The 288358-nt window shown below is 39.3% G+C and overlaps 15 protein-coding genes and 1 pseudogene across 36 annotated transcripts in view; 8 read left to right on the plus strand and 8 right to left on the minus strand.

Annotated features, from left to right (window-relative positions):
• Positions 1 to 8365, plus strand: part of rhbdf1a (rhomboid 5 homolog 1a (Drosophila)) — a 12874-nt gene extending 4509 nt beyond the window's left edge. Inside the window, exons 4-18 of the mRNA XM_038703295.1 lie at positions 980 to 1193; positions 1449 to 1655; positions 1824 to 1946; positions 2095 to 2258; positions 2708 to 2959; positions 3083 to 3194; positions 3311 to 3385; positions 3510 to 3671; positions 3781 to 3881; positions 3974 to 4037; positions 4711 to 4805; positions 4919 to 4994; positions 5285 to 5385; positions 6355 to 6508; positions 7326 to 8365. Coding sequence (XP_038559223.1) covers positions 980 to 1193; positions 1449 to 1655; positions 1824 to 1946; positions 2095 to 2258; positions 2708 to 2959; positions 3083 to 3194; positions 3311 to 3385; positions 3510 to 3671; positions 3781 to 3881; positions 3974 to 4037; positions 4711 to 4805; positions 4919 to 4994; positions 5285 to 5385; positions 6355 to 6508; positions 7326 to 7745 — 2320 coding nt within the window. The 3' untranslated portion in view covers positions 7746 to 8365. The remainder of the gene's footprint in view (positions 1 to 979; positions 1194 to 1448; positions 1656 to 1823; positions 1947 to 2094; positions 2259 to 2707; positions 2960 to 3082; positions 3195 to 3310; positions 3386 to 3509; positions 3672 to 3780; positions 3882 to 3973; positions 4038 to 4710; positions 4806 to 4918; positions 4995 to 5284; positions 5386 to 6354; positions 6509 to 7325) is intronic.
• Positions 8366 to 8412: 47 nt separating this feature from the next.
• aanat2 (arylalkylamine N-acetyltransferase 2) lies at positions 8413 to 10079 on the minus strand. The gene is made up of 3 exons (XM_038703309.1): positions 9713 to 10079; positions 9365 to 9519; positions 8413 to 9249 (listed from the first exon to the last, which is right to left on the minus strand). The coding sequence occupies exons 1-3, from the start codon at positions 9876 to 9878 to the stop codon at positions 8944 to 8946; spliced, it is 627 nt and encodes a 208-aa protein (XP_038559237.1). The 5' UTR covers positions 9879 to 10079; the 3' UTR covers positions 8413 to 8943.
• Positions 10080 to 13480: 3401 nt separating this feature from the next.
• On the minus strand, positions 13481 to 23108 carry mgrn1b (mahogunin, ring finger 1b). 4 transcript variants are annotated; one of them, XM_038703347.1, is made up of 17 exons: positions 22745 to 23108; positions 21868 to 21986; positions 21609 to 21697; positions 21369 to 21515; positions 20714 to 20831; positions 20465 to 20531; positions 20207 to 20250; positions 20064 to 20111; positions 19459 to 19527; positions 19195 to 19354; positions 18964 to 19073; positions 17346 to 17560; positions 16979 to 17090; positions 16850 to 16895; positions 16654 to 16758; positions 15541 to 15586; positions 13481 to 15308 (listed from the first exon to the last, which is right to left on the minus strand). In XM_038703347.1, the coding sequence occupies exons 1-16, from the start codon at positions 22830 to 22832 to the stop codon at positions 15546 to 15548; spliced, it is 1578 nt and encodes a 525-aa protein (XP_038559275.1). In that variant the 5' UTR covers positions 22833 to 23108; the 3' UTR covers positions 13481 to 15308; positions 15541 to 15545. The 4 variants fall into 4 exon arrangements, with proteins under 4 accessions (XP_038559275.1, XP_038559268.1, XP_038559258.1 ...); XM_038703340.1 differs by having other exon boundaries at positions 20441 to 20531; XM_038703330.1 differs by lacking the exon at positions 15541 to 15586 and having other exon boundaries at positions 22745 to 23107.
• Positions 23109 to 26668: 3560 nt separating this feature from the next.
• cdip1 (cell death-inducing p53 target 1) lies at positions 26669 to 34583 on the plus strand. Its single transcript, XM_038703556.1, has 5 exons — positions 26669 to 26778; positions 28419 to 28558; positions 29302 to 29439; positions 30000 to 30276; positions 32707 to 34583. Exons 2-5 carry the CDS (start codon positions 28483 to 28485, stop codon positions 32816 to 32818), a joined length of 603 nt encoding a protein of 200 aa, XP_038559484.1. The 5' UTR covers positions 26669 to 26778; positions 28419 to 28482; the 3' UTR covers positions 32819 to 34583.
• On the minus strand, positions 34584 to 35948 carry polr3k (polymerase (RNA) III (DNA directed) polypeptide K). Its single transcript, XM_038703577.1, has 3 exons — positions 35698 to 35948; positions 35437 to 35524; positions 34584 to 34890 (listed from the first exon to the last, which is right to left on the minus strand). The coding sequence occupies exons 1-3, from the start codon at positions 35806 to 35808 to the stop codon at positions 34763 to 34765; spliced, it is 327 nt and encodes a 108-aa protein (XP_038559505.1). The 5' UTR covers positions 35809 to 35948; the 3' UTR covers positions 34584 to 34762.
• A 206-nt stretch (positions 35949 to 36154) lies between these two features.
• snrnp25 (small nuclear ribonucleoprotein 25) lies at positions 36155 to 38658 on the plus strand. Its single transcript, XM_038703565.1, has 5 exons — positions 36155 to 36558; positions 37656 to 37746; positions 37882 to 37987; positions 38088 to 38162; positions 38258 to 38658. The coding sequence occupies exons 1-5, from the start codon at positions 36373 to 36375 to the stop codon at positions 38313 to 38315; spliced, it is 516 nt and encodes a 171-aa protein (XP_038559493.1). The 5' UTR covers positions 36155 to 36372; the 3' UTR covers positions 38316 to 38658.
• A 67-nt stretch (positions 38659 to 38725) lies between these two features.
• Positions 38726 to 41870, plus strand: LOC119891714. The gene is made up of 6 exons (XM_038703546.1): positions 38726 to 38856; positions 40265 to 40414; positions 40576 to 40707; positions 40790 to 40885; positions 41465 to 41612; positions 41755 to 41870. The coding sequence occupies exons 2-6, from the start codon at positions 40273 to 40275 to the stop codon at positions 41861 to 41863; spliced, it is 627 nt and encodes a 208-aa protein (XP_038559474.1). The 5' UTR covers positions 38726 to 38856; positions 40265 to 40272; the 3' UTR covers positions 41864 to 41870.
• A 631-nt stretch (positions 41871 to 42501) lies between these two features.
• On the minus strand, positions 42502 to 119690 carry mrtfbb (myocardin related transcription factor Bb). Of its 15 annotated transcripts, none has more exons than XM_038703394.1 (17): positions 88423 to 89272; positions 61554 to 61669; positions 57964 to 58170; positions 54731 to 54796; positions 52758 to 52781; positions 52592 to 52667; positions 52177 to 52335; positions 51227 to 51408; positions 50755 to 50901; positions 49616 to 49863; positions 49132 to 49267; positions 48122 to 49024; positions 47197 to 47307; positions 46924 to 47055; positions 46772 to 46832; positions 46193 to 46679; positions 42502 to 43070 (listed from the first exon to the last, which is right to left on the minus strand). In XM_038703394.1, exons 2-16 carry the CDS (start codon positions 61593 to 61595, stop codon positions 46204 to 46206), a joined length of 2970 nt encoding a protein of 989 aa, XP_038559322.1. In that variant the 5' UTR covers positions 61596 to 61669; positions 88423 to 89272; the 3' UTR covers positions 42502 to 43070; positions 46193 to 46203. The 15 variants fall into 15 exon arrangements, with proteins under 15 accessions (XP_038559322.1, XP_038559307.1, XP_038559316.1 ...); XM_038703379.1 differs by lacking the exons at positions 42502 to 43070; positions 88423 to 89272 and adding exons at positions 112767 to 112810; positions 119553 to 119690 and having other exon boundaries at positions 45373 to 46679; XM_038703388.1 differs by lacking the exons at positions 42502 to 43070; positions 88423 to 89272 and adding exons at positions 112767 to 112810; positions 119035 to 119158 and having other exon boundaries at positions 45373 to 46679.
• Positions 84113 to 100047, plus strand: shisa9b (shisa family member 9b). Of its 2 annotated transcripts, none has more exons than XM_038703533.1 (4): positions 84113 to 84955; positions 87856 to 87962; positions 94642 to 94782; positions 97937 to 100047. In XM_038703533.1, the coding sequence occupies exons 1-4, from the start codon at positions 84447 to 84449 to the stop codon at positions 98314 to 98316; spliced, it is 1137 nt and encodes a 378-aa protein (XP_038559461.1). In that variant the 5' UTR covers positions 84113 to 84446; the 3' UTR covers positions 98317 to 100047. The 2 variants fall into 2 exon arrangements, with proteins under 2 accessions (XP_038559461.1, XP_038559453.1); XM_038703525.1 differs by having other exon boundaries at positions 84447 to 84955; positions 97934 to 100047.
• Positions 115745 to 118622, plus strand: igfals (insulin-like growth factor binding protein, acid labile subunit). The gene is given in 3 exon segments (XM_038703514.1): positions 115745 to 115902; positions 116065 to 116314; positions 116316 to 118622. Coding segments are annotated over 2 exon segments (1731 nt in total). The 5' UTR covers positions 115745 to 115902; positions 116065 to 116069; the 3' UTR covers positions 117802 to 118622.
• LOC119891588 lies at positions 119187 to 128038 on the plus strand. The gene is made up of 30 exons (XM_038703359.1): positions 119187 to 119408; positions 119527 to 119634; positions 119724 to 119855; positions 119980 to 120096; positions 120185 to 120287; positions 120421 to 120532; positions 120598 to 120831; positions 120921 to 121208; positions 121288 to 121411; positions 121486 to 121677; positions 121776 to 121916; positions 122008 to 122196; positions 122296 to 122403; positions 122545 to 122689; positions 122837 to 123119; positions 123473 to 123555; positions 123725 to 123879; positions 124258 to 124384; positions 124555 to 124686; positions 124773 to 124937; positions 125134 to 125436; positions 125605 to 125658; positions 125937 to 126100; positions 126187 to 126358; positions 126457 to 126551; positions 126638 to 126758; positions 127101 to 127315; positions 127416 to 127507; positions 127603 to 127672; positions 127822 to 128038. Exons 1-30 carry the CDS (start codon positions 119322 to 119324, stop codon positions 127888 to 127890), a joined length of 4380 nt encoding a protein of 1459 aa, XP_038559287.1. The 5' UTR covers positions 119187 to 119321; the 3' UTR covers positions 127891 to 128038.
• A 572-nt stretch (positions 128039 to 128610) lies between these two features.
• Positions 128611 to 142499, minus strand: unkl (unk like zinc finger). 4 transcript variants are annotated; one of them, XM_038703475.1, is made up of 16 exons: positions 142354 to 142499; positions 141497 to 141706; positions 139610 to 139786; positions 138901 to 139034; positions 138654 to 138789; positions 138446 to 138563; positions 137923 to 138007; positions 137517 to 137683; positions 136951 to 137139; positions 136184 to 136231; positions 135858 to 136035; positions 135668 to 135757; positions 135342 to 135578; positions 134843 to 135030; positions 134480 to 134737; positions 128611 to 134299 (listed from the first exon to the last, which is right to left on the minus strand). In XM_038703475.1, exons 1-16 carry the CDS (start codon positions 142416 to 142418, stop codon positions 134144 to 134146), a joined length of 2436 nt encoding a protein of 811 aa, XP_038559403.1. In that variant the 5' UTR covers positions 142419 to 142499; the 3' UTR covers positions 128611 to 134143. The 4 variants fall into 4 exon arrangements, with proteins under 4 accessions (XP_038559403.1, XP_038559420.1, XP_038559413.1 ...); XM_038703492.1 differs by lacking the exon at positions 136951 to 137139 and having other exon boundaries at positions 137526 to 137683; XM_038703485.1 differs by lacking the exon at positions 136951 to 137139.
• A 3582-nt stretch (positions 142500 to 146081) lies between these two features.
• gper1 (G protein-coupled estrogen receptor 1) lies at positions 146082 to 149761 on the minus strand. The gene is made up of 2 exons (XM_038703590.1): positions 149387 to 149761; positions 146082 to 148214 (listed from the first exon to the last, which is right to left on the minus strand). Exon 2 carries the CDS (start codon positions 147803 to 147805, stop codon positions 146720 to 146722), a length of 1086 nt encoding a protein of 361 aa, XP_038559518.1. The 5' UTR covers positions 147806 to 148214; positions 149387 to 149761; the 3' UTR covers positions 146082 to 146719.
• A 7459-nt stretch (positions 149762 to 157220) lies between these two features.
• On the minus strand, positions 157221 to 168052 carry gpr146 (G protein-coupled receptor 146). The gene is made up of 2 exons (XM_038703603.1): positions 167798 to 168052; positions 157221 to 161389 (listed from the first exon to the last, which is right to left on the minus strand). Exon 2 carries the CDS (start codon positions 161347 to 161349, stop codon positions 160348 to 160350), a length of 1002 nt encoding a protein of 333 aa, XP_038559531.1. The 5' UTR covers positions 161350 to 161389; positions 167798 to 168052; the 3' UTR covers positions 157221 to 160347.
• A 38209-nt stretch (positions 168053 to 206261) lies between these two features.
• Positions 206262 to 254869, minus strand: baiap3 (BAI1 associated protein 3). The gene is made up of 34 exons (XM_038703618.1): positions 254677 to 254869; positions 246649 to 246794; positions 238919 to 239006; positions 237537 to 237620; positions 237267 to 237374; positions 236631 to 236690; positions 234754 to 234820; positions 233491 to 233704; positions 233181 to 233225; positions 232765 to 232842; positions 231918 to 232023; positions 231647 to 231754; positions 231460 to 231552; positions 230633 to 230736; positions 230425 to 230542; positions 230129 to 230253; positions 224277 to 224367; positions 214003 to 214059; positions 213786 to 213883; positions 213598 to 213649; positions 213338 to 213489; positions 213064 to 213187; positions 212464 to 212604; positions 212263 to 212358; positions 211787 to 212002; positions 211159 to 211227; positions 210978 to 211057; positions 210163 to 210271; positions 209267 to 209338; positions 209084 to 209167; positions 208610 to 208730; positions 207242 to 207365; positions 206647 to 206852; positions 206262 to 206468 (listed from the first exon to the last, which is right to left on the minus strand). The coding sequence occupies exons 2-34, from the start codon at positions 246783 to 246785 to the stop codon at positions 206365 to 206367; spliced, it is 3531 nt and encodes a 1176-aa protein (XP_038559546.1). The 5' UTR covers positions 246786 to 246794; positions 254677 to 254869; the 3' UTR covers positions 206262 to 206364.
• Positions 254870 to 261887: 7018 nt separating this feature from the next.
• Positions 261888 to 278366, plus strand: LOC119891770 (annotated as a pseudogene).
• The last annotated feature ends 9992 nt before the right edge of the window (positions 278367 to 288358 follow it).

The following is a 288358-nucleotide window of genomic DNA, read 5'->3' on the forward strand; positions in this document are numbered from 1 at the left end:
ACCAAAGGCATGTGTTTTATCCACTGCTCCATCACCACCCAGCACATTGTGGTGCTTGTACAGAGTTTTTTTTGTGAAAATGAAATACAAAAATTGCCTATCGCAATATCTGTGATAATAATCAGTCATTCAGCCCTAATACTCATAGAAACCAACGTTAGTGAGGGCATGTCCACTGCTGCAAAGAAAGGCACACATATACTTGAATATTATCTGGACAATCATTTCACTGACACATATTTTTAGAGCAGAGATCAAGGCAACCAGAAAAACGTATTCACTGAAGGAAAGAGCGAGCTTAGACAAAGATTTTAAGTGAACTTCACTGAACATTTAGTCTGCAGCTGGTAATTAGTGTAGAAACAGCTAGTTTTCCTGAGCTTTCCTTTGAAGAATGTTTCCACTTCCACTTCCTGCCCTCGGGCTGCAGTAACATTGTTTGCTCTGGTACTTATTAGGCTTCAACTTCAACAACATGATTGCATGTATTTCCTTCAAGGTTTGGTAGAGTGGGCCCAATTAAAAACCTCAGAAAAATCCCCATTCTCTGTTAATTGGATTAGCTCTCTGCGTTGTGTCAATTAAGATTAGGAAAATCTGAATAAGTTGGATTTATTTGCAGCATCAGAACTCAGTAATCCCTCTCTTGCTCTCTCTTTTTTTGAACATTTAGACTTTGGGAGAGTTTGTGACTTTCCACCATGCGTTCAGTGTGTGTGAGTGTGTGTGTGTGTGTGTACCTGGCTGACTGTATTTCCTGGTGTCTGGACATAAACATGCCCAGGCTTGTTCCCTCTTCTGGCCCTATTACTTTCACAATTGATGGCAGTTTTTCACATCCACTACTCTTAAGAGGGTGCCTGTAAATCTCTTTTGCAAGTTTCATCATGCCAGATTGCGGTTCATCTTTTTGTGAGAAAAGAAGCATGTGTGTGAGTTTTGTGAACCAAAGCTGAAAGGTCAGTGTTTGTGGTGTTAGGGGAACAGCGGACTGGTTTGGGGTCAGTAAGGACGGCGATGCCACCCAGAAATGGCAGAGGAAAAGCCTGCGCCACTGCAGCCTGCGCTACGGAAAGCTGAAACCACAGGTGATCCGAGAGATGGATCTGCCCAGCCAGGACAACATCTCCTTAACTAGCACTGAGACCCCACCTCCTCTTTATGTCCCCACCTCACAGCATGGCATGCAAAAGGTAAACAAATATATGGGTTTCTTTGCTAAAGCTTCTCATTTCTATCCACTATGTTATGCAGATGGTAGTCAGTCCTGTACTTAAACCTGAAAAAATAAACAAATTGGAGGCTTTTTAAAAACATTCTTTAACAACGTTCTTGAATTAATCACCTTAGACATTAGATACATTATGACCAAAAAGTCTCTGTTCATGTTAAATTAATCTTATTTACAGGATGTGTTTGAGCTAAAATATGACTGTCTCTTGATTCAGATTGTGGATCCATTGGCGCGAGGACGAGCCTTCCGTATGGTGGAGGAGGTTGATGGCTACAGCGTGCCTCAGACCCCCATCACCCCTGGAGCCACCTCGCTTTGTTCCTTCACCAGCTCCCGTTCAGGTCTCAACCGACCGCCTCGCCGACGTAAGAGGGAATCTGTGGCAAAGATGAGTTTCAGAGCCGCAGCAGCACTGGTCAAGGTGAGTGAAAATATTAATTGATACAAGTTTATTAAATAGGATAAACCCCTTGAGATTAACCAACTCGTATTTGAGAGCAACCTAAGTGTGTGTGTGTGTGTGTGTGTGTGTGTGTGTGTGTGTGTGTGTGTGTGTGTGTGTGTGTGTGTGTGTGTGTGTGTTTCTCAGGGACGCTCATTACGAGAGGGCACTCTAAAACGGGCCCAAAGACGCAGCTTCACCCCCGCCAGCTTCATGGAAGACGACATGGTCGACTTTCCAGATGAACTGGACACATCTTTTTTTGCCAGAGTAAGACAGGAAAAACAACAACATTTTTATGCTGTTGTTACTTTATAACCAGGTTTATTTATAATTCAATAATTATTCTCATTTTAAAAAATTAATAAAGATATTCTGCACACTCTACTCACTTTTGTTTCTACTTTGTTCTTTCTAGGATATAATGATGCAGGAGGAGATGTCCACGTATGCAGATGAAGTGTTTGAGTCACCGTCTGAGGCAGCCATGAAAGATGAAGAGCCCAGCAGCAAGAAGGATGAGACGGAGCTGACAGGCAGTGCCCTCGATAAGACAGAGCTGGAGAAAAGTCACCTCATGCTGTTAGTTACTGTACTGTGGCCACAGTGTTAATCATTCAGGCTGTGCTGATACAAACATTTTTAAATAATAGTTTACACCAATCCATGTTACTGGAAACCAGTAACCACTGTGAAATTTGAACATGTGGACCCCTCTTTCCAACCACAACCTGAGGAAGACCCAGTTTGGGTCAAAACTGGGCACCATTTTCATTTTTTACTTTAATACGTCTTCTTAAACAAATATATATATGTGTGTGTATATATATATAGTTTTCTCAGCCCTATCGGTAACTGATCTGAGAAAAACAAGAATATTATTGATCTGGTTGGTGATAGAGCCAGATGACATCCCTGAACCCTTAAAAGTAGTCAAGTGTTCAAATCGTATTAAAAAAATTCCAGATAATGGATGACATGATGAAGAAACGTAAAGCTGACACACTCTGACTCTCCTCACACTCTTCCAGACCTCTGGAGCGAGGGTGGCGCAAAGCCAAAGAAGGAACTCCAGGGCCACCAAAGGTGCCCTTGCGGCAGGAGGTGGTGAGTGTTACCGGACAGCGGCGTGGGCAGCGCATCGTTGTACCTGTCAAGAAGCTTTTTGCCCGAGAGAAGAGGCCTTATGGATTGGGCATGGTAGGGAAGCTGACAAACCGCACCTACCGCAAGCGCATTGACAGCTACGTTAAGAGGCAGATAGAGGACATGGATGACCATAGGTACTGCACTTCCCCACATATCTAACTAAGCACTTTATCTCTGCTTCCCTTGGTGGATGACACCAAATGATGAGTGCTGCTGTTATTTATTGTAAAAAAAAGCATACTCTCTGTCTCCCCTAGGCCTTTTTTTACATACTGGATCACCGTTGTCCATTTACTCATCACTATACTGGCTGTATGCATCTATGGTATTGCACCAGTGGGCTTTTCCCAGCATGAGACGGTTGATTCTGTGAGTGCTCAGTTGTGATAAGCATCTTTGTTAACACACCTCAACAGTATTTGAGTCTCATTTTGACTCCTTTCATATTGATTGTACTCTTTTTGTTTGGATTGTTTCTGATTTAGGTTTTAAGAAACAAAGGTGTGTATGAAAATGTCAAGTTTGTACAACAGGAGAACTTTTGGATCGGGCCAGGTTCGGTAAGCACTCTTCTCTTGATAGTGTTTCAAAAATATAAAAAAAAAATAGAGGCAATAATCTCTGGTTAAATGTCATAAATAAAACTTAATTTTCGATTTTCTTCCTGTATCTATCCATTGTTAGGAATCTCTGATCCACTTGGGGGCCAAATACTCTCCATGCATGCGGCAGGACAAACAGGTGCATGATCTTATCAGGGAAAAGAGAGCTATCGAACGCAACTCTGCCTGCTGTGTGCGCAACGATCGCTCTGGCTGTCTCCAAACCTCAGAAGAGGAATGCTCGGTCTGTAACCAAAACCAATTCATATATGTATTCTTTGACCTTTATAATTCAACTATAGATAGAAGCTGTGGGTAATTTTAACCCCGTCTGTTTGTGGTTTTATTTCTAGAGTACTCTAGCTGTGTGGGTAAAGTGGCCAAGGCATTCCAGCACTCCCCAGTTAAATGGTAAAGAAAGACAGTATGGCTCTGTGTGCCATCAGGATCCAAGGTAAGATTCACTAGAAGTACATAGTATAACTTAACTGATACTGGTTGTGTGTGATGTGTGCATGTATGCACATGCATGTTTGTCTCTTACAGGATATGTCTAGAGCCTGCCTCAGTATCACCTCATGAATGGCCTGATGACATCACCAAGTGGCCAGTGAGTACAGTAAAACCCTGTGTCTGTTATTTAGACATTAAGAGAGGATTCGAAGATCAGGTAGTCTGAAAAGTTATATCACTGGTGATCACTCATGTATTATCTGACCTTGATGAAATTAAATATCTTTGTTCCAGTATTTAAAAAATAGCTTTGGTTTGTTTAAGTAAATGCAGTAAAGGTTAGAAAAACTTACATAACCATTGGTGCTGGCAGGGTCTGTCTGTCCTGGAAAAAATGCAAATGTGTTGCACGCACAATAATGGGAAGTGTTATCAGCAGCACATTTCAGTCTTCTTTCTCAGTTTAATCCAGTGGTAGGACTGTTTAACAACAAAGAAAGGCTGGTCTTTTCACTCAATTATATGCTATTGCTTTTTTATCATATCTCAATAAAACACACGTACAGTCTAAACATGCCAGTTTTGGGGGGAGTTGTATAAATAAGTTCTCTCCCCAGAGTCAATACTGCACAATTTTGTTCTGAATGGAACTCTGGAATAGATATGAAACAGCACAAATTCAACACAAATCTCCTCACTCAAAATTATTTTCACTTTAACGAATCAGGGAAGGATTTCACATTTTGGCTCTGTGTTCTGATGAAGATATAAAGCTTTACATCGCTGCTACAAAAACTAAAAAATCTAAAAGAAACTGCTTTGGCTATTAGATTTGTACCAGGTACAACACAGGGAACCACACCAACCTGCCTCATATAGACTGTACCATCACAGGCCGACCCTGTTGCATTGGAACCAAAGGGAGGTGAGAAGAGCTAATGAACCTATGACAAACATTTATCCTGGACTAGTTAAACACATGATGGATGACTAGTTTACTAATTTAGTAATTTGTTGTTGTAACTTGTTTTCTTTAAGGTGTGAGATCACATCCCGGGAATATTGTGACTTCATGAAGGGCTACTTTCATGAGGAGGCTACTCTCTGCTCTCAAGTAAGCAACTTCCTCCCTGTTATATGCAAATGAGATATTTTATTATCTCGTGGGAAAAAAGCAGGGAAGCTGTTTAATGCAAAACTAAATTTGCCTTTTCTGTATCTGTTTGTAATCTGGTGTACTATTTTGTGTACATCCTGAATACCAAAACAGATAAAGTGAAAGCTCACCTAACATTTCCGTGTAGGAAATGTGTAGAATCTGTTTTCATTTGCATGTCACTGTGATCTTTAATTGTCACATTAATAGTATGTGTCATAGTTTTCTTTTCCTGTGTCCTTCTCCAGGTACACTGCATGGATGATGTATGTGGACTGTTGCCTTTCCTCAACCCTGAGATCCCAGATCAGTTTTACAGACTCTGGCTCTCACTTTTCCTGCATGCCGGGTGAGTCAGTAGCTGTCAGTTCCATGGAAATACGTTTTGCATGTTGTAATATTTGCCTGGCAAAATAAACAGACAAAGGAGAAGGGGTGTGTTCGATTGTACTATTGAGAGATATATGATAGAGTTTTTTGGAATGATTTTGTTTTGTGTTGATATTTTATAAAGGCAGCTTCAAACATTAGCCGGATGAAAAAGAAAATAATTAAAAGTATTTACCTCCAGTACAAATAAAAGCATATCTTGCTAACCAGGAGCACAATTTAGCATCCGTGTTTTCAAGGACTGTGTTTGCACCCAGCGGTGAGGAACAGTATGATTAAAAGATCAGAATCAGAGTCAGGTTTTTTGGCCAAATATGTTTTCACATACAAGAATATTGACTGTGGTTATCAGTAGCTCTTGGTGTACTCATAGTCATATTGCAACAAAACAAATGCACAGAAAGATAAAGAGACATTCAGCTAATGTGTAAAAGACAGATATAAAACAGAAGACCAACATAAACAGCCACCGAACAAAAGAACATACAGTGGCTAAAGCTCAGGGGATTAGTTGCTAACTGTATGTGTAAGAAATGAGAGTGCATCAGGATGATAAAAATAATAGAAAAGTTTATAGGTAGTCAAAAAAATTGTACACAGGGTGGCTTAACGTACATCACTTGCTATCAGTTAGTACTTCTATATATCTTCCTTTGATGTAAGAAATCAGTCAGCACAAAGAGCTGACCTTACTGTTACGAGGAGCAGTGTTATCAGACTCCTCGGTAATTAAACAAAGTGCCCTGGCTAGACAAACTCATTAAGCTTCTATGAGATAGAGACTGATTTTGTTGATGGGCAAAGTCATCTGGCTGCTGAGGGATTTGCCTCTTCTCCACAAAGGAATTATCTTCCCTACACGTGCTGCTTTTTACCCACACACGCGTTCATCACATTACGCACGCTTTGTCTATTTCTGTCCTCCCAGGATCCTTCACTGCCTGGTGTCGGTGGCTTTCCAGATGACCATCCTGAGGGACCTGGAGAAGCTGGCGGGCTGGCTGCGCATCTCAATCATTTACATCCTCAGTGGCATCACTGGCAACTTAGCTTCAGCCATCTTCCTGCCTTACAGAGCAGAGGTGATCACCTGTCCAACACTCACAAGTATCAGTGCATGGCGAAATATCAAAATAATATTCAAAATACTGATATGAGAAAAGTGATTTGTCATTTAAAAATATTAAAACACATTCTATACAAATGGATATTATCACATTTAAGAGCTTAAGTAGCCTCACTATGGGCCTGACCTTCATACATTTTAAGTGGCCAATCAGGACATCTTGGAGTTAGGAGTACACGTTCTAGAGGACACGTGTTTGCAGATTTCTATTTGTATTTTGGTGTCATTCAGTAAGCTTGGCTTAGCATGTCTGTGAAGATTCTCAGTTTTCCAGGTCATAGTTATCCATGGAGGGCTGAATCAAGGGCAACTACATGCATTTGATTACATACCTTTATCTAAAGAGACATGTGCACCAAAACCCGAAGCAGCTTCTTTCCTCAAGCTACTGGCCACGAGGAACACAAATGAAATATGGTAGTTTACAATGAGCGCATTGCAGGACTTGACAGGACAGACCACATGATTCACTTGCATTTAGCTAAAGACTGTGATCAGGCTAATTGTTGTACAGTTTTTCCCCCTAAACCTTAAACCTGGGGTTAAAATGTGTCGTATTAGAGAATAAAATGACATATAAAATAATGTATTTCAAATACTTCTTACTAGTAGTACGTAGTAGTTACAAACTACCCCTTATTTTTTTCTGCTCAGCAAAATATAAACTACAAAATACTCAGAAGTGATTAAATTTGTACTTTAAATACATGTAATTGGAACACTGCTGATCTTTGTTTGCAGTCTTATATTCCTCTCTCTGCTGTCTGTCTCAGGTGGGGCCTGCCGGCTCTCAGTTTGGGATCCTGGCCTGCCTGTTCGTGGAGTTGTTTCAGAGCTGGCAGATCCTTGCCCAGCCCTGGAGGGCTTTCACCAAGCTTCTGTGTGTAGTGCTCTTCCTCTTTGCCTTTGGGCTGTTGCCCTGGATCGACAATTTTGCCCACATATGTGGCTTCATCTCTGGCTTCTTCCTGTCCTTCGCCTTCTTACCCTACATCAGCTTTGGCCGGATGGACCTGTACCGCAAACGCTGTCAGATTATTGTATTCCTGCTGGTGTTTGTTGGGCTCTTCTCAGGCCTCGTGGTGCTCTTCTACGTCTACCCAATCAAGTGTGAATGGTGCGAGTTGCTCACCTGTATCCCCTTCACGGACAAGTTCTGCGAGAAGTACGACCTCAATGCTCACCTACACTGAAGTGTGGACACAATGAGCGCAACAGGAGGGCATCAGGTCAAAAGCCAGTCTGTGTCTCCACTCTGCTCCTGTATGACTGTTCCCTCCCCTGTGAACAGTGACAATGTACTTGTTTTTTTTTTACTCTGTATGAATACCTATGCCACGCATCTTAAGGACTTCCTTTAATCACCTCCCTGTTCACCTGTTTACCCACAGTCATTGTCACTTCGTCACTGTCCAGTGAAACAAAGGTATGGCACTTCTGAACCTCATTAAAGCTCCCAGTTGCCCTTTACATGTGAGGCAGAAATTAGAGAAGCTGGCACTGGTACAGAGAGAAGGGATTTTTTTTTTTTTTACATTCACACTCCAGAAATAAACAGGTTTTATAATTATTCAGGCAATCTCATACAGAAGCAGGGACAAAAATGAAATCGTGATACCTTTGGTGCCTTGTTGACAAATGTACCAACTACTGCCATATTTTTGTTACATTATGCTGAGCACTCAAATGTTTTCTTTTATTTGTTTATTGCTTCTCAAGAAGTGATGATTGTTTTGAACACGGTAGTGTTTTAGCTACCTGTCTACTCACATGTAACTGAAAACAGTAAAAAAAAAAAAAAGAAATATACAAATTACAATGGTCCGTGACTTTCTTTCAATTACCAGGAAATGCCTTTTGAAGATTGTTTTATAGTTTATTAAAATTATGCAAAAACAAAGATTTCTGCTGCAAATTTACAATCCAAGCATTTATAGTGATCCCAGCATGATCATCAAGTAACTCACTTTTACAGTCATGACCCTATGAGTTCAACACACCTCTTGATTCATATGGTTTAGCAAAATAGAACGGTATATACATCACAAAATTTTCAATGAATTGCCATGGTTACATTACAAACAGTGAATTGTGAAGTATTTGACAAATAACAATAATTAAATGGGAAAACAAAATTAATCTCAAAAAGCCAAGATGGAAAAAGGATCAACTGCTCTTGCATGAATCCACTCTTAGTCCCCTCTGTCCTCTCATAGTCCTGTCTCCTTGTTCAGTGGGATACTGTGTGGTGCTGACATTACAAGGTCCGGTAAGATCTTGCTACCAATACTGAACCCAGTCCACTGGTGCATAATGGCTCTGCGCCTCTATCTGTCCATCTGCTGGCTGTGTTTTGTTAATCTTAAGGAGGGTGGGATAGAGGCTGATGGACTAGCAGCCGCTGTTCCGCCGTGTGTACGCCTGCCCACCAAGCATGTACTCCATCTCTAGGAATTGCATGTTGGATACAGAGATGGCTGATGGCCCTTTCTCCTTGAAGCCGGCCTTGAGGTAGAAAGGCACGAGGAAGTCCTCGCAAATCAGCAGAGCTCGACGGAGGCCCGGCACACAGCGCAGGTACTGCAAGTAGCGCCACAAGAGGATGGAGCCCTTGCCTTGCTGGCGACAGTGACGGTGCACTGACAACACATGAATGTGCACAGTGGGGGTGTCTGGGACATGCTGAGTCATTGCCTCCTGGAGATAAAGAGATAAATAGCATAAAAGCATTAATGATGTCAAAGTATCCATGAGCTAAATTTCACACGGAAAAGCAAGTTTGCTGATATTGTATTCTTTATACAGTTTATACCTGTGAAAGCCTCTCCTTGTCCCAGCCGGAGCCAATGATGAAAGCTACCAGCTGTCCCTCCTCAAACCAACCCAGCGACAGCTCCGGGCACTGGCCAAGGAAGTTAAGCACTTCATTCAGGGTAAGTGGACACTCTCCAGACACAGAGACAAATGCTGGGGGGTGAAAAGAACCAGTTGTGTTATGGGAGTAATGATGATGGAGATCAGAAAAAGACTTCAAATGAAAGAAATGTCTCCAGTGACACAATGAAAAACACATAGGCCTACATGAATTCCCTTTATACACGTTTATAAAAAAAAAAAAGTTGAAGATTTTTGACAAATATTCAGCAGAAACTTGACTTACCTTCTCTCTCAATCTCAAACACACTGATGGCGTCCTGTGCCGTTAGGTTCCTGAACTCGCTGGCGGGGAGTGTGTGTCGTCTCTGTTGCAGGGGGCTCACCACTCTCACAGGCATCTTCAGGAAGAAGGGCTTGAGGAACGGCGAGCCACTGACTTGCTGTGTCATGATGCCTCAATAATACAAGACGGAGGTTTAGATTCTTTGTCCGGAGTCTTTTGTTAACCTGTTTTCTTTCTTCTTCTTCTAGCCTTTTGCAATACCAGTGTAAGACTGATAAATGATGCAGTCAAAGCCAACAAAACTTTCCCCTGTTCTCTGATTGTCCTGCAGCTCTTGAATGTAATGTAACTCACTTCACTAGGCAAGACGCTGAGCTCCGTGTGTCTCCTGCTGTCTCCTCCTCTACCTCTTCTTTATCTCTGATTTCATACTGTGAAGTGGTCATCTCAAAGTAAGATAGCTGTCCCTGCACGTGTCTCCAAAGTCTCTAAATCCCCTGCTTTCAAACACAGACAACTCTGTAGTCTAGTTATAATTAGCCTACACTCTGGTTTGGATTAACCTCAGTTTAGGGTGCTGACAACAATCATTTGTATATTTCCCATGCCTTAATTAAGAAATTCTTTGGCATTTTTAAATATTCACTGTGTGATCTGTTTTTGTTGATGGGATTTTATGCCAGATCAGATGAGAATAGTTCAGGCAGATAAACTATATAACTTTTCACCTTTAACAGCAAAAAGCTTTTGTTAGGATTAGTTTTTAGCACATATTGGCACGTGCACTGTACATTTCTGTGTGTATGTGTTAGGGTGCGGATGAGCCAGACATGGTGTCAAATGAAGTGGTGACATGTGTGTTTTCAGAGATCAAGGGCATGTGGGCTAATTGAGCTGTACTGAGTGAGAGAGAAGATTTGGGTGGATGATTTCATGCCACAAAGAGGTTTAGCACAGACTAATTAAATGAGAGACAACTTGCTTTGACTGCCCCGAGGCAAACCTGCTTACACAGACAAGTCCTTTAAATTCACCATCATTATTCTTTAATCTTAAAGCTCTATATCATAAATTTTCATCTAAAGGATAATAAGGCCCTGACTTTTAATGATAGTTTATTATGGTGTTGCAAGAGTTTGACAGTTTAAAACTGTATTCTTGGTTGATTTAACGTTACCACAATGTTTCTTTCTCAAGAATCTGTAAAATTATCAAAGTAAACAGAAGGGGTGTGGAGTGAAGTGGTCTTAGCTTTTAATTTCTCTTCAGAAAACACCACAATCGCCTGGCTTGAGGCTTAGCCCTGATAATGTTTTGTGCCCTCAAGAGATCAAACCAAAATAAACTTGTTTTAAGGATTAATGTCCCCCCCCCCACTGCTTCCTGTTGGCCTCCACTACAGTGATGAATGGGGCATCTCCCACGTCATCTGGATAGCTGGCCAATCCCAATACGACCACATCTCTGCCCGTGAGATCATCAGATGTTCGAGGCGAACACATACACGGTTGTCCAGAGATTAAATGCCCTTTCCTGACCTACAGCGGTGTCTGTCCATGTGGCCTGTGAGGGGAGGGGCAGTTCTCGTATGACATGGTTGAATTTTGAGAATCTCTGAAACATGTTTCAGCTTTTCAGACAAGGTAATAATATTTAAAAAGGTTGTGAATGCAACATATGAGAGCTGATAAAAGATTAAAGTCTGACTGTATATGTATACATTATAACCTCACCCACTGACCTCCAGCTGAAACTGTCACAGACCCTAATCTCATTTACAGCATTTACAAACGTGCGCACACGTTTTCTCAGTGTATTATGTTTTTACAGGCATGCTTGAGGCCAAAGTGTAAATGAATCCTAGTTAAACTTTACACTGGTGTACACCTGTTGGTCCAGCTGAGCAGAGAGCAACACTCACTGCAGAAGAATGTGAATTTGTTTGAAATATGAAACACCTTATAGAGCTCAGTAGTTCCAGAAATGAACTGTCACACAACAGCAGGCTAACAGCACTAAATAAAACATGTATGAACTTGTTTGTTGAGAAGATGAGAAAAAAATGCTACACATAAGATCACATACGCTGAAAAATACATTATCCTACATTATTTTAGCTTCATGTGTGTTTCACTGCAGATCATAAGCGAATAAATTATTTTGCAATGTTTTCAAAAATTTCTGATGTTAGACAAACCTTTAATAGCATAATAAAATGTGAATATAAAACCTAGATTGAATTATTGCCTAGTGTTGTAGTGTAAAATATCTGCATTTGGTAATAGCGGTAAGATGATCATGGAAAAACAATATTCCAGTAAATCACAAAGCAGCAATCCCAAAACAACTGTGATAAACAGTACCTCTAAGTAAATAAGCTAGATAAAAGATGTCATATTTTCTTAGACACCAGTCTGAGAAAAGGATCGATTTAGCAACATCAGTTAAGCACTAACTGCTATGGAGCTGTCTCAGGTGAGGTTGTAAAAATAATGTTCAACTGAAACCAGAGTACAGACTGTATGACACTTATTATCCTAGTACAGCTGCTAGGATTTAACAGGAACCCTGTTAACTTTTGTTATGAGAGAGAGAATGTAAGTGAGCTTTGTGTGTGTGTGTGTGTGTGTGTGTGTATGTGTGAGATGGTGTGGACATGTAATACTCATGTTGTGGGGAAATAAATCTGTTTACACAATCACATTGTGGAGACTTGCCTTCCTTTTGGGAATAAAACGCCATAATCCCCATAACATAAATCTGTACATTTTAAGTTGAAGGCTTGGTTTAAGGTTAGGTTTAGGTTAAGGTCAGCCTTCCAGGACAGGACCAAACAGAAATCCTAACCATATGTCAATCAGAAACTCACAGGTCCACAAAGCCTTTCAGGTTGAAAATTAACCGAGTCTGACTTCATGGTTTTACAGCAGTCCATAGTCCACATGTTATATGCAAAACTGCAGGGATCCAAAATCCACAGGACAGTTTTGTTGCCTGCTTTGCCAGCAGAGGGCCCCCCAGCAGGTTTGGTTTACATATGTCTGGCTCATCCGCACCCTAACACATACACACAGAAATGTACAGTGCACGTGCCAATATGTGCTAAAAACTAATCCTAAAAGCTTTTTGCTGTTAAAGGTGAACAGTAGTTTATCTGCCTGAACTATTCTCACCTGATCTGGCGTAACATCCCATCATGACAGGCCCAAGACATGTGTCTATTACTATAATAGCTTTGAATTTGAAATGAGTTTTAAATGTAAAATAATTAATATATATATGTAAAGAGTGAAAGTCGAGTCTGTTTTCACAGAACATTAACAGACATGCAAACATTACTTGATAACGGAACAGTGATTTAGTCCCTAGATTTAGATGTTTCTCTTTCAATTACTTTTTTATTATTATCCAGCATTCCTTGTGTGTAGTGTTCTCCCTCACAATATTTTTTCATTTCCTTGTGTTGCTTTCCTTCCTTTGAATTTGCATCCAGATTTAACAACAATTAGCTCACGTTACACCTCCCCATAAAGTGTTTCTCTGGTGATGGGTGAGTAATTTTATCTAGATAACAGTACTAATTTTAGAAAGTCGTAATCTTAGCAATGTCAGAGGAATGAGCAGTCATTTTACTTTAGGACCCAAAGCTCAAATTCTGACCAAATTAAATATTTTCATCAAATATAATGACATTGCAGTAGGTGGGCAACAGATTTGCAGACAAATAAACAGAAACTAAGTATTGTAATAAATCAGAAAAACTGGTTGTTGAAGTACTGAATCTTTGCTCTTTATTGTTATACACATGCTGCTATACACACGAGGAAAGACAGGTATTGATTCTACAGAGAGCCACAAACCACCTACTGTGGAGTTATCCTGGATACCAGGTCAATAGTGGTCAGGACAGGAAGGCACAGTGTCAAGATGAAATGGCACAGACAGGGAAGGGGTAAAGACAAATTAACCATGTTACTTAAAAGCAGTGAGAGGTTTACACCTCTACAAATTCACATGCAAATGCTAGCCTGATTATTAAAATGCAAAAGTTTTCATTTATTGCATTGGATGGGTTCCTTCTAATCAAACATACAGTAAGAGAATCCACTTGAACCTAAATACTAAGATTAAATGCATAATTGACACATGGTCATAACATAGTAAATGAACAGTTCAACTGAATATTGCAATAACAAGATACATTTTTCCAGTAGCATGAAGTTTGCGATAAAAAAAAGAAAAAAGAAAGGCTCTGTACAAAATCCTGTCTACGGGCTGAAACGTGTATATTGTAGCATTTATAAGAACACTAATGTCCAATGCAACAAGCAGGCAGCCATACCAGTTCAAGGCACATAGATCTATATGCATGGCGCTACACATAGAGGACCACGGTAAGTAACTGCGTAACAGCCACACAAACGCCCGCCCCCTTTTTTTTTGCATCTACATCACATAAGCAGACGCTGGCATTGCCACAAAAAGACTGTACAGAGATCTGCCACATCTACAACAAGCACGCTTACTGTGCCATGCTGAGTCAGCATACATTTAGCTGGAGCATCGATACTTGTTGAAGGCTTTAGCTATCTTTGAGCTTAGCTGTTAGGGTGTGAATCTGTAGCTCTAATCGATTATCCAAGTCTTAAATAATGTGCATGTTAATTTAATCTACTTCCACTGCTTTAATATCAGGGGTTTTTTCTCTCTATGTAATATATGCAACTATACAATTTTGAAAGTAACAACACATGATTCTAGTACAGTTATGGTACAGTTAAGTACATATGATATCACTTCATTTGAAATAATGGCATGTCGATGTTTAAGACCGCATACAACTTAATAGTAATCTCATCATAAAGTTAATATAAGGAATGGATTATAAATGATTTTGTCGGAGTGCAAAATCACTTCAAGTAGACACACAGATACAATATGTTTTTAAATTTCTGCTCATAACCCAAATTCAACTGACTGGAAAAACAAGTCATTCATGTATTTCACTGATGAATACAATATACTAAACACAAACAGTATTTATAAATTCCTGTGAATTTAGTGTCAAGCAATCAATAGAGTTAATTTAAAGTACGTGTGCTTAAAAGCACCACCTATGACAGGCAGTGAAATATCTCTGTGAAATCCACATTACTAGACCACAACTCTGGGCCAAGACACACAACTGAACACCATCTGACAGTTAATGAAATGTTTTCAGATCTGAGGAAACAATATCTTTTTTTTTTTTAAACCATCAGTCATAAGGTAAGGTTTCAAGAGCATCTTTGCAGGAGTCACATTTCTTTTTTTTAATGTCAGAAACCTTGATGGTATAAACAGAGTACTCCTTCATCCAAGTAAACTTCCTTTCAGGGCTGATCACAGAATCTGAAGACTGAGGGTAGAAGGAATAGAGGGACTGGATGATCTTTGTAAAGCATGAATCTGTTCTGATGCATGGGAGGGAAACAGCTGGATCAGAGTCAGGGGTGTTCATCCTCCAAATGAAGGCTGCTTGTGGGACACAGGAGAGGCTGACTGGAGCAATTTGTGCTCTGACTTTTCAGGCTTTCTGTTGACTCTGTTGATGACCCTGACGAGGAAGAAGCAACAGATTATCAGCATGGCTCAAAGGGAAGTTTCCAGTCAGACGTGACATAAGGACAGTGTATAAGAAGCAGCTGTCACTATTCATCTTGTCTACGTTAAAAAGCTATCTGCTGGGTCTTTTTTTGTCCTTCTAGCTGTGATAAACAACAATGGAACAGGATTCAGTAGTACAACTCATATACAGAGAAGCAGAGCAGACAGGAAAGCCTACATACCACGGTTACTCCTCCAAACCAATAGAGCAGGAATCAGGACCTAGAGCTGCCCAAAGTGAGGCGGTACGAAGTGACAGGACAGGAGGGAACAGAAGAGTGTTAGGAATCAGAGAAGCAGAAGAGCAGACATGTTAGATGCAAAGCACAAGGAAACACGGATTGAGTCTTGGATTTAAGAAGGGAAATATTAGAGAACCAGGACAGATTTATCAGCTAGAAAGATGTCAAAAATAAGCAAATAAGAACCAGACCATTTGTATTTGACAATGCTGTTATTTGTGTGTGTAGTCAATTCATTACATTTATTAATTTAGCTGACGCTTTTATCCAAAGAGACTTACAAGACAGACTTACTTGCTATATATGTCAGAGGTCGTACGCCTCTGGAGCAACTAATGGTAGGGCTGGGCGATATGGCCAAAAAGTCATATCCCGGTACTATTTGGCAGAATTCCGTATAAAATATATATCTGTATTTTCTGCTAAGAGGCATGTTGAGGAGGTGTGTTGACGACGTAGCCTATCAAAACAAAGCCAACGTGGTAGCTAACGAATAACACCTGACTGGTGTGTTCACTGTCACTTTACCTGGTCCGCTCTTGTAAAATATCCACAGTGTCATGACTTGTAACATAATCACCGTGTTTCTCTGATAAATGCTCCAATGTGTCGCCTAACCTGGGCGGCCCGCCGAAGTAAAGTGTATGTGTGGGAAACACTGAATGAACCGTGTTTTTCTTTTTACAAGCCCGGTCTTTAACAGTGTCGACCAGCAATGTTGAGAGTCTGCCCCTCCCCTCGCAGATGGAGAGGAGGGGCTGCGCGGTGAGGGAGAGAGGAGCAAATGCTGGCAGGACTTTACGCAAACATTAATTAACTCAACATCAAACTATATTGATATAAACGGTATTAACTAATTTCATATCTCTTTTGAAATTATATCGGTATACCTCGTATACCACCCAGCCCTAACTAAGGGTTAAGTGTCATGCTCAGGGACAGAATTGTGGATGGGTCACAGTGAGAATTGAACCCAGGTCTCTCACACCAAAAGCATGTGTCTCATCCACTGAGCCATCGCCACCCATCAATTATTCGTCAAGGATTTCTTACCTGGCAGAGACAAGTCGCCCGGTGGGTCGCTCTCTGTTTTGGTCAAGCTGCTGTGTTCACTGCTGCAGTCCTGTAGGATGTCTCCCCCAGAATGCATCCTGTCTTCTGGATCACCCGGGAGGAGTAAATGTCAATGAATCTAACTCTCAAAGCCAACAAATCTTTACCAGTGTCACATAATTATGAGAAAACTCACCATCGTCTGGAGACAGGGATTCTGCCACGTCCTCGGTTGCCGTGGCCTGGAGGAAGAAGGAAAAACATCTTGTTAAAGTGGTGGTTTGCGGTCAAAGTTTAAATTTCCGGTAGTGAGGTGGCAGCTTACGTCTGTGGGGGCGGGGCTGGTGGACAGCATTGTGTGTGGCTGAGCATCAGACATCTCAGACAGCTTCTCCTCATCTTCCTCCTGGATGGGAGAGGATGGAGACCTAAGGGTGCTGGGGTGGGTGACAAGGCAACAAACAAATATTCATCAATGAATAAAGACACAAGTAGAACAGGTAACAATCGATCACAGCTACCTACACAGACCTTCACTACAATCACACCACACCCGCCAGGTGTTGTAGTCTTAAGAATAAACTTGGACACGAACGTCTTACACAGAACCGCATTTCCTGTCCTAACAGTCTTTCTTACGGTTATGTTTGTGTGTTTGCATGCACACGTAAACATACTCATTGTGAGGTTACCTGTCGGGTGACTTGCTGACTTTGCCTTTCTGCAGACTCCCATCGCTTAAATGCTCCGGGGAGCTCAGCTGTCTGCTGTCGCTTCCCAGACCTCCGGAGAAGTTGATTTCATCATATAGGGGAGCAGATGGGATGGCAGGAGACACCGACCTCAGACCATTCAGAGCCTCCAACAACGAGATGGGTTCAAAGCCGGGAGGAACCGAGTCCGTGCCCTGCAAAAAGACAAATCAAAATAAAGAAATCTAAACGTCTGACAGTCTGTTCTGGAGAAACAGGTTAGGTTTTGGTGGCTAATGCAACATTTCATATACATCCATTTTCTGCCACTGCTTAACAAAAACATCCAGCAGCTCTCGCCTTGCTTTTATTTGGGATCCTGGAAGCCCCTAGGAATCAACTCTGAAGCAGCTGCAGGCAGATTATTAGGATGGAGCATTATTATTATTATGGAGGTGTTGACTTGGTCAGGGTTTTTCGAATGTGTTTTAATAGCCATTTATCCAACAACTGTTGAGCAAGCAGAACACAAACTTAAATACGTCTTGACTTTCAGCAGTCACCTCTCCTCTCATCCACAGCCGCTGTAGCACACACATGCAGCAGGCGGTGAATTAATAAACGAGCTGCTGGTTGGTTTGACTGCACCTGAATGCTCCACTACAAATCTTACGCTAATGACTTCCTGTTATTTCTCACACCATAAAAGCCGTTTGTGCTTAAAGTGTGCCGGTACTGTCACTTTTATATTTTAGTCTTTGGCGTACCGGCACAGGGACTCTCTTTCGCCCTCTCCAGATCTGGAGAGGACTACGTGACGCTCACCTGTTCCCGTTCTCTCCTGCCTGCTAATCTCCGCAGGGAAATCGGGAGCCTTTCATGCAGCCGTGTGCATTAGTTGCTCGTTAAAGTCACTTTTCATGAACCAACCAGTCACAACCAGGAGGAGGCGGGAAATTACAGCACTACAGCAAACTTTAGAAATGTTGAACTTGTTGTTCTGTATGCACAGTTTTTATTACTGACAAGTTAGCAATTTGCATAAACAAATCATAGATTATCCACCATGTAGACTATTTTTTTTGCACAATAATTTAATAACCCACACAAATGAAACTGCTGTTTTGTCCAACTTGAATTAATATTATAGGCTACTAAAGGTAAACTATAGTAGATTATAGCCTACTATTATCTGAAATTATGATGAATATCCAAACATTAGCACTAATCAAACCTGAACCACAGTGGTGTAGGCTAATATCAGAAAATGGTTTTATTTGTGAAACAGCTGAACGATCATGCTTATTGTCGTGCGAAGTCACCCCCCCCCCCAAAGGCCCATTCTGAGCCAGGAAAAACCGTTAGTCACAACATACCAATTTGCTGCTCAATAAAAGTTGGTATAAATCTAGATCACATTCTTCCCTGTTGACTTTTTTTATTGTGCTATCAGTGTGAAACACTTTAACATAGGGATGGAGTTAATTTAACACTTTTGATTTTCATCTGTTCCAATACAGCATCCCGCAGACCTGATTCATGCCCAGTTTCCCCTTGATGTTGCAACAGTTCTTTAAGCTACATTTTAACTGATCGTACACATGTGCATGAGACTTACTGAGTGCTCGTCATGGTCCATAGTCTGAGCCAGAACGGGGCTGAAGGACACGGGGGAAAGAGCACCAGGCTTTTTCCTCACGGCTCTGATCTGCAGCAAGGCTCTGAAGGCTGGAACACGGGGTCAAATTAAACACAGTAATAATGGAAATTTGTTAGACAAACTTCTCTTGAAATAGCATTAATAAAACGCCTTAAAGAGCAGAACTAAAAACAACGAAAGACGTCTTACGCAGCCTGCAGATTGGACAGTTGTTGGCCTGGTAACGCAGAGTGTCTGCGCAGGAGTTGCAGAGACACAGATGTCTGCAGGGCAGGATGAGCGTGTCTCGCAGGTCAGACAGACAAACAACACACTCATTGCTGTTGTCACTGTTCTCGTCATCTGATGGCTGGAAACAAAAGGAAAAAGGAAACATGTCAAATTAAAAGTGAAACAAATAAAGCATGAATGAACTTTTAAAGCACTGTGATAAGGCAATCTTTTCACTGAAACCTTGGTTTCTTGGTTGTTTTTGTTCTCAATCCCATAGATCTCCTGTAAGAGGTAGCTCACACGGTCCACCTAAAGAAACAGTAACAGAAATTTGACATTCACGTTTTCAGTAACCCACGCCCATGAAGACAATAAGGTCCAAGGGAGTTGGAAAGCAAAGTGTATAACTTATTCTCTCCACTGTCGTGTTTAGTCCTCAAAATTAAATCCATCTGCCTTAACATGTACTGTAGACAGATTAAAAACACAAAAAATCTGAGAGTCAATGTGAAATTATTTTGAGCTGCCTGTAAGATAAGTTTACATTCATTGTCTGTGTTATTGCCAGACTTCCATGGTTATCAGCACAGATAATTTTTTTGTGGCGCTTAGTTTTTTCAAAAGCTGCAAATGAGTATGAAGGTCAATGACACTCAAACCTCCAGCATTGCATTAACAACATGCTGTAGCACACACACACAGTGCTTCCCAATTTACTTAAGTAGGATTTGGGGTGTGATTAAAAAACAACTAACAGATTAAAGCAAGATAAAAATTATTTTTCCACAATACATTCCACTTTTAACTTTAAGGCAATACTGAAATGAGAACATCCATAAACCTACAATTTGCTTCTGCTTCAGAGGCTTGACGGAGAAACTGCCATCAACGTGCTGGAGGTAGAAAAAAAACCAAACATGTTTTACTTATATAAAAACCTGTTTTATACAGATTACAAGTGATTACTTATATTTAGATGTATACATACTCTTTCAAAGGCTGCCAAAAGTACGTGAGCATGTCCAAGGCAATCTTGAAAAGAACACAGAGTATCCTGGTTAACACATTTGTTGACCCAGACGTGTATTTAAGCTTACAATTCAACTGCTAACATTGAAAGTATTAGTACAAATCCTTATATAATTAATATTTTGTCCTATTTCATAAATATGCATTTCACATTTGTACAGCCAGTTTCAAGAGAAAAGATAATTGTCCTCACTGTAATGCAGCTCTAGTGACCTACCGTCCCCTTCATCAACCACAGCTTGGATAACCATCGGAAACACTCCTCGGTCGAGGTCAAAGTTCAGCTTTAAGGGAAAAGATATCATTATATTATTCAATGATGCCATTATAAACAGAGGACATGTACCTGTGTGTAATAAGTCAGAGTGCTGTGTAAGTGGAAGCAGGGGACATGAACAAACACTCATGGAGACTATTTGTTTTTGTGCTCCTGTAACAAACTCCACTAACTGCCTCAGATACTTACATCCTCCTCTTTCCACTCACTGAAATCCATCTTGAATGACGGCATGGAGAACTGTTGGCTCACCCCTCGCTTGTAATGCACAGTTTCAGAGACCATTAATGGATTCTTCGGGCTGTAACTGTAAGTTACAGAGAAAGAACGGTCGGTGTGCAGAAAGATGAAGGAGTCCTTGGCAAAAGCTGACATTTAGACATTTATCAGCAGCTGTCATCTTTAAGTACCCGGTCCATTCATTAGTGTCCCTCGACAAAATGAACAGTAGCAACATGTGATCTTTCTGATGAATCATAACACATCAACTTCAGTATGAACTTTTACTTTCATCTTCTTCTATGTCTTATCTGCAGTATCCATGGTGACTGGTGGTTGCTAAGGACCCCGCGTATCTATTTTAGTCGTTGTGCTCTAAGGCTACAATCTCGCTACCCATAAAACAGAGTTTCAATGTCTCTGGCACGATGTTTTCCACTGAAATGAAGCTGCTGTGTCAGTTAGATGAAGCTGTTTTTTAATGAATCCTGAATTCAGACAGGATTCATAAATGGATTTAGATGTGACACTTACATTTTAATGAATGAAAGACTTGATAAGGTTCGGATTCTGTTATTTCTCATCCTTTGTGCTACTAGAGCTTCATCTGAGATCAAATTCTTACACTGCCATCCCATTGGAGAACTCCTCAAATGCTTGGCAGTAGAGAGTGATGGCCACCCGGGCATCAGCATCAAAGGTGAACTCCACACCATACTGAACCTTTGGTTTTCCACCGTCCTCCACCAGAGTGTCTGAGTCATCTTTATACCTACAATCAAGAGATTTGGCAAACATTAAGTCAGCACAATCAAAAGTCTTCTCCTTAAAACAGTTCATCTTAATATTGTCTCGCTATCTTTACCTGACCAAGCGCAAAGAGTCCTTTCTAATGTTGACCAGGCTCCTCAGGGTTTTCACAGGCTCGTGGGGTGCAGGCGTCACATATGGAAACTAGTGAAATAATAACAGCAATACGAATAACGATATCTGACTTTAAATTATCGACATGGTTTGACGAATCGAGTTACTGACCAGTTTTTTTTTTAAAGCTGTGGAAAATATACAGCTCTGAATTCTCAAGACGATTAAAACAACTCGGATGAAGAAACAGCCGTTCTCACCTGCACTGGCCTATTTCCAAGAAAATTCAGATCCATGTTTTCACCAAAAAGGTATCCCTCTGGATGTGGTGTGTCAAATTTCTCTCCCCCCATGAAGAAGTGGCTAGCAAAATAATTCCCTGAGGATGAGAGAAAAAAAAAAAAGAGTGATTAACAAAAGCACTGCAAGCAATATAATATAGTGATACTGATCATTTTCTTTCTTTCTGTGTCAATGTAAACAATAACTCAATTTATAGGCAATTATTTCAAATGACCTCCATGTAAAGATAAAACAGTTTAACAGTGTAACAGTTTAAGTTTAAGTGTAACATGACTCTTTGGAGAACCATTGTTTTGTCATTTCAGTACAGCCACATCACCAAAACTCAAATCCCAAAACTATTTCAGACAGGCATGGGTTAATATTATACTTTCAGGTTCTCTTCTCAGCTACTTTTTATATTTACTATGTTTTAATTGTTTGAAAACATCTTAAAACTACAAAGTGAAAGTGCAATAAAACACTACGACAGACTTAATTTAAATACACTTGTAGCATCTATTAAATGTGGATCAAACTTAGTCGAAGTGTGTGTTGTTGGACACCCAATGATTAAATGCGTTGTGATCACGATGCTAGTAACTTAATAATAAAACCAATTTGGATTCATCTGACGGTCCTCTGCAGAATGTCTGGTACATAATGTAAATATCACAGGATCTTCTAAGTGATCCATCTGCAGCAATCAGGCGCATTTATGTTTCCAATCGTTGTCTAGTTAGCGGTTTTATAGCTAATGATAATCAACAGAGAGGAACTAGCTAACCAAGTGTGTTACCTCACAAGATCCACGTTTATGGGAAACCTGAATTCACCCAAGATACAATCACATACCGGATTTCGGTGGAAATCGATAGGCCGAGTTAGCCTGGATATCGATGTCCTCGACACCAGCGATTCTGCGACTCAGGATGGACCCCATCGTTTTCAGCTGGACAGCCGACGATAGCTACAGTTAGCAAGGAGCTAACAGCGCGTCCGCTGCTCCGATTAGCTCTGCCTTCCGCGTCCTCTAACGCCAAAAAACACAGATAACATCGACCAGAAACACACGCTCGCGTTAATTTAACATTTTACACGTTCCGTTTTTCAGTGGCCGCGTTGGGACTGCCAATGTTAACAGGAAACAAATAGAGAGACGGGCTGTTGTTTTGCCAGAGCTAACGACTAACGTAGCAGGGAGTCAAGCTGATTGGCTGTCTCCAAACGTTTCCAGAGATACAGGGCGTTCGCTCGACGTGGTGGGACCGCCCGGTGGGGAGGGGTCAGGAGGGGAAGGGGTCAGCGGGTCAGCGTAAGGGCGTCGGTTGAATTTATAAATGTTTAGGGACAAATTAGATGAAGCCATACCATACCATAACAACAACAACAACAACAACAACAACAACAACAACAAAAAGGTAGAGTCAAAACAGAATCAGAATCGGGTTTTTTGCCAGATACATTTTTCATATAGGAGGAATTTGCCTTGGTATATATTGGTTATGTAACAGAAGCTACACATGAACATAAATACAGAACTATTATAGAAAAAGTAAAGAGATTAAAAATGTACAGGTATACAAAATAATAGTACAATATTAATACAAACAATGCAAAACAAATACAGGATAATTAACAAGGAATGCGCTAAAATTCACAATTTGAGCTATAAAGAATTTAGAGGAGAGTAGGGTGAGTTGAGACAGTTTTTACTTGATGTGTCTTTAAAGTGAGGACATAACAGTAATGTCTCCAACTAAAATATGTACATATATTTTAGGATGTGGTGCATCCCTGGGAATAATCAATTTAGATCTAAAATAAACTGTTTTCAAAATATGGCTTTCCAAAAAAATGTGGACTCACCCACATGGGGGCCAGTGACATCAATGGCATTTTATCATGCAAACTGAATTGCCAGTTCCCAAACTTTAATTGCATTTAGTAGTGAAACATTTCAACTATGTCTCCTAGTTGTTTCATATCAATGTATTGCTTTAAAGTCATCCTGTTGATTGCCAAGTCCCGTGCCACCTGATGAATGGACTTCCCATTTTGTACCTCTCCCACAAGAGGAGATAAAGCCTGTCTGTCTAACATTCATAGAAGCCTGACATGATGGTTTTTGGTCACATCATTACAGTAAAATATCTGGCTCAACTTTCCCCAGGTATTTTGGCTCAAATTACCCCTTCCCTGCCATTTTAACAAAATGTTTAAGAGTAATGTCATGCTAAAGGTATAGCCTCATATTGTAACTTCCTAAAGCACTAACACATGCATAAGATTTTTTTCAAACCTGTCTGTAATTGCTCAGACACAAGAATCAGGACTCCTTGAACATAAAATATCACTTATCACTTATTCCATGGGCCTCTCTCCACCACAGGATGAGTAAAATGATTAACTCTTCAAAAATAGGTATTCATATAACCAATTTTGTCCATGGTTGCCGGGAAACAAGGGGTGGCTCAACTTCCCCACAGGCTCAAATCACCCTGTTCTCCCCTAATAGTTCAAAGTTGAGTGTTGTTGTAATGTGTGGTGTCAGGTGTGGTGGTGTGGGGCAGTGGGGGGACCCGGGCCTTGTTGAGGAGGTCTGCTGCAGATGAAAAGAAAGTGTTCTTGTGGCGAGAGGTTTTGTTTCTGCTGGAGGAGAGTGTCTGAAAAGCTTTGTGTGCAGGGTGGGAGGGGTCGGCCAATTGTTATAGCTGTTTCCTTTATTTTCTCATTAAGGCACATAACACACACGGACTGTAAAATAAGTAAAAGTTGAATATGCAGAAACATAAAAATAACAATATAAAACTTTTATCTGAAGTGTTGGTGTTATGGTTGAGTGTATTTAGAAAGATGAATGTTCACTGCCCTCCAGTGGTCGCAGCGAAGAACTGCAGCATTGCGTATGTGGCAGACACATCTACACCCCAAAAAAGAAGATAACATTATAAAGATAAAATAAAAATAATAAACTAGCTTGCTTCTTCTAGTCACCACTATTCATTTACTAATTCGAACTGTTCAGATATTGTCCAACTTGGCAGATGTGTAAGCTGTGTGTATGACGGACCCATGTGGTTGAGCAGAGTGTTCTCAGAACTACCCTCTAGTGGTCATAGTTAAGAACTACACTTTATTGAATTAATAAAATAGCGTCAATCCAGATATTATACTTCCGGTTAGGCCTTTCAAAACAAAGTAACCAAACAGAAACTGAATGAACCAACTACAATAATATTTAATCGTAATCATAATTTCAATACGACATGATATTAAAACCATTCGCTGAACATTACATTCGTGGCTTACACGCAGGGTTGATACCTGCATAATTGTTAATAATAGTAATATATAATAACATAATGATAATAAATGACAGGTGTTAGTGACAATGTTAGTTTTAGTGATAATTGTTTTAATTTTCGTCGTGTAGTTTCTCACTGTGGCCATTGGAGGGCAGTGAATATAACATGATTATATTGTTGTTGTTTTTTACATATATTTATCGGCATATATTTATTTCTACAGTTGGACTGTGCTGACACTTTTTAAAAAAGTTTATTTTCACTGTGAAACAACATTAAAGCTGTTTTAAATGTTTCCTCCTTCTATCTCTTTTTTTATTGAGGTGTAAAATTTACATCAATATCTGGCATAGTCAACATTAGTGCTTACATGAAACGGAGCAAGAATAACATCTTTAAAGAAAAAAATAAATTAAAGTAAAATAATAATTGAAAAAATAGAATAAATGAAGATAAAGAAAAGTAACAAATGAAAACTTTTGCTGTTTTTTTCTTCATAAACAACAGGGATTTGTAGTGCAATGCAAATTCTTTCTTGAAGACATAAATAGAGGCTGTGTTTTAAAGAATGACTGAAGATATGAGAAGCAGAGTTTCAGCTGTATTGCATTGGATATAAAGAGAGAGTAAAGAGATCACAGAACACTTTGTTTTGCAAAGTCTTACTAGATAATTGGTGACCAGCAATCATCAATGAAGGAAGATGAGGGGATTGAACATTTGAGGTAGTGTATTTTTTGCCATTAGAAAGAAAGCAGGATGGGACGCTTTGGACAACCTTATCATAATGTTTACAGTTGCAGTGAAAACTAAATTTTGTACCAATGTCTTCAAAAGATAAAACATTTCCATAGTTTTCTAAGGGGTGGTGATGGTTCAGTGGATAAGACACATGCATTTGGTTTGAGTTTGAATCCACTGTGAGACACCAATGTGTTCCTGAGCAATTGTAAGTCGCTCTGGATAAAAGTGTCAGCTAAATAAATAAATGTTCATGTAATGTAAATGGGTGACAGACCAAATATTGTTTTCCAGCCATTCATTGAAATACAGGGACTTATTTCTAAAGAGAATGAATCTACCACCCCAGATGTGTACATCATGGAGAGTAAAATTGTGGTTGTTCAGTACTTTCCTATCAGTACTTGTAAATGGAATGCAGACAGTTTTATAGAAAGTTTTGGAACATCAAAGTCACAGCGTGAAGGTAAATCAACACCTCCAATTTTTTTTAAAACAATTCCCTGAAGACACAATACCAGAAATTTCCACTGTTTGCTGGAAGCGTCAAAGCACACACGACATCATACTAACACTTCCGGTTAAGACTTTTAAAATAAATATATTTATTTAATTTTAATTTTTGGGGGGCTGTTTACTTTTTAAGTTAATAATATGTAATTATATACATTTGCCAGGTGCCCCCGTTTTGATACATACCGTCACCGTGTAAAACATAATGAATGACGTCGGGTGTAAATCCGTCTCAGCGGATGTGGACTCTCATCAGGAGGGACGGAGCTGCTAACGTCAAACAACTTCAGTAACACTGCGGACAGGCTGCCTTTCTCACTGAAGCAGGTAATTTGTTTTTGAGCATACAGACAGCTGCATTATTACAACCGCGACCAGAAACAATGTTTCACAGACCTTTAGTACATTAATTTGTAAATGAAGTTTCGCGCATAATGTTCTGTTTCTGTGCCTAGTATGGCGACGCTAGCTAGCTAACGACAGCTAGCAAACATTTTTTGCATTGCTTTCGCTGCACAAACACATAATTGTTTTCGTAGTTACTGAACCAGCTGAGTACAAACAAAAAACTTGTTGTCAGTCGTTCCTCAACTTATACAATACAACAATATATAAGAGCTAGGTAAGGTTTTCTGCGACCTGCTAAGCAGCCAACCCCTAGCATCGTTGACACCTTTTTCGCGTAATCTCTGTTAGCCACAGTGTCAATTAACGGTAATAATCATGCGAGAGACTTCTTTTAGATACACGTCCCGATTTAAGTTAACATTCTCGTTGGCTTCCGCTTGCCCCCATTACGTAACCAAGTTATTCATGGTTAGTTGTGCAAGTAGCTTTGAGCTGGATTATCTGGGAAAGGATTTAAAAAAAACCCAAACATCTAAGTTAGCTAGCAAATGGTTAGCTGAGAAGCGTTAGCGTTAATTTGGCGAGGATTGGTTCATTTCTAACGGACGTGATATTTCAACGATCTTTCTCTTCAGTTTTAAGTTATTTTTGGTGTCGCACACTTGGTGTTTAATTTATGAGCCCAGTTATGGCAGTTCTGTTGAGAGCGAGACTGAGAAAGAGTACATTTTGAGCACTGAAGGTGACATTATTGTTGTTGTTTTGGGAAATTACAGAATGAACTCCACTAACGTTAGACTGTCAGTCTCTACTAGTTACTAGATGTTGCCCGTCCTTGCATATGTAACTTATTAAAATAATAGTTATTAAAATAAGTTACATCAGTTACCTTTGCTCGTTTACCAGGTCTTTGTGAATGTGCTGACAGTTACACATATAAGTAAGATCTGCACGGGGTCTTTTCACAATCCTGTATTATGTTTTGTTGTTGGACTTTTTACCGACACACTATAAATAGCTTCAATAATAACCACAGAGAGGCAGCAACATCTCACTGACACTCGCTGAAGTTACACACAGAGTTTCACAACTGTTATTTATTTTAGGGCTGTTGTATTAAATTGTGCTCAGGCTTTCTGTTATTGAACCCCTGTAACACACTTGTACATCACTTCAATCATCGAACTTGCACCAAAACAGGCCGTGCAAGGGTGCCTTAAACTTAAAAAGAGTAAGCGTCTCTTTACAGTGTTACTAATAACTGTTTATTTTTGGATTTTGGTACAGCTCACTTAACCCTTTTAATCCACCACAGTGTCTGTTTTATGTTAGGGTTAGGTTTTGAAAGGTAATAATATCAGGCAACTCTCCTACGAACGCAACAAAAGAATAAACACTATCAATCAGTCGCTGTTTTCCATCACGGAGTTGCTCAAGACTGCACTGCATTTTTTTTTTTTAAATGTGCGGTACATGTGCAGATCGACATCAGCAGTTACACAAAGTACTTCATTAGCCTCTGACTTTTGTTGGAACATTTTGTGACTTGATAGAAGTCTGTGTCAGAGAGTAACGAGCAATGGGACTGAAACTGTACATGTTTTTTTTTTTCTGTGTAGAAGTCCCCTGGAGAGTTGTGAGGTGAGCTCCGAACACCTTTCTCTATACAGACGTCCGGCCAGTATGTCCAGTGACCCTCCTCCTCCATACCCCGGAGGACCCAGTGCCCCACTCATTGAGGAGAAGAATGGACAACCTGGTAATAAAACTAAACTTGCAGGATTGCGGTGAATGTTAATAAGCACTAACAGATACAGTATTTGTAGGGTCCTTCTGTGTCAAATCAGATAAAGGTTTTTGTTTTTTCAAAAAAAAAAACAGTGTACAACAGATACAAATGAATGAAAGGCACAAACAGATGACATATTTTTCATTAGAGGCCCTTGAAAATGGTGGTTTCTGGGGCCCCAGGCAGTTCTTCTAACTATATACATATGGACGTTTTCATACTTCGGGCTAAAAATACAGTATTTGATGTTAAAACACATTTCTGGGGCTGTAACATAAACCATGCTTGCAATTTGTTGCCTTTTTGTGATGCCATAATGGCGATATGGACTAATTCTTGAACATAACATCAAGGAATTAATGCCAACTGCGTCATCTCTGACTTTTTTGAGTCAATAGGAGGAAATCCATGACTGCATACTACCTGGAGGAAACCGGAGAGGTTGCCCAGCACAAAGTTTTTAGCTGCAACATTTTTACTGTACATTCTGATGTACTTTCTTGCAATTTGCCAATTTTGCTTCATGACTATCAAACTGTGCACAGTCAAACCCCACAGGATGCATCTGCACACCACATTTTAATCATTGCGGTTTGAGTAAACTGTCACGATAAAGACTTGCAGTATGAATTTTTTTGCATTTGTTGACTCTGACTCATACCTGTATACACCTGTCTTCAATGTAATCCTTGTTCCTTTTTCTGTGAAAACAGTAAGAGCTGCTCCTATACAGGGACAGCCCTTGCCTCCAGACTACGGTCCTCCACCATATGAGGCCACACAACCAGGCTTCCTTCCCCCACATGTCCCAGGAGAAGGACCCATGCCCATGCCAATGCCTCCACCACCAGGTGCTGCAGACAGCCTGCACACACAAATAAATCCGTAAAGCATCACAACAAGATCAGACACATTACCACAGCATATGATTGATATATAAAGTAGTCGAGACTAATTTGTTAGCAAGCAATTCACTGCCTTCAGACAGAGCAACATTAACTTTTATTCACTGTCATGTTTTTGACCACCTAATGTGATGTAATTCAAATATTTATTCACCTGTTATCTCATCTAGTTGTGGTTGGTAAGCTGTAAAACCAAAACAGACAGTTTAAAATGGTTAAAAGCTACATAAAGCTACAATGTTGGGTGTTAATTCTCAGTGGGTTTGGTAGTACTAGTGACACTTGAACATCAGTCATTGGACTCATTGTTCATATAATTTATAGGAGTTTTAACGTCATGCAAGACATTTATTTGTTACTTCAGTTGGGTGTAGCTCCATCACTATAGGCCCCCCAGCTTAACAAATCAAATACCTAAACATCATGATAAAGCCCACCATACAAGTTAACCTGTGCCTAAAATGATATAAAATACAGAATATTAAGTGTAATTTCCTTCTACGCAGGTGGCCACTACCCGCCTCCGCCCGGCCACTTTCCACACCCAATGCAAGGACAGATGGGTCCCGGTCCCAGTCACTTTGTCCACATGGGAGGTCACACTGCGACCGTCCTGGCTCCTCCAGGAGCAGCCACCACTGTGACTGTACTGCAAGGGGAAATGTTCCAGACCTCACCAGTGCAGACTGTGTGTCCGCACTGTCAGCAGGCAATCGTCACCCGTATTTCCCACGATGTCGGACTCATGAACACACTCTTCTGCCTCTTCTGCTTCTTCGTAGGGTAAGTAGATCACAGGTCAGAAGTCAAGCAGAAAAGAGGTCTGGTAGCAGATTGGTTAAGGTGACTTAACAGTTGTTTGTGGTGGGATTTGTAGCATCATGGAAAGTTTTTGTTGGCCTCACACCCTCAGCTTTATAAATATGTATCACACACGAGACTAAAGAAAGTAACATATTAAAGTCACAGCATTTCTAAAATACACAGGACTCCTTTAACTGGGTGGAAGAAGGTTCGGCTTGCACATCCTTTTATGGTCTCATATTGTGTATCTTCCATAGATAATATATTTTTTCTGTCTCTCATGGGTAACAGTTAATTGATTTATGTCTTTGAGGCTTACCCTCCATCAAAAATGTAAGCTGGCAGGTACAGAAGTGTTATAGTATTTTTATAATTATACTATGTCAGACAATAGAATTCAAACTCACGATCAAGTCATTAGCTTCACATTCCCAGCCTGTTCTCAGCAACCCGTTTATATGCAAAAAAGAAGACAAAATATGCTCTGAATATGCAGACATCTGGAGTTACAAGTTTCACCAGCATGTTCTTCATTCAGTCAGCGTCTTTGTATTGTGCAATAATTTTGTATGCATATTTTGCATACAGAGCTGTCTGTGACCTCTGTTCTAGTAGGATGCCAGTAGTTACTTGTTTTCATTGAAATCAGTGTTAAGGAGCAGATGTTGCCTGTAGGGATGCAACGATTATAGATTTTGTTAGTACGATTATTGTCAGAGAAATAATCACGGTTTCACGATAATTACGATTATTATGCATTAATAAATTTCACAACATTAGTAATGACTTAAGTTGATTTTTAATAATAATAATAATAATTAACAATTATATTTCTATAATATGTAAGTATTATTAATATAAGAGGAATATTAACTTTTATCCCCCAGGGGAAATTGTTATTAAGGAGGGGAATAAACTGAACTGTTACTGTCATCAACTCTCCGTATAAGTATTAGTGAAAATGATAGAAAGAAATTGAGTGCAGTGTTAACTGAAATGCGGTTAAGTGGTAGCCTATAGTCCTGAAAGTCTAGCTCCTGATGTATGTCAGTGTTTCACACCTGGCAACATTTTCTCAACACAGACAGAAGGAGGCAACAGGATGTAACGTTAAATGTTCAGTGACTGAAGGTCTTGAGAGGACTACGTTCTGTCTTCCATAAAGGCCCTTTCAGAAAAGAAGTGATTTGTACTGCGTGGAAGCTGCGCGGCGCTAAAGTTCAACTACTTTGACCGCGGCATGCGCGCAAGCTCGCCGTGCAGTGCGCGTTGCTCGACGCAGCAACAAACCAAGCTATTGAAAATAATGGGCCTCAAATCGCAGCGGTGGGTCTGAAAGTTTACACCTGCTTGGTTTGTTTACGTTGGACTGAAAGCTCAAGTCTTACCGCTACGGCATCGATTGTAAGTGACACGTTTATATTTAATTCCCTACCAACTTGCCATGTTATTTAATATAATGTATTAGGCCTACCTTTACTTGGGCGTTCAAAGCTATGGTGATCCCACAGGTGCTGCATCAAGTTTAATGTAGTTATTCACTCCTTTAGCAGGAACCTTTTAACGGCAAGTATTTGAACAGGTGATCCGTCATCTTCAGTGACGACCTGGTCAGTCTTAGTGTAGCCGAAATGTTTGGCCCCTCTGCCATAGTTTAGCCAGTGTAAGTTACAGTAGCCTCTGATAAGCACAACACTTAAGCTGGTGCATTGCTCCTGTAACTTTGTTTTTGTTTTATGCAAGTTGCCACAGTTTCGTTCCGTGCAACAGAAACACTCGCGGAGCCTTTACGATTAATTAACCGTGACGTTTTAAAGCGCAGTTAATAGTGAAATCCGGTAATCGCTGCATCCCTAGTTGCCTGGCTGCCAGGCAGGGAATGCACCGGCTGTAACAATGTAATTTAACTCTCTTGTCAAAATTATATGCAGACAAAGGTGCATGGTTCTACGCATGCTTAGAGCCCACGCAAAGTTTTTCAGACACAGTGATGCCAGATGGTTAAATCACGAAATAAAGCTCAGTACTTTGGTGAAAAACAGGCAATCGCTATATCACTATACCGTAACCATCATAGTTTGATCATTTGTGTGGACAATATTTAACATCAAAATTTTATTAAATTTGAGGGAAATCAATATAGGTGGGAGTCCTTTTCACCTCAACCATGTTAACTAAGCCAGCTGATGAAATGATCATCATCGGTTGTAGAAATCCAAGATTACATCAAGTAGCATTAAAGACACTTGTTGTTGCCGGGATTCACCGTAAGGCCCCATGTGCGTGCATGTTCAGACATAAGTATTTTTTTCTTCCACCTGAACACCCACTTCTTATTTTCTGGCCACTAGTTTGTATAACCGCAGGTGTTTGAATTTGCAACATGATATTTTTGCTCCTCATTTTCAGGTGTGATCTCGGCTGTTGCTTGATTCCCTGTCTGATTGATGACCTCAAGGACGTGACACACACCTGCCCTTACTGTAAGGGCTACATTTACACATACAAGCGTATATGCTAACCACCGACAGCTGTAAGCTACAGAGACATGTACATGCACACACATAAAGTCACAGCTACTCCTGCTGGTAGTTACAACCCTCCCCCTCCCTTTTTTTGCAAAGTGTTGTGTAGCCCTCTTAAATTGAAAGTGCAGTTTTCTCATTAGTTCAAAGAATATTTACTATATGTGTCTTTCAGCACAATTCGTTCTTTCATGTATAAACCTGCATATGAATTGTACACATTACACCGAACTACAGAAGGTGTAGAGCACAAAAACATCACAGAGATGGACAGGAAGCAGTCACACCGGTCCGTCTGATGCTGTATAAAGAGTCTGATGATGTTACACATGTTAATGGGAAAAACATCTGGAAAGAGACAGCCTGAATTAGAGAAAGCTGTGAAAATGGTCACTTTATTTATTTAAAATCATATGTGAATCTTGCTGAGCGGCAAGTAAATTGAAGTCAAGAATGCTAGCTAAGCTTTGTTTTTTTTTCCCTATTTATTTCAAATATTTTATCCATTATTGTGATATTGAGAACTGTGAACATTTTTGTCCATGTCCATAATTTTGCTCTTAACAAACCTAGGTTTTCTTTTTATGTTTATCCCTCTTTGAATGTGAGAAAACTAACAAACCACTTTAAGTAAACTGACGTATTTGTTGTCTGGGAATGGTCAAAACGTACGTTACTTTATGTATATTAATCTTCTGAGCTTTAGTCATAAGTCACAAAATGTTTGATGATTTACAGTTGAGCTGTGTCCATTAGATACTTAATTTTCATAATGAAGCCAAGATTTGCACTTTAAGTTAGAATTTCCCCCTCTGATGCATTCACAAAAACCTCAACCGTACCGTTTGACTTTGAAGGAAAATAAATAAGGTTTACAGTGGTGACTTTGTGTCATCTCATGAGTAAAAGCAGTGTATAATTTTGGCTTTTACTTAGGTTTGTTGTTAGCTGAGTTAATCTCACCATACATGCACTTATTCAGAGTATAGTAGACTAGAGTTTTACTGTTACTGGGGGAGACGCACTGCATGACAGCTCCGTAATATTGTGTCCTCCCTCTGGCCCATGTGTCCGTCTGATGCACTGCTCCACATTACAGTATCTTCTCACTGGTACTTTAGGCTGATTGATTGTTGGCGCCACAGGTAGCTAGTTTTAAAATAAAAAAGTATGTTGGCAAACAAATTACAGTGGCGGCACCATCATCACATAATACAGTTTAGCCTGTAGCCCTCCTAATATGGCATCAGCCCTTAGAGAGTACCTGCATTGCTCAGATGCATGTTAGATAATACAGATGTTTTTTGACTAATACTAAATAGTGACTTCTCTGCTAGGAATAAGCTTGAGATAAATGATTGTATCAGACATCTTGCAAAATGACATTGTGATTCCATTGATTACTACGAACAATGAAAACAACCATTGTTCCACCACAGCATGCCCAAACTGCCATTCACCTTCACTCACCAAGTGCAGAGTTTGTCTGCATGAACTACACATAAAAATGAAGAAGTCTCACTGGCTAGTTCCTTGACTATGTGCATTGGATTTTTTTTCTCCTTTCTCTAAGCTGTGCAAGATAGTTTTGAGTTGAAGGATTGCATTGAACTTTTAATACGCAGTACTGTATGCCATTGTTCTGGATAATACTGGTCTGCATTGCTCTCTTAATGTCTGTGATATGTATAACTGTAAGTCAAAATTTGTTTGACTGTTGTATACAGGTACTATTTTATCAATAAAAAAATCTGAACATGGTTTTCCTTGAAACTAATTTTTAATATCTGGGAAGTGAATACTATATGTAAATATCACCTGCAGAGACAAAAAGAAGATTTATTCAGCTGGACCTCCACACAGAATAGTAACTGGAAATAACCAGCAGGATCTCCATCAGAGCCCATTAAATTCATCAAAATGTTCAAAGTGCAAAGGTTTCAGTCTCTCCATCTGTGTCCACACTGGGCATTGCAGCATTTGTAGAAAGTAGTCATCGGTTCATCAGCTGATCTGGTCTGAATCTGCATGAAGTATGCCCGAGGATGGCCACACTTGGGACAAGTTTCTGTAAACAGATACAAATCGTAACTGTACTGTGAAAGAGGGGACGTGTATGAGACAATACAGCTGTACACCGAGATTCAAAATAATAGAGGTCATCTCCAACTAATTCAAAATGTGTGTGTGCCGCCTTTATTTTTGGTAAAGATTTGCTTGAAAGAACAGAAAAGCGTTGGCAAGTTAAACTGGAATTTTACTAGTTCAGCAGTGCAATACTCATACAGTGCAAAGGCATAATTAGTGCTGTAAAACCTTTTGAACTTGATGTGTTAAAGTATCTTGAATGATCAAAAGATGTGTTCTAAGTCACGTTTTTACAAAATTACACCCCTGAATTCAGCTATTAAATAAAAAGCTAAATTAAAAAATGGCTGAGAATCACAAAATGTTGATATTAAAATAACATTTTCCCTTGATATTATATAACAAGCATTATATACCCGAGACAATAGAGGGGTTTAGAAGATTTCTTGTCAGACGGCAGTCTCTGGCCTCTGATACAGTGGTAAACTCAAGCCAATAAACCATCAATTATTTTATTGTCACTTACCAGCAGTCGAGTCCACGTTTTCCCAAGCTGCAGCGCCTCCAAGAACATCATCCACCTCCTTCAGCTTTGGATACTTCCTGTTATTTACCTGCAGAAAAGAAACGTTCACAGAAACAAAAGGCATCCGTGAAACTAGGAGCAGCATCTTCTAAGCCTAAAATACTAAGTATAGACTGTAATTCTGATTGAAAAAATGTTAAAGACTCTGAAGTGACATAGTGTATGCTGTGATATTTCATCTCTTGACACAAAATAACTCACCTTTCGTGTGATGTTGTGTACATACGGACAGGTGTTGCAGGCGAATCTCATGCACTTCTGTCCTTCCTCGACAATTAAAACATTTCCGCAGGTTGGACAAAAAAGGAGCATGTTAGCCGCGAAATATTTGTAGCTAACAGCTACCGACTAAAATATTAAAGCCAATTTAGGTACACTGTTTTACACAGCTTACAAATTGTTGACGTTTCAGACAGCTTTCTGCATGTGGAGCAGCGGAAGAGAAAGCCGGTGCTACCCTTTTATTGCTCGGTAGGAAACAAAATATAGAAGGTGTATTTTTTAATTAATTCAACGACCACACAACAAAATATAATAATCAATCAACAATATTAAACAACAGCAATACTTGCCTGGTTAATAAATACACAAACGGTGTCTGAATTTACGTTCACTATGGGGAACCGTTTATATAGAGCTACGGTTGCCTCTCGGTATTGAATTTTAACTGTACACATTGTTTGTTTACTTCGTGGCTTCTTGCTGCGAAACAGTTTCCAGTTAAAATGTTTGTAAGCTGTATTTGTTGAGTCTCTCACTAAAATGTTTTAGCATTTTTCCTGTCCCATCGGTAAAGAACAGTTGTAGTTTTAACATTACCCGCCTGACAAGAAAAACACAGGGCTGCTGTGTGTTGACTGACTTTGGTGGCTGGTGATGGAGGAGCAGAGTCAGGGCGCAGTGGGAGGAGGGCTGTCTGTAAAAGAGGAAGAGGTGGAAAACGACAACCTGACAGAGGAGGAAGATGAGGAGGCTCTTCCTCACTCAGAGATCCTGGATATTTTCGAGGAGGGACTTGCTCGACTCGTTCAGGACCCTTTACTCTGTGATCTACCAATTCAGGTTGGTTTGGTCTCTCTAATACACTTTACACGCAGTGTCCTGTGATGAAAAACCAAAGAACACATCATAACGGTATTTTGTAAGGTGTTAAAATATATAAATATTTAGATCCATCCTGCTTTCTTTAATCTTTCTTGGGATATCTTTAAAGTCGATGTGACTTAAGTCCACCAGTTGCAATTTCATTTATGTGGTTTAGAAATGCTTACACTTGGTTAAATTTAGTTTCAACTCTTTACAGTAACAAACAAACCACAAAGTCTAATGTTAATTCTGCTTGGACCTCTGAGAAAATTGTGTGTACAGATCTAGTGAAGGGCATCTAAACTCCTGAAGAATTAAGTTGCCACTCTGAGATTATTATTATTGAGAGTGTCAGAGTTTTTTTGGAAATACTATTGAACAGATGAATTATAAAAGTACTAATTATTATAATTGGTTGCATTTAGGGCTACAACTAACAATTGTTTATTATTTATTATTTTTATGCTAATAGATGCATCATTTAGTCCAGTGGTTGTCAAAATGGGGTCCCCAGCAAAATTATTTATATTTTTATTTTTAATACAATTACGTCCATAAGTAATATAATGACAGAATGAATAACTACTTGGGTCATGTAATAAAACATCTAAAAGCAAAAAGATGGGGGACCCTGGGACACAATTTTATTAAATGGGGGTTTGTGGTCTAAGTTGTGTCAATTTAAGGGTCCTTGATGTGAAAGATTTGAGAACCACTGACTTAATCTATGAGAATAGTTTAAAAAAGTTCACAGAGCCCAACGTGACTACTTAATCATTTTCTGTGGATCGACTAATCAATTGGATAATTATTTCAGCACTATTAGCAAAAGGTAATATACTACACATCAAAGTCCTTTTTACAGGTTAGCCTTTTAATTAATAAACACCAAGGCTCAGTGTTACATTATGTTGCTCCTTCCAGGTAGATTGTGTTTGAGCTGAGCACCTTAGCTGTGCTGCACTTACTGGACATGTGTTTTGGGCAAAAAAGAGTTTGTCAGAATCTGTACTGATGGATAGAAAGTCCTGTAAACTTTCCTGAAACCTGATCAAACGTGGATTTATCTTTAGGTGACTCTGGAGGAGGTAAATTCTCAGATTGCTTTGGAGTATGGCCAGGCAATGACTGTGAGGGTTTTGAAGGCAGATGGCGAAATAATGCGTAAGTGTCTGATCGCATAATACTGTGTATTTTCTTAAATTTTTGAACATCATTACACAACTTATAGCTGTATTATTATTATTAGTAATGTATTTTACACTTTATAACATTTTCTTTTGTTTCATTAACACTAAGCCATAGTGGTGGTGCAAAATGCCACTGTCCTTGACCTGAAGAAGGCCATTTGCAGATTCATGGAGCTGAAACAACAACGTGAAGGCGGAGTGAAACATGTCAGCTGGTAAACACACTCAAACTCAAGAGCATAAAAGGGATTTAAAAAAATTTTTTAATGGCCAAACGTATCATTTGTTACATTTCATTTGTTGTTTTTTTGACAGGAGATATGTTTGGAGAACTTATAATTTAGTATTTCAAGGGGAAAAGCTTGAAGATGACAAGATGAGACTGAAAGAGTAAGTGGATGAATCACCTTCTTCACTTGTGATGCTGTTATCATCAGCACTGGTTAAATTTTTTTTTCTCTCTCCGTATTTCTTTATATCTTTAGCTACGGGATCAGGAACAGAGATGAAGTGACATTCATGAAGAGACTCAGAAAAAAGTGAAATGTCGCAGCCAACGTTTGTCACATCAGGAAAAAGCACCAGTTCCTGCAGCAGTGTGTATTGGGGTGCTACCAGACTTCTCGGACTTGAAATGACCTTCACAAGCATTCATGATTGTACAACTTGTTTTATTTGAAGGGTTCTGGGGGAGTCACAACATGATATATCTGTGTGCACATTATACACCCCAAATATTTATCCAGAAAGTCTTTACGAACTGAGGTGTTTCTCAAAGAGGCTACAAATAAATAATATATCTGGAGTACTAGATGTTAAGCCCCCCCAGTGTGTAGTGATTTTGTTTAGTTGTCTGCAAATATTAAAATATATTACACTGTTGTAATTTATTTGTCTGTGTTTGTGTTTTACTTTAGCTTGTATTTCATCCAGGGCATTATGTACACTTTCCAGAGAAGGCTGTTATAAATGTAATCTGGTGATTTGAATATTTCCTGGTATAAGTGGGCACTATATGCAGTTATTTACCAGTTTGGATGTTACCTGCACAGGACACACTGGGAGCAGCAGCTGAGGAAATAAGGTAATGCACACCCTTTCTCTTTAATACAATTTAAATGGGACTTCAGGAAGTTAGTAGTTAAAATGTCTGAGGAATGGTTTTAACTTCTTACAGTGTGATTGTGAGTTCAGTTATAAGCAGTGGGCTTGAGATTTGTGTTGTGTAAGTGTTGCTTCGAAAAGTAATCCCAGCATGTTATCCAAACTAATATCTCATCGCACTTTTCAAAGAGCAGGTTTAGACTGTACTCTTTGTAATATTATTTACAGAGACCCAATTTCTACCATGAACAAGCACTTGACGCATGGAAGCATGGAAAAACTCAAGTCTAAATTATTGTTATGGTACTTTTGCCTGCTCAATCCTGAGTCAGTTTTATAGATTTTTTTTATTTTTACAAATGTCTTTCTATTGTTTATATTTTTTTGGAGGGGAAGCAGTGTTTGACTATTGAATATTTAGTTCACAATTTATAGCTTGTTTTATTACCAACTTCAAATGTTATTCAGGAGTTTTAAAAGTATGAATTTAATCTGTTGTAAAAGTACAGTGTACAGTGAGTGAGCACTTTCGTTTCAGTCAACCTTTGATGGCATTTACCAGTTTGCCTATTGTAAATTATTCTTTATTGCTGACCATTTGGAGATGCACAACAACATTACTGACTGCCCACTCGATGTTTTATCAAGATTCATCCATGGCACGACATCACGACAATGAGTCTTTCAATGAAAAATGTTTGGCATGCCATCTTTTTTGATTCCTGAAACTGGGTTTTGGTTCAAATTTCAGATGGTAGAGAAATATGCAAATGTTACCTGTAAATAGATGTGCCTGTTAAGGATTCACAAATTTTGGATGTTCTACAGTTGGACTTATTTGCAAAGAATAAGTCTGAGTAGAAACAAATCAAGATTCTTTTCATTCATTTCTTTTTTTTGTGACCGGGACAAATGCATGAGACATTGCTTTATAAAGTATACAAATTAGATTCTATGCGTACAGGTTTCTAGCCATGACTAATTTGCACTCCCTGTCCCTGGGTTGAGGAGGAAAGATAGTTGCATACGCTACATCGTGATCCTGTCCAGATTTTTGTGCAAAGAAAAGGCCACATAATGTCTGCGAATGTTAGTCTAAAAAGTACGGGAAATAGTTTTTAGGAAAAGTTTCACATTCTATTTATTGTATCAATATTATTAATCTTTTGTAGATTTAATACTTTCAGAATTGGTCTGTCACTTATGAATATAACTTTGGTATTAACATTTAGCATTGTCATTGCAAAAACCTAAATCCAGTTTTCTTCTACTCCACTTTCACTGCTGCCATTCTGTGTACACACACAAACACGCACCACTTTGCATACACAAAGTAAACAAAATATCAGTAAGCTTGAAGAATCCAACAATCCCCCCTCTCTTTTCAGCATCCACCATGACTTCTTCAGACAGCGAGCTGAAGAAGATGGCTACAGAGTTAAAACATCTTTCTCTCAAGAGAGAACAACTTCTGGAAAGGAAAAACATTCTGTGCATATTTCAGGAATTGAGGAAACGTGCTGACTTTGGACAAACAGGTGGTGTATGAAAGAGAGCTTTAACAATAATGAGATAGATATGTGCAGCATTCAAATTAGCTATCCCAAGTCTTTTGCATATGGCATCAAATAAAACAAGTAATTCCCTAGTCCTACCTCTGCTGTGTCACATGCATGAGTACGATATTTTTTTCTTACAGAGGAGGCGATCTCAAGTCAGAATGAGATTGACAGTATTGATGACGAACTAAAAAAGTTGAGAGAAAGGGAGGTTGAACTCCAAAAAATCCATGATAACATCCTCAGTGCCCAAGATAGGAAAAGCAAGAAAGGTGAGGTCAAATTTACTACTGCAAATACTTTGTTTTCACTCATACTTTGGTTTTGCAACCATCTTTTCTTCTTCTTTGTTAGAAATTAGTGTATCCACCTCCAGTAGGAGTATTGAGCCTAGTATTGCTGTTCCTGGCTCGAATATTTTCTATGTTGAGGCTCCACCTACTATCCCTGGTGAGTCAGTGACACACACAGGCATTCATGTTCACATAGCACAACCTGCACCACAGAATGTGAATAATAGGTTTCACACAAAGTCACACTTGTTACTGTCACATTTAATGAAAATAGGCTTTTTTTTTTTACCCTACTTCTTTATTAATGTAACATTTGAGCTATATCAGTGCAAATTTTCTTTTTGCACTGATCAAGTTTCTCGTTCATTTACTAGTTGTACAGGTCGTTTACCTTTGTGCCTACACAGCCAACAAAACGACAAAAACAAGGTGCAGTGAGTTCCAATAGTTAAAGAATTATGTAGTTTTAGGGAAAAATTTGTGAACTGCTACCTAATAAACATGAAAGCTTGTTTTTATATTTTATCATTCTTCCCACAACTGCAACCTTGTGGCACTTGTGTTGGTAAATGTAACTGAAAACCATCTGACCAAAATGACGTCAGCTCATTCTTTTAAAACCTACAAAAGGTTCTGTACACAATTTATGTAACTGACACTAACTGAACATTTTAATAGCTACTGAAGTATACTCATGTGGGGAAAATTAACAATGAATTCTTACTTTTCTTAAAAGCACCTACAGTGATTCTGGACCTGGAAAAACTTCCACCACATCCATGCAGAACCCAGTGTCCAGAATGTCGGCAGTTCATCATGACAGAGACTTTTACCTCTGTCAGCAGTGTGACCTGGCTGGTGTGTTTTATGACAGCCATGGTTGGGTATGAAAACATTCCCTTTATCTGGCTGAAATATTAGCATGAGATTATTATCAGACTTTGTATGCATGCAGCTGTTACAGTCACTGGCTTATGCTTCCAGGTTTGCTGACATTTTACGTTGTTAATGTTCCTTTTTTTGCAGCTGCGTCGCTGGTTGTTGCCTTATTCCCTTCTGCTTGAAAAGGTGCAAAACTACCACACATCGATGTCCCAAGTGTAGAACGCCAATCCAATCTATTAAAAAGCTCTGAGAGAAAAGTAGCTGGTGATAACTGGAAGCTCAGACTGAAAGAGCATCAGACATTGACCTAATGGTGAAGTAGTATTTCAGCAGCATGGCTCCCTTTCAGAGTTTATCTGTTAGCATTCAGGATCCACTAAATATTGGTTAATGAGGGAAAATGTTTGTTAACTCAAACATTTGGAGACTAACACTGTAGTTTTAAGGGAGCACATGTCAGAAGGAATATGTGGTGTTGACTAATATAGTCAGCCTCTATGTAAATCTATATAAATTAGATTTAAGGAAATATCCGTATGTTCAAATTGATCTTTTCCGGAATAAAAAAAGATCAGAATGATTGTAAATATAATGTAGTATTTCAAATTGTTGCGATGAAGGCTAAGGTGACCAGTTCAATGGTCTAAGTCAGCTATAACACACAGATTGTTCCTTAGGCTACAGCCTGTACAGTATTTGTGAACAGCTATATCCTGATTCATTGTCAATTTTTACAATGAATGAAGTGTCCACAGTGAAGATCAACAGTCATTTTTCAGTTTACACTCAAAGACCTTTAGATGTAAAGACAACTACCTTAGCAATAATGAAAAAATAGAATGACTCTCACAATCATCTGATTTAGCTGTGACAAACCTTTTATTTAGGTACAACAAATCCAGAATACAGCACAGTGCCACTGGGCTGATAGTGTGCAAATGAATAAAATGATTTACAGTTAATCTTGCATTTCAACCAAGGGACCCGTCTCAAGTGATAGGCTACAGCAATGTAATAATGTCACATATACTGTATATGAAGGTGGATCAAACATAGCTATTCTTTTAATATGTAATGTGGTACAGAGGAACATAGTATTTATTTTCATTCTTTACACACTAATAAAAGAAGCAGAGAGTTGTAAAAAATCTTGAATGTTCTCCACTTGTTATCCTGTAGTTACACAGTAATAATAGGGGTGTGGGCTGTATTAAAAGTATCCACTGTTCTCCCATGCTTTATAATCACATAGTAACGATGGGGTATGTGCAGGTCTCCCTTTGTTCCTCTGTATTTACACATAAACAAAAAGGCATGTAAGAGGGAATAACAAAAGGTGTATTCTATTGATTTTGGTTTATTTTCTGTGTTGCTTTCCTACTTTTCCTTCTTCTTCTCCTCTGACAAAGAGGCCAATGATGGTCACTTCATGCAACCTCCTCTTTCTTCTGTGGTTTCTGGCAATAAAAGAAAAAAAAAAACACAAACACATAAAATCATTGTTACTGGTTAGGTGCAGTAAAGTTATCTTTAAATTGACTCCACTACCACACATAAAACAAGGCTTAATAACAATCACATTTAATATAAGCATAAAATTCGGTTTAAGATTTTAGGGGTTTTTTTTACATTTATTATCTTAGCCTATGGCATTTTACACAACATAAATTAGTCTAGTGGATGGAGACATTTCCTCTCCTCATATCTTAACAATTTACATGTACTATTTATACTATATTTATTACTCACCACTGGTAAAGTCCCTGCATCTCCCGATGCAACACCATGGTTGAATTTTCAGTCTGAATGTACTTTTAGTTAAAACAGCAGCTGATGAAAGCAACAAGCTGGAGGACTGCGGAATCGTTTTCAGGGGGCAGAAGCGTAGCTCTGCTGCTGGGCGCATGACGTAAACACGCAAGTGCAGCCCTCCCGGAAGCCATAGAGATTACATTGCAGCGCCCGCAGCTCGAAAAAAACTACCTTAACATGAAAGTCTATGAGAGCGATCTGGGCGATTTTCAACCGGACAGAAATCGCCCCAACAACAACAACGATATTCAGAGGCAAACTGTCTGTCAAAAACAATCACCACTGACTAACAGTGTGGTAGAAAGTGTGCGAAAAATCCTGTATATGCAATACATGATTTTGTATGACTCAAAGTTCTGTATACTTCTTTATGTCCCATGTACACTTTATTTCCTTTTTTTGCAATAAAGATTTAAGGAGGAAAAAAAGACTATTTTATTCTGACATCACATGAATTCACCATCAGTCACAACTCACTTCTTGTGTTCTTGTGAATGGATGCTAGCTGTGAGCGCAGGAAGTCCTGCCCTACTGTGCTGTGACTGGCTGGTACTTTTTGACACTACTGAAAAAAGATTATGTAATAATAGCATACTAACACAAATATAAATGTTTTAAATCTTTATATCTACAGAGGGAGAGCAAAAAGAAAGACAGACAAGTTTAATTTCCATAAATGTAAATTTACAGATAAGAACCCTTGCTTTTTTTGCAATTAGAACTTTAGCAGCTATTATTGCAGGCCTATTTAAAAAATGTTTTGGACTCTTATTCCCCCCCAGCCATTGTACTTGTAAACTTGTACTGTAATACTTGCTTTGTATGTCTGTACTTGTACTGGAACTATATACACAACTAACTATATAAGCTATAAACAACAATGGGTTGAGGGGCGCAGTGGTGAAGAGTCCATTATTCTGGGTTGCTGCGACACCTCTATAGCCTGAGACACGCTAAGAGTCCCAGACTATCCCCAAGCTTCATCTCTCGGCGGGCGAGGTGGGCTGCACGTAGAGCTGGACCGTCTGAGTTTGAATGGGCCTGATGCAGCTGATAACATTAATACCTTGCAAGTAGCCTACTGTTATTCAGATTGTACAGGGCTATGCTGAAGTTTGTCAGTAGAGTAGATGCTGGATCATCAGCCAGTACAAGCGGCTACGCATGGCCCAGGGCATTCGGTTAGCGGTCCGCTGTAGAGCTAACATCCAACCACAAGGGCCGAGTGCCTAACAGCTACCATCCAATCACAAAGACGTATGTAAGTATGATGAGTACTAGCCAATCACAGCACAGCAGGGCGGGGCTTGTCGAAACTGACAGGAAAAAGGTCTTCATACATCACTGAAAACATAGTTATGGATATTATATCGCATTTCTGTCAATAGATCCTCCTAAATAATACACATTGAAATGGCCAGAGATCTTTTTTTTAGCTAGAAGGGGGTCAAGGAGGCATGTAGTTGGTTTAGAAGCCAACATCAGTTTAGACAATGTTTCAAGTCTACAAACTATGCTTTGCAGTGTTTCTTGGTGAATTATACTTGTATAAATATAAAATGTTTGTCATTACAGCACATAATCCCTTTTAAAAGGTGACATTGAAGGAATGAAAATTACTTATGGGATTGGTCATTTTTCTTCAGACTGAAATTCAGTTGAGTTTGAGTGCTTCTTATATTTGGATGTGACCAGCAGATGTCACTACAACACAAATCAACAGTAATGCATTAAGGTTATTATTGTTGTTTACTAAGTTTTTGTATGAGCTGTCTGTATATTTGTTATTTCATTGTAATGCTGCACACAAAGATTGAGGTCTAGTATGATCTGCCATGCTTTCGCTTCTTGAATAAACCTAAACAAAAAACAAGCTAATCTTAATTCAATAATTTCCCACCCTCAATCATTTCTCAAGAGTCAATCTACCAGTCTGAAAGAAGTGGATGATGTTCCAAGAACAATTTATTATTATTAATTTGGATACAGTCTAGACGGAGCACTGCAGATAACTCTTGTGACTAGCTGGTCATAACTGTAAGTGAGGATTCTCCTTTTTAAGCTTTCAAAAATATGTGCAGCATGTTCTACACAGTGTACAGATACACTGTACACACTGGAGAGTGACAATTTGGCTGATCTGCACACTGCTAGAAATCTTGTCAGAACTGGTTGAGAGATACAACAATGCTGAGAGTACTCTAGTGTTAACATGTTCACACTCCCAATTCAGTCAAACATCTGATTTATGCTTCACGATTTACACACAAAGAACAGTTTGCAGTTGTGTTTTACAATCTGTTTAGATAGTGATAATACACAGTGTTTGTCCATTAGTTCTTTAACCAGGATCAGGACATTGTCCTGTTCTTTTCCTTTATTTACACGATCAATACAACACTGTACATTCATTAAGACCAGAGGGCAAATAGAAATCAATAACATGAGAACAGATTGATTACAAATAAGTGGCATAACTTAAGATTGAAATTTAAAAGCTACTTCCACTGTCAGCTCAATCTGCCAGTAGGAGTCCTACTTTATGTCACTCTCCCCATACAATCAGAGGGTTTAAAGACCTCAAGGAAGCAATGCAGCAGCTGAACTGACGCTGCATAATTAGATTATTATTGAGAAGTCAGAAAGCGAAACAGAGCTGCCCTTAACCTCCAAAAGCTTTTCATTTTCCACAAAGGAAACAAAAGCCATCCTCCCTTGCATAAAAAAGTAATTTATCTGAAACGGCCTGATAGGTGTAAGAATTCACCTTGATAGCACTCAGTCCCAGTTCAAGTGCAGATCATGCGAGTCCAGGAAGTCAGTAGAGAAGACGCCCACTGGTGTTGATATGTCCAAAGGGTTGACACCCTCTACTGGCACAGACAGGGTAAGGTCCAGCCAATCCATATTGTCAATGTTCGTACTGTGCAGGTTCAAAGCAGAGGGTGGTGTGTTTTCATTTAAGTCCACCTCCATGGTAGCCATAGGTGGGTGTAGCTCCTCTATCAGCTTCAGGGTTTGTTGCTCAGTGTGAGCACCCAGTGTGCCATCCAGGAGGGTTTCCATCTGGGTGTCAGAAGTCAGAGCTGCTAACCTGGTGGAGGGGTTGAGTGGCGCAGCAGGTGACTGGGCCACTTGAACCACGGGTGGAGGGCGGGATAAAACCGTGTTGATGGGAAGGGTGGTTACACTGGCTGTCACAGGGAGACGCTTGTCTTGACTGGAAGGGTCCTGTCTGATGAAGGGGGAGATCTCTGGAAAAGTGTGAGAATGCAGTAATCATTGGTACTTTGACTCATTTTACCAGTGTCCCCCCACCCAAAAGAAAAGTTGTAGTACTTCTCACCCCCACTCTCAATTAAGACATCAAACAGGTCATCCATCTGCTGGCTGGCTGCAGTTGAACCCTGCAGAGAAATAATAAGATGAGTAAATGTTGAGTGGCTATAGTAAAAATGTAAATGATATATTGTAATAAAAAGTGTATTTATTTGTCACCTGAACAGCTGTTAGCATGCTGCGTGTCTGTTTAACGGCATCCTCATAACGAGGTGGGTCTTTACACTTTGACACGTGGTTTCTGAATTTTGTCTGCTGCAAGATCAAAGTTGGCTGGCTGGTACAGGGAGACTGTTAAACAGGCAAAGACAACAGGCCCTTACACCAAATAAAAAACAGGATACATCTGATACAGACCATCATTCAAGTGCAGTTGACAGTACAAAAAAGTAAGTAAACCAAAGTAGAAGAGACTAAAGAATCGTCCTCTACCTTTTTTGTGGGTCCTTTAGGACGCGCTTGGCTAGTGGAGGCTCCCACAGGACATCCATTTGCTGGGAATGTGTTGTGTAAGTGTTGTGCTGTACTATCCATCCTCCAAATCTGCAAAGAAATATAGACAGAGGCATGCAATAATGAATGCATTAATCCCACTGATGTTGTAAAATGCTCTATACCACATGCATGGAAAAGTAGTGCAACACCCACTTGTGGGAGCAAAGAATTTTGTTATAGTAACCAAGTTCCTTTGAGAGACATTGTGGGCAACCTAAATGAAGATTGCTCTGCACTCCCTGATTTTTAGCAATGTTACTTTAGTTGGATTTCACTGGGTCCTCTTCAGTTGAAGCATCAACACCTTTTACCCCACCAATGACAGCACTGTTTGCAGCGCTATGTAGCGTAGAGTGTTCTCCTCAGTTAGCAGTGAGTTTCTGTTGCTAATTCTGGCTGGTTGTTTGGCTCAGAGCAGAGGGACGACAGAGGGCAGTCAGGGCACTATTGTCAGCCTTCACTCTGCACCTGCTCCAGTAGCCCAAGTTTACACAAGCTTTCTTTTCATGTGACTAGGGAAGGATTTCACCACCCGGCTGAGGCCTGTTATTACTGTTACAAGAAAGATGGATTACCCATGATAGAGCGTCAACGATGTAAAGAACATCTGGTGCGTGATTAGACACTGCCATTAACAACACTGTACCAGATGAATGATGTGCTACCTAACCTGAATTTACTGCACAGAAAACAGAATTAATTTTTTTCATTTTAGGTACACACACATTACACACATGGATGATCACATAGGACTCAAGTTTTCACATTTCAAATAAATCTAAAACTAGCAGAAAATCCCAGCTGAAAGTGATGGCTAATAAAGAGATGGACAGCCTGTGCAAGCATCAGTATGTTTTTTTACCTTTGTCAGTGGCTGAGTCTGAGTGCTGCATTGCTGTTGTAATGCTGCTGAGACTTCTATTTTCAGTGGCACCTGTCCAGAGGTCTGGATGAGGCCTGGGGCTGATCTGGCAACCGTAGTGTGTAATTTGATGCTGTGTGGAGGGAGCTGGATAGCGACTGCAGAGGCAGGAAGGGACGTAGGCAGGAGGATCTGAGCTCCAGTCTGGATAGGATGAAGGCTTTCAGGCTGCTTATTAGTCTGGTGGCTGATGAACTGATTTTCAGGAGCTAAGTCGCTCTGATCTGCCACCACCTCTTGTTTGACCAACACTGGCAGACCAGGAGAACTACAGGACGCCGAGCAGCTTGACGGGGTCCTGTTTTCCTCTTTGACCTGGATGGGAGTAAGAGGGCTGAGCTGAGGTGGAGAATCTCCTTGCTGACTCCTCTTCTCCACCTCGAGCTGCATCTTCAGCTCCTCCACAAGCCTCTGCTCCCGCTCCAGCTTCCGCATGAGCTCCTCAATCTGACGCTCCTTCTCATGGAGACGTTTGTCCTTCTCAGAGTCTTTCTCATAGGACCTCATCTCTGTCGGACACTCCTCATGTGGAGCTCTCTGTGGGGAGTTCATACAGGGAGCAGTGACAGTTGGAGACAGAGCAGCTGAAAGCTTGACGGGGCTGTCTGCCATATTACTATCTTCTATGCCCAGACAGCTCACCTTGGAGGCTATAGGAGACACAGGCGGGGTTAACTTTATGTTTTCAGACTGTGAAACTGCTGTGACAGCTGTTGTCTCAATGGCAGCAGCAGTCTGGATGTTAGAGTTCTCTTGATACATCTTTAGCCTCTCTATCAGATCCGTCTTAGTCCCAGAAACAGGTAATGACCTGAGTTTTAGTTCCATTTTCAGCTCAGCAACCTGTAAAGATAGCAGATCATATACAAAATACCTTTCAGCATTTTGTTTGTTCTCCTCTGCAGCATAGGTGCATATAATCAGATAGTGTGCAGGCAGCAACATGTCACCTTCATCTCATCCAGATTAGCTGGTAAATGATCCGGCTTGCGGTTTGTCTGAGTGTACCGGGGCTGCATAGGGGTGGACGCTTGGTTTCCACTCAGAATAACACTGGAACAACTGGTTTGTGCCTCAGTTGTTTGTCTGTTGTAATAAGACAGGAAGAAAAGGGGAGTAGACATTAGAAAGGGAATCTAAACTATCCATTTTTCACAATCAACAGCATCTGTGTGCAGGACGCCATGATCAGGAAATATATATGTAATAAGTGTTTAAGACAAACAGCAGCTGTGTTTAAAAAGTTGTTGCTTTCTAACCAGAAACCAGATGTGAACTTTTGATTGAATTTGTGGCAGTGTTTGAGTTGTTTTAGTAGTAATGAACTCAACACAAGATTATCAGCCTACACACATAAAGGTACACTTTATGGGTGAGCTAATCCTATCTCTGGCATTGTAAAAGGATTGTTTGTGTTGTTACATGGAGCCATACTTGAGTGTGGCAGTCGTCCCGGCCTGGTAGTTGAACTGCTGCTGTTGCTGGCTTAAGATCTGGAGCTGCAGAAACTCCTGTTGCTGCTGCAGGAGGCGTGCATAAGCAGAGTCCATCTGCATTTCATTGAGCTCCTGCTTCTGGTCTGGGGGGATGTACTGATGGTACTTTAACTTTTTCACCCGTGGTTTGGGCTCTTTGCTCTTTTTGCTGCGGCTTTTATCGGCAGGCAGCTTGGGTAGGCTTTGCTGCAGAACACAACACAGAGAAGGGCATGTAAAACACAAGAGGTCCATATGGAGGATATTTGATCTCTGTGACTGATCTCAGTCCAGTTTATCAGGGAACACAGATAGTATTGCCAGTACCAATACTTCAAGACTTGGAACTGGTAAAGGATTTTTATAGCTTGAACCGTTAATGTGGATCAGTGTTCTGACACTCGATGAGATCTGCAGGATGAGGAAAAGGGTAGTGAAAATGTGACCTTAGTGTGTTGCCACCTGCAGTTACAGGATTCACATGAAAACCGCTTGGCACAAGAGCAGCGGGTTCTTGCTATGAAACCAGAAACTCAAGCTGGCTTAAGGCAAGCTCACTCTCCAATTTGTCAAACTCATTCCCCTATCATATTCCAAGGGAGAGAGAGTTCATGTTATGCTCAGACGATAACTGGATTATGATAAATGCACAACTTATTGCTTTACTCCCGTGCTTTGATTTTACACAGCCCAAAAGAGGAAGGCCAGCCTGTCATCTTCTAATTGAAGACAAACTGTGGCTGGCACAGATTTCAGCCCAAGGATTTGTGAAATAACTTTAAACCCTGTTGTTCTTTAAACCCTGTTGTGTTTGACTTGGCTGAATACTGACTTTCAGTTCACCCCAGAAATGATGCGACTTTCAGTATGACAAAACACAGACTCTGTCTTCTGACATCGCATCACATTTCCAAAGGAAACAAAAACAGAGGTCAGCTTCATGTCAGCTGGTTATAAACAACAAACACTGGAAGACTGTCGGTGAACAAACTTAGATGAACTCATCCTTTTGAAAAAAAAAAATACTACTCCGTACAGTGAGTTCAACCTCAAAATGACTTTGGTCAAACTTGGAGCTATTAAAAATCTGAAGCTCACCTTCACAAGAACTGGACCTGGTGTGATACTGGGGGCAACAGTGGTGATTGGTTGAGGTGTAGATGCTGGTTGGTTGCTTTGTTGCTCATTAGTGGAGACAAGGTTGACAAAATCTGATGTGGACTGTGAGTTAGGCGGTGGGGAGTGCTAAGAAAAGCAGAGACAGAGAGAAACTCCATCATTCGTTCAATAAGAACAGCGATACCGCAGTTAATCATCATCATCATCATCCCATTTACAGCTGGAATAATATAACCAAAAACAGGTTGATAAAAACTACGTAAGTACAAATGTTGTTGTGTTACAATGTTTCTACAAATTATAAATACATTATCCATGTTCTACATTATACACAAGAGAAAAATCCTACCAGTGTCATCCTTTCTTCACTTTTTGTGGAATTTTAACGTAGATGTCTGCTCACTCACAGGTAATGTTTTGTGAATTGTAATGGTTCAAGCTATTGGTGTACCTGTATGGGAGAGTTTAAGTTAGAGGAAGTAGAAGTGGTCACAGTCCCTCCAGACTCCCTTGGAGAGGCAGAGGTGGAGCTGGGAGATTGTTGGCTGGCAGGCTGTTGTGTTGATAAAACATCACTGCTGTCCTCATCAAAGTTGTAAATATCTGGTGGCTTAGAGGAGTTTGCCTTACCACCTGTGGGGCCAGCATCAAACATAAGCAAGTACAGCTTATTATTTACTGACAATGAACATGCTAACATGCTCATTCTAAGCAGGTATAATGTTTAACAAGTTCACCATCTTAGTTAAGCATGTTAGCATGTACAGTTGAGACTGATGGGAATGTCATTGGTTTTGCAGGTATTTGGCTACTATAGCTGTTGAAATATTTCACTAAAAAGCAAAAATGTCAACTTCATGGTGGTGCTAGAGGAAAAAGTCAGTAGGGTTCATGCTCTGGGCTCTATGAATGTCTGTACAAAAGTTTATGTAATCCCTCAAACAGCTGTTGACAAATATATTTTAGTGTGGACTTAAGTGGTGGACCAACTGACAGACTGACATTACCATCCGCAGAGACATGTTGCTAGTGTGGCTACAAACAATCAACACAAATACATTTGAAATTGAACAGTCAATATAGAATAATACAGGTAAAAATATGAAATTTTTCTGATAAAGGGTATCAGTGCCAGATTGGTATCATTTACCTCATAAAACATGAGATAGTGTAGTTGGCCATCACTGAGTAACTATATCAAACTGACAGACCTTTCTCGCTGCAAGCTTTTGACTTTTCAAACAAAGGTGTAATAACATTAATAATGGCTGAGTTAACTTTCTAGCTGTCACTGTAAGTGGTGAACCTTTGGTGGTGAACGTGGCACCAGAGTGGGCTAAAATTATTTTTTTTAATGGCTCAGGTGATAGTGAGGATATAATAGTGTTGGTGAGTATCTACCATTGAGGACCTCTTCAGCAGAGTCAACAGGCAGGATGTTCTTCTCCACCAGCTCCATGGGTCCAGGCCGCTGGGCGATCTTCTCATTGAGATCATCAGCCAGTCTGGCCCTCTTCAGCTTCATCTGTGTGGCCTGCAGGGAGGGCTCAGCCTGGGTCTCTGATAAATATGAAGAGAATCATTACCTGTGATCTGGCCAGCATCACTCAGTCTCTTAATTACTTTGTCAGGGTGACTCACTGCATGCTCAGCCAGACCTCACAAGCATATGTCAACCTCAGAAGACACTTATCTGGTTCTAACTTTGTAAAACAAATTTAAACTGGCAATACGTGTGATTAGATGAATAAGCACCTTATTCATGTCTGTTATCTAAAAGCCATTACTCAGTAAGAACACACAAGAGGATGATTACCTTGCAGGATGTGCATACGAACCAACTCAGAGCGCTCTGGTCTCCGGCAGAGTTTGTGCTTTAAGAAGTTCCCAGCCTGTTGAAAAAATATATAATTCTTTCAAATATTTTGGGACATAATCTAGATTTTGATGAATAAAATCATGATATGCATAGTTTGTCTTACCCTGGCTCTCTCCAGGCTGCGAATCTGCTCATGAAAAGTAGCAGGTGTTTTCAGAGCTTTGGAAGGGTGAAACAACAAAATTCATAACTTGTACATGCTGTTTTTAAGCAAACTGTTTATTCCATTTTGAAATAAATTATATTGATTTAAGGTGTCTTCTCCTTCTTACTACTTCCAAAGGCCATTTCCTTTTGGTTGTTTTTGCTGTTATGACAGACTACCTTTAATTAGCTTATTGATAAGAGTGTGCCAAAGCAAACAAAAGGATGATGTAACAACATAAGAGGAATAATGTGAACCTCCCAATTTTCTATTGTGTAGACTCTTTCTAATGCCCTTGAGGAGCAGTTTAAGTTATCAAAATTGCTTCCTAAAAATTGCAAGAAGGCTACATGTAGTAAAGGAACACTACGACATGCGTATATTTACTGTAATACATTAAATCATTATGTCCTTTTGACATTTAAAGTTTAAAATCATGAACATCCAGCAGCAAATGCTTACACAACATAAAAGTTTGACTTATAACACACTTAGTGAACCATGGAACAGTATAATTTGACCTGAAGTACAAAATAAATTAGAGTGTCAAATGTCTTTTTCATATAATTTCTGATGAGTGATGAGCATTACTAACATGTTTTAAGTAGTTCTCCTGGACCACCACTTTCCACACCAATCTGAGTACAGTGTAATCTATTTTTCATCATTTTCATGTATTTGTCTTTCTTGTTCTGCATAAGCGTGACATTAATAAGCAGGAGCTTATGGGAGTCAAACAGGAAGTTACAGCTTTACTGACTCAAGCAGTGAGATTGAGAAAAGTTACTCTTTGATCTCACAGAACTGCTTCAGGCGAGGTCTGGCTCATTGACTAGTCACCTCTGCTTTGACAAGCACTATTTGGTTTGAGGACACACTGGCTTGGGGAGTGTGTCAGAGGAGCAAAGCAAAACATTCCTGCTCGTCGCGTAAACCTCACTGCATACCGATCATAAGACTATAAGTGTGGGAGCAGCAGAGTGCTTTAGTGGAGATTGGCCTGGGAGGTTTGTGTGCAGGCCACGCTTGGCCAGGAGATGACTGACCTCCACTGAAGGCTCAGTCGCTGACTCATGTAGCTGTTTGGAGCCAGAGAGGAGGTGAAAGCCTGACTGCAGGAGCCTTCTCAGGAGACAACAAGACAAAGAGGAAGAGCTCTGTCGTTTTCTCTTTCTACCTGTCCAGCTATCAGCATGATTCTGTCACAGATTCAGCTCATCTTTTATGAGGCGCAGCACAGGGACTGAGTCTGCTTCACTTTTGTCACATCAAAGGATGGATGGTATAAAGTACAAGCTTGTTCTTTCTGTTATGGCACTGGTGTGTGCTTCTTGATGGCTTAAGTGTTAAATCTTTCTCACCGTTGGCTACGTTTCCATGAGTTCAATTACGCAACTATTAGTAACAGTCTGAGTAGGACAATAAACTTCACACTTTCTACAACACAACAATTAATTTATGTGCAGACACACACAATGTTAAGTAATTTACACAACTCTATTAAATAAAACGTACCTTAATAAAGCTGTTCAATGTGCAAAAGATTGCAGATTCGGTGTAATCTTTAACCTTTAATACCAATGCGAGCTTTACTGGAGTAGTGTACTTACAACAAGTAAGTGCATAATCGCAAATGACATAATGTTTCCATGGGTCTTTACTTTGTCATATTGTTTTAATAGCACTAAATATGTTCTCTAAAAGCCATGAAGAGGTTTGGTTGATAAAGATGCTTTGATTTGGCTAGATGTTAGCAAAAGCTGAATTTAAACTCCAAAACTATTCTTTCAAGAGCAACGAAATAACGTAAATAAAAAAAATAAAAATAGGCTACTTACTTGGCTGTCCTAATTTCCATAGGTGTCAATACATTAACTGTGATTTATTTTTCAAAGTATGAGGGGAGAGTTGTGTGTGATGTGAATACTCACGCGGCATGATGCCTTGCTCCACAAGCTGCTCCCGAGTTCTCCTCTGCTGCAGACAGAGCTGGAGGACTGTGAGAGTGCAGAGACACAGAGGTCAGAGTTGAACTTTTAACATTCAGAGCCAAGTCTGCTGAGTCAACTAACAACCATCTCTGGCTTTAACTGTGAAACATGCCAGACTTCAAATAAAACAAAGTACTTATTATTTCTCAATCAATACACCACCCTAAAGGCCCAACAGTAAACCCTGTTCGCCACCACAGACATCCTATTCAGTTCCTGTATGGTTTTAACTTGGGTTGTTAAGAGTACCACAAGTTTTACAACAGTTAGAGACTAACAGTGCAATGTGACTGGCTGAGAGTCAGTATCTCTGTGTGGGATGCAAATACACAGAATACTCAAACAAAGTAACTACTGTACCGAATACGGTGTGTTAGTTAATTAAGTTAATTAATGTTAGGGCTGTAGTCACAATAATGAGAAACACTGGAGATGGCCATGACACTAGCAAAGGCTAAGTAAGTCATGTCTATTTGATAAACTGTTTTTAAAATGTAAATATTGCTTTAGGTGAACAAGCAGTGATCAGTTATGTTACAGTGGCACTTCAAAGACATGACTTCCAGCAGAAATTGTTGAGTCTTGCATGCAGGCCTCACATACAATACTCAGTGTTATTTTCTCATCAATATAAACTGTAGTAAGATCCCAGTTTAAACATTTATAAACAAGTGAGCGTGGACATATTTCAGTAGAATAACACCACTTCTTGCAGGAAAAAACTGTAGGAAGGTATTGGGTGATGGTGATGAATAAGGCGACGGTGTGAGGTACGAGGTCCTTATTGTCACCACTGTAGTGAAGTGAAGCTGGCTTAGCAAAAGCTACTGAGTGGCTCAGGAAACAGCTACTCCCACTCCAACACACACACACACACACACACACACACACACACACACAGACCTGCTCAACTCTCCTGGGAAAGGCACTGCGTCTGAACAGGCCTCTGTGACTCACTCTAGCAAAAATAAACTGGGCAGCTGTGAGAACAAGGCCTGGGAACCATGAAATTTGGGGGTAGTTAAAGGGGTGGGATCTCCAGTTGTATGCAGAGCTGAGGGGATGTACACGGGCTTCGACTGGTGGGCAAGGGAACGCAGAGTGACAAGTGCTGAGGCAAAGGGTGGGAGGCCGAGTCTCCTTTCACAGCAGCCCATCAACTCTAGAGCAGAGAACACAGTGTGCCGGCCCCGCCTGCTGTGTTTCCTATTACAAACCCAGGCCAGGGGGTTATGGTCAGCCTGAGACAGATCATACCAGGAGATTGTAAAAAATTGCCATTGCTTTTTCACAATCTTCATATCCACTGTGACTTGGCCTCAAGCAAGAGAATTTATGAGTGCATATAACTACTATCAATAACACCAAAAGCTGCCTTCCAGCACCACATGAGAACGAGGAGTTTAATCTGAGCATCAGTTTGGGGGTACACCTCATGCCCGGGGTCCTCCTCACTTTGTGTCATCTTGTGTTCAACCTGAACCCTGGCTAACCTCTCCGTGATGCAAACTGGCTCCGCTCTCCTGCTCACCAGCAGAGTGTAAACAGAGGTTGTGGAGAAAGACAGAGAGAAAGCTCTGCTGAAATCCCTGTCTACTGATGTAATCTCTAATCTCAGAACCATGTTGCTCTCAAATCATCCCTGGAGGTCTCCAGGACCGTTTATTTGGACTTTTCTTTAGAAATAGTACAAATTTTAAAAAAAACGGTTTGGTATGGCTACAGATACTCCTTGCCCAGACAAAGATGATGAATTTAGTTTAGAAACGAACATCGGGTTATGTTGACTTTGCTGTTATAAATAACAAAAACTCTGAACAGAATTCCATTTTAGCAAAGATCAAGGCATCTATAACTTGAGCAACTGGGTAATTTACATGCTTGGTAGTGGTTGGTCAAACGCAGGCAGGCAAACTTCAAGTATCAAAGTTTATCACATGTTGTTATATTAAACTACACAATTACTCATTTTATCCTAAATCAGTTCAACAAAGCAGAAAGACTTAAGCAGTATGAATTAGATGATTGTTACATAATGACTGAGCATGCATACAAGATCAAATAGAGCTGTTGAACACTGGATTTTAACAAAAGTATATCTAACTTAAAAATAAATACCTGCATACAATAATGAGGAGTCATGAGCTCATTTGTAACTACACCTGAATCTTCCCAAGGCAAAAGGGCCTAATATGAAGTCAGATACAAATATAAGAAAACACAATTTCCCCATGAGTGGGCGTGTCCTCCAACTCTATGTTGACTGGTCTGGGACTAGTTATAAAGTTATATTTAGTCAGGTCATAAATAATCATTTATTGACATTTAAATAAAATCTTGCATGATTGACCAAACGGAATGAATTCACATTTTGGCTTACTTGTTGCATGCTATACATATTCACTATTTTGCACGTTTGTAAGAAGATGCACTCACTTGAAAACAGTAAAAATTGTACATTATCACTTTTGTAGGATGCAAAAATACTAAATCTCAACATGTACTTTAGCTACCTCATGAACTTTGGTGGTTGCAAAATATTTTCATTAATCGTGACTTCACAGATATTGGAAAAAGTTATGCTTTATTTAGTATAGAACCTAAACACCAGTAACATTGGTTTTATCACAAAAAAAAGTAATATTACTCAAGGCCTGGTCTAATCAAATGCATTTACTGCTGAAGCTACAAAACAGCAAAGATATTTGAATGCATCTGATCATAATAATGATCATAATCTTGATCAGCAGCATATCTGTGTATTGTATTTAATTTGAATGACGTGCATTGTGTGGACTTACATTACAGGTGTGAATTCATGCTTATATTATGTGCCAACAAAAACATAGGCAGCATAAACTGATGAGGTTCTCTACAAAAACTCTTCCAGGCAGTCGCTGCCAGCTTTTGTAGAGCAAGTTTGATTTATTATCCGTTAGAAGACAATAGTCTCCTGTAAGAATGATGCTTGCCATGACTCATCGTGATAAGCTTTACTGTTGCCCTGTCATTTCCTGTTAGCTCTTCATCTACGTCAATACAACTCCCCTGCCAAAACTACCGGCATCAGTAAAGTTTAACAAGAGTAAAAAAAACTTGAGTTTACTTTACACAGATACTCAAATTAAAAACAATGAAATACATGTAAGTTAGACAAGAAAACTAAAAGGCACCTGATTTAAAGTTACCCCTGCAGATGGAGGGGGTCTCCACATCAAGGCAGGCCATAGTGGACACTGGTGGATTGCTTGGCGGCCAGGTCTGGAGTCCCATGGAGTGATGAGGCCAGTGGAGAACGGGGGAGTCGGGGAGAGAAAGATCCAGCTCTGAGCGAACAACAGCTGGCTCTCAGAGTTCCAAACAGTCCCTCCTCTCTGGCTCTGTACTGGCCTCACAGGAGAAAGTGTGTGTGTGTGCGCGCGCTCAGTCAATGTCAGGAGGAGGGAACACAGTGCTGCTCATGTTAACCCTCGCTAGGACATTTTGCTCTACTCACAGGAGACTCATCGTACTATAAGACAAAACTCCAGGGAGAACTTATTTTGTGAAGAGCAGGGAACCAAGTCATTCACTTGTAACTAATACATGGTTGATCAAATCAAGCTGTTGGGACTTTTGAGAGGGCACATCTCCATCTTTTTCTCAAGAAATATTTGTAGCAATAAATAACATTGACAAAAACAAATTCACTGGGTCCCTGCAGACATGAAAGCTTATCTTTAAGCATTTTTTAATGATAAGTTGGGAGTGTTTTATGTAGTGAATTTCATTGCAAAACCATTGATTTATACCAGCAAATGTCCAGCCTCTCCAACTTGTATGTGACTATTTAAAAACTGATGAGAAAACAACAAACTAAATAGTAAAGGTTGCAAAAATTCAAATAGGTAACAAATGCAATGGCTCATTCAAAAACAAATAGTTTAAGTCATGGCTTACAATGGTGATTAGATGCCAACCATGACTACAAATGCACCAACAGGAAATGAGATAAATGGGAATTATGCTAATTGTCGCAAGTTCCGCGTGTCTCAGTGGATACAGGAAGGCTGGTTAGAAAATATGTCAAAGCTAAAGGGCAGGCATCCGATCCCACAGAGGATCAAGGTGAAGCTGCAGACACAGGATGCTCTCAGTGCGAGTGTGATGTGACTGAGCAGGACAATGCATGGTGAGGAGGGCCGGGCTGCTGCGTTCTAGACTAATAATGGTCACTTGTGGGATGAAGAAATATGCATGTCAAACAGCATGGGACAGGGGAAACATGGAGTTGATAAAGTAAATGGGACTGGTACAGTCAGGAAAAATATGTTATGACAGCTCACCGCTGGGAATGAATAATGGTGACCATAAAAAATAGCTGGAGCATTTGGAATGTGGAAAAATATCTTTCAGCATGTCACACTGTCTGTAAATACACAGAATTCTTTCAAGTTCACATTTCGCAAGCGAGTTGGCCACAGAAAAGAAACAACAGATTTCATAAATGTCTTATACACCTGTTTTGTCCCACAATCAAAACTTCTCCCCCTGCATCCACGTCTGCTGTGGGCTTTCAAATTCCCATCCCAGTCCCAAAACAATGGTGTTTTTCATTTTCAGTAACAATTTAAAAGTCTAATCTCTCATCTTAAACCTCAAGGTAGCATATGTTAATTGAAAACCTTTTCCATTCACACAAAAATATATCTGACTGTAGACTGTATTCAGATCATCTCATTGATATACAGTTTGGAATTTAATATCTTTTTAGCACTAGAACAATGTCATTCCATTGACTTGGCTGTTACTTATAGCCATATTTAGCTTGATGATTATCACACTCCTCACAGTATTACATCCATCTGCTTCCCACTGGCAAGCTGTTTTTCATTCTCTTACCCCTTCATTATTACTTATTTAGAATAGAGTGAAAACATAGTTTTACAGTTGCAGTCACTTGACTTTTAGTTCTGGTCCAAGAGAGCTATCCAAGAAAGGTTAAAATCAAGGGCAACTAAGTCAGTTGCCCTTGATTTTAACATTCATTGGATAACTATGAACCTGGATGACCGAGAACCTTCACCAACAAAAAAAAAAAAAAAAAAAAAAAAAAAAGAGTGCCACAGTCATGTGGACCAAAAGGCAACTCATTCATTGGACAGTTTTGGCGACTGTCATGCATCATCAGTGCTACTCCTTATGAGTTGCTGCATCTTCTCTGGTGGTTACAAAGTGCTCACAAAGAAGTGACAGATTATGATCATGATTGGTTGAGACTCAAACACATTTTATAAATAATGATGAACGGGTAGAAACAGGAAGCAAAAAATGCTACATTTAACTTATTTTTTAATGAGCAACTGTCAAAATACACAGACTAGGTCACATTCACCAGATGGATTAAATAATAAATTTAAAATTTCAATTTTCTTCTAGACGTTGGGTGTATCTCAAGATTTACCCACTGAGCACACAACTATCTTTTTGGACAGGAATAAATAGTAGTTTAGTGGGTTGAAATAATGCTAAAACACACAAAATTCTGTGGTTGTGCCATTTTGCTTTCACACCCTAAATGAACAGCACAACAAACCCCCCACCCCCCCATTTTTTTTTTAGGCGGTCTTGGTTGTTTACTTTGCACCAGAGTTTGATTGCAGGACTTTGGTTTGGTTTTATTCTGCCATAAAACAATCTACACATGACACACACCACTTTCACACCAGCCTGAACAAACCAAACTAAAACCGACAAACAAACTGGAGAGCCTTAAAACCGAACCAACGACAAACAGGGTAAAGCTTATATCACAGCCCAATTACAGTGTAGTTTTTGTACATTCGGGGTAAAGTACCTATATAAAATAGAATAAAAGGAGTGCAGAGAAAAAAAAAATGCATTTAGGAGAGAGGCAGTGGTATTGGTCTCATTAACAATGTAGCCACTTACTAATCATACTGGGGCACAAATATGTATTATTGAAGTAGGGAGATTGGAAAAGAAGCTAGGCAGAAAGCTTTTGTGTTTTATCACCACTGAAGTACTGAAAAGTCTCAAATAATGGTATAGGTCCCTAATAATTAGTTATGCATATTTGGTTTTATCCAGGGGCTCCCAACTACATCCAAGCATCGTCTATCTTCAAGTTATTGCAGCACATATACTTTACACTGTATCACAATTTTAAAGAAATTATTCCACTATAATCACTTAGTAAACAACACTAATTTTCAGGCTGTAATATAAAAGCGTTACCAAAAAGGGAACTGTGAATTTAAAAGATGAACACGACCAAACTAAAGCCGATTGCTACATGCCCACTATATTTACCTACCAGAAATACCTAAGCTAAATTATCAGTATTTAATCCTTATTCATTATACCTCATTTTTAAGAGTGATGGGTTCTGGCTGACTCAGTGAGAACCAGAATATTCACTACCAAATTTGTCTGCCTTATGGAGGTATCAAGTCAAAAAACATTTACTTAAATATATTTGTATCGTTGCATCAAAGGCAAAATATTTTAGTGACGCATGCAAGATATCTTTGCTGTAAATATGTCCCAAACCCATGTTTCCAAGGAAAGCCTTTAATTTCAATAACTACTTGAGCTGATTATGTGTTGGCTTCCAAAGGCAATTCTGATCTAATTCTTAACTTCATTCCACAAACAAATAACTTAAATGAGTTTGTTTTCTCACAGTGGCTTTGCTCTTAAATGGTCCACATACAATATGTGTGTCACTGAATCGGGCCCCCGTTTAGGTCCGCTCACTGACCTTGCGATCCTTGAGGCAGCCAGGGCTGTAGGGACAGTTCATCTAGCTGTGCAGGAGGAGCAAGACCCTCTTGGACATCAGTGAAACACGACTCTTGATTATCCACAACTGTGGTTCTGCAAGGAGAGCAAAAATCAATCTAATTCATTTATATTGTATTGTTTGTATATGTGTGTGGTGGGGAATGTACTGAAGATAAAACACATGGGTATGAATCACCCATTTAAATTAATGTATGAACAAACAGAGTCATCACATTCTTAAGTTAATATATATATATTTAAGTGTTAATGTGAGAGATTTGTTTTTTTTGGCAATGTCTTCCAAATTATTTATTTGTCTGCAGCATGCCTATTCCACCCTATTATCTACTGTATAATATTATTTAGACTAGCTTGTTTTGGTTCATGTGAACAACTTAGGCGTAGTGACAGTGGGATGAGTAATTTCTGTGACAATGAGCCAAACATTGCACAATTTAATTCTGGGCCTCCCCCTCTAGATGAGAATCTCTGTAATTAGGAGCTGCAGATTCCCCAAGGGTGGACAACGCCAGTCTCATCTCTCCCATTACCACAGCGTAACGATTTTTCAATGACGAACAACAACAGTCAATGACATCCTTCAAATGATGAGAAGTTAAATGTTGCATATATATCTACCAAGTTCAGGCCTGACATTAGGAAGAAAAAACTACAAATTAGGAAATGGAGCTGTAATGTAGTGTTGTTGTTACTGAAGGGCAATTTGTAACATGAGCCTTGAATAATGTCAGTCTTCAGTGTGCTGTCCATGTAAAATGCATAGTTTCATTCCCAGTGCTTCACATCATCAAGGCTGTTATCCAGGGCTAGAAAAGGATATTGACTACTATATGATCTGCCTGGATAGTGACCATTTATTTCACTGAGGTTAAAGCTTAACTGCAGCAAATTTTATTCACTGCTCTACATTATATGTTATCATTCGACTTTCATGGTTGTGTAAGCAAAGAACACAGGGAATAGGAGTCAAATCTCAGGGAGAACCAGGGAGACACAACACAGTGCAACATAAAAACTGGCAACAAACAAAGGAGGTAAAACGGGTGGTGATGGCGCCTGCCTTTGGTGTGAGAGACCCGGGTTCAATCCCCCACCATTGTGTCCCTGAGCAAGACACTTAACCCCTCGTTGCTCCAGAGGCGTGCGACCTCTGACATGTATAGCAATTGTAAGTCGCTTTGGATAAAAGCGTCAGCTAAATATGTAAATGGGGAGTGGCTTCTATAAAATGTAAGCAAAGAAACAATCCTTTTGCATTACTGATGCCGCTGCAGCACTCTAAATCACATCAGGACGATGCGACACAACAGCTCCTACATATATCCAAGATGAATAAAGTTTTTTTTTATTATTTCTGTTCCAGATTGTCCAAGATGAGTTATTGCCATCTCCGCTGGACAGACTAAAGAAACTATGTGGAGTTCAATTATCAGGAATTGAATGTTACTGACTTGGGCACGGTTGAGTCCCTCGGGGGGGGATACAAGTCCTTGACATTCTTTTGAACTGAACGGCTTTTATTAGCTGTGTCTGTGCCATATTGTGTTGTTAACCTCTGTCAATTACTGGACTCGATATTTAACACCTGTGGTATACTGACTATACCCTTAAGAAACTAAGGGTCGCTGTGTTCCTTTTAGTTTGATATGGTTTCCAAGTTCATCTGCTATAATGTTTTTTGACACACTATTTTAGAGCAATTCCCAACAATGCAATAATACTGTTCCATAACTTCACATCCTGTGTTTTATCATCTACCTACATTTGCTACTTATGTCATGATAGTTCACTGAGATAATTCTTGCACTATGTATCTATTGTGTGGTCAAGGATAAAAAGAATAGTATATGATACAAACAAAAGCCCATTATTATTTATCAGTCCACAAGGTTTCCTGGAGTTATATTTTACCAGTGATGTCAGATGGTTTGTGCTGCTACGCTGTCATAATGTTGCTGTGGTGAGAAAGTGCACTCCCGCCCCATCACCGTGATCCCGACAATCTCATTAGACTCTTGACCCTTGGTGCCAAAGTATTCTTCAGAGCCAAAATCCACACTTCTTTTTCCCAGATAAAGTTTCTTTGAACATCAAAGGACTCATTAACATCAAGTCTCATGTGGGGGCTTCTAACTAACACACATACTCAGATTTACCAACTCCTGCTCAGCATATTTTTGCTCACAATACATTGTTCATGTTTTTTGACTCTTTGGTGACAAACACAGTGAGTTTAACTTCCATCACATGAAGAACAACACTAAAAGGTCAAAAACACTCTTGAAAGACCATAGGCTGATTTCAAACCACCACTTAAAGGCTTTGGGAGTAACTGCTGCTAAAAATGCTGATGGGCACACTGTAATCAAGTTCAGGTGCACAGTGATGAGGGAGTCATCATTACAGCCCTTTTCAGCTCACAAAGGTATTTCTTATAAAACCCAGACTGCATCATATTCCTTGTGGAATAACACTTCGCAGGTAAGATCTGGATAAGATGCACACATTGATCTAATCTAGGTGCAGATATGCAAAGCAGACAGCTCGTCCCACAAGACCGATCTCATTTCTGGCCCACTCTGAGCCAAGATGTCAGACTGAATAAGACCGATTCAAGTTTACCAAGCACATTGTTGAGCATGTGCTGCTATACCAAAGACTGGTGTTCAGTTTAACCAAACTATGAACCTGTTAATCAAACAATTTTTCAAAGTATCAGGTGTTGGGTTGTGGATGACCGATTGCAGGGTTATAAAACACTGACATTTCAAGCCTTAGAGCAGAGTTATTTCTCATGGTAGTGAAAAGTTTGGGTGACAGCCATGGCTTATCTTCAGTAAAGGCATTAGGTGTATCATATTACACCTGGATCTAAGTTTGGTCAAAGACAATAAACCAAGGATTGTCCTTTGATGATGGGATGCAAGTCAAAATGTTCTCTATGCTTGCTGCCGCCTGAACTTCAGCCTATTAAAGGATATAAAAAGTATTTACACTACCATTCAAAAGTTTGGGGTCACTTAGAATATTCCTTGTTCTCAAAGGAAAAGTATTGTTTTGTCCCTTAAAATAACATCAAATTGATCAGAAATGCAGTGTGAAGTTGTAAATGACTGTTGCGGCAAACGGCTGATTTGTAATGGAATATCTACAGAGGTATACAGAGGCCCATTATAAGCAACTATCAGCCCTGTGTTCCAATGGCATGTTGTGTTTGTTAATCCAAGTTCATAATTTTAAAAGGCTAACTGATCAATAGAAAACCATTTTGCAATCATGGTAGCACAGCTTGAAAACCGTTGTGCTGATTAAAGACACAATAAGCAATAAAACTGGTCTTCTATAGGCTAGTTGAGTATCTGGAGCATCAGCAGTTGTGGGTTCTATTACAGGCTCAAAATGGCCAAAAACAAAGAACTTTCTTCAGAAACTCGTCATTCTATTCTTGCTCTGAGAAATAAAAGCTATTCCATGTGAAAGAAACTGAAGATCTCGTAAAATGCTGTGTCCAATTCCCTTCACAGAACAACTGAGCAAGACGACAAAAGCATTAGAGTGTCTAGTTTGAGAAACAGACGTCTCACAGATCCTCAACTGGCAGCATCATTAAATAGTATCCGGAAAACACCGGTCTCAAGGTCAGCATCCTGGAGTCGTCTCTTCACTGTTGATGTAACAGTGAAGAGGCGACTCCAGGATGCTGAGTCCTGAGGTCAGCATCCTGGAGTCGTCTCTTCACTGTTGATGTAACAGTGAAGAGGCGACTCCAGGATGCTGACCTTCTAGGCAGAGTTGCAAAGAAAAAGCCATAAAAAGAAAATATTAGGCCCTAATCTTTTCTTTTTATTGGCCAGTCTGAGATATGGCTTTTTCTTTATCTTTGCCTTTGTCATTTACATTAAGAATGTACACTTTGTATTTCTGATCGATTTGATGTTATTTTAATGGACAAAACTGTGCTTTTCTTTTGACAACAAGGAATTTCCTAAGTGACTCCAAACTTCTGAACGGCATTGTGTATTGTATAAACTCATAAATATGCGCATATTTAATGATATCGAGAGAGTTTGCATGTGTTGAAAGAGGTTGCAAGAAAAAAATGGATATTCATTTTCACAGGGGAGTCTCCACAACACCCACTACCATCACATCCCATGAAGGCCTCTGCAGATGGTGGGAAAGCCAGAGGGAAATCCCTGTAGGCTTCTAGTTTTCTTTGAAGCAGCACTACATGCAGCTGCCATGAGAGGCTAAAAAAGGCAGGCCTGTGGCAGCTTTGGCCACATTAACATCATCACCAAAAACAACCAATTGCACACACTTACCAAAAAGTAAACATATTCACAGCTACCCAACAGCAAACTGTAATTACACTGAGGCATGTGCATCAACGCACATACAAATATGTATCATTTGCATTTGATCGTTTGGATTAACTACACGGCCGTGGGCAATCACAGACATTCCTTCCCACGTTTTAACATTGGCAAATAATGATACTTCAACAAGATTAACAATCAGTCAATATTTACAACGATTAACAGACAGCCTAAGGCTTTAAACAATAAAGTTTTTCCCATGACATCCAAATACCATGGAAATTGACTGGACTGATTTTCCATAACTAAGACTAAACCAGCTAAAACACAATGGTGCAATACATCCAGACAATAACTGTCATGTTATAACATCAGATGGAATAAATTAATTTCATTATCTGTGGCATTGTATTCCATAAAACATCCATGTGGTTGATTTCTCACATGTATGTTTATTCTTTTACACTTGCATAGACTAAAGTGATAAAAACTTGTGGATTATATCTCATAACTCATAACTAAAGTCACCATATCCTTGACAGAGTACAACAAAGCTGGATTAATACCAATATATTACAATTAAGAACCAACATTACTGTGGCATTCAAATGTTTGGGAAATGTATACAATTATTTGAGGCGATGTACATTTCCCCTTAATACTACATCTTCTGCTACATAATAAAGGTATCAACAAACATTCATAATAACAACATATATTTTATCTTTTTACCTGATAGGACACCTTCAACACATTATGAAAAACAATCTTTATGAAGCAGTAAGACCTTTTTCAAACTTCTTAAATCAATAAATATGGAGGAAAAATATTCAGACAAATGAGTGACGACAGGGGACAAAGTCAATCAGCAAATATTATACGAGTTTATGTGAAGAGTAGATGTCCACTTAAGTATATTGTGGACATGCTGTATAGGTATGCATAGGTAGCCAAACTCAGACATCAGAAGTTCATGTGGTTTCAGGTTGGAACATAAAGATAATAGCACAAGAAGTTGTTTTAAAATGGGTTGATGAAGGGCTACTAAATTGAAAGGCATAAAAAAACATTTTAAAAAGTGTTGAGAGAGTGATGTGTAAAGAATATAATCGGGAAGAAGGTAGAAAAACCTCAGCATGAAAAAAAACATCCAACCAGCGATTGTACTGTAAAGCAGGCGCAGACTATGCTGCTAAAAATAGCTGATCGTATAGCCAGAACAAGCAGTTGGATGGGGGGGGGGTATATATTTTCCTTTTCTGTGTGGGTCTGAGGTAAAACGGTTTCCCCACAATCTGTAAAAACAAAACAAAAAGTACAACTACAGCGAGGGGCGGACCACTCTTTCACACTTCCCCTCTAACATTCCCTGATTTCAACAACCGTAACTTTCCCATGCGTCTACTTAACCCTCCAGTGGCTGTTACTCAGAGCTGTTGCACAGAACACGAGTCCCCCCCCACCCCCACCCCCTCCTGGTGCTTGGCAGGGGGTCGGTAAGGGGTCGACCAAAGACAGAAATAACCTCTTGTTTGCCCACTGGCATGCTGCAACTAATACTGTTGTTCTGAAAGAGACTGTGTTTTTGTCTAGTATTGTAGTGGATCCTGAAACCCAGTGACAGTGATGCTGTATGATTGGTGGGTGGCAGCTTTAAGAAAACAGAAAAAAATTACTTTAAAAAGTGTATCTAATTCTGTCATGGACTCACATTCTCTCTGAATTAACAGGTTTTCCGCTGCACACACTAAGTTGTCTTAGTCTGTGTGAGAGAGAGTGCAAAACTGTAAATCCATTCTTAAACGTAATTATTTTTTCTACTTTTTTATGACCTAAAAAGCAATTCTAAAAAGCAATTTTAAATAGCTTAAGTATATTTTGCATTAAAGTGGCAGGGCTGCTTAGTGGACTGCTACGCTATGCCTGCAGCTCTGCTGACTCAAGGGGAAACTTGTTACTCAGTCCTCACATTGCATTAGATGTTTGTGCATAATGAAAATTACATTAGCAGCTAATTTATGCTAATTACTGTTAATGCACTGGACTTATTACAGAGACGAGGTGCCAAATGAGTTTTCCATGCCTGAGTGGAAAGTGAAAACCTCTTCCCTTATTCAGTTTGGAATCTTAGGACATAGTTTTGCTATGCAAATAAAACACTCTGGAGATATGGATAAATCTTAATTTTAAGGAACTATATAATACAATGTGTAAATGCTTTCTACTATTTGCTAAATCTTAATTTTGAACATTTTCTTCCTGAACTCTCCAACAATATACTATCTATCAACACTGCCAAGTGGTATACATACCATTTTTGTGTCCCCAGAAAAAAGATCAGGAATAGCATTTGCTCATTGGAATAACAGGTAACAATAACAGTGTAACCATGGCCGCAGCCTCAGGAGAGACAGTCAGTCAGAACAGCAGGCTGAGAGAACACAGTCCAGACCACAAGGGAAACATTAACTGCTTTGTAAATGCCAGGAATATAAAGTGTGCAGTGTTGTTTTCAAATGGACGTTAATGCAGCCTATACACTAAGCACAGACAGCACAAGATAAAATAAAAGTCACATTGATCATCACACAAATGTACTTCATCACAGCAAAAATGTGGCACATAAATGTGAAATAATGTATAACTGATAAGGCATATAAGAATCAAATATGATGCATTACATTGAGCTGCATTTTGATGCAAAACTGGAAACTAAAAGCTTACCTAAAACGTCTCCCTTTTTCTGTCTGTCAGATATGCCCCCTCTATTCATCTACTGTCATCTCCCTGCAACTGATTTACTTCCTGACTCAGCTATGGGAAACAGTGAAGTTATCCTGATTACAGACATTTCCTTCCTCCACCATTCACAGCAATGCCTGGAATGGCTGCAGTATTTACTCAGGCCTGAAGCGGTAAACTGCAGATCCCACACCCACATGGCATATGGATCATGGGCTACAAAGGCCAAGGGTTCCTGGGAGAGTAGTTCTACTTAACCCAGACAAGAAAATACAGATATTCTCTAGCAAGAGACATGATGTAATTGGATAATCTGTTGAAGTTTCAAAAACCTGAATCTATAGAACCCAAGACTGGATTTACTGTACTGTACAGGAGCACATTGCCTCTCTGAGCTTCCCCCTCTGGCTTTGGGCCCCCTGAAACTTCCCCACATTTACCCCTAACTAATGACAACGCTGCTTGGATCCTAAATGGTTTTCAGGCCCAGTTCTTGTGGTTTGCAACTTGAAAAACAAGGTGTTTTTAAAAGTGTACATGAGTCCTGCAAGCTTTGACACCATTCCACTGCTCTTGATGTTGAACTAACCCTTGCCCTGGATTATAACATCATCAACAGAAAATTACTGTCAGTTAGTATACCAAATTACCTGCTGCAGGAACATTGAACAACTTGTATTGCTGGACATAATTAGATTAAAAATGAATAAAACAGGACTTACACACACTATAGCTGAGAGAGTGTCCAGCACTACAAGCTGTTCCACAGTCCTTGTGAGTCTCACCAGAGGGGGGCACTAAGAGCTCATATTTGATATTTGGGAGGCACCCTAACATGATCAGGTTTATATTGTATAGAGGTATAACAGGAAGGCCTACTTGTAATTTACTAATGATTTTGGAAACCCTCTCATGGGGAGTGGTTCCTATAAGTTGGGCAGGACTTATCTTTACAACCATTACCTGACAACATATTTATTATTCTAAATTCATACTTAGGATGAATTTACTCTAAATATATTTCACAGTAGAGTGACATCTCTGAGGATAAGGGTCATTGTATTCATTCATATCACATTCATAAAAAAATTTCTCCCTCTACTGCTACATTAATGAAAAAAATACATAAAAAACTTGTTTGTAAAACATCAAATGTAGCTGCCAAAGATTTTTTGTTGTATGGTGATGAAAGTTACAATAGAATCATCATATTACATAATTATTTGCAGCCTTGTAAATAAAGTTAAAGATTTCCCTTGAATCTTATTGTACTGAATTTACGTGAAGTGAACAAAACAATCTCTGATGCCACAATAACAACTCTAGAGATCTAGGCAGCTTTGACTATTGCTGCCAAGTGAGAACTCCACAGATATTCTACAGTTGTCAGGCAAAGTTAACTCACTTAGTATTTGGAATACACTGCGCAGCACAGTAGTGAAGTGGTTAACACAGTTGCCTCACAACAAGAGGGTTCAAACCTACCGCCCAAGCTAGGGCCTCTCAGTGTGGAGTTTGCATAGTTGTGTGCCAGTCCTGTGATAAGCAGCTGGATAAGTGGGTGTAGCTAATGGATGGATGATGAATTACACTGCCATCTAGTGTAATATAAGGGGACTATTATAGGATCCATTTCCCATATAATGTAAACCCATAGGTATATTTCCATTCCAAAAAGTGGCAAAGGACGTAAGAGGTAGCCATAATCTCTGCCCTATTTGAACTTAAGATACATTAGTGTCAATCTCAGAGACAGATAATGACAGAGGCTACATCAAACGGTGACACTGTTTATGCACAATTTTGTGAGTGCTGAAACCAAATGCAGCTGCTGCTTAGTAGCCCCTCTACCCATCAGAAAATATATAACCACGAGAGCCAGCAAGTGGCACATTTTTCATTTAAAATTTTCATTTATATTAGCTTGATAAGCAATCATGTATTATTAACTGCTGTGCAGAGGAAAATTTCTGATAAACTCTGAGATGGAGGTATCAATTACTAGGTGGGGTGTTTCTGTCTACCAAGCATTTTGGCCAAAATGCAGTCCAACCTTCTGCACAAGTATTACTCAATGTTTAATATGGCATATCTCCCCAAGATGTGTTTTCAAACAGTCAAATACCTTGATCTAGTAGCAGTGGACTTTTCTCGATTTCTTCACATCTAGGAAACAACCAATTAAGATTCAGGCAATGGACTAAGGTAAAATATTTCACAACACCAAATAATTATGTTTTTATTTTCTTTATGTACAGGAGTGGCACCATAAACAAACACCTCGCAGTTTCACAGAAAATTTGAAGAATATTCAAAGGTAAAATCAGCAAACTGGGAGGCTGAGTATATACAATGAGGATTGATAGTGTCACAATGAAACGGCTGTCTGTGGTGTTATCATTTAGTTTGGCTTTTTGTTTGCGTAGATAAATAAATAAATATAAAAATTAAATTAATGATGAAACATTTGCACTTTGTTTCCAAATAGGGCCCGGATACTAGCCTGGATTTATATAGACACAGGGGGGCAGTGATGTCTTTATGCGATGTAGCTTTTCAGAGAGCACATTTGAATCTGGGAGGTTAAAATTATATCTGAAGTGTTGCTTCAGCACCACACTGTGATAACTCTAAAATCTTTTCAGTCCATATGCCCTCCATCAGCTTTGTCCAAATGTAGCGATAAGTATGAAGCTATGAGAGTGTGATATATTAGTCAGTGATGCTCTCCCTTGGAGGCGAATCGTTGGAGTGAATCCATCCTGATTCTGCAGGATGTTATCTGTTCTGAAATGTCCGAATATATATTAAAATACCCATGATCAGGATAACTGCATTTCCATTTCCATTTATTTCACTCTTTTAAATATATTATCTTTATGAAGTGTGAAGGGGAATGATAAAAAGTTTTACTGAGTACTGTACTTACTGTATTTAAGTCAGTTTAACTCCTATTTTTTAGAGGGGTGTTTATAAACTGAGGGATGGACGTTCGTTCCTCTCAGCACACGACATCATGAATCAGTACTACATAAAACGTTTTTTTTTCAATGTACTATTGAGTATCTAGCCAAAGCTTTTAAAGCTTTCCTTTGACAAATTAAGTGGCTGCTTGGTGCACCATGACCTGAAGGCCCAACAGAGAGAATTGTTACACTGACTTCACAAGTCAAGTTTATTGTGAAGGCCTGACTTCACAATAAAGTGCAATACAATACAACAAAGTGAGATACAATACTTAAAACAAATAAATACACAAGAAAAACATAAATCAGACAGCCATAAAACCCTTGTCTATCTAAAAGCTTGTTTGAATAGCAGAGTGAGTTAATATGTGTCTTGGTCGTTAAAATTTTGTGGCACAATTTTGTTGGCGCTTTGGTGTCAACCACTGCACACATTCCATTTTTCAGTGGAATTGCCCTTTAATAGAGATTTCAAAGGATGGTACTCTCTATTGCTGGAATGAACCGGGCAGGCCATGCAGGTTGTGCTCCATGATGGGAAGCAGGCACTCAATGCACCTAGAACCATGATATAAATGATTACTTTATTTACTTTACAATGCACTTTTAGGAACCATCCCGCCAGAGTAGTGGAATTTAGAGAAAGGCCCATGGGCAAGGGTAGGTCAGGGTTAAGGAGCAATCAAAGTTGCAGGTGGATGCTTTCTGTTGCTTTTCTGTATCTTGTAGTATCTTTGTCATATTGTTATGGCTTTATGCTATGTTAGTGACAATGATCACTAGTTGACATATATATTTTTTCTCCAAAATAAACAAATTAGTCACAAAATTGTTCACTCTTCTATATATTGAATGGAATTTTTTAAATTGGGGAAAAATATTTTGCAGCAATTTCAAATATCTGGAAACGGGCATGGTATTTTATAATTGGACACATGGTGCCACAATTGGATATAGATCGACATAAACGGACTTAGCTTGGTCAGTTGCCTAAACTTGAATGAAATTTCATTGAAATCCATCAAGTTGTTTTTGAGACGTCAAGTGAAAGAAGAAGCAAATAAACAGAATTAAAAGCGGTTGGTGGGGGGAATCTGGACTTCTTAGGAGAAACACATACGATGCTTATTTGAAAGCAAGTCTTTACTTGCAGCAAACAGCAAGCAAGAACAAACCTTATCATCAAACGGTATTTGTAAACCTAATTGCAGCCTCATTTCTCCTGTTTTGTCCAAAGACTTGCCCTCGCCATTATCTTTTAACAGACCAATTATCTTATAAGCCCATGTGCCCTGTTTCCTTTGCCTTGTTCATCAGTCTCCACATGCCTTTTATTCTTTTTAGACACATTTTAGAAAGACATGTAACCGCATTCTAAAGAAATGTAGAAAAACACAAGTGTGTGTAATATTTTCAGCCCTTTTCAAGCAGTACAGTAAATAAACTTTTTATGACAAAAAGAATGCAGTGTGACTGATATTGCACTATCCTTTTCTATTGCTAAACCTCTTTACTATTATGTCTCAGTTCGGATAGGAGGAATAATGTGTATTTAATTTTTTAAAAGTCATCAACCAACAGGCAGCCATTGGTCATGTGGTTTTCAAAAAGCAATTCCGAGTAACTTGATTAATCATGGGTCATTTCATTTTCAAACAACATGCTGCTCTCTCAGTGTGGCTGCAGTCAAATCCTCAGAGTCTGCAGCAGTGATCAAGGCCTATACAAATAAACCAGCCTTGACTTCACTCTCACTGAATGTAAATGTCAGAACAATTTGAGAGGTGGGACACAAACTTCACTGGAACCACAGAGGTTTCTGAGTGCTGTCATCTAGAGAAGCATGAAACACCCCCTGGATACAGTAGCTGAAAAGCTTTTAAGTCTTTTGCTTTTTTCCATCTTAAGCATTTAGTTTATAGTTGTTCCTTAAGAGTTTCCACAATAACCAAACTTTGACACAAAATAACACACTTGCATTGTAAACAACCAGCTGTTTGCAAGAGGATTTTCTTTGTCATTTTCTTTGGCACATTGGTTGTTACTTTAATTCAAATGACTAACCAATATAATCAATGCTTTCCAAGGAGCCCTAGGTACAAACGTATATTAAAACCAACACAAAAAGCTGTAATTAAAAGTAACCATTTTTTCTGCTATTGATTAATTTGCCAAATATTTTCTCGATTATTAATTTTGTATATAAAATATCAGAAAATTACAATGTGATGTCACTGAATGTCTTGTTTCCCCAAAGATATTCAACCTCACATTTTTGTAGTGTAGTTTATGTATTGTCTGTATATGGTCAAACAACCTTATGTCACCTTATGTCACATACAGAATAGAATGAAAAAGTCTTTGATTTGTAATCTATGTGTTCAGTGGTTATAAATGCCAATAATACAACAACATACAAAGACTTACACTTTATAATTAGTAATCTTTTTTAAATTTTCTGTTGTTTAAAAAATGTCCGCTTGTGTGTGAGGCAAATAAAACATGTGAAACTGTAGGAAAAAAAGTTCCATAAAGAAAACAAAATTTATAGTTGTGATGCCTACAGTTGTCAGTCCACCTAACAACTTAAGCAATAAAGCTGTGAAAAGATTGGGCAGAACAAAGAGCATGGAGAGATTTACGGTTTGGGGAAGGTAAATTTGCAGAGAAAGAGAGAAAACAGCTGCAGTAAATGTCCATCCTAGCTGCGGTGAAATTGGGTGAAATACAGCTTTGACAGGAGCGCAGGCGAATAAACAGGACAATTTGTGGTAAATAGAAAAGTCTTCTGACCCTGACACAAATTGGGCAGCTTGTTCGTGTTGTCAAAATAGTGTCACAAACTGTGCTTTGACACGTAGTGGCAGCATCACCAGCTCATTAAAACAAGTTAACGTAACGCAGCATGACATAGTACATTCATGATTTATGAAGAGCAAATCTATAAAATTAAGGAAACTGACGCACAGGTCACAACACCACTGATTAGCCAGAGTATTAGAATCAATTGTAAATTCAGTTAAAACACATATCCACTCATTGTGTGTCTATGTGACTGTATGTTTTCACATACTATTTGCAGATGAGAATGTGCTGGTGGGCAGACCTGAAACTTTCCCTCAAAGGTCAAATCTAGACCCAATTTGATTTGAGTAACCCAGCGAAGTGTCTGCTCTGTGTGTGTGTGTGTGTGTGTGTGTGTGTGTGTGTGTGTGTGTGTGTGTGTGTGTGTGTGCACGCGCGCACTCCTGCCAAATTCTCAGAGAGTGCATGTTAGGGAGATCAGCTTTGCTCCAGTAAAATGTGTGGGCTGAAAATAGGCCTGATCGAAGAATAGTGTGTCATATTACATTGCACAGGAGACCCATGGAGCTAAAGCTCTTACTGATGTCCCTTCACTTTTCTAGACTGAGGTCTCCACTTCTCCTGAATAGCACACAGTAGATTGTTACAGGACATCAGTCAAGGTCACATTATCAGACACAGTAAACTAGCAGAAGCAAAGGAGAGTGAAATATTAAACGTTCTTTCAAAAGGGAACCTTAAGTTACTGTTATTGTTTTTCCCCTGGCCTTAAACAGTACTTACATTTAATACTTTAAAGTTATTTTTGAATTATAACCGATTTTCTTTGTTCTTTGCTGATAAGATTTAGTTCTTAAAGCCTTCAATTTTCGGACTATAAACGTTCATATGAAAGTTATATCCGAGTTTATTATCAGCCAACAATTGTGAGTCATAAACACAGTGGTCCCTTGAGCAACACAGTGCCTTTTTTGTGTGGCAACATTGTTTCCTATTCGTATTAAAATGTTTCAAGTGTGACTTTGCTGCATGTGCTTTGAAAGCAGCTAAAAATAATCAAAGAAGCCACAAGACTGTAAACATAGTAATGGGCATTTTGTGGGCTGGCTCACCTGGGAGTGGACTGGATGGACGTTCAAACATTATTGCTACAGTTGAGTCACAACTCTCTGGGATATGTGCCAAGCCTGGCAGCCCAATTCTGGATATCTCTGCTGTGGCAGGTCCACAGTTTTTCCCCCTCCAAGCAGTTAATGTCCCCAGCACCAAAAGCATTACGCCCCCCCCACAGACCCACATATCTGGGTCTTTCACACATAATGCAACGCCTGCAGCAAGAATGTCTTTGAAAGGCAAGGTGAATAGTCAATGACATCTGAAAATAACCACCTGCAGCTGTGATTCTTCAAATGGAAGAAAAATTCTCAAACTTCTATGTTATGGGTTTGACGCCAGACACCCTCTGCCTCCCTGTAACGCACTGTCTAATACAACAGCATTCTAAAACATTGTCTTCACAATAGGTAGCATTCCTGGAATTTAAATATCAAAAAAAGATGCACATCCTTTGACTGTATTTTTCAAAGCATTATAGTTTCACTCCTGCGACAGACCGAAGCAGCCAGACAAGCATTTACTCCCAGTGGTCAGGATGCTCATTATCCCCTGTGAAGCTCACATAGTTAGAGAAGTGAACTCTCATCCTGCTATAATGAGCTTGGCATTCCACTGGAGACTTTGGCATGAAGCTGTCCAACTTGGAGTGAGGCAGCCCCGCTGTTGCTGTGCAGCTGACTGAGGGAAATGAACAGAACCTCTGATGGCATCCTGGATGGGCTGTTAGTTATCTACTGCCAGGCATCACTGCTTCCACTGTCCCCTGTGGAGCATGATGACCTGACTTTTAATAGACATGCACTTTTCTTTTAAGGATTTCTCTGACTTAGTCAAATGCTGGGTAGCTGTTCAATCTTGAGAAATGAATAGAATTACATGGCTACTAAGTTGTTATTTTTGTTGTTTTTTTAGTTTAGTGCATGTCTATTAAAAGTCAGGTCATCCTGCTCAATAGGGGACAGTGGAAGCAGTGACGCCTGGCAGTGGATAACTTATTGTGAAGACTATTTTTTAATCTTGCTCCCAAGACATTTGTAATTCCTTAGATACCTTTTTTTTGGTGCTGTATCAGCCCTTTAAAAGAATTTTCAGACCAAAACAGGGGAGATTTCTCACAATCATGGCATCAGCCTTATTTGTTTTTTATGTACAGTATTATATTAATATTGTCATTTCTCTCTTTTCTGGTGGGAAGAAAGCATCCTCATTCTTTGTTGTTTTTGTTACAGTATGTCCAGTATTTTCAGTTTGGACCAGAGTCGTTCCTTAAACTATGGGTCCAACAGTTTACTACATGTTTGATCCGATGCTTCTCTGTCCAGTGAGTCTGATTGGAGCTCCTCGTATATATATATATATATTTTTTGTAAATTAAACATTTACTTTCTGCACTTAAATATAACAGTACATTCAAATAAGGCTAAGCTTTGAGGTTAGAGTCATTTGTGGTTCTAGCTCTGTTTTCTTCTTTTAATTATTCACTATTTTTATTTTCAAATGAAATAAGACATTCACAAATGTTTTGAATTTGGACATGATGATTGATACCTGATCAACAAGTATTTTTGATAACAACTAACAACAATAACAACTGTTTTTATAGTGTGATTCAGCTTTTTCTTAGAGGTCTGGTTAAGAAAGGTTATGTGTTTTCTAAGAGACCTGACCACAACAATAGAAATAAACCGACTTACAGAAAACAACAAACACGTACATTTCATTACAGAAAGTCTGATGAGAGGAGAAGAGACAGGTTCTAAAATAGCCATTTTCAAAAATAACAAAAATGTCCAAAAGTTTCTCTTCACATTCTTTTTAAGAACAGCTTTAAACTCAGAAAGAGTTTGAAGTCTTTCCGGCGGCTATTTCCAGCTACAGACAAGTCAGACATTATGAAGTCTTTCTTATTCATCGTTGTCAGAATAATAAGCAGACATACCCGCAGACATGTCAGTGACCGAACACTTCTGTTTCTGGATTGAATATTTTTTTCTTGTTAGACAGAGCAGCCTCTGTGTGGGACTGTGAGTGCCGAGGGTGACCGAGAGGTTTTGTGTGACAATGAAATTTCAAAAGTGATGAAGAGAAAAATATGCAACCCAATTACAGCATCTAAAACATCATGAGAGGTTGAACAGTAATCTGCTTCTGACATGCGCCAAATGCTTCAACAAAAGTTCTGTGCTTCTCCTACGCTATGAATATGTTTTCAAAAGTTCCTCTTTCTTGTGATCATCTGAACACAAAGGTCACTTCATCTCAGACCCTCTCAGCTGGGTGCTTAACTAATCAGATTTTGTAAATTTCAAAAGAAAATTTCAACGCTCAATTTCAAAAGTTTGTCTCAACCAAAGGAAGCTATCAGCGATAAATCTGAAAAAAAATGCTTTGGACCATTGTGAGCTGCCAGTCCATCTAGTGATTGGTTTGGACTACACAATAACCAAATTATGCATTTTTCTCCGCCACATGGTTTGAGCTCAATTTCTAGAAGACACATTGGAAGCACAAGAAGAAATAAGCCATTTGGGAAATAGGCCGCTTTGCGAGCAAGACAAACCAAGCTCAGAAATGTGCTGCTTTGCCAAAGGCACATTTAACAGCTTGAGCAAAATTGAAATTTATTAACAATACATCTTAGGGCAATCATAATCTTCAAAAACCAAATTTTCCAATTGAGTAGTGACCTTGAATCTCACACTACTGTCTCACATCAGCATCTTCTTCATCTGTAGGAAATTTCCTATTACTCCTAAGAGTAATATCCTGTAGCAGTAGTATCAGGCCATGACTTACTTTGCAGAGTACAGTGTGCTAGCAGGTCTGTCTCACTCATGGTCATCCTGGCTATTTTTTTCTGTTACCATGACAACATTTCTCTGCACTCCTCTGCCTCTTGATTGTGTGGAAAATTAACAAGAAGACAAAGGGGAAAATGTCAGAGGCTGTGTAACAGTGACTGAACATAGATGAACAGTCGCCACTGACTGGCCTACTTTAACTTCAAATTACTTAAAGGCTCAGTTTGATATGTTTGAGATGTTGCGTATCTCACCAATTTTAGTCTCGGTGTTCTCAGCTATCTATAGTCATGGGAAATTGTGTCGCTCCATCTTGCCAACTCTTCGCATCCTATATTAATAAATCCAGTCACAGGGTGTAAAGCTCAGGTCTGGTTTTAAAGAGTGATTTGGAGGTACCACAAACCCTCATACAGCCTTAAATAATCTCATACAGTGGCATACTGTCAGGGGCGCTTTATGGTGCTGCCATCAAGAAAGAAAAGTTGGGTGTAATCCCCCCCCCCCCTATTCTCCCTTACCACCTGCTGTAACTAGGACAAAAGTAAAATAAACACAATCACACAACACAGGCCATTCACCAAAGCTCGCTGTGACTCCAGAAGCCTGAAGCTAGGGCTTATAGCTTTTTGACCCAGTATCACTTGATCAACAGCCAAAACCTGCTGGGTTGCAGAGGAAGGAGAAAAAGTTGAGTATGAAGGTGTGGGCCTGTGTTTATCAAGTGTCTCAGAGTCTTTCCACAAATTACACTGAAAGTGAAACTAGGACTAAAAACGCTATGATTGCCTCACAAGGATAAATACTGATACTATTCCCGACAATAAATCGAAGAAGCCTTTCAGATTTACAGCTAAATGTTAAAAAGTTTTGTCCAATGATTATCCTTCAGATGTCACGGACCCTTGAGTTTTAGTGACTTTGGTGCACCAAAGGGGATAAATAAGTTGTTGTTTTTTATAGCAGTAAATTAACTCTGAAGCCTGTATCTGTTTTAATCAAATGACACTGCTAATATTTAAATATTTAGACATTTCTCTTGCCGAGAGTTAGATGAGAAGATTGATGCCATTCTCAACTCTGTACAATCAGCCAGCAGTCGGTTAACTTAGCTTAGCATCAAGAGTGGAAACGGGTACAGCTAGTCTGGCTCAAACTAATTAACACTATATCTTGTTTGTTTAATCAGGCGCAGTCTCTGCTTGCAAAATCACTTTGATGACAAGACTTCAGTGATTCACTATGCCTAGCTAAGATAAAGTTCACTACATAGCCCCCTGTAAAACTGTAAATGTTTGTACACTTTGGTTTTTGGATGGATTAAAGAAACAGCATATAACATGTTAATTAGTAAACTTTAGGGGTGATTGTGGTTGGATTTTGTTACTTTTAGACAGAGTCAGGTTAGCGGTTTACTTTAAAGCAAATGTGATCAACTTGATGAAGTCTTCCCCACTAGTTTCAGTCAGTCCAATGCTATAACATTGTACCCTTTTATCTGGCTTGAACCTCTTTATTCATAATATTATCTATCTCCCACTAAGACTCCACATGATGTCATATTAGAACAATGAGCAGTTCATCCACTATCAAGAGAATATGGAGATGAAAAGAAACCACAGAGTTGAGAAAGTCAAATCAGAAGGTCATGTACATTTGTTTGTGTGTCTCACTTTGAAGCAGAGAGCTTCAAGCTACGCCGGCATGAATAACTCATACAGCTGCGAGCAGAGGCCATAACACTGGGGTCACATGACAAAAGACCATCTGCATGACACTTCTGCTGTATACTGATTTCACAACCTTTTTCAAATCTGTTGAAATGTAGCTGCAAACCTTTTACTGTTGTGACGTAAATCTCGCAAAAACAATATGGGTCACTTTCACCAGAAAGTGACTGAAATGTTGAATTTGTCACAGATATTTCATCTGATGATCAAAATGATGCCAAATGAAGGCAAAGTAGCTTATATAACGCAACAGCATTTTGTCATTAAGTAGCCTCCTTTAAACCTATCCAAACACTGAGATAATAGAGTATGATGCAGTAATGAACACTGATATTTCAGAATGGGAAATGTCAGCATGTTAACAACAAAAACTCCCGAGACATCTGAGAAACATTAGCTGCCATTAGATAAAACCCTTACATTGTTGTTGATTTTCATGTTTTTACTTGAAATAAAAGGATTACCTCTAGGGGGTTATCTATGAACTTATAAAAGGTTTTACTAGTTTGCTACTACTTTGTTCTTTGTTGAAAACCTCATGGTGCTGTAAACAGAAAGAAAGTAGTGTTTTTAAAGGCTGTAACTGCAACTGGTGAACAAAAAAAGCTTGGTGGATGCTTCTTTTCTAGGGAGGGATCCCTATAAATAACTTTATTTCTTGGATAGCGGAATTGTTTATTAATAATGAAGGAGCAAATGTGGATTTACTTCTCCACTGAAAATGTATTAATCTAATTCTGGAAAGCACACCTTTGAAATGTGACTCCCTTCAACCTGTTCAAAACACTGATGTTAAAATGACGGATGTAAAAGCAATTGCTTATGAAGAACAGATAAATACAGAGCCCTAATGAGCAGGATTTGACTAGACTGGACTAGACTAGCATGCACAGAACAGATGTAAAAGTAGCAATTCAAGTATGTCAAACATTTGTTATAGAAATTTTAAAGTATGAATATGCAGTTCTTCCTACTTTTAACATAACTGAAGCAACATCAAAAGCCCTTTACCATATAGTCACACTGCTGTTCACACAGGGTGTAAATGTGACTTACCACACATTTATTTTACAGTTTTGACTGTACCATATTCTAATTGACCTGATCCTTCACTCCATATAAAACTGAAAGTATAATCAAGGAGCTTGGGCTGCCTGCTTAAAGAACACAATAAACAGAAAATGTCTTAGAAGGTGTATATGTCTAGTAGAACCAGGCCGTTATGAGTTAATTGCAGATAAATAAGTATCTTTGACCACCAGAAAGCACTCTGCTGTTGGCAACACACTGCCACAAATCCACCACAAAACACAATATGAAGCTGACATAATCGACTGTAACTATTCACAACACTAACAAAAGTTTTTAAACTGCATTATGTCATGTTATCTTGTTAACGTCTCATAACTACACGTAACAAATGTAAGGGATAAGAAAAAGAAACTAATATAGTCCGATATATCAAAATCAGTATTAGTCTTAAAATCCCATATCAGTCGGGCTTGAATGTCTAGCCTTTCAGAAAATTGTAAATGTACATACATCTATGTACAAAGATATTTTGGAGTTCTTTTTTAAATCCTTTTGACTAACAAGACCATAAAATATTTATGTTTCCATTTTTTTGTCAAGGTTAAAAGAAAAGTTCTCCTAAAGACATTGATATCACAGTATAAATACAGGTGTTTTATAGATTCCTTTTGGGGAAGACACCCCTACAACACACTGGAACAGCACACTATCATTTATGTTTTGTCTCAGGCCTGAGCCGATCCATGTGAAAGTTGCATTACTCAAATTTAACAGAGAGGGATAACATTAAAATTCCCCACTGTGTGAGCATTTAATCAGCCTCTCTCCCTGTCTGAGCAGAATTACAACACTCATCTACCCACCTGCTCCCACCAAAAGCATGGCACAGAACGACTCGAGACACTACATTTTTGGCAAGGATGCACCTGCAACAGTCCTTCAGTTGTCATGCAACAGTTTTGTCGAGTGTACATATACTTAATTACATATCTGATTACTGTAGTCTCAGAGTAGTCCTGCAGAAATATGTCACCCTTTTCTGTTTCAAAAACATCCAACACATACAGCCATTCCATTATCAGTGCTGGTAAGTTATTTTGGTGAACAATGTCATTTTGTACTTATCTTATTCCTTATTTATTTAAATATAACGTGACATTTGAAATGTCAAACTTGGTGCCTCATACACAAAAACAGTAAGAATATAACATTGTAAACACAATATAAAAGTACAGAACAATCTAATCAACACCAAAATGTGGGCAACTACTGAAAACATTCAAAATAAAACCAATGAAGACACTGTACAAGCATTGCTAATATTAGATTTTATTCATGTACTCAATTTTAAGATTTACTGTATTGGTGGAGATTATAATTGGGACTAAAAAACTACTAGATTTTTTTGTTAATGTCACTGTATGATGTATAACATAAAAATAGTGACTCATCAACAATGTCTCAGAGGGTGGCAATAACACTAAGAGAATACCAACTGGTTGAAGGTATAAACAGCAACTAAACTACAATGTGTTTGTTTAATTTGACAATCAATCACTATTTTACACTTTGCAATAGAACATTTAAATGAAATGTCACCGTCTGCAGTTCATCTGGTACTACTAAAGCTATAGTATTTTCACTTTAAAGGAACTCTAAAGTTTCATCCTTGGGGACTGTGCAAACTATTTATAGGGAACTTTAAAGATGCACAAAGACGAGACAAGCAAAAGCTCCCCTGACAGGCAATTGTAAATAAAAGTAGCCTCCCATGGCTAAGACGATTCAACATCAAAGTAAAAAAGATTTCTCAAGTGGCAGGTGGAGAGTCTTTCACCAATCATAATTTTAAATAAAAATAAATAAATAATAATAACAAAAATAAACTAGCTTTTGTGCAGATCCGTGCTTGTCAAGGCCCCTTCGTCGTCTATTACGGTTTGTAAAAGATCAGTAATTAATAGCTGACAGTGTATGGTTGACATATGGTCTGTTGCATGAAATGAACAGTGCAATAAAGTGCTGTGCATATGATTAAAGTCCCTTTGAGAAGATTATTGTAATTAACTAACTCAGATCTTAATTGTATACATAAAAAATCTTACCAGCAGTAGTAATAGTATTCAGGCTGTATTTCAAAAACATATTCCTTGGACAAGATTGAACGCCTGTGAGTTGCACCAGTTGGTGTAGTATATCTCATTTATATAAATCAGGCTGATAACCAATCTGAGTGCATTTAAATTAAGCTTGACCAAAACAGGTTTTGAACACCCTGCAGTGGCTACATATTGCCATACTGTGTGTCCACATACATTATATATAACCCTGTATTGTGAGCTTGTGTTCTTGATATCTGTTTTGAAGAATTGCAAAGATGGATTCTCTACAGAACTTGTTGGAGTGGATAAAATGACATTTTTCTTAGATATCACTTGTATTATAGCTGTGTGGGAGAGGTGATAATAACAGAGGCCAGAAGAGTTACAGCTCTAACTAAAACTGTTATGCTTTAACATATTTTTATTGTGTTGATTTCTACAAACTTGTTTATCTGTTGCTCATTATTGCTAGAAACAGAAAATGCTTCATATGATGCTGTTACAATATATTTAAATCATTATCCTAACTAATTTCTGACACATTGGTTTTTGAGATTCCTTTGTAACTGAGTGTGAGTGATTGTCAATGAGACATGAGACATGAGTATCATTAATAGCTTGGATCTATAGTGGCTTCTGTTGTTAGTACATTTAAGTACTGTCAATCAATTATTGAATGCCTGCTGGTTCCAGTTGTGTGTTTTGAATTTTGGTGTTGGGGTGATTTGGATCACGGATTGTACCTTTACAGATAATGTTCAGACTCAACACAATAATACATGGATGGAAGGGTTGTAATTAGAGCTGTTGCACACAGCTCTCTTATGCTCTCTCATTGGCTCTCTCTCTCTTCTCCTGATTCACTCATTTATCGGGCTCTAGTACTTTGCATTGCCTCTCTCTCGCTCTCTTTGTATCTGAGACACGCTCTGTGGAGAGAAGAAGCCTCAGAGGTGTGTGACAACCTCCAGCACAACCAGGTGCATCACTTAAGTGATGCCACCCCTTTACAGCTATTTTGTACTACTACAGAAAAGACCCTGAACTACTATTGCACAATATAATTTTTTTTTTTCAAGGAAAGAAAAGTATAGGGGCGCACTTTGCTTTTACGCATGGAAGTTGGAATCAACCTAATTTAATTTACGCATGGCTGTGTCTCGTCTCTTCGGGAGATGCGTCCGGGCTTATGAGTGCTTGTCATGACGTGAAGAACGGGACAAAAAGTGAGCAACGATGCGGGGCACTGAGCTGCTGCTCGGTTACTTTCTGGTGAAAGTTATGGTGTGTGACGCGGAGGGCGAGCCGGGTGAGACCGTCGACGACTTCATGCTAGTGACCGGGTTTAACGACTCAAAGGAAGGGGAGAGCACCGTCACGGAGAGCCCGCACATGGAGGACAAGTGCCTTGGCTACTACGACGTGATGGGCCAGTGGGATCCGCCGTTCGTGTGCAGGACCGGCAGCTACCTGTACTGCTGTGGCACCTGTGGCTTCAGGTTCTGCTGCGCGTTTAAAAGCTCCCGGCTGGACCAGACCACCTGTAAGAACTATGACACCCCGCCGTGGATGATGACAGGAAGACCCCCGCCGAAAGTGGATGTGGCGCAGGACACAGCGAAGGATAAAACCAACCTCATTGTGTATGTCATATGCGGGGTCGTGGCCATAATGGCACTGATAGGAATTTTCACCAAGCTAGGTTTGGAAAAGACGCACCGTCCGCACCGAGAAAATATGTCAAGGTAGGTCATACTTTTACCAATGTTCATTGTGAGTTATCTGTCCTATCATCACGCTGATGATCTGACCTGTCAGAACATCTATCTGTTGTGTTACTGAGCTGTTTAAAAAAACAATAAAAATGTTTAGGCTACGAGTTTAGTTGCGCTCAGAAAAGTTCAGTTTAACATCAATTTCCTCTAGAAACTAGGCATAGCCTCCTGTCTGCACAACAGTAATTTGCACATCAGCGTTACAAACGTGATATGTTTGATGTTCATTACATTGTAAAGCCCTTTCATTTGGAAGGGACTTTACTTGTCAAGACTATTGCCAGTGATGTTACACATTTCTGCCTGCAAGGTAAAACAGATTGTTTTTGTCCCAATATAATATAATAAGAGAAGATGGTTAACAGAAAAAATGGTTACATTTTAATTTGGGCTAGGCAAGAAATTTGCCTATCTATTTTCATCATGTTACAACTGGAAAGCACAGAGTCAGCTTTAATGTTGCACTATTTTGGTAAAAACATATTTTCACTATACACATATCAAATTCTGTAATGAAAGATGTACAACTACAATCTGTTTAATTTATGTCTTCTTAAAATATATGTCCATAACTTTAAACCTAACCCTGTGCCCAAGAATTCCTATTGCGACATGCTTGTATGACCATCAAACACTTGCAGATAGTTAGTGCGCACACACTCAATCAAATTCATCTATGTACACAAAGAGGCTTATTACTCTCTTGCTGCCAGAGGAGACTGATTTTGGGCTGAACAATCTCTGCACTGAGGAGACATCTTGTTGTCATTCTGTGAAAGAGTTTTAGCCTGTAGCAGTCCAGGCTAGTTTGCATCCTTATAAATCCTTACAGATAAGCTAGGAAGACACAAAATTATGAGATGTCACTCAAATTTGACCTGACACCTGTGACAAAAGTTAATTACATGATACCTGGTCGGTGTTGAACTTATTCCTCAAAGCTACAGAATATATTACTCAATGTAGTCTAAAAATGAAGAAAAAAAAGACTGGACAGTTCAATCACTGTGGATACACAACAGTGGATATTTTCTACCTGCAGAGTTTTCCATATATTTTGGAAGGTAACATAAGATAATTTAAACAATTTATCTCACTCTGTTGCCATGCTGTATACAAATAAATGTCAGCACTTCAGAAAAACACAAGTTGCTGCTTCTCTGTGACTTTAAAGAAAAACTTAACATTTGCTCACTTCCAGTGGTTCAAGTTCTGACCTTTCTGCAGTGCACTAGAAGTGATAGACACTCTGTATCATGACTTTTGGGTGAGTGTAGCTAACGTACAGTAGCTACACCCAATAGCGATACCGTCAGTTATCAATACACAGAAAAATGTACCAATTGTATGTGTATTGCTATACCTTTCTCTAGCTGTGACCTAACGTCCAGTACCTCTAAGCTTAAAATCCTAAAATCACCCAAGTAAAGAGCAGATCAGCAGCATGACCTGGCCTTACTGTATCTGCTCAGGCTAAGCTGCAGCCCAACTGACTTGATAAGCAGTTTTATCTGAATGCCATGGCCTACTCAGTCATCCAACCGCCATCGCTGTATATCGGGTTACAGTCTTACCAATAACCACTAATTAGCAACCCCTCTGGAATGAGAAAGGGATATGTCCCTTGACCCATCTTACCAAAGAAAAGAACATTCTTTCAGTGTACAGGGTCATCTTTAAAAAGGGGCGTTCACGAGGAGTACCACTTTGTCTTTGACTTTGGAGGGAGCTTTGTCAAGTCTGAGAAATGAACCCTGTTGACGTCATGGTGAGGTCATAAGGGTTATGTTGAATTGGGGTTGAGACTGTTGAGATTGAAAGCCTGTGTTACGATCTTGAGATGTGGCGTGCGAAAAATTTGGGCATTTAGGAAGCAGAGACGGTCTAAAGAAAAATGCTATTGTGTTGCATTATGGGAAATGTAGGCTCAAGTGTTGTTTGAGTTTGACCCATCTGGAATGCTCTGCCCACAAACTTACAGTTTGCTGATTCTGTGGACGTTTTCAAAAGTCAGCTTAAGACACACCTGTTTAGACAGGCATTTGGGTAATGGGGATGCACCAGGTCTCCATCTTATGTATTTATTTTGTTTATTCTACTACGTACTGTGTAATTATAATGTATTTTTTAAAGTATTTTATATTTTTATTACAGGCATTGTATGTTTTTTCTATTACATTTATTCATTTAGCGACTTACATTTGCTTTACATGTCAGAGGTTTCACGCCACTGGAGCAACTAGGGGTTAAGTATGCTCAGGGTAGATGGGTCACAGTGGGGAATTGAACCCGGGTCTCTAACACCAAAGGCGTGTGTCTTATCCATTGCGCCATCACCAACCTCATATTGTATTTTTAGCTCACCTCTTCACAAACCTGCCATTATAGCTTCTGTTTTTCCATTCTTGTATGTTTTTGTGACACACTTTGTGACTTGTGTCTGTGAAAAGCGCTATACAAATAAAGTTTACTTACTTATTTACATCCTAAGGACAAAAAGTCAGGATATCTCCTAGCCTGTGCTGCTTCAATTTTGACCAACAATATTAAACCGCTGGAATATCTTTTAAACCATGGGATGCTGCCTCCTGTCTCCTACCAAACACCAAAGTTGTTTTCAGTTTACCCTGTTGGTTTTCTTTCCCCAACCTTAACAAAGTAGATAACTTTTGTAAACCTCGAGGCGGCAGATAAAAAATGCTCCTATAATTTGTTTTGGAACGGTTATTTCAAAAGGCACACACAAACGCTTTACTTTGTCATTTCGGAGGACTTATTAGGGAAAGGAGTGCACTGCTGGCCTGCACAGAATCTGTACTTGTTATTTACTGCAAGATTTCCTCTCTGAGATTGTTTTCCCATCTTTCCAGAGCTCTTGCGCATGTTATCCGCCATCCTGCCTCAGAACTTACGGACAGCATTGGACTTGGCCAGCACTATGAGAACATACAAACCAGAGTCACAGTTAACAGTCTCCGTAAGTACTGTGAAATCACCTAGCTACACACCTACATACACATTCACATGAAGAGTTTGTTTATGTGCTGGGTTCCATGTTTCTATTTACTAATACTGCCGCCGTCTGGTTTTCACTTTCAGAATTGAATTTTATGACCACAACCAATTTTAATAGATACTCATAAAGACCGATATTAAAAGAAACATATGTTTATATATATAAATCTAAATTTGTGAGCCCTGCACATTTGCTGTGCAACTGGAAGAGGCAGTCATGTCCTCAGCACTCACTTAACTTATATACGTACACACTAATTACCACAGACAACCTAGAACTGTTTCTTAACCAATACCTATTGTATGCAATGGCCTCGCACATTATATCGCACTTGTCATTCTCTTATTCATCAACACCAACGCCAACACCCCCCCCCCACACCCACACACACAGATGGAAAAGAGTTCTTATTACTGCTAACCTGCTTACTTGGTGCTGCCTTGTCAGCTCCAGTCAACAAAAGGTCTCTCAGCCTCCCTCCCTTACTCTCTCCGCAAGTGGGGTAATTACGGCAAATGGCTTCTCATACAAAAAAAAAGACACAGTCAAGCAGCATTGTTGTATTCTAACTGTCTGAATAACTGTCTTTTAAAATTAAGCTAAATTCTTTGGATCAACAGAAGATAAACTTTCCTGATGAGCATGTAATAAAAGATCCTCATTTCCTATACAGAAGAGCCAGGTTGTGACTTAATGCTTAAATTACAATATAAAATTACAGTCAATAAATTTAATAAATGACAATCCTTAATCTAGATGCTTCCCAAGATGTTTTATGAGAGGCAAATGCAAATAAATATCAGTGATTATCATGTACTGTGGAAGGCCGGAAGTTTGCATGTTCTCATCGCAACTGAAGAGGACATCAGGTGATTTCACTGATTAGTTTGGAAGGTTTGCTAATTAGTGAAAACACCTGGTGTAATCTGTGGTTGGAAGAAAAACCTGCCTGTTCTTGGCAAACATGGCAGATGATCTCAAATTACTTCATCACATATAACCAGGATTTGGCTGCACAAATATTTTCAACTCAAATGCACAAGTTTAGTACAAATCAAGAAAATTACAGATTAATAACACATTTTTCATTAACCCAAACTGCTGTGCCAAACATGTCCTTAAACAATAATCATCATAATTATAAAAATAAATCTTGATGAGTAGTCTCTTAAATAGTAGCAATCCAGGCAATGTACAGATTACTTGGTTGCGGAAGTGTTATGTAACAAACCACTTGGTTAATGACAGTACACACACACACACACACACACACACACACACACACACACACACACACACACACACACACACACACACACACACACACACACACACACACACACACACACACACACACACACACACACACACACACACACTGATGTTTCTACATGTGCTGTAACTTAAACCTAAATGTCTTTTAACAAGTCCAGAGTGTTTTATGTCACCTTGCAACTTTGTATTCATAATTTCATATTTCTATCCCATTATATTTACTACAAATATTTCTGAAGTGAGAAATGCAAGTTAAACCTAAAAAATGGAAACGGGTCCTATTTTAAGAGGTAGATGTCTTTTTTTGGTGTAGCGGAGATTTTTTTTCAAAAAATCAGCTGAGGTGTCAGCACTGACATGATGATAATTAATCATTCTGAAATCATACCACTTTCTGCCCTACCTTGCCTCCTCACAGAATAATTATCAGTCTATTTAAAATCAGCCAACAACTTGAGAGGAATGACCTTCAGAAAAAAAAAATACTGTATCCTTTCTTTTGTGAACAATATACAAACCTTTAGTATAACATATAGTGTAGCATAATTCAATATAACAATGCTCTGATGAATGTACTTTCTAAGTGCACATTAGAATTTGTTTTTAATGATATTCTGCCTGTGTACCAGTTTGTACACAAAAGCAGTATCTGTTGAAGTGAACAGACATTACACAAATTGTAGCTGAATGCACTAAGGATTTAAATCCCATTTTCCTGCCAGTTCCTGGATGATGAAATTAAATTAAATGATCAATGTGAAATAACATGACATCATTGTACTGTCAAACAAGTGCAGTCATCACACCTATTTAAATGTACTTTTGTAAAAAAGTAAAAATTGAACTGCTTTGAAAAATGTGCAGTTATCTTCTGTCATCAGAACAAAACTCTACACTAATATATATATATATATAAAATAATCTGGAAAAAATGACAACAGAATGTTTCTTGGCCATAGAAGTGTAAAGGCAATCGTTGCATTGCAATAATACTGTTTACACACCATACTTTACTTACTTGCAAAGAGATTTCTAATGTAGAAGTTTGAGTAAATTTGCAAACATTAAACTTGCATTCAACATAGCCACATAGTGTAGATTCTAGGGAAACCACAAGCCAGATAACTTTTGTATGATGGATCTCTCTCTAGGGGCTGTGGAACTCATAGACAAGCACTTTCGCAGTATAAATGTTAAAAAGATTTATGTTTTATTCAAGCTGAATATTTGCTGTTTAATTCAAAAATGACTACACTGAAGGAAATAATGTTCTAGCTTTCTTTTTGCTTGGTGACCTTGGAGAAGGAGACTTCTGGCATGTAAGGGAGGGATTCTGTTTAACAGAGTTGGCAACAGCACAAGAAAGATTATTGTTTTCTTGATAGCAATCCATGCAAGGTTACCAACGGTAAGGTGATTTTTTTTTGTCACATGGATCTGTCCTGCACTTGTCCTCTCCAGCTGTGCTTTCTAGTGGCAGGTGTGACCATACTCCAGCTATAACAGTGCCTGTATATTACGGATAGTGGTGCAAATCAGTGCTTGAAATGCTCGAGAGGGTGCTCCCTTTTCCTCATCTGTTGCCTGTCAAAGATAAAAAAAATCTGTTAGGCTGGGCTATGAGCTCTCATTCTCCTCAAGACACCAGTAATACAGATTTTGTGAGCTGGGTTTCTTTGGATAGCAGTACTATCATGTTCATGTCCTGCTGGCCATGGGCGTACATGGGGCAATTGTGAAGTGTGGCCTCTTTTTACTCCAGGCAGTCAGCCAGAGAGAACAAAGTCTCCACTCACTGCCAACACTCCACTGGTGCATGACAGTCCATTTCCTCACTGCCAGATAGAAATGTATTTCAGCAGCATTACCTCTGACAGCAGCGGAGACATTGTTACCAAATGTAGAGTCTACCCAGGGTCCTATTTTCCACCTGCCATATACTGTACTCTGAACTGTATATTGAAGCCTCAAATCTTTAAAAGGAGATAATTACAAACTGACAATAGAGAAAACCTTTTGGGTGTAGACGAGGTTTTTGTTTTTATCTTAACATTTTATGGAATGCGGTATCCTATATTAATTAATTATAAAAAAATATGAGGTGATATTTCTTTACATTTTGAGCGGTGATCTCCAAACATCATGTTTAAATTCAAATGATGCCTGGGAAGTCTATAGTAAAAAAAAAAACCAAAAAAACAAAAAGCTTTTTACACCATCCTGACAGTAAATTTCACAAACATTCTGCACCTACTATAGTTATTATGACTGAACATTGTTTTGATTTTTTTTTTGTAGGAACTCAATAATGGAAGTCCGAAGTTATAGGCCAAGGCCAAGTGATGGCTATGACACAGTACTGAGAAATTGTGATGTATTGTATTATTTTAACATACATTTACCAGATAGGGGTTACACAGACGTTTCAAAAATGGTTCTGAATACTGTGGATTTTGTAGCTTTGATTCACAATAACATAGAGGTGCTGCAGTGGTGTGATGAATGTAGAGGTGCACAACATAAAATGTTCTTATTAGTCTATATGTTTCAGATTGAATCAGGTTACTGGGATCAATACAGCTCAAATACTTCACTTTGTTGAGCTAGAGTGTAAATCTTTTTGTCCATCTTAGACTATGAGTGTGTTCTGCCACAGAGCTACAGTATGTTAAGGGTAGATACAGGACAGGGTAAACTCACACACACACACTATTTTAATGTACATAATTTAAAACAGCAGAAATTACTCTTTTAAACTAATGATCAACATAATAAAGAACTCTGTACTTTTATATTGCTTTATAATGATGACATCAACCCAAAATAAAGTTTTTAAGTGTTTTGTAATTCTGTTTTATACATCTTGGTTTTTTAAGACATAGTTAAACACAAAAGCTTGTCCACAATAGATTACCCATACCTTATTAATAACTGGGTTAATTTTAATGAAAAGATGTTTTATCAAACAATTTACACATGGCTCAACTACTAATATTTATAATGTTTGATGTTAAAAGTTTCAGGAGTCTAACAGAAATGGCAAGATATTGACTAAGATAATAGAATATTTTCATCACTAACTTCAAAGTAGGGTGCCTGTAAATAAGAGCGCCCTTCTCCTTGCACCATTTATTTCAGGGCATACAGCTCCCGAAATACTCCCTTAAATTTTTTATGAGTTGCAGGGAGGCGTCTGTGTCTGGAGTGTTAACTTGCTTATTTCCCGCAACAACCATGGAGTCTTTAACCTTACAAGTCTCCAGAAGTGGCCTACTTTCTTCCAGCGGCTGACATAGAAGCTTTGACTCTGACAACAGTACAAGCACAAATGACACTCCGTCAACACAAAGTCAGATAAACATTAAAGAGGGAGATAAACAAGTACATACATCAGCACCTCAGTTTAAATTGACTTTGGCATCCTGAAAATAGCACCAGTTTGAAAGTTGCACAAGGCGTTAACAAAAGCCCTGTCCTCATTTATTAACTGCAGTAAAATCTACTCCCATTTTGGACTAGATATAGCAGAAAAAGAGACATCCAGACAGGCTCAAAAATAAATGTTTTTGACAATATTGGGCTTCAAAATAGTTTGGCCAAAGCATTCAGTGTATAACAACAATGACTCTACCTTTAAGGGATACCCTTGTGGAGTAAAGTGAAGTAAAATCAATGTATACTATGGAAGCAGATACTCTAATTTGACTTTTAGCTTAAAGAAGATCAAATTGAATGAGAGCATGTGTGGATGGCCCACTTACAAAGAATTGTATGAAACTGAAACAGGTCAACAAGCCCAGAAAGGAACCTGACAAGGTAACACGGATAGATTTGATGCAGAGATTTCTTGTTACATATTTTCAGAATGTGTTTTTTTCTAAGTAAAGCAGCCACGGGCAGTCAGCTACGACATGGCATTTAATAAATACTAATATTAGATGGTCAGCTGCTATTACATTACACATAACTGTGTTCCAAAATCCAGAAACTACTATATTTTAAACACATTTGAGGGTTTATAAAGATAAATCCATCACACAGTTTAATTATAAGTTATCCATGAAAGTGCTGTGCTGTCTTTCTTAATGACTGCAGTTTTTAATAAGGCTGTCAATAAATCTGGATTATACCGGAGCTTGTTAAAAAGAAATCCTTATCATAAGGAGAACCCAGTGGTAGTGGCATCAATCATTTGCTACCTTAAGTGACCTCGATATCGGATCTTACTTATTACACTACCTCCTTGTTGAGGTGTGGTGAAGTGAAAGAATTATCAAAGCTGTCCTCTGCATCATTTCATGAGACAGCATTGATAATTTGAGACTTTCCAAATTAATTAGCACAGTAATAAAGTTTCTTGCTGACCAGCGGGGAATAAGAGCCTAATTAACCTATTTTCTGTATTAATGATCTGTTTTTATCAGACACATTCTAGACCAAGGACTAGTGAACCCCTCACATTTTAAAGTTTGTAAACTTTAACCATTAACAATGGCCAAGATGAGTTCATGAACAATTATTTTTATCTTCCCATCCAAGTTATTTGTGCTGGACTCACAGTGGATTAATACAGGCAACTCCTCTGAGCCAGGTTACCTTTAAAGGAAACCATTTGCATCATAAGAAATAAATGAATGACTGCTGATTCAGAATAACGGTCAATTTGTTTTTGGTCAAGCTTAAAAAGGAGTAAGTAATTAAAGAATTCCCAAACTATCCGCATTAAGTATTGGTCCATAAATATATTGATATCTCTACTCGTATATGTAGAACACACGGCACATATTTTTCAAACTGCTGCCTGGGAGTTGGTATGTGCCATTAATCTCCTCCAATCCAAATGAAGAGAAGACACTCTGAACATCTGTTTGTTCTGTCATGCCAGTAGGCAGGGGGCCAGTCTTTTTGCTGTGCACCCTTTAATTTACCAGATGTCTACTGTAGGATTAGTATTGTTTTACAAAGAGCAATCATGACGCTCCAGCTGGGTCCCCAGAAAAGCCTTCTTAAGGGAAAGTGACACAAGTTAGAGAAAAAATTATTGTATACACACATCCATCCATCACGCTGATTTATATTCTGGGAATTCAACATCATGCAACAGTCACGTAAAAGGAAAACAAGCCAGTTTAAATGAAATAAATAAACAATAAATATATAATTAAACTGTAAAACAATATTTTAAATATAAGATTAGAGACCATTTGTCAATTATGTATTTATTTTATCGGATCTTTTATTAGCTAATGCAAATGTTATATTCACATTGTAACATACTGCCTCAGTGACTTAAGGGAATTTGTCGCTGCAAACCGAAACAGTGTCTTAATATCTGCATTAATGCCTTGTGTTTTCTCTCTTTTAGATAGCAACCAGATGAACAACATGATTCAAGCAACGACTTTGATAACACAGCCTTACCCGACTGTAGGACAGATCACCAGCCCCTATGAGCAGCAGAAGCCTGTCAAGGATCTCAACAAGTATGCCACGCTCAAGGCTGTGGGTAAGGAGTTGTTTACAATGAGCCATAATGATGAAAAAGCAGTTGCCATTCATCATTTGATCTGATTTGCACATTACATCCTCAATAAATAAAACTAGTATTATGAATGAGGATTTCCCTGCATCATATAAAGAGGAGTGTCGAGGTTTAATTGATTGAACCGGAAACAACAGAATCTGTAATCTAAGTAATCAGGAGGACAGGTTTATAAGGTTATGAGGCAGAAAATGTTTTATGGGATCTCTGTTAAATTAAATGTGGTTAATATTGTATTTCGTCTCAACAGATGATAAACACGTTATTAAAATGTTCTGCTAACTGCAGTTATTAGTGAGCTTCATCGCAATATCTCTCCCTTTAGTTTGGCAGTAAAATTATGTAAGACAACGTGGCTTTGAAGTTTTTCATTCTTTTATTTCTTATCTACTTCAGATACATCAAGAACCCTGTTTACACAACATGTGTTGTTAGATATGTACTTCAAAACTGTCCTTTTCTTTAAATAGGAAGCTCGCTGCTTTGAATCTTCATCAAATCTCTGGCTTTGTCAGTTAATCCATAGCGCATCAATGCCAACAGAGAGGGGCACTAAAAGTTTATTTATAGAGGCAAGTTTGTTGTTCTTCTCATGTGCTAATTTTGGATAGTCTCAAGCCAGTGCCTGGACAAACAGCATCTGAAACAGGAAATAATAGCAGATACCAAAATAGTACTACTCAGCAAGATGGTGCAGAATGATTTTGATAGTCTTAAAAAAAACTAACGTGTTTGTATTGTCTAAATATGTAAATAAAAATACCTTCCTGCAAATCAAAAAATAAAACAAGAAGGATACTGTGGTGCAAAATAATAAACTTACCCTTAGGGAAATAATGTGTTTTGAAATTATATTAAAATAATGATAATGATGATAACATGTATGTTACAGTAGAGTTGAGCACATATAGTCAGACACATATAATCATCACTGTTAATGAATGAGTCATCTGTTCATACATACCCAATCATTTTACCACATTATGTGCTATAACTTAAAACCTAAACTCCCTTTGTAATATTAAATCCTAAAGAATGTATTTTCAGTGGACATTTTTACATGACTAATAAAGTGTAAAACTTTGAAATTGCACCACCTTTCATATTGATTTCTGTTGCAAAAATAATAATTACAGAAGAATTTCAAAAGAACAAATAGTCATAAATTTACCTGACCTCTATTTTGGCCGTAATCTTTGCCTGCACTCTTAACTCTAAAGTTGCAGAGAAAAAAGAAATCAGAGAAATAAGCAGAATCAAAATGTGGAGCACAGTCAAACAGGTCTTTTTATAGATCCTACCTGAAGCCATTAGCTGTGTTTAACAGACCTGGCCATGGAAGGGATGTCAGCTATCAGCATACGTGTAGTAGGCCCAATCACATAACACAGCTCACTCTCTGTGATTCACAGGAGCAGTTGATGCTTCTCCACTGCTAATCCAGTGGAGTGCCGTCAAACAACCTGATCATTAGGGAAAATAAAAATAGAGCAAATCTTAACTAATGACACTCAAGACAGGAAACAGTCAGGAGCAGTCAAAACCCAAACTATACTATGCACGGTGACTCATGTGAGCCTCTGTATATATTGTATCTGTAATATACTGTAATATACTGTATCTCACAAAAATGAGTACACCCCTCACATTTTTGCAAATATTTGATTATATCTTTAACACTGAAGAAATAACACTTTGCTACAATGTAAAGTAGTGAGTGTACAGCTTGTATAACAGTGTAAATATGCTGTCCCCTGAAAATAACACAACACACAGCCTGTATGTGTTCATCTACCATCACTGATGTGGATTTTACTGAACTACAGTAGCTGCTGCTCATCACTACATCTATTTCCTGTATCATGAAAAGTGATCCAGAGCACAGACACAGCCTGCTGTTGATGAAGAGACCACATTAAAGACTAGAGACATTTCATTAAAAAAGTATTAAATGTTCGCAGAAAATCACAAATGCTAACACCTCGTCCTAAAATACAGCGAGCAAGCTCTATGTCCACATATACTACAAGCGATGTTGGCCATGTTGACTGCTGACTGGAGGGGAAACGAAAACATCAAGGAATTTAGTGTTGATTTTGAATTCACTGAGTCTTTTAATTTGTACAAATTTAATTTTACATAGTGGCTGACAAGAAAGGATAATGTGAAAATATATATTTAAGCATGTTCTTAGTTCCTGTAATAGGTTGTGTGAAGCCACCACCATTTAGTAAACACTATTAGCATTCTACACTACGCTACTGTGCACCAAGGGCATAATTTCCACTGGGGATGGGGAGAACATGTCATGTCATCACATGTTAATTAGTGGTGCAACCAGTGCTTGGCATGCCTGCCCTGGTTTTCACCTCTCAGGCTACACACATGCTGCCCTAACTTGTTGGTGGAGGTTGATAGGGCTGAATCCAACCTTAAATTAATACCTGCAGACATTACCCAGGGTTGATGAAGTACTTCCACGACCTCTGCATGTTTTTCTGATAAAAAAAATAATGTAATCAATATTGTTATTTACAGTTTATATTCTCCTAAAAAGATGCATGCGTAAAACATCAATCAAAGACAAGTCAGGAAAGGGAGTTCCTTGTTTAAAGCAAATAAAACATTATGTATTATTTCTGTCAAGGAATCTAAACATGATTTTAAGTAGAATTACTGCATTACAGCAGAGGTTAACATAGAATTTCTATTTTGCTTAATGCCACTGATGATGGCAAAATATTTTAAAATAATAGCAGACTTCTAATTTCCTTTATTGTTTTAAAGTAATCAAGGGAATTTACACATTTATCTGGATGGTAAAGCCAACAATGTCTTAAACTGCAAATCGCAAATATTTTTTGTGTGACTTTATGGACATTTACGAAATTTGTGTTGGCTGATCAATGTAAGTTCTGCATACATTAAGCTCCTATTTTTACTGTCTGATGCCGGATGTTCTGAAGTTGGACTAGACTTTTTTATGCTTTAGCAACAAAATTTTACTTTAGGTCTATTTTTAGGAGCCTGTCTAGTTCTCCACTCAGGATGCGATTCAACGGCTAATAAGGGGAAATGACAAAGAACTATCATAATGTTTATCTGTATTTGTTAGCAGAGAAAGCTAATCACAGCTTCTACAACAACCGGCGGCAAGTGATCGAGATGACCACCAAGGGCAGCCTTCCCATGGAAGCTGTGGATATGGAGCCTGAGCCGAGTAATCCTTATAGCCCACCCAGACAGCTGTCTGCAAAGCAGAATGAACACAAGTACAAAAGCCCCAAGAGCCACAGCTCCCAGACGCTGTCCTACAGCTCCAACACTGCTGCCAGCCCAGGGGTGCTAAGATCCTGGGAAAGCAAGGACACGCTGGGACACAGACAGAGCTATGGCCCAAAGAAACTCTGCATCATAGAGAAGGAGCTGCACACCACTCGCTACATGCCTCCACAACCATACTTTGTCACCAACAGCAAGACAGAAGTGACCGTATGAGGGGCTGTCTAAATATCAGTCTTAAAAGGAGTCTGCATTAGTAAAGACAGTAGCTGCTGACCGTGGGTGGCTGTAAAATGTGCAGTTGTGCATTTAATGGGCAGCATTTAAGAGGCCCCCTAAAGGTGAAATGTACTGTAACAGGACTCAGCCTCAGGAGGGCACAGTGATGAATATACTGTCATCAATATTTATATAATCCAACTGCTAAAACAAATAGTTACATTACTCATAACGGTGATGAAACATACACGACACAGTACTGTTATATTTATTTAGATATCAATGGACCTTAAAATTTAAGTATATTAATACTATTTCTATTACATCAATATTGTCTAAATGAAAAAAAATAACATCCTTGTTTATCTAATCAAGGTTGAGTAGCCTGTGGTTAATTGAGTATTGATTAACTTAACTCGACAATTTATAGACACGGTCTGGAAATGTTTGGCACTGCTACACCGCTGGGTGTAGGATCTAGTGCAGTGTCCAGGGATGATAAATTTGAAACACTTACCTGAATCATTTAACCAGTCCAAATTCTAGATATTTTGTTTATTAATTAATGTATTTGAAATGAAAGATCTAGTAGTTCTCAGTACACAAGTTAATCAGTAAGAACACAGTTACAATTTGAGGATAAGTGACGTTTTGAGAGCTCACTGCACATTTTTAGACTTAAAACTAAAAATGAATTAGACCCTCTCAACTCTCATCTAAAATCCAAAACATCACTTACATTTTGATTGTCATTCAAAATGTCTAAAAAACAACTTAAAACATTAGTGATATGGGTGGGTCACACACACAATTTCAATAGACTTTGGAGACATAAATGTTGTCCAAAATTATGTTTTCAGGTTTGTTTCGAAAAAAGCTTTACATCCATTTTGGACAGATTCATTAGCTAAGTTCACCATTCACCATTTCTAAAATAAAGAGGAATCAGTCGGCCAAAGTGTTACTGTTCACCTCAATGACTTAAAATACATTAAAAGGTTTGTTTTCGTTTTGTTAATGTAGTGTCTCATTTTGAAGGAAACCATCCAAATGCATTCATACAAAGTCACTGCCAACAGACAACCTACTGATACATATATTTCTATGAGTACTAGGGGAAGTAGCTGCATTGTTGAACCAGTGTTGTATTGGTGTAATAGTGCCTCTCATCAGCACCAGCATGTGTGTGATTATCCTAGAATTTAATGTAGATGAAGCCCCAGTATTAGAATGGTGATTGGTTTTATTGTTAGTAATCCATTATGCCACCAACAAAAGTTTCAGTGTGAAATTTTGTCAGTGTGAAGATGGTGGCTCAGAGTTTGTATCATAAGTTAAAACTCTCATCTTTCAAATGTATATGATTTAATTCCAAATCTCACATTTATTGAATGTATCTGGTTTGGACAGTCTGAAACCAGTGGTACGGTAGCAGTTGACATTTCCAGAATTGGAGGTTAATAGTCAATAAAGTTTTGTCGGGATGAATGAAAAAATGTTGCGTAAAGTTTGTTTTTTTTGTCTGTTACCACTCAAATAAATTGGTCAACTAAAGACATATAAAAGCTTTTGTTTGACTGACCCTAACAACTTACTACATGACAATATTTACCTGCTGCTGTGGTTGTACCATACCAAGAACTCTTAATAAAAGAACTACGGATGACGCTGGATTCATGCCACACTTGGCAAAATGTTTTAATAAACAAGGTTTTCTGGTGCAATTGATCATTTGTTACACTTATTTTCTAGCCAAGCAATATAAAAAGATGCTCACGCCTGCCTGCAAGTCTTACTCATGCAGTTGACTATTTCAAGCAGCTGAGGACAAGGCTGTATTCATAGCTGATACACAAGTGGGAAGTGGGAAATGCTAGTATAAAAAAGGTGTATTTATGTTTTCTCAAGTCCCAATTGTAGCTGTTAATATTCTTCCAAACTTCCAACCCAACTGTATGCACAATTTTCCTAAAAATCTATATCTAGTGCACCAAATTATTCTTTCACATAATTAATCAACTGTTTCAGCGTTTCAACGTTATATCTGCTAACGAAATCTGCTATTCACACTGTTCAAACTCAACTAATAATTCAGTTGGGATTTTTATTTACAAACAATACTGTATAGTTATTCCCAGTGAATGGTCTTGTTATGTGACTGCAAAGTTTGTTTTTAGCCCTCAAAGATACTGAAAGTGTTGTTACTAAGCTGCAGTACAGCGTATTTACACATGAAGATCTACTGTTATACTGTCAATTTAAAAAAACATAATGTGTACAACATCTGTTTGCTTTGTGGCATCTAGTAGTGAAGAACAGCCCCTATGATAACAAGTCTAATGCAGTTCACTATGAAGGCTATAAATTCTTTGTATCACTATTGGCTCATTATTAGAATATGCATCCGATTCGCTAATTGCTCTAATGAATGCTGTTATGCATCTTTATGTACAATAACAAGATGCACTGTTAAATATGTTCACAACATCTGTATTTGACAGTTCACATCCTCCAGTTACCCTGGGAATCTACTGAGCATTTAAATGTTTTCTATACATTGTTTGTGCAGTAAAATATAATCCCCATGTTGCCCATTTCTTGTATTGAATTATATGAAATTTCAGTTAAACTAGTGATTCAGATTCATTGTGGTATTTTGAAATAGTTTCAGTGCAGTCTGGCTGAAAAGGCCAAAGTTCATGAAACATTTGTGGAAAACCTCTATGGCTGCCTTTTACATCATACAAGGTTTCTGCAAGATTGTGCACACCAACGATGTCAACTTATTTTCATGTATTAGATATACCATCTAAGTATACCCTACCTTGTACAAAAGAAATAGTCATTGGCAATAAGCAACTGTAGCACAATGTTAGTGGACTGTGTTTACCTCTCAGTAGGAACATTAAATAATGTCAGTAAAGCTACTACATCTTTTAGCATTGTATAATTGATTTGTTAAACTGACTTACCTCTTTCTTTTTAACTAAAAAAGAAAAACATTTAGCTGATGGTAAGGTCTAGTGTACCAGCAGCAATTTAAAGAAGATGCATATAATCAAAAAACACAAAGAAACACATTTCTACAGAGGTAAGTTGTCTGTAGCATTGTTGGTGCTTTATGAAACCTTTTTGTTGTTTTTCCCTTTTTAAATTCAGATTCTAGCTGGTTCCATTAGCTGCCCACCCCAACACCACACAAGATGGTATCTCGGCTCAGTATCATCAACAATATGGAAGAGCACATGAGTGCAGCCAGGGACCTCTTCTGTACAATATACTACAGTTTATGGGTATTTCTGTTTAAGTGTGGGCCAGCTGTAAAATCTTAACTGTCATTATACTGTCTACATTAAAATTATTTTTAATAACTCTATTCTCCAGACTTAAAAAAAAAAAAAAGGTACAACGTGCAAGAATGGAGAGTACTCTTCACCGGTCAAATTCATACTCCATAAAAACAGGGGTCAGCACATCACATATCAGGTCATACTTACTGCTAACTGCTAGTTAGCTCAGTTAGCGGTGCAGCTAATTTAGAGGTCCTATAGCCGAGCTTGGAATGGGCGCCAGGATTGGAGCTGGCGAGCAGGCAGGGTTTATTACGACCAAATCTGAGTTGGTCATTGTTGGAAACACTAACCACAACATTTGAATTGGAATGAAGTGTGTTTTACAATGTGTTAACAAGCCAATTAGTTCAGTGAAAGAGAGAAATTGAAATTCAGAAGGTGTACAGTTTTATTTGTCTTTTGATAATAAAAATGTGTAAGAATATTTCCTTTCTTGACATTTTGTGAGTGTATTTTGTTTGTTGGTTTTATTTATTAGACTAAAAAGAAGCTAGTGTAACCTAGAAAACTTGCCACATGCACATCTCCCAGCTGAAATGGGGAGGGCTGAGCTGTACTATTGGACTATTGCCTCTTGAGGTAATGTAATGGAAATTAGTTACAAAGGTATTACGACACAGGATGATCCAGGGCTAGCTCATTAGCATGCCAACTTCAGTAGATATCTCTGCAACACAATACATAGACATGTTTGACATAACATCAGAACTGTTACTTCTGCACATTATGTCGATAATGTTAGTTCATTTTGTGAATGTTCGAAACCAGTATTCTGGCCGTATCTTCACACCCATTGTTCTTTTAACACATTGTCTTTGTTTGTCCTTGATAGTTATGATTAGGTAATTTGACCTGGTAGATTTGCTGCTTTAAATTCCTCTGAAACCATCGCTCACTGGCAATTTATCAACATGAAACCAGGCTGAACATTTAGTTGTTATTCGTGTTTGCGTTAAGCTGCACAATAAGGTAAGTAATCTTGGCCATGATGTTCAGTGGTGCTAACTTCTACTTATGGTGCTTTCAAAACCTTTTTCAGGCTGTACATGCATGATTTAAAAGGATGATTATTCTGTCATTATAAAAATTATATTGTCTATTTGACTTTCACATAGTGTATCTACCTACCTACCTACTTCATAGTGTTTAACTAATAAGTGTATTACTTAGTCCAAAGCTCTGGATCAGTAAACTAGAACTTTTCATAAAAAAGCTCTTGTTAAACTGCTTGTTCAACTGCATTAACACAATACCAGCAGCAGGCTACAAACTCACTTTCACACTCATTCAATCCAAACACTGGGAGCTATACACATTGAGTCTCTCATTGTAGCCTTACTACAGACCGCTGAGTGACATTTCTTTTAATAATAATAACAATAATAATAATCATCTTTATTTATAGAGCACTGTTCAAAAACAAGTTACAAAGTGCTTTCACAAGTGCAAACACTTAAGAGACTAAAATACAAGTTAAAAGTAAATATAAAATAGAATAAAAAAAATAAAATAAAAGCTCTCAGTGTAATGAAGCTAAAAAAGGGGTGATATGGTCATATTTCTTTGTTCTGGTTAAAAGCCTGGCAGCTGAGTTCTGGACAGTCTGGAGTCAATCAAGATTTTTGGGTCAAGCTAGTAAAAAGGCTGTTGCAGTAGTCCAGGCGTGTTGAGATGAAGGCACGTAAAAATGGTCTCCATGTCCTTAATTAAAAGTTAACATCGATCGTATTTTTGATATATTTCTGAGCTGGTAAAAACATGATTGCAAAAGCTTTGTGGTGTGCTGATTGTTGTTGCTACTACTCTCGTGTGAAACATTTAATGCACGCTTATCTATCAAGGCATAGATTAATAAACAAGCTGAATTGATTCAGCCAAGTGCTTATACCTCTTCGAATTAAACTAGTCAGAGGTTTCAAATTTGTCTCTTGTTGATAAGGTGTATGATTAAATAAGCACAAGAACAGTAGAATAGCACATGAATGAACGAGAACAAAGCAGTGTCTATGTGTTTGGTAGTATAGACTTACATTTAATTTTAAATGCAATACATATAATTCCTCAAATACTTCAACCACAGGAAATAATATTTTCCATTGGAAATGTAGCACCTTTTCTTGCGTTTTAAAATTAGCACACTTACAAACAAACACACAAAATTTACCAATTCAATTCTTCTTTCGTTGCTAATAACCATAAACCCCACACAGAAATGTTCCACCTGCTAAACAAAAGCACCAGAACTATGGTGGGCAGGCAGCTCACTTGTTAAGGACAACACAGCAATTGACTGAGGGCACATATGGATCACTTTGCTTTTCACTCTACTTTTACACTTGTTGGAGAATTCATTCCTGTTATTGCAGATTACTCCTGTTTACAGCCGTGCCGTCTTATCAGAACTTCAGTTTTAACAAGCCTCTGGGAGCACTGTCATTTTCTTGAAAACGCCAGGAGACATTCTTGTTAATTAGCAAATGATGTTTCCTACCACCAGGGTGGTTCCCTCTGGAAATTAAATCAGCACAATAACCTAATTCCGTCAGACTGAGGGGCATGGCCATGTCCTGGTGTGTGAAAAATCTTGATCCTACAGCAATGACATTTAAAAAAAAAAAAAAAGCTGCATGATTTTTTTGAACATGAAATAATTGTAGGATTGTACTCACAAATTAACAAACAGCCAAACCTACAGGGGAAAAGCAAATGCACTGGGGTAAAAGAAAAGTGTGCCACAGGTTTTAGTTCAGAGAGTCCTCTGGGACTGGACAACTTCATTGCCCTTGTTCATTGCAACTACATGCATTTATTGTTTTCCTTACATTTCCTTGCTTCTACAATGTGTTGGGACAGATTTTCGTTTTTCAAAAAGCAATTATTTACACTGACAAGAGGTGCAACAGTGTAACTTTTTGTCAATATTATTTGACAATAGCTCCAGGATCTTCGGGAAATGTGTTTTGCTCCACAATATACCGAATATCAGAGAGAGGACAAATACAGACAATAACACACCTGCAGACAGACAGGCAAAGAAATAAGTGTGAAAAGGTCGGCTTTGTGTGGATCCCCAGTGGATTTTGCTCCCTTGGCCCAACATGGTTTTCTTCATCAGGGTGTACAGATGAAAGACAGAGGTTCAGCCTTACTTATTGAAGATTCATTATGTATTTATTAGCCTTTGGCTTTACAAAGATGAGAAGCAATCTACATATATCCTCAACGTGTGTTTCAAAAGATGCACCCAATGTAGGCCTAATTCAAAAAAGGAATTATTAAAGGTGACAGAGCTTATGTAAATAAAAATGATTTATGTTTATTGTTATCAAGTTATCAACTCCTGCGTGCCATGAAACCATTTTCAGACACACTGGGCAGTGCATTCTGGCATCCTCTTTTCTCAGCAATGATCACACCACTGCTCATCTACACCACACGCCCCCACTATCTAGACTCAGACTGCAACCTTCATCTGCCACATCGTATCCAGTAATTTACAGTCTTATCATCAATCTCACTAACAACAGGCTAACGGAACAGCTGACTCTGCTGGTTTGAAACAGACGCGCTCAGGGGCTCAGGGTGGATTTATCAGTGAACATAAGACTTAATTGTATGAACGCAATTAAACCATGCAATATGGCAAAGTTGTCCACAGCTACAAACAAGGATGCAATTTTAGGGGTGTAACAGATGTGTAATATTGTGCCCGATGTTTTCCATAACTTTATTAAATTACTTCACTTGATTTAAGTCCTGACTCCAGAATTCCCAATTCTAACATTTCTTTACACTCAACGAAGAAGGAGCCCAGTGAGAATCTTCGAATGACAAGCTGTCTACATCTCTCAGTACCCTACATGAAAAACTAGACTGTGACAGGCTGCGCGTCCTGCTGCAGAGGCATTCCTCTAGCTGCTTATTAAAAAACAAGTAATTACAAAATGTGAGTTACCATGCAAGATAATGGGGGACATTTCAGCATCTTACTGGAAAATTGCTGTTGTGTAGGTTACAAGGTATAGACTGAAAGAATGAGTAGGACTAATGTCTGTGTTGGAACAATTATTGCTTTTCATGCACTCTACCACTTGTAACTAGCAATATAATGAACAAATACTCTAATCTGCAAGCACTGTGTTATGTTGGTGTGTCCTTTTTAATAAAAAAATAGAAAATCTACAGGGAACTTTGTTCATTTTGAAAGGAGAGAAGACATGAATGGTCACAATTTCCACTGTACTGCAGTCAAGCTAGATTGTTAATAAGGGAGCAATTCCCTTCATATAAATGCATATCAGCAGGGACAGAATAGGCTGTCAATGCTCCAAATTAATCCATTCTACAAGCCAGTGCAGAGTAACATAGCCAGGATCATTGTGCCGCTATAAAAGCAAGCGAAGCAGCTTGGAGCAAAATCTGAGAGTTTCTGAAAGGAGGCACACAGAGATTAGGAATGTGGAACTCCTCTGAGATATGCCTCCACAGCCGACAAAGACATTAGAAAGTCTTTTCTCTTGCCCGAGGCAGGAAGAAAGGTCATGTTATTTTGGGATAGGGACTGTTTTCCCGGGTTAAAAATCTGTTATACTCTGATTATCGCCATGTATCATTGCTTTCCAAACTCTCACCTTTATAGAGTTTGTAACAACTAGGGCTGAAATATTGAGATCCATATTGATATGATTTACATTACTCAATTCCCCCACCAACCAAGTTTTGGTTTAACCTATATTTCACTGTCTCCTGCTCCGTTTGTGAGGTGATCACACTGATGCCCCTCTAACAGAGATCACAAACAGAAAGAAATATGAGAGGTCCACAAGGAATTCTCGGCTCCAAGTTCAAGGATAATTTGAATAAAGTGCTCCCAGTGCTGCCTGGGATGACGGACACCTTAGCCAAAAGTGTGTTTGTTTGTATCTGTGCATGTTTTTGTTAAAGAAAGAGGGGACTGGCTTCAGTGTCAAGGTGCAAATTTCCATTTTTAGTCTAAAGAAATTGTGTACCATCACTTCAAAGAGATTTATGCGAATACCTCGAGCTTTGGTCTTTCCTTTGCTTTATTAAATAAATGATTACAATTAATTTCTTTAATTGAAGAAATTTATATAGTTAAGTCTTTCATTTGGGGCGGCGCGGTCGTGCAGTGGTTAGCACTGTCGCCTCACAGGAAGAAGGATGTGGGTTCAAACAACTGGTTGCCCCGGCCTTTCTGTGTGGAGTTTGCATGTTCTCCCCGTGTCTGCGTGGGTTCTCTCCAGGTGCTCCGGCTTCCTCCCACCGTCCAAAGACATGCAGGCTAGATTATTTGGTGTCTCTAAAATTGTCCTTAGGTGTGAACGTGAGTGTGAGTGGATGTTTGTCTATGTGTGGCCTTGCGATGGACTGGCGACCTGTCCAGGGTGTACCCCGCCTTTCGCCCAATGTCAGCTGGGATTGGCTCCAGCCCCCCGCGACCCTGTATGCAGGTGGATGGATGGATGGAAGTCTTTCATTTGTTCCCTAGCCTGGCATCACCTGGGCCTCTAAGTTATTTTTCAATTACCAAGATGTGTTATCAACGGGCGCCAACCAAAATGCCTCTGGACGCAATTGGATAGACCTACAACCAGTTAGAGCAATGAAATGTAATATAGCATATTAGGTAAATTAAACCAAATCCTGTCGGTACAGCAAATACATATTTCTTACTAACAAAACCTTGAAGTGCAGTTGTTTGTTCTTCTTTAAGAGAATATATTCTGTCCAGTTCATTTAATACTGACAGGATTCAACAGAAACAGTTCCACATCACCAGAAACCATTTGGGTTGTTTACGAACAATGGCGGTCCTCATGTCAAACCCACCCCATATTAGATAAATGGTTGTGATTGGCTCTACCAGATCCAGGATGGGTGAAAATCTGTCTGAATGGGTGGGTGGGGGGGCAGACAAATCTGCCAGAGCAAACGAAACATGAGCTTGCAGATTAGTCTGGTTTCCAGGCCATCTGCCCTTCTGCATTAGCTCTCTTTATACTGTAAGAGAAGAATGCTTTTTGTATTCTGTCCTGTATAGCTCTGTGCTGCAATTCAATCTAGACTGCTTGGGGAAAAAACACTTATACAAAAATGTAAAATGCAGTGTAGAGAGGTGAAAAGAGGCCGCTGCCTTTCTCGTGGTGCCGTTACTCATTTATAGCACGTGAACTACTGCCCCAAATTTATGTTAACAAGTTTCTTTATGTTAAAAGGTCACATGTAGCACCATACACCTGAATTACTTGCAAGTAAAATTATTTTTCCAATAGAAAAGAATGCTGGAGTTTGGATTAAAGAGTAGCAGACCATGAGACGATCCACCCAGCCCGATCAACTGGACCATGTACCATGGCGGGTTATATGATCACTCCAGAGAAGAGGAGAGAGAGCCTGGATAGGAGCTAATGCTTCCCCCAATGGACTTATAGCTGCTTCTGGCTAATGTCCGGTCTGGACATAATGGAACTGTTCCACATCTTTACAGAGACCTGCTACAGCAACATCCCAGATCAAGCACTCGACGCGTGGACTGTGTTCCGAGCTGTCAGAGCTCCGGCAAAATGAGAGGAGGCGGACTCTGTTTACGTCGATGATGCTTGGTGCTCAAATGCAGTCAAAGTGGATGAACAACATTTCCCAAATGTCAGACAGACAATGAAAAAAAAAACATCATCACTGACTTGTTGCTTCTGTTTATATTCCCCCAGATGCAATTTCAAAACATGCACTGCAGACTTTTTTTCCTGGGTGTATACATGCATGTATAAATGTCTATGTCTAATTAACTATATGTATTGTTTTATTTTATTTATTGTATAGGCCTATGTTACCGTATTCTCGCCTACATTTAATTATCTGGTAAGTTCTATGTGTGTAGCATGAATGGAGCACAAACTTTCATTTCATTGACAACCTTGTGTTGTATAATGATAAATTAACTACCTCGATAACTTGGATTTAGAAACTGAAAAATTACTGAGATGAGTCATATATTGGTGACAGACAGTGAAGAGCAGAGCTCATAGTTTGACCACAGTTAATCAAGAAATGTCATGGAAAGGGTGAGAGATGGCAAGCTGATGAAATGTAAAAATCAGGTTTGGTGTAATAAAGCACAGTGATTTTCAAATACATGTTATGGAACCTTTTGGGTCACGATAAAATTAAAGTGGATCCCACATTATTCTGGAAATCTTAGTGACTTAGGAGGGAAGAAGGACTACAGTGGCCTGTTTTATTGTATTTGGTAATCGTCATATAATGTACTAATTTTATTTTTCTCATCCTTCATTCTCTTGCCTGTTTCTTCTTTCTACTCACTGAATGACAACAGCCATTCAAGTCACAGACATGGCTAATAATTGTTCGGCCTCATTGTAATTTCAGACTGGCTGCACCTCTTTATCCCATTCTTTCTTGCACATCCATTCCATAAGTTTGCAAGCCTCCCAGAAGCGCTCTGGACACCAGGTTTAGTAACAAAGTCACATGAGACATTGACCAGCATAAAGACTTTTAAAGACCTAGTCCTTTTTTAAAGAAGACGACTTCAAAAAGAGATTCATGAAACCTGCCATTAATACAAAATTCAAATATATATGGATTTACACTCAGGGCATAAATCAGTAAATCTTTGTGTTTATGGCTGGTGATGTTATTTTAATACTACAATTATATTTAGCCCTCTAACCAAATTAAAATGCAGTGATGGGTGTCACCATATGGACACACTGAGTGCGCTTACAGAGCTCAAGCGGAAATGTGTCTGTTTAATTCGCCAAGAGTCAATCGTTATGGTAACATAGGAAGACATTTTGAAGCTAAACACAAGTCCTTCAAGTCCAACATGGGCAAAGAGTGAAAAGAGAAAGGGAGACAGCTTGACTGGCCACTTAGACATTTTTTTCAGGTCAACCACACTTAGGATAATACTACAAGGGCTAGCGACGAGGTGGCTCAATTTATAGCCGAGCATGGAAAACTCTTTGCAGAGGGTAACTATAAAAGGACTGTCTCACTAAAATAGTTGCTGTGATTTTCCCAGAAAAGCAGCAAGAGTAGCTGAAGGATCAAAGCATGTGCATTGGACTTATTTTCTTTTCAATTGTACATGATGAAAGAAATTCACTCACCAATACTGTTGAATGAAAGTCAATGGTGATAAATTCATCTATTTGCTACAGATGACTACAGATTCTAGGTTTCAGCACAAAGTTATTAAAACTCACTCATTACGATAGTCTCTTAAATGAACAGGCTCATGGCTCCATGTTGCTGCTGGAATGAAAAGTTTGGACACCACTAATTTACAAATTTAGAAACACATATGATACACCAAGGTTACATGTATTAAAATACAATTGAATCATTTCCATGCTAGTAAGACCGCTCAAAAAATACATGCACAAAAGGTCAGCATCATTAGCTTAATATTATGTAAAATACTAGCTGAAAGGGGAACTGCGATTTCTTTTTACTGTTAATGTACAATTTCTTGTCCTCATCACTACCTTCAAAAATGTTAAATCTCTTTATACCTAAGTGGTAAAACATGAGAAAATAGTGTTACTGCATGTGACTGAAATATGTACAAGAGAAAACAATGTCCCCATTCTGTTCATTAACACACAGACAGAAGACAATTGCAGTAAACCATTCTCAGTCAGGAGGGCAACAATAGTGTGAAGCCCAAATAAAATCAGATGGAATGAAGCAGCCTTATATCTCTCCAGAGGACTAACATCACAGTTGCCTGTATTCAAACAGCAGAAACAGGACCAATGCTGCCAGCCAAAATGAGCTCTCCTGCAGCGAAACTACTGTTTCTACTGTTGGACTATTTAATAATTCATTTATTCATTGTCTATTGTGAATTATAATTGGAGAGCATTGTGTGTTGTTAATAAACGTATGAGGCCCTTACAACAATGTGAACATCCTCCTTCAGCTTTAAGACGCCTTTAAAACTTTTGTTCACTAGAATCCTAAAACTCTCTTTGTTTGAGGAGCTGTGGTAGATATTTTGTCATATAGATCCATGGGGACAAATCTTTTGCTTTGTTCAGCTGCTGAGGCTCAGTTATGAAAGATTCAAATATTGATGAAGGGAGGGCAATTTGTGTGTACAATGGCCTGTGGTGTGGTTTGTAAAGTCTCTTCATGAGCCATAATAAAAAAAAAAAAAATCACCACCAAACAAGGGATCTAGCACTTTCCAATAAAACCTTGCTAAAGTGCTATCTGTGTGCTACAATCCCTGTCTAAGAAAAGGAACATTCAAAATATTCCTCTCATCCCACAGGCACAGCGTTATTTCTTATTATTGACCTACACTTGTATCCACATTTATTCACTCTACTACCCTAAATGTGGAGCAGGAGCTCTGGGGCTACATACTGATAACATGCAACCATTTTCATCACCTTGCAATGACACACATTTTACCCTGCATATCTATGATGAACTTAAAACTAATTGGTCATTTCAGAATAAAAAGGTTTTGAGGAACTGGGTAACATGAACTGCATCAAACACAGCATATGCACAGCTAGAAGACAAGCAATGACTCCCGGGTTTAGTGTTTATTACAGACTAACTGATATGCAGAATGAACTGAGTGTATAACTGAAATAAGAAAACTAGACAAGATCACATCAGTAGTGCAACTCAAGCTGCACCTGCTGTCAACTAAGCTGCAAAACCAGGATTTGCTCTACTTACAAACCAGCCATTCAAAACTTCCGCATGTCATCAGACTTTGACAGCAGCTTTACTGACTTCGCCTCAGCTGAGCGTGTTGCTATGTATATGTGTTTATTGTTTGGCCCAGATATATGAAGATGTGGATAACACTGCCTGAAATTGGATCACTCTTTCACCTGGACACAGCTGTACAGAAAAAATGAAATACTCGTCCTTCAAAATTACATTCAGATGAAGTGCAAAGCATCTGAAAGGAAGGGGGAGTTATACACACGGTACTTTTAAAAACGTACTGCCTCTCATAAGAATGTAGCCTTGTACTTCTCAGCTTTTTTGGGGGGTCATTCTACCTATTTGAGTCTGCATAGATAAAAAAACTGAATCTAAAACTATAGGATAAGTGCATAATAAATAAACCACTAATTGTGTCCTTCAATTGAAATATTTTCTCGTCATGCTCAGGCCATGTAACATGATATAAATGAGTGAATAAATGGATGAGAGACCTAAAAGAGGTCTATGCATTTTCTTTTCTGAGTTTCTCCTGGGACAGCTGCTTTTATTTCTTCCTCTGAATGGGATCCAGGTCTCCTCTATGATTCAAAGCCTGGCAGCTAATTTGGACAGACTTTGGTGTGGGTTTGAGCGCGTGAAGTGTCTTTCATCGGTCTTCTTTCAAACCTTAGAAGCTGACATTATTTGGGTGTGTTCAAGGTTATTCAGCAAAGTCAGTGCTCATCCATGTTAATGAATCTGCTGGCCACACCTTCCTACCTTACCTAATTGTTAACTGACCTACGGAGTCTGTTCTTTATTCAGCCAACATGTATCGACACAGGGCCTTCACTAGGGTGTTGTACAGAATGGGTAACAATAAAAAGCCTGTGCTACAAATAAATCCATCTTGTGGCACACATCCAATAGGCAAAATCAAATGGCTTAATTGGGTCCTCAGCTGCAGTGATTTGCTCTGGTCACAATGATCACGATCAATTGGGAAACAGTGGCTGAGTCAAGATAAATGCGACGGATTCTCTCTCCTCTAAGAAAGCAGTGAGTTGACTGTGAGCTCTCGGTGTTATTAATAGCAACTGCAGGGGTGTCGGGGTCTTTGGTTGTCAAAGGGTTCAGAGCAGCACTGAACCACCATCCCCTCAATGGGTGAAAGGCCACCGAACAGCCCTGATTTAAAGTTGCCTTTCTCAAACAAGACATGTTTCTCTTTGGTTTTGTTTTAAATTACTGTGAAGGGATAAGAGTCCAACGATCAGCCAGTGGATGGCAGTGTTGACTGAGCCGGTTGTCATTCAAAATAAATTTGGTGTTTGTGTCACAAGAAATTACTCAAATTTAACCTGTTCAGCTTACCTTATTTCACTTGTTGGGGAAGCTGGATTGTTCTCACTTTAAGTCTGTATAGGGACAAAAAAAAAAACAATTTAGTTTAATTAAAGCTCTCCGCTTAGTTTATAGCAATAGAGAATAAGAAATTGAGCTCCATCTTTTAACCTTCTTAACCTTAATGTGTGGGCGCTATTAAAGCAAAAGGGCAGGGAAAACCAAAGCCAAAGGAAAAAAAAGTAATTCCTTTGGTTGTCTACCCGTCGCTGTACGCACCCCTATGTCCCACGTATTAAAATGCAGTGCTGTAATGTGCAACTGATGAGACAAACAGTAGGGTCCAACATTATGCATATCTAGTGGCTCACTGCACCAGCACAGGAGGAGTCATATGTTGCCTTATGGTTCTGTCAATTTTAGAGCTAGTTCTTCTAGGATTGTACTGTGGTGTTGGCTGTTTTGCTTTACAAAAATAAAAACTAGATCTTTTAAGTGTCGGTTAATCTCAGTGTTTTATGTCTGATAATGTAACTGGGAAAGTCAAATGGTTTCAAGGTAAACCCAGAATCAGCTCTGACGGTACATTGTGTACAAATACTTGGCTGCCAGCCTAAACAAAAACTCAACACAAACAAAACAAAAGATAAGAATATGAGAGTCTTAATCCTATTTTTAATAGGTCAACTGATGAATTTTAACATTTATCTCAAACACTTGTTGCATATTTCAATGAAACTTGGTTAAAAGTTAAGACAAGGGCTTAAAGAACCCCTTTACTTTATCTTTGACTACGTGATATATTTACAACAAAAATATTTATAAAATATTGAGTAGATTTAATAAACCACACATACAAAACCAGAAGAATACTAATTTGCTTTCTACGTGCGAGGTTGACATACAATAATTAAAACATGTCTGTCAATACAAAAGAGATGTGACTTAAACAGACCTGACAGGGCAGCAACTGAATTAATCTGTGTACAGTTTTAACAGATCATACAAAATTGTAGTGTGTGTCCTTGGCATTACATGTCAAGAGTTCTGATATTTATTTGCATAGCAGTAGAGTGAAGGAGAAGGTTATGATGGGTTTCAACAATGATCCGCGTGCACCCATCCAATTTAGATTAGCTTTCAGGCATGTTCCTACTGCTGAGGAAGCACAAAATGTATCCAGAATAATATGAGGAAGTTATTCTTCACGAAGAACAAGCACAGCCCAGGCAAGAATTTACAGCTACAGCAGCAGGCTCTGCCACAATGAAAACTCTTCTCCTCCACTCAGGACGCCACTGACAAACCTGGAAATCTTTGTCTGAGTGCCAGGGAATGAGTCAGTTAGAGGTGTTTGTCAGGGGAGCAACAATAATGAAACAACTAACTATAGTTGCCACTCTGTATGGCAAGTTTTTGATAGAAAGCAGTGAAAGCTGCAGTGTTGTATTTCAGTTTTTTAAAATTACTTGATAAGGTTAACAGACAAACTCCCTTTCGAGTGTTGATATAGTGAAGCCAATATGCCTTGCTCAAAGACTTTAGGAAATATGAGAGCACCAGCTCTATATTGTTACCTGACAGACTCATCATAATGATCTATGTTTAAAATGATCCGCTTACAACTTCTGGTCATACTATATTTAGCATTAAACATTTTCATTTAGAAGGTTAAGCAAGCCCTTAACATATAGAGGACATACCAAGCTTTTGAGCCTAGATGTGACAACAGATCAGCAGTGCTCTCTGCTGGCAAGATAAATAAATATTTTAATGTATTAGACTCCTCAATTTCAGGGAAATGAGACATTGGTTGGCAGGAAGTACAAAAAGATTTCAGTGAGGACACAGTGGTCTTTTCACATGACACATTTCTAATGCCATGAAAAATAAAAATATCACAAAAAATAATCAAATTAATAGAAAGATACTTGAGTCACTCTGTGTACTGTCCAAAGTGTTCCAAATGTATTATTCAATATAAATCTGTTCAATGATTTACACATTTAAAAATATTAATTTTAGATTTAAAATTAAACAGCAATAGATTTTGGGCATTCATATCAATTAATCTGCAGGGGACTATTATCACTCCAATATAAAATCAAAATAATTAGAAAGGTAATGCATTTGCCAGTACATCTACTGAGTGCAACCTTAGCAGCTGAAGAAGGTATGGTTGTGCTGTGCATCACGTACACTGCCTAACTGCTAACATTTGGCTTACTTATTTGCTGCAGAAGAGAACCAGATTTGAGTGATAAACATTTGAAATGTAAAGGATATATTCAAGTTTTTCTTTATAGTGTTCGAGGTGGCAAGTCATTCAATAAAATTCATGTGCAAGCATACATTGTATCAAGATTTGGTTGTCCTTTAGGGCATGACCAGTTCATGGTTGTCTAAAAGAACCCAAATACCATGAAAAAAAAAAAAAAAAAAAAGAGTAAACAGAAAGTTAGTCATTACAGTTACAGATGTGATTAGGAAATGGACCATTGGAACTGACCACATCCTGCACAGTCAAACAAGTGAATTAAACAGAAACGGCACTGGCATTTAAAAATATGAGATAAGAAATTAAATACAATTTTGCCTCATATTACTACCCCTCGTCAAATGCTCCTTTCTTGAAAAGGTAAAGTATAAGCAAAAAAGAAAAAAAATCATAAATTGGTCTAGTGCACTGGGTACCCCTTATCTCTTTACCACTATATATCAGTTAAAATCTACAGCAAATGCACTCAGTGACAGGAACCTGACTTTAGTAAACAACAAAGGCCATTTCCACTGAATCCCCTTTTAGGTTAACAATAAAGTATGTGTGAGATGTGTTAAGAGTAATTGAGGTATGTACAAATAATTCTTAGAATTTTACAAAAGTAGAGGTAACACCTTACTAAGGCAATGGAACATATAAAGTCAATGTTGGTGGAAAAACAAATTGGAAATAGAAAAAAAGTCAGGTCAGTACAAAATGACTAGTATCATTCAGTAGTCTAATGGTCATGAATGGGTTAACTGTATATTCATTGCACTTGACTCACGAAAGAAGGTTTTGGGGGCTTGGCAGTCTTTCCATTCAGCATACAAACAATTGCACAAGGTTCAGTCATTCAGTGTTTCGTAGCCTGTTCAGCTTAAATCAAGACCTCTCAGATTTAAGGTAAGCAACATCATTTAGGCTGAAAACCAAATTAAATTCAAATTTCTAAAAAAGAACTGCAATTACAAAAATAGGAAGGCATCACATTTTAACAGCAGTCTGCAGGGATTTTATATGTATTTGAAGAGTATTTATATTTATTTATTAATATTCTCTCCACAGCTGGTATGCAAACCATTGTGCTGTTGGTGTTGTGGGTACTGGGAACATCACTGGTGTTGCCAGACCCTGACACAGCTGGAGAGAAAGTGGCCGAAGAGCCTATTCCATGTTCTAAGGGATGCACCTGTCTGCATGATGACTACAGCTTGGAGCTCAACATGTACTGCAGTGCTCGTAACTTCACACAAGTCCCATCAGACATGCCCCAATCCACTCATTCTCTCTGGCTGGATAGCAACTTGTTCACCTCTCCCGGCAGCATCTTTTAAGGATCTTACCAACCTGGACTTTTTGAATTTGCAGAGTGGCCTGCTGGTGACACTTGACCCTCAAGCTTTCAAGGGACTTAGGTCGCTAGCACACATTCACCTTGAGCGAAATCGCCTCCGGGTGTTACCAGGTACAATCTTCCAGAATACACCTAACATTGCTTCACTTAGTCTGCATAACAACCAGCTCACTCGTATTGAGGAAAGACTGTTTGCAGGACTCTCACACATGTGGCTTCTCAACCTAGGGTGGAACTCAATTGCAGTTTTACCTGAGGCGGCTTTCAATGACCTGCAAGGTCTACGAGAGCTTGTCCTTGCAGGAAACAGACTCGCTTACTTGCAGCCACAGCTTTTCCAAAATCTTGCTGAGCTTAAAGAGTTGGATCTGACAGGAAATTACATCAAGGTCATCAAAGCTAATGTGTTCGTTAAACTCACTAAACTACAAAAGCTTTACCTGGCCCAGAATCAGATTGTGACAGTGGTACCTAGAGCCTTTGTAGGCATGAAGTCGCTAAGATGGCTAGATCTCACTAACAACAGACTAGCTTCTCTCCATGACGACACTTTCTTGGGCCTGCACAGCCTTCATGTACTACGTCTTTCCAACAACTCTATCACTGGAATAAGGCCCAGGACCTTCCGTGATCTGCAGTACTTAGAAGAGCTACGATTGAGCTATAACAAGATCCGAGCCCTGGGGGAAAGGATCTTTGAAGGGCTAGGTCATTTGGAGGTCCTAGAGCTAGAGCACAACCAAGTGCAGGAGGCACAAGTGGGTAGTTTCACAGGGCTCTCTCATGTGGCTGTCATCAACCTGTCTGGTAGCTGCTTCCACAGTCTGCCAGACCAAGTGTTCAAAGGTCTGTCAAAGCTTCACAGCCTTCATCTGGACAGAGGCTGCCTAACAAGGATCACAACTCAAGCTTTCACTGGACTCTCTGGTCTACGGAGGCTTTTCTTGCAGCACAACAACATCTCTGTGGTCGAACGCCAGAGCTTTGTGGACCTGGTGGGCCTATTGGGACTGGACTTGAGTTTCAATAAGCTGGAGGTTCTCACAACCCATACATTCTCTGGCCTCAAGAATATGGAGTACTTGCTGTTGTCCAACAATGAATGTCGACAATTTTTGCAGAATGGCACAAAGCAACTACTCCCAAGGCTGCGCTATCTGGACCTGAGAGCGAATGCCATAACAAGCATGGTACCTGATTTCCCAGAGAATATGGAAAAGCTTTTGCTGTCTGGGAACCGATGGAAATGTGACTGCAGCGCCCTCCCCCTCAGAAACTACAGCTTGAGGAATCCGTTGGTGATACCTCGGCAAGTGGAGACCCACGCAGAGGGTGAAGAGCCTGATACAACTATCACCATATACAACAACATTACATGCACCAGCCCACCACGTCTAGCTGGCCAGGACCTGCGGGATATTGACAGTGAACTCTTTGAAAGCTGCTAGACAACCATGCACAGATGTGTTTAGGGAACTGGGAAAGTGTTACCTTTAATATTTTCAGCAATGTCAATTCATTCAGTTTCTTATTTCAAGATTTTAACTGTAATACTAATATATCATTTATCTGCAGAAAAGGGAGAATTTGACAGTTTGTTTTCAATCCACTACAAATGCTTTGAGATAGTTGAGTTTATATTGACATTGGAGAGTAAGAACTGTATAGCCCTGAGTTTTAACACTTTGGGGACTGGGTTACTAGGCGGGGTTGCTTTATATGGAAACATGTTTGCAGGAGATATAAAAATGGATAGCTTTAAATGTGATGCATTTAGATGTGTTTTTAAAATAATAATAATTTAACATAAATATACTTTGAAGTTCTGTATAAACCACGTGGAGCTTCATTCATACTCTTGAACACAGAATGTATCACATTTACATAAAAATGTGATAGCAATTTCATTGCTGTGGTCGTTAGCATTTTGGGACAATAAAAGGGGATAGTGGAGCAGAAACCATAAAGGCCTGTTGTTTGAAATGGAAACAGATGGATTTCTGGGATCCCGATAAACCTTATGCAAAACAAAGAGCAACAAAACTGAAATGGCATTGAACTTTCTTTCTTTTCTTTTTTTTTTTCTTTTTTTTTTAATTTAAGCCATTAAACTATTAGAGTTTAGTTGACCGTGGCTTTGGGCTTTCTGAACAAACGTTAAGTATGTTGTAAATGTGTGCATTATTTGGTGTGCCAAAAACATGTTTGTGACTGAAAAATACATTGTTGGGAAATTGCCTTAAAAGCGCAATAAATGTTTTAAAATATATGTGCTTTTACTTCTTAAAAATGTTCCACATCCAAGAGACAGCTAAAAGCCGCAGTACAGCAACACATATAGGCTTACGTTACACCACAACACTGACTTTAAACGTTAACGTTATGAATTCAACACTCATGTATTAGCAAAATGTCAAAGGTTTCACAGGAAAAAAATACAATACAATAACGTTACCATGAAATTATGTACCGCGATAGGAACATGTGCAATATTCAGTCAAACAGATGGCTCGTTATGGTCGACACAGCACGTTAGGCTTAAGTTAATTTTACTACATTAGAAAGCCAGCTAGCTTGCCAAGTGCACTACTCCATTTTGTACATGCATTTCACAAGCCAGAATTCTCGCAGTTTCATTCAGTGATACTGATATTTGTGCAGATCAGCTGAGCTTCACCTACCTCGAACATGTCTCTTTCTCTCTCTCCTTCATGGACAGTCACTACAGAGAGTATTTATGCTAATCGCCTGTTCATTTTTAAAACACTTCTTGGTGTGTTTTTATGCGGCTTAAGTCAGATGTTATATTTCTGACAGCACCTGAAGGCAACATTGTTGAAGCACGCGTGCTGCAGGTGCTGCACAGAGAAGTTTTCCGTTGCCAAGGGTAACCAGATCCTCAAATAATCAACTGCGCCACATAAAAGCTAACTTCCTTCATCTTGTAGGCCGGTTCCTACCGATAGTAATGGACCTGAATCACTCTTCGTGTTGGGATTCAATTCTGGAGAAAGTGAAACCACACATACCGACCATCGACTTCGATTCTTCATCAGTATGTTTTACCCTTCTTAAAACGTGCTAACGGCTACTAACTGACAACATATATAGCTACAAAACATCTTCATGACGTGATTTACAAACGCAAATAATGGTTCCACTTAACATTACAGTCCGAGAATGAAGAGGTTCTTCTCACCATATATCAAAGACCAGCTGGTCTTTCCCTGAAGGTCCCAGAAGACTTTGACAGTTTCTCACTGGATGATGATGAACTAGAGGTTAGTTAATTAGTCTCACGAGTGTTAGTGGAAGTAATGTCATTAAACATTGATATGTGTATGGGATATTTGTGTGCTTTCTCAATCAGGAGCTGTTGAAACCTGTAGCACACACTTGTTGGTCAGAAGAGTCTTGCAGCCAGAGTGCAAAGTTTGATGATGATGAAATTGTAGAAGGCACGTCCGCAACTCAGTGGGGAACCCATCACTCTGATGCTGAGGTAAGTTATATTCATCTACAGCCACTAATGTGCGGAGAGGAAAGCACACCAGTGCGTCATAGCACGTCATATGCATCCTTTTCTTTCCCTTCCTTGCCTTTCTTTTCATTTCCCATAATTAAAGACAGATGCTTGTGAGAGAGGTATTGTGGAGTTGAACAGAGCCAAGCTAGACGCCTCTGTAAAACCAAATGTGGACAACACAAAATCTGATGAAGTTTTTCCTGTTCTCTCATTTGCGGTGAGTTTGGGAAAGTAAAAAAGGGGAGAGGGTAAATATTCTCTAGCTGCTATATATTAAAAAGTGCTGTTACACACTTAACATTCAGAGGCTTGACCAGTGGGATTTGGATGATGTCCTCCAAAATCTGAGAGAGGATGGGCTGTCTCTGCAGCAACATGTGTCAGTTGAACCTGCGAAAATACAAGCAGGTAAGTAATTATAACACACCCCAGTAGCTATAGCAAATGACTAAGGGTTGGTAAATAATCGGGGTGTGTTTAATAATTTACAGTATTAATTTTACTATCTTGTGTTATAGTTTCAACCCATTTTTGTTCATAGATGGTGACAAATGCACGTCCCAGGGGAATATAATGGAAAGACTAGTTGCTTTCTGTAACAGCCAGGCATCTAAGTCTGCGCCAGAGCCTGTGAAAAGTCCAAACCACATCAGGTAAGTCATATCGCTGCTAATGTCCTGTGACCTAGATGATAATAATAATCACTTTTTCAATGCAGACAGAAAAATGAGTGGAACAAGTCATTGGAAAGGATGGCAGCAGAGTTGCAGCTGAGCCACCAGGATTTTCCCACTGTTTATATTGACCTGCGTTGCCCTGATCCTTCAGTGAAACCGCCAAGAACATACCCAAGTCTTTCATCAGAGTCCAAGTCACCGGCTAAACACAACACTCACTGGGAAACAAAGAAACCCAATCTTAAAGTGCACGTTGGATCACGGATGGTGGACAGGTAAATATATTATGCATTAGAAACATTTGTCATGCTTAAAAGTCTAACACCTTTTGTTTCAGTTCATATAGTCATTTCTCTCTTTCCAGGGAAGTGACTGGCAAGAGTATGTTGCTTCAGAAAATAAGGGAAATTAATAGAAATGGGACTAAATGTCCCGATAAATATACAGATCCTCCTAACTCAGTGCTAGGGAATGAAGAAGAAGAACTGAAAGAGAAGCTACCCCAGCCTGTAGTGTCTACATGTAGCCATGAGTCACACCATCTGTGGGAGGATAAACAGACTTCACATGTACAGTTTGAGGACAGAAACCCTAAAATGGAAAGCCCACCAACAGCTCAGCAATGTACACTCAAAACACCAAAGCAGCAGAGGTATGTATTTTGTTCTTTATTCATTCAGCACTTCATTGACAAGAAAACAATATTTTAACCATGACAATGCTTTTGTTAGTGACAAACATAGGCAACATAAACAACACCATCAGATTCTTAAGCAGCTGGGAATACATCGTCCAACCAAATCTGTCAATCGGAAGCAGCCAGCTGCTGAAGGAACTGATGTTCTTTATGATTTTGTAAGTTGCCACAAAACTTTCCGAATATACACTACCTAAAAAATGGCCTACACTTATTATGACTTGTCTTTCAGGAAGCATCTCATCAACAGTCAATCACTACATTACCAGCAGATATTGAAAGTAAGGGGTGTATGCTACTGATCGTGGACCTCTCCGGTCCTGGCATGGTTGGAGACAGAGTTCATGGGAGGGGAAAACATCTGCATCCAGCTGGAGCTAAATCCCATATCTACAACACTTTAGTGGCTTGGTTTCTGTCTTTGGTTAGTGAGCAGTTAGGGGTTTCTCTCTCCTGATGTGTGACAGCGTTTGCTGTTTGTGAAGCTTCACCATGTAAAGGCCACTTTTTTATGTGTATTAGGCTGGCCCAGACCCACGTCATGATGAAGATGAGATCAGTGCAATGGTCCCATTCTGGGTTGCAGGGCTTCAGCAGCAGTGGACAGAGGAAGGACTGGCTTTGCATGTTTTAGCTGTGGCTCGTCACTGTTACACACCAAGGGTGAGTAGCTGGGGAAAAAACATCTCTGCATGCTTTACAGTGTCTGATGATCAGAGCACTGATTCTGTTCTTCCTTTTGTCTGTTTTGTAGAAAAGGGACATAGACATCCATACTCCTTTCTATAACCATGTCCGCAGGTTCCTCTCTGAGACCTCACTCACTCTAATTGCCCACTGGCTACCTCATCTGAATAACTTGCTGGACCAACAAGCCTATGCCTCACCCATACTGCCCTCTTCCTGTTTAAATTCTTTCATCTCTGCTACCTCCAACAAAAAGGTGGGTTGCTTCAGATGGTGTGATTTAATATACTTTCAAGCGCTCAGATTATTTTGAATGCTGTTGACTGTGTTCTGTTCCCTCGGCTTTGTGTTTCAGGTTATAGATAGGACATTTAGTCTCAGTCCAGGATTTTTCTGGCAGACTGTGGAAACTCAGGAGCGTGTTTGTAAGGGGAGAGAGACCACACAAGAGCTACACACAGAGGTGACCATGTTGCCCTTCAAAAGTGTACTTTAGTATTTAATTTTAACAGCTTTCCTTTGATCATAGGAAGCACTGAATCAGAGGTATAACACAAAAGGTGGAGTAACTGAATATATGTCTTTTCTCTCATTTTTGTTGTAGGTAGCGGTTGCTCTGTGGCGCAAAGCTTTCTTTGTACATCCTTTCAAAACACACTACACCCTCCAGCTTGTTCTTGACTCGGGACTCGATATATGTGGTCTGCGGCTCCTTTATCCACCACAGGGGTTCCTGAGTGACATTGCTGGTAGGAAATGATTAAAGCCAACTGGTCATAAAATACTCAGTAACTTTCCTTCAGGTCTACTATGTGTCCTAGAGCCAACAATTAGGGCTTTGTCAGTGTCTTCATTGAATAGAAATAGTCTTTATAAACTCTCCCTCTGATTCATAGGTGTTGTATCAGTTATCCAGAGAACCGATGAGACCTGCCAGCCCGTTCTTGCCCTAGCTGTTCGAGGCCCTCATGCCCACTCAGTGTTGAAAGATATAACTAGTTCCTTAAGTCCTCTGCTGCCCAGAAAGAAAGCTCTCAGCCCTCTCCACTGCAGAAATCAAGAACCTCGACTTATCTACTCCCCTCGACTGTCCAGTCAAGTCCACAGGGAGCTGTGCTTGTGGTTTTCAGGAAGACTTAAAGGAGGATGTGCACAGATTCACAACCGGCCTCTGAATAGGTGTGTTGTCATAATTTGAAAATGCAAAACATAATTCAACATGTGATATTTTTTACACTGTGTATACGTTTTTCAAAAAATTATTTCTCAATTGGATGGAGGAATGACCCCGTATTAACTGTGGATACATTGAAATAGCTTTTATTTTTGTTTGTTTATTTTTCAAAAGATGGTAACTGTAAATCTAAATCTTTATGTTCAAAGAAAAGTTTAAAACTTGAAAACACCTTTCAAGAAGCTAAATTTCACTAATATACCTACAAGTATGGTAGTATTGTAGGTATATTTGCGCCTTTATTCCACTGTACCCTGCTGACAGTGTTATAATCAGTCACCCTCACTTTTGTTTGTAGAGTTATGCCTCTGGATGACAGTGTGGGAGGCAGCCTATTCAGTTTAGGCGGATCACCTTCCTTTCTGTGCGCTACAACAAAAGGTACTATAACTCAACAAGGAGCCAAAACTGTCACCAGGGGGGGAAACTGGCTTCTGTCCACATTTCATTTTCAACTTTAATCTATACTGTCCTGAGGGAAATTTTGTTTGTAGCAAGGATCAAAAATTCACTTGAGTGGAACTGCTAATCCTTCTCTCCTCCTGCGTAGCTGACATACTCCTTGTGGTGTCGCCTGGCGTGCCTCCATGTTGCTACGGCCAAGTGCTGTCTGTCTGTGAACGCAGAGGCTTCAGTCTGAGGGGGCTGCAGAGGCTGCAGCTTCAGAGCAACGGAGCTGCAGTCCTTGGACTCACCAACCAGCAGGTAGAACTACAAGATAGTCAGTCAGAGAGTTCAAACTTACAGAAGAACAGCATGTTGAAGGATACAATTGTAATGAACCTCATGACAAAAGTTAATAATTGAGTGTTTAATGATAATATATTTTGAATTTCACCATTTACTGGAGACAAGTATAGAGGTGGTAATGAGTATGGATTTTGGTTCTTAGACCTTGGAGCTGGTGTTTAAATAATAATAATGGAACATTTAGCTGTAATTGTGATCTTGATACTTTTTTTGCATCAAATACATTTCTAACTGTGGGCCAATATTCCAGCTGCTTGGGTCTAAAGAAACACAGATTTCTCCTTCTGTTTTTCATCACAGTCTTGAAGCCTACGTATCTTGTTTTCTCTATAGGCACTTGTGTTCTGCAGTCCACATACTGTGACACTGGATCAGAAGGAGCTGGAGTTACCCTCTCACTGTCTGGTGTTGTTACTGAGGAAAGAAAATGCGATGCGCCACAGTTTTAGCCTTCCAGCAGGTGTAAATCTCATCTCAAGTTATATAAAAATAATAATAATAATCTACAGCATAAATCCTCTCCATAAATTATATGGAAAGTAAAAATGTGCAGGTAATAATCTCAACAGTCTACATTCACAAGTTATTCCGTGTCAATAAAATAACCTTGCAGTTACCATAATGTTTCAGCCCTAATGAGAGAATTTAAGGCAGAAAAGCTTCTGGGTTGCATCCACACCAGACTTGATGGTGTTCACACAGCAGAGCCAAGCTTCTGTTTCCACACTGTGCCTTACAGCAGTTACCTGTCCCATATGTTTGGTAAGCACTGTGTGTTCAGTGTCTGATTCTAGTAGAAGCCCCTCTTCTGCTTCCCTTTATGTTTCTTATGTATATTTTCTTTTTAGTTAGGTGTATGTGGGCAGTGCCAGATCCTTCCAGTGCGATCCTGTTGCATCAGAAGCATTCACCCAGCTCTGACATGGAGCAGGTGGTGATTTTGACCTTGTGTGGGAAGGACATGAGCCAAGGCCTGAGCCTCCTACACAGAGTGCTGACAGAAGGGCCAGGAGGTGGGTGAAGGTCAGCTGTATTTCTGAGAACACAGCCGGTCCTGGGCTTTGGAACGGGAAGTGGCAGTAAACAAACAAATTACACTGTGCAGCCTGCACAGTTTAATGAATAAATTAGTGTGAATGTGAGTGAATTATTTCATCCTCTCCCCCTTATGTTTCAATAATTGCATTGTTTTTTAAATTTATATTCAAGGTAATGAACAACACGGAGGATTCGAGCTGCTTGGCCTGAAGTATCTGCCTGCGTTGACTCAATTTCAGGCTCAGGAACTGAGCCCATATGAGGTGGGAGAGCAGCTGTGTCACGACAGCCTGGATCAACTGATGTCCTCTCCAGCCTTAGTGTGTTCTCTTAGACGCTTGAATGCTCTTGCTTCACTGAGGAAGCTCCTACCACACGATTACCCCGCTAACTTCGGTGTCCTGATGTCACCCACACCTGAAGTGGCTTTCAGACAAGCCTCCCTCTTCTTCTTTGAGCACGAGATGATTTGTGGTAAGTTTGTTGAGTGCTGTATAAAACATGCAATTGGATGCCATGTCTAAAATCACATCTCTTGTTTGAAGTATTTGAGGCCGTCACAACATTTAAGGAGAAAAGGGCAGACAGTCTTGTGTGTATAAGCTGGGAACAGTCTCATCACTCCACTTCTTTCCCCAACAGACTACAGCATACACCCACCTCTGAAGTGTCTTCCCGACAACAGCAGTGCAAAAGGTTTGCCCATCCTTTCCAGGCTCATAGGCTCAATACAGCACACACAGTTTGTAATATATTTCATGCAGCTCAGTTTTTTTGTGTATCATAGTTGCAAACTGTATAATCATATTGATGTTTCACTGTGATCTAAGTTGGAGTTTCTGTGCTTTTTACATAATCAAAAGCTAAATCTTTTAATGAAAGAATTTTGTTTTATAACGTTTAAATGCTGCAAGTAATGAATATAATATTGAACATTCAAAATATTACTTAAATACTGGGAACTTTCTGTTCAGATCCACAGATGCTGCTCACCGTGTGCCTGTTCAAGCCAAGAACCTGGAATCACTCTCTGGCTAAAATAGTCCGCAAACTCCTGCTGAGTGACCTCACGTTGGTGGGCCTCCGTGTAGTGACCCTGGACAAAAGCATCGCTACCTCACTACTGCCTGCCGAAGGTGTAAGTGAGAAGGATTATCTGAAAAACAAGCTTTCCTTTCATGCAACCATAAGCCTTGATAATTCAATGTTCAATGATGTTTGCAGGACCCCTCAGACTTGGAGGCCCATGTGGAATACTTGTGCTCTGGCTCATCACTGGCTCTCTGCCTGGAGGGGGAGAATGCTGTGAGGATGCTGCTGGATGTCCTGGGCCAAGAGGACTCATCCCTCAGGACGACCTGTTATGGCATGGCTCATTCATACAATGGCATCTATGGTCAGTACCCTGTACTGCACACTAGCACACGTTCAAGAACAGGATTTCTGTGTATGCTTAAATGCGTGTTTAACATTTTGGTAACTATATTGTGTTAGGATCTGGATCATATCAGAAAGCAATTCAGGATGTGAAGAGGCTTTTTCCAGAGGGGCTCTGCTGTACTGAAACCAGCACAAAGAGACAGGAACAGGTATGCATGTCACAGAAAAGGCTTAGTACCTGGGTTGTACTTCTGACTGATAAAAGACATTCTGTGTTTGTACTTGGTTTCTTCAGGTTCAGATACTCAGCATGTGCTCAGACCCCTTAGCCTCTGTGGAGCGTGAACAGAGGTGTACACTGGCCCCTGTGGATCAGGATAGTCTGTCACCCTCGATGGCATCAGGCCCAAATGGAGGTTTGGACTACTTGACTGGTTTTATTTTCATAAACAGGCGATTATATGTAATGATAACTTTTGTGCAATGATGTAAACTCTGCAGAACTAGGCTATGCTGTATATTCTGGTTGCATTTGTGGTGCACTCATAATCACAGGAACATTTCACTCTATCACTCTGAACTCAAAGCACTGAACATTGCATGGTTCAATCATTTATTAAAGTAAAACGTGTCCCCATAAATTATTTAATCATTTATTGTGACTTTGGCAGGGACCCCTATGGAATGGATGTTGAAATATGACCTTTGTAAGCCATGCAGAAAACAAATGTCCTGCTTTGCTTGTTTATTTGTGCCAGGGTCCCTGATACACAGTGCTCTCTGGCAGACAACCTGTCTGCTGATACCCTTAAATGCTCCACAAATGCTCAGCCAGGTGCCATCCCAGCTGGACATGCTGGAGCCGCTGCTGAGGTCAGGCTGCCACCTAGTGGCAGGGAGGATGAGCATACTGGATAATGAGCAGAGGAACCATATCGCTGACACGCTGAAAATATCACAGAGAAATGAGAGAGTGAGAAATTTGGCTTTGAAATAAGTTTCTTTAGAGCCTCTTGTCTTACAGCGAGCAATCAGCAGTTGATTTTCTCTTGATTCTTTTGTGTCCTTAAAAGATGGCTCATCTTTACATGGCACCCTGTGTCTGTCTCATCATGGCTCTGCAAGGAGAGGCAATTGTGGCCAGTTTTAACTTGATCCTTGAAAGGTATGGAAAAAGACTCAAACACATGTTGTGGGAACATGTAGAATATTTACATATAAACGTTTTCCTTTTCCCTGTGCCTTTCACTATTACACTAGCATTTACAAGGAGAACTCAGCCCTAGAAAAAGTGGGGAAAAGGATTATCCACCCCGACAGTGAGGAAGAGGTAAATCATTATTTTGATTTAGCTTTTTCTTCAAGGTTCATTCATATAATCCTGCGTGAAGATTTAAGATTTTGTGACACAAAATGTCATTTTGTTGTTAGTCAACAAGTCGCATTTGAATTTTTTTTATGTTGCATTCTGTCCTCCAGGCAAAGCAGCTGATATGCTACCTTTTTGATGCCTTGTCTCCCGAGAGCTGTCACACTATTGTGCCATAAAGTTCCAATATGTGCACATGTACAAGCTTCAGTTGGAATTTTCGTGTCTGCTCTGAAAAATGTCTTCTAATTCCCATTGTTCAGGAAATATCTGTTCTAGATAGCAATATTCTGAAAGTCACTGCAATGTAATAAATATTCACTTTTCCTTTCCTGTCTCCATTTGACTTGAGGCACAAACAGTATTTTAAAAACTTTATTCTGCAAGTTGTGTTTCAGACAAAAAGTATTCACACATTTCAGATGAAAAATTATTTTAATTTTCAAGATGATAAAAATAATTTTGTGAACTCTGTAAACCATTGCATAACTGTAGTGTAACAATTGAACAAGTGTTAACAAACTAGTAGTACACTACAGAATATATGCGGTACACAATCCTCAATGTAGAAAAGAAAAATCTAGTATTCTAAGACTTGCACCTATTTTTGTGTTCAAAACACAAAAAATATCAATATACCAACAGAATAATTTCTACGATTATCAGTAGAGAATTTCCTACATATTCACACAGCTTGTCACAAAATAAGGGACGTATGTTTTAAATCTATAAATTATTTCTAAACCCACTAACATTTAAGTTAATAAATCCATGAAATGCAGTTTCCTCAGATTTAACTCATTCTCTATTAAATCACTGTATTACCCTGAGAAAAGCACATTTCTCTCTTTATATTTCTGCATTATGCTGACAAATAGAAACTTGAAAACTTGCATTTGTTTTAGTTCTAATAAATTTTTATTGAATAGCAGTTCACAACTAGATGCTACATCATAATGAATTAACTGCGCTCCATAATATCCAGTGACCTATTCATTGAATATCTAATTTAGAACAATACATTCAATATTTCAGGGCTTCAATGTTAAAATAACATTTCTACAGAACTTTCCTAAAGTTTATGGAACAACTGGTTCCACATTCAGATTATTTACTTTTGACAACACTTGTACTAGTATTTCACTTAATTTGAACATCTCCATACATCATACTCATATACATGTACAAGATTGCATAAATCTTCAGGCTCCATTTTCATAATATTAAAAACAAAAAGACAACACAGCAACTAACAATAATGCAAAATAGATTAAACTATTCCATTGCAGAGCATAATGATACATCTATTACAGTTCATTTACAAGAGTCTTCCTATTTGGTGCTTTTCCTTACAAACAATTGAGTTTTTGGTGCCAAATGACTAATTGAGATCAAAATTGTGTATTCAATGGTTAAGTATTGCTGTGTTTTTTGAATTTTATGGCAAATACAGGCTGAGATGAACGATTATCAGTCAATTATAACTGCCTGTGGAACTGGTGAAGAAAATCTCAGAGATTCCAGTGGCCTGAATGCAAAAGGATCATTTAGAAATCACACTGTGGTCCACAAAAATATTGTAAGGCACTGGAATTTTGATTCTAATTAAACATGTTACATTTTTTCATCAGACTGACAGAAAAAAAAAACTGTCTCAGAGATGTATTCTCATGACACCAATTAACACTATTAAAGGCACAAATGTACTTGAAAGTGTTATTGGTCTGTTAAGAGATAAATTTAACACATGTAAAGAAATGTAAGCTGTGCTTACCAAGTGAAGTTTGTTTCATTTATTTTTTAGAAAACTTGAATTGGGGCAAGTAGACCACTAGGAGAGATTAAAGGGCCAATAACAAATTACCATAACAATAACTCAGTTTTAATTATGTCTGTATCTGCCATTAATGCTTGTGACAATCATCATCTGTCTCCTGTAATTTTACAACAACAAAAAAGAAAAAAACTAATTTGGACCACGGCTTTAAGAAATAGAAAACAAATAGTCAGATATAAAGAAAGCACCTTACAGTCCCTGTAGGCCTATCATAACAGCATATAATGCATAACCATCAATTTGTGATTGAGATAATGTAGTTGAGCAAAATAAAAAATAAAAACTTCAAAACAGTAGTTGTGAAGTTTATATGGCCACTTCAGAAGCACAAATGTCATTCACCTTCACATTCCTTCACTGTAGATAACAATTAAACTGACACCAAATTCTTGCTTAAGGTCAGCATGTGCTAGTCAGTATTGCACAAACCTGCCATAAACGTCGATGTATACTTAACACAAAATCAAATATACATATACACATTTTGTAAGGATCTGACCCATGCATTTTTTTTTTTTTTATAATTTGTGTATCAACTCACTATAGCTAACTTTAGATTTAGAAAAAGATGCCATTAATTACTATTAATGAACATTATCTATTTAAGGTACTAGGTGATTACTTTTTAAAATCAATTTAGGTTTCTTATTGAAATAAAACAAAATGATGAAATGTAGTACAAAAGAAATAACAACAGTACAGGTCTTTGGTAAAACTGCAAAAATTGGGCTCAAGTCCATTAATGTAAGCAAAATCCATTACCATAGTCGTGTTGTTTATTCACTATGAGGATATATGGCCTACTGAATGAAATATCTATGCAAAAATCCATCCAAACCCAGAATTCTTGCCACAAGATGCTGGACGTTTTCTCTCTTTCGTCTGGATGGCCTTGGTACTCTGACCTGCCATTTATAACTTTTGGGCAAGAGCCGGCTCTGTTCACAACTACAGGCTCGTCTGTCCGATACCTCAGCATTTATTTGAATTGTGTTCGAGGGTAAATCTTCCCTTTAGAATACAAATTTGCCAGCTTTTTGACAGCTACTAGAACACGACTTTGGTTCATTTTTAGATTATCACACTGACTAGACATCATTAATTTTAGTTGGCTTCACAGGCAACACAAAATAGAATAGAGAATCCTGTGAAATTAGCTGCACTGTACACTGCTATCCAGTGTTAGGGGAAAATACATTTACCTTCAATCATTTAAAAATAAAAAAGGGGACAATCTACAGCAGTACAGGTCTGTGACATCATTCTATGTGACATAAAAGTACTGAAACTGACTCAAATGCATTTACAAATGAATAATTCAATCAAATTAAGATTTAGTCGAGCAGAAGACAGATTATTTCAGTTTCTGAAATCTGAGCTGTGGATGCATAACAACATTCAAACATCTAAATGTATAACAAGAAACTACATTAATACCTTTTCCAGTAGCAGCGAAGCTTGCGGAAATTATTAAGCCTTTACTACACTAAAAATAAGTCAATACAAATATTCTGGCAGTGTGACACAGTGCGGACTTTTTTTTTTCTTTTTTTTGTAGCTGGTTAATATATCGCATAACATGCAATACCAGAAGTGTTTAGGTTGCCTTTTATGCAGTAATATAATCATGAAAATGCTAAAATACCACAACCTCTCTTGATATTTTTCCTCTGAGTTGCTTAATTGTCATTTATGAGAATGTAAACAATGCATTTTCCCATATAAGTAGCAAAAGGTGTACCTGTAGATACATGATTTCTATTGAATTTAAAGCAAAAATACAAAGATTTCTTAACACAGTAGAAGGTCATTTCAATTAGAGGAACCTAAGCACAAATCCTAAGCAGAATCCAACTTACAAGTTAACTACGGAATTCTTCATTCACTGCTGAATTATAACAATAAAAACAAATGAAAGTTACTCAACTGTTTAAACAGCATTATATGTTGCTATACAAATTCACTCTCTTTGAACACTCCCAAATGTTAAATTGAAAAACCTAATTTCAAAGACTGAAGCTGCACTAAAAGAGCACCACGGCCAAGGAATGAGTGGGAGGGGAGAAGAGAGGTTAATTTCTAAAGGTTGAAGTCAGGACCACAGGTACTGACAATTGTTTGTTTTTAATCTTCTGCCAAAATACTTGAATGGGATTGGGCCAAATACACTGGCATATATTTATATATACACATATAGTCATACACATGTCGATGCTTCTGCAAAGTTAAACAAGACATGTTATGCAGAAACCTGTGGACAAGCTTCAACTACTTGTGTTTGCTCTGACAATTCTACACATAACCTTTCAACTAAGGCAAGGCACTTTAGAGTTAGAGGCCGATATGTTCTAGACAAGGTCAAGAGGCTAGATTTCTACAAAAATCACCATCTCAGGCTTTTAGCAAATACAATACATGCTTCTCTAATGGCTAAGCTATATAAGTCTCTACAAAACAAAACTAACTGATTGAATAACAGCCTTAACATGTAGCATGTGCCTTACTGATATTACAGCTGCTGGTTATGCCTAAAATGCATTTTAAATTTGCACTTATTTGATTGAAATTTTATAAATCTAACTATGAAAGTAGAAACTATTAAGTACTTTTCTATGAAACCTTAATATGTAGATCCATGCCATGAGTTAATAGGAAATATGAAATATTCAAATGATGTTTCACAGTACACACAAAAGCTTCAGACATTAGCTTATATAGAAAAAAAAAATTATAAATCTAAAAAAAGACACAAAAGAACATCTACAAAGCAGCTTGAAGCAAATTTCTATATACCCTTTAATAATAAAGTCCCAGGTCAACAAAGTGCTTTAGTAAGAAATCAATCTTCTTCAGAAAGTTGGTCAAAATAATGATGCTTGACTGGCTGCATTAAAAAATGTTAATGAAAATTTGTTTTTTTATTTAGAAAATGTGCCTTTACTTAAAGAGGAACATTGTACAATCTCAGCATTTATGTGTTTTGTTGCTTCCTTGGTTAGTCTGATTTATAGATACAGGTGTGGATCAGCGCCAATACTTCACTGGATGTGAATCTGCATATTTAGTTTCTATTGATGAACAATACTTCAGAAGATTACTATATTCTCATCATTCATGAGTATTTATTCCTCAGAGCACAGAGCTTCTAAACTTTCAAGCATTTTCTGGTACAATGAAGTTGATCAGCAACCCATTTCACACACAGCTCTGTAAAAGGTACACAAAGGTTTTTTTCTTCTTTCTGGAATTCTGTGAGGCTAAAACAAAAATATGATTTCTGAATTTAGTATCAGTCACATTCAGGTTCTGGGATGTCTGGTTTCTTGAATTGTTCCCCAAACCTCCCAACTGAATTTTTTTGATTTAGATTTAGTATTCCTCTTTAATTAAAGAAAAATCTGCTTTGAGTTTTGCCCATTTTATGTTTAACGTCACCGGACTAGTTAAGTGTAAGTGAACTCTACACAGTGATTTCCTTGCATCTGAGATCCCAACCTGGAATGCCTATGGCACTAGCTATAGTGGTAAAATATCAACAATGGCTTTGTCTATATTTTTGTAAAATTGTGTGGGACTGTTTGATCCACAATGGGAAAATGTTCATTTTCAAATTCCCCTACGGAAGTCAGTGGGCTCAAGGTCCACTCCCTTTGATATTATTACAAAGGATACTACATCAAACTTGTTCCACCCTCAGAATGAAAGAAGAATTACCTAAAGACCTGCAGTATGACAAGTCTTTTATGTGCATTTTTAAAACTACAACTATCTGTTTTCAGTTAAGATATAATATTATAGTTACCGTGAGTATGTTTTCTTTCTTCAATCACAAGAATCTGTGATGTACTACAACCTTTTATTGCCTTTACACAAATTTTCGCAGTAATTTCTGAAAAGCTGCGGTGGAAATGTCTTGTTAAAAATTTGCTGTGGTTGGACTTTTAAGTGCATTAAGTACAGAAGGAGCAACCTCAGGTTATCAGAGATGTATCCACACAAGTACAGTGAAGTAAGAATCCATAAACAGCAGAACATGAGGGCAGAAATACGAACTCACACGCATCAATGCCTTTGTGTATACGGCTTTTAACCAAGTTTAACGCTCCTGTTTTTACATTTTCTTTCTTAAAAATCTGTAAAATTTGTATTTACGGTAAGAGCAATATGTCAGGTTGGCAGTGCATATTTGCATTTTGTTTGGGCAAAGCAGCCACATTCTGCGTTTAGCCTAAATTAATTCATGACAAAGTATAAACAAAATGTCTCCACACCACATTTATGTCCTTTAGACTGCCCCGAGTCCTGATTGCGATGCCTTTTCTCAAATCTTCAAAGTAATTTAATATTCTAATTTGCATAAAGAAAGCTATCTGGTTGCCATGGTAATGTGCACATAAAATGAGCAAATACTATAATGACTGAAACCCCTGTACACAATTTGATTCATAATACTATGTTTTGTCAGTCAAACATCATTTTATTCTAAATTAATTCAACCACTGTATGAAACAGACATTGTTATTTAGAAAATGTAATATCTATTAGTAGTTTTTCAAAGGGCTAATTCTTTACATAGTACCTCGAGTAATTGTACATCACCACTTCAATATTTTTGTTCTACAGTAGGGACATTCTGTTTTACTAGGTGCACAGTTGTCACATAGTACATAATGTTGGCAAGGCTGCAGAACAATGCAACGATCATGCTTTTGGCAAACTATACATTTCTTTGACTGAAGCTGATATATTACCTGTTGAGGAAGAGAAGAATGAGTATCAGCTGCAACTTAGGAAAATACAGTTCATGCAGACTTTTCAAATAAGCATGCTTGATGACAAAACGTGGATCTGAATGATAGCTGGATAAACCGTTTTAAAAACTATTGTAGATGCTACAAGTGAAATGCGGTGAGTGATCTAGTCTTCCTTACCCCATCTATAAGGTCTAGGTCATTACGCAGCTGATTCTGGATGGAGTGAAGCTTTGACAAGGGGAGCTGGTCCAGCTCTCCATAGCTACGTAGAAGAGGTGTTCCAGGGGTGCGACAAAGCACGTCAAAGTCCCCTTGGAGCTCTTTCAGCTTGCGCTCCGTTTCCTCCCATTTCTGTTCTGCCAGCTGCCGCTCTGCCTCGGCTTTTTTTGCATGTTCCTTTGCTTCATGAGCGTCTTTCTGGCAAGCTTCACAGGCCTGGAACAAAGTTGAGTCTTGTGATTAAAAAACAAACAAAACTATGCTATCTATGAAAAGGCTCTAAGAAATACACTATAATAAGAGTTCATTTAAAAGACTGACTTGCTTGACCTGATGCCAGGCCTCCTCCCATTGTTTGATCTTCCTCTTGGCCTCGTCCAGCTCTCTAAAAAGGCGAGCAAGATCAGCAGTGCTGGTTGTGGAGGTTAGGCTGCTGAAAACTGGAGATGGACTTGGTGAAAAGCTGCCACTTACAAAGTCCCAAATGCTGCTCGCACCTCCATTCAAGCCTAGGTGAGTGATGAGTTATAATCACAAGGAAGACCAAGCACAAAGTGAACAGTTGGTAGAGGCTGTGTGTGAAACTGTGTCACACAGCTGTCTGGTATTTCAAACTCTTTTAATCAATCCTAAATTGATTATTCTTTGTAGGGATTACTTTGTTAAACTAAAATGTTGTTTCCTGCACAATCAAAGTTTAATTGCCAAATTTCTCATCTTAATTTATGCATACTGGATTACACATGTAAGTAAAGTGGAAGGAGTGCTCAATACTGAAGCGCTCACTTTGTGAGCAGAATGTATGATGCTATCAGCTTACCCAAAGAGTTCTGGGAAGAGGAGGTGGGTGTTCCCAGAAGCCCATGCTCTTGCTTGGCTAACATGTTTGAAGGTTGATTTTGCTGCGATACCGTCCCAGACAGCAGTGACTGCGACAGAGACTGGGAGAGGGAGCTTAGTGGGGAGGTGGAGAGTGACGACGAGGAATTAAAAGACGACGATCGTGCCAGGGAGCCAGGAATGTTAACCGGAGCAGATCCACCTAGCACCCTTTGACCTGTGGGGATAAAGTAAATAAAAATGGTGAGGCCATTTGTGATCAACTGGTCAAAAAACTGAAAGTAGTAACAAACTAGGTGTCCTTACTTGCCAGTCCTACACTGTTGTCTTGTTCCTCAAACTCCTTATCAAGAGATGCAACATTAATGTCACTGAAGTTGAGATCCAGAGCGGATCCTGAAGGAAAACAAAATACATCTGGCTGACATTTGACAATAAAATAAAGGGAGGCAGTAGTCAGCTCAACTGGTTTAAAGTTGACTTTACATATGCATACCAATGACAGACTCCACTGTGTTGCTCCCTGGATAGAAAGGAGTGGCTTTTGCATTCATTGTTGATAAGGTGGTGGGTGAAGAGCTATCGGAGCCAATACTAGAAGCCAAGCTGGATGTTATACTGGAGGTAAAGCTTGATGCCAAAGGGTTCACCGCAGAGAATACAGTATTTTGTGTCTAAAAGGAAAACACAGAAGGACGCTGTTTAATTCCCAATGTCGTTAATTACTGTTAAGGCTTTCAAATTAAATAAATATATTACATGCTATGTAACATAAATCAAGATTACACTATTTCCCCAAAGAAACCTTTTCAAAACACAAACCTGTTTTTCTTGGTCCAACAATTTCTGATCCTGCCCCTTGTTCTTAATCTAAAAATAATCGAATGACACAGAAACGGCACATTTTAGTGACTAAACTCTAACTTACACCCAGACCGCCAATATCAATTAGCAACCTGACATAAATAAAATATTCTAATTAAACACAGACTTTTCGACCTTAATTCACTTTGCCCCGATGGAGCTACCTGGTATCTGGTAACGTGATTTTCAGTAGTTTTTGTCATGATTTGTGTGGTAACTGTCTACTGAATTACATCCGATCACAAGGTGTGTAAACTGATCATGTAACCTGACTCTGCCTGCCACTTGTAGCTCTAAGTAAAGTCTGTAATTACAACAGCAGATTACAACAGCAGAAAACAGTGAAACCTAAAGAGAATTCTTAATGTAGGATTACAAATACCCCTGGCCTTTTATGCCTTGTGAACTTATTTTTTAGGCAGTCTGATTGTAGTCAAATCACCCCAGGTAAAAACTTGATACTTTATAGCTTCTTCATATTTCAAGAACTCTCATCAAGTGATAAGATACTATTGAGTTTTTGTTAAGAAACGAAAAACACATGAAAAAATTTCAAAGCTGAGACCTAAAAAAGGCGTGATCAAATGAAACTGACATGGCAAATAATGAGTGAGAAATAAATGAAACAATGATTCAAAATGAATGGCAGAAATACATTAAGTGTAAAGCCCTAAGCTGTTTATGTGTTATATTCTTCCTTAAGCTGAAGAGAGCAGACTGTGTACCTGATCCTCACGTTCAAAGCCCGGAGCTTTAGGATAGTTAGACGTCAGAGAGGAGACACTGGATGTGGTGGACTCTGAACATAAACTACTATTAGTTAAGGATTTGGGCCTGCTGATGGATCCCACTGGGGATAACAAACTGTCGCTTCCTGAGCTTGGCGTTACAGTTGAGCTATTAGAACATGAAACCTGAGAAAGAGAAGTGCACATGATCTTAATAAAAATGATCAAAACTTAATAAATAAAACCATTATTCTGAATGGATTATGGAAGCGATGACTTATATCTTAAATATCGCTTTCAATGACAAATGTAGAAATGTAAAACAGTAAAAGAAAATAGTAATAATGACAAATTAAAGTGTAAAAAACATGCCAACAAAAAATGAGAGCAGAGTAAACAACATATCGAAGTAAATGGCTGATTTGTATCAGCTGTATTGTGATTTATGTAGCTACAAAAGCAGGCGTCTATAACTTTTTAAGAAATGAGTCTACTCTTGAAATCCAGTGCCCTGGTTAAGTTAATTGTGACACATTTCCAATTGAAGTACTGGGAAAACATACACTTCCTACTTGTCCGTTGCTACTGGTTGAGCTGGTGGTGGAGTTGCCTCCACTGTTCCACTCGCTGACCGGACATTCTGAATACTGCTGAGAGCCCATCTGGGACTGTGAACTTGACTGTATCGCTGTTAGCAATGAGCTCATGGTTTCTTCTGTAGATGGAATTCCTGAAAGTATTAAAATGAATATTAAAATCATCATATACAATCTCTAATAACATTAATCATTGCGGCTGTGTTTAAATCTTAAATCACCCAGAATGCAGATTTTAAAATTTGGAAAAACCAAGAAATGTCTAAATGTATAAATGTATAAAATTACCTTACCTCAAAAAAGAACTACAAATGTCATAGACTAGTAATTCTCAACTTGAGTACTGAGACAGTATTTACAAACTTTCACTTACTTTCTACATGTGCAAACGCACAAAACGGCCCTCTGGGACAGTATCCAGTTTGTCGCATATCATTGCATTTGGTAGATTTGTAGATCTTAAAGAAAAGGAAAAACAAATCACATCCCAAGGAGATCGAAAGTTAGGGTGTCTGCCTTTGGAAAAACTAATAAGCCACAGTGTTCAGAATCAGAAGAGCAACAATGCCATTAACAAAACAATAAAACCTCATAAATACATTATCTTGGACTTGTGGCAAGATTACAAAGTCAACAACAACAGTTTCAGACTATGTATTATATTTATTATGGTTGTTTTGGTAGCGAGTCAGTTTTAAGGCTTGGGTAAAAGAGCCCACGCTGTCGATACATTTTTACGTCTGCTGTGATCTAATGTATGTCACGTTGCACGTATACAGCAGTCCAACCCACAATAAAACAGCTCATTTAACAAATAAAAATAAACAAGACATAAAAGAGATATAGATAGACAGGCAGAAAAATACATCATTTTCAGAAAAACAAAAATCACTCACCTCTGGGTGAAACTGCTGTTCAGTGCGAGAGTGACAATACTGGCAACTGTCTCCACTGTCACACTTTGAGGGCTCGCCCCATTCATCCCCATGTTTCACATTAGGGCAAGGAGTTGACCTGCATTCATAGAGTCAGAACCTTTAATCCGTTGCAATTACACAACTTAAAACCATTTTTTATTTTGCCTTCAACTGAGCCACATCTTACCTATATTTGAACTTTCTAGGATTTCGTCTTCGGTCTCTACTGTTGTGGTAGTGGGGGCAAGCGTAGCCCTGTCTGCATAGTCTTGGTGGCTTAGTACACTGATCTGTTTTATAATTGGCTAAAACAAAGTTGGTATCTGCAAAAGAAAAGACAAAGTATTACTGTACTTTTTATTTTTATTTTGCAGGACATTAAAAAGTGATTTAGCACTACATGAGCCCACTCTCATCAGAGTGGGGTTACTTACCTTGCCACCGGGGGTCTTCTGTCAGAGTTTTCTCAATCATAGCTTGGCTGGCTAATACGCCAGGCTGCAGATCAGGAATACCTTCACCAGATCCCAGCTGCCCATTTTGAAGAGCTTCTTGTGCTTGGATCTCTCTGTATACATGAAATGAACGTTAATTGTATCCCCAAATTAAAAAAACAAACAACAAAAACTGTGGTTGAACATCCTTAAACTTATTGTGCTGTTAAAAAGAAACTTGCTTGCTGTCTTTAATTGTTAAAAATACTAGAACGCTAAATTCCAGTTGTTTCAAATGATATCTGCTAAACCCAAATCTCAAAATACTTTGACAAACAAAAAGCCAAGTGACACCTTATACTAGAGCATGGAGCATCTGACATATGTTGTCATAATATTAGTCATAGGCAGGTGTGACAACACGGTAATATTAATTGAAATATTATCTCTCACACACACACACACACCTCTCAATAAAACATGTTTATCTAGCATCTGATGTTTGTATTGTTATTTGTCATTTACTGAGCCAAGCCCTAAAAACAAAGTTACAAATCAAACCATGAGTCTGCGGAGCCATTACACCCCCCACAAAAAAGGAATTCTGTTTACATTATGCCTAAATTAGCTGATTTGTCCGTTCCACTGTGAGGCTTATGAGTGAAAAGTTTGGCAGGGAAAAGAGAGGCCACTATTTGCTTTGTGTCACCTGATATCATAGACTGGAGGTCGGAGATCATGTGGCCCATGAGCAAAAGCACAGTGGAGGCCATTCTTCACACAATGCCCTCGAGCATCTGTCTCATGGATACAAGTGCCAGTCTTGTAATAGCGTAGATGGTACTTGCGCTCTGTGTCACCAGTGGTCCGGTGTAAATAAGGACAGCTAAGGAAAGAAGGAAACAAGATTAAAATGTATTACATCAGTTGATAAAACATCTGAATAACAACTGATTTGGCATGACATTAAAATAATGAACAAAAAATGCCAAAACCTTATCAAACATGAAGCACAATTATGTTTTAAATTGAATGCTCCTCTTTATGATATAAGTACAACTTTAAAATGTCTGTGCAGGCAGCGTGTTTTGTTTAAAACACTGTCCAAACAATTCATTAGAAAACCATGAGGATAATCAATTCTAATAAAAGGAAGAAATTCTTATAGTTGTACACATGTTTAGTGAGCAATAAGATTCTACTGTGAATGCAGCGCTGACACACCAGCAATGCCTCAAGACATGTATGGCCAATAAGCCTTGAATAAACCAGTTTTCCTTTCTTGAGCAGCAACAGTTGCTATAGCAACACATAAGGTCATACAAAAATAGCTGCCATTGGCAGAGGAGGAATTATAAGGATTGCATTGCAGTCATTAATTTTACATTAGTTCAATTATCTTTTTTATTTCTATGTGGGACTCAATTAAATGCTGTGCCATATTTAATTCCCAGTCACATAGAGGCTGCTGTCATTTTCTACATGCTGAAAATTAAAAGGGGGAAACCATTGCCACACCTTTTGAGAATTCACATATCTAGTTTCTGTGTGACTAGACAGTTTACTCAATAGTTATGAAAATGCTTGACTCCTCTAAAGCCAAAAGCATGTGTTTAGAAACCGTTTTTCTTCCCGTGATGACAGAGGACAAACGATGTTATGTGCAAAACACAAACTAAATTGGTATCTTCCTGTAGGAACACTGTGGGGAACAGACATTTTTCTTAAATTATGAAGCATGGGAGTAAAATATTTATGCATCAAGTCACACCTTGTCATTAGCTGAAATTAACAGTAATGCTATATAACGCTGGAGGGCGTCCAGAGACTGTCAAATAGCCTTATCTCAGACAAAGAGGTGGGTAAACGGTGAATTCAATCAGAATGGTGGCTGATCACTTAGTTGGTACTCTACATTAGAGAATGCATGCAACAAGAAAAAGGGCAAAGAAGTGGCCCTTGCAATATTGCTATCCATCGTACCTTTAGAGTACTCTTTTCACTGCTGCAAATGTTTGATTACAAAAGCACAGTCCTTTCTTGGTGGTCATTTTAAAATAAACAGTCCCTGCATCAAATTGGCTTTTTACAACCAGACTGGCATTTTATAACCCCAGTTCAGGCCCAGCAAGGCTAATGTGCACATTTGCCATTAATCAGAGAGCTTGTTTATCCTACACACTTGTGCTGCTGTAGCCACAGCCCACTGGTGAAATTAAGATAACGTTTTAATCTATAAGAATGACCCTCAAACATAACATAAAAACACAGGCTTTCAGTCCTCTACAAAATCCTTGATACAGAACAGTTAGCTGCATAGTAGTTAGACTAAAATACAGAACACAATTAAAAGTTCAGTCACAATAAAACTCATAATATGAAGCAATTAAGTACTACTTTAACAAAGAAACCAGAGGTATATCCACATACTTCCTCTTAATGAAGACACATCCCACCCCAACGCCATTTAAAACAGAAACACTACCACTGAGGAAATGTCCTGATTGCTCGAGGATGATCATCCCAAATATGTCAGCAAAACATCAGCCATCTGTCAGCAGCTGTATCGTGACACACTGACACAACAGGGACTTACTCATCTCCATCTGGGCAAATGCCTGTGGTCTCGTCGTACTTCGTGCAGTACACGTCGGGGCTGTAGTTAAAAGTTCCGTCTCTTCTCCTTATGGGTCGTCTTCGCCGCTGGTTGAGAAAATGCCAATTAAAGCACGTAAAGGGTCTGTGCTGCGTACACTTATGCTGGAGGAACAACGGGCACTGCTCTGTCCTGAACTCCTTCAAGTATCTGAAACAAGAGAAAACCAATAAAATGCATCAGGAACCGGGTTTTACAATAATTATTAACTAAGAAATAAGAAAAAGGCAAGGAATTAGTTCAGAGACAGATGCCGTTTTATGCTGCTAGTAGTTTAGCCTACTATATATTTTGGGTCACTGGCGTTAGCTCGCTATTCAAAGAGCAAACTACGTACGTATTTCGACGTAACACTGGTTGAAAGTCCCTGAGCGTACGTCTATAAATGTGCGTAGCAAGAAGGAACTCAAAATAAGGCCGAGCTATTTACAAGCAGACTGGGTAGCGAGTTCCTGGCTAATAATTTAGCAGACCGAGTTGACGGTTTAACATTCAACGGATTATTCAAAACACTTCCTCAAGTCTGTAAAACAACTGTTCACGATTCCGTTAAGGACTGGCTTGTCTATTAAGTGATTGAAGACGCCCGTGTTTCCTACATTAGGGTTGATGTCGTTAGCGTGCAGTCGCTGTTTGCTATGCAACGTTAGGTAGTCACAAAGCCAGGAAAAGCACCATGTTTGTAACACACACAATAGTTGAGGAATGCAAGAAATGAAACCGCGTATAGGTGCACGTGCAAATAACGCTTTCGGCAAAAAGCGATTTAGTTGTTTCTCTGCAGTAGCTTTACTCACGTATAGTGGGTAGGTTTCTCGGTTTGAGGGGACGCATTGGCCGCCGTTTTCGAAACCGACGGCATTTTCAGTCAAAACAATGAATTGCGCATGCGCTCGGATCTGTTGCTCGCGTGCATGCACGTCCGCCTGCACGCCAGCGCACTGCAAACATCAATGCAGGGGGCGCTGCACAGATGAGACTGTGTGACATACTTCACTTCTGAGACTGTTATGTCTACTGGTTTGACATATCTGATTCTCTTACCTCTTACCTGTTTCTTTTTGTTGTTGAATAAAGGCTACATTTGAAATCAAATTAAGGAATATTTCCCCTACATTCACAACAGTGAAGGAAATTCTACCCTTTCTGTCAAAAGATCCTGGAAGCTATAGTCTGTATCTTTTATAGACTAAACTCTGGTCTTCAGGGCTCATTTTGAAAAAGTCTGTTAATTCCATCTTCCTTATTGTCTATTATCTGCAGTATCATTGGCAAAAATCTCTTAATTTAATTTAATGTCCTAAAATAGTCTATTTTAGATTATTGATCAGACACCAGTGAAATGTCAAAGTCAGTTTTAAATGAATAAATGGCCTTGCCCCAAATAAGTGGTAACTGTAAGCAACGTCTTCTTCATTACCTTTTTTGGTAAAAGTGAATGAAATGCCTTAATAACCAATTAGAAGTGTTCAATATGCAAAGCAAACATGTGACTACTGAATGAAGAAGGATATGAAAGACTTTTGTTAACTTAAGACTTCCTCATGTGAAAAGGCATATCGTCTCACAGGCAGCTCAACATATTGTGATATACCGTAGGTTACTCCTCTTCCTTTATTTGATTTGAAATATAGACAAGGGTTAATTGCTTACATTTTTACAATTTACTACTGTTTGCATCACCAGCTTATCGGTTTTTATCTCAGTGGTCTACATCCTTTAGGCCAATACATTTTGCATTTGGCATACAGTCTAAATATAACTTTAAATTAATTTTCTTTTTAATTTTTACATTTTACCATAGTTCTATATTAATTTCACAGTATTTTGTAATGCATGCGTTAATGCATGTGTTCTTTGTCGAGTAACAAATAAAGTAAGTCTGATCTTATTTAGGAAATTATAAAGCAACTAATCTGGCAGAGCAGAGCTTGTTTAATATAACATGCATTGCAGAGTCCTTAAGCTTTTTCTTTTATGGTTCACTAGTAGACACTACAAGAAGTTTACTTTTGTATTTATTCCGATCACTCTATGATCTGCCTTCAACATCAATTTGCAATTTTGTGATTTAAGTTTTGGCGCTAAAAATCTAATTTTGTTTTCAAGTGCCTTAATATACAATATATTGGCATCAAGCAATTTGAATGTGTCCGCCTCATCGTACAGCATGTCAAACTCCAGTCCTTTTTCTTTCCGTCTGTATTGGGAAGCTAATCTGTTCTATTCAGCTCCTCTTTCCTGTAAGGGATTTTAATTTACAAATGCAATTATATGTCTAATCCATTATTTAGCTGCTGAGGTCCACCGAGTACACTACCTTGTAATTATGCATCAACCCTGAACTATCCAGTTGTAATTACTTTGATATGCCCCACCCCCACTCAGCTTAGACAATGTCCAGTACCTTTCTTACATTAGAACATTTTTAAGGGTGCTTGCCTTTATTTAGAATCATATGTTGCCTGCTTTATTTTGTGCAAATTTTAAGCAGCCAAAGCAGAGTGCCAGATTGTCATAAATTTATAGTTTTCTTGTTGGCTGTAACCTACTTTATTTCCACCTGCTGCGCTGCTTTCTATTTTCAGTTCATGGCACAATTGTTGTTGTATGTTTAGTGGTGGTCCTGTGTTGAACTCTTAACTGTGTTGTGTATTTTTTTTATATGTGTGATAATTTTGGAGTCATGATTGTATTTTTGTTTTAGAGAAGTCAAATTTGCCAGACAAATTTCCACTAAGGTGGACAATAAAGTTAAAGTTAAAAGTTAACATGTTAATTTGCCCAATATTATGCAAGAATAACCAACAGATATAGTATTATGTTTTATTTAACCAAATTAATTTTTTGCTCACAGACTCATTGTTTAATTATACCATCATCCAAAGGAAGTATTGAATGTAAGCAAAGGGAAAGTCACACCCTTTCTCCATTCTGTGACGTCAGTCACCACAAACCTTTAACCTTACTTAGTAGCCTCAGCTGTACACACAGTCTACTGTCAACGTCTTCTCACAGTATCCCGAATGTGTGTGTTTGCATGTGTGATGTGAAGATGATCCATTGCCTCTCCCACAGTGGTGAACTTGGAGGGTCTTGGCTCTGGTGTCTAGGTGTTGCTTGTTCATATAAATGAAGTAGGCAGCTTTCATTGCCTGTTTTCCTGTCTTTGTGTCCTCTGTGGCTCTGAAAGGCATGCTGTTTACAGACAATTCTAGCCTTCGTGTGTAAATACAAATACAAATATATAAGCTATAGTTAAACCTGCCTTTGTCATGAATGAATGCTTACTTGCACGGAAGGACATAACATTGTGTGATAAAAAACTCATGCAAAACTTCACTTACCACAACGAGTTTAGCATTTTTTGCAAAACTCTTATAAACAATCACTCAAGTGATCCTCAGTGCTGCGTTCCCAGGCTGCTGGGACTGTTACAGCTGGAATAACAGTTTGTGGTTTGGACTCCTGTTTTCCCATTCAGGCCATTATCTCTGGCTGCCTCATGCACAAACACAGCTCAGGCCCACCGCAGGCTGGCAATGCACAGATTTTATACAGTCCTATAGATGTACACTCATCAACATAGGTGTGATAGAGTTTCCTGTACTGTACCTTTTGTTGGTGCTACATAATACATCCACCTCTTTCTTCCTAATGCACAGAACCTGTTGGACATGCAGTGTTTGTTTTTCCAAAAATGTAAATAAAAAAGGGGGATATTCTATACACCCTGTTATATTTCATGTAATGCAGTTAACTGTGAGCACTGTTGAATTTAATTGAATATTACAGAAAAATAATTTATGTTTCCTCTGACAGATCAACAAATAATTTGAGGCTGTAAAATGTTATAGCAGGTTTCATAAAAACCTCTGCTATTGAGGCTCTGATCGGAATTTAAAATCTTAAACCTGCACCTGTGTGTCCTGGTAATCTGCATTACATTAACCTGTAATCAATGTGTTAATGAGCAGCTTTGTACTGTCAAAAGAATTTTATGAAATTGCAAATGATGAGAGAATCCACACATCCAGTGATGACTAGTGATGGGATCACTATGAGTATCAAAATATGTCTGATGTCGTGTGTTTGATTTTAGTATTTGTATTAACTGAAAAAAAAAATAGCTGAATCAGTTCAGACAGAAAAACAAGCCACAAATGTGCAGATGAATTATGTTTTACATAGAAAACAGTTTGTCATGGGCCCATTACTTACATCTACAGTTGGCCATTGCTGTTTATCAGTGCAATATATGTAAAAGACGGGTAAGAACAAAAGATTGAAGCAGCTTCATGGTGTCAATTGAATGTCACTGAAAGATGTGTTTACGCAGTCTTGTTCCCTCCTGGCAAAACAACACCTGCCTCTTTGCTCTACCATCATGTTAAAAGGAACTGACAAGTGGGATAATAACTCATCTGTCTTTGAATTGAGCATTACTACATTAACCACAGTAGGTATGAACTCAGACATCAGATTTTGGAGATGAATCCCACATAAAAAAGTTCAATATAACAAATAAGAAATAAAGGTTGTAGCTACATAACCCTTTATTTATTCCATGTAAGACTTGAAACCATGTACAAAACTAGCTAGGCCTTGTTTTTCTTTTTACATTATACAAATGACAGTACATATGGATTTTTAACTGAAATGAAGGTCTGTATTATAGATCATACCATGTAAAAGATTTCATTGCTGTCTGTCTTATACAAAAACTGGTCTCTTCTGACACTTCTCTATCCATTAGTTATCTTTGCCCACTGGCTGTACTTCAAGGTTAGATGCTGACATTTTGCTACTCACTAGCAATTTACTGTTGCCCACCACCTGAAGTCCACACCAAATACATGTCCAAATCCAATGTGCAGATAAACAGATAAGTAGCCTACTGTAGGCACATTGCTATCAACTCAAAGAGATGCATACATCAAATAATTTTCATCCCTCTATGAGTGTACATTCTTGGTGCTTTTGTTCAGAAAGTGAGCAGGTTAACTGAGACACTGGTACAACTATGAGGCAAAGCTAAAAAAAACAGATGAAGAAAGCTGAGGTAATATTTCACACTGGGTGATATATCACTTTGATATGATGAAGAATTGTTAACATATTTTGTGCACTCAGTTTCATAACAATTGTCCCTCTTCTTAACAGTCACACCTCCGACACTTCGCTCCTGACAGGGAGGTGTAAATCGAGGCCGTGGTGGCAGAAGCGGTTCACTACTGACCAGCTGGCCTTCTGCTTAATGAAGAGACGCAGTTTGTCCCTGAAGGTTTCTCCAAGAAAGCTGTAGATAATAGGGTTGAGGCAGCTATTGGAGAAAGCTGCCAGATTAACAATGTGGCCTGTGAGTGGGTAGTCATGCCACAGGGTGGTAGCAGTCCTCTGCGACGGGTCAGCTGTCCCCTGCAGCAGCTGGATGCTGATGAAAACGTTCTCTGGCAGCCAGCAGATGAAGAACACCAGAACCACCACCACGATCATGCGCAGGGCTTTCTGCCGCCGTGGCCATAATCCACGGTGCTTCTGGGCCCTCATGAGGATCCGCCCAATCAGAGAATAGCATAGACCAATGACAGAGAAGGGCACCAAAAAGCCAATGGTTACCTCCAGCCACTGAATCTCAAAGACGTTGGCAAAGCAGAAGTGCACCTCACCCCTGTGCTGGGTCTGCACAATGGTGAAAGGGAGAAGGGTGGCCAGGATGGAGGCCATCCAGATGAGGCCACAGCTCAGCTTGGCGTGCTGCATAGTCCTCAGCGGGCTGCTGCTCATGGAGTTAGCTAAGGCAACGTATCGGTCAAAGCTCATCCATGTGAGAAAGAAGATGCTGCTGTACATGTTGACCTGCAGGAAAAGGGACATGAAGGTGCAGAGGACAGCGTAGTCATAATACTTCTCATTCAGATTAAAGACCTCGATAAGGGAATCTGCCACAAGGATGAGGTCAGCTACAGCCAGGTTAACAAAGTAAAGGTCGGGAATGGTCATCTTCTCTCTGTGGTTCAGGTTCACCACTAGGATTAAGATGTTACCAATAAATCCAATAGGGAAGAGAAGAATGGTGTACAGGCAGGACAAGAAGAGACCAATAACGTAAGATTGGTATTTGTCAGTCAAATATGTTGCATTATGCTCATATGAAGTGTTCAGTTGTTCTGTACTGTTAACATATATCCAGACCAGAGAGGTTGTCTGCACTTCCATACTGACTGTGGTTGGACTCTCTGGAATCATGGGCTACATGTAAGACACCTGTAGCTGCTACATCATTAGACCTTGTTAGTTCCCAGTTGTGTCTCTTCAAAGGGCAAATCATCTATGCTGTGTTTGCATGCTGACAGAAGTCAGGTGACTGGAACAAAACGGTTACGGTTTGCTTGACCCCATGCTGACATCAAAGTTCATCTACCAATAGATTCCAGACACAAAACAGAAGCACCTCCATGTCTTAAAATTGTCTTTGGCCTTTGTAACCTGATGACTCACATCATCCAGCCTGTCCAAACTGTGGTCCTGAGATTAGGGTCGACTTATTTCTCCTCTTTTGTGTCATCTGATTTGAGTGCTGCTTTATCTCTTCAAGTCCATGTGCATCTTTATTCAATGAGCCTTGGCCAGAGACGCTATTGCTGTGACACCTGAGCTGTGGAGAGAAGACAAAAAAAAAATCAGACCATGAAAGATAATTATGTGCACAGCAGCAATCTCGTATGCAGTTAAGTGAGAATAACTCAAAGTTGTAGCACTTGTTTTACTACAAAAAATGTAAACATTTGAAGATCAAGTACGCAAATGACACAAACCCACTTTGGTGAAAATGGACGGCTGACAACTTAGAAAGCACATTAACATTCAAGCTTCAGACTTAAACAGATGCATTGAAATCCTCCTTAGAAATCCTCAGCCAATCCGAGCTCACTTAAAACAGTTTGTCCTGACTTGATAACTATTAATTGGCGAGATGAAAGCATATTTGTCATTAACATTTAACAAACCTCTGTGTGAACCCTTTACACAATTTTTAATTCATGTAACACAAAATCTATGTTTTAAATTAACTGTGAGCTTTTACATGACAAACTAACCTCTTTCTTTGCGGACGATTTTTAGGCCCAAAATCTCAGACCTTCCCTGGTGATAGAAAGACTGTATTCTGTTTGGCAAGGACTCTTTAGCAAACATGCCTAGCCCTTAGAGTTTTATATGCACCAGAGGAAACATTCTGCAGTATTAATGCATTGTTATTAACAGTAATATTCATAGCAGTAATTCAACACGGCATCTATGCATGTGAAAGCAAAATATAATAGGATAAATTCAGGCTAGAACTCTTACACCAAACTATCTGTTATAGTTTTTAAATCACTGCTCTGAAGGATACGCACAAAGGAATAATAATTATCACAGCATGAGTAGCATACAGCCTTTCCTTTAGAGAGAAGGTAGGAGACGACATGCTTACTTTTAGTTTTAAAAACTACAAACGACCTGAACTTGTTTCATGACCCATAGAAGCTCTACAATCAGCCACTCAAAACATACTGTATATAATGGAAGAAGATAAAGAGCTAGTTGATGACATATAATACAACTCATTTTGCAAGACATTAGGACATGCCTCCTCCACACTGAAATTGAACAGACACCAAAATAACTGTCAACTGACAGATACATACAGTCTAGTCAGTGTACCACCTATAATCCTATTGCAGACTGTCCTTGTTGTCCATACTTGAAATTGGAATAAAACAAATATAACATTATTCCATAACCATAAATAGTAGCTGAAATGTGGGAATCAAAAGCAACACTTACTTTTTAAAATGTGGGATTTGATGCTCCTCCATGCTTGCCCGGTGCAGAAAGCCAGTGATTTGTAAATCCCATGTCCGGGCTTCTCTCCTGCACCACCTGCTGTTTGGCCCAACCCTGTCTGGAGAGGAGAGGAGGGTGGGAGAGACAGAAAAGCAAGAGATGATCTGTCTCTCATGGTTTGTCACCATGTTTCATCAGGACCCCTTTTCTCTACCTCTTTTCTTTTTTTGCCCGGTTTGTAACTCCCAGGGTCTGCTGAGCATCTAAAAAGATCCAGGAACTGGACCGACTGAGAGCTGATTTCTTTCCACAAAACAAACTTTGGACAGCTAATAAGTACAGTGAGGAGTTTGCTTCAAACAAGGTTGTGTTGTCATGGAAACCACTTATATTTTGTGCAGTATTTGTTCACCTGGGTTGTCTAGCTTTTAGTCTTAAGGGCCATGTAAACACACTGCACATGCTCTTCTTAGCTTTTCCAACAATATGTTTATAAAAACTTTACCTGCTGACCTGTATCGACTACACAACACACAACAAAAGACATTGAACCTTGCTTGTTTTGTGTCCATTTCTCAATACACTCAACAAAAATTATATTCAAATAAGGCTTTAAAAAGCCTTGTGTGCCTTCACTCTCAATAAGGGGGAAAAAGAACAGACAAGGAGCTCCTGGGCAAGGGGAGAAACATTAACATAATTTGAACTAATCTGTGTCCAAGACGTGACTATGGAGACCTATTTGATGTGGAGTTGGCTAGTGTCGTGTCTCTTTGATAGCCTGGATGCATTAATTGCAGAAGCCTGCAATAATGCAGACATACACCATCTGCCACACCAGAGCTATATACTGTATATTGATACTGAACAGATTGCATCATATTCTATTGATATCGTAGGCCTGCTATGATTAAGGCCAAGAAGATTTATTCCTAAATGATCAGTATGCAGCTGCAAAAAACAGCAGTGGGTAGGGGAAATCACTTTGGAATCCTTGTGCAAAATTGGATGAAATCACTTAGAATAGAGGCATCTAATGAGGCGTAAAGGGAGGCAGAGGAGGAAACGGTCTGTGTTCCATGACAACAACAATTTTCAGTTTGCCTCCAAAAGACAGAATGTGACTCTGAGGTCTTCACAAGGCGGGAAGGTCATTTTGTTCATAATCAGCCAGAGGGGAGAGAGAAGTCAAGGCCAAGGCTTGCTCGTTGCCTGGAGGTATGGGGTTGTAGCTCCTTTGGCAGCGCTGTGTACCAGCTCCATGGTTTTGAATGTGATACAAACAACAATAACACAGAGCCAGTGGAGAGGGTGCATGTCAGGAATTTGAAGAGAGGGCAATCACAGCACTCTCAGCGTTCGCACCTCAAGCTCGGACATGGTCTACAGTGTTCTTGGTATGGTTTGGTACAATATAAGATTTACTGAAGCTGCTTTTGAAAAGTTGCAAAGTCAAATCCCGTAATAATGTGTAAAAATACCCATGATCAAGATGCTGCTGTTCAAGGGCTAACATAAGAAGATGAGCCATACTGAGCTGGTGTGTGCATCACTTTAAAAAACCTGGAGTGATGCAAATTTTACTTGTTTTAACTGATACTTTTATCCAAAGAGATTTAACATTTGCTATGTACATCAGGTCGCATGCTCTTGGAGCAACTACTATGTTACTTGCATCTGTATATATCCAATGCACCCTTGCAATAAGGCAGTCTATTTAAACCCTGCCCACGTGTTTGCTCTGCAGCTGATCAAGTAGCATTTACAAATCTTTGTTTTATGTTAGCCTTTTCAGTGCTTGTGCTAACCTACTTATCTTGAGTTGATGTCTTGGCTCTGTCCAGTCCTGTTTTGCTGCTCACAGTATCTCACAACTAGTCAGGTAGAGAGGCAAAAACAAGAATATATCAATCCAGCATATAGCTTTCCAGACATGCAAGGACAAGGAACATCCTGAAGATAGAAAGAAAAGCAAAGACAACTGAGGGAGGTGTGAGGAAACAGTTCTGTGTGGAGTGATTCATAAAGGATCACAGTATCTGCCTTGAAACCAGAAAAGTTGGGGGCTCATAGTAGTTGGCAAATGTTTATGTAGTGCATTTCATACCCAAAGGCCACCCAAAGTGCATTACAGAGTGCACAGGCAAAAGCACAAAAAACTATGGATTAAAACAATAAAAACAAGAAAGCAGAAGCACATAGAATAGAAAATTATAAAAGCAAACAGACAATAGACAAAAACACAGAGTAACAACAATAAAGTAAACAATATAAAGTGCAGAATAGTTAGTGAGTTTGTGTAACAAGTAAAAAAAAATGAAGGCAGCATCTGACAGAAAGGTCAAGCAATGATTTGATCTTGGAGAAGTGAAGTACCTCTGATTAGAGTGCAGATGGCACACAGCCTGCTGTCTTGGAAAAGCAGATTTTGGTAGGAAATGGCGCTGCAGAGCAGCAGTGATGGTCTGAAGGAGCAGAAAGGGTCAATACGGCAGCTGGTAGCCCTGCTGGCACAAACAAGTTTGGGTTTTCGACAAAGAGAGGAGACAGCAGAGAACAGATTCTGTGGGTTAGTGGAAGATGATTTTAGTTATGGTAGTAAGTCGATTCAGCAGCTGAGATGAAGAAAGATGTATGAAAAATGTCTCCTCATGTCATGAAGTGAAGACAACCAGTGGAAACTCAGACTGAGAAATAAGTGTACAAATTTTCAGATGATAATTATTTTGATTGTTTGATATTTTAGTAATTGTTTTCACATTTGATACTGATTTATTTTTATTTATTTATTATTATTATTTTTTTTATCAATTAACAAGTTTAAAAAAAAATTGTCTATTAATATACACACACACACGTTTATGGTATTATCTATTTATTTTATTTTAATGTTTAATGTATTATTATAATAACACACGTTTCTGTTTCATTTATTTTAATTTCTAATATATTTTAATTAATTAATTAATTAATTTTTAATATGTTTTTTTAACACACACACACACACACACACACACACACACACACACACACACACACACACACTTACTGTTTTATTTATTTTATTTTAATAATTTAATATTTTTTTATTTTTTTTAACACACACACAAACACACATATGCTTTAATTACTTGTATAATGAAATGTATGGGGTTGATTGTTCTTATGTAGTTTGTATGATGCTTTGGCAATAGCTAATTTGAATTGAATTGAATTGAAAGAAGAGAGCAGACAGTCTGAGAGGTCATTCAGTAAGCCAGATCTGAGTGATCTTCTCTGAGCTACCTGAAATCTCAGTTATTCAGTCCGCATGACTTCACACAGATAAGGGGAGAGTGGGGATGTAGAGGTCAGTCTAGTGGAAAGGTGCTGCAGACTCTCAAAGAGAGGAAGAAAGGAAGGAGAGTGTGCATATAATCCCTGAATAGTGAAGATGTGAAATGAGACCGTGTTAATAAAGTAGGTATTACTCAAACACAGAACTCAAGCAGAGCATGTCAAATTGGTTCTATTTGTTCTAACACTGGTGAAAACAGATGAAAGACTTACATATTACAGTCAAACAAATTGTATGTGATACCACTGTTTGAAGCCCAGAAGAGAGCTGACTGTGCATATGTCACAACCCTACATAAATACACAAATGAGGGCTAAAAAGAGGAGTTGTGACATTGACTGATTCTGGGACTTCTCTAGATAATGAAGCACATTCAAGGGACCGAATGAGTAAGGTAATGTAAGGTTAAGTAAACTGTGAGCCTCATCTGGAAAATGTAATTCCAAGACCATCTTCCAGAAAAAGGATCTTGCATGTGCTAGCAATGGCTGAATTGATGTGAGATGGGTAAGGGCGACCCTAACTACTTGAAGTAATAGTGAGGTGTGTTTCAGTGAATGTATTTATAGTAACAGGTTGTTCTGGGTTTTTTTTCAGCTACATGGCTGTCATCTCTTACCTTCTAGACTGGCCTTTTCTTCCGCCTCTTTGTGATCTCTATGGGTCTGAATTTACATCTTGTGCTTCAGTTGCTTCCTTTGCGAGGCCTCTCTGTCTGGATTCATTTGCTAAAGGTTGTGAGTGAGGATGCACTCCCGGTTTATGTCCACTGGGTGGCCCAATGGCATAAACAGTGAATAATCGTTTGGTAATGTGAAGAAAATATGAACATCACTGTATAAGCTGAGTAAGTGAAGTTAATGAAGTGGTAATGAGGATGGTATATGAAAGTGATTTTTTGCACAAAAATACATTAACAAGTGGAAAAATCTTGCTGAATTTTGTATTCTGAAACTTTCAGAGCCTGAAGTCTTAATAATTGGATTATACAGTGAATGTCACAAATATATTTTTTTAATGTAAAAACAAGTTATAATAACTTTTGTTCTGTCTTGTACATGTATGAATATGAGGCACTCCATAAAATAAAGAAAAACAATACCATCCAGCAACATCTAATGAACAACACAACATTACCAGTGCTGTTAATGGGGAGTTGTGGGGTTTAACTGCTTGTGGTTGGGGAAGTGAGTGTGGGAGGTCTAGAAGAGGCAGGGTACGACACCCTCATCTGCCTCTACTTACCAGTCTGATGTGCTTCTGGCTTTATCCAACATCTCCCACAACCACAGCCTCTGAATGGAACATCCTGCACAGTCCAGCTCCTCTGCAATGCTTCCAGGGCCATGTTTGATATTTAGCTGATGCCGGGATTTCATTGTCAGTTTTTTTTTAAATTCTCTGCTCGTATTTCTGAAGAGGAAAAGCAAATACCGGGATTGGCAGGGGAGGAGGGGTGGATTGTTTTTAAAGCATCTGCCCTGGCCGGCTTGTCTCCCCAGAGCAGAAGTTATGTGTTAGGTCAGAGATGATAACTCCTTCCTGAAGTGCTCTGTGCTCTAGCATTCATATGTTGGGGGCTTTCAAATATTTCAAGGGAACTGGAAAAGTACTATGGCTGTGTTATTCTGTTCATCAATCACAGGTGCATGTTCTAGATACAGCACAATAATCAGTTCAAATGTTTTGAACCAGTTTTATTTCTCCATCTTGGGATCAAACCCAGCTTGGCTTTACAGTATGTGGTCTTTTCTACTTGATCTCATTATGTCTTCTTTGGATTGAATTATTTCCCCTGTTCTCTTTCCCAGTGTGCACTCTCAAACTCCCCCAACCTATTCTGTTGGATTTCTTTTACATCAGTTTTGTTACATGAATATTATTCAGTCTCTAGGGGTGTGACACTCTTATTCTCTTCCTGTTGGTTCATGGTTTTATTCACTTTCTGCCCTCTTCCTGACACACAAGATCACACTGTGAGATAGATTTCAAAAATACTAACTGTAACCTGTCTCGTCTTGTTCTCTTTACATTCTGCGGCCCAATTTGACCCGCATTAGGAAAAACAACTGTAGTCTAGGGGTGTGTGTGTGTGAAATCTGGTCGACAGCCAGATAAAACATTTAAAGCCACAAGCCAAATGTTCTAGCTACATAGGTGGTCTGAAGTGCGATGCTGTATGTTCGACTGAAGTTGACCCTAATACTTTTGGTCTGGCTGAACCTCTAAAGGAGAAAAAAAACATTAAGACTAATGTAGCACATTAAAAACTGTGCTTGGTCAGCGTTACCCATTCCCAGACAGATGATTGTACAGTTAAGAGCTTTTCCTGGTGTACTTTCACTCAGTGCAACCTCAGGAAAACAACGCAAAACCTGTAGTTTTACACACAGTGCATTTAGACAGCACAGAACTTCATTTCTGTTCATTTTAAATCATATGTCCTCTTGTATAATTTTAAGTTAAAAATAGTTGGACATTACGGAAAAAACTTTTCAATTATGATTAGATGATAAGATCGATATCACTCACGTCTGTTTGTCAAATATGACAAAAGCTTAGCACAAAAACTATAAATGGGAAAGAGCCACCCTTAAAAAAACAGAATTGTCTTTCTTACTACTGTATTTGGTACGGATTAAAATTATGAGATATGAAGTGTTACTTACTGAGCTTTACAGGTGCTGGTAGGAAAATTCTGATACTGTTGGCCAGAGCCAAGCAAGCTATTTCCCCATTACTACCATTTGTGCTAAGATTAGCTAACAATCTAACATTACTGGCTGTAACCAGCTACATATTAAAGTTATGCTACCAGCTGGGCGATATGGCCAAAACTGTTCAATCGAAATCAATAATTATTGCAATAAATGTAAGATTAATGTCAGATCATCATTACTTTTATATAATTTACACTTAATTACATGTTAAGTTCTATGTGTAGCATGAAGGGACTACAAACTTCATTATGCAACCTTGTGCTGTATAACAACAAATAGACAACCTGTTGCTTTAAGCACACAGCAACAAAGTAAATCCAAGAAAGTAGCTCTTTTTTTGTAATATATTTTAAGTTTGTATTCTATTGGTCATTACAGTTTGCTAACAGGAACACCAAGTTACCTCCTGCAAGAGTACCTACTCACCAAACATGCTCTCTCTCACTCACCCTCCTATTAAAAAAAAATTATGAAAGAAATTGCACTAGCTAATGTCTTACTTCTCTCACCTGCAACCTTGAGGTATTTGTGTGAAGTGGAACGACATGGAACTGAGTGTTGGAGCACACAGTCTTTAGGGGCTCTTACTGATTCTGAGTGACATGGGTTGCACATTATTTGCACGCTTTGGACAATAGTGTCAACCAAATTAATAAATGTTAATGTAGTGACAGAATAAAAGCAATTCAAAGAGTTTAGCTTTGTGTACATTTTTGCTATTACCTTTTGTGACCAGTACATTTACAGACAGACTAATAATTTCATACTTTTTCAATTACATCTTAGAAAAATCAACCCCCTGTGGCATCACTTCTCTCTTCCCTCTTCTTTAAAAATGAAAAAGTAGCGTGTAAATACAGATGGTAACTACACTGACTGAATGATTTATGTTGGTTGTGGTGTTTGCTTGAGCTAACAGACTCAAGTGAAAGCCCCGTGAAAATCCAGTCCTCAGAGGGGGGAAATGGCAACCATGACAACCATGTTCAATTCACTCCATTATCATATCATTTCCAGATGTAGTACATATAATTCAAGACCTCCTCCCTCCCCCCTGTTGGACCTCTCATATTTGCTCTGTGTTTCAGCTAGAAAGATGTTGGAAATCCATACACTATTGTGCAACCCAATGTTGCTGGGTCTGACTGTAAGAAATTAACAGTGTAGTAGTGACAACAGCATTGTGATAACTCCTCCCAGCAAAATAGCTGTCAAAGTTTAATTGTAACCCATCTAATTCACAATGATATATTACTTAATCTTTGCAATCCTTCTAGCTTCCTGTTGCAGCACTTTTCCCCCCAGCTCCTGCTGGAAGGTAGTCCCGCAGCGTTATCAGATGTAACCTACACCAACAATGTTTTCATTGAAAATGGCAGCAGTGCTGGTACTGTCAGACCCACAACAGAAGACAAAACAATTCCCAGAATGGCTGGAATGTTGCATTTTCCCCAGTCTGGGTGGTGTGGTTGAAGGGTCTTGCCACAAATAATCTGCTGTTAGCAGCGTGGTGAGCAGGGGGAGAGCTGTGGCCTCCTTCCTCACTCCCACCGTCACAGCAGCTCTGAGGGAGGGAACAACCTGTCCATCACCCTGACCTGATCACAGGGCTAGAGGGTTAAATAGCTAGCATTTTGTTTTCATGTACACTTGAGTTGTAGATAACAGGAAATCCTTTCACATTACACCAAACAGCCTTTTAACAACAGACTGCATGCACGTTTCAACATATTTTCACATCATCATAAGTACTGTCAAACTTCAGTGAGATAAGGAGTGGTAATATCCATGTTAGTTTATTGTTTAATCAGTCTTTGACTCAGTTGACAATAGAGGAGATTACTTACAGAATCTAAATTTATCTCTCAGAAAATAATACTTAAGTTTTGAAAGAGCATGGTATCTTCTTGTAAATCTCTCACATACAATATATACACATTATTTTGTATTATACATATACACTTGCATACAAAGTCACAAAAGCATCACATCTGAAAGTGGATTAATCTGGACTTTTGAGGTTTTGCTGTTCAAATAGCTAAAATGCATCCGCATACATTCGACACGCAAGAGCTTTGAGGGTGTTTTTACACTTAGTCCATCTCGACAATTTAACTGCACACAGTGGTTATTACTCAAATGTCTTTGCACTGATGTGAGATTATGGCCTCTCTGAAATAATAAACCAAACTCGGGCCTGAGCAGCAATTTGAGTTGGGTGTGGTTTTGATCAAGCTTTATCGTGTAGTCAGCCCATTTGTGGTGATTGCCTATTATTACCTCTGCCAAGGAGTTTGTTTCAGGTCCCATCTCATACTTAGCAAGATATTTAAAAAACAAGTTCATGGATTTCACTGAAATTTGGTGAAAGGTAGGGCATGAGGCGCATATCAACTCCAAGCAATCTAGCAAAACTTTGCCTACAGGTGGCGCTGCAGCAACATGCTAAAGTAAAATGATCATAATTCTTACTTAGCTATTCTCCCCCAAAAATCTGCACAATTGTCATTCACTATGTATAGTCTGATGCAGATTCAGAACAGATTGATCTAATTTTTTATAATGTTTGGTTGAGTGCCTTCTAGTTGGATGTCTCCTCACAAAATTCTATCCAGATTAAAAGCATAAAAATGTCCCATAATAATCAGAAATCTGGGATACATTCAATTCTATTCACTATAATATGAGCGTCATCATACGACTGATTAATTGAATACCAGTTGGAATAAAATCTCTAACAGTATATAGTGCACCAACTGGTAGCTGAACCTTAAGAAATGTTGCTTAAATAAAATTTTTTGATTCAAACCACTTTTCATTAGACCATGTGCTACTGTTTGCCTTCCAATCCCAAATGAACAGTAAGCATTAGGGCTTTGAGCTGAGTTAGGACTTTGAGCCGAGTTCAAATAATGATTAACTCTGTCACAATACATGCAGGCTTTTTGTATGGGGCAGTACATGCTGTAGCACATAATGTTAACACACAGCCTCGGTTGAAAATGAACAGTACTTCTCACAGACTGATTCTAGGTACACATAATGAGGATGGGGCTATGCAGCAAAAATCTTAATGTTGGACACTGTTTCATACCTCAACTGTAGACAAACAATATGTCTAGTCACAGGATGTTTAAAAAAATACAGTATGTGTATGTGATATAAAGTTATAGTCTTAATAGCTTCATATATGCTTGAAAAGCATCAAATCTGTGTCAAAAAATCTGGTAATCCTTTAAATTTTACAGTGAAGCCAAAGCAAACTTATTTGAAGGTGTAACTTAAAACTGTCTACAAAGATAAGTGACTATTTATTGTTGCCTGGGAGTGGAATATAACTAGTGTGCCCACTTCTAATTTCTCTTCAAGTGTATGCCCCACCTCACTGGTGTATCTGTTCACAGAATGATTAATAAACTGTCCCTCTCATTCAGAAAGCAAATTTTAAAAAAAATACACTAATGCAGTGAAGCAACAGACCTCATGCAAAAGCAAGTATCTCTTTTTTATTGTATAACATCACCATTTATCTGTTCAGTTTTGTGGCAGGCAAGAAAGCAAAGCAGCTTTATAATATGGAGATTACCTTAATGCATCTGAGCGGTATTCCAGTTCAAACTGCATCAAACACACTGTTTGCAGGTGATTGGCAGGCGAGACTTTGATATTTGGTGAAGGTTTTTAGTGCCTCTAGAGTGACCCAGTCGGGCTTCATATTTCCACTGGACATCCTCCCAACCACTCATGAGTGCTCATAAAATGTAGGGAATATACATGCCACCTCCTCAGGACCCTCTCTGTGACCCTGCGGGGACTGCTAACAGTGCGTGAGGCTCTCCACGCACGGTTCCTACAGAAGCGAAACATAGCTCAACAAATCACACACTGGGCTGAGATCTCTGATTAAGAGTTGATGTTTAATGAGTTGATTTGAACTGCTTATGGCTAAAGTGATTTCAGCAGCGATCACAAGAGGTATACCGGTTATGTCTGAACCCTGAATACAAGCTTAATATAAACATTTTCATGTAGTTCTGTATAACTTCAATGTTGTGTTCATGTAAATTAATAGTTGTGGAGCTTCATGTACTGTATGCAAGATTTAATCTCTTTATGCCTGCAAGTGGATCAAAACTTCAGAACTCAATCTATAAAAGACAACACCTCTATATACCAGTGCCAATGTCAAAGCTACAGGGTAGTACTGGTATCAAGAAAGAAAATAGCTTTTGAAATGAAGCTACAATTTCTGTAAGAGACAACTAATTGTGTCCGCCTTTAAAACGTGAAGATTATTTACTGTGATAATAACAAAATCACTCTAAGCACATTTAAGTAAAATGGAAAAAAAGGAAAATTCAGCTCTGAAGAGGTGGAACTGTCTTCTCATTCAAGTGATCAAGGCCCACTAGTTTGAGGGCAGTAAACACTTATGTTCATACAATGCAAGTTCCTTAGAAATGGTGGGATGCTGATATTCAGCAGAATACACACCCATATCAGGGAGGGAACATACACAGCAATGTGTAGTGCTTGCTAACAGGATATTTTTCGTTTGCGACTCAGATAAAACACTGCACAATGGGTAGTTATCAGTTGCTTGTGCAAATTTACTGTCCTCAAATTAGAAACCCACTTGCCTCAGAGGAGAGCTTCACTTTGACAACAAAAATAATAGCACTTAGTGGTTTTTGCTTGGTTTGTCCTCCCAATGCAGAACTGTATAGATCAGATGTGGAAGGTGACAGGAAATTCCACAGTTAGCTATGTCACTCTTAACACAGTCCAGAACAGCGAGGGAACCCAGTCAGATACTGGCTCTGTGGGGGGGGGGGGTAAGTGCCGGCTAGGCCAAGAGGTGGAAAAAGGGGGGGGGTGTCTGTAATCTCCCAGGGTCGGTAATCTCACGTCACCACTTGTTGCACTGTTGAGCGTTCGTGAGGGCAAGACTGCTCTCCGCAGTGCAGCCTCCTGAGCAGCCGCTGAAGCTTGTTGGAGAAGTTTTTGTTCATCTGCCTATACATGAGTGGCATCACAAAGCTGCTAGAGAAAGCCAGCAGTTTTGACACACATCTTAAAAAATAATAGGTAGGTAAGTAATGTACGTTACTAATGTACCCTGGTGCGCCGGCTACAGTGTGTACCAACAGGGTCATATAGTATGGGGTCCACAGTACAAACTGTACACAGACTGAGGCTAGCAGCAGTCTGTGGATAGAAGGGTCTAAGCGAGCAGAGTCCTGATCCAGAGGTGTTGACTCCTTCCTAATGCGCAAAATAAGCACAAAGGCATAAAGTACAGCCAAAGCTGGAACCACGTAGCCGATGAACATCATGATGGCGTCGGCGGCCTCCTTATTCTGCATTTTGGAGCACTCGACCATCTTAGTGGAGATGTGGTTGCACACATAGAAGAGCAGTGAAGAGAAGCTAGTGAGCACCGCACCTCCCCAGATGAAACCACACACATGTTTGGTGTTATACACACTGGACATGTACGTACGAGGCAACGCCCGCTCTATATAGTAGTCCAGACTGAGCAGCGTGGTGGAATACATGATGACCAGAGAGGAGATGTTGAAGAGGATGAGCAGGGTGATGTAGATCTCGTTGTTGTACTCCCACACATGCCAGCGGGTGAAGGTGGAGCTCAGCAGCTCCATGGGAGCCACCAGGTTGAGCACAAGGCCCGCGATGGCCATATTGACGAAATAAACATCTGGCATGGTCATGGAGACTTTGTTTGAGAGGTTGACCACGACCAGCAGCATATTGTAGCACAGCCCCAGTGGGAAGCACACAAGGAGGTAGATGAGGGAGAAGACCGACAGGATGAGGCCATAGTCCTGGCAGAGCCGGAAGTCCACGCTGGCGTCCGTCTCATTATAAACCATGCAGATCCACATCGCTGGGCTCTGACACGGGTCGAGTCTCTCAACAGCTCAACTGCAGGCAGAGAGTTAGGGAGAAAGAAGTTAGTTACAGCGGTTTTTATCAATTACCAGTATTAATTACAGCTGGATAATGCAGACAAAAATCAAATATTGCAATCGTTTTTACTCTGTGCTTCAATATCAATAAAGTCACAGTAATTTGTATAGGACTACTGGTACTTCCGTATGGTTTTTAAGTTGACAAAAAAAATGTGGATGTGCTCACCAAGCAGCTTCATTGCTCATTTCAGTGTGTAAGAACAACGAAATACATTCAGTGAGCGTATTAAGATGAAAGTTGAAAATCACAGACAATATCAGTCCCTTATTACCATCTTGACTAATATTACTGAAGTAGAGATCATGCATCACACTAGCGCTAACAAATTACTGGCATTAAGTGTAAGTATTACATTTTGAGGAAGCCCTCCATGAGCCGAATTCAACCCTCTCTGTTATAGGTTTTCTGTGCTAGCTAGAGGGGCAAGGGAGGCCTTGACACAAAAACATGTCAGCCACGGCACAGCTATTATGCCCTGGGTAACACTGTTAATTTCACTTCACTGCATCAGACTGGCTGAATATGAATGCCTCACAATATGTTTCATTTGCAAGCTGAGCCTCACAACCCACTATTTCTCCTCTTTGAATGCCACACTGGCCTGTGCGAGTGTTTGACGCCTCTGCGAGCCTTTTCTGTCTTGCTCTGCCCCTCTTTCTCTCTCTGTTCGGAGTCACATGCAGGGTCATTGCTGCCTGCGCAGTGCTGCCCCTGTGCTTTTTTCACAAAGCGCGGTCGGGCAGCCAGATAAAGACAGACACTTTCCTAACCTGAAACTTTACAGACAGCTTTGGTGTTACTGCGAGGAGCAAAGCACATGTGCCTTCTGTTCAAGTTACTGACAGGTTGACTGGGTGTCGGGCATGTGCTGATAGGTAGATTTATAAAGAGTGAAATGTGAATCAGGCTCTGGCGTAGGGCCAGTGAGGGCCGAGTCCAGAGGTTGGAGTTCAGGTCAAGGTCAATGAAAATGACCACGAACATGTTGGGAGCATTTGTGATCAAGACTCATGGGGCTGCAAGTTCTCAAAAAGCTTAGGTAATGCTGCCTTGCATAATTAACTCAGTTCATTTGAAATAAATTATTTAAATAGCTTTGGTCAAGGAAAACAGGATTGCAGTCATAAGTCACCCAAGTTCACTGTATTTTACTTCCTCTGTAATAATTTGGCTGTTATGTTTCCACAAGTTTGGCTTCACTCCCAAGACTGCTTTAAAATGAATGACTCTCCAAAGAGAAAATACATTTTACAATAAATGGTGTGTGCTAATCTGCGCAGAATTTCCTGGAAAACTCCCCCATGAAAATTTTGTGGAACAAAGTGCAGGAAGGCAGCTTTGTTTTCAAGAAGACGAGTAACGATGCCAGTAAAGGGGAAACATTCTTCCGTTCACTTACGCAACACCACTACAGAGGCTGCTTTGGCCTTAAGCCTCAGACACATACATACACGCGCACACACAAGGGCTCAGACCCTCCTCTATACTAATCCAATTGGCTGCAATGAGACTATAGTGGAGGCTGGAGCTCAGAGCTGGACTGGAGCAGGATCAGGAGGAAGAAACTGTTACTGTTTACAAAAAAAAACTGTCTTCACAGAGAAAGGAGCACTGGTCAGGCCTCTTGTAAACATGGCTCTCTAATATGAGCAGCTAGGTGACAAAACTACATAATTAGCTGTGGTCCTCTCCCATAGATTATGCACTCTTTTCTGTATGTGTTGTAAATTCAAAGAAGTTTGTTCAACCTTCGCTCCTTCAGCAACCTCTGATCACTTCAGGAGAAAATGGGGAAGTTGGTGATAATTAAAGAGGGCACACCCTTTCATTACCACGCTCATTCTGCAGCTTCCGATAGCTGTAGGGTACCAAACATTTTGCACAAAAAAAAAAAAGAGCCATGGGTTTGTGGTGTGCTGGTGTTTAATTACTTAAACTGTTGACTTTGTTTCCAAGAACTTTCCTGTTCCATACACCTCTGCAGACAGTGGTAGCCGAGTACTTAACAAAATGCCTTGACAATGACAAAGCAATGATGAAGTAGAGATTAAAACTAACACCACAGTAAACAGTGGAAAGTGAAACCTTGTGAAACATCTACCAACTTTAAGTAACAACAAAATATAGAGTACACAGACTTTGTTTCATGCTGAACCACAAGGCCCGACCAGGATTTCAGTCTTTTAAAAATAGACTAAACAAACAGCATTGTTGGCACAAAATATAGTCCTGACTAGGGCTGCTCAATTAATGTAATCGCAATCTCGTAATGTGCGATTACATAACCGCAAAAAGTGCGTGATTTAATAAAACAGGCAAGGTGTGTGTGACGCTCTTTTCTCCGTGTGCGTTACAGTTTGCTCATTATCTCCGCCCACACTGGGCTCTCGCATGTGCCCCTAGAAACAGATAAGCCTACGTATTTATTATTATTTATGAGCAGTGTGCCAGTAACTTTTAAGACAACAACCTACTGTAACCCCCCTCTGGGCGGCTGTGTAGAGCGGGTTGGCCATTAATCGGAAGGTCGGCGGTTCAATCCCTGGTTGCGTGTCGAAGTGTCCTTGGGCAAGATACTGAACCCCGATTTGCCCCAGTGTATGAATGTTAGTTTCCGTTTGAGCACTTAGGCTCAGTGTATGAATGTGTATGACTGGTGAATGCAGATGTACTGTACTGCTTTGAGTGGAAAAAGACTAGAAAGGCGCTATACAAGTACGGAGCATTTACATGTCGCTACTGATTCAAAACATAGTCGGAAGTGCCACCGGAGCAGAGAGAAATGCTGGTGCTCTGGTTGCTCTGTGACAGAGAGACGTCGGCAGCAGCTGAATAGGTCAGACAGAAGAAAACACAGAGAAGGTTTGGGTTTGGCTCGCTGGCCATTTAAAATTAGCTGTATCAGTGCCTTTTGCTGTTCAACATGTTCAACTTTTCACAGAGCCGATGTGCTTCTCAGTCACTTTTTGTTAACCAACCAATCACAGCCTGGATGGGGTGGAACATTAAAAAAGGTTTGACGTGCTACAGCAAATAATTAAATGTTAAGCTAAACTAAAGCAGTATATTATTGTTATACTAACAGTATACTAACAGTATACTGTTAACTAAATGTTATACTCTTTATTTAATACACTTGTGTACAGTTCCTCCTCCAGGTTATGGATAGAGTCTCTGCATTAGACAGATGTACTTTCAGCCGGTGGCAGTGTGCCAATATGTGCTGCTTCAAGCCGCCTCCTCTGTAGAGCAACACGCTCCCCTTGTTCTGTTTTACATCTGTTTTACTAGTTATTGTTATAAATATTGTTTAACTTTGTTCATGTTGAGAAATACACATTTCAAAATGTCAGTATTTCTTGCATTCCTTGATAATTAAACAAGTAGACTCATAGTACCATTTGTTCCATTATAATTGAATTGCAATCTCAAATTGCAATATTGTCCACAATAATCACAATATGACTTTTTCTCCAAAACGTGCAGCTCTAGTCCTGACGCATGAATAGAGAAGAAGACGGCAGTTACAATACAATATTAAGGAGCAATTTGTCTGACTCTGCAGATCTTCCGAGTTACAACAAAGAAGGAAAACACATTTATTTGCTATAACAATATTTTAAATCAGGGTTTTCACGTCATTGCACTTTTGCTCTGCACATTTTGCCAGCAGCTCATGATAGTGAAATCTCTAGTTTTCTACTCAACTGAAGGTGAAACAGGAGAGGCGGAAGTATTTATACCTGACTTGGACGCACTGCAACCTCGTACTGTATGAGCTATGTCTTTTTCAATTCAGAGTAAAGAGGAAGTCCACTTTCATTTCAAGTCTACTTCAGATTCCGCTTGCTGGGGTTGCGTGAAGGTCAGAGATATACTGTTCACATAAGTAAAACAACAGGCACTATACTCAGTTGCATACATTACCTGGCATTTGAAGTGGTGATGTATGTCCCTCTTTTTAAGTCTATATCAATGCATTGATCAAAGCATGCTAATTAGTTATCGAAATATGCACAAGAGGACAAGAGGAGGACAAAGCTCAGTTGAATTCTTCTCGCACGACTTTGACTTGGTTAATAAGCCCCTTCTGAACTTTTTGCCTTGCCTTTAAGTTGTAGTAATATTCCCTGAGGGGGAGGCCGGTCTTGAGCATGCCCCACCAAACATGATCTCATAAGAGTGACGCCGACGTGCTTGACGTCTCAGTGTTTTGAACCCAGATCCCGCATGCTGATGGGAGTAGTGTGACATACTGAGCCCACACCCCTTGTATATGCCCATTGGAATTTACAAGCTTCTTCTCAAAAAGTACTGAGTGATGTCATATGATTTGCTACTCGTGTCTGCAGCAACGTGCGGTGGAGCGGCAACAGAAATACTGCAGAAAGAAAATAACATCACTTAACTCCAGTTTACACACGCTGCCTGTGACGCGTAACACAATGACATTTTATGCACAACATTTTCTAGCAATTAATAGTGTAGAATTTAAAGTAACTGCCCCCAGAACTACCAAACTACTTTTGCCATGAGAGGCGATTAAGATGTAAATGGTTCATTTAAGAAAGTCCCTAAATCTTTCTAGGTACTTGTTCGTTTCTCAGCTGCCAATTATTCTTGGAAAGCAGCCCAATAACTGAGAGTATTAATGAGGGCTCTGACTTCAGGTGCATGCTAATGCTGCATAGCATTTCGCAAATTGAAATTACTAAGCACTCGGAGGTGATTAAAATACTTGCCACCAACTCCATTTCTGTGGAGGGGTTTTATATAATTCAGAACATTTTCCCAAAATCATTATCAGTCCCCACAGAATTGAGTGCTGGATTATTTTGGGCGGGGCAAGATAGCCTGTTTTTGATTGGATTCCTTACAAAATTCAGATTTTATAGCGAACTGTAGATACAGATCAGTTATCTACCTGCCTACTATCCTTGTTCTTCATCATCAGAACTTGACTGGTGATCCACAGAAAACCTAAAAGCTACAAAATGTTGATATTTCAATTGACTCACTGCTGAACAGTGTCAGATTTTCTCTGGAAAAACAGTACTTCCTCAAATCAAGTTGTAGTGTAAGAGACTCTGGTCAAGCACAGGTCACGGTCAGTCTCGACAGCTTCCTCAGCTTCTTTTTGGAAACAGGTTGAACTGTCACAGGAATCACCAAGGTCATAGATCAATGGGCAGCACAAAGCAGGCTTACGGTCATTAAGCCATGACCCACATGCCCACGTCCCCTTTGGTCACATGGATTAAGTTGAGGACAGCGATTGCAAAGCCTAAATCTCAAGAAGCATTTCATTTGCTGAAAGGTGATCCTTTTCTGAGCAGAACTACTTTGTCAGAAAATAGCATTCAAAGTTGATGTCAAATATGGTCAGGTGGATGTGCTGGCCATAATTAGTGGTACATAATTAGTAACTAAGGGAAACATCTGTTAAGATCTGTTATTAAATAGTGGCTTTAAAAGCCGTCAAAGGTTTTGATATAATTGATCAAAACAAAGATGTCAAGCCCTGTTGAAACTACTGGATAAAAAGAAAACTACATACTAGGAGAATATATCCATGTGCCTGTGTGGAGTATAACAATCTAACATTGGCATCATGCTTGAAGCAGTTTATTATATTGTATTTTATGAATGACTGTACATCACAAAACTAAACTTTATATTAAAAAAAAATAGTACTTACTCATCTATGGCCTGGCCTTTCCTGACATGTATTAATAGATTGACTGGTCCAGTAAGCAAGGGTGCCATCATCGTGCAGTCTACCATTTATAAACCTAAATCATTGCTTATTGTTAAATTAATACTATGCCATGACATTAGCTCCAATGGCAGATGTCCCATCAACAAGAAAATATTCACGCAAAGAGCAGTCTGCCACAACTTCACAACTACACTTTTTACTGCCAATGAAGAAGATTTTTAACATCAGAGCTCTTTGATTAAAGTGATACAACCTTTCCCCAAGCGCTTGAGAAAGCTGATCTCGTGAGAAACGTCTTCAGGTGTTGTTTTCCAAATATAAACGGGTCGTTAAAACCGTGGAGCCAACCACAGCTGAACAACGGTGAGAAAACAAACCAGCCCACCGTGGTCTGTGTGTGTATAATTGCGGACATTGTGTCTCTCCATCACACTTGACTGCACACATCAAAGCGTGGATAGCTGTCACGGCTTCACCATTATTCTGCCATTTCTGCGGGTATTGTTGACACAACTAAAGCTACTCACTCTCGCATTTAGCCATCTTCAACGGGGAGAATTCACCTTTCCACGACTGCAAGGTGAAGCTTCAAGCAAATCGCATTAGTAGGTCAAAATAATAGAAAAGGGAGGAAAACTTACCAAAAACGTATATATTCGGGTCAGTGACAAACCTACGGAGGCATAGAGTTTGGATGTAGCATTTCCACTGACATTTCTCAGGCGTTTCATTTCACAAACAGACGTCCTAAAATATGAGCTTCGGCTTTCCGCGCGCTCTTATAGCCCCAAAACAGCAGCAACAACAAAAAAGAACCGTTTTACTGCATGTTGATAGACTTCACCTATCAACTTTTCGGTCGATGCTTGTTCTGAAAAGGGGCTGTCCGTAACGAGACTTTACTACTGCTGAAGTGCTGCTGAGCCCTACAGTGTGTACACACGTGACCCTCCCCCACCGTTATTGCTGCTGCACGATCGCGAGGCCCGAGTCTACTCTGATTGGACGAAGGACAGGGAGGTGGGGCGCGAGAGAGGCCGAGGGAAACGCACACACACACACACACACACACACACACACACACACACACACACACACACACACACACACACAATACTGCAGTAATATATGAGAACAAGTAAACATAGTATGAGTGTCATAGTGTAAGTGGCGACTTTTGACTTCTAGTGTGACTCATCCACTAAAGTCATGATTACACTTAAGTAGCTTTTTTGCAGGAAAAGTCATATTGTGTATGTATTTCTGTTTTCCCATTCTCATGCGTTACCCAATTACTTAACTTGAACGCAATCCTAACCCTACATATGCTTAAATAATAATAATAATAATAATAATAATAATAATAATAAATAATAATAATAATAATAATGTAATAATACACTTTATTTATGTAGCACTTTTACAAATTTATTTAGTAACAAAGTGCTTTACATTGTGGAACTCTCATTAAAAACTTTCAATCATTTCAAGATAGAGGCAAATTAAATCAAGCAATTTGAAATGACATAAAGTTAAAAAGAAACAAGATTCCACACCAGTGATACAGTTAAAATAGACGTGTTAGACAGAAATGGAAGGATGCACTAAAATGAATAAAAGGCTGTTTGGTAGGGTATATCTAAAAGATGTCACCAATCCTGCAATGACAGGTTCACAATTTTTCAAGTCTGCCTTAATGAAAGATAGTCAAGCTACCACACAAACATCGCAACAGGTGTAGCGACCCAGTCATTTCTCCTTTTCATACTGGCCCTGAAGTCAGTTCATTGTAAGTAATGGAGGACACAATCCATAGTCTTAAGTCTGTGTAAAAATACATTCCAATGTTTACCTGAAGGTGAGGTTTCTGCAGTCTATATTAGACAAATTGAGTCTTTTTAATACAAAATAGACTAATCACTTACACTGAGAGTGCATCAGGAAGGGATATCACATATGAACATTGTAAATCCTGTTGTAACGTTCATATGCACACCTGACTTTTGTGAACCTATCCTTTAGCCCTAACCTAAACAGTTATCTCTGTAAAGCCTAACCATTTAAACAGTTCCGGTTTGAAAACTGCCTTGCAATAAAACAACACAAGGTATTGTGTTGGTGGGGTTGTGGTGTTTCAGGTTCCGGTGAGATATGAAATTTGATACAGAAAGGCCAGTTTGAGTAAAACGTTCAAAGTTCTTGTCGCTCAAAATGAACATTCAACATTCCCCGAGTCGAAATAATGGTCGCTTTCTATTATGGAAATATGAGGAATACGAGGAAAAGCATTGATTATCACTTTGGGAAGGACTGTATGTTACAATGGTGATATGCTTTTGTTTTGTTCTATTGAGTGGAGACTTTAATTAAGCAACAGAAGTTTGCTAAGAAGATTAAAGATTATGATGTAAATTCTTCGCAGTTTATAGCACATATGATAATCTTGACACGGAGAACAAGGTTGTACAGCAGATGTAACAGATTGAACAGTAGCTAATTTCACCATGCACTCTGATAGTCCATATTGATAATGGGCCTAGGCTTAGTTAGTAACTCAACTGCTTTTTTGTTTGCTTTTTTACAATGCCTAAAGGTTGCAGTGGTTTATGACCAAATACTCATATATTCATTTTATGGTTTATTGCTTGGCTGATTGCACATTCTTCAAGTTGCATTTTGCAAAGCCTGACATTATTGTATTTTAATAGCCCACTTAAATCGCAATGATTGCAAGGTCTCATAGTGATATATATTCCTTTCAGAACAGTACTACCACAACTTTTAGGTGCTGATGAGTCACACAGATATAGCTATAAAAACCCTGTTTGATCATTGTTAGACTCTATCCATGGGCCTGAGATAACATGGCACATGCAGAATGTTAGCATCAGTGCTTCACTGTCTACAGATCCATCTCTTAATTTCCTGCTCAGCACTTGACGGGAAGGAGGGATACAGCAACAAAGTCCCGAAGTAAAACCCTGAATGTCCACAGTGTTAAAAGAACCTGGAAATATTTCATTAAACTCTTAAAAAACATCTCTGTGCCCCCTCAGCTCTGCTTGCAAGTAATGGATTGGTTCTAGGCTAGCAATAAAAATGAAAAACATTACTGAAAGATTTTTGGAATGCACAGTTCAAAACAAAGTAGCTTGCGATGGCTCAGTGAGCGCACTCAAGCTTTATAAAGTGCATAGAAGTGCTGAACATACACTTTACACACTGTACTATGCTGCTTTGAAAGAACTGAAGTAGAAATCTTGAAATGGAATAATTCAAGAGCAGCATATTTCACTGATCTTATATTTAAGAGTTTGTGTAACCAGAGTCCTGTTCAGTCTAATAGATTCAGGTGTTAGGCTCTTTCTCATTCAGATATGTGTACCACAGAACTGATTTTGAGAGTATAGTGCCTAATTTGGTGGCTGAGACTTCAGGAAACTGTAACTCAAAATATCATAACCAGTTCCCTTGTTGTAGATTTCATTGAACATAATCAGCAATCAAGTAAGAACAGGGGACTCTGTGCTATATGTGGGGAATTGGAAAAATACATTCACTATGTCTACTTATCTTTAAAAAGTATTAAAGCAAAAATATGGAATATCTGAGTAAAATGTGTCAATTTTCACAACATGGCAGTAATTTGTATAGTGCCTTTCTAGTCTTTTTGACCACTCAAAGTGCTTTTACACTACATCTGCATTCACCATTCACACACATTCATTCACTCAGTCTAAGTGCTCGAACAGAAACTAACATTCACACACATTCATACACTGGCGGAACAGCCACCAGGGACAATTCGGGGTTCAGTATCTTGCCCAAGGACACTTTGACATGCAGCCTGGAGGAGCCGCCGACCTTCCAATTAACGGGCAACCCGCTCTACCTCCTGAGCCACAGTCGCCCATATATTATATTGTTATTATATAGTGGAAACACAAAATCCTTCTTTTTGCATGTGCTATAGTGATCGCTTTTGCAATGAGTTCTGCATCTCAGGAGTGAGTCTTAAATGTCAAGCGCGATGATGGAGCCAAATCAGAAGCAAGCAAGGTTAGAGAATATTATTTTCAGCAGATGACTGGGGATATTTTCACCAATTTAATATGTTGATGGTGGTGAGGCTCTGATCTCCCTTATAATCTACATTACATGGATAATATGACAACTGTGATTGCAATAATCGGCTCCTAAACCTGTCATCAGTATGACAGTATGATGAATATGAGTCTGGCCAGCACACAGTAACTTTGAGAGTGAGTCTCCGTCAGTGCTACTTTGTAAGTTTAAACTGTAGCACTTTAGCTTTTGCTGGATTTGACTGTGCTGAAAGATAGATAGAATGGCAGCTGCAAGACAAAAGCCAGAACAGCAGCAATAGCGCTGAAGTTTGAAGACCAGATGGAAAATCTGCAAATTAGATATAATTTTAAGTCCCCCCAAAAGGAAAAGGATCCTTGTGTTCCTGGCCAGCCAATCTGGATTTCTGTCGTATCTCTGCTTTTCAACTAATTGAGGCGCAGCAGTGGGGCAGCACTCACAGGTTTCTAATTTCTGCAAAAGCATCACCCTAGAGACAGGGATCAGAGTGACAAAATTACACAGTTCACTGTGTATACTTATCAGATGAGACACTTCCATCACCATTGAGAATTTGACATACTGACTGTTCAATACAAAGTGGTCATTCATGCAAGCATCACTTCTGCAAGCTTTTATTAAGTGATAAAACTAATGAAGGATTACACAGTACACAGACACATGATTTTGCCATTGAATTACATAAAAGGGTTGATTTCACTGATAAAGAGTTTTCATTTGGAAATGTTGCTTTGTTTAATTTCAGAAAGTAATTAAGATGACCTGAAATAAATAGCAAACTCTTCATCACTTACAGTCTCGCTTTTGTGCGAAGGTTGGGTGTTAATGCAATAATCCCTCACATATAATCTTCCGAGTTCCACAACATTAGTCAGATTATTCTACTATATACTATATGTTTACCATATGAACAGCTTATAGTTTTCTTAAGCCTTTATGGCTGAAGCTGGTCAGGTGGTTCTCTCAAAGAACTATAATAAAATTCCCATTTTTTTCCCCCAATGATCCTGTCCATGCAAATAGCTCTTAGTAGCACATTATATGTATTAAACAAGAAGATAATATTGCCATGAATCAGGATATGAATTCAGGTAGCCCTTATAACATGACAATCAAGAGAAAGAAGTCTACTGCTAAAGTAATGCTTTTAGGGCGTTGGTGTATTTTCTGATTTCTTTGTTTATAGTATATTTTATTTTCAATTTATTAGATAGTTTTTTAATTTATTAGATAGTTGTGTGTCATCAATGTTCTTAATTGCATGTTTAAATAGGGAACAAATGTTGATTAATGGTGGTTTGTGTGGCAGCGCCTATGGTGTGGTAATTTACTGCAGCAGGGGAGAAAGTGAGTGTTAGTGTTAGGGGCAGAGTGTATCGTGGCTCTGAGGACTAAATCACAGTTTATCTCCAATCAAGCTCTGAAATCTGTTCCTATTCTTGGAAGCCTCAGCCCCACTGTAAGGCTCTGGTCTGCATTTACTCTGCAGGACTTTAGGCTGCATGACGACATATGGCTTGTTTACAAATGAAAGTCTATGGTCAGCCTCAGTCAGACCCGGATGCATGTCAGCTGTTTGCACAATCACTTTGGCACCAGATGGCCACAGATACGTAATGTGAGTCTAATGATAATGACTAAACCACAGTGTCTCTCGGCACACTGAAATTCTGAAATTTTTCATCAGATTATGACTTTAAGTCTTGTGTTTTCTCACAAAGAACTGCTTTAATACCAGAGCTGCTACTGTACTGAAATAGGATGTTGCCAGAAAGTTCCAATCACAGCAGCAGACACACCTCCGTACTTGTCTGGCTGACATTTTTTCATGTGGAGAATTACATCGCACAAATACAGGCAAACAGTGCAACACAGCAGAACAGTGCATGCTGTGCACATGCCTTTAAGTCCAGAAGCCTGGGAGTGCACATTAAGCTCATTAAGTCTGTGGTGGAGATTATGGTGTGTTGCAGACCAGGCACCAGCGTCCAGTGGCTGGGACGTCTCCTCATTTTCAGATCGGAGGGAGGAAGTGGCTAGATGAGAGTGGGTGAGCTCCTCCTAGTCACTATCAATTCAACATTTCCAATTCACACAGATGGCTGACTCAGGATCATGCATGCTTCATTAATATATAAAATTAGACAGAATGGCCTTTAAATAAAAAATATCTCTTCTAATTTAGATCTATTTAAAACACACGTTTTAATGATGGAAATGCCATCTAAAATTAAATGCATAATGTGATTACACACACCCACACTACTAAAAATAAACAAAGTGCAATGCTACATAAAGTGTTGATAATGTACTACAGGAGAGCATAGCTTAGCTACAGTGAGCTCCCATGAAAATACAAAACAAGTTCATAAACATCAGTATGAACCCTGTAGCTTGTTTTTGTTGTGCCATCAAGACAGATTAGGCACCACACTGAGGTCTGTCGTCCTGTCAGACAGCTTCCTGGAAAAAGGCTGCCCATGTGGCATAATATGTTTGTATCACCAGGCTTGCTTATGGAGGAGGGTGTATGTGTGTGGAGGTTATTTGTGTGTTTCATCCAGCGTTCTGCTAATGTAAATGTGAATATAGCTAAAAGTATTAAAATGTCTGAATGATGGACTAGGGTAAATATATACAAACGATGGTGTTACTGCAGAGAAAGAATGGAATAGCAGCGGAGCCTGGATTAATATAACACTATGTAAGCCTGTCTCCTAAGCTGGTGTCTGTGTGTTTCCCTGCTGGGACAAATGGTGCTTTGGAAAGATTTTTGATGATGAATTTTGATATTCCCCTCCCCTTTGTTTGTCTCCTACCATTTTCCCCAAAGATTCATTAACCTTTGGGCTTATCAAGCCAAATAATGTCATGAGCATCTGCTAAACAGGAGCTGCTTCTGCTAGTCTAAAAAACAGCTAGTGCAATTAAGGATCATTTTGGGAAACTTCCAAACCTCAACCACTATAATTCATACAGAAGCTGATAAGTGGCTAGACATACTATCTTTTTTTCAATCGTTTTCCATTGAGTGACACCATGCATATCAGTTTGGTGTCCATGTAAATCAATAATAGATAGCCAACTGCAGAAGGAACGTCACATACAGCTGCTCTTCCCCGTGGTGTGCCTCTGGGTTCCACTTTGGACCTCTTTCAGTTTACCTGGTTCATACTTCTACTAGGGCAGGGGGTGGTTACAAATGGTAGCTCCGCTTTAATCTTGAGAAGCTGCAGAGCTGCAGTCTCTATTCATTCAACTTACATTGTAAATTTCCAACACTCTCTCACCTGCCATTCACCGGTCTTGTGCAAAGTTTTGGTGCATGCAATGCCGCCAACAGCTGCATGCACGTTGCGGTTCCTTGCGGGTCTATTTCAAGTAGCAGTAGTACTATTTAAAAATGATAAAATATTATTTGTGTGGTCATCAACCTTGATAAATTATCAGAAAGTCCAGCGAGGTGCGGACAACTCGGCACAACACTGGTGAAGTTGGGGCTCCGTCTCTACAGCAAGCGTTCCTCTTCTGCCACGTACCACAGACACGCTACGCCCACACATGTGCACTGACGACCCAGGGTTAGGTTTACAATTTTGGATTTATTTACGCTCTTTAAAAACATTTATTGAAAGTTTTATTCTTTTTACATGTTTATTTACAGCATTGAACATTGAAATGTATATTGTAATAGGCTGTATATTAACTTATTGGGAGAAAACTGGTAGTTCTATGTAAAATCAGACGTTGAGCACCCCCATATCACCAAAATGGCATGATCCTTGTTTTGCTGCGAGGCTTCGACTGTGAGATTGACAGTCGAATCAGGCTCCGCCCTTTGAAGAATCAAATCTTCGACTATTCGGGGTCAGCCCTAGTTTTTATTATCTTAGAATGAGACATTTCTATCTATATACACCGCGGGTCCTCTTACAAGGGCGTTACCATGTTTGGCAGTCATGTTTTGCCGCCATGTTTCTTCAGTAGCCACAATTGGACAAACTGACTACAGAGCGCTTTTTGTGGCTATGTTGAATGTGAACAAGAAGAATTAGTGGCAGCAATAGTAAGGGTAAAAGTAGTAAAGTAGTAGTAGTTGTAGAAGTAGTCGTCTGATTTGTTAGAAATAAGATGGGAAATGAAATTTGGACAAATAGAGGCCCACATGTATTATTTAGCACGAGCTGACAGAGCGTGTTGGCCACCATAGCTTCTCCTACGCAATTTGCAACCCTTACCACTAGATGCCACCAAAACTTACACACTGAACCGTTACATCAAGGGTTAAGATCAGTTTCTTGCAGCTTATGCAGGAAAACGTGAGGTTCTTTTTTGTGCCACAGAGGTTTCTTAAATTGGAACGTTTTGGGTACCTTTCTGGTTTTCGTATCTGTAATTTTATTTTATATTATTATGAAACTGTTTTACTTTGTTATTTAGTAACTCAATGTGTTTTCCTTGGTAGAGCTATGCCACAAACACAATGTGACCCATGTCTTACAGCATGTAGATAAAATGACCTCCTACAGTACATGCATAGTTTTGTAACATTCCTGGAGTAAGTGAAGAGGACAGTTAATGTTTTGGTATTGGGTGTGTTTAAAAAGGGGATACAGGGTAAAAGCAGAGACAAAAAAACATGCAGACAGCTGTTTCAACCCACTGCTCTGCTGCAAGCTTGTCCCCAGCGAAAGAATGAGCACTGACCCCAGGTCAACCTTGTAATGTATCCTTTTCAAAAACATCCACCTCAGCAGAATGCTTAAATGTTAGTTTTATGGCACGTTCCTGGGATTTTCCTTGTCTCTCAAGGGAAATTAATTGTTGCCTTTTGTTACAGAATATGAGTCCAAATCACGTCAGCTCGAATGAAGCTTTTAGTGTAAATACAATACAAAAGATTGGGGTGAACTCAATTAGGAAACTGAGTGATTAAATAGCCTCCTGATCATGTGCTCTGTCTCTTGCTGGCAAATTGATCCTCACTGTGATTTTTACCACTGGTGGATGATCTAGATGCACTCAAAATTATCATCGTTGTCATCATCATCATCACAGCCATGGTTTTGGTTGCTTATAAGTTACTGGTTGTGGTAACAAAACATCTCTCTGTTGTACTTGTTGGTATCACTGCAAGGCTCATTTATGGAATTGTATTGCTGAAACTTATTTATTTAACTAGCTGGAAGGTCATACTGAGAAAACAAAGCAAAACCAAACAATAGTGGATAAACATACAATTAAAGCTGTGTTCTACAGACATTGCTATTCCTACTCATATATTCTTAATGCACAGACGATGAACACTGTTGCACGAAAAACTTCCAAAAAATCCTGTGGGATAAGAATCCAAGGTAGGTTAAAATCAAAGGAAACTGGACTTGGTTGAAAATACTCAAAGATGTTTCGCTTCTTGGGCGGCGCGGTGGTGCACTGTCGCCTGACAACAAGAAGGTCGTGGGTTCAAACCCCGGTTGCCCCGGCCTTTCTGTGTGGAGTTTCTGCGTGGGTTCTCTCCGGGTGCTCCGGCTTCCTCCCACCATCCAAAGACATGCAGGCTAGGTTAGTTGGTGTCTCTAAAATTGTCCTTAGGTGTGGATGTGTGAGTGTGAGTGGATGTTTGTCTAAGTGTGGCCCTGCGATGGACTGGCAACCTGTCCAGGGTGTACCCCGCCTTTCGCCCAGTGTCAGCTGGGATTGGCTCCAGCCCCCCTGTACGCTGGATGAGCGGTTGACGATGGATGGATGTTTCGCCTCTCATCCAAGAGGCTGCTTCAGCTCCAGTTGGATAACTATGAGCTGGATGACTCTTGAAGAATCTTCACAGATATGGGTTAAGAACATTTTCAAAACCTACTACTGACAGGTTTATGAAAACCTGTCAAAGTTATGCACATAATAAATGAAATCTTCCTTATAATAAGGAATAAGACAATAATTGCATTATATTGTGCAGGTAAACACAATCACACTGCCCAATACACGCGGGTTAAGTCACATTAAACTCTGCAGTCCTGTTCAACTATTTGCTTTTATTAAAGTTAATGAGTCCGGGGACGCAAATCCTCTTGCTCCTAATCTAGTTAAGAATGCATTGGTTTTTCCACACTTTAATTGTTAAGGAGTCTAGTGTTTTCTTTGTTGCCCCTTTCCATTTTTTTTTATAATGGAATAATAAATATAACTTGAACACACAATTATATTAAGTTCAACAAAGGCATCAATTGACCTCGGTTGATATTGAAAAAAACAACATAACAACATGTGCTTGAGGTTAATATGTCCTCATGACATGTTTTCCATTCTTTTCCTTTTCATGGTTTCTTTTTCTCAGTGGGACAGAGAGGAGTGTCAGGGCAGCAGGGGTTCTAGAGAGGGCCCCTAGGACTCCTGCCTCATGGGCCCCTACTCCATTCTCCTTCAGCCGTAAACCAAGATTATTACGCTGTTTGGTTCCACCAGATGCGGCAGAGCCACTGGATAGGCACTGTCTGGTCCTGATGAGCAGATCTAAGGGGGATTAGTGGGTTGTTGTGGTGGATCTGCAAGAACAGTGGGAGGCTGTCTACACACAGCTGTGTGTTTGTGTGTTTCATAATGCTTTGGCCTCTGGCCTGTCTCTGGCTTTGGGTCCAACCCTGAACCACCTTTCCCTCCCACTAACCTCACAGTTCAGGGAGCTCTCGGGCTGCAGACGGCAGGAACTCCAAAATTTTGGAACAGCATGAAAGCTTTCAAAGAAACACGATTCTCCCTCAAGGGCTGTGGGAGAGAAGTGCTCAGACAGACACACTGTATCATCTGAAAGTGTATTATTTCAATGGCTGCAGTTGTTTGGGATTTATACAGCTTGACAAACATGTCCAGATCAACAAATTGTTTCAGAATGCACTTTATTGTGAAAATATGTAAGCACTGTTGTATTAATACTATTTTAAGGCATGTTTGCTGAACAATGAGTCAGTGTTAGTCTTGGCTACGATTAAATAACCCTCTCATACAGAAGGAAATCCTTGTTTGGGCCAGAGAAACTGCTCATATATAGGTACCCCTGCTGGCATTAACAATTGCTTCTGTGCAGGTGAAGTTGCCAAGTTTTGTTTATGTCCTTTCAGTGACTGTGGTCATATTTCAAGTACCTATAGCAGCCTATGTTAACTGGTGACAATTTCTATTTACAGAAATTCCCCATGGACAAAGAGTTGGTGGAAAATGTCAGATGATAAATGTCTCATGGGAAAAAATGTACCAGCATTTAAGAAAAAAACATTCACAGAGAAATATATAACAAGGCTATGTTTATTATAGGCTTTGGAGTGTGTTGGTGTATTGGAAACCAGCATAATTCAAATAAGTCATGTCATCACAGAAAGATATTACTTTCTTTTTTAATTTTTTGAGATAAAACAGTGTTCATACATTTGAGATATGTGAAATTGAGACATTTATGCGAATTTTATGGAGTTTTTTTAAGACTTAACCTGACCTAATCACTCTACTTTTAAACATGAACAAACAATCTTATGTACTGAGAAAATGTGAATATTAATTAAGGTTAGAACCTCTGTGGCTTTAATCAGAGCACTACAAGAAGCTGATTACCTCCTGCTCTTATTATGTTTGATTACACTTAACTACTTCTTATCAACTCACTATCTCAAATAAAATAAGAACACAGATACAAAATCCAGTCGCAACACGGGTTCTAAGCTGTCTGATCCAATTTCTTTGTTGACCCACATTTCTTTGTTTTTAGCATGGGATGCATTGTTTTTTTCCACCCTTTTTCCCAATAAATCAGAAAGTGGAGCGGTCAGAAAAAATTGTTGTCCTTCCAAACATTTTTTTTTTTCTAGAAGGCTTTAGTGTACACACAACATCACTAACAACTGTTTGGATTCAGTGTCTCTTTCCTCTCACTCTCTGTGTGTTTGATGTCATGGTTTGGCTGTCCTCTAAAGCATTCATTTCAGAGTGGTTACTTTGGGCCTCATTTTGACTCACTGGCTGTCTGCCTACACCCTGTGGTTTACCATCCACTACAGCAATTGCCTGTATGTGTGTGTGTGTGTGTGTGTGTGTGTGTGTACAATATTTCTTTTTGTGAACAAATATTGTACACACTCTTGGACAGAAACCTTTATGTGGTGGTGAGGCTTGCGTACTGCAACAAGCCTGATAGTTATGCAGAATGGGGCTTTATATCCCTGGCAGGTTCAACCAAACCGGACAGTTCAAAGGTGAGGAGGCAGACAAAGCAATCCCTGACCCTCCAGGTTGGGGGTTGGGTGTGGGGTTAACTAACCCACCCTCAGGAAAAGTGTGAATTACAGAAACTTTGACAAATGAAAACAAAAATGAAAAAGGTGCTCCAATAATGGGGACAATGATGCTTCCCCGCCAAACCTGCAAGGGCGCTGGGAAGCTGATACACCTTCTGATGCCAAAGAGATCTGTCCTTGTAGGGACATGGAACACCTGAACCATGCTCCAGGCTGGCAAGAAAACAGATGGACACAGGCAGGGGAGAAGATGAGGAGACAAAGCATACAGAGGAAGTGATGACGAAGGACAATAGAAAGGCTTGTAAACTCACTAGCTCTCGCCTCATCTCCACACCCTTCAAAACCAACAACACAAGAGTGAAAGCCCACACAATCTAATGTTATGAACCCACCAATGAAGGAGGATGAGGTCAAAAACTGGGCTTGAACGACCTACTCAGTAGTATTGGAACCAGACACCTCATTATCCTAATGGGTCAATACTAAGATCTCAGGCCAAAATGATGGATATGATGCAGCGATGGGAAAACATTTGTATCTGTATAAAGTTGAGAAGGTCCATGGAAGATGTCAGAATAAGAAGAGGAGCAGATACAGCCACCACTGGCAGAACAGCCACATATTCCCAAAGCCAGGATACAAAACAAAACACACAACAAACAGGCTGCAAGCATTCATTAACATCTACCTCCGGAGAATACAAAACATCTGGTGGGGAGACAAAGTAAGCAATGAGGAAATGTGGAAAAGAACAGGCCAAGTTCTTACTGACTTGAACGGGAAAGTGGAGTTGAATTGGACCCACCCTCAGAAAACCTGCCACAAACATCACACAACAAGCCCTGAAATGGAACCACCAAGGAAGAGGTCTCCAGGCAGAAATGTCTGGGAGAGGGCTCAACTTGGGAGATCTCAAAACAACTGCCAACAACTGAGTGAGGTGGATTGGAGGACATTTTTCAGGAGCATAGAGGAGCAAAGGGCATAAAGCAACAGCTTGATAATCATTTTGATGGTACATTGACATGTAATCATGGTGAATAACGCCACTATCATTGCCACTCCAGCCTGTTGAAGCTTTGTCTGACACTATGTAGGACTGAAATCCTGGGCAGGATTTCTATCGAGAGAAAAGCATAATGCTTCATGGCACCATAACACTTCAACGAAACTCTTCAGCAAGCAATGTATAAGAATAAGAAAAAAGTACAAGATGAAAGTTCTTTGGAAGCTAGTATTCTCAGTATAGATATTGTGTCAGAGGCTGCGAAGAAATCAAAGAAAATGATGAAAAAAAGAGAGAGTGACTAGCAAGCGATGCGACAAGAGTAAATATCAGACTGGCTTTTACTCATTGGTGTGAGCTAAAAGAGCTGAAAGGATGTAGGACAGATGCTGAGCTAGCATGTACATTAGGCTATATGGTTGTGTTCTGTAAGTGAAAAACAGGTTACGGGTTTACTGTTGATCATCTAATGTCTGCGTGGCGTGTAGTTAATAAGCTGTCATTAATTGTATTGCACATTATGGTTCTACTCTGTCAGTGAAAAACAGGTTACAGTTACAGAATTCCTTATAGCTATGCAGTTGCAGCCTGGACTGACCACAGCAGGTGATACAACATTCATTATAACCACGAGACTTGACTTGGACTCTAGCTCAAAGACTTGTGAGCATCTCTGACATCATGCTCTTGCTAGTGGAGAGCAGCGCCGATGTCGTGCCAAATTAAAGCAAGTGGACAACATAACCGGGTTCAGCAGCCTCAATGGACAACATTAGCTAATGGCAGAGGTGAATAGACTGAAGAGGATGTTGAGAAGGAAGCTAAGAAGAAAAAAAGAGAGAGACCATGCAAGAGGCAGCTGGACGTTGGTGAGAGCTTTATGAAATAAAAGCCTGCACGAAAGACACCAAGCTGGAATTCTGTGTACACAGTTGAACTAGTAGGTAACAACATACAACAACATAGCTATGTCTCGCGTAGTCGCACTTGCTTGATGTTTGGCTGTGTTTGCAAAGTTGGCAACTTGCTAGTTTTTGATCGTAATGTAATCATAACAAATGCAAGTTACATCTGTCCTTATTTACACTCTGAAACAGGAGGGTGGCAATTACTCAGAACGTTGCTTTAAGTCAAGTAAGTCTTGTAGTATATGTGCTAAACATTGTATGATCATGTATGATCTCAATCTGAAAAATAGGCTTATAGAGTCTGGAAACAGAGGAAAACATAAAGAAGGGTGGAATGGCCATAGGGAGTACTGGGAGATAAAGCTCATAGCATTAAAGAGCCATTATGGAGTTTTCAGCGGCCACTAGCAGTGCGGTTTTAAGATTACAACCAGGCGTGTGCTCGTACGCGTGCTCGCTTGAACTCATGAGCAAGCATAGTCCAAAAACACAACCGCTTTCATACAGAAATCCTGCAATACACGCAGAAACACCTGCATGCCGGCTGTGGCTTTTCACACAGACATGTTCAGGCTCTGTATCTTCAACGTTCCCAGATCAGAGGCAGCTCGACACCGGCGCCGTACCTTTCATTCAGCGCAGCGAGACACCGGCATATTGGCACAATACTCCCGAAAAAAGTGAGAACGGCTATAGGCAGGTAGGGAGACAGCTTCACACAACATGGCGGAGACTCAGGTAAATCCCCCTGCAACGTTACAGTAATTTTTTTATCAGCTTGAGGTTGAACTAATCCATGCTCGTTACATGATAACGGTACAGTGACTGCATTTAGCCGACGTGCTACATCGTCGTTAGCTCACCTGTCTGCTTTTCAATAGCTATCTTTGCTATTTGTGTATCTTTCACCGGAGTGTTGTAGTGTTAGCGGATGGCTCTTCCTCTGTGTTGTTGTCCCCGTTTTGTTGCAGTATTGTATATTATGTAGGTCACGTTTATTACAGCGACTGAGAGGTGGAGAAGCTGTGTACCTGAGTATCGGTAAAACCACAATAAATCTAAATTGAACGTTATGAAGCAAACAGCGGCAGGTCGGAGCTAATGTAATGTTAGCTGGCTGCTCATGGCTGACTTACTATAGGATAGTAAACAAATCGCTCCACATTTGCTTTTTACCAATACATCATTTCTTGCAGGCTAAATCAACACATAATACCAGTGGTACACAGGAAAGTAACATGGGTCGCATTAGTTGGTGAAGTAATGCGGAAAGCGATACACCTTTGCACTGGATAACATTAGCAACTGGTCGGCGTTAGCTAATGTGACTTTCTCTGTTGTTTCTCCGGTTTTACTAATACTCACTTTGTTTTTACTCTACATCATCTGAACCTGTTTGGTCTGATGGGCTTCAGCACATAAACCTTTATTGTTATTTTGTATCCTTACTTGGAGTCCCGTTAAAATAGATACAAAAAAAATCAATTGGTATGTGCCTTAATTGACTGGTCCATAGTGTGTGGTTACTGGCCCAAACAGGACCCGGACTGGGCCGTTTTCATAAGATTGGCAATGTCAGTTGCTCAAGCAGGTGCAACAAAGTGCCTCAAAATGCCAGACTTTTTTTTTGGTGCTGCTGCAACATCTACCACCACCAGTGGAGACAGTACTAGACATGACACACTGACATGGGTGAACATGAGACAGACAGCAGAGATGAGGGTAATAGCAAAACAGAGTCAAAGCCAGCACAGTCCCCAGAGCCCAGGCAAAGCACCAGTGAGATGGTAAGATTGATGATGGCTTATTTGGGTAGCTTGCTTTTTTAGCCAACGTTATATCAGTCGCAAATGAGGTAGCTAATAGTTACATCAATGACACGTTTTTTGTTTGATTAGCTTTGAGACTCGCCACAAGTCATATCTTTTTCTGGGTTAATAAAACAAAAACTACTAAAATGATAAATGTTGGTCCTGTCATTCTCAACCTGCTGCAGCTACTGTCTAGTTGAAATTATTGTTCATATCTTTTCAGTGTTTTTTCTTGTTGTTGCCCTCTAGTGGTTGATTTTGGGATCGTTTTATTCAATGTGACTAGCCTGGCTCCAGCAAATTGGTGTGTGCAAATATTATTGCAATGATCTATCAACATTTAGATCAGCTGAGGTGATTACTTTATTTGAGAAAAGCTAGATATTTGTTTTCAAAATGTATGGATCATTTGTATTATACTCACATTTAATTCTCAAGAATGTAGGAATATAGGAATTATATGCTTTGTCCAGAGAGTGGCCTGACAAGGGACAAATTCCCGGGCCATTTTTTTGCCCCAGTCCGCCCCTGGCTGTCAGCCAGTGCAACATTCAACCTCCAGTCAGCTGATGTTTTTCACTGATCATACAGAAGCATACAGTATATTGCAGTCAGCACATAAACCTATTAATTGAAGAATGAAGAGCACTCATTTAACATGTACGATGCTTTTTAATGAAAGAGTCAGAGTCACATTCTGTGTTGCCTGCTCATGTAACTGCAGACCCCTTAAAAGTAACCTTTGCTGCACTTCCCAAAATCCAGATGCCTCTTTTAAATTCAGTGCATCTGCATGTTCTGGACAAGTTGTTACATATTCATTACTAAATTAGAACTTTGCAGCTGTGGAGACAATAGGTGGAAGATAGAAGCCGCCATTACTGAGGTGGCACTTACATAAAATAATAATAATATAATAATAATAATAATAATGGATACTAAACCCATCTATATTAGTAATGTCCGTAAAGGATTTCATTTTGTAAGAACTTTTTTCCAGCAACCAGCAGACTCTGTATAATCTGTTAAATATATGTCAATGAAATGTAGTCTTATTTGAATAGACTGCAGACGTTGTTTCTGGGCTGTGCTGTTATCAACTGTTACAATGACAAATTTACCAGGGTGCAGACAACGGACCAACCACTAAAAGTTGGGCAGATGGTAAGCTACTACCCATTGCTAGCTGTAAATGTATCCTGGCTGAAATTCTGCTACAGTATCATGTGTGATGGGGGTGGTGATGGTGCAGTGGATAAGATGTCTTTGGTGTGAGAGACCCGGGTTCAGTTCCCCACTGAGACACTTCCACCAATGTGTCCCTTACTAAATTATGCATTGCTTCTGACTAAAAAGCAAGGAATCATGGAGTTTGATGATTTAAGCTAAGCTTAAGCTAGGAAGAAATTCCTGTGGGTTAGCCACAGCACACACTTTCACATGCAAACTATGGAAGAAGCTTTACGTTTGTCAGACTACGATCCTCTATGACTCTTTGAGTCACATTTTTTGAAAACAATGGTGCATGTGTGATTCCTGAAGGAACTTCAGGCCTATTGCCTCTTAAAACATTTTTCAGAGGCTGAGTATCTCAGGATCTTCAGAATATCTTTGAATCGAGAACAAAGAGCCCATGGACGTTGGTGTTTATGACTCTTGAAATGCACATGGAGTTTGTCTCTGGTGCAAGGCTGTTTGAGCTACTCACTGTGAATCAGGCCAGGCTATGTGAGTGAGTGTGTGAGTGTGGAGAATTGAATTGGTGTGGATGTTTGTACAATGGAACGGAAGGCATCAGGGAGGAAATGCTAATGATCTTTATGGGCAATAAACAGGACATATATCTTCAGGTTGATAGATGCACATGGCCTTTGGGGTGATTTAGTTATACTTGGGAATTTGAGTGAGTGTCTTGGGAAGTCTCACGTCAAAAGGTCTTTAGCAGTTCTTGTGAAGCAGAGATGAGAAAACACAGAAGTTGAGAAGCCCTCACTCCATAGAAACTATATAGTCCACATTTATTATTTCTTCCAGGAACCAGAACGTAAACCAGCTTCACCACACTCTAAAAACTATTAGAATAAAATAGTGTACCATTCAGAACACATCCGGGTGTCTCTTATTTGTTGTAACATTAATGATCTTTCAGTATCTCCCAGTCATTGACCTGTGCGTATTTGTGTGTTTAAACATTTAAAGTTCTCTGTGTTGCATTTTGTCATCAAAGATGCAGAGTTTTAAAGGCAAAGGACAGTTGGCTGCAGCCTTCACGGCAGTGCAGCACTTAATGGAGCAGAACACCCTCACATTTCTTTTTTTTCTCCACTTCCCATAAGCCTCATCAGCCACTATGAATGATGACATAGCTTTGGGGCCCTGTCATCAGATAATACTGCAACTGATAAGGCTTGTCTGCTGCCTAGACTACTCTGACAGGGACTTTCCTTTATGGTATTGGCTAACAAATATTAAAGTACAAACAATACAAAAATGTGTAAGACACATATTTTAAAAGATTTGACTTAGTAATAGGCCTAGTTCAGCTTGTTGAGAAATTCTCTTATTGGCTTTCTTGCTGACAGATTAATACCACTCTCATATCTATGCAGTAAATCTTATATTTTAATACAATAAAGCTACTGCCAGCAGCTAGCTAGCTCAGCATAGCACATTGACTGGAATCGGAGAAATAGCTGGTCTTGCTCTATCCAAAGGTAACAAAGTCTGCTTACCGACACCTACAATACTCACTAATTAATACAATATATCTTGTTACTACACAAACTCTCTCTCCTACACACACACGGAGCAAAGTCCATTGTCCGCAGAGAAGAGAGGTGGCTCTGGTGAATCAAACCAGGTGAAGTTAAGATAACTCCAAGATTTGAGTTGATGACAACTATCATCGGCTACCCTGCTCTCTAAATATCAGCATTGGCTGTTGAAAAAACCATAATGGTCGACCACTATGTGATACCCCGATAATCGGAGCACATCCTGTTTTTGAAAATGAAAACGACTACGTCTGCCACACCACAGGTCATGTCGCCGACCTCCACACGACTCTAAAGATAGCCAAGACAGCCCAACAATGTCCAAAGTCTTTATCATCTCAGGGTGACTCTCATCCACACCTGTGGCACCTTGCCACCAAGGACCTTCTTGACTACCTCAGTGACCTTTGCCAGGGATATGGATGAGGCTTATTCATGCTTTTCATTCCAAATTTATTTCCTTAAACTACCTTTCAAATAATCTCAAACTTTCTCAAGACAGAGAACATACATTTTTATATAACCAGCTTCAAACGCTAATAATCCACATTCCTTAACTGATGTTCCTCTAAAGTTCAGAGTGCCTTTTCTCCCTTTGGGGTTATGCTATGTAGGACTGAAAAGCTTAGAGAATATGAAATTACATGCGCATGAGGTCCATTGATCTCGCGCTGATGCAAATTATATGGTTGACTGGCCACATGAAATCTCTCAGTATAGTGGAAAGCTAAAAGACTGTGTTAGTACACAAAAAAAAAGACAAAAATTAAAACATTTGTTGTGTGCATGATGTGCACTTTCATGTAGATTTCTGAGCGTTTTTTGTGTTTTTCTCAACTTAGTCTTTTTCAAACAGGAAACTGCTCTTTAAAGATAAAAATATAACACTAAAAGTAGTGGAAGGATGACATATAGATGCAAAAATATAATATAGTAACAATCATGGTGTATACAATAGAGACTAGGTGGGTTTCTGCCTAAATGGTTTCAAAAAGATTAATCATTTGTTCCTTTACAAAGTACACAATGCTGCTCTGACTCAGATGAGGATAAAACAGAAGGAAAAACAATAGCCTCTCTGGCAGAGTTAGATGTGCTATTAAATCGTCATCATGGTTGGTAGGTAAAGTCGAATGACTCTGTGGGCCATTGTTGTTTTTCAACATCATATGTCACATTTCTCTATTGTGCAGTAACAAACTGCCTTCTATGGTGAAACAAAACTTGTGTCACTTTGTAATACAATACAATACAATACTAGATGACGAATGTCTCAATCAACAGTAAAACATTTTTGAATGGGCATTTTGTCTTGCCTTCGTCCTGGCATTGTTGTCCTCAATAATGGTCTGAAGGACACAGCCATGAAGGTCTGTCCTCAAACTAACAGTCCGTTAGGTGAGGTTGTTAAACTTGAAAAGTACAGTAACTCTGTGTTTATCGCTGGAGACCTGGAGGACTGACAAATTGTTGCAATGGGGTTAACTTAGCTTATCTTAAAACTGGGGCAAATGTGATGACACATGATGGACAACCAGAAAATAGGGCACTAGTGTAATGATTAATGTATTTAACGTAACAGTTTTTGTATTTTCCTACAAAACCCAACATTTCCAGACGTCAAAGAACTAACATGTATAGACCTGACTTCCATTTATTTTATTTTAAGATTTGATGACGATCACTAGAACATTCTATTCAACAACTGACCTGCACACAATAGATAATAGGTAAGTAACACAGGATTTGTCTCTTGCACCCTCCAAATTACGCAAAATAAGGCAGCATTTAGTCCATCGGAGGAGAACATGTGTGGTAGCCTGTGCAGCCTCTGTCCAAATGCAGACCCACTGAATAAAGGATTGGAACTGCATTTATTTTTTCATTGGGGGTTGGTGGAGTTTTGTGTTAGAACAGGCTAAATTATTTTAAAGCTGATTTCATTCCTTGTTCCAGAAGCTTTAGATTTTCCTTTTTGATGGAAACATTTCGAGAGTTTGTAGTTACAATATGTTTGAATAACAAAATGGAGCCGCTGATCTGTGAACTGGTGAAAGATGATGGCAAAACACATTTGCTGTTTCAGAGTACTGCTGTCAGCATGGCGCTGTGTGCCTCCCTCTCTCTCTGTCCCGTTACACTGTGGGCCTTTCAGCCGCCCCTCTCTGGGCCCCCATCCCTTCCAAATCCCTCCTACTCTCTATTGTTCTTGTGTTTGGTGTTTTGTTTGAGGCCTTCCCTTATCAGATGCACAGGCTCCAATTTTCCTATTTATAAACATCTCAAATATCTCCCTATCTGACTTTCTCTGCCCTGCTCCCTAAAAAATGCAACAATATAACATTAAACATAGCCTGTCACCATCCTCTCTCTACTCCCTGGACATTCCCCACTCTTTGCCTGCCAGCAGCCCTGTTTATTGGCCATTTTAATGCATTGTGGGAGGTTTGTGTGGAGGTAGAGCTTAGGTGGCCGCCCTTGTCTGGAAGCCTTGTTTTATGGGAGGTCTACATTCACCGCACAGGATTTTCTAGAGACATGCAGACTTAAGCAGATGACAGAGTTTTGGACAAACCCAGCTCCCTTTCCCACACAAAGCTGGAATCAAGACATTGTAGGAGCATAATCCATTGTCCTTATGTTCCTCATATGTACATTATTTATGTATTTAAGGTGGTAGAGGGATGAGTTGCGTGAGCATAGTGAGGTCATGTAGAGGTGTGACTCTGTGTTTATAGCCAACATATGGGGGACATTGGGCAGGATCACTGAATCACAAGGGTGTCATAACACAGTTTTTCTTACATCAGCCACATTTCCTTCACACCCCAAAACACATGACGGTAGTGCAAACAAAGAACAAGCCTTTGCTCTGTCCAGAAATGCAAGGACAGATTGACTGCTAGAGAATTGTCACCACAAAGTTCTCCTGGGTTTGTCCAGGTGACATCTTGAACTCGAGTCACTCTGCTGCAGGTAGAGCTAGACTTCAGGCTTAGCCAGCTTGTATAAGAAAACCTGAATAAATGCTTCCTGTGCTCTCAATCAGATAAGAGTAAGTCCAGGGAGCAGGCATGGACTTCCCTGAGCATTCCTCTGCTGCTACACACAAGGCAGCTTTTGTCTGCCCTCCATATCTATGGCCCCTATTTCAGTGGCAATGCAGGATGCATGCTGTTTATTGGTTGCAAAAGCCTTTAGTCACTTGTTTCTAACTGGATCACAAAGAAAGATGATGTGATTAGAGCTTACATCTACTGTACATAATAGTATGTGGAATTAAATGGCATGCAGAGACTAAATCACTGCCTCTACATATATGTTATCATTATGAATGGTTTACACCTCTGCAGGTTTGTTTAATTAATGTTTTGGTGTTTGCCTTGCTGCAACGGCGCCTGCAGTACAACTGAGAAAATCCATCAGACAGTACATCACAATAAATGTCAAGCTGCTGATATATTGCAATAAATCATTCACTGGAAGTATAAGAGATTAATGGTCTCTACTGGGACACACATGGAGAAAAGGTATCATTATATTTGGAACCCTCTGGGGCTTTTCTGATGTTCTACAACTGTATGCTTTATATTCAAAGCAAATATGTAACACAAGTAGAAACACCGACAGAAAAAAAGCTGATGTATTTTGTCTTGGTAGATAAAAAGTCATCTGCACTACCCCCAAACCGCTATTTATGACCATGGTAGACAACCAGTTCTTTAGTCCTTGGTATTTGTCTCTCAAGCACAAACAAAAAGGAGAAATAGGAGCTGGGTCATATCACTGTAGTAAATGCGTCACGTTCTGAATAAAGATAAATGAAGAAATATGCTGCGGAGAAATAAAAGTAAAAATATGGCTGCACCATAACAACATAAAAATCTAAGTGCCCTATGCTTTATACATTTGGACAGTGACAATATTTCCTCTGTCCATCTCTTTAACTCTGAGAAGTAAACATCCTTATCCTACCTTTCGGTCAGAATTCAGTATTCAAATTAAGTGAAAATAAGGACAACAATTCATTGCTTTATTCTCAAGTGGTGTCTGTATATAACTGCTTTCAGAAACAAAATCCTTTCAGGTTTTTAATTTGACTCTAGTTTCTGATTTACATATGTAGAATTCAAATTTGCAAATCTTTACTCTTGTTGCTCAAGTTTGTTGTTGACCTGCTATTTAATTTTAAGTTGTTGCACTTGTGAGGTTTGGCCGATTAAATTGTCATAAAAAGCTTTTCCATTCCGTTAATAACTGATGTCATTATGTTGACTACCATAAATAATACTTTAGTGTGTCTAATAGCTTGTTCACTGTTTCTGGCGTATGTATTTCTGATGTATTGCTCTTTAAACTGTGACACTACACTGCACCACATGGACAGATATTTATGACAAATATGATTTTATAAATAGTCGATAATGACAAAACAAACCAAAATAGGTGGTGTGACTTTGCAAACGGTTGTCTTTCTATAGTGTAACTATGTGTTAAGTAATACTTGTGGCATTTTCTATGTCTTAATTTTTGGGCATCCATTTAGGGCTGGGCAATAAAACAATAATGATAATTATCGCAATATAGTTTTCCTCAATAACAATATACTAAATGTTCAATATATTCACATAGTCAGTAAATATTTGGTTTGATTCATTTGAATCACGGACAAATTAGCCTTTAATTTTTCTATTAAAATATTTATTTTGTTGAAGAAAAGGGACTGAAAAAAGATTTACTAATCATATTTGTTGAAAAAGATTTTATCATAATACTTTTGAATGTTCTACCTCAGATTTGTTAAGTGATCCACTGTTTGGCATGAAGTGTTTGGCACATTATGACCATAAAGAAAAGTTTAACCACACAATTAACCATCTGGGGTCTTTAAGTTTCACTCAGGAGCAAAAATCTGCCTTTAAACTTGAAAGAAATAATGATTTGACGTATAACGTGATAATTATCGATATCGAATGATATGAAATGTTTTTATCATGATAACATTTTTGGCCATATCGCTCAGCCCTACATCCATTTGTGAATAAATAAAGGACATTTACGGAGAAGCTAAATCCTAAGCTAGACTGAAGCAACCTCTGACATTTGTTATGTGCCTACAGACATCTGCTCCTGCTGAGAACACAAATATAAATGATGGAGGACAGAGGTTTGGGATAGACAGAAATAGATGAACAGACTGACAGCATGGTTTTACAGCAGGGTTTCTTCCTGAGATGCCATGAACCCATCACTCCTCACTTCAAAGAGAGCAGTGCATTATGGGGCACACTGCAGGATTTTGCTGTTGTGTAACAACCAATGGGTGTTTCTAGGATTTGAGCAAAAAGGAGGCTGTGTGTGTGTGTGTTTGTGCTGGCTGGGCTGGTGTGTTTGAGTGTGTGTGTTAATGCGCTTTATCTGATAAAGTGCAGTCTGTCTGCTTATGCACTGATTATCTATGTAGTGTTTTCCATAGAAAGTTTGGGTGAAATGCGAGCAAACTGATTGGTTAACCTCATTGTACACACACAGGCCATTTTATTAGGTACACCTTGCTAGTACCGGGTTGGACCCACCTTTGCCTTCAGAGCTGCCTTAATCCTTCATGGCGTACTTTCAACAACGTGTTGGAAAAATTCCTTTGGTCCATATTGACTTGATAGCATTAAGCAGTTGCAGATTTGTCGGCTGCTCATCCATGATGCAAATCTCCCGTTCCACCACATCCCAAAGGTGCTCTACAGGATTGAGATCTGGTGACTGTGGAGGCCATGGGAGAACAGTGAACTCATTGCCATGTTAAAAAAAAACAGTTTGAGATGATTTGAGCTTTGTGACATGGTGCATTATCCTGCTGGAAGTAGCCATCAGAACATGATGACCAATGGACATGGTCAGCAACAATACTCAAAGTGTGCAAAGAAAATATCCCCCACACCATTACACCACCACCACCAGCCTGAACCACTGATACAAGCAGGATGGATCCATGCTTTCATGTTGTTTACATCTTTTTTGACTACCATCTGAATGTCGCAGCTGAAATCAAGACTCATCAGACCAGGCAACATTTTTCCGATCTTCTATTGTCCAGTGTTGGTGAGCCTGTGTGAATTGTAGCATCAGTTTCCTGTTCTTAGCTGACAGGAGTGACACCCGGTGTGGTCTTCTGCTGCTGTAGCCCATCTGCTTCAAGGTTTGATGTGTTGTGCGTTCAGAGATGGTATTCTGCATACTTTGGTTGAAATGAGTAGTTATTTGAGTTACTGTTGCCTTTCTGTCATCTCGAACCTGTCTGCTCCTTCTCCTCTGACCTCTGACATCAAGGCAATTTCATCAACAATTCTCTGTAAACCCTAGAGATGGTTGTGCGTGAAAATCCCAGTAGATCAGGAGTTTCTGAAATACTCAGACCAGCCCGTCTGGCACCAAAAACCATGTCATGTTCAAAGTCACTTAAATCCCCTTTCTTCCCCATTCTGATGCACAGTTTGAACTTCAGCAAGTTGTCTTGACCACATCTACATGCCTAAATACACTGAGTTGCTGCCATGTGATTGGCTGATTAGCTATTTGTTTGTTAACATTGGAACAACTTGCAGCAACAGAAGGGCTCTTCATCTTGAGTGGAATATAAAAGTTGTGAAGGTTTACCTTTAAGATGATCCAATGTGTTTCTGTTAATAAATCATTAATTAGGGTTTATCTCTAGTTTGTACAGTCAAGTCAATTTGAGTCACTGTTTATTTATTTTTTAGAGCCCAACATTGCAAATCACAAATTTGCCTTATGGGTCTACAATCTGTGCACCATGCGTCAACTCCATCTCCTGATTCAGATAAGGAAAAACTCCCCCCAAAGTCACATGCAACAGATGCTGTGCGCACAGAATAGACTTAAAAGTAAAATTCCAACATGGAAAATCAGGATGACAAAATTAGATGGACTTTAAACAAATAGGAAGAATGCTGATCCTGGAGGACATTGTGCAGCTTTCAGGTGTCACCAAACAGATTAGACCTGAGCCATGCAAACTAATCTCCACTATGGAAAGATGACAAACACATACACACAAGAGCAAATCCAGGGTTTTACTGACCATGTATGCATTTACTCTACAAATTAGTGACATATCCCTTTAGATCATGAGTTTGATATGTCACTGCTCTCTCTCTTTCTAGACCATCAGGTAATTTCAGTGAACTTCCATCAAAGTCAAGACGTGTGCATGTTATTTGTGGAAGCCAGTCAAGAGTACAGGATCAGATGGTGCTGGTGTTGCCAAATAGCAGGCATCTGGATTGAGTTTCACACCAATGGAGCCGGGACCTCAGCAGATGGTGCTCGCCAAACAAGCAACACAACTCTGATTAGAACCAGAGGGGTGGTACTTGCACTTATATGCACTCATTTCATGCATGGTTGTCAAAAGGCCAGTTTTAATTAACATGTACCTCAGGGTGGAGAGTGCTTCCACACGGTTCTGTGGTCTGGGCAGGGCAAGCTTCATTTACTGTAAAAGCAAGTGGTGATTGATCAAGGGTGTTTCTTTCTAGGTCTGTCAACTTCAAGGAGAAACTGCAAGTGCTCAGTTTGAATATGTAATTTAGGTTTTAATTCATTTCATTGTGGGAAGCATTTTAACAGAGGCAACCAATTTGTTTGCATGTTTTGCAAAAGGAATTTGGGACAGATGGTGTTGTTTAAACAGGTCAATTGAACCAGCTTTGCAGTTAAATATCTTCATCAAGCTCGCCAGTGAGAACAAACAAGTACAAGGCGACATGAGAGTGAGATGTCACCTCGCAGCAAGCTGGCGCACAGACTCATAATATTCCCTTCTTTTCATGCAGACTGAGTGTACCCTTGAATTACCAAGCATTAGCTCCTGGACCCTTTGCAAGGAGAGGTGGGGGCACACTGAGCTACTGTTCTGCTGGAATAAAGGATGGCAGGTTCTTTTGAAAAGTTCACCACATGATGTCCACATGATACGAAAACGCGCTGCAGCGCTAACCCACAATGGCCACAGTTTACTAGCTGTGTGGGAGCTGATGAGAGCAGGCTGTGAGTGTTGGCAGCTGCCATGGTGGTCCCTGAGACTCAACGACGACATCCATCAGGCTTTCAGCAGCCTAAAGAGGCTGAATGTAGGATTTTGGCTAAAGCCTGGCTAGGTGTAGGGGATTTTGGCATATTGACGGCCGTGTGCTTTGATTTGCAGTGAAATGTCACCTTCAGTTTGTTTGTCTCTCCCTGCAGTGGCATCTTAGTTCTTCTTACACACGCGCACTCAGATACAACAGTGTTAAAGGCAAGATCCACCATTGTAGCGACATTCACAATACTGAAAAGGGAGTTTACCTTTTTATTTTTAACTTGCTACTATATTCAAGTGGCTAAGTGGTCATATATGTTTAGTCAAGGATGCAAATTTAAACACAGATGGCATAGCTGAAGGAATGTGCTGGAAACAACAAGACTATTTAAAGGACTTTTTGATGGCCCTCAATTTTCCTTCGGCTCTTGTCATTTGTAAAATGTTGGTTGATCTATGCTAGAATATACTGTATATAGTAGAATATGTTCATATACAATAGCATGTTACAGTATTTTGGTGTCCCAAGCTCAGCAACATCCTAAAACAATGTCAGGGTTGAGGACAGGTTGTATGCAGAGACTCAGTTCTCACTCAGTTTGGTAACTTGTCATGTTCATTTCTGAAAGGGTAAATGGGCTCTCAAAGTTAAATTCAAGATCACAGGCGACAGTGAAACAAAACATGGGGAAGCTGAGCCAGTTGTGAAACATTGTGTGCTTGGACAGAATGGCAGGAAAACATTTTAACAGCTGCTCCTGTCCTGAAAAAACACAACTTGAAAGTGCCAACACGCCATCACTGACCCCCCTGACACACACACACACACACTCACACACACACACACACACACACACACACACACACACACACACACACACACAGACACACATATCCAGTTTGTGCTGTGCACAGCACTGCTGGAGGGGGGAGTGGTGGTGTTTGGCCAGAAAGAGGCTTTGTCAGAGAAAGCTGATGTGACTTATGTGAAGGTCTGGGGGCATGAGAGAGAAGCTGACGCTATACACTGTTCCTTGGACTCACACACCGTACCTACAGGCCCAGGGACCACAGAGGCTCTTTTTACATTTGTGTTTCTCACCCTTATTCCCTTTTCGGGAGATTCCTACAATCCTTTCCCACAGCCTATATGGAAGGGTGTAGTTAGGAGAAAGACAGAGAATGCTGTACCTCCCACACAGTGGACTGTGGAGACTTTTAATGAACTGCCACAAACATGTTCTTCACTTTCACACATTTAAATGGTATGCATGAAAAAACGTATACATCTAAGTTTTTTTTATGAAGAAAAGACAACCCCTTTGCTTAGTTTACACACACACACATATATATATATATATATATATATATATATATATATATATATATATACATCCATTGCATGCCTTACATCCAATGAATTTGGATGAAGTTGGCGTGATATTCTTTACGTGAACTGAAATCTTCCAAGGAACCTGAATAGTTGGCACTGAAAAACAAGAACAATAGATACAGAACTCACACACATTTTGTAAAATATTTGTAGCCAATACGAAAGCACCGAAGGAGCAAAAGAGGAAGTACATTGTGTAGTAGTCTCCTTCAGGGGCCAAAATTTCCTGTATGAATCATAACATAGGTTTCCAACGGTGCAGCAGCGGTCTGGTACAGAATGTGTTTCTTGTCCAACAAAGTTTGGGAAGTGTGAAAAGTCTGCTGACCTCGAAATGAACTGGGAGATTTTATCTGCGGCAACTGGCCACATTCTCCCTCTTTCACCACTGGTGGCCATGGATACAGTCGTCTTTGTTAATTAGTGGCCATCAAAGACTTCAAAGACAGAGCTGTGAACACTTTGGCTTTGCGACTGACCACTTGACCCTCGGACGGCCCGCTTGTGGAGAGCTGTAATAGGAAATGAACTGAAGATTACCCCGACCACAATCACTCAGGGGATAAAAAAAGGGCTTCACACCAGAGGATATTAGCCTTTGCAGCACAAAGAGAGAAGAATACATGGGCCATTCAGAGATAAATGCTAGGGTGGTGGTCCTTCAGATTCAATTAATCCTGACTTTGGGTGGCATGGCTGCTACTTTGAAGATTTCAGACTTTGGCTCATTTATTTCTTGCCTTTGAAAAGGGCAGCAGTGACAAGGAATAAATAACAATAGGACTAAACAGCTCTGGTCAAAATGTCATGTTTAATGTCACCCTGGTCATTGATGCAATGGTGAGCCTGCTTTGATTAGCATTGGACAAGTCTTTTCCCTCTGCTACAGTCTTCACCTTTTGTGACCTTCATAGCCTGAGGGTGCAATTAGAGTGGATACAGTTTGTGTATTTCTTTTAGGGAGAGATTTTTTTTACATCCTTCACTGCAGTCAGCATTTGCCAAAAACTGACATGGTTTACGTTTGCTTGTGTATCAGTAGTAAAAGTAAACCTGCGTCACAGTGTATGACTAATGAGATGAAAAATAGACGCAGTGCTGAAGGAAAATTATTCCGTTTAACTGCTTTATCATGGCCAGATTACTGGCATGATCCCTAAATACAGTTTTCCTCATAGTCTGCCATTTTGCATCTTGCAGTGCCAAAGCAAACAGTGCGCATAAAAGTACAGGAACAATACACAGCAGATTTAGTAATACTCAAGTTTTATGCTGTTGAAATTGTCACTGCTCTTAATTGTTTTAATAAAGTATAGTGACAAAGTTCAAGAAAGTGCTCATGATGAGATATGAAGAGATTCTTACATGCATTTACAACCTTAAATCATCCTTCCTGTATATGAACGTGATATTATATCACACACATTCCAATGAAATTACCATTTACAGTATCTTTTGTAGTGTATGCACAGAGTTTGCCCATTATCATGCTAATCAATTTTTAATCTCAAACCTTCGTGGAAAGTTATGAACAGTTTTAGAGGTCCTATTTGGACCAAGTGTTGCCTGCCACAAATTACGGTTTAATGACAACTTCCTGTTTGCTTGAGGAAACCTGCAGCTTCAGATGGCAGTCTTGCATGTAAAGTATACTTTCACAATGTGGCAACAAACGTGTGTTAGGCCTGATGTTTAACACCACCAGCCAAGTTAGGAAGCTAGTCTCCCCTTACACAGATAAAACAAACTGCCAAGAAAAAATCTGAAGGTGTATACAGACTTTAAATAGGCAAAGGAGAGTACCAGGAGAGCTGATGAATGACTATGAATTCTGTAATCACTGTAAACACATGCATACAAAGATAAATTCCAGTGCATGGTCCCTGGTGTCATCAGTACCAAATAAAGCAAACAGGAACCTGAGCCAAAGTTTTACTTCTCAGAGTTTTCCGCAATTGTGATTTGTTTGAGCTTTTGGGGGAGTACACACTGCTAAGGAATTATGTAGGTTGTTTGTGCTGTTGCAGAAATAGCCAAGGATGGATGTGCGTGTTTGGGACCAACTGAAGGAACCACAGCTAGTGTGCTTGCCGAACTGAGTGGATAAACAGAGGATTCGTGTGGACATGCCCTGCCACAATAATGACTTCTTCACAGGGGAAACAGTTCTGTTTTCATTTAAGTTCCAAAATGAACATCCTTCTCAGACATCAAACTATGGTCTTGTTGGCTAGCCTCCAATGTGTGCTCTTGTCTCTCTTTTCATGCTCTGCTTTTGTAGAAACTCCCTCAGGGGAAGACTCAGCCATTCATTGTCTAACAGCAAGAGAATAAATTCACAAACAGGATGTCCAATTGTCTTGGACAAAATGATGAGTGATTTTAGAGGAAAGAATCTCCTCTGGGCTCTGACGGATATATCAAAGACTGGAAGCATATCAGCTGCTGCTCATTTGATAACCTTGGGTTATCATAAGTCTGTAAAGCACATACTGTTCATTATGTACTGAGGCATTGCATGTTGTTCTGTACATAATCTACTTTGTGCAACTGTCATAACTAATTATAGAGAGCTCTTCACAGCTTACAACACAATAAACTGTGTAGACACACTAAAGACACACGAACAAGATCGTGCACAGAAACCTGGAGTTGAGGCTGGGAGTCAAACTTTGCAGGTGCACCAGCACGGGAGGAGCTTAACAGTGGGGGTCAGCTTGATTAGCTTGGTCGTGAAACTAGCTCAACTGTCACTCTCTCCAGGGAAGAGGAGGGGAAGAAGTTAATTATTACTGCAGTTCCAGAGGCTATTTTTTTACGATTCAACTGTGAACTGAGAAAACATAAAAAGAAAAAAAAGAAAGAAGAGAAGAGTTGTGTTTTATGTTTATTGGATTGCACTGCAGCAAGCAACCCAGCTAAACTTAAATGTATCAGTATGAAGCAGCTTTGATGCTTATTTTGACCGGTTCACTCATTAATGACAGCAAAAACTGAGTGGCAGCGGAAACAAGCTGTGTTATGTTGGAAACATGAGTCGCGTTTCCACCGGCGTTTCCTACAAATTCAGATTTCAGAGTGAGAAATCCTTGAGCGAGACTTCCGTTTCTTGTTAAGGGTGTCCACAGGGAGTCATTTGTATAAGATCCTTTCGATGATGTTTGAGTCTGAGCCTGTCAGTGGCAAAAAGAAGCACTTTCAGTGGGCAAAATTTTGACGGGTGCAGTTGCCCGAAGGAATACGTTGCGGCCACTGCAGCCGGATTGCTGCTGCCAGCCGAAGCCATCTAACAATTCCAAACTTTTTATACCTACTAGTCATTTCGACACCAAACTATGTGAGACTTATATTTTAAAGTAGTTCAACTTGACCTCTCTCATTCAATCTTGTATTAGCAAAATCATATATAAGTATTTTTATTATTTAGTATTTATTGGTGTTGGCTCAAATCATATGAAAACATTTGAAAATTGTTCATTCAATCATTGGAACAGCCGCACACAATGATTGTACATGTAGGTCTAAACTTGTTCTTGCCAACTCTTTTCAATAGGGGTCTGGATTTCCCTGTCATTCCCTTTTTTAATGTAACAATGCTATGAATTGTGGGTAATTCTTTTAAGCACTGCTTGATTGTAGACTTGTTGAAAGCGTGCATAACACCCTCCAGCACTTACTGGTTTTACAGTGGGGTAAACCTCATCCGAAAGTGAGGCCAGTCGACACTGCTCTGTGGGAAGCTGAGGGGATGATTCTGTTAAAAGGCTCGGTGGAGTGAGTCTCTGTCCCTATTGCATTCCTCTAGGGCAAGCTGTCCAATATTATCTCTGCCTACTCCGACTGAGGCCCCTGACGCCACAAAGGACTTGGTGTGTTGGCCTCTCCTCACCCTGGCTTCATCACATATGCTGGAGGCTGAATTTAGAAGTGCCTAATTATGCTGACGCCATAGTAAAGGATGCACCTGCAGACAACAGGTGTTTATGTCTTTAGTGTGCGAGGAACCTTCTAATATATTAAAAGACTTGGCAGTAGCAGACATTTATTATGCAGTACGCCTGTTGTAATCACATTTCACTTGAAAATCCAAAGGGCGTGAGTGCATCAGAAGTATTCATTCCTTCCATTCTTTAACGTCTCTGAAGACACTGAAAATAACTTAATGCATGCAAGCAAGCACATGCAGGTACCAGCACCCTGTACATGATAGCTTGGATAGGTTGAATTAATCTCCCTTGGCAGATGTACAGTAAATGCATCAGGGGAATGCCACGACTAAACCTGTGGCGTCAGTCTTCACAGGAAAGCCACGCAACGCCACGTCAGGGAATCTGCAGGTGTGTAATCTAAAATCTTAGAACTAAAGAAAAGTGGAACGAGTGTCTGTGTGGGAGCTTCAGGTTGAACTGTAAGCTGTACAGTGGGAGGGGATGGGCTCTGCAGTGTCACATTTCTGTGTGTAGGATTAGGGTTGTCTGAGGGGAGATAAGACACTGCGGGATCACAGCGCTGTTAAATGTATCGGCCAGAGCCAGCACAAGAGCAGCAGCCATGCAGAGACTCTGCCGACATTCCAGGAGATCCACACCAGCTGAAGACTCCCACCCCTCTGTCCTGCTGCCAAAACTTAAATAATACCTGATAAGGGATGCTCCCTGTAGCCTCTCACACCACTGAAAAATGACTGGTTGGAGTTTTAGGGTTAGGGTTATTTATTTATCACAGTAGGAATTAATCAGAAAAGTATATAACACCTAAAATGTTTTGAGCAATTTTAGAAAAGAGATTAGTTACACTTGCCCCTCTATTTTCAACCCTGTAGAAAAACTCTGTTACGAGTCGAAGTCCTGCATTCAAACTTTGATTTGAAAATTTGGTATTGGTATTTGCATCACAATATACTTAAAGTACAAAAAAGTACTCATGCAGAATGGCCTTTTTATATTAATACATATATTATTATTGATGCATTAATGTGTACATTACTTTTAATCTCATCGCTGGTAGAGATGGGGCTCATTTTAAAATCCTCATATACAGCGGGGCAGCTTGCGAATTTCCCTCCATGGGATCAATAAAGTCTTATCTTAACCTATAACTATAAAGCAATATGTATTGGTTGATTATTGGTTATATTTGGTATTGTTAATCTGAATCGGCAAATTAACTAGAAACTAAAGTTTTAAAATAAATGTAATTGAGTAAAGTACAATATTAGTGGAGTAGATGAAAATGTAGCAGAAATTGGAATTAAATGTTACAAGTAACCCAAGATTGTGATAAAGAACAGTACTTGAGTAAATATACTTTCTACCACAACAAATAACCTCTAAAATCAGAGCTGTGCTCCCCTTTATAGAGGAGGATGATGACAATGAGCTTTGAGAGGCTCTCTGGGGATACAGTCTTGCTTTGCTGCACTGTTCTGCCATGACTAAGTGGCAATGTTGTTATGAATCAGAGGACTGCTAGGACTACCAGCATGACTCAAGCTCATTAACGGATTTGTAAAATTACGAGGACATCTAGTGGTTAGAATCTGAAGTCCCAACTTCTTCTCTGTCACACATAAATGCATATTATCTGCAATGCACGGAAAGCAGAAAGTATTTTATGATCCAGAATGAGAGGGGACCGGTATACTTAACCTATATGAGGCTCCCAGCTGCACACAGAGACATTAAAGTAGCAGAGAGCTGTCAGGTGCACCGATGGATGTAGTGTGTGCAGGCGCTGACTAGAGGGCATGATGTCTGCATTAGTTGACCAGTTCCTCTCCACACACCTGAGCCAGCACACAACTTCATTCCATTCAGTCATCACTGGGCTTCTAATTAATAATGTGTTGATTCAGGCATTCAGCTATCTGAAATCCTTGCCTATTCTACTATCATGGCAGCTCTTTGAGACAGTAAAATGACAACAGTAAAATGAGTCCTCTGGTCTCACACTGGACATAATCAACACTCCTGTTTCTCGCTGTTTGTATGTGGTCTTTCATGGCAGGATGTGTTTGATCTCCGGGTAGTTGCTGCAGAGGGGAGGTAATATATTAAAGGTCGAGGAAAGACGGAGAGACAGTACTTAGGGTAGGAATATGGGAGAAAGGTCAGGCGGATGATGACAGTGTGGGGAAGATGAAGTGTAGAAAAACAGGTTAGTGTCAGCAACTGGTGTTTCTTTACACTAAATACACCTGCTGCATGAAAGCCTTGAACAATTATAGCCTTGAACAACAATTATATATCCATTTAAATTCATTATGCTCATGCCAGTGAAGTTCAAATTTAAATACAATCTTTATTCAAGGTCATAGACATCTCCCAAAGGTATAATCCAATAAACAGCAACACAGGCATTTACAATTCAAGGACAAATAATTAACTTTAACAATGACAAATCCAAGGTGTTTTGCCTCTTGATGATACATTTCACCAGCTGTTGCCTTTAAAATTGGACGGCAGACGACAAACCAAATACTCAGTTCAACAATATTTCTCTATTAGTACCTTAAATAAAATATGGTGTGAAAAATTGTGATGATATTCTGTAAATTCACAGTCTGATGTCCTTTACCATGTTTTCCAAACTGGATACAACTTTCAACTTTCTTAATGGCCAGCAGAACAACAGTCTTTTATGTAATGCACTTTGTAGAACATGAATACTATGATTATACTATTGACTTCACTGAACATTTGAAGACTTAAATACTTTCTTTGAATTGGAAAATCACCAGAATAATTACATTTACTCAACTAATACTGACCAGATTGCCTGTCAAAGGTCAACATAAGGACGCCTACGATACTGTGACTGACCATAGACAATTGTATTTAATGGGAAAAGACGCTGTGCTTTCCTCACATAAAGAATCTGGAAAAAGATTGTTTTTCGTGTAAAACATTCCGTTATATATATTTTTCACTTCCAATGCTGTTAGAAAGATGTAAATTACTTCTAAGAGTTTTATTATGACCCTGTTAGACATCATATTATGTAATATTAGCTTTATTTACTTATGATAATTGTTTAGTCTCAAAGTGAGGTTGAATTTTTTTAGTGTAAACATTTGGTCAAAATACCTGGTTTTAAAGTAATGCACAGAAAATGTAACTGCCACACTCAAAATATAGACATGTTAACTATTTATGTATTCTATTTTATATCTTTATAATGGCAGGTGACATTAATATACTAACAGTGAAAGAGTTCAGTAACAATGCTAACACAAATTCTGCCTGCAATATCTTAAAAACAAAAACAAAAAGGCAAGTGCTGTTCAGATGCACTGAAAGGATTCCTTGCTCCTGTTAAGTAAGGCAGGCTTCTCGAACACCTGAACAATCCCTGTAATGCAGCACACTCTCCAGGCATAGATATGGTTTTTGCGTGCTTCATCCTCAAAACTCCACAGGGTAACGTCAAAGCACTACACAAGCAGCTACTGTTAAGTTACATCACTATCAAAATGCTGTCGGTGTGAAATTTTTTTGTTGAAGTTCTCAGGACTTGCTACAGTGGTTTTCAGTCTTTCTGTACTCCACATTTGTTACTATTTTGTGATCCTGATGTCTTGACAATGTGCCCCTCTACAATAAATGTGGCAAATTTAAACTGGTAACATTCATTAACAACAACTGATGTGTGTGTAATTTTTTTTTTACATGCACACCAAACAACATGATACCTGTTTTTTTGAGTTGGGTAGAGATGTATATCTTATCTGCATTTTTCCAAATGCGTAGAACTGCCTTATCTTGTTACACATCTGCAAACTTTAAGCTACATTTGTGACCAGCTTCCTAGACAGGAATTAAGCTTAGACCATATCCTCTAAGTGGCCTTTCCAATCAGATTAACTCAAAATAGCTTTCTAATACATGGTTCAGAATAGTCCTAAATTCAACTAAGTCTTGTTTTAATTGGACCGATTTCCTGAAAGAAGATTAAAGTTTGTCCAGGACTAAGTGGCTTAAATTACACCTCTAGTTTCTAGTCAGATTCATAGTCAGTCAGTGGAAACAAAGAGAAAATGTGGATGATTCCAATGAAGTACATTTTATGCCTCCATTGACTCATCTGTTTTTATACACGAGCACTTTCAGCCCAGGGCTAACGAGGGCGACGACACATTCACCTCGTTACTGAGTTATTAAGACAGATGACTGAAATTTAGTTTCTTAGTCCAGGACTTTGTCTTTAAGAGGTAAACCTATTTTATGAAGTAATTTTTTAGGGCATGAACAACTATTTTTGATTTAAACCAAATCCTGGTTGTATTAAAACCCTTTTCAAGAAACTGCGCCTTTAGACTTGCTCCGATAAAATTTGCTTGCTTTTACTACTAAGATCTAGGCTACCCCATTATTAAGCTGTTACCAGAATTGTGCTTTTTTGAGTTGTTAATTAATGTTTCAATTCATTTCATAACATTTATATATTCTCCTCAAGATGATTGGATTCCAGGTCTGATCCTTATTTGGTCTGCACAATATTAAGATCCCCACCTTTCAAAGACAAGAGACATAGCTTTGGAGGACTGGTGATAGCTGCAGGCAGCGAGGTCTTGCTTTACCCCTTAAGTATAATTATGCGACGGCACAGGTTCATTATACTTTTCCTTTTTCTTTACCTCAGAGATTAGACCCCACACTGACACACAAACTCAAATTTTGGTCCTTGCAGAAAGCCTCTGATGAGCCTGCATCGATTTAAAGTCGGGATAACAAAGGCATTGCTATGTTTAATGGCGGTATCCAGAACTTTCCGAACGCTACATGAGCTCATTAACTGCAATTAGCTGGGTTTCACCTAATAAATGTTTTTGAAGCTCTCCCACCCACTGTGGCACACACTGTGTTATCTTCATGGATGCCAGGGTGTATTTTCTCCCTTTCAATTATCAGGCATCAGGGTCTCCTGGTGTAACCCCATAACAGTAAAAGTATTAAGTGGTTCTGAATAAAACTTTCAGCTGCCCATGGAGGATAAGCAAGGCACAAAAGTGGTGAATCATTTAACAATGTATGCATCAATTTGAAATGTATAAATTAATGAAAAAAATTAAATCTGTTTGGTTGTATTGTGGCAGCGCGGTGGTGCAGTGGTTAGCACTGTCGCCTCACAGCAAAAAGGTCGTGGGTTCCTCCCACCGACCAAAGTCATGCAGGCTAGGTGAATTGGTGTCCTTAGGTGTGAATGTGAGTGTGAGTGGTTGTTTGTCTATGTGTGGCCCTGCGATGGACTAGCGACCTGTCCAGGGTGTACCCTGCCTTTCGCCCGATGTAAGCTCGGATTGGCTTCTGCCCCCCGCGAACCCTGTACACAGAATAAACGGTCAACGATGGATGGATGGTTGTATTGTGGACTGTGTAATGAAAGTAAAAAAAATGTCAAAATGAAACTTGAAATAGTAACTTGTACGTAAAACTAACATTAAAAAGCTTGTTGTTGTCAATGCAGGTTGGCAACACTTTAAATAAGTAGTCTTTTTTAATATTTTAGTATGATACCACCAGGTAACCAGCAGAGACTCAAGAATTAGTCTGGCGCATACATGATGATAACCTTTAGAGGAGCTGGTAGGCTCATTTTGTTACTGTTAGACAGAGACAGGCTTGCTGCTTCCAGTCTTTGTGCTAAGCCAAGCTAAAAGTTGGTGGTTGCCTCCTATTTACTGCACGGACGTGAGAGTGGTATTGATCTTCTCATGATGACACCCAAACAGGCCTATTATTTTATGGTGCTCCTGCAATGCTGTTCAGTTGCAAATGACAACATTGACTGAATGACGCAGTACACATTTCAGTTATTTCCTCACCAGCTCTCACTCAAACTTGTAATTGTTCAAAACATTTACCTATTTTACATATGACAGATACATTTGTTTGTCAGTGTTGCTGAGTTTGCAGAACTTTAAATTAGTGTGCTCTTGCCACCAAAACTGTCACATTTTCTTTTTTGGCAGAGATGTTGATTTATTGGTGTTAGACCGCAAGAGGGAAGTGAGTTAAAAGAATTGGTCTTCCCACCACAAGGTTTTTGGCCTCTTAAATGACCCATCATGAGCTTTGTGAAGAGCAATCTGAAAAGTCCAATGAACCTGAGCGGTGACGCGTGCCCCAGGGGAGTGTTAGGCCTCCCTGCTGCTGATCTGTCTGACTGACCTAAAAACACCAAGTCTCAGAAAGTGCAATTCCCCAGAGCTATGTCTCATGTCTTCATGATTTCCTTTGACAATTGTGTTTTTATTCCTATCTGTTTGTGAGTAAGCCACTGTATGATTAGGAAAATGAATGTGGGTTCAAGCTTAAACGTCGTAAATAGGCTTTCATGCAATTCCTCTCCATAATGTCCATGGAGAATGTGAAAAGTCTCGATACCTTAAACTCCCCTGCAACTAATGAGCATATCTGAGGTATAGATTTAGAGTTGAATGAATACTATTGGATATGTAAGCTACTTTCACAAAATAGTTCTGAAATCTATCTATGATATCAAAGCTCATACAACAAATATAACAACAACCTCATTACAAAAAATATAGACTAGTGACATTTAGGATTAACTATCCATTAAATTCTAAAATATAGTTTAACTGAGACAGCATAGGGTTGCACAGTGACAGGATGTTCACCTCCCAGTTGGGAAACAGCAATAAGCTTCACTGTTTTCCTTTTTTTGTTCTCTTTTCATTTTGGTATAATTACTGAACAAACAATAACATTGGAAAAAATTCAAATATTGTAAACATTGTACTAGTACAAAAGCACATATCGCAAGACACGGTCAGGAAAACACCAATGCAGGCAGCGCTGAAGCTTTTACTCCTCTTCCATTGACTTCTCAATCTCCTTCAGCCTGCGGACAAACTCCTGAGCCTCCCTGTCTCCGATGCGAGCGTCCAGCATCCTCATGATTGGCTTCTCTGGAGGGGAGAGGAAACAGATGAGAGCAGTTCCTACAACTGACACAAATATCTGCAGATTGAATGGCTTTTCATGGTGTATTGGAGAAGTAATTGGAAACCCAAAGCTACACCCTCTGGTCTTCTAAGAAGCCAATATTATGTCCGTGTAAAACAAGAAGCCTGGAGGTATACGTACCGCTGGGCTTATTGCGAGACAGGTGGAGAATGACAGGCTGGACGGTCTTGCCGGCTGCTGAGGCGTTCGGTCTCCCTGGCCAGCAAAAGTCGCTGAGAGGAGCCACAGCTTCACCAGCAAAGTCGTTGGTGGACAGCCAGTCATAGTCCATCACAGTGAAGGTCAAACAGGCAAACCTATGTCTGTACTGTTCAGGACTGACATGGCTGGAAGACACAGGAACCAAACAAATCAGGCATAGAATATTTATTCATTCAAACCTTTATTTAAGCTCAAAGAACCAGTGAGGTTGCCCTCATCTGCAATGATGTCGAGCTACATACCAATTAAAAATAAATTGGACAAACACAGATGAGAATGTAGAAAAAATCCGTTAAAATTGTTACACACTGAAGCTGGCAGATTTGTAATCATGGTTTTAAATAGTCCATAGGTTGGTAGAGTATTGATTTTTAGCATTTGTTTAAGATCATACCAAGTATGACTAGGTAATTACTTTCTCCTCTAAGTATTGGAGGCACTAAAGTAAAAGGCTGATATGCAAAAACAAGAAGAAAGAGAGGGGGAAAAAGGGAAGCAGGGAGATAGTACTCACAAGCAAAAGAGTTCGTCAAATACTGGGTGCAGTGTCTTCAGTTTCACTTGCGTGCGTTGACTCTTGGCCATAGGGAACAGGTGGTGAGGACACAGCTCCACTATGACAAATGGGTCACTCAGACCTGAGGAGGATCAGCAAAAGTGATTGAAAACTCAATTTTAAAGGTTCACTGTGTAAAATTTAGTGGCATCTAGCGGTGAGGTTGCAAATTGCAACCAAATGTCCAGTCTACCACTGCCGCCTACCCTTTCAAAGAGCATGGGACAGCTACGGTGGCTGACACAGAACAAAAGGTGACATAACATTGAAAATGTAAGCCAAGAGTGTGTAACGTTGATACTGTTTCTGCACCACCTAATAGATATAGTTTACACCAACACGGACAAGGAAAACACATTTATTCTCTCTGTGATTATGGACCCTTGCCAAAACTGCCCACCAGCAATAATATCTGGCTCGTCATCAGATTATGGTGCTTTGATAGCGGCAAAATATAAAGAAATAAATACTTTGATAGCGATGCTGAAATAGATCTCAGTTAATCACTCACATAATCACTTCCTTATTAGTGGTTTAGCCTACAAAATAAAAGCGTTAGAAGCTTGACTGTTGTAATGCTTTACTTGGAGTTGAATTGAGAGAGTCTGTAGCCCACTTGAACCACCTCTGAAAGAGCCTTCAGAAAACGTGATTCCTCTAAATGTCCTCGGCTTGCAGATACTGGGAAATGCAAAAGCGTCCGTAGGTTGATGGATGCGGATCAAACACCGAAACAAAAACACTGCAGCACATGCTGTAATGTCAGCCTGAGAAACAGTTGCTGCAGAATTCATTTCTTGAAGAGGGAAAGAAAAACTCCCAAGGTGAGATCAAACACACAACCTTCAAGGTGAGAGTCCTATGCTTTACCAGCTGAGCTAACTGAACACTGTAACAATTGTTCAAAATTTTATGTCTTATATTTTCACCCACCATCTAACGGCTGAAAAATTGCACCAATGCAAAACTTATTTGCTAACCCCTGCTGTATATTATTACTTCTTCTTCTTCAAACGTACATATTCAACATAATGATAAGTGTCTGCATTGCCTGAATTCTACCAGAAGTAGAACAAGAAGAACATAGTGACCAAACGCGCTCTGCAGCGCTGTTTGTCCATTTTGGGCTACTGTAGAAACATGACATGGAAGGTGGGAACCCGCGGTTATGTAGATAGAAATGGTTAATTCGAAGGTAGTAAAAACAGTCTTTATACACAGAAAAAAATATGGATTTTATATTGCATTTCTGTCAATAGATCCTCAGAAATATTACACACTGGACCTTTAAAACAACAATTTGTATTTTATTCTAAACTGTTTTACCGTTGGCATCCAGTGCAATGATATCTGCAGCATGCAGAATCTCCACCGTCAGTCTCTGCTCTGGAGCGTCATAGTAGCACTTCACACTGATCCGACCAAAACGGGTATGTTTGAGTGTTTTCTGAAACATTAAATGCAATTTTTATCACTGAGAATAAATATTATCAGCATGTAAATGTGCAGTAACATTGAAATTATGTTACAATATATGAAAAGCATATAAGCAACTCATTTAAAGTTTACCCCAGCAGAAAAAGGTGAAAAACAAACAACCAAACAAAAACCATGTTCAGCATATATCAGTTTACGTGTTGCTTCAACTGACAGCATCTTGTTTTTCAAGTCTCCAGGAGAAGGCAGATTTTCAATGAGAGGTAAAACAACAGAAGACAGAGTGTTGTGCTGTCCAATCAATACACATCTGTCCACTTCAGGGCTAAAATTAAATTGTCAGGCTGGTGAGCTGAAACATACCTGTTGGGAAATCTTCTCCAGATAGTACTGTTCAATCAGCTCAAAGGAGGAACATTTATTCAGCCTGAGCTCCTCATCCACAACCTAAAGCAGCACAAGTATGATCAGAAAGAGACAGAAAAAGATAAATGGCATCTTAGCCAGGAGGACCTTCAGCCTAAATAAAATGGCAAAACTTCCTACCTTGTAGTCTCCACTCTTCATGTCTTCCAGGGAAAGACCCTCTCCCTTGACGTGGAAGAACTGCAACAGGGTCTGAAGAATTAAGTAAAAACAATATAATTTATTTATAAAAATAAATATTAAAGAAATCTTCAATTACATGAACATTTTAAGCATAAGTACTTCATTTCCTGCATTCTGGTGAATTTTCTGTATCAATTTCTGCCTTTATGTGTCTTCCTTTATGTACAGTAAAAGGAACAAAATTCAGGCGGTATATGTCAATTCAAAATATAAAAATAGAATAGAATATAATGCAGTAAGCTTCTCAGGCATTCTGGATATGTTGTTCCTGTACATCAATCAGCATAAATCTCACCACAAATCCACATAAATGTTAACTTCAGCACCTCTGATAAATTGCAGCTCACAGTCTCAAACAGAGCAAGTTTGCGCCTTAGTTCATCATGAGACAGCTTTTCACCTCACAAGAAATATCGTCCAGTTTTAATATCGACCTAGTGGTAGGAGATCTTATCACACCCTTATTGTTCACACAAACAGCATGAAACCTCTGAAAACTCTGGCAGGCATACAAGATATCTGTCTGCCAAACTCACTCGTGTAGCATGCCATGACATTTCAGGCAAATCTGTCAATTCTCTGCCAGCTGCTCAAATGGGCATTAGAATATACAGTAGCTCCCACATTGTCATTCATGAAGGAACACTTTGGTGCTACTTCCTAGTGACTTCATAAATATCTAATATATACTAATGATTGCAAGGCAGCAGGCACACTGAGCTAATTAAAGGATGATGGTAACAGTAGAGATTATAATCTTTACAGAGTTGACACGTCATTTTAAGCAGACTACTCTTTTTAGTGGCAGACTTGGATATAGAGTAACCACTGACCTCCACTGTGTACTGAAAGCGGTTGTAGAACTCAACCTGAACACCCCTGTTTTCTGCGACCGCATCCAGGATCATCCGCAGCAGCAGCTCCCACATGCTTTGAAGAACTCTACGAGGCAGCAGACGCAATGAGACTCTCACACACTCTTCCAATTACACCGCTGTACCCTCACTTGGCCTCATGCATGTTTTCACAGATGATTGCTTGATAATGATAAGTTGTAACACAAAACATGCCTGAGGAGTATTATTATTATGGCAAACCTTACATTCATACACAGTCGCAGTATATTATTTGCTGTCAGAGTTTTCACCTGGTACTATGAAATAAATGAAATCTTATTCACAGAAGAGGGAACTGTGAGTTATGTAACTTGACATAAATGTCTGTTATGAAGTTCACGTTCCACAAAAGTCATTTCCGGCTGGCATTTGTTCTGGTCAAATGTATGCTGATGATGTAGTGTTTTATGTGTATGCAAAAAGGCAACAGACTGGACAGGGGCACATTTCAAGCTGGCTTTTCTTTTTTTGCAAGATTTGCTGTATGTACCTACTGCAAATATACGCAGTATACATAAAATATATGTATTCTGCGCCACATGTGCCTGTTGTGAGTTTATATCCTGAATTCTGTCGTGTTTGTGTTTTATAATTTGATCCTGAATGTGTTAAAATGTTATCATTAGTGGCACAGACATACCAGGTGGAAGCAATTAAGCAGACTATGGCACAGTTATAACTCAGAATAGTTATTAAAATTAATGTGTGTTTCCCTGTAAAACAAGTCATAGAGAGGAGGAGAAAGTAATTACCTAGTCAGATTCTCTTTCACAAGATTTTCAGTGAGGATGACCATAGTGTCTTGTAAGTATTTCATAAGAGGAGACACAGCCTGGAAGAATGTCACATTAACACTCGTTACATTAGTTACGTTAAATACTGTGGCTACAAACAACATAGATAATGCTGCAGAAAACCACTACCAGGCCTTACATCATCATTGTTGATGGAGTCTGGAGACAGGCTGATGTGCTGGATGTACCTCCGCAGCTCAGGCAGCATCTGCACAAAAATATTCTCTCACACTTGTACATACAAGCGTGTATGTATATATGTACACATGTGCATAATGCTTATACAGATACAAAAAGTAACACAATTTCACAAAAACTTTACATATACAAAATGGTGCATAATGTGTCCTCTGCACGCCATAACAGCAGCAATGGGTCATAAGACAGGACAAAATTTACTGACCACTAGACTCCCATGATGGCTACATTTGATGCAAACTTCCAAGTTACATATGAGATAAAATTCAGGTATGGTTGCAAAATGTATTTCTAATAGTATAGTTTCTAATTCCACACTGAAGTTAAACACATCGTAGTTCAGTGAAAACCCCATATCGTCATTATGTCAATTCTTGTTAAGTCTTTCATTTGGCAATGGACATGACTTGTTCTCCAATCTGTACAGTGTTTTTTTTCAACATATTTCATAAAGAAACCTCACACTTTGGAGGTTTATCAATTCCCAAGCATAAAAAGGTTACAATTTATGTGCCTCATGTGTCATACTAGTAGTTGATCTGCAGGTACTCATGCTCTGTTTACGGCACCTTGTCCGTGAGCAGTGTGATGAGACGTTTGGCTTCTCTCTGCAGGTCCATGTCCATGTTAAACAGCTGCCCATTGAGAGCCTTGTACACCTGCTCCTTCCCCTCCATGCCACAGGACTCCTCCATGGCCCGCTCCACACCCAGCCAGTCAAGGTCACGTGGCAGGTGACCCAGGAAAACGCGCACATGCTCTGTGTTGTTCAGGGCAATGCAGAGCTAGCAGAAAGCGAGGAGGAGCAGAAGAGGAGAAACAGAGGGTGGAGGTGGAGAAACAAAGAAGGAAAAGAAGCAGGGCTACAGAGAAGTGGAGGGATGGGGTGCGAGTGTAAATGATTGACGACTATGAGAGGCAACTGCTTTGTTTTTGAGTTAACATATCTGATCTCCTTTTGTGTTGCCAGGGAGAACACTTGCTGACATTTGCGTCCCAAGTCATTGTATGCACTCCCCTAGTTCTGTCTAGTTACAGGCGTTACCTGCACTGTGAAGCTCTTGTGGTCTCGGCCCAGCTGGTTCCTCTCAATCTTGCGTGTCATCATCTCTGAGTAGCACACAGCTTCGCTGCAGAAATTCTGTGATAGATAGGGCACAAAGGACACAAATGCCGGTAAAAATCTTATAAATCCTGTGAGTATGTATGTGAGTCTGAGTGTTGCAACAGTGGATATCAGACTCACGTCTGTCAGACGAGTGATAAAGATGAAGGCCCCCGCAGAGTCTGGCCAGGACAGCTGAAGCCAGATCTCGCGTACCTGGCTGAAGCATGTTGTCACTTCCACTGCTGAGGAGCTGTGTTTGGCCAGCTGCACAGGCTCGAGCTGCTCACATAAGAACACAGCAAGCAACAAAGATGCTTTGATAAAAGTGCATAGTGTGTAAATAAAACATAAACATACAAAAATATAAGCCAATATTTAAATATATATATAGTTTACAAAAGATTTGTGTCTATAATATATATATATATATATATATATACACACACAATACAAGAGATATTTATAAGCAAATATAGTAAACGTACAAAGTGCCCTCATATCTGTTGACAACTACATCATAGTGTGTTATAATATGATATGAATCTGTATTAAATTTTTATATAATGCTTATCAAATTCTTAATAAAAATAACACAATAGAAGTTACTATAGAGCGCCATCAATACATTATCTAATAACCTGCTGAATGCAGTCCAGCTCATAGTTGTATGCCACGAAAGACCAACTTACAGTTTTTTCATTGCATTATTTCATAATTTCAAGGGCAGAAGACTCTCACCTTGTCCGTTTCCACGGCTTTACGAATTCTGTCACAGGATCTGTCATGAACAATCTGCAGCCACTTATGAATCGAGGACTTAAACCAGTTGTGAAAGCCTGTCAAGGCCAACATTTTAGCATCCCTGTAAGAAAATAAGTCATTTTTAATAAATTCAAAGCTGAAGAAAAGGTTGAAGTCTCATCTTCTCGCTGACATTTCAAACAAATAAACACCCGTCAGAGCCTTTTACGCTGCTTTATGAAAAGTCATTAGAGTCAAACTGATAACCAACTTGAGAGGAAGAAACTCCCGAAAGCCTTTGAGGATTTTCAAGGACATGAAGAGCTCAAAGATGGTCTCTCCCATTGTCTGAGTCAGTCTGGAGCTCTCCTGCTCCATAGTCCCACAAACCCGCTCCATCGCTACATTTACATCATCAGCAACCTGAAGAATGAAAGAATATGCCTACCTGGGTCAAAGTCAGCAACACCAATACTGTATAACTAAAAAAATACTTCACAATTACATTTCACAGAATTTTCAGTGATATACCTGTTTCTCCAACTGTCTGTATGCTATGCTGAAGAAATCTATTTTCACTGCACTGTGGGAACAAACAAACAAATGATGGAATGGCACCAGTTCAATATTAACTAATGCAAATCAATGTTTCTGTGTCAGCATAACATTTCCACACTGTTTTTTTTTTGGTTGACGAGATGGACAGCATTAATATTTACCTGTAGAAGAGTTTGTTGTATGTGTTCTGGGCTCTCTGTACATCTGCACACACAGCATCAACCACCTGAACCAGATTCTTCAGCTGCTCCTCCAGAGTCTACATTGTCATGCACAATGAACAACATCCTGAAAATTAACTCTCAATCCACAGTCAGTAAAATTAGAAGATGTAATGATTTCTATAATTCAGACTTATATTAATCGGTATAAACTTACCCCGTCCTCTGGTTTATATCGTGCAATTAAGCTCTCGTACCACTCCGCAGTCCCTTTCTGTTGAAATAATTCACACAAATTAAGGAGAATAAATGGTTTAATTTAAGCTGCAGTAGGGAATTTTTTTACTAATAACTTTTTGTCATATTTGCTAAAACCTTACAACACTAGTATAAGAGTAATCTGTAATAAAATCTCGTTCATCTGGCTCCTCCTCATGCTCCAAAAGGCATTTGCAAGAATCCAACGCTCTCCAATCAAAACAGCCAATCAGAGCCAGGAGTTTCTAATGCAGTGTCAATTACTGCTCATAATGTAAAAGATGTGTATGAACACGTCCCAGTTCCACGCAGCGCTTCTGCCACATTATGTTTGATGCCATGGAGTTCGTATTGACAAAGTGACAAGTGACAAAGAGGGATGGCGACAAACAGTGGGGAAAACTTTTGAGGGGGGGCAGTGGTGTACTAGCCTCTCCTCCCACTGCTAGATGTTGTCGCAGCTGCCTCTGAACCCTGAGGTGCTCTTCCCCGTGAAGTGTTGGAGGGGCATCTTTGAGAAGATGAGTCAAACCAAGAGCGACCGGAGTTTTTCTCTCGCTGTTGACAGTGAGCCCTACGTGAGATGAGGTTTCTCAGCAACCAGCTTGTGGATTTGGTGGGAGGAGTTTAGCGGAAGGATATGAGCAGGCCGAAAGAGATGTGGAAGGTTTTGCACTGAATGGCTAATTGTAGCCGACTGCTGCATAGGGGTGGCTGTGGCTAAGGAGATGGAGCTGGTTGCTTGATAATTGAAAGATCAGCGGTTCGATCCCTGGCTCCTCCAGGCTGCATAGAAAAGTGTACTTGGGCTAGATACTGAACCCTGAATTGCCCATGGTGGCTCTTCCACCAGTGTACAAAATTTGTGTGAAATGTTAGTTTCTGTATGAGCACTTTGGCTAATTGTGTGAATGCAATGTAGTGGCAAAGACTGGAAAGGCACTATATGGAGCCTTTATATTTAAAGCTGTCCTGTGCAGTATTTGATGTTGTTTACATGCAGATTTTCTTACTGAAACAAACACATGTATCCTTAAAGCTTATATTGTTAAATACATTTACTACTGTTGAGTTTTAAAAAGTTACAACAAAACTTAATGTACTCCAGTGTTTCAGTGCTTTCTTCAAATGTAAACCTGCTGGGTTTTAGGCCAGACAATTGCATTAGAATGTTGATTAAACCATTGTTTGTATCCTCTTTGTAATGTAAAGAAAACTGACACCTCTTTGTTTAGTGCCAGAAGGACAGTTTTTTGACTGTTTCATTGACACTTAAGACAGGGTGTTAACCATTTTGTAGACAAGCCCTGTTGTTCTCCATGATTAGTTTAGAGCAAAAGACTGTTTATTCCTGTAGATTGAAGGGGGTTTCACGTCTGGGAATTGGCGCTCTTTTGTTCGACCAAAAGTACCATAGAGCAGTAAGGTACACCCTTCCTAATTGGGTGACGAAGAAGTAACCAAATGACCAATGGCTTTGGTCCTGAGCCATTTGAAGGAAAAGACCCGCCCATATACCTGGAGGATATTAACAATTAGTTTTGTGAGAATCAGGACTGTAAGCTGTAAATCTGAAAAGAGGAACAACTTTCCAGTCCACTGCAGTGTTTTTGTTTTGTTGTTTGTTCTGTAATGCCATCTTTTATTCACCTATTTTTTTATTAAATTTTCTTGTTAATTTTCATTGGACTGAGCCTCTCCTTTCTCAAAATCTGAAAAAACGCAACAATTGGTGACCCCGACGTGATTTTGAGAAAAGGAGGACAGGACAAAACTTCAGCCGGAGAAGGACGACTGCCTGATTCTCACACGGGCCCAAATATCGAAAGGTAAGAACAGAGACCTGTTTTATCAAAACTCTGTATAGGTTATATAGGAGATTTTAGGTGTGAGAATCAAGCAGCGTCTACTCCGTAAGTCCGTTAATATTTTAAAGTGATTTAAAGTGAAAATACCGATTGTTAAATATCATTCGAGATGGCAATATAGAACAATAGTATGTTATTGTTTGTCTGAAGCTTAAAAGCCTGTATGAAGGTCCATGGTATGTTATTGTTTGTCTGAAGCTTAAAAGCCTGTATGAAGGTCCATGGTATGTTATTGGTTATTTAAAGCTTAAAAGCCTGTATGAAGGTCCATGGTAAATAGTGCACATTAGAAGTCCGTGGCGGACGGCCTGGTTAGACCCAGTTAAATTTTAAATAGAAAGACCGTGGGGCCGGCGACAGAGACAGTCTCTGTGAGGCACGAAGGCGGGAATAAGTCTTTTTGAAAAAGCCAGGGTGAAGCCCTGTGAGGGAGTAGGGGTTGGTAAACGGGAAGCGCGGTGACGACGGCTTCTTAGTCCCATACAAAGACCTCTCATTTTCTGCCTTTGTGATCCTAGAGGTAAAAAATAAAACCTGTATGTAGGTCGAGAATTCTCTGAATTTTTCGGAGTCTTTCGGGAGTATAGAAAACAGTAGCGCCGTCTACCTATTTTTGCGCTACCTAGAGTTTCGAAAATTCAGGGTTTTTTCGGGGGTACAGAAGGGAGAAGCGCAGTCTTGTTCCTTTTGTATCGCCTAGTATTAAGTGTGAAAAACCTGTATGAAGGTTCGGTACCTTCCGAGGTCCGAGGTCACAAGAGTGAGCCTAGTATTGTGTGTGAAAATAGGTATCAATTGAATATAGGTCTGTACATACTGTAAATAAGTAAAAACTTTGTAAATAAGGATTGTTTGCATTGAAATCAGGAGTCAAAAGGAGTGAAACAAAGCAGTGTTTCAAATAACTGTTCTGTGGTGACTGAGCAATGTTTTGTTTTGTTTGTGTTTTGAAAAAACTTTGTTGAGATATTGGTTGATACAGATATTCAACTCTTATTGACTCTCTCATGACTGCTTCTGAGGTGAATTAAGTTGAAAGCAATCAGTACCTTGAGTTCTATTTTTATTTTATTTTTGCATAGGGTAAAAACAAACAAACAAACAAAAAAACACCATAAATAACGCATCTTAGAAAGACATTCCAGATGTTTTCCGTATAGAGTTTTAAAGAGTTTTTGTGAAGTAATAAGTGTTTGTTTCAAACTTTATGTTCCACTATAGAAGGAAAATATCTGGATGGGTATGAGATGATAAATACAGAAAACTCTGTGATAAACTCATTTCAGTGTCTAGCATACACAATTGTAAACAAAAACGAATGCACAATCTTGCAAATGTCATAGGACTGAGAGAATTTCTCCAGAGTTAGTGTGTGTTTGATAAAATCTGTCAGTATTACAAATATGGGAAGATCAGAGTGATTGTGTGAATGAAAAACCATTGCAAGTAAAAGCAAGTCTGTTCCTGTGAGTCAGTATAAAACATGGGGAGCAAATTGGGGAAACTTAATTCTTGCCTGACACTCTTTCAGGTCCAGATAAATTAATGGCAGAAAAATGGGGAAAAGGTGTGGTTGTTGATGTTGGCCTTTTTCCTATCCCGGGCACACTAAATACAGATTGTTTTAGGAAGGTGTAGAAAATATGTTGAAAAACCATAAGCTACCAGTCTTTTGCCATTAAAAAGAGACAACTCTTTCACACATAACAATTAGGCCTAGGCTACTGACCCCCTGCTGACCAAATCCAGAAAGAAGCTGACACACAGGTGAGGGGACTGTGCCCTGACCTGACGACTGTTTCCCCAGTTCACACAACAGTGACTGAAGTAAGACGATATGGGGAGAAGACTCAAACTAACTGTCCCAAGAAGCTTCTTTTTCATTTGCAGCCCTCGAATACTGGCTCAGGAGAAATGGTGAAGAGGGGATGCACAGCTGTTGCAGATGGTAACAGAGTGACATCTCCAAATCCCCTGCCGCAACTGACGGGAGGGCAGGAAACACGCCCACTGGGATTCAAAAGGGTCTTTGGACAGATCATGGGCAGCTGGATGAAATAATACAAGTTGCAGAAGAACCACATAACCCTAAAAGGATTGATGGTGAGGGTTACATCAAAGAGACAGCCAAGTGAAAAAAGGGGACATGGTGACAGAAAGAGGGAGATGGAAAACACACTTTGAACAGAACAATACAAGCAGAACAGGAAGTGTCGGCACCGGAACTCCAATGACAAGACCTGTTCCTCCTTCCTTCTCCACCCCGGATCAAGGACAAATGTGTAGAGAGAATGAGTGCACTGGAGATGGAGCCTTCAGGCTCAGGGAGGAAGCCACAATGCTGGGAAGTGAAAGACAGAGACTGAGGCAGAGACAAACAGAAGAGGAGAAGAGAAAGATGAAGAGTAAGAAAAAGCCTAGAAAACATAGGACTAGTTATGACAGTGAAGGACAAGAAGAATGTGAAGAAGAAAATGAAAGGAAGAAGAAGGGATGTGTGACACATCCAGAGAGGAAGGAAAAAGGTGAGGACACCTCCAGTGATTCTTCTGAGTCAGCAAAAGAGGACAACAAAACATGCATACTCAGACTAAGGGGCAAAGTAAAGGTTGCCCTGCCCCCCACCACATCTGAAGGAGATAACAAAACAGAGGGAGGAGCCATCCAACTACTCCCAGATGCCAATGACTGCCTGGGAAGAGGAACAAGGTCCAGAAGAATCCTGGCCACACGCACCATCTGGGGGCCTCACTGTGCAGTTTCCAGGGGTCCAGTCAGTACAAAAATAGGATGCAGCAGAAAGCAGTGAGCAGCACATAGGCCTAGACACAGACCCACACGTAGACACCACTGATGGGAGGGATAAACCAGTATTTACATAAACACCCTAGTCTGATTTCTTGTAGACTCAGAAGCAGAAGTTTCATTGATTAAATCTAAAGTGCTCCATAATGCTCATAGAACATGAATTTCTCATTCCTGACACAGATGTTGAAACAGCCATCAAACCTATTTACATGTAGACACAGATATTTTACACACATTTATTTTTTAGGGAAAAGAATATACCAGTTGTGAAATGCTCTTCTTACACCATGCAAACTCCCCCATCCTGCCTCTAGAGAAAAGGGTCTGCTGGTAGTTTTTCAAGATCTTAGGGAAATAAATAAATGACCTTATGCGGTAAAGCTATTGTCGTGGGTTCTAATAGCTCCATGTTGATTTTCTGTGATTGATTCAGCAAAATGTACATTTAAGCATTAAGTTTTCATCCTGACTCAAGATTCAGTTTTGTCTTCACATTTTTGCAATGGGTGATGATTATATTTGTGTGTATCTCCCAAAACAGGAGATTGTCAAAGTGACACAGTGTCACTATTAGGTTCTTAGCAGAGAACTGTCATAAGGATTTTTCAAATAATAAGGTGGATTTCGTTCCAAAAGGGGTGCGTTTTTAATTTGGATCACAAATCAGGTACAGGAAATCCAGGATTTTCCAAAGACCACAATACTAAATTCTCTTGGCTCTAGCAGGCTAGTGCCTTTCATGGATTATAATTTTTCCTTTGTGGAGATCTCCACCCCAGACATGGGGAAACAGCTGGCCATTGACTGATTCTTATTTTTTGATTTTGAACTGCTAGGCAGACACATTTTTCACTGACTTAAAAGCATTTTGACCAACTTTTGACTGACTTTAATGACTGGAAGCAGGATTCTGTCCAGCTTTTCTTTTGTTTCAGACTGTTTGACGCAGCTAAATCTTTCTAACCTTAACTCTGCTTTTTGTTTTGTAGATGGAGTCAGTGCGGGCAGCTATGTGACTTGATTTGTAGCATATGGTTCTTTGTCACCCTATAACAACACAGTATGCATTTTGATTCCCAGCATGCATTAAAATGGCCTTTTCTCTTCTACAGGTCCGGCTCACCAAGAATTTCTAATCAACCGATTGTTTGCATTCTTTCCTCACCTGCCTTCTACTGCTGTATGCAAATTGTAGGCCCATACAGGTTTCTAACGACCCGGTGATGCTGCCCTGCTTTATCCTAACTGCATTTGCTTTCTACTGTATTTTTTCCCTTTAAAGATGTCTCCTAGCATTGATACATGGTTCTTCACCATGTATCAAAAGGAGGGATGGGGAATTGTAAATATTATGGTGCGCACCAAGGGTTTTGGGTTTCAAATTTAATAATTTTTTTGAGTGGTGTGTTGAAAATGTTGAAACTAATCGACTAACAAAACTAATGAACTAATGCCCCACAACATCCAGACAGGCAGCGAAAGCAGTGAGACCATCACCAGACAGTTAAGATCATCCCAGGTGATACGGCCAACTTCAACTGCCGCCAGGGTAGTTGAGAGGGACACATGGGTCCATGCATCACAGTGCGAAGTGTTTCCCCAGCGAGGATGCCCTCCAACAACACAGACAATGGCTGCAGTGCTCACCACTGTCCTGGTCAGCACAGCTAGGGTACTCCAACACCAGCTCAACAAGATGGCAGACGTTTTTCTACAAGGAGCTCTCAACAAACAGACTCCACTAGTACTCATATAACCACAACACTGACACAGATTATAGATTCATTTGCACTCACCAGTCGAACTGATGTCATTTACACTGATTTTCACATTCGCACTGTTTCACAAAAGGAAGGAAACCAGTGAAGATGCAAGAAGAGGATGCAGAGGGGAGACGTAACATTGGCATGTTACCAACGCAGGAGGAAGAGGACAGAAGAAGAGGGATTCAGAAAAACCACAAATAAACCATGCAACCAAGAGAACACCACCTTACACATTGTACACCCGCTCAAGCCCCCTCCCGATCAATAGAGGAGGTTAGAACTGATTTGGCCACGCTGTGAAACAAAAATAGATTTTTGATTGGCATTATGAATTAGGATTATACACAGCAGATCCAGGAAATTTGACTCTGGTAGTTCATTTAAAACTCAATCATTCTTTGTTTACATTTTATTTTTTGTTTGTTTTCTTTTTTCTTCCACATTTACTTAAAACTCAATAATTCTTCGTTTTTATTGTATTTAGTTTGTTTTCTCTTTTTTAGTTCCACATTTACAAAAAAAAAAAAAAATATAATATATATATATATATATATAAATAAATGGAATTCAAGGGAGGGAATAAATTCAGGCACCTAGAGTTTTGTGGGGTAAAGGGAACCATAACAATTTTAGCCATAATCATTTCTCTAGTTGTAACAATAATCCTAGTCTCATCTCCTGAAAACAGGTCATCCTCAGCTCCCATTCAGCCCATTGGCACCGTACGCATAGCAAACTCTACCCCACCCAACAGTACAAATTCCTTTTTAAATCACAAAAGATTTAGAAGATCCAGGAGGATTGCTGAACCCATACTAACGTTACAATTTACAGAAGGTGAAACCGGAGCCGCTCAATTCGACTTTTGTTCAGTAGTGGACTGCAGTGGAAGTCAGGTCGCATATGTATGGTCTGAAAAATATGTGTGTGAGGTCTATCATACAGCAAATCTCCCCATGGACAGATGGTGTACAAATTGGGATTATGTAATTGCTAACACGGGACCGCATGATTGGGGATATACCCCCCCAGCAAAAGAAGGAAAAACGCCCTTAAAACATAGACTCTCAATGTTTAAGGCTTCCCCTCCTAGTGATTGTACCACTGATAAATGCAACCCTTTGTTTCTCACCCTGGAGAATCCGCAGATCACAGATACCGATGTCTATGTGCTGGGGGCTTATCAAGCTGGGGAAGATCCATTGGGGCATTTTAGCATACAGGTCAGCAAGAAAACAACTATTACATCAAACACACAAAATAATGCCTTTTTCACTCCTAGCCGCTCACCATTTACCACAACCAATGATACACCACTCGATATAAAGGACCCACAGCTAGTTACCTATTTAGATAATAATAATCCAGGACAAGCAATTGCAATAGAAACAGGATACAGTGATGAAAATACTTGGCTTGATTGGGTTCGATATTCAGCAAAAATACACCACATGTCAGACTGTATTACCTGTGCCTCGGCCCGCCCCCTGTTAGGCACCATGCCATTCCCGCTCAATCCACTAAATGATCCCATTGGATATAACTGCATGATACACTTTTATCTGAAACAAACTGCGCAAAATTGCACCTCATTAAACTTACTATATCCTGAAGTTAATAGAGGTACAACACCTCCGCCATTCATCCCTTATGAGGGACAATACTCATGCATTCACCGTTCAGATAATCGTGGGATAATAGTAGGTAATCTCACAAGCTGTAACACCATTAATAAAGGCATCAATCAGACTACTATTCAAGCTTTAGGTAGAATGCACACCGCAAGAGCTGATGTCTGGTGGTTTTGTGGAAAAAAGACTCTGTATCCAACCCTGCCGTTAAACTGGACTGGCATTTGTGCCCTGATTCAATTAGTAATGCCATTCTATGCGTTGCCATTCAACAGCAGAGATTTACTTACAGCAGCTGCCAGCCCCCACACTCAAATACAAAAAACTAAAAGAGCATTGCCAAAAGGTAGCTTTGACTCAACAATATACATTGACCCCATAGGGGTACCTCGAGGAGTTCCTGACGAATACAAGGCCAGATGTCAAATTGGGGCGGGATTTGAATCCATTTTTCTCTGGCCAACCATTAACAAAAATGTAGATTGGCTGAACTACATATATTATAACCAACAACGTTTTGTTAATTTCACCCGAGATGCTGTAAAAGGACTGCACGAACAGTTAGACAAAACCACACTGATGACATATCAAAATAGGATAGCTCTGGACATGATTTTGGCTGAAAAAGGAGGAGTCTGCAAAATGTTCAAATCTGTGTGTTGCACATACATTCCCAATAACACAGCACCTGATGGCTCTGTCACACGGGCGCTTCAAGGACTCACCACTTTAAGTGAAGAACTGGCTGACAATAGTGGTGTAGATTCACCGTTCGAAATCCTCAACTCCATGTTTGGAGAATACAGAGCTTTTTTCCACAGCATCATCCTGTCAATAGCAATAATGTGTGCAATACTTGTGCTCTGTGGGTGCTGCTGCATTCCCTGCATTAGAACTCTAGCCAATAGGCTTATCACCACAGCGTTAACAAGGGAACGTGAGGGACAGTTTGTGCTAAGAGAAATGGCACATTTAATGCAAGATGAAGAGTCAGATAGTGAGATCAGAAAGGAAGAAGATGATTTCTTTGCATAAATCATGATTTGAGTTTACAACTTCTGTTTTGTTAAAATGTCTAGAATCTTTGGAATCATATTTTGATGTGTATGTAATGTTTTAATTTTCAATGACATAATTGAAGATATGCTAAGTCTAATAGTAATTTCACACCAATAAATGGTGTGAAAGGAGGGATTGTTGAGTTTTAAAAAGTTACAACAAAACTTAATGTACTCCAGTGTTTCAGTGCTTTCTTCAAATGTAAACCTGCTGGGTTTTAGGCCAGACAATTGCATTAGAATGTTGATTAAACCATTGTTTGTATCCTCTTTGTAATGTAAAGAAAACTGACACCTCTTTGTTTAGTGCCAGAAGGACAGTTTTTTGACTGTTTCATTGACACTTAAGACAGGGTGTTAACCATTTTGTAGACAAGCCCTGTTGTTCTCCATGATTAGTTTAGAGCAAAAGACTGTTTATTCCTGTAGATTGAAGGGGGTTTCACGTCTGGGAATTGGCGCTCTTTTGTTCGACCAAAAGTACCATAGAGCAGTAAGGTACACCCTTCCTAATTGGGTGACGAAGAAGTAACCAAATGACCAATGGCTTTGGTCCTGAGCCATTTGAAGGAAAAGACCCGCCCATATACCTGGAGGATATTAACAATTAGTTTTGTGAGAATCAGGACTGTAAGCTGTAAATCTGAAAAGAGGAACAACTTTCCAGTCCACTGCAGTGTTTTTGTTTTGTTGTTTGTTCTGTAATGCCATCTTTTATTCACCTATTTTTTTATTAAATTTTCTTGTTAATTTTCATTGGACTGAGCCTCTCCTTTCTCAAAATCTGAAAAAACGCAACACTACTACATAAAATGCTTCATCTGCAGCCAATCTTTTTCTGGTCTTCTTTTCCTCTTTTCTCGGTACATTGCTGCTTTAACACCAGCAATGACACCAACAGCTATACAGTACATTTTAATCGGTAGAAAGGTGCATCAAGTCTCTTTTTTCAAGATGTACATGCGTGTCCTTGAGAGCAGTCTGCTTTTATGCATTACAAACTATATGGGGGCATTCTTATACAGTACTTTACCTCGACTGGTCACTAACTCTACAGAGTACCTTTAAGTGACCTTTTTTTTTAGCGCACTTTCATTCTTACCTTGATAGCAGTAGTGATGTCCAAATGCAGTTCATTGCGAAGAGGACACACAGTCTTAAAGGCCCGCATGTTTTGCATGTAGCCAATCCCCCTGGCATACACAGACATTGAAAAGCCAATTACAGTACAAGACTGCTTTCAGGTCACGAAATTGCATCATTCACATCATTCATGAACATATTGTTAAAATGAAACAAAATTATTTCCACTCTAATTGTATGCCGGATCCTGCATCATCTGTGCGGGACAGGAAAGATGCAACTTTAACTGTTAGATGAGTCACTCTGTGTGTGTTTGTGTGTGTGTGTTTCTGAGGTGTAGAAAAGATCTCCCTCGAGGTGTTGATCACTGAACAACGACGTATTGCGGTAAGCGTGTCGACTCATTTTCGTTTCCGGTGCTTGTGTGTTGGTACCGTGTTGTGCTGCTCTCGCTAAATAACAGTTACATTTGTTTGATTACAGCGGCCAACTGTTCGCTAAACACTTATTCTTTACAGTAATTTTGCCTAAGCACTCACAGTTCTTTCCATCTTTTAGTGACTGCTGTTCAATTTCATAGTTGTTCTAAAGTTTTGGTAACTGACGCTACTGTACTTTAGCTTAGCCGTTAGCGACTTTAGCTTAGCAGCTAGCGATGGCTTCTCCTTCTCCCTCTCTCTCTCCTACTTTCTCCTGCTCGGTGTGTCAGATGTTCAGTTACTCCTCTGCCTCCTTTAGCGGTAATGGTACGTGTAATAAGTGTAGTTTATTTATAGACATGGAGGCAAGGCTCAGTGATTTAGAAGTCCGGCTCCGCACCTTGGTAGATCAGTCTTTAGCTACTGTAGCTAGCCAGTCCCCGGTAGTCGGTGCGGAACGGCCTGAGTTAGCCTGTGGTAGCCGTCCCCCGGCATCCCCTGTGCAGCCAGGAAGGGGGGGCTGGGTGACTGTCCGAAGAGGAATAGTCGTAAGCATTCAAAGTCCACGGGGCAACATCAACCTGCTCACGTTTCCCCACTCAGCGACACACCCGCTGAGAAACCACCTCTGATCATTGGCAGCTCCATTTTGAGAAACGTGAATTTAGCGAAGCCAGCGGCCATAGTTAAGTGCATCCCTGGGGCCAGAGCGGGCGACATTGAGTCTTATTTGAAACTGCTGGCTAAGGATAAACGTAAATACAGTAAGATTGTTATTCACGTCGGCGGTAATGACTCCCGGTTACGCCAATCGGAGGTCACTAAGATTAATGTTGAGTCGGTGTGTACATATGCAAAAACAATGTCGGACACTGTAGTTTTCTCTGGACCCCTGCCAAATCTGACCAGTGATGACATGTATAGCCGCATGTCGTCATTCCGCCGCTGGTTATCGAGGTGGTGTCCAGCAAACAATGTGGGCTTTGTAGATCATTGGCAGACTTTCTGGGGAAGACCTGGTCTGATTCGGAGAGACGGCATCCATCCCACTTGGGAAGGAGCAGCTCTCATTTCTAGAAATCTGGCCAAGTTTATTAGTGGACCAAATCCATGACAACCCAGAGTTGAGACCAGGAGGCAGAGTCGCAGTTTAACACACTTCTCTGCCCTTCTTTTTCAGCAGTTACCCACCCAAAACCCTACGCAGAGTCGCAGTCTAACACACTTCTCTGCTCCTCCATTTCAGGAGTTACTTAGTGAAAATCCTATAGTGACGGTGTCTGTCCCCCGACCATCGAAATTCTTTAAAAAGGTAAACAGAAGAGGAGCTGTGCATAAAAACCTCATAAAAATTAAAACCACAAGAGCAATAGTGCAAATGAATAGGAGAGTTAAATGTGGACTCTTAAACATCAGATCTCTCTCTTCTAAAGGTGTACTAGTAAATGAACTAATATCAGATTATGATATTGATTTATTTTGTCTTACTGAAACCTGGCTGGGTGATGGAAAATATGTTAGCCTAAATGAATCCACCCCTCCCAGTCATATTAATACTCACATTCCTCGAGGCACAGGCCGAGGAGGTGGAGTTGCAGCTATCTTCGACTCTAGCCTACTAATCTAAACCTAAACTAAACTATAACTCATTTGAAAGTCTTGTTCTTAGTCTTTCGCACCCAAGTTGGAAATCACTGCAACCAATTCTTTTCTATTGCTGAACTACTCGCCATTGGGCAAAAATTTTTATACAAGATGTCTGTCTGATAGTGCTATAGCTAAATTTAAGGATGCGATTCCATCAGCTCTAAATACATTATCTAGTCACAAAGTAATGGAGGACTCCTATGCTAGTTTCAGTCCCTCCCAAATCGATCATCTTGTTGATAGTGCTGCAGGCTCGCTGCGAATGACACTCGACTCTGTAGCCCCTCTAAAAAAGAAAATACTAAAACAAAGACGGTTAGCTCCATGGTATAATACTGAAACTTGCAAATTAAAGCAAATATCGCGGAAACTTGAGAGGAATTGGTGTTCCACCAAAGTGGAAAATTCTCGTTTAATTTGGCAAGATAGTCTTAAAACTTATAGGAAGGCCCTCCGTAATGCTAGAGCAGCGTACTACTTGTCATTAATAGAGGAAAATAGGAACAACCCAAAGTTTCTTTTCAGCACTGTAGCCAGGCTGACAGAGAGTCACAGCTCTATTGAGCCAAGTATTCCCATAGCTCTCAGTAGTTACGACTTCATGAGCTTCTTTAATGATAAAATTCTAGCTATTAGAGACAAAATTCACCAAGACCTGCCCTCAACTGGCACCGACTTATCTCTTAACTCAGGAACCTTAGAAACAGCTGTAGAACCAGATACATGTTTAGACTGTTTTGCTTCCCTCAATCTTTACCAACTAACTTCAATAATTTCTTCATCTAAACCATCAACCTGCCTCTTAGACCCCATCCTGACTAGGCTGCTTAAAGATGTTGTACCCTTAGTCAGCACCTCTATACTAGATATGATCAATCTATCTCTATCAACAGGCTATGTACCACAGTACTTTAAAGTAGCTGTAATTAAACCTCTTCTGAAAAAGCCCAAACTTGATCCGGATGTTTTAGCCAACTATAGACCTATATCTAACCTTCCATTTCTCTCTAAGGTTCTGGAGAAAGCAGTTGCTAAACAGCTGTGTGACTTTCTACAGAGCAATAGTTTATTTGAGGATTTTCAGTCAGGATTTAGAGCTCATCATAGCACAGAGACAGCACTGGTGAAAATTACTAACGACCTCCTTATTGCATCAGACAAAGGACTTGTCTCTGTACTGGTTTTATTAGATCTTAGTGCTGCATTTGATACCATTGACCATCAGATCCTATTGCAGAGACTGGAACATTTCATTGGCATTAAAGGAACCACTCTAAGCTGGTTTAAGTCCTATTTATCAGATCGATTTCAGTTTGTACATGTTAACGATGAGTCCTTCATGTATGCCAAAGTTAGTCATGGAGTTCCTCAAGGATCTGTCCTCGGACCAATCCTCTTCACTTTATATATGCTTCCTTTAGGAAATTATCAGAAAATATTCCATAAACTTTCATTGTTATGCAGATGATACTCAGTTATATCTATCGATCAAGCCAGATGAAACTCATCAGTTAGCTAAACTTCAAATGTGCCTTCAGGATGTTAAAACCTGGATGACCTGTAATTTTCTCATGTTAAACTCAGATAAAACTGAAGTTATTGTTCTGGGGCCTAAGCACCTCCGTGACGCATTATCTAAAGATATAGTTTCCCTGGATGGCATCGCCCTGGCCTCCAGCACCACTGTGAGGAATCTTGGAGTTATCTTTGATCAGGACATGTCGTTTAAGTCTCACATTAAGCAAATTTCAAGGACCGCCTTTTTTCACCTACGTAATATTGCGAAAATCAGGAACATCCTGTCTAAAAATGATGCAGAAAAACTAGTCCATGCATTTGTTACTTCTAGGCTGGATTACTGCAATTCCTTATTATCAGGCTGCTCGAAAAAGTCCATTAAGACTCTTCAGCTGATCCAGAATGCTGCAGCACGTGTTCTGACAGGAACCAGGAAAAGAGATCACATTTCTCCTGTTTTAGCTTCTTTGCATTGGCTTCCAGTAAAATCCAGAATATAATTTAAAATCATTCTTCTTACCTACAAAGCTCTTAATGGTCAGGCACCATCTTATCTTAAAGAGTTCATAGTACCTTACTACCCCACCAGAGCACTGCGCTCCCAGAATGCAGGGTTACTTGTGGTTCCTAGAGTCTCCAAAAGTAGACTAGGAGCCAGAGCGTTCAGCTATCAAGCTCCTCTCCTGTGGAACCAGGTTCCAGTTTGGGTTCAGGAGGCAGACACCATCTCCACATTTAAGAGTAGGCTTAAGACTTTCCTCTTTGATAAAGCTTATAGTTAGGGCTGGCTCAGGTGAGTCCTGAACCATCCCTTAGTTATGCTGCTATAGGCCTAGACTGCCGGGGGATTTGCACTGATGCACTGAGCTCCTCTCTCCTCTACTTTCTCTCCCTCTGTATGCAACCTCATCCCATTATTGCATGTTACTAACACAACTTCTCCCCTTTCTGGTAGTCTTGTGCTTTCTCGTCTCTCTCCTCTCTCCTATCACTTCCTGCAGGTTTTCTAGCTCTGGAGCTGTGGAGTCTGGATCTGTGGTTGCGGGTCACCTGCTGCCCCCGTGTTCCTGCTCGACACCCTCTGCTGCAACGACTATTGTTGCTAGTCTTATTGTTATTATTGTTATTATAATCATTAACATTACGATTGTTACCATTAACACTATTATAAATATCTGTACCATTTTTCATCTAGTCCATAGCAACATCATCTTCACTGTCTGTACCTTTGTGTGTATATTGTGTAGTCTCTCTCTCTCTCTCTCTCTCTCTCTCCCCCCTCCCCCCCCTTCACCCCCAACCGGTCGAGGCAGATGGCCGCCCACCCTGAGCCATGGTTCTGCTCGAGGTTTCTGCCTCTTAAAAGGAAGTTTCTAAATGCCTCTGTCGCCTAGTGCTTGCTCTTGGTGGGAACTGTTGGGCTTCTGTAAATATTATCATAGAGTACGGTCTAGACCTGCTCTTTTATGAAAAGCGCTGTGAGATAACTGTTGTTGTGATTTGGCGCTATATAAATAAAATTGAATTGAATTGAACAGAGCTGGACTTCTTACTGGGGAAGTTTCTATTAAAAAAACAGTCTCCTTCAAATTAGTGTGACATAGCAACATGAACTGCAATAATTAGCTGATTTTAATGGCTGGCATTTACGTGGAATAGACTCCCTAATTTGGTGCATTTCCTTACTTCCTTCTTTTGTGTGATGGTAACTTGAAGCTAAGACCAAAGGATGGCGCATCTCTGCAATACCGACCAGATTGCAATCAAATTTAGTACCGACATCCAGGGTCTTGCATGGATTGCTTCTCATGATTTTATGGACACCTCTTGGGCAACACATTGGTCGATGACAATGTGTCTAAAAATGAATGCCTGGATTTCATGAAGCTTTGGAGATTCATGTTCCACATGCACACAAGCGATATTCAAATCTATATATATAAATCTTAAATTTGCTGAGCAACTATGCATAATATCATATAGGGAATAATACATGTTACGGTAAAAATAGGTAAGTTATTGCTTATGACCACAATATGTTGGCAGCTACTTTATACAACAAAATTGGTGGTCAGGAACAAATGTTTACATTTTTTTATTTGAAATGAGTAATGAGCAATGATTAGGATATTTCTGTTTGAGTAAGGAGCCCAATACTGCTTCCTCCACAGAGTATGGCTGACTGGTTGAAGTCCCTCTGTGTCTGCTGAGGTGAGATGTTGAGCGTGTTCCTGGTATGGTAGCACAGGCGAGTGCGTGATGTAATGTGATGGCAGTGTGACTTTACCTCAGCATGAGCTCGTAGCGCGTAATGGCAGCGGCGCTGGTGCAGGGGAAAACCTGACGCATGTTCTTCATCAGGCACAGGCAGTGCTCTGTGTACAGCCTGAAGCTGTCTGACAGCTGCCTCTCCTGGACACAGGAAGGGCCCTCAGTTATAGCTTCAAGTACACTGGCAGTGAGACATTTTTGGCTTAACCAAAAACCTTGATGAATGTCAGTGAAGAGCTGAGCTAATGAGGTGACTGTTTCCAGATGATGAACGTTTATTTCCTATTAAAACGGCGATGGCAGAGAACCTACCAGGTCGCCCCTCACAGCGGTGGGGTCCCACTCTGCATCGATGGTCCTCAGGAGCCGAAGCAGCAGGGAGTAGCACACCCTCTGGGTCCGATGGTGGCTACTGTAGCACTGCCAGCGACTGTGTTAAAAAACAAAGTATGCACCTTTTACCTGATGCTAAAGCTTTCATATTGGATTTGATCAATTTTATTCCTCCATTAATACTCACATTATGGCCTGCTGGAGAGGTGAGAGATCAGTTTGCACAGCATGGTGAGTCAGCACAGTCCATGCTGGGGGGCAAACCTGCCCATTCCAGTTGTAGGGCTCTCTCTATAATTATATGAGGTAGATTTGCACATGTCATTTCGATCATATTTAGAAGAATCTATATGCACTCACCAAAATCTTTTATTTCGCTAAATGGCACACAGTCAACGAATAATGCAAAATATAAACATTTACTATAAACTAAAATTAAAATTAGAAACCTAAATAAGAGTTTTTTGGTTTATTGTTTTTACAAATCCAGACTGGAATCAGATAAACACATTTTTTTCAATCCAGAGTTCAACCACATTGAACTGGTGGTTCTGTCTGGCTGCTGAAATATGAGCTGTTCTTTCTGTAAGTCATATTCAGAGTCCAGCTACTCTGACTGCAACACAGAACAGACTTTGTACATCAACCGCCACATCAGCAACTGAGGCGTTCTGAAGTACAAGAAAGTATGCGCTTTGCTGTTCAGTTCATACTGCAATTTACTATTTAGTTTTTTACACTAGAGTAAATCAACTCCAGTGAGTCAGAACAACACCTAATCATTTCAAATCACATTTAGTGGCCCCTAGAGGCCGTGCTGTTGGTGGCTTGTCCCAACCGACAGGCCAAGCAAGCGACTAATCTAACAAACTAAGTGAAATGATTAAAAGCAGACAACAAACAATTAAAAAGTGACTGAAGTAAACACTGTTGCATTAGAGTACATCACTGCCCCAAATCACAAATAGCTTTATCATCAAGGTTGCTTTTAATAAATATCTGTAAGAAACTCACCTTAACATGAGCATGCTCATACTCCACAATCTGACACAGCAATTTCTTGTGAATGGATACATTTGAGTCTTTCTTAGACAAAGCTGTGTCCCTCTGACAGAAAAAAAGAGTTTTAAAAGGTATAATTCTTCATATCCTACACAAGAGGATTATACTGTATACTGAATTAGTGTTACACCATACAGACCTGGCAGGTGAAGAGCTTAAGTATCAGGTGACATTCTCCCTGAACTTTAGACGTACTCGATCGAGGCTCCAGCTTAAACCAGGTGTCATAGCCGACAACTGGGATCTCCTGCAAAAAGTAAAATCAGCCAGATTAACGGCATTCCCACACATCCAGGGAAATCCTTCAACTTGGGGGGAATCTATTTGTGGTTGTGTTCAATTTCTCACAGTGCCTCATCACCCCTGACTAACGAGAGTTTGTTTTGAACTTTTACACTTTGAACACTCACATTCAAAGGGATGTTGATGCATCCGAGAAAGTCATCGGCGTTCTCCTCTGAGCCAGATGATGCGGATCCATTAGCACGCACTGACTTTGCTATCTGCTTGAAATACCTGACAAGGAAAAGCACAGTGCGAGGAGGAAAAAAATTCCTTTTTTTGTCACAGTTTGAATTCAGCTATAATCTAACAGTTTTATTTTTTAGGCATTTGGCCAATGCTATGTCCACTTTGACTTACAATTAGAGCATCAGCAGAATGAGAATAATTTCCTAATGAAAGTTGGCTATTACTCAGATGAAAACTGCATTTTCCACCGCAGAATTATGACCCTTCTCTCCATTGATTGTGATTGACATTCCCAGGTTTTCATTAGACATGCCTGCTATTAATAAGTATGCTCATGACACAGCTGAACTCTTTGCGTTCTCTGTGTGCCCAGGTTTATTGGCACCGGGCTATCCTGTATGTCAGTCTTTCTTTATGGTTAAAAGACAAAGACCAGATGATCACCTTAAAATAACAAGCAAGTTGGTGTCAGTATATTTAACACATGTAGTTAATCTAGGCATCTTCACTCATGATCTGCAACTTTTGGCTTAATTGATATGGAAATGACCCCTTTGATTGACAGGTTGAATGACTCATCTATTCACTGCCACAATGTCAACTGGATGAATAAATGAATTACCAACTTATATAACTGTGCTCAAAATCTTGATTAGTGATTACACTTTATTGCTTAAAAAAAATTGAATAACACAGCTAAAGGGATAAACAGTTTTTTATTAAGTTACATTAAACTTTATTACATTAATAGTAACTAATAAATTGGAAAAACACAGCTTATTCTACCTTCCCATTCCTCGAAGTCCACTGACTTCATTAAGCTTTTTGCAGGCCTCAGCAACAGACACATCATCGTCATGATCCCTGAATAATAAAAAAAAAGGATAATTCAGAGGTTATTACAACCTCTCATCTCCCGCAAGAACATGCTTCATTATCTTTGCACAGCGAATAACAGAACGGATAAGTGAAGGAGATCTACAATCAAGACCCATTGTAGTTCAAGAAGCACATTAGATCCACTCAACTTTTACTGGAGTCAAGAGTCAGCTCTTAGCAGAGCTTTGACCAGAGGAGGGAAACACTTCTACAACAGCTGACAAACATTTAAATTATTCTAATTTCATGAAAATCATTAGAAAAGAATCCTCTTTGTCCTCTGGCATGGTGGAATTAAAGGTGTTGCTGCGATCTAATCTTACCATATGTCAAGATGTAAGAGGTCATTGTGGGCATCATCTATTTCACTGTGAAAAAAGCCAAAAAACACAAACAAAACAACAACAAAAAAGAAACAGGAAAGTATTTAATTAAATTGTCATCTCCATGAGTAAATACAGACAAAAACACCTCAATCCTTTAGTGATCCTTCCACAGAGATGACAACGTGCTGCACTGGTCACATAACTAACAGCTTTGGCGTTAGTGTGAAACAAATGAAACTGTGAATTCTGCACCTCACACATATCACCATGTCCAGTGCTCTGATGAAAGTTAAACTGTTGTACTCACAACACAAAGTGCTCGTTCCACACGGGGTTGAGAGTCTCTGGTTTGACCTCAGTCACCTGGATACACTTGGCAGGTAACACCTCCTTGGTGCTGGAGCGTTTCTCCAGCTTCTCCTTCCTCTTCCTGAAGCTGAACTTTCTCTCCTTCTTCTCCTCCACCTCCCGCGGGCTCTGACCCACTAGGATTCCCAGCATGCAGTAGGGGTCGCTATACCCTGATGGTGACACATTGAAAGAAGGTTATCAAACACATGAAGCTGCTTATATCACCTGAGAAGTGAAGGAGATCTTCAATCAAGGTATATCAACAGCAGCCTTGGGGCCATTTGTGATTACAATCAGTGTTGTGTTTTGGTAAAGTTCTCATCAGTGTAAAGAGGTTGACAGTGGGGCATGTTTGAGATTAATTTCACCATGCATGGAAAGTGGACACGAGTAGTCTTCAGTGGTCGGGGGAAAGACAAACTATAAGAACTATAAAGGATGTCCAATATTTGACAGATCGTGAGACTGCTTTCACACAACTGACAACATATGTGTGATAGGAGGACGCATTCAACGTGGTCTAATATACATACAGTAAATATTATATATTTATTTTAACATTTTTTCGTAGCAGTTAGTTAGTTTCATGTAAATAGCCTGTCCATCCCAACCTTAACTACTAACACCCTCACATTATGCAGCTGTCATATAATCAGTTCTGCTCGAGGTTTGTAACTGTTAAAATTCGCCAAGGGGTTGCTCATGATGGGAATATTTGAGTAAATAATATTACAAAGAGCACGGTCTAGACCTACTCTATATGGAAAGTGCAATGAGATAACTTCTGTTAACTTACAAATAGAATTGAATTGAATTTGTCTTTGCAGATGTTATTATAAAATAGTTTTCATGAACCTATCTATTCATGAATAGAAATTAAACAAAGTAAAATCAAGTCTATGCATATATGTTTCTTTTGTCAGAGGATAGCAACTGCAGCTGCTGACTGATATGAAATTCTAGTTAATATTGCTTACTAGTCTCTTTCATCATGATGCTACATAGTTGTGAGTAGGCTGGGCAAAATTCTACCCATTATGCATTGTATCGTGACTGCTTATTTCCATGAAGCGCTGCCAACTCTATCATGTCAGCTGACGAGAGGTGAATCACTGGACAATTTACTGGGCGAGTTCCACAATACGGAATTGAAAAGCTTTTCGATTCCATATTGTTGCTGGATAAGGCATACATCACATAACTGTTTTGTCTTCCTCACCGTTTGCATCCTTGGCCATCAGATTCTTTGCTTTCATAACAGAAACCCTCAAGGAAAAACTGGCTCGCTGTGAAAAAAGAAATGTCTGTTCAGTAAGAAATTGTAAATGTAACAAATCAAGGTCAAGTGTTTTCTTTACAGTTTTTACAGAATGATTTTTTTTTCTCAAAACAATACGTTCAAATCTGTGAACAATTTGTTTGCTGCCGCTGAATTTCTCATTCATTCAAGCACAGTGCATGTGTTTTGGCACATGTGTGTAAAAGAGAAAGCAAAATTGCTCAAAAACCATTTACACATGCCTTGCTGATTAAAACTGAGTGAAATTGGCATCCTCTTCACAACTTCTAAACATTATTTCATCGTTTGTGCCATCACATGCAAAATGAAATTAAAAATCATTTAATTATCAAAATCTGACATATATGTATATTCCATAAATATTTATGATATGACGTATTTTTGATGTCTACTAAATTGGCAAATTGCCTGCCAGGTGACAGTAATCAACCAATCATTGATGCTGTGGGTTTTTCTTAGGTATAGATGGCATTTTGTGGCAAATTTTCTGTTCACTGTGTATGACTTTACATGAAAGATCAGCTACAGTAAGCCGTCAGTGTCAACCAAATAAATTGTAGGGTAAAAAAAAATTCTCTATGCTTCATCTGGTATCTTATGAGCCACACGGTGGAAAAACTAAATGGGAATATGAGAAAATGAGATATATGAAAACTTAAATGGAAAAATATTTTCACTGTGGTCGCAACATTTCCAGCAGTCTATCATAATACAAGGGCTCACAGTTCTTAACAGAGATATTTGAAAGGTCCCTGGCAGTCAAGTAGAAGGTACAGAATCATAAAGTGGGGCTTTCAGGAGTTACATGTCTTTCATCCCACAACTCTCCATCAGAGCGCTACAGCTGTGGCTCTCCAGGCAATGCTTTTACCTTATTGCTACTGCAGTGTTCACACTATGAGCATGAGAAAACATCAGTAAATGCACTAAAATACCACCAGTGGCTGCTCGACTGAGGATTAACTGATTCCTCTAAATTTAAAAGAGCCTCTAAATTTAAAGGACTGTACCAGAGGTTTTGCATGTTTCAGTACATTTATGACAAGTCACATAATGTATAGTTTTGCAAACCATGTTGCTGTATGTTAAACAATTTGAAGAAAGTTTTCTATTGTTGCAGGCACCAGTTGGTTTCCATTTACTTCTGGTTTACACAATGTGACTTTTTTTGCTTGAATCCTGTACTCATATTATTACAAGGTAACGCAGAGTATACAATTACGATTCAATCTGAACAATACAACTACAATACAATATGTACGTAATGTACAATAATTACACATTTAAAGAACACAGACTAATGCAGTCTTGATGTTCAGGGTGCTGGATTCCACAACTCTCAACTATTTTTATCCTAAAAATCACTGTAATGGAATCAAAGGCCACCTGGAACAGTAGTAAAAATACATAAATATTGTACAGCATGCATTAAAAAATGTTAGGCAAAGTGTAATTATGTGAACTCAAGCAGAAGTCAAGCAGCTAAAACGTGCACAGATACTGTATCTTTGAAACACTGATAAGCCATGATGCCTCCACTCTGTTTTACACTTGTGAAATCTACTGGACACAACATTGCAAGTACTTCAACTTGAAAATGTAAACACATTAAACAGTATGTTTTATAGAGCCAACGATGTAATAATATTATGGCAGCACTACCTAGAAATTTATATGATTACAATTTTTGTCACTGATGACAAACTGATAATGACATCTTCCACTGCCATGGTCAATCTGAAAGATAATGTTATGAAAACAGCTGAATGGACTTTGACTAGTGCACATCGTCTCACCTTGGATTCTTGAACTTTTTGGAGAATGATGTCATGTTCCTCTTCTCCCATATCAAACACCTCGGAGAGATGGTCAGACAGTAAGTTACGCTTCTTTCTTAAAGCAGCAGAAACCTGAATAAATATGCTTGAAACACTCAGTTTCTTGCTTCTTGTTTCAGTTTGAAATAAGAACTGAACAGAAAATCAAATATTCACAAAAATTCCACTACAAAACCACTGAAATTACTTTATAAAATATTTAGTTCAATTAGAGCCACCACCAGCACCTGAGCAGCTAGGAACCCAATACCTTGGAAAAAGAGACATAAAAGAGGCTACAATCCTTAGCATTGAATGATCTGAATGGATGCAATATCACAGACGAATATCAGTACACAGTGTGACTGGGCTTGATGTTTAATCAGGTTTGTGCCAAGAGCATCTGCTCAGTTTCTTACAGCCAGCTCACAACAAATAACACTCTCCATGTGCCATAATCAGTGTTACTAACAGAGATTAAATGGAGCTGAGGAAATAAAGTCTGTTTTTCTGAGAAGGATAGATAGATAGATAGATAGATAGATAGATAGATAGATAGATAGATAGATAGATAGATAGACAGATAGATAGACAGATAGATAGATAGATAGATACCTTTAGCAGGTAAGCAAACAGCTCTTCGTCACTTTTCACATGTTCTGGTGAAGGTACTCCCACCCGGTTGACCACCGTGTACACAGCTTCCTCATAAAGGAGGTCCAGCTACATGAAAACACACTCCACTTAATAACAACTCTCCAAAAATAAAAGCTTGTGCACCTTTTGCCTTCATGCTTTCTGCTCTGCTGCACATCAAAAGCAGTTATTGTGCGAATATAGTCCCTGCTGAAATACGATGAAAACTGAAAAGCTGAGCTGACACACCTCTGTCCTGCTGATTCTGTCGGGGATAAAGGCCTGGTCCACATGCTCTTGGGGCGGCGGCACTGTGCAGGCCCCTCTTTGGCACTGTGAGGGGATGGAAATAGTTCAGCCAAAACAAATCCTTCTTTTCTTAAGGCTGTGTTGAGTAAAAACTGGAGAAAGGAGAGGTTTTATTGATAGTAGACTCTCAATCATCACTTGAGAGGGTAGTCCTTCCCTCTCTACTGATTAGTTTGCCCTTCAGGGGTGGAAGAAGTATTTCAGAGGTTCAGAGGTGGAGTGCGGGACTCATACTCATACACAATGCTGATTTTGCCACCAGGTAAATCTCTGTATTTCACAATATCCCAGAGTTATTAAATCTGGTGTCTGTGGCGACACTCCCGCATTGGTGTGACAGTAGTGCTGTGTTTTAAACATTTATCATTGAGAGTTGTTTATTGTTTATTTTGTTCATTATGATTGTATAGTTTGTGTTAATATGCTTTGGCAACAATGTATTGCATGTAGTCATGCCAAAAGACCCACTTGAATTTATATTGAACAGAGATGACGGAACTCTCTCTCTACACGCCTCTAAAGCAGCTAGGAGTATGGCAGGGCCGATTGTGGGAAAACCTAAGAAGCGTCCAAGAAATGTTTCTGGCATTCCAAATAAAAAAGAAACTTATTCTGAGGAAATATTATAGACAAAAAAGTTAAAGTACAGAATTACAACAAAATATACTTAAAGTATAAAAAGGAACAGTACTCATTCCACAGTTCCACAATGACTAATATATAACTTACAAGTTATATACTGTATTCATATATATTATATCTAACATTATTAGATTGTTAATACGTAAGATGAGTAATGGGTTAGTAAAGAAGAAATAACTAATTTGTATTACTTATTTGGACTTTTTTATAATCTTTACGTTTTGCAAAATATTGGCTATTGTTACCAGAGTGCTTTGATGAGCATGCTAACTCAACCACTGGTTTCCAGCCTTTATAATGCACTGCATTTTTTAAGCTCATCAAATGGTTTATATGTAAAATATGAATCTGAAAAGTAACTATTGTGGTCAAATAAATGTAGTGGAGTAAAATGGGCAATATTTTCCTCTGAAATGTAGTGGAGAAGAAGTATAAAGTAGCATAGAATGGACACGTCCATGTAATCAAGGCAGCAGGAGGAGCTGAACAATGTCATCTACAGCAGCTTGTCACAGCTGAGCCTCCAGTCTTCTGAGCACCCAACTCAACCCAGCCCTTCTGTCTACAAACGTCATACTGGCTGCGACAGTGGGCTAAATGACAGCACTGAGGCCTACTCGCGACACCAACGTGCTTTAAGGGCGTAACAGATGGAAAGGTGGAAGTTGGGTTGGGGTTACCTCAGCCTGCGCAGCCCGCAGCATGTTCTCCTGTTTCTGAAGGATGGCATTCACACGCTCAAAGAACTCGGCGCTCTCCTCGGAAATCCTGCCAAGGCAAGAAGAGTTAGCAGATTGACGATTCATCTCCAAAAATAGAGATGAAATACTTGGAAAATCTGTTAATTTCTGAGAAAAAGTGAGGTGAAATGTGTTGCATGGTAAACAAACCATCAATCGTTATTAAAAACAAAGTGGGATTCAGTGACATTGGTGATATCACACTGTATGCTGTTTGCAAATAAAAATGTTTCCTTTTCAGTTTGTATACTGGACTCCATTGCCTGCAGTTCAGCTCCTTATTAGCTATCAAACAAGTCTTACCTCATGCACTAAAAAGCAAAGCGGGTCAAGACCAAAGCTCTCAGCAAAGCAACATGCCTGCACTCTGCATGAACCATGTTAATGTACTATGATGAGCAGGGCTGTGTGCAAAATACAAATGATGTTTCTCCTTCCCCCAGGTGTGAGTGAATCCCCGGCCTCCCACTGGCCCCAGTTGTCATGGTGATATAGGCACATTCAGGGAGGGAGTAACTGGCTGAACACCTTGGGAATCCCCCCCACCACCTTCACCCCCACTTCACTGCCCTCCAAAATCTTTCAACTGGCATCTTCCTCCCTCTAGCAGAGCAGCCGAGGTCAGTCATGCTGTCTGCCTAGAACTCCTCACCCCTTCACCTCCCGGCTTCTGTTTTCTTCCTCGTCTCTCAGTCAACCCCCCTCGCATTATACAGAAGAGCCGTCTACAGAGGCCCTGTCATGCTCCTTTATTAGCGTCATCGCATCACAGCAGGCACGTGGCAGCCCATCCCAGCACCCACTGACTCTCGCCATGGTGGGGAGCGGATGGCAAACCCCTGAGGTATTGATGAGGACTAATGGTTGCCATGCTGGGAGAGTTGGTCAGGTTTCCACTGTTGTCAAACCCAGAAACTTAACGGTTGGATATATTTTGTTTAAAAGGTTTAAATATTTTATCAATGCCATAGTATACTCTTCAAAAAAAGGTAGAAGAATTAGTGGTGTAATGGTGGTGTGTGGTGTAGAAATTATACTACACCACACACCACCACAGTCTGTTTATCAAGTCATGCTTTGTTAGCTGCAAATATTAATTAATTAATAATAATAATATACAAACGATTATTTTCCTTATCCTTTAATCTGTCGATTATTGTCTGGACTAATCGATAAATAGTTTAGTCCAGAAAATCACAACTTGATTGTCATTAATACTTGCTTCGTGCTCTACTTGTAGTCCTTGCATTTTCACATTTTAGCATTAAAGCTGTTTTGCAACAGACAAGCTTTGAGTTTTTAGCCTCACTGGTGTGTGTTTGTTGAATTTGGAAAATACTGATCAAAAACTTGAGTTGTTATTCTTATCTTAAACCCCCCACTCAGTGTCTGAAAGCTTGAAACCACAAACCAAGTCTAAAATCCGTGAATGACTCCACAAACAAAGCCTATTCCGCTGACAAGAGATTGGAGGCTCTGCTTTTTGGAGCTTACAGTTTTCATTTGCACATATAGTACAAAATACGCTTCATTTGACTATAATACTTGCTATGTTATGAGACACACAGTTCTCTACACATCCCTGTTCAATCGTCCAGGGCATTCTTGCAACCAGAAATCTGTCCCATCTTCTGTCAGTCAAACAGCTTGAGGATTTGTCCGGGCAGTCTGGGATATTTTGTTTCTGGGCTTTGGGACGACGTGTTTATGAGCAGATATAATGTAAATCCAGTCAATTCTGATTTGATACATCTGAAAAAACATTATGCTGATATCTTTCAACCTTTCTCTCTCTCTCGCTCTCTCTCTCTCTCACACACACACACACACACACACACACACACGTACACCACCAGAATAACAAACTGATTTCATGTTGCTAGGAAACAAGTCCTTTTTTTAACTTTCATTTTATTCAATTTTTTTTTTCAGAATTCATTCAATCTCCTGTCCTGGTGAGTAAATCATAAAGGAAAACATAAATAAAAACTCTGAACTACTGCGAGAATATGTGACAAATTGGGAGTGTGAGGGCGACAGCTACACTCATTTCAAACTTCAATATAATATGGCAGTGCATACACAGCAATTAATAGTGCACACATCACTGTTGTCTGCAGCATGAAAGACAATATGACGTCTGTATGTATTCTAATAAAATAAGACTATTTAATCTGATTCATCACGGTTGTCAGTGCAAAAAATCAGCCTGCAGCTCCTATCATAACCGAGGGTCTCCATGATAAGGATCCCCCTTCAACACTACACACAAGACTATTTGTTTTACTCTAATTACACGTTTGATGAAGCAGCAAAACATTGCAGGTGAAAAGACTCTAATGCGGAGATATGATCGCAACAGCTCTGATAGAATCTCTCAATTCAATAACTTGTGTAACAGCTATCTCGGAGCTCAAACTACTGACAGACAGTAAGGTAGCCGAGTGTGAAATTGTTTCCAACTTGGGTCGTCTCGGGTGCTTTACAGTTCTGTTTCACTGTTTTACTGCTACTGTGCGCATGAAAAGCTGACTGAGGATTTCACCCATTTTCAAACAGGCAACTCTAACATAAAGCTCTTGCATCATTCCTGACTGCAAGATAGATGGCGCCTCAGCAGTGAACTTCTGATTTATGTTCCTTATACATGTACATCAAACAACGTATTACTGCGCAATATCATAGCTTTAGCATCGCTGAGCTAAAGGAAAGTCACTCCTGGCAGTATTGGGTCTTAATGTGAAAGTTACACCAGTATTGTGGGTGGGTAATAGGTGGAATTTGGGACAGGGGAGTTGAGGATGGGACTTGGCCTCTAGTACATTACGTTTAGTGTCAACGAACAGTAAAACATGTGAAAGTCAATGCTAAAATTAATTATTTTTATTCAGGAAGTAAACTGTCTGCCATTAGGAAAAAACACAATGATTGAATGACAAAACAGTGTGTAAATCATGATGTTACATACAATTTAATTTAATTTGTTTCATCAGTGCAGTGCGTGTCACATCTGTCTGCGCAACTCGCATGTCAGATTTCTCCTCGGTGGCTGCCTGCAGCTGCACTTCCCCTGTCCTCCCGACTGTAACTTCCACAATCTTCATCTACACTAGAATACAAAGAGGGGGAATGAGCAGTACTTTGTAACTAAAGCAACTTTGTTGACACAATGTCCACAATAAATACCCTGCAGACAGTCCCTTGCTGTAGCCAATGAAAAGCCGAACTGGGTCCACCACAGTATTTCACGTTTTATTAAGCAATTTTTGGGACAAACAGGACAGGAGTCAGGACAACTGCTTGTAATTCGTGATATCTGGTCGCCCTAAATGTAGGTATTCCTTCCTCGGGGATTAAATGTGTAGCATGTCTGTCACTGTTGACCATAACTGCATGTGCTAGGGATTGTCTGTTTAAAGAACAAGGCTGCTGATTATTGTTTTCTTATTGTAAACAAACTATTTTAAAAACCAAACCAGCAATTAACTGATCCTGCCAACAAGTATTGTCTGTGTAGCAGAAGCCTGAAATACCTTACCTCAATTGTTATGTCAATTATTAAAAAGACAGTGAGTCACACTGTTGCACTGGGCGACATCATTACAATTAACACAGGCGCAATAGTTTACTTAAAGTCAATCACACACACACCCCATTATTTGGCCATAAATCCTCACTTACCATAGGCGGTGGTTTCCAACCAATGGGTCACTAGATAGATCTGAGGGGTCATGAGATGATTAAATGAGAAAGAAAAAAAGAAATAGCAAAGTTCCTCTAAATTCATTTGCATAAATTGTAACTTTTCTGATCTTTGTGTGGTTTGTCAAGCCTCTAACAACTATTCAAATGACACAAAATGAGTTGTTTAGAGGGAAAAATCGCACTTTGTTGGACCTCCTCAAAACTCATGGACATCTTCAACCTGTGATGAGAGGAGGAGGTAGATAAGAGCACCAACCTTTTTTTTTTTAGCAAACTAAATGATAAAGCATACAGCTTAAAGATATTTAAAAACAGTTTCAGCATGTACATGTGGGCTTGGAGCTGAGTGCCACAAACCAGATCAGGAAAATATTGAGAGATGAAATAACACATTGTTGGTTTTGGTGTTTATATGGGATTTATTGACAACAAGAAAAATATAGAATAACACCAGCTTCATCCTTTAAAAGTATCTATGTCTGTTGTGTATGTATGTTAAATATACTGCATGTCTGCCATTACTTTCTATAATTGCACGTGCATTAGAGGTTTCTGTTTAATGTAATTCTTAAATGACTGTGTTATTCTGCATGAATAAAACAATTACAGACTCAAGACATTGACACTGAATAGTCAAATCCATTAATGGCACTCTGGCAAAACAAAGAGTAGTCCACAACTGATGGAAGTGAACAGTGAAATAAGCAAACAATAATAAACTATAAAATATAAATTTCAGTATAAATCCCTGCAGGTTTTTATGCTGTATAGCATCCAGTTAAGCTCATCTCTGACATAGTCTTGGCCATTCCACAGACTTAACAACCAGCTCACATAGAGGTAAAAACATAATTTGCTCAACTGAATTAAAAAGTTCACCTCCTATGCGCCACTCTCTGCTCTCAGAGCTCAGCTCTCACAGCCGACAGTACTACTGGGTCAACAACTGTGTGGAGGGAGCAGCCCAAATCCACCCGGCCTCATTTGCAAATTCTCAATTAATGTGAGAGTGCAGGCGGGGCAGCAGCAGTCTGAACGGATAACAAAGATCATCCTGCCTCTAATGATGAGCACTCTGGGTATGTGCATGGCTGAGACTCAGTGGGAAGGCTGTAGCACCAGAGAGCTAGCATGGGAGATGAGAAAAAGGTGAGAAACTGAAAGTTCAAATCACTCTTTAATGAAAACCACAAGTATGGTCCTAATGGGGCGGATTTTACATTATAAATATAATTAAAAATGCTGAATCAATAAAACATACAGAGACAGCTGAAGAATATATTATATTAAATAAAACAATTTATGAAAAATGTGCACAAAAGTATTAGTCCGAAACTGATGTGTTCAACACAGCATCTCGGGTTATGTTCCATGTTAAAAATAGACATGGCTGTTATTACAAGTATAAGTTCACATCATGGCAGCAGCCTGTGTTTAGGTTGCTATAGAAACCTCAGGTTCATATTATTACTTTTGGCTTAAAACAAGTCTGAACAAAATCCGGTGACTGATTTTACCTTTGCCACTTAATATGTTGCTACGAGTAGGGATCAGATGAGATCAATAGCAAGGTCCAACATTCACAAAGGTCCCGTTTATTCTTCATGCCCCCAATAACACAGTGCTGTAAAGCTAATGGTAACACATGACACTAATCAAGACATTTAACAATATTATAAGAGAAGCCTAAAAAGGAAAAAAACAAGAATGAAGTACAAACAGTACATGGAATATACTCTAAGGTAAAGAAATACAGAATACAAATACATATACACATACAGTACAACATAAAGAGCATGCATACACTATACAGCATATGGACATAAATACAAATACATGCAAACATACGTATGCATATGTACAAGTATTTACATCAAAACACACAATAATTAATTACATATAAATCACATAAATCAATAGGTCATGGTCAAACAGCCTTTATTTTACAAATATATAAAAGTGGTTCTTTTGATCGACATCTCGATTAATCTACTAATTGTTTCATCTGTGCCATCTCAATGATGCAGAAAATTACATTCATTTAGTTTTCTATTGTTGGCTATTCATATTAAACATCTAAGTTGGCATGTGTCTAAAATCCGTGGGGAGAAAAAGCTTTTTTTAGCAAAAGTGGTTGCTTTATTACGAATTAGCTTTGTATGCGAGTGACTGGAAGGCGACGTCTTGCTGTATTTTTTTGATGTTGACATACATACAAAAATACATTTATTGACACATAAAGATGCATATATCTACACACACACGGCCATCTAAACTAATGTACATGTAAACTCCATGGATAACGAATTCCCACACATACATACATAAACTAAATTATTAGGTGATTTGCTCTCCTGATTTATGATGCAGCAAGATGTCTTTATAACTCATGTAAAAACAGCGGCGTGCTGTAATATGGACATGTGGACATCAGAACCATGTGGTGTAAACTGAGACACAAGAAAGCAGCATTTGTGATCCCAGTCAGAGCCTGACTGTGCATGTAATAGCGTGGTTGATGTGTCCTTGGGGGAGAGGCAGCTTGTGCATGGCCTGCTCACAGCAAGTCACAACTCTGGAATAAATGCCAACCACATTAAAGCACTCTGTTGACAAGAAATCATGACCTGTGGCTTCAGCTGGCTGGCCAGTGGAAAACAAATAAATAACAGACATGAATTATTATTGCTTATGAGCTTGTGCCGCCATTTCCGAAAGGCTGTCATTATCGTTCTGAGCTTCGCTGACTGCAATTCAATTTTCCTAAAAAAAGACTTTCATTATCAAAGCTATTACTTGTTCTAAATGGCAACAATCATGCAAATATAAACTGTAACAAGAAACTATATCTCTAGAAAGAGTACTATATTGATAAACTGCCTGCCTTCTGCTTCTTGCTCAAACCCAAGCAAGACTTAATTTGTCTCTGACAGTAAAGCAGTAGGTAATCTTAAAGTAAAAGCAGAGAGTGCATCACAACCCTACTTCTAATATCATGAGACACAGCTCTGGCTATGCGCTCCCATCAGTCAGTGTGTCTGGAAAGATTAAAATCTTCAGCATCATTAAATTTTCATCAAGTAAACTCTGAATGACAGCAAAGTAAAAACATGTCATGAAACACCAATAAAATGATTAATTAAATGAATTTAATAAAACAGCCACAAGCATCTGCAAAGTGTCTGCAAAATTCCACAAATGCCACATCAATGAAAAACCTTTAAAATAACTGAAACCGAGCAACTACCTGAAGTCATTTGCAAGTGTTTATGTGTGCAGGAATGGGCAGTAATTTGTCATTTGTATTTGATAGGGTTGATGAAGAAGAAGTTGATGGTGAGTATTCAGTAATTTGCCCAGACTTGAGATGAGTTGATATCAGAACAGAAAATTGGTCCAAACCTGAAGAAGGTCAATGAGTAGGTCGCCAGCTTTCCATCAATATTCAACATAAATTGCTACAATTCTTAACAGTTCCTGATAAGTTTTGATGTTTGCTTTAGTAGCCTAATCATTTATTGAATTAACGTAATGCTCCAGCTGACTATTGGACACATGTAGCAGCCCTCACAGCTAAGGTTAACTTGTTACTTTCAGCCTATGTTAACTTTTCATTGTACACAAAAAAAAATAAATAAAAGAATGCGTTTCAGAGTTGTTGTACAACATTACTTTATAATTAGATGGTACACGAGATGTAACTTGTTAAATGCACACATGTGTGAATTACTATCATTAACAACATTGTGCTTCAGCAAAAAAAACAGCCATTAAACAGAAGGTTGTCAATCCATCCTCCATGTGATTTCATGCTACCTTCGAAAAGTATTTTTAGTACTTTAAAATACAAAAAAACAGGTTATTTTGATTCATGGTGAGGCTGATGTATTCTGTAGTTTATTTTGATACACTTAAAATTAGGGTATCTTTGCCCATCCCTGTATGTGTGCACATCAGTGACTCACCTGCGAGGTAATGGGTCAGGACAGTGTGTGAGGGGGCTGCTGGGGGCGGGTGATGGCGGCTCCCTTCGACTCCTCAGTGACTGGCTCCTCTGCACCTGCCTCAGCACACTACTCTTCAGGTCCAGCAGCGTCGTCATGATCTTTCACTGCCAGAAGAGAACACATCAAGAGCAAACATCAAGACACTGTGACTCTGGTGCAACCCCTGATTGTCAGCGATTGTTGTTATTCACAACCTCTATTCTAGGCAAGTGAGTTGAAATACATTTCATTACAGCTGTGGGATCATATTTATAAAACCGGTGGCTTCAGGGGAGTCTTTTCTAATCGGCTGCATAATTATCCCCAACCCCCCCGCCCCCAACATATTATACTCTTCCTCAGCAGAGGCTGTGTTCTATTTCTGTGTGTCTGACTGATCCCGCAGGGTGGGTAATTTATCTTCCACCTTTTAGTTCAGAGTCAATCGACCTTTATTTTTGGGACCACACTTTTCACAAAATATGCAGATCAAGAAGCCTCACAGAGCTGAGAGCCACAAGAGCCCCATCATAGCAATGTCCAAAAAACACAAATCGTAAAAAAAAGCCTTGTTTAGAAATGTTTCCACAATGTCTTAGTCATAGACCTGGAGCACCTACAGGGTAAAAACTATAAGAGGACTGAAAGGCTGTACCCAGAAGGTTGCAAGAACAGCTCAGTCAAAGCCAGTTGATTTGAAAAGAGAGAATATTAAGATTTTTACTGAGGGTCAGCCAAATACTAACTTGGGCTTGCAGATGGCTAATTTTACTTGAGAAGTTTACAGAATACAGTAATAATGAACAAACGTTCTGTTGGTTTAATAAGAATCAGTAATAACTTGCATACCTATCTGCACAACAACAAATATTTCATAAGTTATAATGTAATATAATCTGTAATATACACTTGTATTAACATTTAATTGTAATGTATGGCATTAATTGCAAAACCACCATGTTTCACCAAGTAAGTAGGAACATCTAGCGGCACAGAGACACAGAGAAGCTTGTATAGCACGATTTTTTTGTAAGGGTTAAACAAACCAGATGACGTGTTAATTAGTGAGCATTATAGGTGCTGGTACAGTAGGTGGATTTTCTTACCTTTGGACAGAGCCAGGCTAACTGTTTCCACCTAAGTTACTGCTGGCTGCTGCTTAATATTTACCAACATACATGTGGCATCAAACTTCTCATCTAACTTGGCAAGAAAAAAATAAGTGTATATCCCAAAATCTCTTACTATCCCTAGTAATAAAAACCAAATTACACCTCTTGTGCCCTTTTACCAACCACTGTACTTTGTAAATTTTTCACAAGAAACCACCTCTAATAAAATCCATTTCTATTTTCAAGAATGATAACTTTTTTTTTCTCGAAATGTTGTTTTCATTAATCCCCCTGGGCTGAAACCTCTGGTTAATGAATGTGTTTAATGAAAATTATTTTAAAAATTATTATTTTTATTGCATTTACCAGAATTATCAAAATAAAAAGCAATTTAGGAAGAAATGGGGACACATGCATTGTATTTAATGAACAAACATTACATTAAAGAATTATTTTATTAGATGGCAGCTTTTCCCTTTGATAAAGTGAAACAGAAGCAGGTATGTGCCTGTATCGTGACTGCGGAAGATGAATTTAGAAAAATGAGCATATATGGCGACCTTAGAGAGATTGGCACTGTGTTGCTAAGCAATTCGCTTTCTTAGAGCCACTTGCTTCAAAGTGAATTCTCATTTTGGCTTCATGGTGTCTTTAAAGTATAACTCAAGCATATAACGTCATAACAACATTGCACTGTCAATGCTCCCCACAGAAAAAGAGCTCAAGAATTAAAATAAACTATTCTGTTTAGGGACGCATTGTGAAACTACAAATGTTGGCATTTTCCTCAAGTAAAAGGGTAAAGAAAAACAGTAAAGAAAATATAAAGTAAGGGATAGCTTTTTTGGAATAGGATTGTCAGTTACTTTTATATCAGCTTAGTTTAGCTTATTGACTATGACCAAAACTAAGGCTTCAGTCTGAGTCTGGAGGCACAGGAAGCCAAAATATAAAAGCAGCTTTCTGTTTTGTGTAACAGAAAAAGCTTTAATGGGATTGTACTATATGTACTATATGTGATTATCTCAAGAGCATGCATTGGCATGCATATTATCATTACGTTTTATGCCCCTTATGACCTTTATTTGTTAAATTTTAGCCACTGAACCTACTTATGTATCTAGTTCAGTAAATGCATAAATACCGAAGGTCACCAATCACATAAATGTCAGTAGTTTCTACAACAAAACACTAAAGGCTCACACATCTGCCTAGCAACAGGAGGAAGAGAGTGAAGCTGATTGTCAAAGAATCTCCTTAACAGCATCCAATCACTTTTGTCCCTGCTCATCTAATTTACTGCATTTAACTGTGATGTGAGGTTCTTATAAGTGGGACTGTGTTACTGGGTCCACCTGGATTGAGTCTTTTGTGAGCATCCAACCGATGAGCAGCAGTGGAGAAGGAAGAGACAGAACAAAAAAGGAGGCATGACAAGGACACAAGACATAGGGTATGATTGATGGAGAAGTTGTTTCAGAAGACAGTCAGACAGACTCAGACAGACTCAGACAGTCAGACGCTCTTTTCAGTAGTTGACAGCCAATGTCTGTACGTCTATGTGAAAAAGGAGCAATGAACAGTGGGCTGGGAGCTTGTTCTGATTTTCCAGACGGCAAAAAGACACAATATAGTCACTGTTATTACCAAACTGTAATAGAGGACAATTAGCTCAGTGTGCTTGTGGACAGAGATTCTGAGCTGATGCTGCCCATTTTACAAGCAATGTTGATTTTATTCCCCCCCTCTTTTTTTCATTTTTATGGCACTGTTGAAGGTTGCCTGTTTTCAAATACATTGCTTATGCCAAATGGATCCAGAAAATGAAACATATTTGCCTGCATGACTGCTATCATTCAGTGCTCTTTGCCAATTGCACAATTAGCTTTCCATCTCAACATAAGCCAGAAATTCATGGTACAAGTTGAATCATTGGGTGAGCCAAAGGATAGTATGCTATCGATCCAGGAGGCAGACACCTGTTATCCACTTCAAGTATCCACACTTTACTCTATTAGACTGAAGCGTCGATAGTCCTTCTCTGTCAGATATCATCGGGTGTCATTTCCAATGCGTTCCAGTGAGAAACTGTTGGAATTTCCTTAAATTTTTCCAGTGATTTACTTTATTTTCCAAAATGCCAGACAGCGATAAGATGCCCAGTATTCTCACTATGCCCAGTATATATCTCACTATACACTATAAATCAAAGGTGGTGGATATGTATATAAACATTCAGCAAGCCAACTAGCTGTCTTGTGGTACTGAGTTATGGTGTATTGAAGCTGTTGAGTAGCTGCGATGGATTTATTCTTGTATGCTTTTTGAATGTCACCGCTAAAAGACTAGAGAAGGCTCCCGCTCTTGGAGTCTGACTGAATCTCACAGTTGTTGATACTTTCTGCTGTCAATCTCCATTGTAGCTGAACTGGAAATATGTCCTAAAGAAACAAGATAAGTATATGGGCTAAGTTTAGATTCTTATATTTATACATAGGTTAAAAGTCACAATATGTCTGATTGTCTCTCCTGATTTGCAGAATCACTGTTGATCTGTCAACCCTGATGTTCTTTAACAGCTCAAAAAACACACTGTTTCATCAGCTTAATGTAAATCACTTTTAACATGATTTTAAAGTGATGACATGTTTCAGAGGTTTGCTAGAGAAAATGATGTTTCTTCTGTTTGGGGTCTCAGCTGTTAAATATGGATGGATGTCCATTATGATCTATATATGTGATTGATGTTGCTAGTACTTTTTACAAAGCCCAAATAAGTCTGTTAGGATTTGTGTTAATAAAGTAACAGTTTGTTTCTATGAGGTCTAACTCGGAGGTCAACCTCTCAGGTGTCACATTTCTTTATCGCTGAATGACTTTTGGCAAACAACAGGAATATTATATTTGTTCATAAATAGTCCACAAAATATAATTAACCACTATTAACAATCTTAATAAAAAACATTTATTTTATAATAGTCTCTTATTTAGTGTGTTTAGTGTATCTTTGTGACACATCTTTTGACACTTGTGTCGTACTTTTAATGAGGTCAGAGGAAAAAAAGAAGATATAAAATTAAGAAATTGTGGGTCCCCACTCCTGCCATGGGGAAATGTCAAGGAATCATAAAGGTTAATCAGAGTTTGGTGGTGATTTAAATCAGCAGTTTTATTTCTCACCTATATGATATATTTTATGCAATATTCCAGAACTGGAAAGGCCTCCAGTTTGACTGACAACACTGCATTTATGTGCATTTTGTCACGGACGTCAGAGGCTACAGCTTTGTAAAGTGAGACAAATGTTCCCTGGTTTATGCTCTGCGTACTGGGTGTCTATTATATAACGGTGTTATGCTCTCTTCCTGACATCTTTAAAAGGCCGTGCGGCTGAAACACCTGATGCATGTTTTCTCGCTGTGGTAAACAGGGCGAAATGTTTTCCAACTTCAAACTACGGTGTCACAGACAGAAAAACTCGCTCAGGCATCACATCATATCCACCACTAACAGGCACCGCCGAAGCAGCCGTCTCCCAGGTGAACTCATTTCAATTACAGGAGTGGATCTCTCCCAACTGGATTTCGCTCCGTCTCAGCCGTCAACCCGTAGTGACAAAACGGGTCGACGTGCCACCATCGGTGGGGCGCCGGCTGCCAAGGAAACACTGTCAAAGCCAAGTAAATGCCTTTCTCGCTACATCGGTGCCGAAGTCATGCCAGGGAAACACTTGCTCACCAGTGTCTCTCTCCTGTGAGAGTCAATGAGCCCGGCAGCCAAAGGCGCCTTGCTGATAGGGATGGAGTGTCTCTATGGTAACAGCAGAGGAAAAGGAGCTGGTAAATACAGGTAAATGCAATTCTACAAAGGCTGGAAAAAATGACCCTTGATGTGTTCACGTTGACACAGCAAAACAGATTATACTGACCAAGTTTAGTTAATCACAACAGGCCAAAATCTCCCCAACATAGCATCTTAATCTGCCAATGTTCAGCCCACTGTGTCAATCAGTCCAGAGTCATGGCTAATATTTAAATGTGACTCATGAGCTTGTACATTTTAACTATTGTTCCTACTCTCCCTAAGTCTCATTCCTTTCCTGCTTGATGTTTTCAACGTAAAAGCCTACATCAGACAAAAGACACCAGGAGATACAAGAGCCGGTCAATAAAGTAGTAAGGTTTACAAGGTGTTCTGCACCCGTTTGTCATTAGCAGCTTCACATGCCTCAAGATTAGTCTTTGTCTAGCTTTCAGTAACACACCTTTCTAAGTCATTCGCATTTTGTTGTTGAGCACTTCTCCAAGTGTCTGTTTGAGCATGAAAGCGCTCTCCTATGAAAGAGTTGTTGAGTGTTTCAAATGGCAAGAGACAGAGAGGGAGAGAGAGGCAGAGAACAGGAGGGGATTAAGATATATTTATTTATTTTTAACAATTCTTTGTTTTAAAATCAGTGCAATTAGGAGCGGGCATTTAATTCATTATGTTCCTCCTGAGTCGCCAAAATGAAAGGGAAAATAATAACCGTCCCCTTTCATGATGACATCAAACCAGACATGCACATTTTGACCTCCATATTCCTCAGCCAGAGGGGATACACACTCATATCTTCCACTGTGAGCAGATTATTCTGTAGTGTCACTGATGTTTAAAAGCATGACGATCGCAACCTTATAGACACAATCAAGAGCCTCATCACGGGCTATCAGTGTTATTATGTGACTGGCCCTTAGGACATATGGGCTGAATGGATCAAACTGCCAGTGCTTTAACAAGCTTTCCCAGTGGATTAGATGTGGAAAAGTGTAGACATCACTGTGATCTAAACTGTATGCACCTGTGGATAACACATAATCTATAGTGCAGCAGGCTCTGGCTCAAAGAAACACGCAGTCCATCCAGCCGTCTATTCCCAAAAGCTCCCAGTCTGTGTTGTCAAGGCACATGACAGGCACTTTGGCTTGGAAATTGATTGCCAGAGAAAATCCCAGGAATTGAGGGTTGTGAGCTTTTGTAAAGGGCGTCTGCACCGCAGCCTGGCAGCAGAAACCACTGACAGCCACGCACAAAATCTCAGACTTAAACAATGGCACATATCCTTGCTTATTATACCACAGATAATACATTCTTTGTCACCCTGAAAACACTCACTCCAGCAGTAACACTGCTGTCAAAAATAGCAGCCATTGAGTCTTTATGCAGAGGCAATAACGCCACCTCCATTGTTTACGCAAAAACATCAATCTGCATCTATAAGACGCTGTGCTACAATACAAAGTGATGCTCTGAAGTCATACAACTGCTCACACATGCTATAATTAATGGCGTACTTCCGAACTATATTTGTACGGCATTACCAAAACCTTTTTATGCTGTCTCTTTGAATGGGTGGCAAAAGAAAAACACTGGGGAAGCTGTTTCTTTTATAGACAGGTAATGACCACTGATCTACTGTATAATAATAAAAGGAAATGATTAATTAATTATAATGGGCTCATAATGTCTAAAGTGGAGTTTTGACCTGCAGTGGGCAGCTTCTTGAAGAAAAGAGGAGAGAAAGCCACATAGAGACACAATTTAAACTATTAATAAAACTGTTAAAGATAATTTCTGCAGATTTCATACATTTGGGATGATTATTTTCCGCACATGCCAACCCGAGCTTCTTTTGTATTAGACTGTGGCTTCATGCAGGTACAAATAACGGAACGTCACACTTTTTATTACCCCTTTAATGTACTGCACATTTAATCACTGCCAATATTAAAAGCACAGGTAAATTACTGGCTCAGAATTGCTGTTGCTGTCAGTTGGGGAAAAGATCATTCTAGCCGAGATGTCTGTGTCTGTGTGTGTGTGTGTGTGTGTGTGTGTGTGTGTGTGTGTGTGTGTGCATGCGTGTGTGAGAGAGAGAGAGAGAGAGAGATCACTCCACAAGCATCTCAAAAGCACAAGATCACTTTGTCCACAGTTTGAAGCTGAAGGGGTTAAAAGCACAAGAGGTCTAAACTTGCTCTTTTTCTCATGACAGACATAACTTGTTATTTTGGGGAAATATGGGGACCAGTGTAAGCACATCTTTTAACACATAGCCTACAAATGTTTCAAAAGTGCACTCAGGACGTTTTTCACTAGTGCTCATGAGTAAAATAACATGTGTTCAATGCCAGCGTCGTGCTATATCTTTATCTGATGTGATGCTGCTCTGTTGCACCTATATGTGTGTGTGTGTGTTTGTGTTTTGATTATTGATGGGTGTGGGGCGTTTCTAGCTTTTGTGCAGATTATTATATGTTACATAACATGAGAGCATTTACAAAAACACACAAAAATGGTAAAACAACAAATCACTACCTCACAAAGCCACTCATCCTTAGCCACCTGTCAAGTTTAGGTGAAGCCAACGTTATCTAATTTTACTGACATGGATTTCCAAAATGTTTGTCAACCTTGTCTGCCTAAATCTGGTTTCACTCACAGACAATTTGGGCTGGTGATCAGGTTTCCAATATTGTGGTTAAGATTACACTAAACACAAGGGAAACTTTTGCCCATATGACTCTACAGTATAACCTTATGATGTTTCCTCTCACAAAAAGTGGAACATATTTGATTGTTGATTTATAAACCTCACAAGCTCTGTCATAATGTAAATCATATATTCAGTCATACATTGATGTTATCTGGGCATCAACACAACTTTATCCTCTGCCCAAAAGGCTAATTTCAAATTATTTTCAACTATAGGGCAATTCAGATTAACAGGTGTCAATAAACCAACATCTGAAAAATGACAGTATGAGTCAGTAAAGCTGATGCATATTTTGACTTTAATTATTCTAAACCACAGAGGTAATTTTTCATGCTGTTAAATGATCAAATAAATCCAGTTTACCTGTATCTCCTGACAGTTTTCCAGTGTGAACCGTTTTTGCTGCTGCGTGTCAGAGTTCCTGTGAATCAAAGATCTGATCACTGCAGCAGGACGCTGTTTCCTTCTGTGAATGTGGCGCAATCAACTTAGGTGAAAACGTTTGGATATCTTTCTTGTGACAGACGACAGACAAAAGCTCATTTTGGTCCTTCGAAATGCCTTCCTGAGCTCACGCGCCACTGATGCTCACCCAAATATGGCCATAGGAAGTGCTGCAACATTTCACTGCCCTGTACTACTGTCGGACATATCGCTGTTACGAGTTGAAAGCACGATACCAAAAAGGTTGACGGCAAATTTAGCTTGGGGAATTGTGATTTTATAGACAAAGCTTAGTTCTGACGTGAAGAGGGCAGAGCAGTGAGAACGACTGGTTAAAGCCACATGTTTAAGTGCACTTGTGTAGCATAGGCTAGCCAACTTGTTGAACAGCATAGTTGCTCAACATGTTCTGTTACTAAATGTATTTTATTATAATCATAATAATCGCAATAGTTTAATATTCTGTTTAAATAGTAGTAATGTAAATGAATGACAAATGTTAATGTAGATATTACTTTGTGATGCACTTTGAAGCACTTTGTAACTTGTTTTTGAAAAGTGTTCTACAAATAAAGATTATTATTATTTGTCTTTTTGCTACAAAGGCCATATATAATAGGCCTAACTTAATACACTTCTCATGTCTATTAGCTACATGCTATAATTACTGAAATGAAACAACAGCTAAACCAAATCAAATTTACTATAGCTTACAGTAATGGACACTAGACTAGCTGACAGTAAAATAAAAAATGTATTATGGTGAGCAACAAGCAGGGAATAATGATAGTGATGACTGAAACGTTTGGGAGTGCTTATTTATTTGGTGGCACTCGAATAACTCAAAAGCAGGAGTTTACGGTGTACACCTGAAGGCATCATTTGACTGTTGCTGAGGGATGTCGCCGAGAAGAATCCTCTCAGCGAGGCGAGGAGCAGGTTCAGCTGTCAGTCAAACTCGTAGTCGTCTACTTTTACTTTGTTCTGCCTAATGAGCTCACGCACTGCTTTGGTTTCCTTAACACTTTATGGATCCAGATATGCTAGTGGGCTACTCAGGATCCCAAGAAGCCAAGGTTCGCAGTGCAGTGTGTCTTAGTGTCTATCCCTATTAGAAAAATAAAATAATAGGCCTAAATAAATTTTTAGTTAACGCTTTACTTATAATTGAAAAGAGTAAACATTTAACTGTGCTTAATGTTTATCTTGTTCATGTATAGCTATATGACAAAAAAGATGACACATATAGCCTATATTTTCCTTTATTTATTCAGGAGGTTTTACTGACAATGCTCTCTTCTGCAGGAACGTCCTGATCACATTCGCACAGTTATACATTCACACCGGGATGCTGCCCAGTACAACGACAGCCTGATCTGACCAGCAGCTCCACTGGAGCACCTGTGGTTTAAAGTATTTCTCTTTCCTTACTCAAGGTGGTTGAAGATGACGAATCTAACCTTTAGGCCACCACTGCCCCAAATATGTTCTACTGCACTGACCCATGCAGCTACGGGATGTCAGCAAAATCATTGTTAATACCTTTAGATGTGGGTTTCCATGTAACTAACAGCATTATTACAGTACTAAGCATGCCATGGTTACCAAAAATTACAGTATGTATTTTCAAATATTCTCCTCATAATGACATTACATTTGGAGATGACATGGAGATTACATTTGACTACTGATTGATCGAGGATTAAACATGGTACTAATGGAAAAAGAATGGAAACAAAACATAAGTTCCTTAATGTTGTGCTAAATTGACTCATGACAGTGACACCTGTCTTGACAATATGTCCTGCATCAGTGCTTCATTGAATGACACTGTTACGGTAATGTTGACAGCACATTCAAATAAGGTTGAGCAGATGGTAAACAGCACTTTGAAGCCCTTGTATCACAGGACACGTCAGGCACTTTCTCACTCGTCTGTTTGCACATTAAGACACACAAATGGAAGGGCATGTGCACAAATTCTTTAAATAGACACAGGAAGATTAATTATATGCTTGTAGTGGAGAGGTGCTGCTCTCTCTACGCATCGAAATTATTTCACACACGGCCATTATCACAGAAGCTGCAGTCAGGCACCATCTCAGAGCGCAGGAGTGACAGTTCACTTCATAAGCATCAACAAAGTCAAAGCTTATCAACATCCTACACTTTTGGGGTTTTCTTATCAGTGTTTACCCACAATAATCTACACAAGAGCCAGTCCTGAATCTTTTTTATGCCAATATAAACAATTTAAATAAATAATAATAAATACAAGTCAAATTTCTTACAGTATGTCCAGGAACATACAATCTAATCTGTTGTGGAAATAATTTAGCGTGGTATTGCAAATCCCTGTTGCCTGTTCAAAAGGGTTAAAAGCCACTTTGGAGCTACTTCATATTCCTATGACACTTCAGCTGTATGTTGGGCAAACTCTTCGGCATTCAAGAAGATAATAGCGGCAGTTCAGTGTTCAAAATTAATCTTACATCCACTGTTTTCAAGCTCCAAGCCCATGCTAATTAATACTTGATCCTTAGGACTGGATAACTGCCAATGTTTGTTTTTCGGCTTTGTTAGGTGTTTTTTCTTACCGGTGCATGTTAAGAGAGGGGATTTTCCCTTCTGACTGACAGTGAGTGCCTGCCGAGCTGTGAATGAGGGGGGAAATGACACAGAGACAGACTGACTTGGAGACAAGGCTCGGAGTCTGGAGGATTACATGTGAAACCTTCTCTAATTCACTAATGAGGAGAAACAAAAGGTAGACTTCTCTCTGATTTTGATGTGTTTTGACATCACCTCAAAATCTCAGCAAAATTGAACAGAAGGCTATTCCCGTGTTGAGTGATAAGACACATGTGATCCCTTGCCTTGTTTCCATGGACACATCATTGGAGAACTTCCCCAGCTGGCCCCAACTGCCTGAAGTGTTGATCGCAAATAACAAGTGAAGGATTTAGTTATAACCCAAGACAAAAGCAAAACTCACATTCAAGTTCACCACGCACTATGATTAGTCCTACAGCTATGACATAATGCAACAATTATTGAAGATATGTTGGAAATTATGTTTTTTTTAATAATGTGTTTACTTGTTCTATGTTTATTTTTGTAGTTGTCTTTCATTAGTTTTTATTAATTAATTTTAATTATTTATCTCTACTTGTATGAACTCCAAGCCTATGAAGATTGCAGTACCAAGTATCATGTCTTCAGTTTTCTGAGTCATTCAAAGGTTATTTATAGACACTTACTGTATTCACTGGTCTTACTGCTGAAACTTCTGAAGATGGTAAAGTGTCTTCTTTTCTTTTCTTCTCTCTAGGACACATGAGATGTTTGGCACAAGTGTTTCTGTAAAAAAGCGAGGTATATTGTATACAAAAACATTTATTTGTTTTTATTTGGCTAAATATGTTTTGTTGCATGATTTGGCGGCACATCAGATAGTTATTTTGTCCCGACCATGTTGCCTTATAAGTGGCAGAATGAGCATGTGCACACTGAATACCTCCCACCCTTTGCCAGCATTTACTGCTCAGTTTACAGATCAATACAGAGCAACACATTCTTCTGATCCTGCCTGATTTGAATCTGAGCTCAGACTCCAACATGCAAATAGAACAAAGGAGGCAGAAATTATGTTCTGATCATGTAAACAGGATTCAGAGAACTTGCTGACAGGTTGGAAATTACACCCACTCAGATTTGACCCACTATGTTCAGTGATAAGCAGCACAGAGCTGTTTCAAAGTATTCCAAAGCAGCAGTACATATAACCAAAAAAGACTGGGGTTTGAAATGCATGTACAGCCACCCAGTGGTGAGTAGTGTGTATGTACTGTACCGTTTGGCACACAGCTGTGCATAACAAATGAATCTGGATGCGTTTTGGGACGTACAAACCACTGTTATGCACCAAACCTGCACTATTGTTCCAAACAATACCTAAAACTAACATTAAAACACACCAGTCACACTCATGGCGATTTTGAACCTCCACAGACTGAGTCACAGACAAGGTGCAGTGCATCTGCAGTTTGGTGGTGGACAATATATTTTCCTTTTGAGGGCAAATATGAAATTTTCTCTTACTTGTATTGAGCTCTGAGCGTATGCCCAGACTGTTGGAGCACTCCCACTGTCACATCTGACAAAGGTTCATTTTTACACAGCAAAAAAATCACTGTTACTTAATGACATTTCACTCCAGTGTGAACTAGCAGCTAATCAGGACTTGATAACACAAAACATCTCAAAAATCAAAACTTATCTCCAGAAAAGGTGTGTGTACAGAAATCCTTGACATGATAGCATAACAACGGTGCTTTGATTTCTTCTAACACACTCAGACGCTCTTCAATTGTGTGATCACACAGTGATGAAACTAACAATACTACAACAGCATATGATGTTGAAAATCTTGACATTGTGGGCAAGCATATTTAAAATACATTGTATACCGTGTCTTCATCACAATTTCCCTAGCTTTTTTTTATTAATATGAAAACAAAGTATTCCCTTTAACATTAGATAAGTTTTAATGTCCCATGGAATGAAATGATATGTTGAACTGGATACATGGAGATTACATTAAATGTAGGCTTCTGAACTACTCGTGTGCTGCCCATCATGACTCAACCTTTCTTTAATGTTTAGGATTATCACTTGATCATTTGTTTTCTATTGCTCACTCCCACTCACCCCCACCACACACACACTCACACACACACACACCTATTCACTCACTAAAATTACTGCTATATGGTACTCAATATTAAAATGCATGTATTTGCACATAGAGTTCCTCTACATGTTATTTTGCTTCCCATGATCGTTGTGCCTCCCTCAGGCAGACGAATGAACTGACAAAGAGCAGTGACACATTTACTTTGTTGTTGTTGCTTGTAATTAATTTTTTTGACACATGAGTGGTGGACATCCTTGATTTAAACTTTACCTTTTGTAAATTTCTCAAGCCACCACATCACCTCCTTCAGAACATGAGCTAAATTGAAAGAAAATCCACAACAAGTAATATCTGCTTATCCTCCTCAGTTTCACTCAGTAGAATCAGCTGTAAGATCATCATAAGGTCACATATTATCTACCTGTGAAAAGCAGAAACAGCTGTCCTAAAAATTTCTACTGAGCTTCTATAGGCACTTTAAATGTGTGGCAGTGCATTCGTATGATCTGTTTCTTTAATACAGATTGAAATGATAAAAATTCCACTAAGGATGAGGACAGTCAGACTAATCTTTGTGTACTGAGTTGACCTTCAGGTGCACTGTAGCATAATATAAAGAGCATTATAGATCTAGTTGTTGAAGTCGTCAAGTGAAAAGTAATGCATTGCAAAGGCAGAAAACAACCACACTGACTGAATAAAACGATTGTTAATCAACAGTTCTGCCTTCGGTATCTGTGATGCCAACCCCAGATCTATACCTGCAGCTGAAAATAAGAGTAGAAACATATGAGTCTATCTGCATGTAGAATAATTCAGTTATATTGTAAGTTATATTGATGAATTCTTGTTTGGGTAGATGGAGCTGAGGACAGCTGCCGTGTCTTGAAATCCTCCTCAAATTTAACTTCTGCATTATTTTTTATCTTAGATTCTTTTACTGGTGTGAATATCTGTTTTTTAATTATTGTTTGAGCATTGTTGGAGGGAGCCGGAGAATGAAAAATGTCATTGCCAATGACCACTTCACTGTAAGTGCATATGACAATAAAGCACTTGAAACATAACTTTGTGGGTACGTTAATCATGTAGGCCTACATAAGATAAGTGAAGATAAGATATAACTTTATTAATCCCCTGTAGGAAATTTTCTGTATATAGCAGCACAAGGAATATAAAAGAACAGATGCAGTATTGTACAAGTATTAACACACTGTTTACACATTTACAACCATTTACAACCAGATAAATTTCTGAAATATAATCAGGAAAATCTGTCAGTTTAGTGCTGTGGTGTTGTGGAGCCTGATGGCTGAAGGCACAAATGAGCCTCCAAAGCGCTTAGAGGCTCGGGGCTGGAGGAGTCTGTGGCTGAAGGAGCTCCTGAGCTGCCTCAGCTCAGCATAGAGAGGATGAGAGTTGTCCATGATGGTTTTCAGCTTCCCTCTCATCCTCCTCTCAGTCACTGCCTCCACACTGTCCAGTTCCATCCCCACCACTGAGCTGGCCTTCTTCACCAGCTTGCCCAGTTTGTTTACGCCACAAGTCCCGATGCCACCTCCCCAGCACACCACAGCGATGCAGATGCACTGGCCACTACAGACTGGTAGAACATCCGCAGCAGCCTGGTGCACAAATTGAAGGACCTGAGCCAGGAAGAACAGCCTACTCTGTCCTTTCCTGTAGAGGGCCTCGATGTTGTCTGTCTAGTCCAGTTTATTGTTCAGTTGCACCTCCAGGAACTTGTAGGTGTCCACCATCTCTACTCCCTCACCCCTTATTACAACAGGGGCCTCTTGCTGTGTCTGAAGTCCACCACCAGCTCCTTGGTTTATCCTGTGTTGAGCTGGAGGTGGTTGCTGTCACACCATCCAATGAAGCTCTCAGTCAGGTCTCTGTACTCCTCAGAGCCTGCAGCCTGACATACTGTGGCTTGTTAGTGAGGTAGTCAGTGATCCAGGTCACCAGGTCCTGATCCACTTGCATCATGGAGAGCTTCTCAGCCAGCCGGAGAGGCTGGACGGTGTCAAAAACTGCTGCTGAGCAGTGATCCTGTGGAGTAGCAGGGAGGTATATGGAGGGGGGGTGGGGAGTAACCGAGGCGAGGCTAATTGAGCAGGTGGAGGGGGTCCAGCTCCAGTCAAACCTGTTGAAAAACTGGTTTAACTCGTTGGCTCAGTCCTTTAGATTGTCCTGATTCATGTAAGCAAGTGCTGCACATTCCCTTTATTAACGTAATGTGGCTGTTAAAAAGGGAACATTTGTTTATTCATCAGTATGTGCAATTAAATTATTGCCAATTAAATAGCTAGGTCTATATTTAAACTGCTTAAGAGTAGTCAGCAAAAAATATTTTTTACAGCCAGGCTGCTGTTCTAACCCCAGTCCGGTAGGTGGCGGTAATTTGGTGTAAACCAGTTTACCAGGTAGGTGCCAACACAAACATGAAGAAAGAGAAGAAGATGAAGTAAAACGATTCTGCTCTTTGGTGTCTTGTTCCTCCAAATATGTAACACATTGCGGACACACTCTCTGCTTTAACTGTCATTACCTGCATACCATGGCGGATTATCAGTTTCTGTTGGACGTGGGAATCTCGGCCGAAAAGCACGGTTGCTGTTTGTGTTGCTCTTGTTGTTATTGTAGCTAGCGCTACTGTTAGCTAAATTAGCTAACATTGCTGTCTTCGCTCTCAGCAGCTGAGGTTGATTCATTGCTGCGGGGCAGTAAACCAATGTTTATGTTACGCTTCTTAACTCGTTACGTAATTGGCCTAGCCAGCATTTGAGGCAAGGTTAGTGCACGATATGCTAACGTTATTTGACAAGTTAACGCTAACATCTGTGTGCTTTAGAAGAAGACACTTCAATTAAAATGTTATTATTAGTTAGCTAAAACACCGAATGGTGCCAGCAGCGTAAGCTTTAACGTTAACTAACTTAGTTGGCGTTATTGCTGTCTGTATGTTTTGAGATGGAGCAGCAGGAAGCAGCCAGTGGGATGGCTCTAATTCCTCATACCACATCTGTCTGAGTTGTGCGTCTCTGAAAGAGAAATCATGTCTTGCAAAGCCGCAACCAAGGACAAGAAGTCGAGCTTCAGCAAGAAGCTGTTCAGGCGAGGCTCAGTGCGCTCTGTGGGCAGTTTCATGAGCAGAGTCCTGAGGACACTGACAGCGTTATCCCACTTTGGATCTGAAGTGCAAACAGAGGACGACAAAGACGATGGAGGATTTTCCACGTTTAAATCTGGAAGTAAAGATGTGCACATGGATGATGGGGACCTCGGAGGTTTCCTGTCTGGAGAGAGAGTTCCTGGAGTGTCAGGTCTCAAAAACCACGGGAATACCTGCTTCATGAATGCAATTTTGCAGTGCCTCAGTAACACCGAACTCTTTGCGAGTACCTCGTTTTGGAGCACTATAAAGACGAGGAGCTGGATGAGGACAAACCAAAGACAAATGGCATACATCTGCAGAAGAAGGGTCCTCTGGCCAAAGGAGAGGTTACAGAGCAACTGTCAGGACTTGTCCGGGCATTATGGACGTTTGAGTACACCCCCCAGCATAGCAGGGATTTCAAGGTAAATTTATTATAGTAGAGCACACTGTCTGTGGAAATAATTACTTTTTCAACACATGCTGAAAATGCCAGTACTGATCCACAACACTGCTACACAAATGATCTTTAGGATCTGCAGTGGCTAAAACTCCAGGACCAACAAATATAAACCTTACATGCATTGTGACCTTTGGCCACTTTTCTTTTGCAGAATGCTGTGTCAAAAAATGCCACCCAGTTTAAAGGGAATGCTCAGCACGATGCTCAAGAGTTTCTGCTGTGGCTGCTGGACAGAGTACACGAGGATATAAACACAGTCAACCCCAACTGCAGGCCTGCTATAAAGGTGAGTTTAGATCACTAGCATTGGGGGCATCGTTTGGTGTTTTTATTAAAGAACAATGTCTGTAGTCTACCAGTACAGCCTTGAAGTTTAATTGACATGTGGACATTTCCCACTTAATGCTCAGCCATACTGCCCTTTCTGTCTGGACAGCTGAAAACAGTTGTTCCAGTTTTTATTGCAGGGCTGTTTTGTTACGTTGCATTATAACTCACAGGTATTTAAATTATTCTGTCACTCAGCGTATCATGCAAATGAGCTGTGTTCACAGTCTGGTTAAGCAAGGCTTGCCTGGTCTTGTTTCCTCTGTTTTCAGTGGAACTAGTTAACAGAGTAATGAAAAGAGAATATGAAGGCTTTCACAATAGCTTATGAACCCTGATAAACTGGCATGACTTATGACTTATAAATCTGACTAATAAAACCTGTTTGTTCAGCCACCTATTGAAGAAGATGATCAAAGCACAGAGGGGGCATCACCTCCCCTCTCTGCTGGGTCGTTTGTGCAAGAACTGTTTCAGGCTCAGTACAGGTAGGCTTTGTGTCCAGGTAAAGTTCCATGTTTTTCCAGTTTGGCAACATCATCTCTCTGCTATAATAAGGGATTTCTCTCCCCCCAACAGGTCGTCTCTCACTTGCCCACATTGCCAAAAGCAGAGCAACACTTTTGATCCCTTCCTCTGCATCTCATTACCAATCCCTCTGCCACACACGCGGTGAGTTACTCTTGAGCTGCAGCGTGAGGTGTGATCAGTTAACAGTGCTTAGTTGACAGGTTTTTACATGTTCATGAGAAATTATTACTGGTTTTGGAAGTAAACATGTATTGGTACAATAAGGCTTTTCAAAAAAAAGCTTGCATTATGTTTGTTTTACCTATTTTTCTAAACAAGCGCAATGTTTTTAAGTTCTTCAGATGGATGACACTTTTTATTAAAGGTCAACGTGTGTGTGTGTGTGTGTGTGTGTGTGTGTGTGTGTGTGTGACAGGTTTATGAGAACCTGAAATATCAAATATCAGTGTGTGTGTGTGGTCACAGAAGGTGGAATATGACCTGGCGGGTTAGAGAAGTGGTGGGGGTTGAGTGTGCAGGAGGTGCTTCAGACAGGTGTGGGAGGAGTGTGCACTTTGGAGTTTCAAACCACAACAACAGTGGGTTCATAGACTGTGGGGGAAAAAAAGTGAAGTAGGGGGAAATAATGTAACATCTTTACACTATACTACATGAAAAACATGTCTTTAAAGCAGTAGGAACCCAGCCTGTATAGGGTATGTTAAGAGAGTATGTCAGACGTTTTATTGGTGTTAACTGTTTTTGCCAGGCCCCTGTATGTGACTGTGGTGTACCAAGGGAAGTACTCTCACTGTATGAGGATCGGAGTTGCTGTTCCCCTCAACAGCACTGTCTATCGCCTCAGAGATGCTGTGTCACGTGAGACCAAGATCCCAATGGACCAGGTGCTATTCCTGTCCATTATCAGCTCAGGGTCTGATACAGAGAGTCTATGTAAGTCACACAATGTTAGCTCACTGTTCCTAAAGCCAGCTCTACCTCTGAATGGAACTTTGTCGTAAACCTCAGGTTTTTATGAAGTGGACTCAATAGTAGGGCTACAACTAACATCTGTTTTCATTATCGATTATTCTGGGCTTTGGGAAACATCAGTGTTTCCAAAGCCCAAGGTGATGTCCTCCATAGAGATGAAACGGTATGAAAATTTCATATCACGATTATAGTGACCAAAATTATCACGGTTATCAGTATTGTCACGGTATTGTAAAAATGTGCCAAAAAAATATTAAAATGTACTGATACACACACTGAAACCATTTGAACAAGTTTTATATTGAAAACTAAAAATACAATTGCCATTTTGTTTACATAAAAAATTAAATAACAGCAAATAGCCTACCTTTTGTAAACAAATAAAAATCATCTAATTGTGCATTATGAAGATTTTATATTATATAGGCAATACAATGTCCCGTGGACAATTACATGAAAACAAATAAGTCTTTAGAAGACAGTGATAGTAACTGCAATGAGCCCAAAAACTGACATAAATACAGAGGAGCCTGTAGCATTTATAGATATGCTGGCTGGTTGACTAAACAGCGTAACGTGTTATCATGTGCAGTGGACGAATAGACTCTGCCAACACACAACGCACACAGCAACAGAACAACGTGTAGCGTTTTACAAGAGCAGCAACACTGAGAGTTTACACGCTGTTAGCAAATCAGAGAGACCAAAGCTAAAAGTTAACTCACACTGCGTTCACTGTAAGGTTATTTTCTTCAGTCAAGTTTCCCTCAGCGCTCTCATAGAAAACTAGAAAATCTCCGTAGCGCTGTCTTCCGCCGTGTTGTCATTGACTCAAACAAACCCACGTTGCATTCTGCACTTGCGCGCCTGCTTCTGGGAGACGCTGGACAGTGTTTGCCGTGAGATTATAACAATGTGGTAACCGTACCTGGTTATCATGGTAATTAAAATGTGTACGGTAATAATAACCGTCGGGAATTTTACCATGGTTTACCGTTAAACCAGTAATCGTTTCATCCCTATGTCCTCAAATGTCTTCTTTTGTCCATAACCTCAATATATTCAGTTTACTGTCACAGAAGAGTAAAAAATCCCCAAAATTTTCACATTTGAAAAGCTAAATTTTTTTTAAAGAATTTGGAGAATTTTCTCTTTAAAAAAGGACTAAAAGCGAATAATCGATTATCAAAATTGTCAGCGATTAATTCAATAATTGACAACTAATTGATATATCGACCTATTGTTGCCAGTCTACTCAATACACAGTTGGAGAGTAAGCCATTTTTAAACACAGTTGTCCTTAGGGCTCCAACAACTGAGTGCTAACATTAATTTAAGCTGACAGGATGAAAATGCGAGAGGAAATGTAAATGAGGGCTGAAACAGGATATCAAGATGACACTGTTAGTGATAAAAATTTGTTGTCCTCCTTTTTCTCTTTCAGTTTGTTTTGACTGAAATGTACTATGATGGTTTTCATCGTTCATTTTGTGATGACGATGATGATCTTAACATCATTCAAGAGAGCGATTCCATATTTGCCTTTGAGACACCAGAGACCTTCAAACTGGAAAATATACGCACAAAAAGAGGTAAGTCATACTTCATAGGTTCCCTTCTATTAATTTAATGTGGAAAAAAATATGAAGACATGTTTCTGTCTTTCAAAGGAAGTCTACTGGCAAACCTGAATCATAACAACTTCAAGTATGGGACAGAAATCAGCAGGACTCCGTCATTCATGCAGGGGGCCATGACTCCTTTAACGGCATCACCGAATAAAAACCTAGGACCAGAAAAAATAATCCTTCTGGTGTGTAACAGAGCTTGTAGCGGCCACCAAGGAAAGAGGTATTACACTTAGAATATTTTATGTTCTGTGATGTTTTGTCTTTCCTATGACTGTGTAACACGCTCCTTCCTCATGTTCTTACCGATAATAAAGACGGCAGTCATTTTATCTAAGGCTGAACAATATGCAAAAATGGTAGTAATTGGTTAATGGGCTATTGGTGTTCAAAACTTACTGGAGAAATTGATAACGGCTAACAAAGGGCATTATGTTGATTTAGGTTTGGACTCCCCTTTGTACTGTACATGGAGCGCACTGTGACCTGGGATGCTCTACAGAAAGAAATCCTGGAAAAAATGCGTCATCTGTTGAGGCCTGGGGTCTACGTTCAGGTAGGAAGAGGAACAAGCAGTTTGCCTTTATAGATTGAATATACAGTAAATAAGTTGATGCCGTACATCTTAATTGATCAGACGGATGGAAAGGAATATTTGCACTTGAAATATGAGCCTCCAAAAAAGAGTAAAATTAGTGTCATTATTGTGAAATTATTAATAATCATCCCTGTTGTTTTTATGATTACTCCTTGTTAGTAAGCCAGACGTACTTGTCTCACAGAAGTATTGACAGTGGCGTCTCTGTTTAGGTTGGACCTTTCAGTCTTCGGGTGGTTGGCGTTGTTGGTATCACCTACCTCCTTCCTCAAGATGAACGACCACTGTGTCACCAAACTGTGGATAGGTCAGTCCTGCTCTCTGTTTTAAACAGTATCTGTTTACCGCCTAATTAGGACTGTGTTACCACCGAAAATGTATATGCTGGATAATTTTGAATGTTATGTCATTTTGTGATTTTAAAGTTTTGCAATAACACAAATGTGCATACAGTATGTGCTTTCATAAATCTCATGAGATAATGCCTTGCACAGCCATTCATGTTGAAAAGGTGGTTAAAAACAGTCAATTTCAAACAGTTACTAGGCAAATATAATTTGCAAGACCGTTTTCTCAGTATTAATTTAACATTTGCATACAAAGGTAAAGTGTTTAATCTTCTCTCTATATACATGCTCCATGGGTTCAGTTCCTCTCATAGGACTGCTCAGGTGACATGCCCTAACATGATTTTGACTGTTTGTTAAAATGCCGGTTTACCATGTTTGGCTTACCTACATAAGTTTGCAGCAATAAAATCAAAGTCACAATGTTGTTGCTCCATTGAGGTGCATGAATCAAAGTAAAATCAAAGTAGGTTTTGACAGCACTGGGATTGATTACTGTGGTTGATTAATAGGTATTTCTGCTCTTGATCTATGTAAATTGTTTTATTTATTAGTGGTTATGACAGTAAAGCAATGTTAAGTTAATTGTGCGAGATGCGAAGCAACAAACATTCTTGTGTATCAAAAATGGTATGACAATGCCTCCTCCGAGATGGCCATTTTCTCACGTGTACGAATGGGTATCTTTGATTTTATGATTGATTTGTATTGACAGATACTACTACTCGAATTTATTATCCTTATTGGTTTGGTTCTTTGTCGATACTCTTATCAGTTCTTTTTTCTAAATTACTACCCATCCCCCTAACGGAAATTCCTTCACACTGACCCCATTTTTAAATAGCATGTAATTGCATATGGATTATGCGGCACACAATTCTGCCCAGAAAAAGCTAAATGAAGGGGTATCAAGTCCTGTTTCGTCTGCATCTGCTTAAGTCACTTCATTGGTTTCCCGCTATTATTGTTTCCATTGCAGAGCATACAAGTCCTGTGGACAAGGGGGCCCACCACATGTGAAGATTGTGGTAGAGTGGGACAAAGAGACCAAGGACTAGTGAGTGAAAAAGATTATCTGCCAGAGTTCTGTGGTCTGTTTTGTTTTATCAACAGTGTGTTTGTTCTGCAAAGAATGAAAAGAAGCGAGTTTTTGACACTTGTTTGCCTTGATCTTCATTGGGAACAATATATTGGATTTAAAAAAAAGCTGTACTATTGGTTGCAAACTATGAGACATGCACACAAATTACACTTGATTAAACTGTGGTGTTTATTTGGGAGAGGGTTACTCATTTTATTGACTTGCCTTGTAGACATGAAGGTGTACTTTATAGTAACTCACTGTAATTTTATTGAAGGCCATTCATCAAAAGGCAGGCTAACAAAGGCTAGCTAAGCTTGTGTATGCGTTTATGTTGAAGGCACTATTGAGATGACAGTATCGGTGTAAAAGTTGCATAAGAAAAATTCTGAATAAATATGCCTTAATCTTGCCCATGACAGAGATAAGATTATACTTAGAGAAAACAGTACCATGTATTAAAAGAAAGTGTGACCTGAAAGTATTTGATGGCCCCAACAGGTCATCCAATCCTTATACCTGTTTCTCAACTTAATGTGAATACTTCTTTGCTTAGACACACACTTAGAGACACACAAAAAAGCTTGCCAGCACATCACTGCAACTTCACGTGTCAGTTACGAACACGGTTTTACAGCTGAAGGCGAGGCAACCTTTCAGTCAAATTGATTTAGACAGTCGCTGCATTGTGCAGTTAAGCAACACCAAATTAACAAGGGCTGTTTTCACAGGATTCAACCTATTTTGAGCCCTTGAATGTAGGTGCCTCCTACTATTTTTCCCTAAAGGCTATTCATCACATTATTTGTTAAAAAAATAAACTTGCTTAATCTACTTAGAAATGTGCTTGCTTTGAACAGCTATGGTTTTAAACCAAGTAAACACCAGAGTCTGAAGTTCCGCCTACTCAAGCAACGACACGTCTGCTCTTATTTCCTCACTTGAGCTAATTACCATGTTGTGGTCTGTGGTTAACAGACACACATATACACCCTTTTCTGGTCAAATCGAAGTCACAGCCTCATCAGAAGTCATGTGTTGACGACAAGTTAGTTCATCAGTGGTCCAGCTTGGCAGTCCCTGCAAGACATCGAACAAATACTCTCAAACCAGATACACAACACATGATATCAGAGGATAAATTGGATTACTGCGACGTGTTAAACAATTACATCAACTGTCTTGAAATATTTTACTTATATAGGAACTAGTTTGATCAAAAATCTCAAGGCAGGTCTTATGATCCTCATGTGACTCTGCTGTTGAAAGAATGGACGACTGTGCTTCATGTTCTCACAGTCTGTTTGGACACACTGAGGAGGAGTACATTCCTGATGCTGAGAGCGTGTATCTGCACAGGGAACAACATCATCAGCCGCAGGCCTGCACCCTCGCTCAGTGCTTTCAGCTCTACACTAAGGAGGAGCAGGTAACATTTTAGCCGTGCACATAACCTGTGCACACATGCACAAAATACACACACACACAGTCAATTACTGCACTGTGAGTAGTTTTACATTAGAAAGCAAATCTTAGATTTGCCTTAGCACATGGCAGTGGTAAGTATATTTTGAAGTATTGCCTCACATTTGTCTCCTTCCTACCGTTTTATTATTCTTCTGCTAAATCTCAAATAGCCTTTCACTCTCTGTGGTTTTATTGTGTATTTGACTACTAATGCTATGTTTGGAATAAACTAAAAGTTCTGAGCACAGAACTACAATTTCATTGTGGTTTGACTTGCCTGTGATTGCTCTGGAGGAGAACAGAGAGAAAAACCCAGGGCCTCATCCTATGCGAGGCCCATTTCATAAGCAGTGTGGTCTGGACTTGCCCTTGATGGCTGCTTCCTGGGCTGTGTGTGTTTCAGCTGGCCCCAGATGATGCCTGGCGCTGTCCCCACTGCAAGCAGCTGCAGCAGGGCCGCATTAAGCTCAGCCTGTGGACGCTGCCGGATGTGCTCATACTGCATCTCAAGAGGTTCAGACAGGTATTTCAGCTCAACCAAACACAGTTCAAATAGAAAATAAAAATGTAATCTGTAATCTACTTTCTGAGTATCTAGAACAAGAATCACTACTGTTTTTATTTAGCATCCAGTTTCTGCTTTTATTTATCTGTGTTAGCCCTGCATATCGAAAAGTGTCAAGCATCAAATATCAGGTCAAATTTGTGGCCTTGTTTACTTATTCCCTGACTTCAATTCAATATTTTGTCAATTTTAAACTAATTAATTGTGACAAAGTTCTTGTACTGATTCTCATGTTTAGACAACATTTACCATTTAAGATCTATGGCTTTATTTGTTTATATTTATATTTCTCAAAGTAACATTTAGACAATTTACTGCTTGGAATCGGTTCTGAAATTTGAATGTCATTTCGGCACCAGTATTGAAACATTTAAAATGCTACCCAGCATTATGTTTGGTATTGGTGAGTTTTTGTTTTATTTTCTGGATCTTCAATATAAGAAAGGAGTTGGCTGGCATTCCAAACAACTAACGAAGCATTTTAAAGTCCTCAGTAATGGTTGTAGCTATTTTGTACTGTCCACAAAACCACAAATAAACTCTGCTGTTGGCTGCAACGAGCAGGTAGGCCGGAGTCGTTCATTTCAGGAGTCGTTCCTGAAATGCTGAGTTGTTTGTCTTTGCGTCTGTTTCAGGAGGGAGACCGGAGGGTGAAGATGCAAAACATGGTGAAGTTCCCGCTGATGGGCATGGACATGGCGCCTCATGTGGTTAAAAGAAGCCAGAGCAGCTGGAGTTTACCTTCCCATTGGTCACCATGGAGACGGCCCTACGGACTAGGAAGAAACCCCGATGACTATCTGTATGACCTGTATGCTGTGTGCAACCACCATGGGAACATGCATGGAGGCCACTACACTGGTAATGCTGTAAACAATTGTTCTACTTCAAAGGTTGTATGTGAGAATCAGAATATAGAATTAGACTGTATAGTCATGCGTTCGTCTTCCATTTTGATCTATTTTTCCCTTTGTTTTGCACTCGCAGCCTACTGCAAGAACTCAATTGATGGTCAGTGGTACTGCTTTGATGACAGTGAGGTTTCACCAGTAGCTGATGATGACGTGTGTCAACAGACGGCTTATATACTGTTCTACCAGCGGAGGACAGTTATTCCATCCTGGTCAGCCAACAGCTCTGTTGCTGGTCAGTATTTATGTCTGTCTTAATATCTGCTGTATGTACAATTCCAGTCATGTTGTGATGGAGACTGGTGTGAAAGTGTAGCTTTATTGCAGTAGTTGCAGGAACATAGCCACAAAGGTGTACCACAGTACTATTATGACAGAGGGTGTAGGTTTTTGGTTGAATACTGGAGAGAAACTAACATGGTAATGTGCTGTAATGTGGAGGCATGTTTTGAAGCATGGGAGCAGGACTACTCATTTAATGCTGAACGTGACCAATTTAAACATCTTAATTAGAGTAAAGCCTTTCTCTGGTTTATAGCCATTGTGGTTATAATGTGCATGTCCCTACCACACAAGTCAGACCTTTTTGGGAAATTGTGCTATTTCTGGAGGGAACCAACTACATAATATGCATCACCGTGGCTCTAAACTTTTAAGAGACACTAGAGTTTGTATTGACTTTTACACAGGTTCCACCAGTTCATCCCTGTGTGACCACTGGGTCAACAGGTTACCTGGCAGTAGGCCTGCTAGTTTGGCCTCCGGGGCCTCATCCAGGCGCACCTCTCTGGCATCACTGGCTGAGTCAGTTGAGTTTCCAGCAGAACGCAGTGAAGATGATGGTGAGACCATGTTTATATTTGTCTTAATTTATTTGATCTTACAGGTGTCAGATTGTAATTCTTTGCAGTGCTGCCTTATGTAAATTTTTTTATTACTTGCACATGAACTGTGGCTGTCTGACTCAGAGTTTACATTTCAGGCCATATTTGTAACAGAGGCGCAAACTTTTAAGATGCAAAGCTATGTTCGAATAATGCCATTCGTAACGCCATCCACCGCCTAAATGAGACTAGACTTTTTTAAATTCAGGAGACCACAACCAATATAAAAGAGAATACATTTGGCAAACCATCAGTTACAGATCCAAATGACAAAAGGAAACAGCTTCAAAGAGACATATTTGCTTTCAATGTGTCTCAGTGTATCCAACCTTTTTTAAAATGAGCAACACAAACCTTTGTACAAAGCGCCAAACTCCTTCTACTGACAATGTTTCTGTTGGAAACCAAAGATACCACAAAGTTTTCCCAGCGTTCTCTATAGCCAGGAACTCTCCCACCAACTCCAAAATTCTGTTAATAACTGTTTAAAGAAGGAGAATATTTCAGGGACAAGGCAGCAAGTCTCTTGACACGTGTCACGTATAACTGGGATGAACAAGACGACATGCCTGACAGTTCTGTACTGTGGGAAACCTCACATACCGAGTGAATCCAAATTGAGACAGATGTTGGCTCGGACTGCTGTTTGTGGTTAATATAAATGCAGGCTGTGTTGAACACTCCAGAAAACTGGGGTCGGCATAGTCCCCAAATATGTTGGCCAGGCAAACTGGTATTTAACTACAACTTTCACAGATCTCACTATGGAAAATGCTTCCAAATTATGTAATTTATTTTACAGCCAATGTTTTATTACTTACGTGTTTGAGTGCCTACACATTTAAAGCTAGGGCAGGCAACGTTGGAGTATCTGAGTTAGCTAGATTTTGAAAGTATCCAACTGTAAAAATCCCACCCCTTCCCTTCAGGCCTCCCCCAAAACACATTTTGCGTGTGGGTAGGTAAGTAGACAGACAGGCAGGTAGGCCAGCCAGTCGATTGGCCACAGATAACAGATTTTTTTTTTTTTTTTGTGGATTTGATTTATTGCTTGCTGTTAGGATGTAAAGAGGATTTCAACAAATATGCTTCCCGAAATGAATTGCCTACCCTAGCTTTAAATGTGGCATCAATTCTTACCATAATAGTAGTAATATTTTATTATTAAGTAATGTGTGGGCATTACTTACAAATATATCTACACCCTTTAATTAGTTAACGCTGTTCAGATATCTTTGGCACAAATTGCAAAGTGTAGTTGGTAAATGTACTTTTTCAGCTCCTGAGAGTTCATCAACACATTAACACAAAGCTAACACATATGCGAATAGAAGGCGAAAATCTGAGAGCATTTGTTACAACCGCCAGGTCCAGTTCTGTGGTAGCTGCACAATTTTGAACAGCACAAACACTGCTGTGCATGGTCAATACACTGATGCAGTCAAAGGTGTGAATCAATACAACTATTGTTAATGTTTATATAAAAACAAGATTAAGACCTGTATGTGCATGATTTTGCGGCTTTATGTTATCTAAATTTCTTTATTAAATGTTTCCTTGTTTTTAGGAGGATTCTCCGTCCGTCCTTTTGTGAGGAGCATCCAGCGTCAGAGCTTGTCCTGCAGGTCTTCCATCGCTAGCCCTTTAGCCTTCAGCGACAGTGGGATAAAACCTTCGTGGTCTCTATCTGCAAAGCTGCACATGCGGTCCAACTCGCCATCGCGCTTCTCCCTCGACTCTCGATGTTCTCCTCCTCTAGAGAGGATAGGAGAGGCCTGTGATGACAAAGTTTCGACTTCCTGTTTTGGAAGCTACAGTAGACATGAACGCTACTTTGGCAGCAGGTCTCCCCTGTCGATGATGGAGAGCAACTTGAGTGACCAGGACAACAATAAAAGGTTCCTAGACATGATGTACTGCAGGGCTCCCACTCCAGTCGAAAAGAAAGGCACCAAAAATGAGCCAACTGAAAACAACAACCAGATAACCGCTATTGACCAAAACATTGTACCCACCCAAGCTACTCCCTCCAAAGAACAGAAACGTAAGAGCAGTATCGGAGGATTTGCATCCAAGGCAGAAAGCACAGGCTCAACAAAGAGTTCCAGCAAAGCGGAGCAAGAGAAAACCTCCAAAAAACGTTTGTGCTCCACCCTTAAGACTGCCGCTTCTGAGACATCTTCCAGTACACCTGTGAAGGGCAAAAAGATGAGCAATACTAAAGAAAAGAGTGTAAATACCAAGAAAAGCACCTCTACACCCAGTGGAACTCCTTCTAAAACAAAGGAAGCAACTCGACCTCTAGAGGCAACGCCACAACACAAGCCATGCGTTCGCTCCACACCTCAGTCCTCAGCTTCTCCCTCGCCAACTGCAAAGAAGATTTCCAGTGCCACTGAGAAAAGCTCTGCGAATAGTCGGAAAAAGCTGATAGAAAGGAGCTACAGCAGAGATTCTATGCACACTAGCCCCCTGGTAGACAATCTCCGAGGCAGCTTGGTAGCCCGCTCTTCACTGCCAAAGAGTGGGGAAAGCAACCGGCCTGAGAGGAGATTTGTGAGGAGCTCTAGCAGCAGCTCTTCTGTCACTAGTCTGCGCTCACCCAGCGTATCCACCAGAGACCTGCAGCGCAGCAGCAAACCGGAGGAAAAAGCGTTGTCGTTCTTCAAGAGTGCCCTGCGACAAAGGGAAAGCCGCAGGTCGGCCGATTTAGGAAAGAGCAGCATGCTTGCAAAAAAGGCCTCAGAGAGGACATGCAAGCAGAATGGACAAGCCAAGGACATTGGTGGAGATAATGGAAAGACAGGAGGCGCTGTATCTTCACAGAAATCTGTAGAGACTCATGGAGGTGAGACAAAGTCAGAGACAAAGGCGTCTTCCAAGCCCCCCAGCTCTCTCAGTCGTACTCTGTTAAACGTTGGAAAATCCAAGTCTTCCACTTCTGAAGTAAGTCTCAAGTCTCCCACAAACGGGAAGAAGCCTCTTGAAAGGATGGCTTCCTCCCGAAAGCTGTCATCAAGCATGCAATCTCCTGCACGTACAACACAGAGGCCTCAATGATATATCGATAGTAGTTAACGTTGAACTTACATAATGCAGCTATTTTCTTTGTGCCTAAGTTTCAGTGAACATCAGATAGATTTGTAAATAGACATTTTTTGACATTATGGTTTTGTGCACTAGCATCAGATGCATATACTGGCTTTGAGGTTTGAATATCAGCAGCTAGTTTTGAGGATAAATTATAATATATAAAATAATATATTTCACATCACCTGCATATTTGGGTTTCAAACACTCGCATGGTATGATGCCAGTTCTTCTATTTTTTTAAATACTGTTTCCAATTACACCTTTAAGCATTAGGTATGATTTTGATGCAAGTGAGAAAATGCAGTGAAGGCTGATCGGTTGACACAAAATGTGTAGATGTTTTCTGGCATGGGGGATACATGGGTAGGCCATATCCATTCAGCTGTACAACACAACATATTTGATTGTGTGTACTGGAGGTGTATATGACAGCTGACAGAATTCCCTATTGGAATCTTGAAATCCAATTATCTTCACTTCAAACAAGAGGGTTTTTACATCTTTGCATGTTGGGAACATTAAGTTTAGTTTGCTTGCAAAATGTAATGCTGGCCAAACCTGATATTTAAATTTTGCAGCTTATACATTAAAATAAATTAAGGGGCTAAGAAACATTTCACCTTATACACACCAATAATACATAATATATCCTATAGACTGACATTCTGAATTGATTTAGACACACATTCTTGGAATTAAGATAGAAATAAGCTGGCTGTTGATTCTTAAACCTCCTGTTCTATAAGCATTTTGAATGCAACAGCAGTGAGAACAGAACCTTAACATCAAAAATGGTCTCTGGACAAATATTGAGGCTGAGTTGGTATGCTCACAAACACACGCACACACATACATAAGAATTTCATTCCGAAAGAATTGTGGCTAAGCATTCGTAGAAATTTGTATTGATTGTTTTAAGTAAAACCTGCAATCTGTCTTCCAAACACTTTCTCCATACACCTCGTGCATTGGTTAATAGAGGTAACGTGAGTGTTTTGTTTTTTTTCGGGGAGGAAAAGACATGAATGTACTGACAAGTAATTGTCTGGATAGTATCAAGGATTAATATGTAGCTGAAAAAATAAGAGATTATTCTAAACATTACATTCTAAACAAACTAAACATTAAACAAATAGAAATACAGAGGTGACGGTAGGCCCTGTACCAAAACCTAAAATGATTTGAGATAAGAAAGAATCGGTACACACATTGAGAAAAGTTTTCCAATATTTTAAAACTTTATTTTTGTTTAATACTAGTAATGTTTTGATAGAAATGTATTTTATCAAATGCTTATTGAAATTTTTTTTCTGAAAGGGACCGTGTGTTTTGGCATGAAACCCTTTAAAATCAAAGTATATAAATACATATATATGTGTGTCTGTATAGTATACAGAATATGTCCCATTTTTTCCTTTCCATGAGCAAGATAAAATTATCTTAAGCGCCTTTCAATACTGTACATGGAAACAAGTTATTGCTTTTGGCAACATTGTAGTCTACTACTGTATGCACCACTGAGTAGGAATGTTGTATTGTTCGCACTTTGTATAGATAAAGTAGTTTTCTTTTACCAGAGCAGTCATATATACATATATAAGACACACACACACACACACACACACACACACACACACACACACACACACACACACACACTCTAATTTAACAATGTAATTAACCTTTCTTTATATGTTTGTTCATGATTTCAGGACATATCGTAAAGTAATTTATAAAGTCATTCATCTCAATGTTTCAGGGGTCACCCCTTTCATACACCTGGTGCTGTAACAGACCAATGCTCCTCTGGCACTGATATATCTTAAATGAGCATATTTTCAAATGCTGATGTTCAAAACTGTGAGCCACACACTTCAGTGAACCAGAAACCCTGTTGGCAGCATATATCATAACCTGTGGTACCTCATTGGACAGTAGACAGTACTTTTTTAATTCATTAGTACATTAATTTCTTCATTTGGCTGAAGCAGAATATTGACAATGAGCCGTTTAATTAAGCATAGAACTACATTAATGTTGTCTGAGCACATGTTGGCCAAATATGGATATATAGGCTGAACTATCAGACACAGTGTAGAATGTTTCATTTGCAGTAAAATGATAGCAGTAAAGGCAGGATATTGTCACTGCAGCTGTCATGAAGAACAATCATCGTTATCGTTGTAGAATTACCCCACCTGCAATTGCAATATTCATACACTAGATACCAGCATATTGTATGTTTTTAAATGAATGAATGTGGTTATGCCATTGAAATCCAATTATTAGTAACTAGTTATTACTTTAAACATTAACATAATTTTTGAATTATAGATCTATAGTATTTCTCTCTGCTGTTTCTCTGTAGCATCTACCAGGTTTACATTGGTTCTCAGATGGTTTCAGAGGAAACACCACTCAATTTATAGATAAATGTTATTTAAATGGCCTGTGCGGTGTTTGAGCAAATCTGCAGCTTTAATGTGCCTGGCTTCAAATGTCTGACAATAGTTTTGGTGAGAGAGGTTTGCTTTTGGAATAACCTGTGTTTTACAAAAAGTAAAAAAGTAGTTGTAAGGCGACACGGTTGCATCATATTTTTCAGGCTGACTAGAAGATTGAATTCTACAGCTTGTTTTGTAACCAGACATCATTATTTTAACTCAAAGATTCACAACATGCTGTTCATCAATGCATTGTGGGCATTCCATCTATCTATCTAAATTTTACCCGGCAGTGTTTTATTTAAATTTAACGGTCATCTGGTGAGAATACTAATTAGGCTATAGAAACAACAGAAAACTTCAAGGCAAACATAAATTATGTTTTTATTTACTCTTACCTGTAGTTCTGTAACTTTCTGAATAAAAGTATCTCCAAGATGTGAAACCAGAGCATCAAATCTGACATTTAGAGGAAAAACACATTTAAAGATAGTCTCAGTCAGTTTACCTGTGAAGTGATGAACATGAATGGCACTACAAGCCTCTATATATCCTCAGGATGTTTTTATCTCTCTGTCCTTCAGTGACTTCACATAGTGTGCTGTCCTTACTGTAGGTGTTACTATGGAGTAGTGGAAAAGTTATCTGCTGCAGTCCTGTTACTTTTCTGTCTGTTTACGCAACAATTGCACAAACTGACCAGCCCAGTTCCCCAAAACGTTGTGGGATCTTTTTTTAATATCCCTCCATTAGAAAATATATAGTGGCTACTGTGTTCAAACTGTCACTGGCCATAGAACTAACATACTGCTGTTTAAATTTGGTGGTATTCCTTTAGCTGCTCTTTTCTACTTTACATTGTAATCTATCAGGAACCTTTGCATGGCACTTTAGATGAGAACTGGACAATTTTATGTAATTTTGGCTTTCACTTTTTTGTTCGCCTGTTCTAAAGCCTGTAATTAAGTTGTAGTGGCTTGTGTGCATTTTAGAGCAGGATCATGCCATTGCACTGAGTTGTTTGTCCATTCATCCACTTGCTAAATAAGAAGTTTATTGGATTGTGGTGTGAGGCCCCTCACTTTTGACTTTTTTATTTAGTTATTAGGGCCATTGTAAACAAATATCAGTAGACATATTGCGTATAATACTTAAAGAATGGTCACAATTTTTCAACCAAACTTTTTATGAGGCAAATGAAAGGATTGTTTTCTGTACAGAACTTAAATCTGAAAGCTGCAGCCTGTTTTCCAACTATTTTCCATTTATCCATAACGACACACATTGCCTACGTTATGTTAGCACATGTAAGTGAGCTCGTTCAGTACTAGTAGTGTTGTACAGTGTAAATTCTTTAAAGAGTTCTGTGGTCTATTGCAGGTCTGTTATAAAAATCCCAATATACGATTTGAATGTCTACAATATTACTTTGGTCCTGTGTTATGTTGCAGGAACCTCTTATAAAGTGACCCTACCCCTAATCCAAACATGGAACTTTTCAATGGTTTCCAATCATAAAAAACATTAGTTTTATTTTATAGTATTTTATTGTGCCTCGGCCAACAACGAGTAGTAGAGCAATAATCAGTCATCTCATTTGTTTGATGTTCGTTTATTAGACTGAGAAAGCTAAGGTTTACTTAAAGTGCAACATGGCTGAATACCAAGTGCTGTAGTCTATCTATGTGTGTGTCTATATATATATATATATATATATATATATATATATATATATATATATATATATATATATATATATATATATATATATATATATATATATATATATATATATATATATATATATTCCAGATACATACCCTTTGAAACAAGATGTCAAAAATCAATGTAAAATGTAAGACAAAATGAATCTTTACAGAATTGTTTCTCGACTCTAGCTTTCTTCACTGCAGCTATTTCATTTGTTGTCAATGTACACAATTGAGAATGATAAATGCAGTATTGCATGAAAACACTAATGCATGTATTTCATTAACTATGCAAAAATCTACAGAGAAAGCAGAGCATGGCTGATATATTCCATAGCTTCATTTGCACACCATTCCAATATTTAGAAATTGTAAATTACAGAATGTTTCATCTGTACAGTTAAAATGATTAAACTTTCTAATCTAATTAAAATCTATTTAATGCCATAATTTCTTTTAGCATTCTACCATTAAATGTTAATATTCCCCTTTTTTCTCATTTTATTTTTTAATTCTGCTGATCTGTGCTCATGGGTGCTCCTACCAAACTGGTAGTTGTTGTTTTTTTTTGACAAGATGTTTAACATGTTGTACTGGTGTACACCAGCAGAGACAACACTATGGATGCGATAATCTCTATGTGGTTACTAAATAGCCTGATGTATGTATGTATGTATGTATTGTGAAAAGGCCTTCCATAATTCACTTCAGTAAAAACAGTTTGTGAACCGCTGTTGAAATGTTCTCAGCTGCATCATATATATATATATATATATATATATATATATATATATATATATATATATATATATATATATATATATATATATATATAGCTAAATAGCTAAATGCAATAAGAGTACGTTTGTAGTTTTATATTACAGTATGTAATGAACAATGACATTAAAATGTAAATGTTCAGTTAATACTATTTTATATTGTAGTATTTATGCTGATGAATGATTTATCATTTCAATCATGATGTGATTTTTGTTTTTGTTTTTTTTTAATTTAAAACAGGCGGTTTATTAGCAAACAAACAGCTTCTGAACATGCTTTAAACAGCACCGCAATCTTTTTCTGAAAACCGGTGAAGTGGGTTTAATACATAAATCACTGTAGTTGTTAAAATATATAGGCAGGTAGGCTTCCCTGCAGAAGTTTATTAAGATTAGAAACTCCTGCATTGAGTTATCTGTTATGACATAGCTGTTTTTTTGTTAACGGAGTCACACAAAGTTCCAATTTTTCAAGGTGAACCCATTAATTAATGCCGTGATCTGCAACATTTAAGCATTTTACCACTAAAACAAAGTTGCAAAAACCACTGAAACAGAAATACCAACACACCTACATTTGAGCCACAGACTTACTGTAGTATTAAAGCAATACAGCAGTGGTGTCCTTAACATTAAAAGACTCAAAATTAGCTTAAATTGTGAATTTGGGGTAAAACAGATGGATGGGCAGATGGATGAGACTTTTGAGTGCATTTTTCAGATGTAAACACTACAGACGGATGATACTGAAACTTTTCAGAAGCCTTAAGCAAAACAAATTGTAATGAAGTGCTTATATCTTTCTTTGGATGATACATAAACCAAGGAGCTGTGTAATGAATGAATGTCACGAGTCTCCTTTAAATATTCTTTAAGCTAACAAAGAACACTATAGTGCTAAATGCAACATGTCTCCCCTTTGACATTTTTGTCTTTTACTTATGTTTTTTTTTAAATGTGTCATTTCCAAAACATTTTGTAAAATACTGTGTTTCATTCATTGAGAAATTTTCTTTTCAATTAATAAGGACATTTTACTGTATTCCTTGATGTACCAGATTCACAAAGTTGTCTATATTGTTTGAACTGTCCTAATGTTTTATTATATTTTACATTAGGGTCTCTGTTCCTGCGCATTTCATATTTTTTCTTACATTTTGTTTTCTATTTTTTTAAGAGTTGAGCAGTGTTTTAACAGTAAGTTCATTAGACTGTGTCAGAGTCTTTATATGTTAATTTATTTCTCTTTATCATGTATGCACTTTTGATGTCTTTTTTTATTTCCCTGAAAGGACAAATGTATATATACTTTGTTGGCTTACCCATGCAAGTACATAATGAAAACTCTGATTAAAAAATATTGAAACTGTTAACAGTGGTGTCTTGTTATTAAGGTCTGTATTTATTCCTACACTAGAGGGAGCTTTTCTCTAACAAATTGTCCCTCAGAATAGCTCCATGTAGCTCTGGGGGTTCATTGGTTTATAGACTCACTGATGCAGCATTAAAAAAAGAATTCGTGTGAAATTAACATTTAAGTTACACAAAGGCACGTGTATTACTATTTCACAACATCAGATTGATTAATGTCAGAGAAGCCCGTGGTCTCACCTTGAGCCAGTAATGAGTGTAACCAATCAATGGTGCAGCTTTCAGATCTTTTCAGATTTCTCTCTCTTTCAGGTCTCTGTACAAGCGTTTGTATTCTCGCAGCTTTTACAAGTTGTACTGTAGCAGCATGAGACACATCTTGAAGGCGTTTTTATTTTCATGTTCAAAGATCCCCCTTTTATCCAGTTTAGATCCAGGTGGGGTTGGGCAAGAAAGTGTACGAGCACACAAATCTACTGCTTATTGTCTCGCTGCTGCAGAGACCGTGTATTATCTGAGGCCTAGAGGTTTAGAGCTTTTCCTGGTGTGTATAGTGGGTGCAGCCGTTGGTATGTAAAGATACAAGCATATCTGACCTCAGTTTTTACTTTAAAGAGGGGCTTGTCATACTTTGGCATCTATGGTTACAACATCAGTGACACGTTTAACTTCAGTTTAACTTCAACTACAATTGTGTAGTGAATGTTCAATTTGTTATCCTTTAATAAGAAATAAGACTTGCTTTTCAGTTTCTTGGTTGGATCAAGATTAGATTCTAAGATTTCATTGCTGTTTGACTCTAATTATGACTTCAGTCAGAAGGAAATAAAGAGTGATGAGACGCACAGTTCCCTGTGAAAAGCATATTCCTGGACAGCTTTAATTATTTATTAATTATTATGTATTAATCCTTTAAGTGATTGGTTAAATTTTTAAGACGAGCAATATCTTTAAGTTACTTATATTGAATCAGCAAATTATAAATAAACTATATAACAAATTATAAGAAACTTAAATGTTAACCAGAAGTGGTGAAATTACAAGTCGCACAAAACTGGACTGCCAGACTTGTTCTGGGCTGCTCTACTAGACCTAGCACTGCTCATGCCTCACCACTGAGCAAAGGATTTCCTTAAGCATGGCCACATATTTCAGCTGCACCATTAACTCACAGATGACTCACATATTTATTCGAAATAGTTTGCTGCAGTACTCATATCCACAACACCAGATTTGCTGGTGATGGTCATATTATGGTCCCCTGCCTAAGGACTAATGCATTGAAAGAAAACTGTTGTTTACAGAGCTATAACAAACTGGACTAATTTAAACCTTTATATCCATCTAATAAAAAAATAAATGATCCTTCAAAAAGAATATGAAGAGACTTCTCTTGGGTATGTAGATGACAGACTGAACAGTTTCATATGAATTGACTTTCTTATACATTGATTTCAAAAAGTATTCCACCTAATTGTATGTTCAGTGGTGGCTGCTTTGACTTGTATATGAATGTTTTCAATTGTATGTGTGCATTTTTTCTTTTTTCTTTTTTAATATGTATTATTGTACACTATAACTTAAGGTGATTTTAATATATATTAATGCAATTGAATGGAATGTTTTATGTAAAGTATGTGAGGTGCGGACCCCAGGAAGATTAACTGATGGTGATCCTTTATATAAACAAATATTAGACTTTTACATTATATATGTGGATTTTTGTTATTAATGCATTAACATTCACGTAGCATTTTGATGTTGCTGCTGGTCGAGCTGGAGCAAATCCTATCCACTAATTGAAAAGTAAGCATTTCCATCTATTTCCATCCATGTAACAATGCATCACAGTTTTAAGATGATGTCATGTTTTGTATGAAAAATCTCAATCTGCAAAGTATCAGTGATAAAGAAGAAGTCGTCAATACTTTTGATCAACTGATCAGTTATTTTAGTAGTAATTTTATAGCATACAGTACATAACAAACCACATTTAGTGGCCAGAGTAGAGGAGGTCAGAATAGCATAGCGTCTGTCTTCATCTCCCACCACCAAGCTGATTTCCAATCAATGATTCATCTCAAAGAAGCTGTTAAATATAGTTGTCTTTCCCCAAAGTTTGAGGTATTTTAGTCCCACTTTCTATCTATCATTTAACTGGCACTGGTGTGTTGATTTATGCCATAAAACAGGACAGCCAGTCATGTCTCGGCTGATTACCTGGTAAGCAGAGGATGCAATTTACTCTCATTCCCTAGTGCTTTTAAAGGGACTCGAACCAGCACCAGACTCCTCGCTCATAATAATATCAATCCCACATGGCACAATGGAGTTACTTTAGCAATTTGCCTGTGGTTTTATCTCCTTTGTCCCCTCTTTTGACTCCACCCCAGAGAGTGCAGAAAAATCAATAAGAATTGATTTTAGAAGACGAGAAAAGGCGGTTGGGATTCAAGGGAAGAACCAGGGGAAGACAGAGACAGAGAGGTACTTGCAGTAAGGTGCGAGACCCTCAGCATAATATGCATGTGCTGGCACAGCTAAAGGTCACCAACATGAACCTGTCTGTAACAACAGATTATGAAGTGTCTAGCCCTCACCGCTACTGAGGTCTCACATATAAGATAATAATAATGGCTGCTGTGAACATCGATGCTACCACTTAACTGCAAGTAATTTTAATCCATAAAGAGGAAGTGAGTTGCTTTCAACTGCAGCCAACGGTAGAGCTTATTTAAAATAATTTTCTTGAAGACTGTCTTCCTACAGCAGGGCAATTGTAGAGGATTAAGCTCATAAACGCTGCAAGATTCAGTTGTTTTTTAGACATTCATTGTAAAGTGGGAAATAATACCACCACCAAATCAGCTGCCCTGCTATCAGCATTAATTTGTCATGTTCCTCCTTGTAGCAGTCAATTAGCTGCCTGTTTTTCACTATCTGCTGCCGAGCTTCATTTCGTATTCACTTTCACACTGCTTGTTTGTTATCCCTTTTTTTCCCCTAGACCCCTCAATCAACCCTTTGCAGGGTAACGTTCAAAGCAGGACAAGACAGCAACAGACTTTCACTACAGAGAGGAAGAGCTGTTTGATTTCTATTGCAGGATTCGTCCGGGGTCCGGTGGGTCAGCGTGGCTGACAGCTTGGAGATTGACAGCTGAGATCTTTCCCAGGCGGAACCGTGTTGGACAACATGAGCAGTGATCCAAGGCACTAGCAGAGCGGGGTGAAGGTGGGGTGGCTGCAGATGTGGTGTTTCCCTCGGTGAAGTGTGTGTTGTGTGTTGTTGGAGGGGAGTGTTTTGGCTGAGGGCCATGTTCACCCTGTCATCAGGACTGGTGAATGGTACTCAGTACCTGCAGACTTAGATCTCAGCATCTGGGGACCCATCAATGGTTCAAGATGAATAAAAAAATAGGAATCCATTTTTTCTTTTTCTTTTTTGTTACTTGTTTTTTGTATTGAATTTTTATTATTCCCTGCTGTCATTTCCTTCCCTTCTTTATCTAGTGTTTCAGACAAAGCAAATACACCAAGATTAGCACTGAGAAAAATCGTCACTCTTCCTGATTTTGATCAGAGCCGTCCAAACGGTGAGTTGATTTTAATATAGATGCGCACACACGGATATCCAATCACAATGCTGTTACGGTGTTGCACAGATTTTTCTTCTCTTATGAAACACGCTTCTAAAAAAAAATGATTTGTTCAATATCACAATAGCGATTTTAGAAGTTGATATTTGTCTGGTGGGGTCATGCTTCACTTTAGGGTGTGAGTAGATGTGTGTGTGTGTGTTTGTGTGTGGTGGGGGTCTACACATTGTTTCATAGCCTTCAAATGCTTATGGCTGAACTTGGAGAAGTGAGGTGCATCTGTTCCAAGATTCTTAATTATTTCAGCAAGTAGCATCTTGGTAAAAAAGGATTGAATCACACATACAATATATTCTCATAAAATGTGAAATTTTAATCATTAGCACCAAGTATTTGGAATTATTCATAAGATGCAGCAGAATACAAACTAATTGCTTTGATCTAATTTTTTAAGCTCAACACTTTGGATCATTCTTAGCTGTGGCATTTCAAGGCATTTTACAGCAATAGCATGCAGTATGTATTTTCTGTTCTGGTAGGGTCAGAACCAGACAGGTTGTAATGACCCTTTATTTTCTACTGACAGCATCTTCAGTGTGCTTTCAGTTATTCCAATGACATGTGATTCTGTGTTTGGCCACATTTCCATCAAGGTGGCATAAAAAACATGCCTGAACCTGTCAGCGAGCAGGTCACCCTACCTGAGTGCTTCATATGCATACAGTAGCCTATATCCATACATTTATGGAATAACAATATAACAAAGGGATTATGTTTATGAACCTTTTTTTCAGATTGGGGTACATGATTGTTTACCTTGCCATATTCAGCTGTAGCTCTAGTACCCAGGAGTCCCTGGGAAGCAGGATTGAAACTGAGTAGATTAGCCTGTGAAATAAAGTAAAGAGGTCCAGAACTGTCACATCTAAAAGCAACAAGTACTGCTACTGGATTAAGGAGGCAAAAGAAATCTGAAAATGGACCCAGTGGATAGTAAACGGGGATAATGGGCTTACCAGCACTCCTACCCCGGGCATACTGTTCTGAAAAAGCTGCCAAACCGCACGAAAGTCACTGTCTTGCAGGTTCTACCCATTAAAATAATTTGACCACCGGTTTATGAGGAAGAGAGTGGAGCCCAAACTGTCATGGTATCATACAAGTACATAGACACTGGCCAAGTATGAAATAGTATACAAAGTGTATATCTAAAGTAGATATTTTCCAACATGAGAATATTCTAGTGCTGTTTGAAATGTCTTACCCTGACCCAGGATGTTGTGAATGGAAATGTATGTCTACGTTTTTGCAAAGAAGACGACACATTATGCGATTAACAGGCAAAAGAAAAAGAAACATTGCATGGCTCTTTATGGTATGCATGAACAAAAGTCTGGAAGGAACCATAATTTAGAGAGGCTTCAGTGCTCATGAATCCTCTTTATCATGATACATGGTTTCATGAGCACAGCAGCTAATACGAATATAAAGCCAGATGCCCCCATAAGCTGTTTCACCATTATTTATTTATGAATGAATATTCTCCAACTGCACTAATATGTCCCTGGGCTTAGGGAAATGTCCTAATGTATTTGTTAAGCTTGGCCTGGGATTCTTTATTACCTGTCAAATCTCTAAAAGTAACACTTTATCATGGAGTTTTATTTCTTTTTCTTTCCACCTCCCTACAACACAGAGAATCCTCTTAAAATGTGAAAAGCAGAATCTAGCAGATGATAGTTGAGCCTGTGGAGGAACTAAGATACACACAAATGTTTTTATTATCATTACCTGCAGTTACTGCATTATAAAAGCAAACTGAAATAGAAATGTGATGATACTTAGCAGGGGCACAAATGTTATTTATTGCACAAGAAGGCAGAGATGTCCGCGAATCTGGCGAATGATAGTTCCAATATCAGGAAAAATGTTTCCTTCAGTCATAATATGGCACTAAAACAGAAATCATCTGTAATTCTTAATGAGCCTGTTATAAATGCTGCTCCATACACATATTTTCACAGCACTCACGGTGAGTGAATTGGTACCTTTCCTTATTAAGCTACTGAGTGTTAATGCACTTTTTTTTTGCACTTTGGAGAAGAGCAATGTGTCAAAAAGATAAACTTAAAACTGCTTTACTTTATGTAACAATCTCTTGTGAGTTCTGTTTGTTGGTTGAAGGACGGATACAGGAAGAGTATACAGCAGTGCCTCCCATGTACCAAGATGTGCTTCTTTATGCATCCTTGAAACCCCTCAATTAAACCCAACCATGAATGCACACTGGAGAAAATTCAGAGGGATTAAACAACTGCCTATCTCGTTGCCCCTTTTTTTATCTTCATGTACCATTTCCCTGGTGAAAGACAGCTTTCAAAAATTTGAAATGACAATACAGATTGTATTTCACCGAATTATATTTCCCAGTCACCTAATGGCCTTGTGTCACGTTCATGACAAGTTTCAAAAAAAGCTATCCTCTCCACTCGGCCAATTAACAGTAAGAAGAGGCCCTATTACATTCCCCAGACTCTCCTTTTCACCAATGAGAATAACAATGAACCCAGCAGAATGAATTATAGATCGCCCCATACTCTGAAGAATAATATGAGCACTTTAGTACACAGTAAATTTTGGTGACCATTTAAAGGCACTTTTAAGCTGTTTTCATTGCCTGCAGAAAGTGACTAATGAGTGTACTCACAGCACTGTAATGAGTCAGCCAAGCGTTGGCTTTAACCAGAGCAGCACCCTAAACCAGAGCCCTGTTGTATGTATGTGTGTGTGTGTGTGTGTGTGTGTGTGTGTGTGTGTGTGTGTGTGTGTGTGCATGCTGTGTATAAGCTCTCTCCTTCAATTCCCACCAGTCTCTGGCTGGCCTTCCAAAACAGCCTTTCTTCAGCGATAAGCAGCGCCTTTGCTTTTTAATTCTGGTGTTTAAAATGTAAATAACAGCTCTAATTCCACCTTTGTAATA

Source organism: Micropterus salmoides, unplaced genomic scaffold (genome assembly GCF_014851395.1).
Source record: "Micropterus salmoides isolate LMB-PRFRI ecotype aquatic unplaced genomic scaffold, ASM1485139v1 Ms_hic_scaffold_10, whole genome shotgun sequence".
In the NCBI taxonomy this organism is placed as follows: domain Eukaryota; kingdom Metazoa; phylum Chordata; class Actinopteri; order Centrarchiformes; family Centrarchidae; genus Micropterus; species Micropterus salmoides.

Bases quoted from the DNA above. Each gene is read 5' to 3' on its own strand.
- aanat2 (XM_038703309.1), bottom strand. From the start codon at position 9,878: ATGACACAGCAAGTCAGTGGCTCGCCGTTCCTCAAGCCCTTCTTCCTG. The intron at 9,520-9,712 runs GTAAGTCAAGTT...TTCACCCCCCAG, and splicing joins GTTTGAGATTGAGAGAGAAG to CATTTGTCTCTGTGTCTGGA. The intron at 9,250-9,364 runs GTATAAACTGTA...CTTTATCTCCAG, and splicing joins ACAAGGAGAGGCTTTCACAG to GAGGCAATGACTCAGCATGT.
- mgrn1b (XM_038703323.1), bottom strand. From the start codon at position 22,832: ATGGGGTCCATCCTGAGTCGCAGAATCGCTGGTGTCGAGGACATCGAT. The intron at 21,698-21,867 runs GTGAGAACGGCT...TTATTTCACTAG, and splicing joins TTGGAAATAGGCCAGTGCAG to TTTCCATATGTGACGCCTGC. The intron at 20,832-21,368 runs GTAAGAATTTGA...TGTAACTTACAG, and splicing joins TTCTCCAATGGGATGGCAGT to TTACAGCCCGAAGAATCCAT.
- cdip1 (XM_038703556.1), top strand. From the start codon at position 28,483: ATGTCCAGTGACCCTCCTCCTCCATACCCCGGAGGACCCAGTGCCCCA. The intron at 29,440-29,999 runs GTGCTGCAGACA...CCTTCTACGCAG, and splicing joins GCCAATGCCTCCACCACCAG to GTGGCCACTACCCGCCTCCG. The intron at 30,277-32,706 runs GTAAGTAGATCA...CCTCATTTTCAG, and splicing joins CTCTTCTGCTTCTTCGTAGG to GTGTGATCTCGGCTGTTGCT.
- polr3k (XM_038703577.1), bottom strand. From the start codon at position 35,808: ATGCTCCTTTTTTGTCCAACCTGCGGAAATGTTTTAATTGTCGAGGAA. The intron at 35,525-35,697 runs GTGAGTTATTTT...TCTTTTCTGCAG, and splicing joins TACACAACATCACACGAAAG to GTAAATAACAGGAAGTATCC. The intron at 34,891-35,436 runs GTAAGTGACAAT...ATCTGTTTACAG, and splicing joins AAACGTGGACTCGACTGCTG to AAACTTGTCCCAAGTGTGGC.
- snrnp25 (XM_038703565.1), top strand. From the start codon at position 36,373: ATGGAGGAGCAGAGTCAGGGCGCAGTGGGAGGAGGGCTGTCTGTAAAA. The intron at 36,559-37,655 runs GTTGGTTTGGTC...ATTTATCTTTAG, and splicing joins TCTGTGATCTACCAATTCAG to GTGACTCTGGAGGAGGTAAA. The intron at 37,988-38,087 runs GTAAACACACTC...TTTTTTTGACAG, and splicing joins GGAGTGAAACATGTCAGCTG to GAGATATGTTTGGAGAACTT.
- LOC119891714 (XM_038703546.1), top strand. From the start codon at position 40,273: ATGACTTCTTCAGACAGCGAGCTGAAGAAGATGGCTACAGAGTTAAAA. The intron at 40,886-41,464 runs GTGAGTCAGTGA...TTTTCTTAAAAG, and splicing joins GGCTCCACCTACTATCCCTG to CACCTACAGTGATTCTGGAC. The intron at 41,613-41,754 runs GTATGAAAACAT...CTTTTTTTGCAG, and splicing joins TTTATGACAGCCATGGTTGG to CTGCGTCGCTGGTTGTTGCC.
- mrtfbb (XM_038703394.1), bottom strand. From the start codon at position 61,595: ATGAACTGTCCCTACAGCCCTGGCTGCCTCAAGGATCGCAAG. The intron at 52,782-54,730 runs GTGAGTATTCAC...TTTCATGAGCAG, and splicing joins GGAGCAAGGCATCATGCCGC to ATTCGCAGCCTGGAGAGAGC. The intron at 52,336-52,591 runs GTAATCATCCTC...CATATTTATCAG, and splicing joins TCGTATGCACATCCTGCAAG to AGACCCAGGCTGAGCCCTCC.
- shisa9b (XM_038703525.1), top strand. From the start codon at position 84,447: ATGCGGGGCACTGAGCTGCTGCTCGGTTACTTTCTGGTGAAAGTTATG. The intron at 87,963-94,641 runs GTAAGTACTGTG...TCTCTCTTTTAG, and splicing joins AGTCACAGTTAACAGTCTCC to ATAGCAACCAGATGAACAAC. The intron at 94,783-97,933 runs GTAAGGAGTTGT...TGTATTTGTTAG, and splicing joins TGCCACGCTCAAGGCTGTGG to CAGAGAAAGCTAATCACAGC.
- LOC119891588 (XM_038703359.1), top strand. From the start codon at position 119,322: ATGGACCTGAATCACTCTTCGTGTTGGGATTCAATTCTGGAGAAAGTG. The intron at 119,856-119,979 runs GTAAGTTATATT...CCATAATTAAAG, and splicing joins CCCATCACTCTGATGCTGAG to ACAGATGCTTGTGAGAGAGG. The intron at 123,880-124,257 runs GTAGAACTACAA...TTTTCTCTATAG, and splicing joins TTGGACTCACCAACCAGCAG to GCACTTGTGTTCTGCAGTCC.
- unkl (XM_038703475.1), bottom strand. From the start codon at position 142,418: ATGCCGTCGGTTTCGAAAACGGCGGCCAATGCGTCCCCTCAAACCGAG. The intron at 138,008-138,445 runs GTGAGTGATTTT...CTTTTCTTTAAG, and splicing joins AACAGCAGTTTCACCCAGAG to ATCTACAAATCTACCAAATG. The intron at 134,738-134,842 runs GTCAGTCTTTTA...ACTTTGTTCCAG, and splicing joins CCTGGCATCAGGTCAAGCAA to GCCTGTGAAGCTTGCCAGAA.
- gper1 (XM_038703590.1), bottom strand. From the start codon at position 147,805: ATGATTCCAGAGAGTCCAACCACAGTCAGTATGGAAGTGCAGACAACC.
- gpr146 (XM_038703603.1), bottom strand. From the start codon at position 161,349: ATGTGGATCTGCATGGTTTATAATGAGACGGACGCCAGCGTGGACTTC.
- baiap3 (XM_038703618.1), bottom strand. From the start codon at position 246,785: ATGACGACGCTGCTGGACCTGAAGAGTAGTGTGCTGAGGCAGGTGCAG. The intron at 213,884-214,002 runs GTAAGTTTATAC...ATGACAATGTAG, and splicing joins GATATAAACCAGAGGACGGG to ACTCTGGAGGAGCAGCTGAA. The intron at 212,605-213,063 runs GTGAGAGTCTTC...TTATGTGAGCAG, and splicing joins AAGCCGTGGAAACGGACAAG to CTCGAGCCTGTGCAGCTGGC.